This window comes from Lasiodiplodia theobromae (assembly GCF_012971845.1).
Source record: "Lasiodiplodia theobromae strain AM2As chromosome Unknown scaffold_47, whole genome shotgun sequence".
In the NCBI taxonomy this organism is placed as follows: Eukaryota; Fungi; Ascomycota; class Dothideomycetes; order Botryosphaeriales; family Botryosphaeriaceae; genus Lasiodiplodia; species Lasiodiplodia theobromae.
Window position 1 is genome coordinate 1 of NW_023336527.1, and position 276639 is coordinate 276639.

The 276639-nt window shown below is 53.0% G+C and overlaps 61 protein-coding genes across 61 annotated transcripts; 32 read left to right on the forward strand and 29 right to left on the reverse strand.

The window, feature by feature from the left end:
• On the forward strand, positions 1–961 carry LTHEOB_11301 (uncharacterized protein; the record flags this gene model as incomplete). The annotated part of the gene is made up of 1 exon (XM_035508043.1): positions 617–961. A coding segment is annotated over one exon (345 nt), but the record flags the coding sequence as incomplete, so codon positions are not given.
• A 501-nt stretch (positions 962–1462) lies between these two features.
• On the forward strand, positions 1463–3061 carry LTHEOB_11302 (uncharacterized protein; the record flags this gene model as incomplete). The annotated part of the gene is made up of 3 exons (XM_035508044.1): positions 1463–1465; positions 1581–1622; positions 1751–3061. 3 exons carry the CDS (start codon positions 1463–1465, stop codon positions 3059–3061), a joined length of 1356 nt encoding a protein of 451 aa, XP_035366519.1.
• Positions 3062–3453: 392 nt separating this feature from the next.
• On the reverse strand, positions 3454–4758 carry LTHEOB_11303 (Ebs-bah-phd domain-containing protein; the record flags this gene model as incomplete). The annotated part of the gene is made up of 1 exon (XM_035508045.1): positions 3454–4758. The coding sequence occupies one exon, from the start codon at positions 4756–4758 to the stop codon at positions 3454–3456; it is 1305 nt and encodes a 434-aa protein (XP_035366520.1).
• A 1096-nt stretch (positions 4759–5854) lies between these two features.
• LTHEOB_11304 (Uridylate kinase) lies at positions 5855–7297 on the forward strand (the record flags this gene model as incomplete). The annotated part of the gene is made up of 1 exon (XM_035508046.1): positions 5855–7297. The coding sequence occupies one exon, from the start codon at positions 5855–5857 to the stop codon at positions 7295–7297; it is 1443 nt and encodes a 480-aa protein (XP_035366521.1).
• Positions 7298–18979: 11682 nt separating this feature from the next.
• On the reverse strand, positions 18980–19502 carry LTHEOB_11305 (SEP4 MADS-box protein; the record flags this gene model as incomplete). Its single annotated transcript, XM_035508047.1, has 3 exons — positions 18980–19081; positions 19207–19356; positions 19431–19502. 3 exons carry the CDS (start codon positions 19500–19502, stop codon positions 18980–18982), a joined length of 324 nt encoding a protein of 107 aa, XP_035366522.1.
• Positions 19503–20816: 1314 nt separating this feature from the next.
• Positions 20817–21659, forward strand: LTHEOB_11306 (UBA TS-N domain-containing protein; the record flags this gene model as incomplete). Its single annotated transcript, XM_035508048.1, has 1 exon — positions 20817–21659. One exon carries the CDS (start codon positions 20817–20819, stop codon positions 21657–21659), a length of 843 nt encoding a protein of 280 aa, XP_035366523.1.
• Positions 21660–22691: 1032 nt separating this feature from the next.
• On the forward strand, positions 22692–23984 carry LTHEOB_11307 (Myosin type ii heavy chain; the record flags this gene model as incomplete). The annotated part of the gene is made up of 1 exon (XM_035508049.1): positions 22692–23984. One exon carries the CDS (start codon positions 22692–22694, stop codon positions 23982–23984), a length of 1293 nt encoding a protein of 430 aa, XP_035366524.1.
• Positions 23985–29794: 5810 nt separating this feature from the next.
• LTHEOB_11308 (Acyl-CoA dehydrogenase) lies at positions 29795–30564 on the forward strand (the record flags this gene model as incomplete). Its single annotated transcript, XM_035508050.1, has 3 exons — positions 29795–30080; positions 30231–30378; positions 30444–30564. 3 exons carry the CDS (start codon positions 29795–29797, stop codon positions 30562–30564), a joined length of 555 nt encoding a protein of 184 aa, XP_035366525.1.
• Positions 30565–41994: 11430 nt separating this feature from the next.
• On the forward strand, positions 41995–42497 carry LTHEOB_11309 (Guanylate cyclase activator 2B; the record flags this gene model as incomplete). The annotated part of the gene is made up of 2 exons (XM_035508051.1): positions 41995–42254; positions 42314–42497. 2 exons carry the CDS (start codon positions 41995–41997, stop codon positions 42495–42497), a joined length of 444 nt encoding a protein of 147 aa, XP_035366526.1.
• A 5243-nt stretch (positions 42498–47740) lies between these two features.
• Positions 47741–48022, forward strand: LTHEOB_11310 (Microtubule-associated serine/threonine-protein kinase 4; the record flags this gene model as incomplete). Its single annotated transcript, XM_035508053.1, has 2 exons — positions 47741–47785; positions 47840–48022. The coding sequence occupies 2 exons, from the start codon at positions 47741–47743 to the stop codon at positions 48020–48022; spliced, it is 228 nt and encodes a 75-aa protein (XP_035366527.1).
• A 2269-nt stretch (positions 48023–50291) lies between these two features.
• Positions 50292–50549, reverse strand: LTHEOB_11311 (Hydrolase; the record flags this gene model as incomplete). Its single annotated transcript, XM_035508054.1, has 1 exon — positions 50292–50549. The coding sequence occupies one exon, from the start codon at positions 50547–50549 to the stop codon at positions 50292–50294; it is 258 nt and encodes an 85-aa protein (XP_035366528.1).
• Positions 50550–51985: 1436 nt separating this feature from the next.
• On the forward strand, positions 51986–52195 carry LTHEOB_11312 (Mg(2+) chelatase family protein/ComM-related protein; the record flags this gene model as incomplete). The annotated part of the gene is made up of 1 exon (XM_035508055.1): positions 51986–52195. One exon carries the CDS (start codon positions 51986–51988, stop codon positions 52193–52195), a length of 210 nt encoding a protein of 69 aa, XP_035366529.1.
• A 2408-nt stretch (positions 52196–54603) lies between these two features.
• LTHEOB_11313 (Phosphoribosylformylglycinamidine cyclo-ligase) lies at positions 54604–55549 on the reverse strand (the record flags this gene model as incomplete). The annotated part of the gene is made up of 4 exons (XM_035508056.1): positions 54604–54625; positions 54675–54867; positions 54928–55218; positions 55276–55549. 4 exons carry the CDS (start codon positions 55547–55549, stop codon positions 54604–54606), a joined length of 780 nt encoding a protein of 259 aa, XP_035366530.1.
• Positions 55550–55664: 115 nt separating this feature from the next.
• Positions 55665–56135, reverse strand: LTHEOB_11314 (putative bifunctional purine biosynthetic protein Ade1; the record flags this gene model as incomplete). Its single annotated transcript, XM_035508057.1, has 2 exons — positions 55665–55795; positions 55853–56135. The coding sequence occupies 2 exons, from the start codon at positions 56133–56135 to the stop codon at positions 55665–55667; spliced, it is 414 nt and encodes a 137-aa protein (XP_035366531.1).
• Positions 56136–58125: 1990 nt separating this feature from the next.
• On the forward strand, positions 58126–59355 carry LTHEOB_11315 (Surface layer protein; the record flags this gene model as incomplete). The annotated part of the gene is made up of 3 exons (XM_035508058.1): positions 58126–58411; positions 58483–58590; positions 58694–59355. 3 exons carry the CDS (start codon positions 58126–58128, stop codon positions 59353–59355), a joined length of 1056 nt encoding a protein of 351 aa, XP_035366532.1.
• A 1676-nt stretch (positions 59356–61031) lies between these two features.
• On the forward strand, positions 61032–63311 carry LTHEOB_11316 (uncharacterized protein; the record flags this gene model as incomplete). The annotated part of the gene is made up of 1 exon (XM_035508059.1): positions 61032–63311. One exon carries the CDS (start codon positions 61032–61034, stop codon positions 63309–63311), a length of 2280 nt encoding a protein of 759 aa, XP_035366533.1.
• A 2568-nt stretch (positions 63312–65879) lies between these two features.
• On the reverse strand, positions 65880–67385 carry LTHEOB_11317 (uncharacterized protein; the record flags this gene model as incomplete). The annotated part of the gene is made up of 1 exon (XM_035508060.1): positions 65880–67385. The coding sequence occupies one exon, from the start codon at positions 67383–67385 to the stop codon at positions 65880–65882; it is 1506 nt and encodes a 501-aa protein (XP_035366534.1).
• A 551-nt stretch (positions 67386–67936) lies between these two features.
• LTHEOB_11318 (uncharacterized protein) lies at positions 67937–69220 on the reverse strand (the record flags this gene model as incomplete). Its single annotated transcript, XM_035508061.1, has 1 exon — positions 67937–69220. The coding sequence occupies one exon, from the start codon at positions 69218–69220 to the stop codon at positions 67937–67939; it is 1284 nt and encodes a 427-aa protein (XP_035366535.1).
• Positions 69221–70045: 825 nt separating this feature from the next.
• Positions 70046–70948, forward strand: LTHEOB_11319 (uncharacterized protein; the record flags this gene model as incomplete). Its single annotated transcript, XM_035508062.1, has 1 exon — positions 70046–70948. One exon carries the CDS (start codon positions 70046–70048, stop codon positions 70946–70948), a length of 903 nt encoding a protein of 300 aa, XP_035366536.1.
• A 2085-nt stretch (positions 70949–73033) lies between these two features.
• LTHEOB_11320 (uncharacterized protein) lies at positions 73034–73963 on the forward strand (the record flags this gene model as incomplete). Its single annotated transcript, XM_035508064.1, has 1 exon — positions 73034–73963. One exon carries the CDS (start codon positions 73034–73036, stop codon positions 73961–73963), a length of 930 nt encoding a protein of 309 aa, XP_035366537.1.
• A 3889-nt stretch (positions 73964–77852) lies between these two features.
• Positions 77853–78788, forward strand: LTHEOB_11321 (uncharacterized protein; the record flags this gene model as incomplete). Its single annotated transcript, XM_035508065.1, has 1 exon — positions 77853–78788. The coding sequence occupies one exon, from the start codon at positions 77853–77855 to the stop codon at positions 78786–78788; it is 936 nt and encodes a 311-aa protein (XP_035366538.1).
• A 17887-nt stretch (positions 78789–96675) lies between these two features.
• On the forward strand, positions 96676–97594 carry LTHEOB_11322 (uncharacterized protein; the record flags this gene model as incomplete). Its single annotated transcript, XM_035508066.1, has 3 exons — positions 96676–96922; positions 96971–97127; positions 97204–97594. 3 exons carry the CDS (start codon positions 96676–96678, stop codon positions 97592–97594), a joined length of 795 nt encoding a protein of 264 aa, XP_035366539.1.
• A 3951-nt stretch (positions 97595–101545) lies between these two features.
• On the reverse strand, positions 101546–103191 carry LTHEOB_11323 (RING finger protein (Zin); the record flags this gene model as incomplete). The annotated part of the gene is made up of 2 exons (XM_035508067.1): positions 101546–102246; positions 102300–103191. The coding sequence occupies 2 exons, from the start codon at positions 103189–103191 to the stop codon at positions 101546–101548; spliced, it is 1593 nt and encodes a 530-aa protein (XP_035366540.1).
• Positions 103192–107371: 4180 nt separating this feature from the next.
• Positions 107372–108007, forward strand: LTHEOB_11324 (uncharacterized protein; the record flags this gene model as incomplete). Its single annotated transcript, XM_035508068.1, has 2 exons — positions 107372–107652; positions 107710–108007. The coding sequence occupies 2 exons, from the start codon at positions 107372–107374 to the stop codon at positions 108005–108007; spliced, it is 579 nt and encodes a 192-aa protein (XP_035366541.1).
• A 125-nt stretch (positions 108008–108132) lies between these two features.
• On the reverse strand, positions 108133–109794 carry LTHEOB_11325 (Peptidase; the record flags this gene model as incomplete). The annotated part of the gene is made up of 1 exon (XM_035508069.1): positions 108133–109794. One exon carries the CDS (start codon positions 109792–109794, stop codon positions 108133–108135), a length of 1662 nt encoding a protein of 553 aa, XP_035366542.1.
• Positions 109795–110175: 381 nt separating this feature from the next.
• On the reverse strand, positions 110176–111888 carry LTHEOB_11326 (uncharacterized protein; the record flags this gene model as incomplete). The annotated part of the gene is made up of 1 exon (XM_035508070.1): positions 110176–111888. One exon carries the CDS (start codon positions 111886–111888, stop codon positions 110176–110178), a length of 1713 nt encoding a protein of 570 aa, XP_035366543.1.
• Positions 111889–112252: 364 nt separating this feature from the next.
• Positions 112253–114105, forward strand: LTHEOB_11327 (Zinc finger-domain-containing protein; the record flags this gene model as incomplete). The annotated part of the gene is made up of 3 exons (XM_035508071.1): positions 112253–113033; positions 113081–113100; positions 113581–114105. 3 exons carry the CDS (start codon positions 112253–112255, stop codon positions 114103–114105), a joined length of 1326 nt encoding a protein of 441 aa, XP_035366544.1.
• A 233-nt stretch (positions 114106–114338) lies between these two features.
• On the reverse strand, positions 114339–114764 carry LTHEOB_11328 (Transciption factor family protein; the record flags this gene model as incomplete). The annotated part of the gene is made up of 1 exon (XM_035508072.1): positions 114339–114764. One exon carries the CDS (start codon positions 114762–114764, stop codon positions 114339–114341), a length of 426 nt encoding a protein of 141 aa, XP_035366545.1.
• Positions 114765–120503: 5739 nt separating this feature from the next.
• LTHEOB_11329 (Dead deah box helicase) lies at positions 120504–121503 on the reverse strand (the record flags this gene model as incomplete). Its single annotated transcript, XM_035508073.1, has 3 exons — positions 120504–120734; positions 121035–121361; positions 121456–121503. The coding sequence occupies 3 exons, from the start codon at positions 121501–121503 to the stop codon at positions 120504–120506; spliced, it is 606 nt and encodes a 201-aa protein (XP_035366546.1).
• An 828-nt stretch (positions 121504–122331) lies between these two features.
• On the forward strand, positions 122332–124561 carry LTHEOB_11330 (Ulp1 protease family protein; the record flags this gene model as incomplete). The annotated part of the gene is made up of 2 exons (XM_035508075.1): positions 122332–124099; positions 124170–124561. 2 exons carry the CDS (start codon positions 122332–122334, stop codon positions 124559–124561), a joined length of 2160 nt encoding a protein of 719 aa, XP_035366547.1.
• Positions 124562–125605: 1044 nt separating this feature from the next.
• Positions 125606–128050, reverse strand: LTHEOB_11331 (Het domain protein; the record flags this gene model as incomplete). The annotated part of the gene is made up of 4 exons (XM_035508076.1): positions 125606–127007; positions 127063–127077; positions 127129–127300; positions 127357–128050. The coding sequence occupies 4 exons, from the start codon at positions 128048–128050 to the stop codon at positions 125606–125608; spliced, it is 2283 nt and encodes a 760-aa protein (XP_035366548.1).
• An 826-nt stretch (positions 128051–128876) lies between these two features.
• LTHEOB_11332 (AAA family protein) lies at positions 128877–132127 on the forward strand (the record flags this gene model as incomplete). Its single annotated transcript, XM_035508077.1, has 6 exons — positions 128877–128994; positions 129043–129237; positions 129309–129720; positions 129787–130208; positions 130267–131034; positions 131097–132127. The coding sequence occupies 6 exons, from the start codon at positions 128877–128879 to the stop codon at positions 132125–132127; spliced, it is 2946 nt and encodes a 981-aa protein (XP_035366549.1).
• Positions 132128–134139: 2012 nt separating this feature from the next.
• LTHEOB_11333 (Folylpolyglutamate synthase) lies at positions 134140–135612 on the reverse strand (the record flags this gene model as incomplete). The annotated part of the gene is made up of 2 exons (XM_035508078.1): positions 134140–134620; positions 134678–135612. 2 exons carry the CDS (start codon positions 135610–135612, stop codon positions 134140–134142), a joined length of 1416 nt encoding a protein of 471 aa, XP_035366550.1.
• A 1972-nt stretch (positions 135613–137584) lies between these two features.
• On the reverse strand, positions 137585–137869 carry LTHEOB_11334 (Non-ribosomal peptide synthetase; the record flags this gene model as incomplete). Its single annotated transcript, XM_035508079.1, has 1 exon — positions 137585–137869. The coding sequence occupies one exon, from the start codon at positions 137867–137869 to the stop codon at positions 137585–137587; it is 285 nt and encodes a 94-aa protein (XP_035366551.1).
• A 2111-nt stretch (positions 137870–139980) lies between these two features.
• Positions 139981–140921, reverse strand: LTHEOB_11335 (Heat shock protein HSP72; the record flags this gene model as incomplete). Its single annotated transcript, XM_035508080.1, has 3 exons — positions 139981–140259; positions 140323–140495; positions 140852–140921. The coding sequence occupies 3 exons, from the start codon at positions 140919–140921 to the stop codon at positions 139981–139983; spliced, it is 522 nt and encodes a 173-aa protein (XP_035366552.1).
• Positions 140922–142342: 1421 nt separating this feature from the next.
• LTHEOB_11336 (Kinesin heavy chain) lies at positions 142343–143055 on the forward strand (the record flags this gene model as incomplete). The annotated part of the gene is made up of 2 exons (XM_035508081.1): positions 142343–142391; positions 142445–143055. 2 exons carry the CDS (start codon positions 142343–142345, stop codon positions 143053–143055), a joined length of 660 nt encoding a protein of 219 aa, XP_035366553.1.
• Positions 143056–149019: 5964 nt separating this feature from the next.
• LTHEOB_11337 (Girdin) lies at positions 149020–149424 on the reverse strand (the record flags this gene model as incomplete). The annotated part of the gene is made up of 1 exon (XM_035508082.1): positions 149020–149424. One exon carries the CDS (start codon positions 149422–149424, stop codon positions 149020–149022), a length of 405 nt encoding a protein of 134 aa, XP_035366554.1.
• Positions 149425–153868: 4444 nt separating this feature from the next.
• Positions 153869–156316, forward strand: LTHEOB_11338 (D-alanine--poly(phosphoribitol) ligase; the record flags this gene model as incomplete). The annotated part of the gene is made up of 7 exons (XM_035508083.1): positions 153869–154039; positions 154166–154293; positions 154532–154628; positions 154898–155137; positions 155521–155619; positions 155678–155930; positions 156093–156316. The coding sequence occupies 7 exons, from the start codon at positions 153869–153871 to the stop codon at positions 156314–156316; spliced, it is 1212 nt and encodes a 403-aa protein (XP_035366555.1).
• Positions 156317–165179: 8863 nt separating this feature from the next.
• LTHEOB_11339 (IQ calmodulin-binding motif protein) lies at positions 165180–165923 on the reverse strand (the record flags this gene model as incomplete). The annotated part of the gene is made up of 1 exon (XM_035508084.1): positions 165180–165923. The coding sequence occupies one exon, from the start codon at positions 165921–165923 to the stop codon at positions 165180–165182; it is 744 nt and encodes a 247-aa protein (XP_035366556.1).
• A 440-nt stretch (positions 165924–166363) lies between these two features.
• Positions 166364–167743, reverse strand: LTHEOB_11340 (putative Coatomer subunit alpha; the record flags this gene model as incomplete). Its single annotated transcript, XM_035508086.1, has 1 exon — positions 166364–167743. The coding sequence occupies one exon, from the start codon at positions 167741–167743 to the stop codon at positions 166364–166366; it is 1380 nt and encodes a 459-aa protein (XP_035366557.1).
• A 1099-nt stretch (positions 167744–168842) lies between these two features.
• Positions 168843–170336, forward strand: LTHEOB_11341 (Cytochrome p450; the record flags this gene model as incomplete). Its single annotated transcript, XM_035508087.1, has 1 exon — positions 168843–170336. The coding sequence occupies one exon, from the start codon at positions 168843–168845 to the stop codon at positions 170334–170336; it is 1494 nt and encodes a 497-aa protein (XP_035366558.1).
• Positions 170337–170715: 379 nt separating this feature from the next.
• On the forward strand, positions 170716–172014 carry LTHEOB_11342 (uncharacterized protein; the record flags this gene model as incomplete). The annotated part of the gene is made up of 1 exon (XM_035508088.1): positions 170716–172014. The coding sequence occupies one exon, from the start codon at positions 170716–170718 to the stop codon at positions 172012–172014; it is 1299 nt and encodes a 432-aa protein (XP_035366559.1).
• Positions 172015–172438: 424 nt separating this feature from the next.
• LTHEOB_11343 (uncharacterized protein) lies at positions 172439–173407 on the forward strand (the record flags this gene model as incomplete). Its single annotated transcript, XM_035508089.1, has 2 exons — positions 172439–173005; positions 173114–173407. 2 exons carry the CDS (start codon positions 172439–172441, stop codon positions 173405–173407), a joined length of 861 nt encoding a protein of 286 aa, XP_035366560.1.
• Positions 173408–174185: 778 nt separating this feature from the next.
• On the reverse strand, positions 174186–176536 carry LTHEOB_11344 (uncharacterized protein; the record flags this gene model as incomplete). Its single annotated transcript, XM_035508090.1, has 3 exons — positions 174186–174875; positions 174928–175923; positions 175976–176536. The coding sequence occupies 3 exons, from the start codon at positions 176534–176536 to the stop codon at positions 174186–174188; spliced, it is 2247 nt and encodes a 748-aa protein (XP_035366561.1).
• Positions 176537–181370: 4834 nt separating this feature from the next.
• LTHEOB_11345 (uncharacterized protein) lies at positions 181371–182414 on the reverse strand (the record flags this gene model as incomplete). The annotated part of the gene is made up of 1 exon (XM_035508091.1): positions 181371–182414. The coding sequence occupies one exon, from the start codon at positions 182412–182414 to the stop codon at positions 181371–181373; it is 1044 nt and encodes a 347-aa protein (XP_035366562.1).
• Positions 182415–183278: 864 nt separating this feature from the next.
• Positions 183279–184590, forward strand: LTHEOB_11346 (Serine threonine protein; the record flags this gene model as incomplete). Its single annotated transcript, XM_035508092.1, has 3 exons — positions 183279–183323; positions 183420–183887; positions 183934–184590. 3 exons carry the CDS (start codon positions 183279–183281, stop codon positions 184588–184590), a joined length of 1170 nt encoding a protein of 389 aa, XP_035366563.1.
• Positions 184591–187166: 2576 nt separating this feature from the next.
• On the reverse strand, positions 187167–188216 carry LTHEOB_11347 (Signal transduction protein with Nacht domain; the record flags this gene model as incomplete). The annotated part of the gene is made up of 1 exon (XM_035508093.1): positions 187167–188216. One exon carries the CDS (start codon positions 188214–188216, stop codon positions 187167–187169), a length of 1050 nt encoding a protein of 349 aa, XP_035366564.1.
• Positions 188217–198317: 10101 nt separating this feature from the next.
• LTHEOB_11348 (uncharacterized protein) lies at positions 198318–198569 on the forward strand (the record flags this gene model as incomplete). The annotated part of the gene is made up of 1 exon (XM_035508094.1): positions 198318–198569. The coding sequence occupies one exon, from the start codon at positions 198318–198320 to the stop codon at positions 198567–198569; it is 252 nt and encodes an 83-aa protein (XP_035366565.1).
• Positions 198570–202006: 3437 nt separating this feature from the next.
• Positions 202007–202459, reverse strand: LTHEOB_11349 (Transcription factor jumonji aspartyl beta-hydroxylase protein; the record flags this gene model as incomplete). The annotated part of the gene is made up of 1 exon (XM_035508095.1): positions 202007–202459. The coding sequence occupies one exon, from the start codon at positions 202457–202459 to the stop codon at positions 202007–202009; it is 453 nt and encodes a 150-aa protein (XP_035366566.1).
• Positions 202460–203945: 1486 nt separating this feature from the next.
• On the reverse strand, positions 203946–204976 carry LTHEOB_11350 (Cytochrome p450 pisatin; the record flags this gene model as incomplete). Its single annotated transcript, XM_035508097.1, has 4 exons — positions 203946–204413; positions 204485–204554; positions 204611–204900; positions 204953–204976. 4 exons carry the CDS (start codon positions 204974–204976, stop codon positions 203946–203948), a joined length of 852 nt encoding a protein of 283 aa, XP_035366567.1.
• An 8770-nt stretch (positions 204977–213746) lies between these two features.
• On the forward strand, positions 213747–216061 carry LTHEOB_11351 (Ulp1 protease; the record flags this gene model as incomplete). Its single annotated transcript, XM_035508098.1, has 3 exons — positions 213747–214319; positions 214420–214792; positions 214857–216061. 3 exons carry the CDS (start codon positions 213747–213749, stop codon positions 216059–216061), a joined length of 2151 nt encoding a protein of 716 aa, XP_035366568.1.
• Positions 216062–221148: 5087 nt separating this feature from the next.
• LTHEOB_11352 (uncharacterized protein) lies at positions 221149–222990 on the reverse strand (the record flags this gene model as incomplete). Its single annotated transcript, XM_035508099.1, has 3 exons — positions 221149–221221; positions 221280–222427; positions 222478–222990. 3 exons carry the CDS (start codon positions 222988–222990, stop codon positions 221149–221151), a joined length of 1734 nt encoding a protein of 577 aa, XP_035366569.1.
• A 6592-nt stretch (positions 222991–229582) lies between these two features.
• LTHEOB_11353 (Coiled-coil domain-containing protein mtmr15) lies at positions 229583–231997 on the forward strand (the record flags this gene model as incomplete). The annotated part of the gene is made up of 4 exons (XM_035508100.1): positions 229583–229608; positions 229662–229816; positions 229894–230177; positions 230882–231997. The coding sequence occupies 4 exons, from the start codon at positions 229583–229585 to the stop codon at positions 231995–231997; spliced, it is 1581 nt and encodes a 526-aa protein (XP_035366570.1).
• A 3030-nt stretch (positions 231998–235027) lies between these two features.
• LTHEOB_11354 (uncharacterized protein) lies at positions 235028–235603 on the reverse strand (the record flags this gene model as incomplete). The annotated part of the gene is made up of 2 exons (XM_035508101.1): positions 235028–235286; positions 235344–235603. 2 exons carry the CDS (start codon positions 235601–235603, stop codon positions 235028–235030), a joined length of 519 nt encoding a protein of 172 aa, XP_035366571.1.
• A 1593-nt stretch (positions 235604–237196) lies between these two features.
• LTHEOB_11355 (Methyltransferase protein) lies at positions 237197–238184 on the forward strand (the record flags this gene model as incomplete). Its single annotated transcript, XM_035508102.1, has 2 exons — positions 237197–237584; positions 237652–238184. The coding sequence occupies 2 exons, from the start codon at positions 237197–237199 to the stop codon at positions 238182–238184; spliced, it is 921 nt and encodes a 306-aa protein (XP_035366572.1).
• Positions 238185–246592: 8408 nt separating this feature from the next.
• On the forward strand, positions 246593–247812 carry LTHEOB_11356 (Aldose 1-epimerase; the record flags this gene model as incomplete). Its single annotated transcript, XM_035508103.1, has 3 exons — positions 246593–246740; positions 247444–247599; positions 247652–247812. 3 exons carry the CDS (start codon positions 246593–246595, stop codon positions 247810–247812), a joined length of 465 nt encoding a protein of 154 aa, XP_035366573.1.
• Positions 247813–248294: 482 nt separating this feature from the next.
• LTHEOB_11357 (uncharacterized protein) lies at positions 248295–249614 on the reverse strand (the record flags this gene model as incomplete). The annotated part of the gene is made up of 1 exon (XM_035508104.1): positions 248295–249614. The coding sequence occupies one exon, from the start codon at positions 249612–249614 to the stop codon at positions 248295–248297; it is 1320 nt and encodes a 439-aa protein (XP_035366574.1).
• A 1780-nt stretch (positions 249615–251394) lies between these two features.
• On the reverse strand, positions 251395–252957 carry LTHEOB_11358 (Lactam utilization protein lamb; the record flags this gene model as incomplete). The annotated part of the gene is made up of 1 exon (XM_035508105.1): positions 251395–252957. One exon carries the CDS (start codon positions 252955–252957, stop codon positions 251395–251397), a length of 1563 nt encoding a protein of 520 aa, XP_035366575.1.
• Positions 252958–258284: 5327 nt separating this feature from the next.
• On the forward strand, positions 258285–260585 carry LTHEOB_11359 (Transcription factor jumonji/aspartyl beta-hydroxylase; the record flags this gene model as incomplete). The annotated part of the gene is made up of 1 exon (XM_035508106.1): positions 258285–260585. One exon carries the CDS (start codon positions 258285–258287, stop codon positions 260583–260585), a length of 2301 nt encoding a protein of 766 aa, XP_035366576.1.
• Positions 260586–263342: 2757 nt separating this feature from the next.
• On the reverse strand, positions 263343–265379 carry LTHEOB_11360 (Transcription factor c2h2; the record flags this gene model as incomplete). The annotated part of the gene is made up of 4 exons (XM_035508108.1): positions 263343–263445; positions 263513–264139; positions 264198–265008; positions 265058–265379. The coding sequence occupies 4 exons, from the start codon at positions 265377–265379 to the stop codon at positions 263343–263345; spliced, it is 1863 nt and encodes a 620-aa protein (XP_035366577.1).
• A 272-nt stretch (positions 265380–265651) lies between these two features.
• LTHEOB_11361 (Lon protease like peroxisomal) lies at positions 265652–267632 on the forward strand (the record flags this gene model as incomplete). The annotated part of the gene is made up of 3 exons (XM_035508109.1): positions 265652–266050; positions 266101–266374; positions 266791–267632. 3 exons carry the CDS (start codon positions 265652–265654, stop codon positions 267630–267632), a joined length of 1515 nt encoding a protein of 504 aa, XP_035366578.1.
• Positions 267633–276639: the final 9007 nt, after the last annotated feature.

The window sequence follows — 276639 nt, forward strand, 5'->3', positions numbered from 1 at the left end:
CCTAACCCTAACCCTAACCCTAACCCTAACCCTAACCCTAACCCTAACCCTAACTGATTAGAAGATAAATATTTTCTTATATATATAGTATACTTATTTATAATAGATAAAATCTTCGTAGTTAATTCTAATTATTATCTTATATTTCTCTTATTATCTTTTTTATCTAACTATAGCTACTATTTTCTAAATATAGTATCTAGTAACATTTTAAATAGCGGTAGTAAACCCTTAATAATTATAATATTCTTTTAAAATAATATTAAGTAGCTAGATTAAAATAATCTACGCGGAAAAGATTACGCTATTAATAGATATAAATCTACTTAATAAGAAGTATAATCTCTAGATAAACTACTAGTTCGGTAGTAGTAAGCTAGACGAGGCCGTTAACGCCCTAAACGAGCTTATTAAAGCCATCGCGATAAGAATACCCGGCTAAGCGTAATAGAAACTAGTATAAGACGGGCTGCTGGCGGCGAACGCGCTGTCGCGTGCAGGCGTCGCCGAGGATTCCTTCGCGGTAGGACTTCTCACACGAGCGCGCCGAGCCCCCTTTAAGTATATCGCCTCGGGCCTGCTCGTCCCGACCGTAGACTCGTTCGCAGCCGCGTAGCCGTTTACCTCTATCGCCAACGCCAACGATAGCGACGACGACGAGGACACCCAGCCCATCCCGCCCGTGCTACTCTTCCGCGTAGAAAACGACGCGCGGTACCACGACGGCGGCGACGACGACGAGCCGCCCTTTGACGCGCCCTACCGCGCGGCGTGCGCGGGCATGCCGGCGGGGCTGTACACGGCGGCGGCGGACCCGCGGTCGAAGGACGTGGCCGAGGGCGGCGGCGTACTGGCGCTGCCGTTCCGCGTCGGCGGCAGCGGGCGCGCGCGCCGCAGCGACCGCTCGCGCTTCGACAGCGCCGCCGCCGTCTTCCAGCTCGGCCTCGTGCTGCGCGCGTAGCGCCGCCTGGTCGAGGCCGGCCACTGGCCCATCGGCGGGCGCGGGGTGCTAGGTGGGGTGGAGACTTTTCGCCGCGCGGATACCGAGAAGAATTGGCGGAAGTACTGGATTGAGCCGTCTTAGTAATATTTTCTTTCTTTCTTTTTTTTGGTAGAGGGGGACGGTACGGGATATAATGATTGTAGAGCTGAATAGTATAGGTTAGCGGCACGTGCTAGTATAATGATTATAAACCATGTGGGCTACGAAAACTTATCAATGCAATAATGCAGAGTACCCCGCTTGAACGAGTCAAAGCGCTGCACTTTAACGCCCGGTGCGGCGGATCGGCCCGGCTCAGGCCATGAATCATCGTCCGCTCTCTTGGCGGCGGTCGTCAGCGTTTCCTCGTCTCCGCACCTCCGCAGCTCCGCCGACCCTCTATATAAACTCGTCATTGCCAACTCCACGTCAATATGGTGCGCGCGAAAGCCGGCAGCTGTCTACCAGCATCGCCAACTCATGGTATGTTGCCGGACGAGCTGTCCTGCACGTCTGCTGACCCGATTGCAGCAAAGCGGCCTCAGGCAATTGGGAAAGGAACGCGACCGCACAGCATCAGCAGTGTTGCACGTATCAGTTAATCCATCCTAAGCTCGGGAACACCGGTGCTAGCAGTCCGGTAAGTCTTCCCTGCTTGACCGCATGGCCCTGAGCTTATGAGACTGTAGCTGCACCCTTCCACGTCCACATACCAAAGCGCAAACCTATCGACACGTCGGGTCGGGTAAACCAGCACAAAAGCTACAGCGGCCGGCTCCGACCACGGAAGAGGACGCGCACACGGAAACGGCCAGCGACGAGGCGGTTAGCAACAACCCTATTGACTGCTGGCGGAAATACGAGCGGTGGCCTTGGAAGTTTTTCGAGTCCGAAAACGACATGAGTCACTTACTTGCGAGGAAGGAATCCACTTCCACACTTCGCCGGAAGTCATCGGTGCCGTGGGCCAACTCGAGCAACATCACCCCCACGCAATCCAATCAAAACCCCAGGGAAGCAAAAAGCGCGCCATACAGGGATAAGAGATATGAGACGCTTCTCGAGATGAAAAACAGTTTTCTGCGTAAGGATGACGCTGGGGTCAAGAAGGAGGCGAAAAAGCTGTGCCGGGATCTCCTCGAGATGGAACAGGCAGCACCCAAAGACACGCTGTTTAGCGAGGACATCTTCGAGGAAACTTGCGAGATAATGCGGACGAGAAACGAAGCTCGACTCACCCGCGACGTCACGTTGTTGATCGTTCCCTCGGCGGAAATTCACACGATACGCCACCCTCGACACCTAAGGATTCTGGTGGAGACTGTCAACCGAGGCTGGATCAAGTCAATTCCTTTATTTAAACCTCGTCCACAACCAGACTATGCAGTCGGATTCCGTCCGTCGGCCTTTTCAGAAAAACATCTCCAACGTCTGAAGCCCTTCATTGGAACTGCGTTGGAAAAGTCGTACTTCGCAGTGACGCGGTACATGTACTTCCCCTTTCTTACTTGCGAGGTCAAGTGCGGCGCGGTGGCGCTAGATGTCGCGGACCGGCAGAACGCCCATAGCGCGACGCTCGCGGTACGCGCCGTTGTAGAGCTATTCCGGAAAGTAGGGCGTGAGAGTGAGGTCAATCGCGAGATTCTAGCCTTTTCTATCTCACATGACTATAGATACGTTCGCATCTACGGTCACTACGCCGTAATTGATGGGAAGAACACGAAGTATTATCGTCATAACATTGACGATTTCAGCATTACAGCTCGGGAAGGCAAGGAGAGGTGGACGGCGTACAAATTCACCAAGAACGTCTACGACAACTGGATGCCCGACCACTTCAAGCGCATCTGCTCCGCCATCGACGATATCCCCGAGGTCGATTACGATGCGTCTCAGTCGGAACTGCGGTTTTCAGGCCATACGGGTCTTTCGCAGGAGCTGGAAAGCCACCACCTTTCGCAGTCACAGGAGTCGGCATCGGTTCCTCGTCGAGAAGATGGGTCAAGCGTTGCTTCTGTTGGAGCCCCGACTCCTGACACGCCTCTTTCTCAGAGCTTCAGGAAGCGGAAGCGGAATTAGAGATTTCTCGCAGTCTGTGCGTGTTTTTTCTTTTCTTTCTTTATCGCCCGTTTTATTCCGCAGGCGTTGCATGGTTCTTTGGCAATTATGTTTTCCGATATGTACTCCATCGAGTATGTTGACTTTCTGAAGAGGAGCTGGGGCATGAAGATGGTTTGCTTGATAGGGGCCTATGTTTTAATGGGTAATCCCTTGCTATGTATTAAAGGGTGAAACATTTCGCTCATCAACAATTCGACGATTTGTCAACTCCGTGCAACATCGGATTTCTTGTCATTAATGTATACGGGCAAGAGCACAGTACGCCATTAATCAGAGGGAAGAAAACTCGAAGTACATAAGTAGTAGAGACAGCTTGGGCATGTGTGCTCAGTGAAGACATGTCGTTGTGGTCAGGTTAAAGTAGGAGACTGTGAGGGCTCGTGGACGACAGTCTTGTCACCACATAACATGCGCTTGCGGTCGTCGGTGCCACGCCATTCCCCGCCTGGCCCCGCTGCCTTTGCCAGCTCCGGCTCCAACTCATCCCACTCCTGGTCCGTTGCAAGTGCCAGGAGGTCTGCAAATGCTTGCATCCTCGCATGCGGCGGGAGATCTTCGATCTGCTCCCGCACCTGAGATGTCATCAGATTCCACTCCAGGCTGACGTGCACCCGGCCGTCGAGCGAGACCAGCGCATCCGAGCGGTTCCAGAGGCACGTCTCGAAATGCTGGATGACGGTCTCCACCACACTGCCCGCATATGTCCCCAAATAACCCGGTTCGCGCAGCCTTTCAAGCGGGATCCGCTGCAGCAGGCACGTTATTGCTTTCTCGAGGGCGCGCCCTTGCATGATGCCAAGATTTAGGACATGTGGTGCCCTTCTATCGTCCAGGATGCTCCTCCGCACAGCATCCTCGGCGCTGCTCTCTAGATACTTCAACACGTCCTTGCGCATGGGATATGGGCTGTGAGGCGGTAAGTCACGTTCGGGGGTTTCTGAGCGGCGTTCGGGCAATGGAAAGTTGGCCTGGTTGATTTCACCAGCCAAGGTGGCGGTGGACTGGGACTCCGCCTCTCGCTGCCGTTTGCTGCGACCCTCAGCTGCTCTGTCGCCGGTATCCGCCGCTTTACTGAGCTCCTCCCCGTCTTGTGGCGGTTCTGTCTTTTCCGGTCCCAGAAAGCTGCATTTCTCGCAGTGGTAGCGCGTGTGCGAGATCAGGAGAACGTCGGGTGCTGCGCTGTCCTTGTCGTCGATGGAGAAGGCCTCGACTTTGGAGCCAATTGTTTCAATGGGAACAATGTCCAGGTCGTTGCTCGCGAGGATTTCGCGCTCGTGCTGTCCACTCTGGCGGCCAGGTTGCGTGTCCTCGGGACGCTGGTACCATTGCAGGGCACACAAAACAGCACCCGCGCGAGTGATGGCGAATTCCAGGATTCTGCCCACCCAGCAGTCATGCAGCAGCTGGCAAGGCGGTTTCTGGGGCCATTCTTCGTCCATGTGCACGAGCACAAAGTCGCCTTTCTGCAACAAAAGGCAGGGTCCGTCGTCGGGCTCGTAGGAGACCGAGTCTCTCCGTTGGAGTTTCGTCCACCACCTGGTCACCCAGTATCCTTCCATCTGGTATTCCTGGGCTATGCTGTCTCCGAGCTTGAAACGGATGAAGTGCTTCCTGGGCCATGAGATAAGCTGGTAGGTGCGCCGGGGAGCAGACATGGTGGGTTCGATGTGGAAAGCGTGGAGCTGAGCATTTCGCCTCAGCTTGAGCTATATGCACGAAACAGCCAGCGATGTCCTGTCGGGAATATGCAGGTATGCACACTGTGGTCCGTCTCTGTATCATTCCGGGCAACACGGGTAGTTGCCGGAGCTCTTACAGCAAGCCCATGCTCGCTTTTCGCCGTCTTAGAAGACTTCGTGTCGCCAGGATATGGCATTAATACGAGTTATTGCATTATTGGATGCTGAGGAAGCAAGCATTGATTTTACTGACTCTGATGGGGCGAATAGCCAAGCGGAGTCGAAACCCGATTGGTGTTGAGTCACGTGCTAGGTGGCATCACTTAATCAGGACGCCAAGGCCCGGCCACGTCACACAACGTCCGCTCCCACAGCTGCGCCCTCCCTTCTCATTCTCTCGCCCGCCTGCCGCAAGCTGCACGCAAGTTGCCGTCCATGGCCTTTAATGCTTCCGCCTTCGCGCCCCGCAAGCTCGCGGGCAGCGGCCCACCCCCTCCCCATCGGCTCCGCCACGTTCCGATGGTGCCCGTCACCTCATGTCTGGTGTTTCTCGTTTAGCGCGCCCGTCTTGGCCATTGTCCCTTAGCCTTCCTATCGCAAGCTTAGCTGGTATGTGCAAGCTCGTTTCTTTGTCCAGAGTCAGGGCTGCTCTTAAAAAGCCCGGGTGGGCGGGTGGGGTCAGGAAGTTGCCGGCGGTTGTATGCTGGTGAAGCATTTTCCGCGGTGTGCTCCAGTTGGTAGGACTCTACAGTTAGTTGTCTAGTCAGCCAAACTCTCTGTAGTTGTCGCTACATCAACGTGGTACCCTCGGGGGCGTACTCTGACGTAGTGCTTGAATGCTGCTACATGACATGCGGATCTAGTCACAGCTTTGTGCTGCTGGCCCTCCGCGCAGTCGCCATCGATCACGATGGTTGTCAGTGTACGCTTCTGTGCTTCATCAGCCAACTCTGCATCTTCCGAGCTTGGAGCCAAGGCTGCTCCTCCAAAGAAAGCCTGGGCGGGCGGGCATCCCGCACCTCTATGCGGGGGGTTTATCTTCCCCAACAAGCTTACATAATGCGAATAGACCATGGCCACTCATCCCTTCTTCGGCACTTTGAACCCCATTGTCCAGGAGTGGGCTATCGTCCAGTGGGTCGACACAGCGACGAAGGAGAGTCGACACATGGGCCAGCTGGGTCCGCGCCAGGGTGCGACTGGAGCAGACTTCTCCCTATGCGTCGGTTTGAAAGGCCATGAGCTCCTGGTTGCGTTCCATCTTCCGGTTCCACTTCGCCCTGTACCTACCAAGGCGCCGAAGCCCATGTACGTCGTCTTACCCGTTGAGAGTCTTGTGATGGGCGTATTCTATGCAACCATCTCCTCTGCCGACATTCCGGCCATGCTGCGTGAAGAGCTACAGAAGAGCGACCTCCAGGCCGGTACCACTTTCCTCCACGTCAATATACGCCTGGATCAGCCCCCAGGCGTCCTTATGCACTTGCCGCAACCGATAAAGAAGCCAATCACGGGAGTCCCTCTTGAATTGCTCTCAAGCTTGAAGTCGCTTTCCGAGTCGCGCATATTCAACCTATGTCTACAAGAAGACAAGGCCATCAGCGAGCAGCTCTTTCGCATCTGTGACATTATCCACGGACGAAGTTACAATACTCCAGCAAACCAGCTTGTTTCGAAGTGGGCGAAGGACAAATGGGATGCGTTTCCAACCCAAAACGGCACCTTGGCGACGCCACTCTGTCTACCTCCTCTGTGCAATGAGAACCCCCCGGTCTCAGTTCCTGCTTGTCAAGCGCCACCTGAACAGGCTCTCGAACGCCGAAACATTGGGTTCCAGCCCCAAGAACCACCGCAAACTGCCGCCTCGCCCGCCGAGACTGTGACATGCTACGCCTCCACCGAGATGACCGCAACGAGCGTTTGCTTCACCGATGAGCTGGATATGGACGAGCCCCTGTCTACGCAGGCGATGCGCCTCGAAGCGATTCGCGCGCTGCTCGCAACGCTCCTTAACGAGACGTCAACTCCCGGATCCTCGTTGAACGAAGTGCAAACGGACCTCGTTGTTGACTTGGCCGAGTGGCTATACCACGCGTGGGCTTTCGACCCTGTCGCGCACTGGACATTTTGCGCCGACCTGGGCAAGCTTGCCGTGGCTGCTCGAACCTGCAACCACCGCGTTTTCGACATATTGCGGATCCGATGCCAGCAGCGACTGATGTTGGATAACCCCGTCGAAAAGTCTGCTAGACACGTTAACCTGCCCTCGACCCTTAAAGACAAGATCAAGGATCTGATTGATTACGTTTACACGAACGTTGCCCGAAACGCTGATATACTCATTCGTGACGAGGTGATACAGCTGCGATGTGCTTCGTTGCGTGTGGAAGCCGCCCGTGCGGATGGAGATTTGGATAATGGCATGACTGAGGATGAATTTGGCTGTCGGCTGGCTCTCTGCGTTGTCATGGCGTTTTTCAAGACTTGGGGGAGTGCGGAATTGCGGACTGTTTAATGACATGGTCACTACCGAAGGCGGGTTTATCATAGATCGAACGCGTACACCAGTGTGATGAGCTAAGTTTCTCTCGTTTTCAGAAAACTCTATAAGAGCCGCTGTAATATGTCATCTAAGCTTGTAGTTCTTTAGACTACACTCAAGCTTATAGCTACTCAGAGTGACCCGTCCTATTTGCCATCCGTCCTATGGTGGGGGATAGGTGTCCACCGAGACAGTCACTTAGCGCCGCTCATCACCTTCTGTTTTAGAAGAGGAGGACAACTGAATCTGTCCGTGGCGAGAGAAGACCCGGGACACTGCTGCTGAGGGAATTTCCGCTTGCTCTGCGGACGCACTCAAGGACTGATTCGTTCATTCGGCCAGTTTTTCACTTTATGGATTTTGCCCTAAGCCCTCGTTTACGACGTCTACCATCATCAGTATCTAATCACCTTCATGCCTGCTGCCTGCCTCGGTAATAACTGTGGCATGAGAAACCCTCCTCAGCTCCAAATATATGATCGACAGTCAGCAGGCCATGCTTCCGCATGACTGCATTCCATGATATATGCGCTGTCCACTTCGGGAAATGGTCTATGCTAGCGCCAGCTTGACATGTATTCTTTTCCTGGTCACTGCTGCAACTCATTAGTCTTCAATGCAGCGCCATTTGCCAGTCTCCACTGACGCGTATTCCTTGGCCACATCCGCCGATAAGGCAGGAGATTCGTCCTTGATGGAGGGTCATTCAGACCTATTACTGATCCCAACATTGGTACATGGTGCGAAGGTGAAAATACAAGGGTCATCCATCTTGTGACGTTGCGATTTCCTTGTGCGCTCGAGGAGTGACAAGATGCCTCATGGGATGGCATAAATTTCTGTGCAGGAAAAAAGGCGACAAACCTGCGCGATGTACCAAGCCATCTCAAATCAAGAAGCCCGTGCTCTACTGCAACGAGCGGCCTGTGACGGTCTGAGCTTGTAGCCGTGCATTGCATGAAATCCCCAATGCCCTGGAGGATGCGCCCGTGTTTCCGACGATCTACGAATGCAACAGGCTATGCACATGTACATTGTCGGAACCATTGGCTTGGGCTAACCATTAGTCCGATACTATGCAGGCTGGCTTGTTGAACGAGTCGGTAGGCACGAGTGGGTACCAACTGCGTTGAATAATTGTTGGCTAGAAGGAAATTACGAAAGCTTTTGTTCTAATGTAATCCTACAGGCATACAAAACACGCCACTATTCTTGGCTCAGCTGACCGAGACCAGCTGTGTGCCCCACCCGAGTTCGAAACCAGGTTGAGGGAAAGGGTGATTCTCACATGCCCCAACCCCCAATCTGTGTCGACCGCTGCCATGGAATCAACTCTCATTAAAGCCTGAGAAGGCTTCGAAATTAATCAATACATTGCCAAAGACGTATTTCATGCTTTCAATCTCCCTCCCAATCATCGTGAGTCAAGAAGTGGCAGTGCTAGTGCCAAAACACCGTGACAACCGTCCAGGATTTGTCAGCGGATCTCGACGCCGTCTCCTAACTTTCAAAGGGTTGAAGCTGAAACTGTCCAGAAAGCCTAGTTTCCATGAAGTGAAATACGGCCAACTGCCATGCTCGAATTCAATCTGTGCGGCGACACTCGCCAATCAATTTGCGGTCCAAGTTCCAGCTTTCAAAGCTTCGGAGGACGAAGTTTGGAGAAAACGAAGCAGATCAGAACCATGGATAAACGCAGCGGTAGGGCGAACTGATTCGTTGTACGCTAGATGCACAGGAGACAACAGATACAGATGGACGCTGAAGCAGTGGACAACAGACGAGATCGAGTCGATGAGCGAGAGGAGTGGTAGAAATGCGAAATGGGCCAAGTAACTGCCCTACCATCGATTCGTGCGCATCCCAACGCTAACAGTCAATGACTTCGCAGCAGATACCCATGCCTAGTGAGGAGCACATAGACAGCCCAAATCTCTGCGATCCGTTCTCAATCAGGCGGTCCCGCCAATGCCTACACTACGCCATGCATAGAAGCCTCTGAGAACCTTAAATCGAGCTACAAGTCGGAGTACGCCTTTTCAGTACTGATGCTTCAACAACAGCAGCATGTGAAAAGGCTGCTACTGAGAAATTGTTCCAGCAGAGAACATTTCTCGGCAATCAGCGGTTGCGAACGCAGGTGACGCCAGCAAATCTTCCCTCTTCCATAGGCCCGCATTAATTAAGTTGGCAGAATCAGCGAGCACCACCTACCCAATAGGATTTGTACCCTCTTTACATTTCCGACTCCACCAACCCCAATCCAAACGACGCGATAGTGCCAGGCTCGGGTGCATCCGCCCTCACAGCCACAACTCCCCCTCCTCCCGCTTCTGTGACCTTTGTGCCCCGACGTACATGGGCAATCCTCATGCTGTGGGGTATGCTGCATATGAAAACCACATGTCTGTCCGGTGGAACGTTTTTCGGAGGGTTTAGGATGACGTCTCCGTTCCGAGTAGCGGAAACAGTGGTCGTGAGGCAATGAAACGAAGCGTGGCTTTGGGGTATGGCAAAGGTCGCTCGCCTCGCGTACTCCCGGAGACGTTGTGCTGTGGTGCCGTCGATAACCCTTGATCTTCAACGTTCACGCCCATCTGTAGGACCTGCACCACTCTGCCTTGTTGTTCTTTCTTCACTGTACGCATGTGCTGGAGTCGGCATACCTTGCCCTTCTTTGAAAAAGAGGAATAAATAAAACCCCACGTGATGTATGTAAAATATCAGGAGAAATTCATTTTGTAGTCACTACGCTGATGTGTATGTGTGCCCTTAATAGCTCTGTCTACACCTTCTTTTGGCTGGGGCACAGAGGACAGGCGGCGGGTGGGTATTACTCCAGGACGATGTTCGTAATTACAGAATGAACAGGGAATTCATTGAAAGAATAATTCCATGTAATCTTTTCCATCGCCATTGGGTGCACAAATCGATAGCGGTGAAGTCACGAGCGCTAGTAGCTTCCCCCTTCTGCCAGCCTCAGCTCTTCACATGTCCCGCCGTGCTTGCCCGCTTCATTTGGCTCTTAGTATTAAGGACATGGTTCCACACCCGAAAGGTACCCTACAAATTCTTCGCCAGAACGAAAACTATCCAACACCTTTCAATGCAATACTTTACTCTCTACAAAGCAACAATAAACTATCCAAAAGTGTACTCGTTTCCATGTTCCTGCCGGAACTTCTCAAACTGCTCACCAATGCGTAACGTGTGGCTACCTGGAAGCTCCACGCATTCTCGTAGTAGATTGATTGTCAGCGCAAGACAGAAAGACAGCTGGCAGCGCTGACCATGGTCCTCCAATGAGCAGTGCATTGATTGTATTTCAATGCTCAGATGCTTCAGTGCATGGCCGTACGCTTTCCATATGCATACGATGCTCCTCACAGTGGTACTGAACGACTGGAGGTAACACTCCTTTCCATAAGGGGGAATATTGTAGCTGAACTGGACTTTTTGCAGGGAGCAAAGAATAAAGCGGCTCACAAAGTGAGTGATATGCCGCCTGATACATGTTTGACGTTGTATGCCAGTACGTAAGTGGAATACCTGCTGTTCTTGAAGAACATCTTGAGCTTCGATAGAGACTTGGCGGTTAACGAGAAGGAGCGAGGGAGTATGGAGTATATATGCGTCCTTGCTGTCGACCATCCCGTCGTTGAATTTCTCGATTGTCCTGGATATGTTGTTGAGATCAACGGCATAGCGATAGACGTATTGTCGAAGCTCAAGGGGCAGCCGCAAGAACGCAAAATTGGAAGGGGCATTGCTGTTGCCTGGATTGTGTCTCTGCGTGGGTGAATTTTGAGTCGGTGGTCTCGTATGGGCCTTCAACCAAGGTGGCTCAGCTCTTGTCATCCAGACCCAGCGCGAGGACGCGCCCGGAAATGCTTCTTCAGTGTGTTCTTCAAGCCTCGCGGGAGCCGGTTCCCATACAGCTCTGTCCCACCAAACATGGCCCGAAGCGCTTCCCACCGAGCGGTTGGCAGCGAGCCGTGGAGACGTTCGGGCAAACCGAACATACATGCGCCGGATGCTCCCAGGATTATCCGGGTCGGCCACGGCCTCCAACCGATATGGACCAGAGACCCAATCTATTTCCGTTATCTCCGAGCTTCGGCGTCGGTAATCTAAGGTGTAATAGAGCTTCAATCTGTAATTGTTCGAATCGACGTGGTAGAAATGGAACAGAAATTCGTGCATTCTCTGAGAGGCGTATGTTAGCCTTTGTGCTCGCCAATAAACAATCCAGGACTTTTCCTTATACTCACCTGCCAGTCCATTGGAGGAAGCATATGGGGTTCTCCCAGGCTTCCACAAAGCGGTACAATCTCGATGCACGAGACGGGCGGAGGGTGCCACATCGACATTGCGATTTTTCCCGGCGAGAAAGGTATTGCTGATGATTGCCAGCACGGTGGTGAAGGAGACGGTACTGGTGAGATGACCCAGCCTCTATCGGGCTCGCGAAGGAAAAGGGCTAATAAGTAGAACAAACGGTCTCGCACGATCCACCGCGCGTTTGTCAAAGTCGCGTCGTTTGTACTACCCTTATGCCGCCACACCGCACGCGTTTGAAGGACCCACCCGGTTCGTTTGCTTCAAATCAGCCGCACTATCCTCAATAGCGCCGCATTCTGCTTATCTGCCAAGCGTTGGGGCGGAAGCCGGCCTGGTTTTGCAGGGAGCTTGGCGTGCTGAAAGCTTCGTCGTAGTCCACCCAGCAACTCGCATCGCTGTGCAACGACGGCGAGTCAGAGTGTCGTTTTAATAGGCTAAAACCATTAGGTTTGTAGGTGCGAATGTGGTACGCTGGGTGGGGGCTCAGACGCGAGCCAAGACTTCCATGGACCTGCCATGACGCCCTGTCGCATCTTCCTGCTGAAGAGCGAACTGAAGTGTGGAGTGAGGTGATGAAAAGAGTGGATTGCTCAACTATGTTAACATACAGGGTAGGGTCGAATATATAGACAGTAGTGTAGCTTAAATCACGTGACTTGGCTTCAACACTTCCATCATCGCCCCAACCCCACGCCCACCTCCCTACCGCGCCGCAACATCGCATTGGAGTTTCCGGTTGTCGCCTACTAAGTTGGTTGATCTGCACGCCTCTCGGCTAATACTCCCGTTCTTCCGCCACTCGCCTCCGGTGTATGTACGCGTAACTACCGTCCAAATCAGTCGGCGCTGGCAGCTACCCCGTTCATGGGCACTGAGAGGCAGGCCCAGGCCAACTTTACGCGGCAATGTGCCAACTCACCGCAAGAGAAAATCCCTCATTTCCCAAAAACACCACGATTAAGCATGACCGCCCAGCGGATCAGCGGTGGATATGGCTGGACACGGTCGGAACAGCGCCACTGGACGATCTATCTAAGGTATATTGGCATCAGAGGAGCTGTAGCGGGGGCCAGTGCGGTGTGGTATCCATGAAAGGCTAAGCCGTCACTTTGGAAACGTTTCTGAATGCCTGGAAACGTTTCCAGAAAGCAACGTGCACGTGCAGGCTGGTTTCTCAACACTAATACTACAAACGGGACTAGAGGTGCGGCCGCTGCTAGCAGCACCGAGAGAGCTAAAAATCCCCTTTTATACATGGAAACCTTGCTAGTGAAAGGTATAGTGGACAGATTTGGAAGACCGCTCGTGCTCACTACGTTCTGTTTTCCCAGAATTAGAGTTAATCCGCAAAGCGCTTAGTGAAGTGAGGACAAAGGGCTTCATTATTACTGAAGTAGGTGGTGAGACAGTAAGGTGAAGCCGATATTGCCTACCAGCATCCAATTTGTGAGGGGCTTTACATTTTATTTTCGGCATGTATTTATACAAGGTTTATGACATCTATATTTTTGTTCTTTTCTAAGTTACTCCATTATGTCCTGCGGTACTAATTGTTCGGCCTGCTAACAAAGACGATAAACACTAAAGCCAGGTGGAGAAACGAAGGAGGGGAAAAAGGCCGCCAAAATCACAGAAGCAGATGCAGTAGTGTCCCACCCCGAGAATCCATAATCTCTGCACTGGTCATTTTCCTACGAGAGGGAGTAGACGGTGTATCTTATGCAGCATCGTGCAGGGACTGTCTGTGAAGGCACGCTATGCACCTGGCCGGCGCAGACGGGACGAAGGTCCGCAGATAGATCCAACGGTCGGATGCGGAATGTTTGAAGTGTCTTCGCGCATACCCTGTTTCCGGAGCCGACCAAGCCGTCCGCGCCGTAAGAGCGGATGTGGCGCGGTCATGGCATAGTCTTCAAGTCTCCGCTAACTGGCCACGGTCATCACCATTGCGTGACGATGACTCGAACGTGGAGGCCAACCTTCCTTATTATTGGGCGCGACCCACCGGGTTGATTTAATAGATGTTAATGATGGCACTATCCGCATTCGTTGGTGCTCTTCCTAGATTCCCGGCCCACGCCCTACCCTCCTTCCGCCATCGTCTCATCTCCTCCCCACTTCATCCTCCAATCGTCTTTTCCTGTGTCGTTTTCCGCATTTGGGGATTCCCCAAGCGTGCCTCAGCTCTGGGTTCCGTTGACCACTACCTCAGCTCGTCTCGTTTAGATGTACCCTCTCGAGCGCCGACAAATACCGCCTCTTCGTCTACACATCAGGCGTACGTGGCTAACGAAGAGGGATTCAAAAACCACATATTTAATATGCAATCTAGACAGTGATCAGCTACGTCAGTCTGTTAGTTTTGAAGGGTAACGGTATGTCTGCGTACCGGCGAGAACGAATGCAGACGGTGTCATGCTCCACATCAGCCAGCAAATAAACTCATCACATTGCAGGCACGCTCCGAGACACTTCCTGCGTGAAAGCCCATTCTGGAGCCTAATGTTGCCACTAGAATAATCGGAAACCTTCATTTCAAAGGACATGCTGTGTCTTTTACGGTATAAAGCGGCGTAATACCGTCCCGCCCGAGGATGGTAATGCGATAGTAAATCATGCCATTGAAGGGCTTAAGAGCGCAAGAGCACACTGTCTCTGTTCGGCTCGCGACGACCCCACGCACTTGTACTAATGGTTAAACAGGAAAGGGTGCCGGCAACAGGATAGCAAACCTTCAAAATTATGATGTGTCGCGCTAAACATGACATTGCTGCACCCTCAAATTTATGCGACCTATGCAGATTCTCGACATGTTGCTCCACAAAACTCTAGACGATTTCCGCTACAGTCATGCTATCGCGTTGTGGCATCAGTAATGGCATCCACCACTCGTCACCAGCGCTCGCGATGCGGTAACCACCCAAGAATGATCGCTCTCCGGTGCAAGTGAAAATTTATTCTTCTCCGCCTCTGAAAAATCCTCGCGATGTAAAACTCAGCACACTCTCGTCGTCCATATTGCCCCTGTATCAACGCATTAGTATGGACGAAATAGGCACAGGCGATGAAGACGTACGACGTGCGATGAAGTGGCTGCATTTCCATCGTCACACCAGTTATTTCACTCCGTCTCCGCTGTTGTATCCGTATAAATGCGGGCACTGCCGTCCTTACCAGTGCACAGCTTTGGCTTACCGTGATTTCCTTTCTGCCAGTGCTTTTGCTTTTCATCGACCGAGCCATCCTCGGCCGAACAGGTGAAGCTTTTCCGTCCGGTAGTTCTGCATTATTTAAGCGGGGTGGTTGGCGGAATATTGTTCTCAAGGTCGGTAGATGTCGAAAAGGATTCGTCCCTGCTCAGGTCGTGGAGTAGATTTGAACAGATGGTTGGCTGGGATGTTCCCAATCTGGAGAACATTGGAATATCGTTTGTAAAGCCGCAGGTTCAACGACCTATTAACAGTTATCAAAGGTTTCTGAAGTCAAATCAGGCCAGGAAAATGAACTGAAAGTCTATTTGGAAATGAACTCAGTGTCACTAAGCAGGGTGTGCTGCGCTTATCAGCTGGAATATAAGACTCGAGGAAGCGTGCGCTTACAAATTGATCCATAGCTTAGGGTATTTGTATAAGAGTTAATGAGTTGGTATAACGAGCGGCGAGATATCGAAAATGGGGTGAGACGGTGGGAAAAGTATTAAATAGACGAGCCTGCCGAGAGAAGCGGAGGTAATGAGGGGAGGCGGGAGAGTAGGGTATTTGAGCCGGCCCTCGTGACGAGATTAGGAAGTGCATTTGGAAACAATTTTGAATTGTAATTCCCAATCTTCTCTTTCCGATAATTGGCCTGTTTCGTATCAACGAAAGGCCTCAGTACTCCGCCAAGGCTCATCCCTCCTCCGTAGACCATGACGCCCTTGAGGAGTTCATGTACTCCGCCCGGATAGGTCCAGGAACGCCCTTCTGCTTTGTCCAAAGTTTTCCATAAAGAATAAATGAGTTCTCCCACCTCGGCCAAATTTTCATCAAGTGCTGCCTTCTCTATTTGCGGACACAAATCCCGTACGACTTTTGAGAGATGAGGGGGTTCGTCAGAGAGCGACGTTCCGTCCAGAATGGGGGCGTGGCCGTGCGTATCTGCAGCAGCCGCAGAGTAACGCGTTGAAGGTCCGAATGATTGAGAGGGGCTGGCGGGTCCGGCAACTTCGTGAAACGTACGGCCATTGGCCGAAGGTCTGGCAGGTCGAGACGGTTCTGTAGATCCGGTTTGCTCTGCGCGCCTGTAAGCATGCGAAGACGTCGCCATACAGGAGAGATATGCTTCTGATTGTGCTATTATAATGGGGTAGTTCTTCGATGGGTATTGCTGAACCGCCGGGAGATGCACTTCAGAATGAATACTCCCTGAACTTGCCCAGGCCCGACTGTCAGCAGTGCCAACAGAACCATATCTCTTCCTTCATACTCTTGAATCCGTTTTTAGAAGCCATGGCAACGTGAAACCCTTACCCACGGCATAGAGCAATTTAGTATAAGTGGGACAGAGGCTCCAGCGGATGGACTGGCCACTCAAACTCCCGTAAGAGCAAGCATCGCGGGCACTTGGCCTGGATGAGCTGGACACGACTCAACTTTGGGAAGTGGAGAACCCCAAGGAACCCACAACAACACGGCAAATATGCTGCCCACTTTTGGTCGCGAAGGCTATTAGGAACTTTCGTATAAGCAAATAAAGATCCTCGATTGAGCGCCAATAAACTAAGATTCTTCGGCCCTAATTCCTGGAACCATTGAGGTCCATTGAGAGCGATGTTAAAGAAAGGGAAATTCGTCCAGCGACGGCGTGTACTGAATATTCTCCCGGCAACAGGGTGCTTTCCTTACCGTAAGTGTCTGGATGTAGGTCTTCTCTATGCACGGTTTCCGATCGGTTGGTGGCACCGAGAACTCTTCATATTAGTCTGCGAGATGAGAGTATATGGTGCTTTGTTCAGGACGTAGGGGAAGCAGCTAAAGGGTCACAAACAAGATATACCATATCGCCAACTACGCTTTCACTTAGCTCTCGTGGCCTTAGCTTCGATAATGGCAAAATCAACCATCTACGGCCATGTTGACAGGTCGGCAGACAGAAACGGCTAGTCTTTCATTTGCAGCGTAGTGGTGTTGCGGTACCAGGTTGGATTCGAGCGCGAGCCGCACGAGTGGACCTCATTGTTCCAGTCCTCCTCTTCCTCGACGCCACAGGTCAGATATTATAGCAACTCTCCAGCTACAAACCCCTCACACTCCGATATCTATTTTCCCTTGATACCGGATCCAGGCTCTATCATCGCCCAGGCCAACCGGCCCAGCTTGCGTCAAAGCATTGTTTCAACCAGCATCTTGGGCGGTTTGCCCCGTTGTGTCCATTTGGTCTGTGAACATCCTTCGCCTTTTACCTCATCACGATTCGTGCGGCCAGCCTGCTGGAAGCATCTGAGTTTTTGAGGGGGACCGTTGTATTGAGCGGAAGAACAGAAAAGCACAGGAAGGGTTGGCATCGAAAAAAATTGAGTTGTGCATTTTCTGTTTCGTATGTAAAGCTTCCGTGCCCGAGCTATGTATTGGAGAACAGACAACGGTGTCGCCTCGCGCTGATATTGATGTTTGGCCTGGAAGCTGCCCGGCATCCTAGCCTTGCATCGTGGCAAGGAGCATCAAAATATGAGAGTACCTGTTCTTATACTCGCAAGAGCCGGCTGGGATGGAGTATAAATCAATCAATCAATCAATTAAAGAGAGACTCGCTCTCATACAACTCGCGCATTGCTATAAAGTTAGAAGTAATATAAAAGAAAAAAAAAAAAACTAGGTGTCGTCTCTTAGCTTATTTTCCTCAATTTGTTCAATTGTTACGACCACCTTTCGATTATATAGGCCGCTAACTCGTGTAAGAACTGCTGCTCGCATCTTTCCTTCCAGCCTCATTCCCTAGCACAATCTCGGCAGCGGCCTCGACTACGCCATCGCGCTTATATCTTCGCCCTTTCTCAGACGTACGCTCTCGTCTACCCTCGATATCGAGTCCACCATCACCATTCTTATGCAATCGCGGTCCGTTAACTATACTACCTACCCCCTTCTCCGCCTACCATCTATCTACATAAGCATCGAGACGAAGGCTCCCGAAGCTGATTTAGTTATGCGAAAATATAACTGGCAACATGGAAGACCGCATATCTACGGTGCCTTAACTGTCTACATGACTGTCTACATAAAGCATCGTGAAAAAAAGAAAACATGGCCAGCTCTTCCATATCTTCCTCTGGTCCTCGCCATCGGTGCTTACTGGGGCCTTTACTTCCTTAAAATGAGCAAAAAGGGCGAGGTTACTATGATTGGTATTTAGTCGTTGGGAGCTCGAAGCATGGTAGAATCATCTTCCTCTTGGATTTTAAGTGCATGTCCGTTGATATTCACCTACGGTATTCTTTTTCCATCCTCGTGTATCTACCCTTCTTTCTCTTCGTCGGCTCGTGTTAATTTAACATGCATATCCAGAATAATGCTTCAATTACTTTCCACAACAGAAGATTCCATTCAATGGGCATTCGATAATTTCACTCTCATTTGCTCCAGTTCATCTCATTTACCTTATTCGACATGGCTATGGAAGTCGCCCTCATCGCAGCGGCGCACTGCCTCAATAAAGGCGTCGACCTTGTTCTTAGGAGCAGCAGAATTTTCTGAGGCGTCTGAAACGACGTCCCAACGGCATGCGTCGCATTTTCCGCCTTCCTGAACACCCACGAGCAGGTATGATGGACGAGGTTCACGGAGGCGTTGACTATTTATGGTTTGCTCATGTTCGTAGTGCGAATCAGATGGCGTGCATCCTTGATGTGGGCTGTAATGGAAATGAGAAGGGCCTGGGCGAGGATGAGTTCGCTCTGGGCTTACTCGAGGTCATCTATAGTGCTTCTGGGGGATCTACGCTCGTCGTGCGGCTCGATGGGTGGCCTGGCTCTTGGCCAGACGAGACGCAGCTGAGAGCGTGTGTGAAGAGGTAGGACGAGAGTTACGCCAGCGGGTCGACGGCCACCATGTGTTCCACGTCTGCACCGACTTGTTGGAGGGCTCGTGCATGTCGTCAAAAGCGTCCTTGGCCATGCCTCGGCATACATCTATCTCGTCGTGGTGTATGAGCCTCCGCACCAACTCAAAGCGGCGGTCTGTGGCTTTGACCACGTCATGTACGTACCCGGTAGGACTCCTGCAGCAGGCTGCTGTCGATGTAAATGAGGGAGGCCTGGCACTTGTATGCCAGTTCCTACTACTTGTAGTAGCGCGCGAGCTCGGGGTCGTTGTCCGGCAGGGAGAGCAGGCGGCGGAAGAAGACCATCATCAGGCGGCTCAAATGCCGCGGCCAGGGCCCCTAGTACAGGATTACTTCGACCAGCGACATGTCGAACATGCACCTAACATATACAGCCATGTAGCTGATCTGCTCATAGTCTCTGCCAGACCGATCTGTATTTCCGACAACTACTCCTATCTCACGTCCGAAACATCCGCCGAAATGCCGTTCAACTCCTCGTCATTGCGGAATACCGTGTATTTTTCTTTTCTTTTCGGTGTTGTTGGCAACGAACTGCAGAGTTTGAGGTAGTGTGCAGGGACGCAAACAATGTTCATGGCGACGTCCAAATCCTGCCCCAGTTTCGTCAGCGTGAACAGATCCTTTCAGCGGCATTATTCTGCCGGCTTCCAACGCTTCTACGCACTGCTACGGCGTTCTCCTGCTGGATGAAAGCGGGTTTGCGCGGCGAGTGTCTTGCGAGGAACTCTTCGGCCATGTTCGCGTTGTGGTGGAAAAGGCTGAGAGGGAGAGCGATGACGACGATGCGGACAAAGAAAAAGTTTGCCAAAGCTTCACCAGTTTTACGTCTCGTGAAACGCCTAACAGCGTGACGGTATTTTCTCGCTTAGCTAGCATAGAACAAGTCTTTGTCGAATTAGCACAGGCTCGCAAGAGCTAGCTGGGACGGAGTATGAATCAATCAATCAATGAATCAAGTCTTTGTCGAAATTAGAACAATGAAGTAATTCGCACATTTTTCTGCAACAACGCGTTGTTTTATTTGCTCTATCCAGGTGTATGTAGAGGATGTAGGTTGGGTTCTGTAACGACAGAAGCGATCAGTTCTCTAACAGGGCTCGGCTCTGGCGATGCATCGCCTTGGCAACGACAGTCACTTGGCTGATTTAATGTAGTTTGCGCTGGAATACTTCCTTCGCACTGCGGACGCGTTATCGCCTGCTTGTTGTGCAGAGAAGGCCTCTGTGCAGTTGAATATGCTTGCACACCCGGGCAAGCTGGTTGCGTATTGTTTGACTGTTTAGTCACGCGTTTGCTGTTTTTCCGACAACCATCTCATTTGTAGACACTGTTTTACAAGTAGATAGTTCTAGTCAGTTTGACTGGTTGGTGATGCCTACTTAAGCAAGGCTTTGGACTGGTTAGCAGGACTAAGCAACGGAATCTCATCTTCCCTAGGGAGGTCCTTTCAACTTATACTACATATTCAAAACCAGTTCTCTTATATAGAATACGAACTACGAGCCGCCATGTCTGACCGAAATTCTGTGGCTGAGATGTGTCTCCAATCTTTCTTGTCCAGCCACATCCGCAACGGTAATATGCCACCCCAGCCAGAAGGCGTCAAACCTTCGATGGTTCCTGTCTTCTAGTCTGCTTACCATCGATTTTAGCATCCACAGCGCTCAATGTGCTTCCCAACTGGGACCGGGAAAGGCTCATGCTGGCAATGGCGGGCTGGGGCGGGAGCAGTACGTGGGAATGGAAGAGAGTGCAGCATCCGCAGCGACAAGTAAGACTGAAACCCTCCGAGGTGACGGCGGAGACGTGCAATAATGGGAAGCAACTCGTACTAATACATCCAACACAGCTTGGGCTGGGCAGATGGTATTGTATAGCAAAATGCGAAAACAACTTCTCTGTCAAAAAACATCCACCGAGGCTCCCCATCTTCATAAGCCCCGGGACTCTCGATCCGATTCCAACGACACTGCGCAAGCAACACATTCCAGCAGAGCCCAGATATACCAAACCCTCCCACCTCAATCCAACAATCTCGATTCAGAACACCATGTCGCACAACACCACCCTCTCCGATACCAACTCCCACGGGTACTTCTGCCAGGGAGTACGCACCAACGGCAGACCCTGCGGAAGCCGCATCAGCGAGGAGAGATGGGTCCGATACAAAGTCCAGTACTGCTTTTACCACGAGGACCAGGCGACTGAGACGACGGTTCCTCTCGCGGAGTACCAAGCGCTCGAGGCTCAGCTTGCAGACACCAAGGATCAGCTCGCAGACACTGCGACTCGGCTCGCAGACACCGAGACTCGACTTGAGCAGCAGAAGGACCGGATGGCGGCCACCGACGAGCACTGCGATCAGCTCGTGGATCAGCTTGAAGGGGCCAGAGAGGAGAACCAGGGACTTCGAAGGCTGGTGCTGGAGGTGGGCGGCGCGAACAAGAAGCTCGCCAAGCTAAACCAGAAGCAAAAGAACCAGCACAGTCTGAATGAGCAGAGGCATCAGACCCAACATGTCGCAGCTCAAGAGAAGATGAGGGAGGACCATGCGGCAGCCGAGCAGAAGACGAAGGAGGAGTTTGCCGCAACCGAGAAGAGGCTCAGCGACCAGCATCATGCCGAGCTGATGGCGCTGAGGCAAGAGATGGATGCGCTGCGCACGGAAAACCAGATGCGCCGCTATGTGTGCGACAGGCTGCAGGAGACGAACGATCGTCTGGTTCGCGACCTTACGAACACCAGGTCGGCTCTGGCTGACGCCGAAAAGAATGTCGCTCAGCAAGCAGAGAGCAACAGTGAAGTGGACGAGGTCTGCAGCAAGATGTCTGAAGCCAGCATCGCCACCGAGGCGGACGATCTTGCTGAGGCTAGCGACACCACCAACGCTTGACGGCTCCATGGCTGGTGCTGCCCTCGCGTTTGCTGGGGTGATAGGCCTGAGCTGGGCTTTCGGAGATTAAGGGAGAGCCTTGGAGAGGTAGCGATAGTAAGTATTCCTGAGCATTAGTTGAGCGATTTTGCCTTATCAATAGTATTGACTTTTTCTCTATTCCAGAAAGTGAAGCGACGAGTGACTATATATTGCTTGAGAGTGTTTCCAAGCAGAAACCGAGTTCGTCTCCCTGAATTCATTGCCAGATGGGAGCAGCTTCAAATGTATTCCCATCGTCTATATAAAGTACTAATCACAAGCGCCGTGGTTCGAGCGTCGATCTTCAACGATGTGCAGGACGACGGCCAATGCCACGGAATCTGCGTCAACGGCAGGCGGTCCGTCAACCACGTTAACAGTTACCGAGATGCAACTGGCATTCAGGAAGTAGCGAATGGCTCCGACTAGTTGAAGTCGGGCTTCCATGCAACGGGCTCTGACTTGGGGGAAGGCGGGACCTGATCTTCATCGTCACTGCTGCTGCTGCGATGCGAAGCTGAAGCGACCATCGAGGAAGACCCCAACGAGGACGTCGACATGGACATGGGAATGGGCATGGACGGCCCGGCCTCGGACGATGAGGAAAACGGCGCTGCGAAGTGTTAGCTGCAGATTGTGCGGTGATACTGCCTGCTAACACCCCACCACTGCTGCTTCATTTCCTACAAGCCCTTCGTATAACACAACCACGTCGACGGTCTGTTCATATACAATCACAGGCCATGCGGGAACATTCACTGGCCCTGGGCGGTTACATAGACTTTACTTCGAGCACCCACCCACTCCTCTCCTCCTTCTCATCAACATCCACCGCGCCAACCCCAGTTCAACCCGAAGCACCAAGTAGACAACACCAGCCTCCTACAAGAACACCTACTTCGCGCCAGCCGCCCGGAAACCACATCCATCTATCCCTCTTATACTCCTCATCTACATATACCCCCTCTACTCCTCATATACATCTACCCCCTCCACTCCAACGGCATCAAAATGACCACCATCAACCTCAACATCAACATCAACGGCGCTGCGCCCGCTAACCTTGAGGCGCCACGCCAACTCGACATGGCTCCTTCCCACATGCCTGTCGAAAATGTTGGCGCGGTCCGCCCACAGCCTCCTGCTCCGGTGAGGGAGTTCTACCCGTGCCAGGGTACAACCCGCAAGGGGAAGGCGTGCGGAAACGTCATCAAGCACGACAAGTGGGTTCGCGGCGTCCACTTCTGCAGCCACCACCGCGGCGACGCCGCGATCGAGGAACTCGAGCAGCTCCGGGCCCGGGTGCAGCAGCTGAGCACCGACAAGGCCGTGCTGCAGTCCAGGGCCGACACGGCGGAGGAAAGCACAAGGAGGGTCCTTAGCGAGCGCGACGAGGCCCGCCGTGAGCGTGACGAGACCCAGGACCGTGCCGCCGGCGAGCTCGCCAGGGCTCGAGGCAAGATTGAAGGTCTGACCGTCGACATCGCCAGCAAGGAGCGAGAAAGGTTCAATCTCGTCGTCGCCGCCCACTTCACCACGCAGAATGCCCGCTCGGAGCGCGAACACTGGACCAAGGTGATAGAAGTGTTGCAGGCTGAGAATCAGAAGCTGCGTGAGGACCAGAAGCGCACAGCCGGCGAGCTCGCTGCCCTCAGTGAGGACAAGCGTTTCCTTCTCGCCAGAATCACCGCCGCGGATGGCAATACGGCGAGGGCCCGCAGCGAACGCGATCAGGCACGCAAAAGCCTCGACGGCTCCCAGACCCAGCTCGCCGACGCCCAAGCCAAGCTCGCCGACTCGCAGTCCAAGCTTGTTTCAGCTAGGAAGACGGAGGACGAGCTAATCACTTATAGCGACGACCTCGAAACCAGAATTGATGCCGCCGAGTCCACTACGGAGAGGGTCAGTCGTGAGCGTGACGAGGTCCGCAAAGAGCGCGATGAACTCTGCCGTGAGCGCGACGAGCTCCAGCGAAGCCTGAGCGAGGCCCAGGATCGTGCCGCCAGCGAGATTGCCAGGCTCAACGAGGACAACCGATTCCTTCTCGCCAGGGTCGCTGCGGCAGACAACAACACGGCGAGGGCTTGCAGCGAGCGGGATGAGGAGAGAAGGGCAAAGGCAGAGGTAGAGGCACAGAACGGAGAGCTGGTCAGCGCGCTGCAGCAGAGAGGCGAGGAGATCACTCTCGCTCAAAAGACTGTGGAGGAGCATGGCGAAGAGTACCTGCGCACCGTTCGCGGCATCCAGGCCAATATGGAGGAAAGATTGAAGATTTGTCGCCAAGACCTCGACGAAGATACCTGACAGACCGAACTCTAGTCAGCAGAATTCGCCATCGCCTGGATCAGCGTCTTCCAAGCCTATGTTTGAGCGCGCCTGCTGCTGGATGCTGTCGTTGACGCTGAGGTTGCTGAGAGCTCTGGGAGAATGACATGGCGGACAATGTGGTTACTGGTTGGGGAGCGAGGCAGGGATTCTGGGAGTTGTGATATTATTTGATTCCAATGTATAGCATTCTTAATTCGAACATGGTTTTTGGTTTTCTGCAAAGCTACAACGTACAGCGAGATGTTCTCTTCTGCGATGAAATTAGTGGGACTGTTCCAGGAAGGCGAAATAGCAATGAGCTACTGCGAACCAGGTCACTTTAAAACAAAGGGCGGCGCGAGGCCATCAGGTGATGATATAATCTAGTGTTGGAGCCTATACTGTCCCGTTTTGTTCAACAGGAGCATCAATGCTATCGTGATTGGGCCGCACCCAGTCCTTTCTCGTCCTGTCAAGGACATCAGAAACACGCTGAGCTATGAGATGGTCCGCCTTGCGAGCGTCGGGTGACCAGTGGGTGTACGAGTCGGAGTGAAAGCCGGGGCCGATCTGTTGACCGGGCTCAATGCGGAGCTACGCTTTCGGATGAGGGGCAGCAAGAACCTTAGAGCCTCCAAGACGTCGCCTTCCTGGAGATCCTGGACTGCACATCCAGGTCACCCAGTAAGCAATCATCAGGCTGGTGGCCGCATCTCACATCAGAGAGCTCCACTTTACTGCCATCAGCGGCTGCTTGCGGCTTGCTATAATCGCCATCCACTCGCTCGAGAAGGACGCGGATCTTACAACCCGTCTAGAAGCCTGACATAGCGGCAAGAAGGGCAGTCATCCACGCAATTGACAGCACCAGCGGCAGTCTCCAGAAACTGCAAGAGGAATCAAGGCAGTGACGGGGAAAAGGGACAGCGTATTCGGAGCTGTGTCCGTCTTGCTGGTAAGATGATCTCGGAAAGAGGGGAAAAAAGACAACAACGTCTCGTACATGTACCACCGCTAGCTGCACCCGCTTCTAGCGTCTTTGACAATCGGGACTTTGGAAAGCAGCTCGCGTTCGGCCTCGCCAGATCCATCATGTCGACCTGAACGGCAGCGACATGGGACCCACGGTTTGTAGTGGACACCGATGTGGAATTTCCAACGTTACAGTTGTACACCACCCTGATCGAGCATCACGGCACTCTGTGTATCAGCCGGTACATCACAGGCGATGTGGCCAACCGGGACTTTGAGCACTATTTTAAAGAGAAAATACTAATCTAGGGTGGAGTTTCCTTGGACTTCTAAGAGGTCAGGCGCGTGGATGACTGCTTCTTTGGAAGGATATAGCTAAAATACATGGATGTGTCAATCGAGGCACAAGCGCATGGATTCGACATGTAGTGGAGACAGCGGCGACTGGCATGACTGCAGTGCTGAAGGCCGCGACGCAGGATGAACCGCCATGCTTAAGACCACGGTTAAGGAGTTTTTAATGACGGGCTTCTCCAAGCTCGCGATACTGCCCGTCGAGAGGATGGTGTGCGGGCAAGCCGTCGGCGTTCTGCGGCGTGGAATAAATTTCGTGCAGACGTCTCGATTTTCGGGGCTGTTGGATCAGAGCCATCTATTTAACGTGCTCGAGGCGCAGGTCTTCAAACTTACAGATCTGGAGTTGAAGGTTTTAGCCACCGCTCCCCTCTCCCAACCAACCCGGAGATAGCATATTCCCGTTTTGTCCAACTTTGTGTCCTACGTTACAACTAGTTGCTTAATGAGAAGCTTAATGTGCACGGCTTAAGGGTTGCAGTTTGGCTCTTTACCACAACTTGAGACTCATTTCCTCATGTTCTTTTTACATGTATCTTGATTGGTAATCAAATGAGACAGCTCGTAGGGGGGCTGGAGCGCATACGCGGACGCAGATGTGTATTGAACAAAGCAGATGTTTACTTTTAGCAGTGAACTCTCTTTGTCGCACGCCATGCTAATGCAGCCGTACTTCTCAAGCTGTCAACGCCTCGGGAAGTCGGATTCTGATCGATTGGCGTAAGTTTTACACCGCAAGGTTTGTCGATGAGCGCCAGCCAGTGCAAAGAAAACAGCGCGAGGTTGATCGAGAGAATAATACCTACCAAACGTCCCGCGGTATAACGGCGACTTTCGGACTGCCTATGGTGTCAGTCCTTCCGGCCGCGGGCGTGGCGGCAGAGTGACCCCGCTGCTGTTGTTACCAATTGCCGGATACTACTGCAACTGCTGGATTAGTGACAGTTTGGGACTGATTGTGGCCATTTGCCGGTGGTAAGCTGCGAGCGTCGGCGACTGCTGAGCGATAGGGGAATATTTCCGGCTCGGCGTTGCAGGTGTTGGCGATTGTAGCCCGCGTGCCGCATTGCCGCCCTCTGATGGGAATGTCTTAGGCGCTGATGAGAATGAGTTCGAAGAGGGGTGATTAAATACACGTGATAGGTTCCCCAGATGGCAGCGCAGAAAATTGCTTGCCTGCAATCCAGCTACTTTAATCGAAAAAAAAAGAATTTGGGAATTAATGGCGCAGCGTGCTCTATAGTATCATGGCCCCCTCACTTCTTGCTACATTGCTGACTACCTTGACCGTGGTATTTACCCGTACTAGGTGCGATCCGTACACCGCAAACTGAACCGTGTATTTATCGTGATGTAGTAGGCGGGCTTCTAAACTTTGTTTCCGTTTAAATTTATTTTCTGTAATTGGGGGTCCATCTCCCTGATGGGTTTTGATTTATGTACTATGCAATGCCAACTGTGTGTACAGCTATTTTACATTAGGATAAGTTTGTTCTGTCGGGAAGGAGGCGACGGTATTTCGTGCCCTTCTCTTTTGCAGCTCAATCGCGTAATGCTAATAGGCATTTGCGATAAAGGAAGAATAATCCGTCTGTAGCTGCCTCGAGGGCACCAATCCCATGTCTGTTGAGCCGACTCAAGACGCGTTTTTCCAAGCGCTCCATGCCGCCGACCAAAGACTTGGCTTGTTTAGGCTCTAACATGCTTGTCTCCGTGGCCATCGCTTACATGGAACAAATACGCTAGGGTGTACGATTGCTAAATACGAGCAAACACTCCTAATAAATGTCTGGCGTTTGATGAGGCCATGAACCTGCTGACCCGGCCCGAGCGGTGCAACTATTGGTGGAAAGATAACCGCATTCTAGAACGTGGAGGAGAACTTTGAACACGGTTTTCCTCCCTTTCCATTACGCTAAAAACCGTCCGGGTCTACGTAAGCCACGTGTTTTCCTTGGATTTTCTTTATTCCTCGTCCTTCAGATCCTCAGCGTTATGACAATGGAGACGCATCTCCGCGTGAAACCGTAACGACTTTATCCTCCAAACAATTTAGCCACTAGATCGAAGAATTTAGGCAGCACTACAGCCACTCTAAGGATCGGTTTGACTGTCTAAGTCCGTTAACTCGGTAATACTTTGCGACATGCACGGTACATTCTTACTAAAATGTTTAGTTTGAATTCGTCGGGTAGTACTTTCGTCGTTTTTTTGGTGTTCTCTTAACAACTACCCGGCGAACCCGTATTAAATTTAGTAAGAATGCACCGTGCCAGCCGCGAAGTATTGCATGCATACAGTCAAACCGATTCTTGGAGTGGCTGTAGTACGTAGCATTTGATACCCGCTGACAAGGTACGGAACATTTGAAGGATAAAAACATTTTCCGTCCCCAGACTGCAACTACAAAGAAACCATACACAGCTCGCTTATGCAAGCAGACGCTCTCTAGGTATTGAATAGAAAACTGACCAGCAATCACTCCATCAGCTGCGTGGTTGGGCATGGGCTTTCCGCACCACATATCTGTTGCCAGCCGCTTCTGGAGGTCCACAGGCCATGCCATCCGTACGTGTTCCCTTGGATGATGACGATGTTGACGTAACCTGAGAGGGACCCTGCCCGCGTTGAGAAACAGATTTCTTTACCAGGCTTGAGACGCAAAGAACCCATTCACGCAGACTTCCCCCGAATTCCCCAGAAATCCTTAACTCCAAGCCCAATCGCATTCACTTGGGCACTTTCTTTGGAGTTTCAGCGGTGCAGCTCCCAATTAGAATACAATTCTCCCGCTTCAGCTCCTCCGATGAACAACTCCCATTCTCCCCTGAACACATTCGGTAGAACCGCTCGCATGGCACGTTCAACACTGTTGTCTGCAGCTGGCTGCCAGGCGAGGTTGGCTGTGAGTACCAGAGCAGCACATACTTATTGTAGAACCGCGATGGGAATACGGCGATGAAGCGTCGACGGAATGGGCGAGCTAGCGCTTCACCTGTCGTCGCAGGCACGAAGCATCAGCAAATATGCGACAGTAGAGCCGCCGGCAATTATTGGTGCCCGTAGGATTGCGCCGGGTGAGTTCAGGGCGGCGATGTGTTGGTGGCGCGCTCAAAGAGTCCGCAGGTTCGCCATCGACTCAGTTGACTTCCTTGGCTGCCACACAAGACCTGCATTTGCTTATCTTATTGGTTGCTGAAGCTGTCGTCCGGACTTGTATGTAGAATTTTAAACTCTACACTCTCTTCCGGACAATAGTTTCAGCTACCCATATTAGTTGCCTGAGCTTGGGGTGTTGAGGAATTGTGACTCGATGGCCGACGAGGCGGTTGGGGGGTTCGCAGACGGTCGGGGGATTCCCGACGTTGAGCTGGTAATAAGTTGCTCCATTTTGGAACCCGCCACCGCAGAAAGGGTCGATGAAAAAGCGTTGCCGTGTGCCCTGCTGATGAAGTTAATGAACGCATTGGAGACGGCACCGTGGAGCTCCCACATGGCGAGCGAGTGTAGAATTATCGCATGTGAACAATTACTGTGGTGGAGCACAAAGCAGCCTCTGACCGAGGCGATAGAAGCAACCCTTGATGTGTTCGATTTGTCATCCTGATCGCGCCTTCCATATTCCTACGTGACGTGCAGTCCACAATCCTCGAACACATGGATAGAGAAATACTCAACCTCAGAACAACTTCTCCAACAATTTCACACTAATCGTTACATCTGAACCTAAATCACATATTCACCATATCAATCAAGGTAGAAGACCCCACGAAGCCTCCCGACAAATGAAGCAAGCTCACAATTCCTTAGAAGGGCGCCCAAGCCTCCTCTTCACTCCCGGCCGAGATCTCGGGCTGGGAGGTGATCTCTCTAGGCGGGCCGGAGCTGCGTAACGGTGACGGGAAGACGAAGGGGAGGCGACTCTTGAAGGACGACGGTCACGATATGTTGGATTTGGAACTTGATGAGCTGGATTCTCTCTTGGAGCCGAAGGACAACAATGGCGGCAACGGAAAGAATAAACGACGGGAGGTGATACTGCGGCAATGCCAGCGTTATCCTCGGCGGCAGTGGCAGCGAGGCGAACCACCCGATGGTGATTCGACCCTTCGGGGCTGCTGGCGTAGGATTGCGACTGCATCTGGCTGGTCGGGTTAACACACTTGACCCGCAGAATCCGTGGCAGCGAGCATGTCAAAAGGCTAATGACATGAAAGTGCTGGACTTCATTTTCCGCTTCGCCGACGCGGAAGACTGGTATTATTCTTTCCTTAGTGTGTTACTCTTTCCTTACCACTTCCGCTTCTCGCGCGAACTGATTGGCTGTCAAGAAACGGTAACACTTGGTGCGTTCCATTCACCGTCTTGATCGTTCCTTACATTGTTCGTGCAGCCCGCCATCCTCGACCGCGTGGATCCATAAATACCTACCCTCCTCTCGATCAACTCTGCACCATCGCTCGTCAATACATCCAGGAAACATGCCGCCTTCCAACAAGGCCGATGGCCCCGTCACTCCCAAGAAGGGCGCTTCCAAAGTTTCCTCTTCCTCACCGCTGGGTGAGAGCGGCCACGACGATGACACCACCGGTTGGGAAATAGTGTCTGCACAAGGACCCGAACTACCGAACGGAGGCCTTACAGAGGACGAGAATTCCAACGCGATCCTGAACCTCGAGCTCCACGATCTAATCGCCCTACTCGAGCCCAAGAACCACAGCAGCGGCGACAAAAATCATACAATCAACACACAATCATACTGGACTGGTTGGGCCATGTCGCCTATCCGTTTCCTTTCTCACTTTTCTTTTCTCTAAGAGCAGTTCCTCGAGGAACTGCGTTCTTCTTTCTTTCCAGTTGAGCCACTAACAGACCTTTTGACCCACACATTGCTACACCCATCACCGCTCTGGTTAGCTTTGCTCCTCTCCACCTCCAACTCTTCTTCAACCCAAGCTCCAGCTCGTGTCAGCACCACGCACCCCCTCGCCTGTCTGGTACTTGATCCGGACCTCCTTCTCAACCTCTGGCGCTCAACTGGCACCCACCTCTCCTCAGCTTCTGCGTAAGTCTTACCCTAGCCCATCACCGGTCCTCGTTCCTGCTGGAGTAAGGCTGACATTGCAGCAGCCCTGCACAACAAGAAAGTCACCATCGTCTGCGCAGACCTCGTCGCCCCTACCCCCTGCTCTACGTCGACCGCGACTCCAAGCGCAAGAACTACGGCGTCTCCGGCTTCCGCGAAACATGAACGCTGCCTGGCGCTGGTTAGTGTGGATCGCGTGTGTGCACCGTCGGCCTGGCACCGAGAAGACTGACTACGGAGTAGACCGCAAGTGGGTTTCAGCCTCGTATGGGCCCGGCTAAAGTGGGCGAAAAACTTTTGCTTTGGTGGTTGAAGGACTTTTGGCTCGGGTGGTTTAAAAGGTCTAGCTGGTTTTGATGATTTGAAAGGTTTGGTTGCGGCGAGTAATTTTTGGGCTATGGAGATTTAAAAGTTCTTACTTTGGCAATTCAAAAGGTCTATTTCCGGCCAGCTCGGACCATGTACTTGCTGTCGTAATACGCCACAGCTAGTAGCTCAAGCTGTGACTGACGCGCTGCTGGCTGAAGAAATGTCAAGAATGGTGCGCCAGTGAGCTTGGTAAATGATGACAATCCAGGTTGTTGACAGCGGAAGTGGCTCCCCATCCGGTGATTCAATTCTGGAGCCGAAGCTGGATGGAAGCCGATGAGCGACGACGTTGAACAAGTAGTTTTCCCCGATCCGAGCATATCATCAATCTCCAGCTGCATCGGCTGCGGCAGGGTTAAAAGCGTTTTTTGAATACATTGATAACACCCCGCTCTTACTCACTGATATTTTCGCTGGGGGATGGATAACGTCCGGGATCGGCGCCGGAGAAAACGTCTTGAGGAAGTGTTTGACTTCAGGTAGCATTCCTGGTGATGCGGCACTAAGACGCTTTCAAAGCCTCCGCCATGAACGTCTCAGATAAGTGGGGAAAGACTACCACCTGCAGTGTTATCAGGGATGCCATCACTGTGGATGCTGCCAGTTTAATATCTAGCAGCGATTGGCCTGCATACTGAACTCGAACACCGTTCTGGCCGAGATCGACGGAACCGCAGTTGACATTGGGATCGTTCTGCAGCATTCGGAAATTGACCATACTAAAGATGAGAGACAGCAGACACCTCACGCTGAAGCAGCTACGTTGGTGGTGAGGCAATTTACGAAATAAAATCCATTGATAGTGGCAGGTGGTCTCACCCCGCTACCAATGCAAGACCATTTGCGCTGTGGACGAATGGTGATGGTCCGTAACTGAGAGTGTGAACAGGTTGTGTATTGACTTTCCGAAGCAAAAAACCTAAACACCCATATTTTGCGGCATGATCACCCGGTTCAAATGGATGGACGCGCTGCGAGGCATGCCTGCCTACGATATAGTCCATCCACCTTGCGAAAGCGGGTGATCAAGCCTCAAAGTCCTGAGCGAGGTGCCCATTCAGAGAGATTTTCGACCATGCATGCACAGCTACAAGGTCGTTTAGCACAGTTGTAAACGAAGCCTCGGCCTCAAACAAACACCCAGAGGCTGTGTTCAAGCTCCAGTGCGACTTCAGCGAAGGTCGCTCCTTGTGGGAGGTGATGATGGCGTCTTCGACCACTGGTGGCTAGGAACGGGTTCCCCGCGGATGGCGGGGAAATAGGCGCTGCTAACGTCGAGGAGGTCTCCCTTGGAGTTTCTTTAGTTGCGGGTTCCGTGGTGTTGTGCAATGACTACGATTGAAGGCGCATAAGAAACATGGCTATGTAGTTTGGGATGTTGATGTGGTTTCTCCCCTGGACTGATGAGGAGTCGGACTCCCTAGAATGGATTTCCTTGAGCTCCATGCCCCATGGAACACCAGGGACAGATGGGGGGTGTGTTTCGTGTACACACTTTGGATTGTGTGTGAATAGGTTGCTAGGAAGGGACAAAATCACAAGGCCAGGTGTATGGGAGGCGGTAGACATCCTTAACCGACTTCTTAAGTGCACTAAAATTAGTTGTAAAGCAACTGAGATGGCTTTTCACGCTTGTAAGGAGTAAATTGAAACTCGCGATCGCGTAGCCCGTGTTCCCGATTATTTACGCTATAAGTACGTGAAAGCGCACTTTGCGTACATGTGTTCCTAGCTGTCATTATCTGCTAGCCATATAACTCTCGTACAACGACCTTATAGCACTATTTCAGAAAGATCCTCTATAGTGGGGGTGCTCTTGCCAATTGTCTCGAAGTGACACAGGGAATCCCATATGCCAGCTCACTTAAGTGGTTGAAGCACAGTTGGGAATACCGCTATCACGTATTGCTATAGTCAACGTCCACCATCTCACTAAACCATGGACTGTCTGCGCAGACAGCGAGCTTGTTGCAACGGTGAAGCTCTTGCGTCTTGTATTATAAATATCCGGAAGTTTGGGTCAGGGCCTTAGTTGCGGGCTAGCACCAAGCTTGGTGGCCATATATATGGCATAAAACCTGTCAGACTCTGTATATCGCGAGATGGTATTTGATAAGCTTTCTATGATCTGTTCATGATGCTTCAGTGGCGAGAAAGTTGACCGACCTGAAGAAACACTTACGTATACTGGGTGCACTTACTTTCTTTCGCCGCCTTCTCAAGATAATACCTAGAACGTATAGAGGCAGTAGTGCTGCTGAGCAGAGAAAGAGAGCTCATCGCCTGCGACCGAGTGGGCTCCGATGTTGAGAGCTGACAAAAGAGGTAGTGATTGGGAAAGAACAACGGTAGTCTTTTCTAACTACGGGACATCAACCGGATATATATATTGAATTAGTGAAGCTTAAACCCGTGACTAGCAAGTGCCTTGTCATTTTAACACTCGAGACATCCGCCGCCACGGTCGGTTCCACTATGAAGAATTATATAGAGACCTGGGAGTACACCGATGGCGCAGCTCCTCGGAAGAACGCCAATGAACCTTTCTCTACATGTCTACCTTCATCAATACGGCGTTGGCCGCGACGACGCTTCGGTGACGGTATAGATTATGTACACTCCGTTCAAACTTGGCAAGGTTGTGCCTGGAAGAATCACCGACGATACGGCTCCTGGCCCACTTCTAATTTACTCCTCTCCGACATTAGTAGGCCATGTGGGATGATTCATGCCGTAGGTGATGGCAAATAGCTCACACAGGCTGAATTGAGGAAGCGCGGGGCTGGTGCCTCTTTTGGGGCTCCTACCGAGGGCAGCTCTTCGTTGGTCGTCACCGATGCTGCTCAGGTTCCGCCTACCTTCTCTCAAGTGCCTGAGAATCCCCAACACGTGCGCAATGTCCCACCCGCACCTCAACCACTAGGACCAGCTTCATTGCTGCTCTGAAAGCCGCACTACCAGCTCCACACATCCTGTGCCGAGCTCTTTTCGCGCTCGTCGCTCGTCGCACTCTCAACCTTCAACTTCCCCTCATCCTTTAAATGTCGGTTCTTCCGTCTCTCGCACGCCCGTTACGCCAAGGCAAAAGTGCCTACGTAGGCGAAGTCATCGTCAACGACGTTGCTTTCCCGCTCGAGGATGTCCGCTACCTTTGTCTTCCCGCCTTGATCGTCGCTGACCAGAAAGGTTCACTAGCTTCGACCGTTTTGGCACTGAGATAGTGGCTCACGAGCTAATAAGAGATGAGGAGCAACTTGGAGGCCGCGTTCCCACTTTCCACAAGAAAACCGATCCGACCATCCTGCACAAGCACTGGGAGCTGGCCCAGCACCTGCGCTTCCAGGCCCAGCCCGAAGACGCCATGGAGGTAAGTTTGGATGTGCTCAATAACTGTCACGGTGCCGAAGGGGCAGGATGGTTTGATGTGAGGTTCTACAGGCTCGAAGGAGACGTTTCTGGAGAGAATCGAGGACGGTCGTTTGAGGGAAAGGGCAGTTGGAGTGCTGGAGTCGTGGGAGACGCTTTCGCCGTGAGCTTGACTTCATTCTGCTTCCCGGATTGCCAGGGTAAGAGAGCTTATGGGTAATTTGGTGCGAGTTTGGGGGGAAGAACTGACGATCCGCACTCTTCGACGGTCGAACAAGAAATATGTTGTGCTAAGAAAGCCCGGCGCCGCATTGACTCCAGTGTTGGCTAGTGGCCTTGGTTATCTGACACACCCCTCTTTGTAGCGCGGTGGAAACAGGCATGGGTGTAATAGAGTTGATTGGTTTTCTTTTTAGTTATGATAGTAGTATGAATGAGGAATTTCAAAGTGGTAGGAGGCGACCGGCCCCCGTTGTTAGGACCTTATCGCCCTGTTGTAGGTAGAGTTAAATGCAACGCAATGGGTCACAAAGCGAATGCCGGGCTGATAACAATCGAACGATTTCGCGCTGACTCTGGCGCTGGCTATGGTCTCGTTGTTCTAATAAAACCCAAATTTATTGAACTTTTCCGTCTAAGATTTAAAGATGTAGCATTTACCGTCGTGCATGTAATGGATGCTTTGAATGAGTGGTATGAGAAACGAGGGTAGAAATGAAGAAGTAGAGAGTGTAAACCGTTTTTATGGTTTAGCGATGGACAGGGTAGAGAAGATGCATACTGCTGCTGGACTTTTAAGAGACACAGATACCGCGCTTGGGCGATGCACTGTATGCATATGTGATGAAGCTAGAATAAACGATCCACTTGCAAAACCTCTCCTCCGGTGGAGCGGCAGTGGCAGTGGAAGGAACAAGTTGACAGGTGAGAAAAGGAGGGGTGCAGCGTTGAAATAAACCTTGTCTCAATTCCGAAGTCTGTATGGACCCAAAAGGCGCATCCGTAAACACGAGCCAATACTGGCTACGTGGTTTACTGTACCAGATGACGTGGAAGTCCGCCCATTAACGTCAAGCCGGCATGTGGGATGCGAAAAAAACTACTAACACGTACGGGCTCCAAAGCTGCCGCGTCCTCGGCCGTTTTGTCCTGTTTCTCCCCTTTCCCTTGGACTTTATCGCGGCGCCCGCCAGAGTCTCGAATCACCTCTTTCTGCCACCATGCACTATAATGGATAGATATTTACTATAAAAAATCACGTCTAGGTGCATATAAAATTTGAATTTATACTCATTTTCCTGGTCTAAAAGTTATAGTGGTGTTGAAGAAACAGCCTGCATGTGCGCGATACTGCCTGTTAACGTTTCTACGAGCTGGTAGCGTTTCCAGGCACCGGTAACGTTTCCAGGCATTCTTAATATCGAGATATTAATCACTAAAGTCCGGATTTTAGTAATCGCTTGACGTCCCTTTCGATGTTCCCGTCATCATTACAAGGAACAACCATGTGCAGCTTAGCTCCCATGACGTACGGGCGCTGTAGCGGCTCACCTCATTAATGATATAAGGGGACATACTGTGGCGTCTATTACAAGTATCAAAATGAAATGGAGGGCCTGAAAAACGCCATGGTAGGACTGGCTGCAAGCGATGGTTAGTCTCATCGAAGCAGGTGCCGTCATGGGGCGCCGTCACGATCTCCACTACGACGTAGAGAGCTGCCGTCAAGCTCGCACTCGCGCATTCACGAGGAGGATGCGGGTGAAAATCTGCCCCCACTATATACCGTCGTCAAGTACAAGCTACGTGTCCCACGGTGCTCGCGGCCATTAAGAGGCACTTCGACGGGTCGATTATACCCTGCTGCCGCACCACCAAGCAGCGAGTGCGGAGTGACAAGTGTCCACCAGGTAGCTGAGCTGCAGAGGAGGTACTGCCGGGGGTGCTTACGATGCTTGCAGGGGTAAGAAATTCATTCGAGTCACTGCAGTTGCGATAATTTGGAAAAACGACCCGAGGTTCTAAAACAGTGTCACTTTATGGTATGACACTTTCAACGGCTTCCACAACAACAGATGGCGTAGAGGAGGATTAATTGGGGTGAATAGCCAGAGCAACCATAATGTGAGTTTGGATGAGTGTACACCGCTGGTGTGATGGGCGCCTGATCTCCAGGCTCGCGACTATGGTTAGGTCAAAGCACGGGTCCGCATTTGAGTTTACATCCTAATAGTACCGCGTGGGCGATCCCTGGGGGGACTCTACATGAATATCCTGCTCCTGTTCCAAATGACAGTTACTTCAACTTCTTCGACGCTGTGCCAATCTGCGTGCATCGATGCCTGGTTGATATTGCCCAATTCCCCACATCGAGATGGGTGCGCTCGTTTATAAGTAATCCTGCCAACTTATTCCTAAGCGATGTTCCAGTAGATGTATGGAGAGTTTCTTCTGTTGACTCAAAACTTCAATGTATAATACTGATGGCGAAAATTCTGCGCGGCTTCACGCGTTGCCTACACGGGATGCGTCTTGTCTCTCTCGATTAAGATCGTCAATTTCATAATCTGACCTAAGCACTACATAAGCTTGAAATTTCTAATCTGTGAGCGGGCTCGTCGAAGACCATCCCAATTAACAATAGAAACGCCAATCCGCTCGAACCCGTCGTATTTCTCAACTACAATAAGTGTAGTGGCAAAATTCTTTCGAAAGGCGATTGGCTCTTCATCTCCGTTGTTTCGCAACTGTTCATTCGGGCCATCCAGGCGCTCTTCGTCCAAAATTATGCTGTAACATTTCAGACCTTCAGGAGAAATGAGGTTGTCCAGCACACGGCCGTCAGAAACGTTCACATCGTATTTGCGTTGGTGACCTGGATACTCCACATAAAGAACTGCTCTTTCTTTATCGGGGAAGTAGTTGCCCCAAGCCCATAACACACGGTCGGGATCAGATATCTTGACACGTTCATGTTGTCGTGTAATTCGAGCCTCTAACGATGGTGCGCTAACGTGCAGAAATATTGCCTCTGAAAAGTCGTGCCTATTTTCGATAAGGGTCTCGAGCTCATGCTGATTTAACAGCTCGTCGTTATGTCCTTCGACTGAAACGCCCAAATCTCTAATCCTATTCTCCGGCATGCCTTCCGGTATATTTTCGTTGCGTTTAAAGCCTCTACCATGCCATCCAATCCATGACCAGCTGGGAAATCCATTGCGCCGCTTTCCTGCTTTGTCACACCTAGGCCAAAGCAAGGGAGAGTGCAGTTGACCACAATCGTTGCTTGATTGCGTCCCTTTTGATTGGAAGACCTGCGATATGCCGTACTTGAACAATTTTCTCTGTTATTTCACTGACTTCTTCGTAACGTGCCAAAACACCTCGGATCGCGTTGAGGATATCTTCTGGATGCGCAAGACTAAGGTTCGCATAATCGTGTATCCTCGGCCAGATTTTCGGATAACCCCCCTCACCCATTGAAAAGTACGGATAGACGGGCGTATTCCTGTACTCATTGAGCTTGAACATGGGTGTAACGCGACATTCCTCCCATGCTTCCGCGTGTCCAATTTCACCGCACTGAAAGTAAACTTGCTGATCTGTAAAGACGAGACTTCGCCTTGCCAACAAGCCCTCCTGAAAGGTCCAGCCCCTTGTGGACCATTTTGACTGATCCATTAAAAGCTTCGGGTCAGGAAGCGTTGTAGAAAGTTCAAGGGAGCCGATGCGTGTGCATGGGGGAGGTTGGCTTTCCTTGACCACTCCTGGTAGGCCATAGTGCGGTCTATTTCCAGCAGCTGCAATAATGGTGATAGACGATCTACTATAGATATGGTGCATCTGTGTAATCTGCGCCGCCTTGTGGTTTATGTCCTCTTGACTCTGGGGGTCTTGGATTATGCAGTATCTGTCGCACTAGAGATACCGCATCTTCAGTTTTTGAGCCACTAATATGGCATCCGAGATCGTGTTTGGAAGGTCGGTAGGTAGTTCGTCGTAGCAGTCTCTTGGGAGGTCTTCGTATATACCCCACATATAAGACAGAGCTGCGTACGAGAAGTCCTCTTTCGGGGCAGGAACAACAGTTCGAGTCTCACGGTCGATTAGTCGCAAGCCTAATACTTGATCCATACATCGATAGCGCTTGCTATCGCAGTTGTAATGTTCCGTTCGACATTCCTCTAACCGTTTATTGACCATGTCGAAATTGACATGGGGTTTGATACAGGCTGCGCGGAGAGCTTGTCCGTGCAGGTCCATGGTTCGAATTTCTGCAATATAGCCCACAAAATCACGGTTAATGCAGTCCTCTTCATTCCTCCTCTCGACTTGCTCTTTCGTCCACAAGCTGACGCCACGGCTAGGAACATAGCTTTTGTTTTTGAAGGTCAGATAAGTTCTGTCTTGGGATGTCTTTGCAATTAATATCAACTTCCGTTTCTTCGGATATCACTGTGTATCCCAAGATGGATAAACGAAATGCATTGCTTGACAGAACACACATTTGGGATCGCGGATAAGTAGTTCGTTGGTACCAAAAAACAGAACGTAAGAATTGAAAACAGTGGTTCGGAGGAATATTGCATCGAAATTGATCCAATCACACCTGCTGCAAAGATACGGCTTCCTTGCATGGTCAACAGTGCTCTTCATATCTTCTAAAGTAGATCCGATGCCTGTGTAGTCGATGTTTCTGGGGATGTTGGGAGGACATTTGCCTGTGTTCCTCGCCAATTTTGGTCTGTTTCAGCATCTCTATGAGTCTCTGCGGGAGACGCTAATCGCTTCGAGGCCCGGCGACGCCGGAACAGCCGATGCAGAAACCGGCGAGCAATTGCAAAAAAGCCCATTTGGAAAAAATCAATCGGCGATCGTGGAATTTTTGCAAAGCTGAGTTGACATCTTATGCTTTGGAAAGAGTCTCATCATATAAGCGAAATCTCACTGAGAGTAGATTTGAGCACCAGTCTGACGTGGCAATTTTGCCGCACTTGTTTCTAACATTCAGATGCTATTGATGGATGCCAGCTGCTATGCTGTCGTAAGCGTACTATCCCCGCTCTGCAGCCTCACAAAATGCAGAGAGATGATACATCCGGTAGCAAGCCATAATCTTGTTTCTCCTGGTGGCAAGCCTGTCGACTGCCAATGATAAGACATATCGACCAATCCAAAACTTCACACCATCCATAGGAGCGAAATTTCTTCCAAGCAAATAGCAATATATCTCGAAAATCATCCACACCTATGCATTCATTAACTGTGGAGCAGGCAATCTCATAGCTGAGACACGTCGTTGGTTGCATATTGTTGAACAGTGCAAAGTGATTGAATTATACACTTCTGAAGAGCAGAATAACAGCAGAAACTACCTTTTTATATACATGGTTGCTGCGTGCACGCGCCTTGAAGTATCGTGAGTAAGTCACGCTTGGTAGTGAGATAAACAGGGGTTCTGCCTTGGTGTTGAGAAAGGAACACGAGATATACGGCAGTTAAGCTCGGGGTAAAAAGTAAAGCACAGTCTGACATGATGCTTACATATCAATGCCCTTACAAGTGCCGGAGGACGATATGTGGTATGAGTCCCGAGACCGATCCATAGGTTATGGACGTCCGCCGATTCCGTACGCTGCTTTGAAGCATTCGTAGTCTCGTCGCAGTCTTGTCGCAGCTAAGAGAACTCATCTGTGGCTACACGTTGCTTCTGATCGAGTGACGGCTGTAGCGAGGTCGAGGGGCTGAGAAGCGTCCTTAACACCCCGGTGGCTTGTTTACGATTAAATTTCACCCGGGTCGATGCGGATCAGTGGCAGGAGGGTGGAAAGCCATACGCTGGAGCGCGGCGCTGATCTTTCGCGGGAGACTTTCTGACCGTGTCTGCGGCGTTTCGTGGGAGGTGGTGACTCCGCTACCCGCTTTGGGGTCGTAGGGGGTGTCGTGATGGGGTGGCTTTGGAGGCGAGAGAGAGTGCGCACGCTTCGTGGATCAGCCGCCCATCCGCGGCGCACAGCAGGAACGTATGCAGAAGGACAGTAAGCACGCGTGCAGAAGCACGCACATTCGGGGGTTGATTAAATGATTGGTGGCTCCGAATACAAGGGGCCCAGGCGCTCTCATTTCTATCTTCACTTCACTGAAACCGCCCCACCGAGAGCCATTCAAGCACACAAAACGGCAAGACAGCAGGATACCCTTGGTGAGAGGTGATGAAGAGCTCATGGTGTCGTTGAAGCCCGTGGTGGGCTGCGAGTGCGAATCGCCAGAGGAGCAGGGCCCGCGTGCCGTCGCTGTGATTCGACATCGCCGAGACAAAAGACCACGACTGTTTGACTGCTGTCCAAACATGGGAAAAGACCGAGGCGCGTGACTGAAGCTCGAGGTGACCATGGATTTGGTGAATCCCTCATAATTGGCAACAGCTACTGCCGGCTGGGGTTCCTAGTGCTCACGCTGACCATGCTCCACGGCGTACAATATTGGCTGGTATAATCCCCAGCCTTTTTGGGACTGGACGGCCAGGCCCGGAGGGGATAAGAAGGGCGAATTGCGATAATTTTCGAGCGGAGGGAGCGTCGAAACAGAACAGGGCTCGGCGGTACTATTTGGGGCGAGCTGCGGACGCACGCAGCGGAATGCGTGTCCGGTAACGGAGCACCAGCGGTGAAAAATGTCAGACATGTAGCGGGGGTTGCAACTCACACTCTGTGCACCCGCCGGAAACTCGGCGTTGCTAGTGCATCACGGCCGTGCCTCCGGCGCCAGCGCCGTTCGGAGCGTGCGATAGCGTGGGCGATCGTCTTTCCCAGGCGCGTTAATCGGGCGGGGATCAGCTGGCCAATGCGAGCGGAGCCTGAACGACGCGCCTTCTTCAGCACTTCTTCCCGGCGTGCGTTCGGATGCAGCAGCGCCTGCCACCACCGGCCAGGATATTATGGAATGGGCGGAGCATCTGAGCGAAAAGGCGGAAGGACGGAGACGTGATTGCCTGTCTGTGCGATACATCGGTCTGCCGTACCTCATCAGCTCATTCCACCGACAACTGACAGTGGTGCCCTACGCTTCAGCCTTCAGGTGGGCTCGAAGGATCCGCCGACAGTGGAATCAACGCCGGCCCAATCTTGACAAGGCATTGTGTTGTTATTTGGTAGATTATGGCCCGAGCGGCGTACTTGTATATCGAGGGCGAAGACGGCGGTGTACGATGTTTCATCGGGGCTTTCTGCGGCGGTGTTGACGCGGTAGCTGAATACAATGGTGATGGTAGCAACCATGGATGCGGGTGCCAGAGGTTGCATTGGTGGTCGCTGGCTGGCAGCTGTAAAGCAGAGTGGCGGCCTTAAGCGAGGGCCACGAAAATACGACAACGAAGACTTTGATCAACACAGTATAATATACAGCGGTCGCATTGCGATGCAAATTAGTAGGTCGCATGAAACATTCTTTGAGAAGCTGTAGAAAAAAATGCGCATAAAAACATCTACGTTTCGTGGTGATGTTGTGTCATGAAAAAGCAGCGGCACAGTGGGTTGTGGCGCCAAGGTGCGGGGTTGGGGCCGGGCTCAGGCAGGCACACCAAGCACGCCTGCCGTCGGCCGCTGACCCCCTCCGTCTGCACCTGAATCCGAGAAGCCTACTACCGTCCGTCTCCGCATCACCAACCGAAAGCCAGAGTGCAAGTGCAAGCCCAAATCAGGCAAGAAGCGAAGAGAAGAGAAGAGAAGAAAATGGAGTCAACAAACAATTGGTTTGGTCGCTGCGACGTGTCGACGGATACCTGCATGAAAATGGCCACAAAAGCACACTCCCTGGACCTCCGCCCTCAAAATTTGCCCAAAGTCACACAACCCGCCTTTCATGGAACGCCAACTCGCCGGACGCCGCTGGACGCAGGACGAGCAGCTCGCCTGCGTTGAGGCGGTACGCTACGTATTGCGAACGACAAGCAACCTCATGACGCTGGCGGATGTATACAAACGCGTCTCAGAGCACCTCGCACGCCACTACTCAATCCAACGCAGCAGGAGAGCCGTGTACGCCTACGTCCGCTCCAATCTGACTTTCCTCCTCTCTGAAATCAACAGCGCTATGAGGCAGAGGTCGGCATTGCCAGCCAAGTAAGTCACGCCCTGCAGCCATTCTCCTCTGGTGATGATGAATAACAAACGGATGACAGCGACCATCACGAATCGCTTCGCTACGAGCAGAACCCGGCACGCTCGGCCCTCCTCGCGCCTGGTTTCGCCCGAGACGAAGACCACCTACACATGCTGACATGGTCCGAGTGGGAGCTGGATGCCTTCTTCTGGCCTCTCCTTAGCGACATCGATGCGGGTTGGTCTCCGGCGCCACAAGTGTGAATGTGCAGGTTCAGGGAAAGCTTGATGCTCCGTGTCAACAAGGACACCAAAGTATTGTCTAGGGGTCGGAATGCAATGTAAGGATAGATGTGAGGTTAGGAGCAAAAAAGTTTTTGTTTTATCATTTCAGCGAGCTAATCAACAGCTCCTTCTGCTTCCCGCATGCTGAATTGACGGTCAACCGAACATGCGCCACCCCGCCTGCGCCGCGAATGCCCCAAGGAGGATGCTGCCCTGTCACCTCTGCGCCCCACCACCGCCGACCCCAACCTCGGCACAATGCCACACTCGCGGAGATAATGAGAAAGTGATTGGGCGACTGTTGTCATTGGCTTTCGGAAGCCGGCAATTAGATCCAACGTGTCCGCGCTCTGGCTGTTTTCCTCTCTTCCCCGTCGGCTCCTTTCCGCCCGTCGTACCAAGCATTCTACTCTTTCCCGGACTCGTGCGCATGATGAAGATCGCAATGAAGCTAACCAGCCTGACCATCTGCCTCTCCCTCGTGCATGCCTGCCACGCCTCCTGGCTGTGGACTCCCGCCGAACTTCGAATGGACCGTCCTGCCTGTACGCCAATGCCTCCTCAAGGTGTGGGACAAACATTTCTTCCTTGCCCTGGGACATGGGCATTTCCTGGCAAGCGCTTGCGGTCGCGGTTGACAGCGGCTCAGCCGTAACGGCAATCCAGGGCTGCTTGGCCAACGATGGAAGCGCCAGCGGCACAACTGCCTGTGTCTTCGGCCTTGCAAGCCCCCTAATCGGCATCGGGACCGCCTTCCAAACCGTCCGGGCAGCGGGCTGGTTCGCCCGCGCCTCCAACACCTGGATGCAGTCGGGCCCAGAGGAGATCGCCCTCGAAACCTTTCTCCTAACGTGCTGAGACTCACCAGCGCCACTTTTGAAGCCGCTTTCCATGACATGCTCCGCCGCTCTTTCGGCCCCGCGCGCCTGAGCTCCTGGGGCCACGCCAACCGCACCCACCGCCTGGAGCCACCGCGACGCCACAGTCCCGCTATTCCGCTTCTGGCACACCGCACTGGGCCTCATTGACCTCGCCGCGCGCGAGCACAGCACTGGTGCCGCCCATTTCACCTTATCGTACGCCAACCACGGGCTGGATCGGCGCCAGAGCTTCCAGCACGAACGTATGTCCAGCCGCCTCTTCCAAGGTCGCTTTGACGCCGCCGCCGCCGCCGCTCTCGCCCATCCCATCAGGCCCGCCTTGGACGCCGTTTTTTGTTTCGCCACCAGCAGCAGCGGGTGACCCGATGGCAAAGTACTCTCGGTGCAGATGTACGGCAATACCCACCGTGCCACTTTTCGGATTCGCCTCACTCGGCATCTTCGACAATAGCGATGCGGATGCTGCCCTCATGGCTTTCGAGCCGGTCGGGCTGCCCTTACCTGTCCACGACTGCTAGTGGGGGATTTCAGCGGATGTTGGCCGGGCTGGACTGCTGCGGTAATTGCCGCGCTGAACCAGCCTGCAGACGAAAAATGCGATCCACTTGCCTGCCCTTCGGCCGATTTGGCTCACATATGGCGTCGTCGTCGTCACAGGCCGCCATCGCAGTCCATCCCAGCGTCGTCACTGCCACCGTCCCCGCCACCACAAGGGCCTAGCGGCCAGCATCCTTCCTCCCTCAGCCACCAATCTCCGAAGCTAGTGTCGGCGCCACCATGACTATCGTGCTGCCATCACCTGTTTCGGCCAGCGCGCTTCAAGGACGTCCTCTACCAGGGTGGCAGGTGTGAACCAACAAGGAGGAGCCACAAACGAGGGGCGGACCCGGCGCCGCCGCCGCCATTTAGCTAACGTTGTGGTAGCTAACACAGCCAAGTGGGTGGGGTGCTTCCCAAATGGCGAGAATGGTGGGCAGGGCTGCTGGCGTGGTGGCATTGTGTGGGCTTGGGACGGGCCGGGCCGGGCCGACGACCGCCTACCTCCCCCGGCGCGATCAACGACCAGGTAGCCCTCGCCTCGCTGTATCCCGGCTTGGCCGATGCGGTTGTGCGCGCCCGTGTGGTGGGGGGCGTTTTGGACTACCGTGTCGAGCACGTGGACTTGCTGGTCGAGATTATTATCGAAGCCGGCTTATGGATGCTTGGCGATGACGATGGTGAGGTTGCTTGCGCAGTTGCAGCGCCATTGGGCATCGATGCTTCCCTTTGTGGAGATCCGGATTGTGCTGGCAATGTGCATGGCATCTGTACGACAGTAAGTTCGCTTTCCCCAGGAATTAGCGACAGCTGACGCAAAGCCAGCGTAATTTTGGAGGATGTGAGTGCTTGAAAACCACCTATGCCTACGCTCAGCCGGGAGGCAGGGCTCTGTGGGACTTGCAGCAAGTGTGGTTGGACGGCCTGTTGAGTGACTAGGGATGGTCGTGCAGAGCAAACGATCCAATTAACTTGGAAATGAGCCTCTTTAGCCAGTAACCTCTCCACACTCCCATATTAAAGACCCCGCTAATCATCTCGTCGCAGAATTTCCCGCGTATTTTGCTCCAAGGTCGATTCCTACATCGACAGCCGTGATGTTAGCCTGAACTTGACCACCGAGGACTTGAATGACCCGAGCGCATGGAGCGGCTGCAACGGATGGAAATTCCGGTTTCATTGGGATGAATGGCATGATTCCGTGTTTCCCGCTGCCTGCTCAGACATACACGAAGCGTTCTACACTACTTGTAAGACTCTGACTCTCATGTCTTGTCCTACACTGACAACGTAACAGACACGCATTCGCCGCGTCTGGCACTCAGGACTTCTTATCGTTTGGGTCTGCCGGTTCTGCTGTTGAAAAGCAAGGAGTGTCGGACCTGGTCCTTTTCACGGCGTACTGTTCCATCATCAATAAGCCGGGGTTCGTCATCTGTTATGCATCATCCATGCAAAATACTGACCAGTTACAAGGTCCTGCGTGTGCAGAGACATAGACGCACAAAACAGTGGTATTAACTGTTAGACTGTGTATTACTTTTTGCCCCGAGCTTAACTGCCGTATATCTCGTGTTCTTTTCTCAACACCAAGGCAGAACCCCTGTTTATTTCACCACCAAGCGTGACTTACTTACGATACTTTAAGGCGCGTGCACGCAGCAATCATGTATATAAATAGGTAGTTTCTACTGTTATTCTGCTCTTCAGCAGTGTACAGTTCAATTACTTTACACTGTTCAACATTAACATTGCGTATGGAGGTTATTCTTGATTGATTCTTTTTGCCCTGTGCAATAGGATTCATTCCTTGCCTAAATTGATAGCGCGGTAATCAATTGACCTTCTTTTGTTATAGTAGAATTGATAACTTCCCGCATTTCCCTGTTTATTAGTCGGGCATCTATGTGCGTCCACCGGCTTCTCCGCGATTTTCGTGCACCATTCCAGTTTCTCTCTGTCGTATAGGCTGATACTGGTGGAGCCCGCGCTGCAAACACGCTGATATTAATTTTGAAGGGGATGGGAAATCAGGTGTCTTGAAGAAAGTAGGCATAATATACTAGCATCGACGAAAAGTGCTTCTAGAACTGAAGATCGTCGGTACCCATCTTTATCTTGTAAAACGAACACCATGGACCTAAAATTGAATATTTTATATTTCTGCTTAATAACTCTGCATCTTTCTTTGCTAATTGTAGACGCATCTCTCTCTATCTTAGAGGTCTACTTATATTGAGCTGGGGTTGGTTCGTCGCATAACAACGATTTGAAACCTTAGAGCCTTTCATAAAACTAACCTTCTCTATTATGCTAGAAGTTAAGAGTCTTGCTTGACTTAGAGCCGGGAAGGCGATAGGCGAGGCAATTGGTTTAGACGTATACAAATCGCAAGAATACTACGTGCAAATTCTGTGAATCCTGGAATGCATTTTGAAAAACCTTCAACTTAATTTGCATTGCGTCCCAACAGCATTCTATGTAGTTAAATAAAAGACCCGCCGGGCCGAGCTCTATTTCATCCCATCTTACCCTTCAACCAGGTGGTGTAGTCTAAGTTACTCCAAGCACGCCGGCATACGTCGCCTACGGCTCTACTCGTTCACACTATAGAAGTCTTAGGTGCCACGGAAATGGCTTCAAAGCTTTTTAAGAGTAAACATGAAGGATAACGCAAAGGAAACAAGGAGGCCTCTGGGCGAAAATGGCCAACACTATGGTTGGGAGTTAAATCCTATTGCGATCGAGGCTCTCTGCTGCCCGGCCTAATCTACATTGGAAGCGGCGCAGCAAAACTTCGTTTGAACTCATGGATTATCCCTCTGAGGGTCAATCCAGCAAGGGGATTTCTTGCATGCGGCACCACCGCTTCGCCATCTTACTGAGACGTCTGTCCAGCAGCCGATCACTCGGCCTCTCCGTTGGATTTCGAGACTCAGCCCAGCTCTGTAGAACGGTTGGAGAGGATACATCGCCTCCTGACACAGCGAACAAAGAACGCATTTCTTCACTTATAGCCAACGACAAGGTATCATCTTTAACGTCCAGCAGCATCCACGCTGTCGTGATCCTTGGTAGACATTTCGCCGCCGCCATATTCCGGTGTTCTGCAGCTGGCCCGATGATACGTCTGCCTGTGATTGTGAGAACAGGCCCATTTGCCGTAGGATTGAGGTTGGCTATGAGCTGGGATCTTCTTCGTGGCTGGGCACCACCGCCAATCGAAGGTGAAGACGGTTCAGCTACCTGAAAGGGTGTTGCGATACAAAGACGAGCCGTGTAAGTCTCGGATGTAGCGCTGCACAGACACGAAGGTATGGGCTGGTATTGGGCTTTCCGTAAGGTCAATGACTTCTGGCTGGGTAGCGCGATCGGCCGAGGAAGGCGCTGCATCCGGAAGGGAAAGTGATGGTGTTGAAGGATGATCGATTAGTAGCTACGGTGGGTTTGAACGATATGCGTTCAAAGCAGACTACACTAAGCCTAATCGGGAAACAAACGTGTTGTAGCAAACGCAGCCGGCCTACCGGTGCCTGCCGGCACGATCCTCAGAAAGCTTCATCAACTAGGGCGCTAGTACCAGAGACCGGTGATGTGATCAATTTGGCAGCTTGATCGTACCTTCCATATTCCTACGTGACGCGCAGCCCGCGATCCTCGACCGTGTAGGTGAACAAAAACCCAGCATCACCACCACCTCTCAATCAACACTCAACACGCAACACGAAAATCTAGCCAATCCATCTCGATCAATACCCCACACAAGGCCGATACATCTTCCGCGAAATACGAGTACACAAAACAATGCCAGCTCAGAAGAAATCCAACCTCACCAACGGCAAGCGCGATGTAAGTTCGATCCCATCCTCAGATCTACACAACAATCGCCCTGACAACGACAAGGCAAGCTGGGTCAAAGTCCCTTCCGGCGGGCCCCAACTTCCCAACGGCTCCTCTGCGAAGCAGGACAAGCGATCCCCTGCTGACGATGGCAACGGCATCTTGGACCTTGAGCTCGATGAGCTCAGCGCGCTGCTCGAGCCCGTTGGCGTCAACGGCTGTGGCGGAAAGAGCGACCGCAGGTGATGCAGAGGGCTTCGTGGGAATGCGTCGGTCAGGTGCTTTCTTTTTTTTTTCCTCCTCCGTGAACGGCTTCTCCTCGAGAGGCGACCACGATGCGAATGAGATCGACTCACATTTGACTTGGTCTTCAGTTTCCCATTGCGTCGATGGGAGTGTTTGCAATCGGATGTGGCTCGTTGATTCATTGGATGCTACTATACCAACACGCCGCTCATGATCGGCGCCATGTCTCTCACCGCACCACCACCGTCGTCGCCTGGCCTACGCTGACCGATGACTATAATGACAAGTCGAAGAAGGCCGGCGGCGCCATCCTCGGCGTCAGTAGCAGCGAGGCAAACAAGCCGATGGTGAGTAGACACTCGTTTTTCCAGTGCTTGTCCCCGACCTCATTCTCAATCTCTGGTCGCTTCCTCTCCTCACCCTCTCGCACGCGACGCCCCATTAGACATGCCCTCTCCTTTAACAAAGGCGAGCGTCACCGCTCGCTCGCGTTGCGACTGTTCCATTACTGAGAGTGCCGCCCGCTGTAACCATCGATGCGGTCAAGATGTCGCTCCCGCCGCCGAGGGAACTACTCAAATTGCCCTAGCCCCCATCGTTGGCCCTCACTGGCTGGCGTAAGGCTGGCATTGTAGCAGCGGCGGCCCTGCTCTATACCCAACCGGCTACTTCAAGCGCCAAAGAATCACGGCGCGCCCTGGCTTATAAATGCCGACAGGGAGGAGGGGGGCAACACGATATGCCAATCCACCCCAAGTTCCGCCCTCCGACATGCATCTCAACCGCAGCGTGGGTCCTGCTGGACGACGACCCCGCCCAGCAGCCGGAGCTTCAGGGCCTTTGTTCGCGGCGCCGATCCCGGGCCGAGGGCTTCCTCCTCCCCTTCGCGCACCAACTGCGTCACCCTCTGCCACAGGCCACCGTTCCAGGAGTGTGTGTCGTCAACAACTTCGCCTTGTCGTCGTCTCCCAACCTGCAGCGCGCCGTCCCGGCTCTATATTCGACGGCATTTGTACTGCAATGCTCGGAGCTACTCGCTCGGCAGCATTCCGTTGCCCAGCGCCGCCACCGTCGGCTTGGGTAGCGGGCAGAATATCCGTGGTGCTGGTCAGAAGGAAGATCGCGTGTGTGCAGTGTCGGTCTGGTCACCCGAGGAGATTGACTAACGGACCGCAAGTGGGGTTGATCCTCGCATGAGCCTGGCTATGGTGGGTGGAGAACCTTTTGGCTTTGGTAGTTGAAGGACCTTCAGCTCGGGTGAGTGCAAAAGTTCAGTTAGCTTTTGTGGTTAAAAAAGGGTTAGCTATGAAGATTCAAAAGGTCTTTGCTTTGGGGATTCAAAAGGTCTAGTGTCGGCCAGCTTGGACAATGCAATCGTTAGCGTTGATGAGGAGCTCAGCAAGACTCTGGATCGGGTGAGGGTAGGGAGGTTCTTTGGTTACATGGTCTCGTGGCTTGCAGGTTGCTTGTTTCCATGCCAGCAGCCAGAGAAGCTGCGGATGTGTAGGTGGGCACGTAGTCGTATAATTCCGCACAACCAGCACAATCACCGAGCGCAGTGGCTTAAGCGACACGGTCAAAGGAGAGGCTACTTCCTCGGACGGATTCTGATATTGTGATCTGGCGAAAGCTTATTGCAAGGTGTGGAATTTGGTTTTGCATACCAGTGCTGCACGCTCGGCCACTATAGAACGTCACAGTGATAAAAGCCACCGTAGCTGGGTAGTAAGATGAATTCGAGAAGATAGAGAACGCCCACGAAATCTCCTACCGCGCAAGGGATCGAGTGAGGGATAGTAGGGTATGGGCGAGGCCGCGCCGATAGATTGATGACCCGGGTAAGTACGGCGGGCGGCGCCAAGTGCAAAAAGAAAAAAAGTCTTAGTCGGAGGTAGGGGTAGTAAAAGAGGAAAACGCCTAGGAACCAAAGAAGCTCTGCCGCCGCTCTTCAACTCCAGAGAGCTCAGCCGGAAAACGCTTTCCGCCGCATTGCAAATCGGGAGAGCCAGGCCAGAAGATGAAAAAGCCCGGTGCAAGAGTCAAACTAAGCGGCCTCGCTAGGCCTCTAAACTCGAGACCGTCGCCTCCAGAGATCAATCATCTTTGCTTTGTTCAGCCGCCTGTCCCTCCAATCCCACGCGTTGCCGTCGTAGCACTGGTTGGCGCCGGCGTCGTCCGAATCCTCATCGCCTGAGCAATTCCACGCGACCTCACAGCACACACTCTCCCGATTGTCCAAGCCCTGCTGCTCCTCGTAATCCTCAAAATTTTACCACAAAATGATCTTGCGCTGGAAGCCATTCCCGTGCATCTCTGTCAATTCCCGACAGATGAGAAGGATGTCACCCCTCTCGTCGTAGCGTGCGAGCGTGATCTCGTGAATGCGAGGCCAGTCGGTCGGCCCCTCGATGTTGTTGCTAATCGGGATGGCCAGCTGACGCACTATCCCAATGGGGTTGCTGCCGTTGCCGCCGGTGGCCCCTTCAGGCCCGGGAGAGTCGGAGGAGTTGGAGGAGTTGGCGCTCATAACGGCGGCAGCTGCGGACGGTCCTGAGGTGAAGTCAGCTTTGCACAGAAAGGATGATTACTTTTCGCACCTCGATCGACGGTTGCGGTGACGCAGCGGGCAGGGGGGATGCGTAAGAAAGACAGGTAGGCCTAAGCAAGAGAAGCTAGTAGAAGCGGCGGGTGGTGGTGGGCGGTGCCTGCGCACGACGCACTCGCGGCACTCGTTACGGAAAGGATGCTGTACTGGAGTTACCAGGGAGAGCGCCGCGAGCTGTCCAAAGCCCTTGTGGGGTGAGAGACGTCAGTTTCTCGCAGCGTCACCAGTAACCTTATGGATGCGGGTGCAGCTGGCTACGCCGAAGGCTTAGATACGTCCGCAGCCTACCCGGCTGGCTGAAGCCTGCCCCAATCGGGCAAGACTGGCTCATAAGTCTTTTCTTGCTTGCCTTCGCGCTTGTCCACAGCATCCCTCGACATGCCGCCATCACCTTGGAGCCCCGGTTGCTCGAGTTTGCTTTGAGCCCGACGATTCTCGAATTACGCGGTTTGCTTAACCCTCACAAGAATAGAATCTCCGCATCTCCACCTGGTCATGCGCATCTATCTATGGTGTGTTGGTAGATGGGGCACGGTCGACTGCATCGGATAGTTGGGGCGGCTCGGTGTTGTCAGCGTCCCGCCGAGCCTTTGTTGCTATTAGTCATCTTGATTCTCATCTTGTTATAGCTTGAAATTGCTGCACTGAGGCCAAGGCTGTCGAAGACGAGGATGACTTAGAAGTAGAGACGGCACCCAAAACTCCACTGCATCATGGTGCTTAAAACAGTCCCACAGACAAAAGTAATCGCTCAAATCAGGGGGTCTTGATACCATATCCACCGGCAAAACAAAGCTGACCAGTCTTGTTAAGCTGCAAACAAGACCACGATACGCAAATACGAGCCGATCACAGCGGCACTGCCTATCCTCAAGTTATTGCAACCTATTGTTGTGAAACGACAAGATCTTCCCTTATGTTGCGAACGCAGTAGCATAGAGATAGTTTCAGACAAGACGTTTAGTTATTTCTTCGTACTGTGGCCATACTACAAGATTTACGTGTGGGTTACGTGCTACACTAGCCCTATTTAGAAAGGCGAAGCGGTTACTACTCTCCGGATATTAGGGAGGTGAAACATTTCTACTGCCTGGAAACGCTACCCATCAGTATATTCAGGCTGTTCTGGCAGCAAAAGTAAATAAAGCCCACGCTATACTAACTCGATAAGTGTAAATATGGAGCTAAACACCTTCCTAGTCCTATCTAAGAAGGCTTAGCAACCGTTAAATTCCTTCTCGAGCATGAAATAGATTTAGCGCAACACCTTCTTTCTTCTCAATCGTTTGCTACAAATAAGCATTCGTTCCAGTACTATAAGCTCTACTATCAATTACCTGTCACCATAATAATCCACAATGTCAAACTACGGCTCTGAGAGCAGCTTCGCCAAGAGCACCGGCGAGACCGGCGTTATTCGACAGAACCCCGAGAATAACCACCGCATGATCAACCGCGAGGGAAAGCTGCTGGGGTACCCGTCGCGGGGCTGTTCTACTCCCAAACTGAATCTCACCGTTGCCGAATACCGCCAGGACCCCGAACACGAATGCGCACTCAGCTGCTGAATGCAGGTCTCGCAAATCATCCTCCTTGGCGGACTGGTGTGATCAGGTCCCCATCGATCGGCGGCAGACATTAGCGGAGGTCTCTTCGCAATGCTCTCCCCCGACGAATTTTACCCGGCATGCATTATCCACAACGTGACGAATGATCGCCTGCGCAAACACGGAAAACCACGCTGGACACTGCACGAATTTGAACTAGAATACAACTTTAAGATAGTATACGATAACCAAGTAGGGGTAATTACCAAACAGCAGTACTTTCGCGCCGACCGGACCAAACAGTACATCTGAGGGCCAAACAGCATATCACCACCAAAACCCACTAAAACCCACTATATTTAAACCACTATAGAACGTCAACGCAATAAGAAATATAATTATTTTTTATATTTTTATAATACTAGAGATGCTAAAGAATACTAATTTAATTAAAAAAGATAGATATTATATAAGAACGTTAACGTTTTAACGATAAGGTGCTGTTTAAGGCCTAAAAACTGCTATTTAGTCCAAAAATCGCGAAAGTACTGCTATTTGGTAATTACCCCTAACTTCTAACTAAGTACTGGTAGGAGAGTACACGTATAGGGATAAGAAGGAATTAGAGGAGGAATAGGGGGACGGGACTCGGAGGAAGAGAAGATGGAAGAATAGGAAAAGAACCCGCGTAAAAAAAAGGCATCTACTTATTATAATTTACCCCAGTTTCATTCTCTAGGGGATAATTACCTGCTAGACGTATATAAATAGACCAATTCGAGATCTAAACTGGCACTTTTAATCTTTACCTTGTTCTCAAATTAACTTCTCTATCCCCTGTTCACCATGCCGCTTCCGCGAGACCATCTGCGGATTCTACTCGTCGGAAGCGCGGGTCGAGAACATGCCTTTGCCTGGAAGCTGTGTCAGTCACCTCTAGTCGAAGCAGTGTTTGTGGTTCCAGGCAATGGTGGAACGGATCACTCTTTGCCAAAAGTTGCCAACGTCAATGGCGTTAGTGCCAAGAATTTCGATGATCTTCTCGAAGTTGTGAAAACGAGGAAGATCAATTTCGTTGTTCCAAGCGCAGAAGAACCACTCGTGGGCGGCTTTGTCGACAAGTTCCAATAAGGTACGAAATCGCTACTCATCCAGTTTAAACGCAGTATCTTATTAAACAATGATTTACTCCAGCCGGGGTTTGCTGTTTCGGACCATCCGAAGCGGCAGCACGTCTAGAAGGCTCCAAAGCTTTTGCCAAGGCTTTCATGAACCGGCACGGGATTCCTACTGCACGCCATCGGGCTTTCGACTCCTTTACGGAAGCGAAGGAATACCTCTACGCAGCTGAAGGACCGGTGGTGATCAAGGCGTCGGGTCTGGCAGCGAGGAAGGGTGTCCTCATGCCAACTAGCATTGAGGAGGCCGTGTCAGGTCTAGAAAGCATGATGGTGATGAAGCAGTTCGGTAAGGCGGCAGATGAGGTGGTGATTGAGGGGCGCCTGGAGGGAGATGAGATCAGCATCGTCATGATAGGCGATGGTTGTTCTATAGAAACCTTTCCTCCAGCACAGGACCACCAGCGCGTATTCGATGGGAACGTTGGGCCAAACACCGGAGGGATGGGGTGCCATGCGCCTACAGTCCTCTGTTCTGATGCTAACATGCACTTGATCAACGAAGAAATTCTTCAGCCAACCATCGATGGTATGTAAAAAGAAGGTATGTAAGGTCCTCTTAATGGCTCACGTAATCTTACATCTCTACTACTAGGCACCCCGTTCATTGAGATCATATGCATCGGCGTAATCCTGACCACTGAGGGACCCAAATTGATTGAATCCAATGTTCGCTTCGGAGACCCAGAAGCGTAGATTCTGCTTCCTTTACTCGACCAAAACATCGACCTTGTCGAGGTACTGCTCGCCTGCCTGGAGCGGAAGTTGGATAGGATACCTTTCACCTTTAAGAACATGTTTGCTGCAAACGTCGTGCTCGTATTAAAGGGATACCCCACCGCACCCGAAACAGGAAAGAATATACCCATGGAAGAGATGCCAGAATGTAAGTGAACGTTACATTACAGTAATGCTTCTCTGACTTATTATTGTAGGAACACTTATATTCCATACAGGAACCAAATACGACGAAAGCAAAGAGCTAATAACTTCAGGCGGCCGAGTCTTCGCCGCTTGCGTATTCTGTAGCACTCTCAGCAAATCTATGTCTACAGCGTATGAAGCGGCGAATTCTGTACAGTTTGAAGGCATGCATTCGCGTAAAGACATCGCTCAAAAGTATGTATGAACATTTACGAGAAATAAAAGAGATTCCCCAATGCTCCCAGTTGACGAAATGTGTGGTTTTCGTGCTAAAAGCATACAGCACTCTAGAAATACTCTACCGGAAAAGATGCCCTGATCCAACCTTCAGGTTGATATAAATTTGGCCCTGCAAGTATTCAGCTTTGGCTCACACCCAGCGACGGGTCGGTACATACCTATGAGCAATATCCTTTCGGAAATGTTTGCCATCGAAACTAATCTCCTGGACGGCTGCATATGCCGTGTCGAGGGCTTCTTGGAGACTGTCGCCGAGAGCTTGAACGGCCATGACTCGGCCACCAGCGGTGTAAAGGGACCCATCAATTTCCCTCGTGCCCGCGTGAAAGAGAGTGGCTTCCTCCCTTGAAACTACGGGAGCGCCACAATTAGCATATATGTATTTGAAAAGAGCTCCAAGGTCGGTCCTACCGTGTCCTCCCTCTTTGATTGTGATGAGCTTATTTGTCTGGTAGGTTCCGGGATAACCGTTGGAGGCGAGAATGACGGCTACAGAATACCCAGAGCGGACAGAGACCCTAGCGGACGAAAGATTGCCCTGAGTGCATGCAAGCATCACCTGGGCCAGGTCCGTATCACTGTCAAGCAACGGCAGCAAAGCCTGGGTCTCGGGATCACCGAAACGGGCGTTGTACTCCAGAACCCTTGGACCAGAGTCGGTGATCATGAAACCAGTGAACAGACATCCGATGAAGGGTTCAGCTGAGTCAGAGATCAGTACGATACCAATAAGGAGCAGGCCAAGGGCGTTTTGTTTACCTTCCTCACTCAAGCCGCGGAAAGTCGGCGCAAGAACAGTGTCATCAATGTCGGCTAGAAGTTTCGCATCAGTAACATCGACGGGCGCGTAGCAGCCCATTCCTCCAGTATTGGGACCTTTGTCACCGTCGAAGATGCTTTTGTGGTCCTGAGCAGGTGGGAGCGACTTGAAATTTTGCCCGTCGCAAAAGGTCAAGATGCTGATTTCGTAGCCTCTCAACAATTCCTCGACGACAACTCCGTCGCCAGAGTCACCGAGTGACTTCTGGACCATGATTTCCGCAAGCGCTTCAAGTGCTTCGGCAGTATTTTCTGGGATGATGACGCCTTTTCCTGCTGCAAGACCCGATGCCTTGATGACGACGTCGTAGTCGATAGACCGGACATGCTCACAGGCCAGGTGAGAAAGTCTTGTACCTGGCGGTCGGAATGCCGTGGCGCTGCATGAAGCCTTTTGCAAAAGCCTTAGACCCCTCAATTTGAGCGGTAGCCTTGCAAGGCGCGAAGCACGGGATGTGGGCTATGGGAATGAGTCAGCAGTGTCGTGGTCTCACTAGGTACGCAGGAAGTCACTGACCGGCGCGGAAGTAGCCTTCAATGCCGTCGACGATAGGAACATCTGGACCAGGGACCACGAGACCAACGCCTTCTGTCTGGGCCAGCGCGACAAGTTTGCTGTAGTTGTCGGGCGCAATGTCGTCAATGTTCACGACCTTGGGCGACGCGATGGCGGTACCTCCATTGCCGGGGACAACGAAAACTTTTTCGACCGAGTGACATTGTGCAAGCCTCCAGGCGATGGCATGCTCGCGGCCACCGTTGCCCACAAGGAGGATTCGCAGACGCTGTTGGCTGGCCATGGCGGAGCAGTAAAAGAAAAGGTGAGCCGCTAGGTTAGTGTCAGAGTGAGCGGAACGCAGGCTTGGAGAATGAAGCTCTGGTCACTGTGCGGCGTCGGCTGCACCTGCTCGGGTAGCAAGCGCCAAAGATTTCGCGGGGCCCCAACGGGCGACTATCTCCTGATGCGTCCTAGCCCGGCGTGATCCGACGGCACCTTACCTTGCAGTTAGTTACACTACTAATTAACACGCCGCTTCTTCATTTATTACAGCTATATAAGCACTGTTGGATAGCCTCATAAATGAAGCAAGGATCATGCATGAGCTTCGTGGTTCCACAGCTCGCCACCCTTTTCTTGGATGCGCTTGTGATTGCAACCCAATTGATGGTAACAGAGCCTATTGCATTCAGTATAACCTTCTTGTCCATCACTGTCGCCTGGTGGTAACCCTGCGGTTCTGAGGTTGAGCACACGAGGGGCATGACAGCGATCTCGGTAAGCGCCGATAACCAAAGACAGATAATATCCACCTTGGGTAGAGGACACAACTGCGTGGCTGTTAGGAAGGTAAAAAGAAATTTGAAAAAGCTGAGAAAGTATGGGTGCCATTCCGCCTTCGGCAGGCCGCAGAGCAGGTGCGATTGCGAGCTGGGATCTGCCACAGAGCCTTCGAGAGACTGGAAACGCCATTTCTTGTTTAGAGATTAACATCAGCCTCACGTAGGGGCCACAGTTTATATTTGTTCCTCCATACAACCCTCAAGAAATCTGAAAAGTTGAGAAAGAACAAAAGGCTATTCCGCTTTCAGCAGGCAGCCACTCGGTGCGCATGCCGACTCGACAGCCGGCCGTTACACAGCCCAACTCTCGCAAGCGAATAGTGCGGGCAATTTGCCACAGAGTCGGGAACGCCAACCGGCGCTCGCACTCAACTGTGGCCCCTGCCAGCTCCGTCGTCTCGCCTCGACCTACTGTGTATATGATGGCAGGCCGTTAGGCTGCAAGCATGGGGTGGAGGTTCCCGCTATCCTGCTTCTCAATTCTGTTCAAGTTCGAAGGCGTGCTGTGCTCAGCTGGACGGAGGATGGAACTTTCTGGGATAGCGTCGGTGAGCTCCAAAAGAGCTTTCGCCCTGCAGGAAACTTTCCTCGGGACGCCTGCCGTGTTCCATGCCATCCGCGGAGACTATCAGCAAGGAGTTCTGCCTCATCGCCACACTTCCCGGCCCCCCCTTCGCGAAAACGCCGGAGCTAAAGTCAAACTGCATTTGATGACGATTTCAACTTCGAGCAGCGTTGAAACTCGCCCTCACCCCTGTAACGTCATGAACGATTCCGCCGCCATGAACATGAACAACGACGCGCTTTACGGTGAGAGCCTGCGCTTCGTCCTTAACCAGCACTTTGGTCGAGACTTACGCTGATGCCCTCGGAGCCAGTTCGCATGTGCTAATACCCACAGCCTTTCGGCATCGACCCGATTTCCTACGAGCCCGACCAGGCTGGATTTGGCGCCCTTTGCTTCCCCGATCTTGACTGTGTGCTGATTAATAAGGTTTTTTTGTGATCGTTCGGGGTCCAGCAGGTGTTCATTCGATCGGGATGCGGAGTGCGCTGGGCAGTGGGCTGAGGAGTGTTGTTATGATGTTTCCAAAGTAGATGTCCTGCCCACGGACCACCAACTCTTCCTTACATCTCGCTCAGATCGAACCTCCTCCTCCTTTTCTTCTGATGGTAGTGATGGATGATCGATTAGTCGCTATGGTGGGTTTGGACGATATGCGTCTAAAGCAAACTACACTAAGCCTAATCGGGCATCGAACATGTTGTAGCAAACGCAGCCGGCACGATCCTCATCTTCTTCAAACGCCCTCTGAGTGACCTTCCGGGCTCTCTTTGCCATTCCTCGGAACCCCAGCCGCTTTTCATCCTTCCTCATCTTCCCCTTCTCCCTTCCAGCAGCTCACTCACTTCCGTCCTCGCCCAAGGATCCCGATCTGGGTCCCTGACATGGCTCCTTCCGAGGACTTCGCGGAGCAGAAAGATGCTCCATCCACCGTTCCCGCTCCTAGATCCCGTCTCAATTCCGTTGGCCATCGTCGATCCAAGCAGGCTCCTTCTACGGCGTCCCTGCTTCAGAAGCCTCGGAACATTTCGGCTCTCAACTCCAATCTTGAGGCCATACGTGAGCGTTACCGTCGCCTTCTACCCGAAAATTCCGCCATCTTCACCGAAGGTTCCGTGCCAGGACCGTTTGGTTACTTTGTTCCCAAGAAGCCTCTAGCTCAGGTCTTGAGTAAGTTCCTCGGTGCTTCTCTTCGGTCGGTCTTTCAAACGAGTGACTGACTTATCCGGATCTTTTCACAGCTCCCGAGTCCGCCTTCTCTCAAGAGCAAGGAGCTGAAGATATCAAGGCCGTTCAACAGACTGCTGCGGAAGACGAAGATTCCGACGTCAAAGAAGACGAAGATGATGGTATTCTTTCTCCTTCGCCTCTTCTGTTTTTTCCGGCGCTAGCGGCAAACCTCCCTCTGCCAATCTCTTACTTCCTCTGCTAACCTCATGTCTTCCACGTCAGGCCCTGCGGAGGTCTTTCCTGTTCCCTCAAACCACGATCTCTCCAAGCCCTCTCCTCCCGCGGACGACCCTCCCGTTGTCGCCAACACGTCTTCTGGCCGGAAGAAGCGCGACGCCAGCTCCCTTCTTCCGACGCCTCACAAGCGTGGTCGGGCGGACATGGACATGACCTTGGGTTCCGCGGCTGAGCATGTGCCCCGCGGCTTCGCGCGTCCCATGGAGGACATTCTGGCCAGTACTTACGGCCTGTCGGGTTATTCCTCGGCTTCCGCTCAAGAAGTTACTTCCACTCGTCCCGCGCTGCTCCCGTCGGCGACAGCTTCTGAAGTCCCGGACCTTCAGCAGTCCGCCGAGCTTTCCCGCCGCTTGTCCGCCGTCGAAGCCATCTCCCGCACGTTCCAAGGCCGTCTCGATGGCTTCGAGTCTCAGCTAGACGCCGCCGGCCTTACTACTACTAACCAGCAGCAGGTGCTCCTCGGAAGGATTGCCGCTGTTGAAGACGACAGCAGAAGCCTCCAGGCTTCCCTGGCTCGTGCCCAGCAGGACAACGAGCTCCTCCGGGCTTCTGTTCGAGAGTTGCGGGAGGAGCAACGTTTCACCAATCGTAACCTCGATCAACTCGAGCAGGCTCTCCGTAACCGCGGATACCGCCGTCGTGCATAGCTTTCCTGAATGCTTGCATTTTCCCTAGGGGCTTCCTCTCTCTTCCCCATGCCTGATCCAGCGGGCGCCGTCGGGGTGCTATTTTCTTTCGTGATTTCTGAGTCTGTCTCCGGACATTCTCTTTTCCAGCTTACTTCCGGGCAGGATCTCCTTCGGGAATCCCTAAGTCCCTGCTATTTTCTTTTAGTTTCTAAGGTAGCAATACGATTTCTTTCGTTAAGGACGTGCGTCACACTGAGCAAGCAGTGCTTCCATAGTATTCAGCTTCACGGGGTCAAGCGTAGTCCTGGTCTTTTGAACAAACAGATGGAACCAGCGGAATTGCGTTTGGCCCGGTACCTGGCCTCTTCTGCAGTATCTACCACGTTCCGGTACTCTGCAGCACTTCCGTCGTACACTGCATCCTTTCATGAAGTTCGCTGCATGTGGCCGCAGAGCTGTGGAAACAGTCGCAGGATTTGAGATTGGTTTGGCTCAATGCAGTCCCGGGGTTTTCGCCTTCCAGAGCAACCATTGGAAGATGGGAGTTGCATCTAGGTAGTCCGCTCTTTGTCGTGCTGCTGCGTACGGACAAGTGACTATCGGCAAACACGCCGTCTGCTCGGTGGAAACTTCCAACACATTTCACTGTCTGCCGCGCTGGCGGTTACACGTGCTATATACAGGCGTGTACTTTGATATTGTGTACTGAAGTGCTAAAAGGAGCGGCCACGTTGTGTTCGGTTCCATGTCGCACTGGTCAGTGAAAAATTCATCTTTAGTCCAGGCATGCCTTGCATGCGAGCTCGTTTAGCGTGGTGCGTCACCTCCTGAGATGATCAGAGTATCCTTTCTTTCAACTTGTTTAGAATTAAAGACAAAGTCAAAGAGATGGCCATGCAAACACGTGTCGGCGTATGAACTGTCTTCATCCATCTCAGGTATGGCCAAGACAAGGCTGAAGGTATTGTCAGCCTGCCGGCGCAGCGAGGCAAACAGCTCATTGTTTCCGTGATGGCTGGCGCGACAGCAGCTTTCGGATGGGCGTCAGCGCTGCGCAGTGTGACGAGAGACAATTAAGCCAAGGCAAACAAGAGAAACAAGTCGGCCAGATATGGTGTTCCTGGACGTCACAGGGTTCGCGCTTGCTCGGTTTGCCTGGCTTGCACGTTTGTTCCCAATTATTCTCTCCCGATCAGGCTTAGCTTAACCCATTTGGCAGTGGTATATCACCACCGCTCGCCGCGTCTCATCCTTTCGCAATCCTCAGCTTGCTTCCAACATGTGTTAATAGCCCACCGCCCTCATGATTTCCAAGATGTGTTAGCATCGCACCACCGGCCGTTCAGGCTGCCCGTCCCGTGCTGGGTAGCGATGCTAACACATCTGTTGGAAATCTTGAGGGCCTGTCTGCGCCCACCGGGGTCGGCAGTTAACACCCTTCCTCGATTCACTTCCCCCTAACACAAAGTTTTATATATCACCATGCCAACTGTTGAACAGAACGACTCCTCTGCTCTAAAACAATCACCGAGTCACCATGTATATCAGGACCACCAGACTGTGCTCCTTCTCCTCGATCCCGACATCCACGACATCCACAACCGCGCCCTCCACTCCCCACAGCTCCTCCACAACCCCCACATCTCAACCAACACTCCTCCATCCCCTCCATATACACCACAAGAGCAGCACCAATGTCGGCTCCCTTCCAAGACACCGAGCCCCGCCAATGCTACGGAATCTGCAGCGACGGGCAGCGGTGCCGCAACTCCATCAACGGCCGCGCGTGGAGGGTCGACAATGTGCGCTTCTGCATCCACCACGCGTACCAGGCCGAGGATCCGCTCGCCAGAACCCAGGCGGAGAACCGGCGCCTCCGCGCCGCCAACGGCAACCTGCAGGCCAGGGTCGCCGCCGTCCGCCAAAGCCGTGCCGACGCCCGGGCCGAGAACCGACGGCTCCAGGCGAGCAACGAACAGCTCGTCGCGGAGAGGGAACGGCTGGGCCGGGAGAACGGGCAGCTCGCCGGAGCCATGAGGGAGCAGGTCCAGCAGCTGACGACGGCCAACGCCGTCGACCTACAGGCCAGGGTCGCCGCCGCAGACGACGAGCTCCGCCAAAGTCAAGCCGACGACGTCCAGGACCAGCTCGCCAGAGCCGCGGCGGAGGCCCAGCAGCTCACGGCCGCCAACGACAGCCTCGGCGAGGAAAAGCGACGCCTCCTCGCCCGCATCACCGCTTCCGAGAACAACACGGCGCGGGTGCGTGGCGAGCTCGACGAGCAGACCAAGGCAAGAGCAGAGCTCGAAGCGGGGAACGAAGAGCTCCGGAGAAGGCTTGCCCAGGCCGACCGGGAGAGCGAAGTATCGCGCGCAGAGAACAAGGAGCTGCGCGACGCGGTGGCTCGGGCGGAGAAGGCTGCGGCGGAAGAGGCTGCGGCGGAAGAGGCTCGCCGGGAGGCCGTCGCCCAGGCCGCCGGCAAGCTCGAAGATGCCGAGGGCGAGCTGGCGGATTCGCGCAGGACCAACGCCACGCTCAGCGCCCAGGTGTGCGGCTTGCAGAGCCGTGTCGGAGCCCTGGAGGCAGAAGCGAGCCGGGCCAGCGCCGAGAGGGAGCGGATTGCTACTCAGCTTAGCGACACCGAGGGCGACCTCAAGGATGCTCGTAAGGAGAAAGCTGTCATCCTCACCAACCAGGACAACGCCGAGGCCCTGCTCAGGCAAGCCAAGGCCTCCCTCCGCCAGGCCAGCGCCGACAACGAGCGCCTGACCACCCAGATCCGCGACACCGAGGCCCAGCTCAAGAAGGCTCGCGAGCATAATGCCACCCTCACCGCAGAGCTCAAGGACAGCCAGGACAGCGGCGAGGCTCTGGAGGCCGACGTGAGCCGCCTAACCACCCAGCTGCGCGCCACCGAGGCCGACCTCAAGGACGCTCGCGCGCGCGACACGACTACGGCCGTGTCGCTCGAGCAGGCACAGGCCAGAGTCAAAGTCCTGGACGCGGAGGTCAACCGCCTGACCGCCCAGCAGAGCAGCGCCGAAGCCGAGCTGCGCAGCGCCCGCGAGCGCCACGCCGCGCTCACCGCCGAGCTCGAGGACAGCCAGGACAGCGGCGAGGCCCTGGAGGCCGACGTGAGCCGCCTGACGACCCGGCTTCGTGAGATGGAGGTCGAGCTCAAGAACACGCGCGAGCACGACGCGACCACGGCCGCGTCGCTCGAGCGCGCGCAGGCAAGGGTCGAAGCCCTTGACGCAGACGTCAGCCGGGCTAGCGCCGACAACGACCGCCTCACCGCTCGGCTTCGCAGCACCGAGGGCGACCTCAGGGCCGCAGGTGAGAAGAACGCAACCCTCGCCGTCGACCGGGACGAGATCAAGGCGCAGCTCAGCCAAGCCCACGCCAACATCGACCGCCTCACCGCCCAGCTCAGCGCCACCGAGAGCAACCTCCGGGCCGCTGGCGAGAAGAACGCAGCCCTCGCCGTGGAGAAGGACAACATCAAGACCCAGCTCAGCCAAGCCAACGCCGACAAGGACCGTCTCACGACTCAGCTTCGCAGCACCGAGGCCGACCTCGCCGACGCCCAGGGCCGCATCGACGCCCTCGAGGAAGAAGCCAACCGCCTCACCGTGCGGCTCAGCGACGCCGACGCCGTCGCCGCGACCCAGGTCCGCATCCTGTCCGAAGACGCCGCCGCCGCCGCTGCTGCCCTCGGCGGAGCCCGCGCCGCAGCCGTGAGTCTCGCTGCGACTAACCGCGACCTCAGATCTCGGCTTCTGCTCGTCTTCTATACGACGCGCATCAGCATGCTTCGCCGCCGCTCCGTCGCCGCGGCCGAGCGTGTTGCTGCCGAACGTGCTGTTGTTGCCGAGCGCGCTGCCGCCGATGAGGAGAGCCGGGCCGCCGCCGCTCGCGCGACTTTCGCGTTGGTGGTAGCGGGCGTGATGTACTTGATGAGGCGGCGCGGATGAGGGAGCTTCAGGGGTGAATGGTTGCGAGCGTTGACTTTCCTCTCCTTAGCACTAGAATAGATATCAATCAGTCTCAATGCTCATCTTGCACAAATGTGACATGTGGAACCTCAAAGCTAACAGGCTGTCGAGATTGTGTGAGCAGACAGATGGACGACATTTACTAACGGCACCGCCAGACCCATTGCGAAGCCATCCTTCCTGCCACAGCGCCCCATCTTGGCCATTTCTACCACCCCCCCCCCCCCCCCCCCCCCCCCCCCCCCCCCCAAACCTTGAAGCCGGGATGGTGGATTATCCCATGTGCATTTAGCTCAAACGCACGTTAAGCTCGCACATGACTCCGAGCCCTGAATTTGCAACTCCAGTCAGTTCCACATCCTCACACCAAGCATTACCTGTCCATCAACCAGACCACTTATCCTACCCCTCCGCACCCGGCCCATTGCCGTGTCCTTCGAAACCAAACCCCCACGAGAGCTCGGAAAAGGTGCAGCCAGCCATCTACACTGCCGAATATCTGCCCCGTCGTTCTTATTCCCGGCGTCCGCTGGCATGTCTACTGCGTGCGGCAATGAAATTGAGATCGCAGGCAGCCAGACGATCGGAGATGCAAAGTCAGCGCTCGGAATTTGTGAGAGCTAATCCGGTGCCTGCGGCATCTCGCCGGCTGGGCTGATGGCGGCTTTAGGCAGTGGTGGCAAAGGATTCTGACGGCAAAGATAAGTCGAAACGGATTGAAGGGAGACTACCAAGAATATTATCCCCGTGCGTTGCATTCATTCTCCTTGATAAGATCATGATAATACGAGCCACAATGATCACCGTAGCCAAGGGAAAACAAATCATCTTTCTCCCTCCCAAGCATGTGACAATAAGGCTCGAAATTAATCCACGTTTGGACGAGTTAGTAGGAAGCAGGCACTCGGCCATTGTTCTGAGCTCCTCTCACCCGCGTCGACTACACATCATCTTTGTTCAAGCATACGAGTAATGTTTTACTACGTGGTCTCACTAGAGATTAACACGGAACATAGTACTGACCGACCATAGCTATTCACATTCCATTCGAGTAGATACCACGCGCATCAACGATGCTCATGTTGCTAGCTTCCAGCCCCCTTTCTCAACAAGTAGGATAATCAACCACGCAGAGAACCTGCCAGAGCGCTGGACACGCACGACCGGACAAGTACGGACAGTCCAGTAGTTGTGGCCGTAGAGCTCGCCTACTACGTAGAAAGGCGGAGACGTTTCTTCCTTACGTCATCGTATAACTTGCTCTCAACAATCAGCTCACACGCCATGCTTCCCACCGCGGCGACCCAAATGTCTCTAGTGAAAGCGTAATTTAGCATAATGGCTCCGCTAATTAAGAGGATCAGACAAACATACCCGCTTATCCCTCCAATCGTAGATGATGCTGCGCGGTTGGCGGCGACGAACGGCGTCTAACCGGCCGGTAGCAGGCCCCGTGACAAACTATTACGAAACAATAGTCAGTGCAAGGAGCTCCTCTACGACATACAAACCAGGTGGACATACCTCCGTTAGAGTCGCAGTAGAAGATGACGTAGTCCACACCGCATTCGGGCATCCCATCGGGGCTGTAATGGTAAAAGCTTCGTCGGCCATGCTCTGCAAGGACTGCAGAGGCCGACAAGAGAGTGAGAACGAAGTTGACGAGATGGCGCATTTTACGAGCAGACAATCCAGAGTCGTATGTCTGAGAGATTGTGAGGAATGCGAAACGATGAAAGTGTGCGATGAGTAGCAGTAATATACTGCTGTTACGGAAGGTAATCAGAAGAGGATTCAGGAAGAATCAAGCCGTTGGCAAAACAAAGGTGGAAAACCCAAGCAAGCGAATGCAGGAAACAAGTGCAAGCCGATGCACCTGTAGTTAAAAAAGCGGTTAGCCTTATAGTAAAACATGCCGGCCGGTCTACTTGTTGTTGAAACAGTTTTACTTCCATGAATTTCTAGGCTAGAGGTGGTAGGTTTCGGAAGTGCGTGGAGTAAGTCAAACGACAAGCCACTGTTGAAAGAAGCTCTCTTCTTTTGCCACCGAGCATTGCCATAGTGCGTAAGACCGAGATTCAACTCGTATGCTCGCTCAGAACCTCGAATCTATTTCCGATGGTGTAACAAATCGTGAAAATGACGATGCTGGAAAAGCATTTCAGGGTATTTGATTGTGATTTGGTAAAGCTGGAAATAATTATTGGAGAGGCGGAGATGATGCTACTCGCCACAATTGCCGTCAAAGGGACGACCAACCTATGTCTGAACTGAAACTGGTGTATAATTCTCCATTAAGGATGCGTATCATCGGCGGGACATGTACACTCCTATTCGTCATACTATCTCCTCGGCCGAATTCATCCACCGCATGTCCAGTGATTACATTTTCAGGTTGAGCGTTTCCTGAACCGAGGGATGAATAATTCATCACACGTTTCTCAAAATCACAAAGCTACAATACAATACTAGTAGACGTGCCGGTAGAATACAATCGGCTGAAGAGAAAAAAGCCAGATTGAAATCAGATGCACCCGAAAAGGTCATTCACTCAGCCTTTCCAGTCATCTCAAGGGGGTTTCCCCATTCTGGAGCCCAGCCGTACGGGTATGCTTGCAAACACCGATTGTCCCGCCAATACACTCCATGCTCGTACCAACAGTCAAGATATTGACCGACTGGTTGTTCTTCGTCTTCGCTGCTGCGTCCGTTGGCGTGCTTCCACGCTTCCCAAAAGGCCCTTTCGCGATCACTCGGCCCTTCCCACCTTCTGAAACCCATCTGGTCCTCACTCCAGTCCCGCCAATACCTCTCCATCGGCCTTCCCAGCTTTCGATAGTATTCGAAGAGATGCCATCTCGGGAACTCCGACCACGGTGGCCCGAACCTCTTGTAGAAATCATGCTCCAAGACGAAGCCGTCGTCCCCTCGGTCGTCGTCGTCCGACTCGCCTGAGACCTGGCCGCCGCCGCCGCCGCCGCCGCTGCCCGTGTATAAAGCATGATGAGCTGGCGGCGGTCCGCGACGTTCAGAATCCTTCTTCTTCCCCTCCTTGCGATAAGCGCGGTCCACCATCTTTCGCATCATGGCGATATTGTCGCGGATCTGCTGCGCGTCGTCCTCCTCCTGCAAGGCGAGCCACGGGGTTCTCGGGAAGTGGACCGCGTCGAAGCTGGGGGTCGGCTGGGCGGCGGTTATGGTGGCCGTGGTCGGGGCCGTGGTCGTGCCCGTGACCGTGACTCTGATAATGCGGCGGATCCGCTGTACGATGATGTGCTGGATGGCGCGCAAAGGGTTTATCACGAAGAGGACCGCATCGAAGATGCCGGTCGGCTGGGCGGTTATAGTAGCTGTGGTGGTGCCGGCGGTGGTCGTGACGGTGCTGGTGGCCTTGACGGTAGTGGTGGTCGTATAGGGGTAAGTAACAGCAGTGCTGATGAAGGTGCGGGTCTCGGTAGTAGTGGCTGTAGCGTAGGCTGTGGTAGTGAGGGTGTTCGTCTTGGTAGTGGTGGTTGCATAACGAACAGCTGTGCTGGTGTAGGTCAGCGTCTCGTTAGCGGTGGCTGGAGCGAAAGTAATAACTATGGCGGTAACGTAAGTGGTAGACTCGACGGTTTTGGTGGTCGTGGCGGTAGTGGGGATGGTGACCTTGGCAGTAGTGGTGGCCAAGAAGTCGGTGTTGGTGGTCGTGGTGATGGCCGGTGGGTGGTGCGATGCACACATCCAGGACAGTCTTCCGCGTGGATCGCGTATCTCTGTGACGAGGAAGAGGATAGCCCACGTGATGAGCACGAGGACAATGTGCCATACGATGATGGTAACGGTGTTGGCGGGCGGGGCGGTTGGGTCATGGCGGGCATCAGACGTCGACATTTCATTCAGATCGGAGATCTCCGTCACCATAGAGCTGCTGGAGTGCCTACGAGAGATAGGACTCTGGCTGGCGGGACTTGTCCTGCCACTCAAGGCGACATTGTCGATGTTGATCGGCGGTCTGAAGCTTGTTCCCCGTCTGGTGCGCCCAGCATCCAGTTCAGCTTCGAGGGACGACATGGCACGATGTATACGAAGTCTAATGCCGGAATGCTAGATTTGAACAAGGGATGGAAGAGGAGTGGTGGGAAATTTTTCACTTTGGTTTTGCGGACAAAATGAGAAGCCTTTATCCCCATGCGTCGGCATCAACAGCAACAAACGCGCTCCGGTCCGTGCTATGACACGCACTCCAATAGGTGAGACAGACGCTGCAGCAGGCAAACAGAAGCAGCAGGCACGCGAGAGGTCTTCGCGGCCGGTGTTGTGTCCCGGCTGGACCACCAGAAACATGTGGCTGCCCGATTTCATTGTCAGCGGCAAGAACCCACCATGCACGGCTCCGGACCACGGAAAGGTGCGGACTTCATTTGTCGGGTGCAGCTTCATCTCCGGCATACGGTCAGTGAAAGGTGAGCCTGCTGCAACAGCAAACGCCACCGAATTGATCCACCAGCACGTCCAGCACTTAAATTTTCAAGTTTACCGTTTTCTGAATTGAGGGATGGATTTCTTACTCACTCAATTACAATACTAGTGGATGAAGTCGGCCGAGGAGATACAATCAAAAATCAGAGCCGAGTTATGAGGTATTCAATAAAACTCTGCAGCCTCAACAAGAAAGACTTCATTGGCCCAGGCGGCATTTCCCATTCTGGAGCCCAGCCGTACGGGTATGCTTGTTTGAGTCGACTATTCTGCCAATATATCCCATGCTGGTACCAATAGTGGAAATACTGACCTGGTGGTTGTTCTTTCTCCCTGCATTTATTGACGCGCTTCCAAACTCTCCAGAAGGCCTTTTCGCGTTTACTCGGTCCTTCGAGCTCTCTTGAACGCACCTGTTCCAAATTCCATTGCAACCAAACCTCCCCTACCGGCTCTCCGATGATCCGGTTATATCTGTAGTCTCGCCACCTCTGGTCACTCGACCACGGCGGCCCGAACATCCTGTAGAAATCAAGGTCCAAGTCGTCGTCACCATCCTCTCCGTCGTCCGACCCCCCGCCGCCGCCGCCGCCGCTCGTGTCAGCCGACGATCCGGCCTTGGGGTCGTCGGGCCGTTTCTCGCCCTTGCAATCCGCCTCGGCAAACTCCTTGCCCTTGTTGATGTGCTGCGAGACGGCGGTCAGCTGGTCGGGGGTCAGGTGGAGCGGGTGGATGGCCGCCTTGTCCGGGTGCCAGTGGCGCGCGAAGCGCTTGACGGCGCGGCCGACGGCCTTGAGGCAGGCGTCGCGCTCGTCGGCCGGGGGCGGCTTCTTGGACGGGGCCGTGGCGTTGAAGGCGCGCAGCGGGTCCGTCGCCAGGTAGACCCAGTCGAAGTCGGCCGGGCGGTTCGGGCAGACGATCTCGGCGCCGTCGGTGCCGAACATGGGCGTTGCGGTCGGCGTGGCGGTCGTGGTGGTTGTGGTCGTGGTCGTCACGGTCGTGGTGCCGGCGGCGGTTGTGGTCCGCAGTTTGACCGTCTTCGTGGCCTTGAATGTGGTGACGGTGGCCGAGACGGTCGTCGTGGCTATGGCCGTGGTCGTGGCCAGGAATTCGGTCGTCGTCGTCGTGGCAGCGGCGGCCGGGCACGTCACGGCCGGCGGGAGGTGGCGCGATGCACACATCCAGAACAGTCTTCCGCGCGGATCGCGTATCTCTGTAACGAGGGAGAGGAGAAACCACACGATGAGCACGAGGACAACGCGCCGTGCGATGTTGGCGGTCGGGATATACGAGGTATTGGACGTCGAGGTTTCATTTAAATTGGGGTGGATGCTAGAGACAGGACTCGAGGCGATATTGATCGGCCGTCTGAAGCTTGTTCCCCGTCTGGTGCGCCCAGCACCCTGTTCAGCTTCGAAGCGCGGCATGGGGCAATGTACACGAAGTCGAGTACTCGATGTAGCGGGATCCTTGAACAAGAGGAGTAGTTTTGTTAGTCACCGGACAAAGGGACATTTTTCCTACTGGCTTTGAGAACAAAAAGAAACTTTTATTCACATGCGCCGGTATCAGCGGGCTGACCAGTAACACAAAGCGGGACTGAACAAAGCAGGTCGGTGATCAGCAACAAACGCGCGCCCGCACCACGCAAAGCACGCCCATGAGGATCAACTCCAGCAACTGATTACTTGCAAGCCTCGGCGTTCAAATTCATTTGGAACAGCCTCTCGCTTTAAGCAAATTTTTACATATTGTTCTTAGGATTCAGCCAGCATTCCCGGCTGGACCACCAGGAACATGTAGTCGCCCGACGTCATCGTCAGCGGCAAGAACCCGCTCTGCATGGCCCCGAACCACCGACTTTGTTTTTCGGGTGCAGCATCAACTCCAGCGTGGGTGACTTCCAGGAGTGCATTCTCAGGCCGAGCTTCGCTACGTACATCATCCGACATCGAGAGCAGCTCTCAGCGTACCTTCAAGGTCAGCCTCTGCTTCGGCGCAGTTTCAAGCCGGTGAAAGACGAGCCTACTGCAAAAGCAAACGCCAGGCTTGGCGTCCCATGTCGACAGCCGGCCACGTCGCATGCCCACGCATGGCTACCTAGGCACAAAGAAATCATGCAGGAACTGTCGTCGACTTCTTCCAGCGCAAACACGCCGGGCAGCCGTTATTAACTCGCGGCACTCTGGCATCCGAGCCAACCCAACCATCTCCTTCATTATCCATCCCATCAGAAGTCATTGCAAGCCATCATGATCCAAGCACGTACCACGACCAACATCACCCAGGACGACGTCCCCATGTTGCTGGATCAGATGACGGATGCCGTTCGTCAGAGCGTCCTCCCCTTCCCCGGCGTGAGTGTCCCGGAGCTTCTCCAATGCCTCGTCGACCGCGGCATCTTGGCTTATCCCCCACCACCGGCGGCCGAGCAGCCTTACGACACAGAGAGTCTACTTGACCAGGCCAGTGATGTTTGGAATACGCTCGCCAGGTTGACCGTCGAGGGCGAGGGCAATGACACTAGATCCAAAGCCATGCGGGAGTCGGCAATCATCGCCAACGAGGAACTCCACCACCGCCTGGCAATCATCCAGGGGGCACTCAGGTTGATCCATCAGACCGAGCAAGCCGCCCCCGGCCCCGACCCAGGCCTTGAGAGCCGCCTCGGCCATCTGCGCAGCGGGAAGACTTGGACCATGCTGCGCCTGCGCCCCATGCAGCGCAAACTTCAGCAAAATCGCCTGGATTCCGACGAAACCGCCCTCAACATAGCCGCGTCCCGCCACGAACTGGACGTCTCGCGCGCTTCTAGAAAGCTCACCGAAGAGGAGACCTTCCGGATCAGGCAGGCCGTGAGGGCCATTGACGAGGCGGGCCTCGACGGCGCGAGGAGGGAGCTCAGTGCCACGACGCGCGTCTTTCGCGACTTCATTCAAGACACGGCCGACAACGCGCTCCGCGCCACTTCACGCATGCTCGAGTTGGAATCGGGCCTGGAGAACGACATCGAGGTCATGGAAGCCTCGCTCGACCAGACGAGGTCCGCTGCAAGGCACCTCGTGCATCAAATCGGCGAACCGCAAGCCAAGCTGGATGAGCTTGCGACCCTGCGCATTGTGGTTGCTCGCTTGGCTGACACGGCTCAGACTTAGCCTTGGGAAGCTTCGGTCCACATTTGTCCATGCACAATCCCAGCTCTGACAGGCGAAGCATGATTTACAAGGCTCATCAAGATTACGTTCCTACTATCGCTCTTCTTTTGTGTATCTCTGGCTTTTTGTCCTCTTCGAATTGGGTGTACTCGGAATGAGGCTGTATTTTCACGTCTTCAGCCCCTTGTTTACACCTACTTCTCCCTTATTTTCTTCGCTGGGGATTTCTTCTACAGATGGTTTCCCCCTTCACAGCTACTTTCCCCCTTTACGGTCGTTTTTCATTTTTACGGCTGGCATTCCCATTTACGGCTGTTGCTCGGACCCAAAGGCTGTCTGATTCTATTGTTAGACAGAGATACTTTTCACTTATCATGGCACTGCACGTAGGCATTACGAATTGATACATCACATGAAAATTCCGCGTCGCATTCTCCAGCATCAGAGAGAATCATTTTGATTACTGAAGTTAAGACATGGCTGTGACATTCAAACTCCCCCAATTAGATGGATGGGCAATTTTCTGGTCGAGAGTTTACATTTAAGATATGCTGAGGAGACGACAACCTCCAGTGCAGAACGTAGCAAAAGCGCACCATGTCTCGGAGATCCAAACCACACACACACATCGCACTCGCTTAGAGCGGTCAAACTAAGGGTCGTGCTGAGCGCTGCATGGTGCCACGCTCTGGCTGGCGGCGCGATGGAACGTTCAATGGTGTCTCCACTCCTTCTGTAGGGATAGACAGGGAGTGCATGAAAAGAGACGGGCAACCGCCCTTGGCGCGCGGGCGGCGGTGGGAGTGGGGCGTGAAAGTCTCTGGCATGCGACCGGCCGCGGGCGTTTGCAGTCTGGCCTGGTACCTGTGACGGGGCGGGGTTGCCTGCGCAGTTGTCTCCATGCAAACGTCCCGCTTTCCCGGGAAGCCACTGGCATGTTCAGGCTGCAGTTTCTAATCTGACTGGGAGCTTTTCTGCCTTTTTGCCGTACCTCGTGCGCCTACTTCGGCGGCCAAGTACGCCGCACGCCGCCGCCAGGAAGAGAAGCCAGTGGACGTCGCCTGAATCAGATCATCTCACTGCGGTTGTGTTTGAAATCTCGCACCATGGTGGCAAATTATACACTCACAATGCCGCGTGGTTTGTCCTTTGGTCATCGCAACTGGGCCCCCAACACAACCCACTGGCAATTATTCCCCCTCTGAGGAGCATTTCATGGCCTTTGAAACCCTCATCGAGCCATACCTCCCCAATGCAAATCTCATTGACGATTCGCACTACCACAACTCAAAGAGCGAGAGGGTGGGGAGCACTGCTGGAGGCGGTGGTGATGCTCTCGCGGCGCTAGTCGTGATTGAGAACATTGTTGGGGAACAGAATGATGCACTGCAGAAGTTTGCGGAGATATCGAGAGCAGCGACATGTATTTCTTCGGCTTTCTAAACTTCTGCAAATGAGGAAAGGTTTGGAATAGTCTGGTAAACATATTTGCCTCATTCTTGCTATTGGGCGGTGGTCGTGGGGAATGTAGAGGCTGGCCATTCAACCCTTGAGAAACATTTGCAACAAGCAGCCCTTTGGCGGGAGGTTAACGATTTAGAGATTGCTTATTCCGCTTGCCTATCTTATTCCTTTCTTACCAAGACGGCAATTATAATTCTTTATCTATCAGGTTTAGCTTGGCCTCTTTATTAGTACTATATATTACTCCTCGCTGTGTCTTCTCATTGACATCCCTTCGTATTCATTAATATACTTTCTATATATATCACTAGCGGCATTACCGGGTAGCCTTTATTACTACCGTCATAGTTTCTAATAGAGGTGTTACTAGTCTGTCTATTAGAGATAGGCTTCTATTCTACTAGACCTCATAACGAAACCTCACCCTAACACTCTTCCTCGGCCATCTAAATAACACCAAATCGTATATAACACCATTGTCTAGAAGATGACAGCTTCCCTGTTCAAAAACAATCACCGAGTCACCATGCATATCATCAGCACCGAGTTATGCCCCTTCTCCTCGACACCCACTCCAAATCCACTACGCACCGACAACTACGACACAAACCGACAACTCCAATGGCTCTCCCCCAATCCGCTTCCCAACAGGGCCACGGTTCCTCCGACTCCGAGGCTCCTCCTCCAAACCCCGGAGCACCGACGACGATCTTCGACGACGACGCCGACGACGACGAGAGACGCCAATGCAAGGGCATCTGCCGCACCGGCTCCCAGTGCAAAAACCACATCAAAGCGTACTCCTGGAGAGTCAAAGGCGTGCGCTTCTGCTACTACCACGAGTACCAGGCCGAGGATCCACTCGTCAGAGCCCTGGCGGCGAACCGACGCCTCAGCGCCCGGCTCGCCGCCGCCAGCCTCGGCAGCGAGGGCGAAAACCTCCACCAGAGCCGCGACGAAGAAGTCATCAAAGATCTGGAGGCCAAGCTCGCCGCGGCGAACCAGACCGTGGCGAATCTCCGCCAGAGCCGTGACGAGGAGGTCCGGGATCTGAGAGCTAGACTCGTGGCGGCGGATCAGGCCACGGGGGACCTCCGCGAGAGCCGCGACGAAGAAGTCAGAGATCTAAAAGCCAGACTCGCAGCAGCAGACCAGACTGCGGCGAACCTCCTCCGCCAGAGCCGCGACGAGGAGGCCACGGCTAACCGGAACCTTCTGGTCAGGGTCGCCGCCGCCGAGCGTACCGCGGTAAGTCTTCGCAGCGAGCGTGCTCGGCTCGAGCGGCGGCTCGAGGCTTCCGAGAGGGAGAAGGCGGAACTGGCGAGGAAGAACGCGGAGTTGGCGAGGAAGAACGTGGAGGGCGATAGGACGACGAGGGAAGCGCTGGAGGTAGAGGCTAGCGAGCTTCTTCGTGGCGAGCAGCAGGAGAGCTCTGCCCGCGCGCTTCAGGAGGCCGCCGAGGGGGCTGGTAAGACGGAGAAGAAGAAGACGCCCAGCGCCGTCGCCGAGAGGCTTAAGAGCAAGCTGAGAGTGATGTGGCGCGGAGCTTGAGGACAACGTCAAGGCCCTGGAGGCAGAAGTCGACCGCCTAACCACGTCTCGCTTGAGCGGCGCCGAGGGGGAGCTGAGGAGCACTCGCCGGCGGAACATGACGATGCCGGCCGAGTTCAATGACACTCGGGACAGCGCCGATGCCTTGGAGGTCGGTTCCAGCTGAATGGCCATGCAAGGCACTTGTCAATTTGTCTGCAGTCCTTAGTATTAGCATAGTGTTTAAAAATGCTTCTGCTTATTACTTACCCATAAGCTGTATCAACGTGAATCGTATGGAGAAGCGCTGGCCTCGTGATAATGTCTCTCGCGCCGTAGTACTTGGCGCGCATAAAGGATTCACAGCTATATTCACGGGAGTACATGCAGCGTAAGCCGCTTTCGCTAAAGGGCCCGTGTCATAGCAGAACAAGCTTAGGCTTTTTCAAGCAGAATTGTACCTACTCTGCCTTTTCCACGCCCACAGCTTTTCGACACCAGCAGCTCTCCGACGCTCGTTAACAAAGAATCTTCCGTGAATTTCAAGAAGGAATCATGGTTATTACAAGAGTCGGGATGGATCCGAGCGTAGGTCTGTCGGAAATCGTAAGCATGACGGCATATGGTAGATTCGGCGGCCTTGACATGTAAGGGCCGTGCGTATATTTACGTCTGTTATACAGGAGCGAATACCAGCTGAACAAGCCATGGTTAACCAAATAACGCACGCTCTCCTTAATCGGACTCATGTAGATTTCTTTCATGCGAGCAGACTCTATGTCCCGGTCCTGCGATGATTTCCAGGCGTGCAGGCGGCCATCAGCCAGAGGGTGTTGCAAGAATGCATGCCGGCGGAGAAACAAGTCTAATAATCCGTAAAAACGCGAATTACAACAGAACTTGGGCTAAAACTTAGCTTCAAAACTTGTAGAAGTATAGAAGTTTTATTTAGTGGAGTTCTTATTGATTATTAATAATTTCATCATGAGGAATTCCGGTGTAAGTTAGGACGAAGTTCAATTTTAAATGACAAAAGCGCCGAAATGATTCGATTTTACCTCTCCAATTTGCACTTAAATACATTTACGTAAGACGTTGAATAATTAATATTTTGATATATTTTACATTCAATAAGCAATTCTTTACAGGTAATTCAAGTTGCAGCGCAATAAAACTAAGTTTTTGTTGTTGAAAACGTGAAGTGAGTAAGTTTGGTGTAAATTCGGCCACCGACGGCTATTGTCAATCTAAGCAGGTCGGAGAGCACCATGCAAAGTCTTGAGGGTCAATAGCATGGTGATGCATCATGCGCATTCGTTCGCTGTCTTCGCAAAGGGCCATGATTCCGATGAAGATGAAGACAACGAGGTGTGGTGGCGCTCCTCCCGCTTGCTTTGATGCAAAGGTGGCGGGGACAAGAGTCTAGGCGCCAGGAGCCGGGAAGATGGAACGGTGTGACGGGAGGATGAGACGGGAGTAGCCGATCGTCGCATCACGTGTACTCTTCAGTTTGTGTACACAATCATCAGCCTTCCCAGGCGCCTACGAGTTGCGCTTGGTGTGTGCCCCTCCGCATTTTCCCCCTGCTGCATCGTGCACAAAGCACCGGTGCAAATGTCGCCTGTGACCTTCGATTGGCTTCCTGAAACAAGGCATCCGTGACTTTGGAGGTTTGCTTCCGTAGGCGCGCCAGACTTTCCATATTTTGTTTGCATCACTGCTTGATGTCCACCCGCTTGCCTTCAAACGGAACGTGCGGCGCACGTGGAAGCGCGAAAACGGCCACCGTCTGTGGGGCAGAGATCAGCGCAAAACGTCCGGCCCGGGGCCCCGTCCAGGGCTCCCACTTGGCAAGACAAGACAAGACAAGCCGGGGGTACCCCCCGTCTTGAACAAGACAAGGCGCCGCCCGCAGGCATCTTGAACAATACGGTTTTCTCTTGGCTTGTCTTGGTATCTTTGCAAGACGTCTTGCCAAGTGGGAGCCCTGGCCCCGTCCTCCCGCGACGAATGCCTTTACGCCTGCTCGGCTGCGAAGACCCATGTTTCCTTCTCCCAAACAATGAATAATAAAACACGGCGGCTGCTGCAGCGCTAATCCTCAGGATGTAAAGAATGTAAGGCTAATGTTCTTTTTCCCGCAGTTCAACACTTCCACGGCCACAAGTGCTCAATTCTACACGTTTCTGACATGCTTTTACGAAGTCTGCAGGCGTTACCGTCTGTCTGGATCAGTCCCTCGATACACCCCATTGTTGTCGCCATGATCCGTCATGCTCTTCGTCCCGAACGCTTGCTCCAACTTCGTTAACTAAGCCAACCTCGCGCAGGTGCCTGTTCGTCTTGGCTCCTTAACACGGAAGACAAAGCTGGTGGAACTGTGGAGGGAGCAAACCCCGAGCGGCAGAATTCATTGGCGATGCATAAACTCCAGGAAAACGCGGTCGGCCGGTGCACACCGTCTGCATCCACCATTGAGGCACTGCTCAAGCACGAGCCGCGCAGCCAGAACCCCACGGACGACCGGTCTTGGAAGCCGACACCTTCTGCGCTTCGAGAAACGGGGAAAAGTCGCATCTGACGATAAACGAGCCCGACGCACCGTCAACTGGGCCTCTAGAATCGTGTCTGCAGCCCACGTTTGGTGATTTTGGGGACCAGACCGTCATCGACGAAAAAATCTCGAGCATTTCGCCGCATCATTCGTTGAACCTGTCATCAGATCTGCGTAGCTACGGCTTTCAAACAAGGGAATGGCATCGAAGAACGCAGACAGTTCCAGGCACAAGCAAACTTCCAGCATATTCCAGGAAAACAAACTAGCAATCAGCCAGTTGGTCTATAAAAGACGGGTAGATAGACTGACTACAATCCATTCAACTCACGCTGCCTCCTCCACCAGAGCTCGCGTGCCGCCTCTCTCGCCAACGACCACCAAAGATAGGAATTCAAGTTCGGCTTCAGCTGAACTTCACCGTCAACTTCGCAAAGCTCTTCACGAGACCTACTAAGAAGCGCATGCGCTGCTTTTCGGGTGGTTGTGTTCCTCCTGGCCGCCATGACAACATCCTCCCTGGACTATACCCGCTTGGGGAGTGGTCTCGACTCTGGGCCCGCCTGCTGCCGCCCTGCAAGATGGCTGCGTTGGAGAGCCGCGATTGTTGCTCATCCGCTTATTGAATGACCCTTTGTCCATTTCACCTACCTGCTGAGGTCTGTTTTGTCATAAAGTCCACCTCGGCGCCCAACAGACGCAGCAGCTACTACCTCAGTTCAGTCAGCACTTCAACTTCACGATCCACTCAATCTTCCGACAGACTCGGCGGTTGCCACAGGCACAAGTAGCTTCTTACCCGCATAGTCGACTATCTGGACAGCAGTGGCTAATGCTTGCGCCAACTGCAACCGGCTCTTGTACCCTTGCCCTGGAAAAGCGTTCATCGACCGCGCTCTACGAGAATCTCTTCATCGACCGTCACAATTACATTCACAATGCCAATATATAAACCGAACGAGCAAGTCGATCGCTTAACACATCGACTGACCAACTTGCCAAGAAGCGAATCCCTTATATTCCCCCCTACCGTGTCTTCGCCTCGGACCCATCACCTACTGACTTCGTCATCTGGGATGTTATAACACCGTACTTGCATAACACCAAATCATATATAACACCATTGTTCAGAAGACAACAACTTCCCTGTTCGAAAACAATCACCAAATCACCCTGTATATAATCTGCGCCGATTTGTGCTCCTTCTCCTCGACACCGACATCCTCAACACCGACATCCACGACACCCACTCCACATCCACTACGCATCGACAACACATATCCTCTTCGCAACACACCTTCTCCTCATACCCTCTACCGCAACTTCTCCTTATAACCGCTACACGCTACCGCAGCAATGAAGTTCACCTTCATCTTCAGCTGCCTCGGAGCCGTGATGCTCAGTGCATTGCTGGCTGCGTCCAGCGCGCAGCATCACTCCACGTATAAAGATGGTGGCGACCTGACCACGGCGGTTGGCGAAGCCGTCCAACCCGTGGCGGAATTCGAAACCAAGATCAGGCCTGCTGTCGACGCAGCCCTACGCACACTCTCCGAAACCATCAGCTTCGGAATTTTCTACGGCCTCCACGACCCCGAATGGTTCGAGCAAGAGGCAGCCGCCGCCAACCACCGTCAGAATGGGGCGTCCTCCCGAGACCCCTTCTGGTTCAGCCGGACGTTCCTGGGGCCTCTGGGTCTCTTCCAGCTGCCTCCCGCTCCCGGCACGAACCCGCACCACCCCGCATGGACCGGCGCCGACATGGCCTCGAAGATGCACTGGGCGAGCGTGTGCGAGACACACGACCGTCTCCACGAGGTCGCCCGCAACTTGGTCGCAGCCGCCCGTGAGCCTCTGGACGCTGTCACGGCCGCTCTCGAGCGCTTCGGCCCGGTCGAACAATTCGTGGCGGACATGGTTGGCGAGGAGCTCGCCATCCGCGACTACAACGCCGCCGCCGAGATGTGGGGCAACCGGTCGCTCGCTGGTCTCCTGCCGCCGGAGCTCGACCGCCCTCCCGTCGATGTGCACGAGCTCGCGCGCGTCAACAGGTATCTGGAACAGACTGGGGGCACCCTGCTGGCGTTGCAGCGCGGGCTGCTCGACTTCCAGAAGCTCACTTTGTCGAGCGCCATTGACGAAGTGACCGCCATCTGCAACTCGCGTGATGCGCGCGGCGTCAGCGTGGACAGGGACTGGGACAGGGCGCGCACGCTGCTCCATGACGTATGGAAGGAGTTCGAATTGGGGATCGCCGAGTGGTATGACGGCATGGACTTCGACAACATTTGAGAGAGGCTTCCAAGGAAACCAGCTAGCTCAAGGATTGTCTGCAAGGAATCTGCTTTTACTACCTGTATGCCATGCTAAGACGAGGGGTTTCACTTCTGAATAGCATTTCTGTTCTGTTCTATCCCCTTCTTCCCTTTCCCTAGCTTAGAAATAGATTGCTTTTTGACATGAGATTACTGTGCTGTTCGTTAGCTCCAGAAACAATACACGGCGCCTCTTTATTTGTGTTGAATAGTGTAAAGTGATTGAATTGTATACTGCTGAACAGCAGAATAACCGTAGAAACTACCTGTTTATATACGCCATTCGTTCCTGCACGTGCATCAAAGTATCGTGAATAAGTCACACTTTGCTGGTGAGACAAACAGGGGTTCTGCCTTGGTGTTGAGAAAAGAACACGAGATATACGGCAGATAAACGCGGAGCAAAAAGAAAAGCACAGTCTGACAGTTTGATATTTCTATCTGATTTAGCAACAGCAAGCCCGAAAGTAAGACAAAGCCGGGTCAGAAGACAGACTGCTGCCTGAACCCCCGTTCCGCGACATATACAGCACGAAACGGCGGGCAAGAATCCCCGGTCGGCAATCGGAGTGAATAAGGCGGGAGGCGTCGGCCATTATGATGCCGCGTTGTGGAACCATTTCCAACAACTCTGGTTGGCGGCAGGCAATGAGCGGCGCTGGATAGGTAACTGTAGTAATGGCCAAATCGCCGCATCTTGAAAATATGAAATAATAGAAAACGTCAATCTTACTGAATAATCTATCAATAAAATACCCCTGGAAGAAGTATTCGTTGCCATCTCACTTGCGCTACCTTTGTTCTCTTCGGTATTGTCCTGAACAACTGCTGACTGGTCCAAGACATTGGGAGTGCCGTCTACGCCATCATCCCGCCTGTCGGACGGCAGAACTTTTTGACGGGAGCTGCTGGAGGGCTGCCTCCACCACGAGGGTCTGCGCCATCTTGCTCCGATACGGAAACGTGGGCGGTAGAATTAACATCTGTGCCACCATCCGTTTGCTCCGATGCGGAGACTTCGGAGCAGCTACCGGGAGAGCCGCTTCCACCAGCCTCCTCGACCGCCTGCTCACCCCGCTTTTCTGCGCCAGAGACAGTCGATTCGGGCATCCTCCACCTATAGCCTTGGAAGCTGACACATTTGTGGTCAAGCTGCTGCGCACTGATGCTCTGCATGTGGGCTTCTGCCGCCAGTCACCGGTGCCGCCTCCCCCACGCCTTTTTTTTTGTCGGGGTGATGTCACGTCTGCTCGCCGCGCATGATTTCCGGAACAGGTGAAGGGCAGCGAGATGAACGAGCGCCAGCATGTGATCCGTGATTTGACGGCTAAGCCGAAGGCGCATCGCCTTGCAGACGAAAGGGCGTCGCCCGGGCACTCTTCGTGTGCTAGGTTCCCGAGCCAATCGCACCTCTCAACTTCGCGGTGGCTCTCCCCGTCGAGACACAGACATCGGGATTGATTATGCCCAAGCGGTCGGTTTTTAGCCTAGCTGCTTGGAAAAATATCCTACTGTGGCGGCGTGCTTCCGGCCTCTTTGAATCTGACCCTTTGACCAGCTGCCCGATCAAAATGCTGTACAACCCACCCTCACCTCACCACCGCTCAAGACCGCAGCTCGTGCACAATTGCTTTGGTCTTGAGCGCCAAGTGGCGTGTTTTAAAGAGCGAAGAGTCTTCCTTCCACCGCGAACACGCTGGCTCTCTGTTAACCCATCACTTCGAAGCCGCCGTGCGCTTGACACTGACAGCTTAGTGGTGCCAAGATCTGCTCTTCGGAATGAGAGACATACACCCGAACAAGCAATTATTATAGCCGAGGACACCAGGCAGTCATCAACGTCGACTACCTGGTCAGCTAACGCTGTCCTCTGGCATCAGGTTGTCAGGCCCAGGCAGCACTGCCAGGCACCTACGCCGCAGGGGTGCAAGAGGCTTGGGGCTGGGCTAGACCCGGGCCATGCGCGGGCTCAGGAAGCCTTAAAACCAAGCAACTGGAAAGAGGGCTGTTGACAATCCACCCCCTTCGCGCGGACGGTGCCTAGCGCCAAGAATAGCAGGGGCTTAAAACAGGGAATGACTGTGCCAATTCAGATGATGTAATAAGTCAAGCTCGCAGCGTCTGCTGTTTTCGGGAGTTTACAGGCATCTGATAGATTAAAAGAGCGAACCCACGCTAGCCACCGGTCGCGCGAGGGGGATGTACAGGCATCTGATAGATTAAGAAAAGCAAATTCACGCCAGCCACCGGCTGCGCGAAGGGGGTGTAATGCATAGGTCTTATGCTGGCACTCTGACTCATTAATGGACTGTTACACAGTGCTGACCCTCTGCAGATACCCAGGTGTAGTTGGGCTTCAACAAAAGTACCTCGCCGCAAAAATATGCGTCAGCATGCACGTCGCTGAACCTGTCATTGCACAATGAATAGTAGCGCTAAGGAGCTTCCCGCACGTAAGCGATTGATTGTTATACATTAATACGAATTGCGTCACACTCTGGACTACTTAGAATAAGCCGGAAAGTCGGTCTTGGCTGCGTAACTATACATGCTACATGTCTTGAGCTTATAGGCTGTCCTGGTGAGGCCATCGTCCATGCACACAAATCAGGGTGCCAGCTGCATACATGATGCGTCTGCCTGCCGCGGCAGTTTTTTCTCGCTGCATGCTCACCAAAACAGTACAAGAGGCTTATGTCGAATCACCGAGCGACTGTAAGTGCGCCTCGGCGGCTCAGAGAACTGCAATATATAACTTCAAGCGCCTTCACTTATTAACAGAATTGTCACACCCTTCACGAAATCTCAAACTTGAATCTTCATTGCATTTTCCTAAAAGCCTACTCGCATATTCAACACTCAATCCTAATTGGCAGCTCAATTTCAGGGATTGCTGATGGACACCGGTAACCGAGATGCGGAGCCGTCCGATCAAGACTATCATCGGATCGAACACCAATCCTCAAACGCACATCAGGAAGACCATGCATCAAGAAGCGAAACCAACAGTACTGGCGACTACCTCTGCGCGCGATGCAAAGAGCTCGACATCGATAGACTTCCACCCTGGGACCGCTGTGAAGTGAGCGAGGGCATCACCCTGCCATGTATCGAGTTGGGCTCATCGTCAGAAATCTCGTCCGATCCAGAGTGCAAGCTATGCCAGGCCTTTTCGCGGCTCTGTTTTTGGCACCATTCCAACGTGAGAGACTTCGGTCAGCTATACATTCTAGCACAAATACCAAGTCTGCTCGCACTACCCCATGATATCTCCGAAAAGGTCAGCCGAGGAGATTTCAGGATATCTCAGGACTATAGAGATCAAACTTGGTTCATCATCCTGGAGAGGGTGAACGCAATCGGTGGGAATCTCAGTCCTTCTGCCACAGCTACGCGTGCGGGTTTTCTGGCGCCATACTCTTTGGATCAATCAGAAGGATTCACATATCGTGTCCGATCAGTCAATCCAACAGCACTTGACTATGCCTCATTGAAGGAATGGATTGGGTTATGCAGCACCAATCACGCTCGCTGTAATGGATCCACCATAGGTTCGATCAAGCCGATCCCGAATCTCAGAGTCATCGACTGTGCGACCCGTAAGGTCGTTCCCTACCCGAAGGGTCAACAATATGCAGCTCTATCCTATGTCTGGGGGAAACCAACTGGAGTCTCTTCCGACTCACAGGATTCCGATAGCTTACCGGCTGATCCTCCATTGACGATTCTGGATGCCCTCACAGCAACCCTTGAACTTGGATTTCGTTATATCTGGATCGACAAGTATTGTATACCGCAGCAAGCTGAGAAAGAAAAAGCCGAACAGATTCGCAATATGCATAAAATCTACCGAAATGCAGAAATCACAATCATTGCCGCGGCTGGTGAAGATCATCATTACGGCCTTCCAGGGGTCAGCCGAACGCCCCGCGATCCTCCACCGGCGGTGAAAGTTGGATCGCGTCGATTTCTCTCAACTGGACAATCTTTATCGCGCATCAATCGGCATTCGAAATGAAATTCTCGTGGATGGACATTCCAAGAAAGTCTTTGTTCGAGGCGCAAACTATTCTTCACAAATGATCAAGTGTTTTTCTAAAACCTTAACGTTTCTACGTAGATATAAAAGATCTTTATAATAAATAATATTCTTTAGCCTCTCTACTATAATAAAATAAAAAATAAATTAAATTTAAGTCTTAATTATATCTTAAAACAGTTAATTTTTAAAAAATATTTTTACTAAATAAATCGATATTCTTAGTATAAAAAATATTATTTTTTATTATAATAAGTAAATTTAAGTATTAATAGTTATATATATATAAAAATATACTTATATTTTAATTTCGTTGAGGGTGTTACGTTGTTATAAAATTTTAAAGATATGCTATTTGGTCCAACATATACTGTTTGGTCCGCGCGGCGCGAAACATATGCTGTTTGGTAATTACCCCAAATAAGAATGGAGAAACACAGCGAGGCAGTAGCACATAAAATAGCCAGTCCCGCTACTAGTTGCGTGAAGCATCAAAAGGAACTATAGGTCACAGCTAATAGCAAAGCTATTCTCGGATAAAGTGCGCCTAGATCAAGCTCCAAATATCCGGATACTACAGAGAAGAAAAGTCGGAAAATCCGTTTATTCTAATTGATTTTCAATATATGCAGAGAAATAAGCCTCCTATTGCGGCCATTCCCCAATTTCTACATGCCGAAGACTCCCCTTGCGGCTCCCTATCTCCAACTTAAATTCTGTGCCAAGATTTCCAGATTGATGGACATATTTGGAGCATGCGTTCACAATTCGATAACCCTCATGTTGGCCGTCACCTACAGAATGATGTCGCCGAGATTAGAAGTATGTTTCAATAATTGTTGCTGCCGTTTATGATAATCCAGATTCTTGAACAAACGGCTTTTGTTGGCTGAGATAGGGCTCAAGGACCTGGAAAAGGTCGGCAGCCATTGCCTTAGCACGAGAGAATGCATGAACTCTCTCATTTATCGATACGGTATTATCGTGCAGCCGGATGTTGGTGATGGCGATCACGCAGCGGATGTTGCTAATATCAGCCTTCTGGTCTGACAAATACTTCAACTTATCCGTAACACCATCTAGAGCTTGCACCGAATGGACTCCGACGACACACCCGGCAGCATCTTCGGGTTTTCCGCTTGTCGCACTGCGAAGCATCTAGCGCCAGAGTCGAGGATCAAGTTGCTTCGGGAGGGACATGTCCGCGATTATGTGCAGGGCGGCAACCAGGAGAAACGTACCGCACTCTATATCGTCCGCCTGCTGGGGGATATCCATTACCTTCAGACACCAGTTTTCCGCATCTCAATCCTGTCTAATTGCTTTTGCTATGGCTACTGCGATCTCTTCTACTTCATCTCGACGCAGACTTGATTAGTTAGAGGGAATCGTTACGATTGTGAAGATTTAAGTGTAGTAAGGACCAATGCTCTAGCCGCAAGTTGTACAGTGGCACGAGTACGTCGGTGGTGCCGAAGTCGAGTTTGTAGTGGCATAAAAGACGAGCACACTCGCACTATTCGCCCGAAGGAGGCAAGCAGAGCTCGATGATCCGGAATGTGCTCGGTGTGATTTTCTGAATAACGGTGTATATAGCATCGTTGTTGAGCCTACATCGGTCCTATAGCCTCTCTAAGGCTTCTTGTGAGACAAGTGTCTCCATATTTGCGGGAGCGAGCGGAAACGCCGGAGCTGCCTCTCTACCTGATGGAGCCAAAGGAATTCTGAGGTTCGGGCTCGACGAGGGGGTTAGCTGAGCCGTTGGGCTGTAAGGGGTGCTGATTATGAGAGCGCACTTGTGGCAGGCGCAAGTAAGTGGGCGGCATCATGCCTGAGGTTTCATGACATCCTGGTGCACATGATTGAAGTTGACCGCCGCGGCCCCACGACCACTACCGACGCAACAAAACATAGGCTACATCTGCCCTTTTCCGCCGCCATCAATTCGGACACGTGCAATGGTAAGCAGCGCTGCGCATGTCTAGTTCACCGCCGCCCGCTTTCTCCAACTCCGCCTAACTTGCAGCACTGTATTTAGCAGCTCCTAACATCCTTTCGCAACTCCAGTCCGTGAATTGGTGAGCAGCGGTACCAGTGATGTTCCTGGGCGCGGCTGATGTCAGCGGGTGGTTGTACGTGGGTGCCAGCCGATCGGACCACGAGACTGACGTGCTCGCTCCAGCACGGAACAACGTCAATTTGGCGCGTCATAAACATGCTGCGCAGCCCGGATGTTGCCTCAAGGAAGCATTGAGCTGCCGAGACTTGGTTGCCGCAATGGGTATCAAGTGGAGGAATAAATGCTCGGTTCGTTCCCACGGCTGCCTGATAATATACATTCATCAGGTGCTTGCGGCGTGCGGGGGTTCTGATTGGTCAAAATGCTCCTCCATCATCCATCACACCAAGCACCTCCTTTCGCCCGCCTCGCCGCACCATCGACATCTACTAAATACTTGGCAGCCACAATTTCTACCAGGCCGATCTTACACTGAGCGAGACCCTTGCACTGGAAATGGCTGCCGCAGCAGTGCGCTTTCTACGCTCGTCTGACGATCCTCGGAATATCTTGGAACTCGGCAACCACTTCAAAATCATGGTAGACCATCTACGGAAGTTAAATTCCGGCTCATGGTGCTCAATAACGTCCTGGTCGACGTCGCTTTTGAATATCGCCTCCAGCTGGCCGAGGTCGAGAAGGCATTCCACAGGCTAGCATTTCAAGCTGATTTCAACATAACTCTCATCTTCGCTACACACCACATCAAGAGTATGATCCTGCCGCCTGTCCTGTCAGCCTGGACTACTGGTGGGTCCACCAGAGCTCACCTTGACTTAATCTAATAGCTAATCGAGCAGGCCATGAATGTGTCGCACATGTTGACGAAGTCCGCATCCAGCGCCACAACAGATACGTCAAGTAGTCATACGCTCTCGTCTCCCCGTCTTCTGTCATGGCCCAGGCTACGTCCAAGCCAGATTACTCACTATCAAAGCAGATGCTCATCTTTCTTCACAGTCGCGCTCTTGACATTGCTGCTAAATTCAGTTTTTTCGAGCCGTTGAAGCGTCCAGGAACGGGATACCAAATGGTGTGTTCATGAATCAGGCCTGAGAGTCACGATACCAGTATTACTATTTGTTGCCTAATCTGGAAAGTCAATCATCTCAGCAGGGGGGTAATTTGGGGACTCTGGGCTGGATCCACTTCCGCGAGGGCGCGGGAACGGATGTGGAGAGGCATTTGGTACGAGTTAAGAGAAGAGCTCAACCAAATGTCGAGCTGCAATGCAACTTTGCTTTCACCGGTAATTCGATCATCACTCGCCATAGACCTCTAATTTGCCGTTCTTTACTTACGCCTATCCCTCATAGAGTGGCGAAGTACGAATGACCAGCTATTTTAGTATCTTCGATTTCCACGACTTGGGTATTGTGGAATGGAGGTATCTAGAATCCTGCAACGAGCGTCTATCTCCTCGGCGGGCGCGACTCTCAGGAACGTCCTCCAGCAGGACGCTAAGCCCTTGTCGTAGGTTATCTGTTGGCTGAAAAGCTCGAAACTGTTATCAATGCCTACATGACGCGAATCGACACAGCGCGTTCTCGGCCGGGCTTGCACCACGCGAACGCAGTCACGTCGGAAGCATTGCCGGCTGGATGTTATGGTGTGACGATGGTGCCGTGGAGATGGTACAGCACAATTAGATGGTAAAAATTATTTGCTTTTGATCATGGACGCAGCCGCGTATCTGCGACAGGTTTCCCCTCGCTGAGAGCTATCTCTGTAGCACTACCAAATATCCTTTCCAATTTGTGTGATATTTCGAATCTTTTCGTCCGGGGGGTCTGGGGGAGAAGCAATCGAAAAGAAGAGACTTTTTGCAATTTCTCAATCTGCCGAGGGGACGAACAGACAAAGGAGAGGTTTACGCCTTCATTTATGGCGCGGCGGCGAGGAGTGTAGGTCGGCTTTTCGCATGTCATCAGTCGAGCTTGGGAGTGCATTCGCATATTTAGCTCCAGTTCTCTTACCTTTTTCGGCCGTGTCACTTGCTTCACACCCTCCCATGGTGTGGGAAGAGGCGTCGGATGACTCGACCTCGGACTGACCGAGAGTCATGGATGAGGCGTCCGAAGTCTCATGTTCCGAACTTCCCATGGTGTGGGAAGTGGGCGCTTCAAGGACTGTGGCCGAAGACTGTGTCCCACTTAGTAGGTCAAACCTGCCTGAGGTGTGTTACAACCACTTAGTGGCCCGTCACCTGGCATATGTAGGTAGCGTGTAGCGCGGAGGTCAGGTGTCGTCGGCAGTGATGGTGGGTCCGACGAAGGAGATGAGGGCCCCTTCAGGGTATCCGATCCTCCGTCCTTTTGAGCGCGCGCGATTGCCTCCGGAGGGAGGATCGGACACCCTGAGACCCTTTCGTGGAAAAATTTCACAGCACGAAACAGAGTGGTAAGAGATATAATTGCTATGCAATCAATAAATAACCAAGAAGATATACAAGATTGAATTCGAATGAGCATTTTTTCATCTTTTTACTACTTCCTGACTTCACCGTTCAAATGAATGTAGAAATGCCGTGGGATGCTCTTCCACTGGTCTGCTCCCACCACTCCTAGACGACGCGGAATATTAGCTGTCAACTATTCCTGGCGAGGCCGCCACCGCCATCAAAGTCGCACTGACCACCGCTTTCGAATTCGTGACAAATAAAAAAAACGCTGTCCAACTGCCCAATGATCAAGTCGAGGCTGGGTCCCCTTCACCATGATTTCATCACTTCCCAACCACCAAAACCGGCCATGAAACAAGAGAGGCAGCGAAAGTAACAGCAGTAGCAGCTGTGAGAAAGATGGTTGCCGCGCCCCCCATTACGTTGCCCTCTACGAAGAAATCCACTGGCGGCCCACTCGGCGAAATTGACCTCCTGAGCGTAGTTGGGCCCGGGCATGTATGACATGGCGGGACGGCTCCGGCAGCGCGACGGCCGTCTCGCCCCACATTTCGAACCCATGCGGGATCCCCCCCACGCGCCGTGCAAGCTCTGGCGAAAGCAGCGCGTCCAGGTTGCGTGCGACCTGCGGGCACGCGCCCTTTGGAACCCCGCGCTGGCCAGGTGGCACGATGAGCCACGCCTTCGGCGCGCCAGCAAAGACGACGACGTTGACAGAGCCGAGAATCTAGACGGTTGTGTGTACTTTGATTGTGTAGTCAGAGCGCAGATGTGGGTTGCATTGCCGCAGGAAGCCAGCGACGACGCCGAGAGGTGCTCACGCGGCGGTGGGTGGTCCACGCAAAGTCCGGTCGATGTGGCCAAGGCATTGGGGCAGCGACGTTTGCGGCGGGCAGGGGCGCGGGCGAAGGTGGTGCAGACTGGGAGCTGGCAGCGCCTCAAACCTTCTAGGGCTGGATCTCAGGGACATCGGGTGACATGTCTTGACGCGTGCTTGCGCCAGCAGCCGCCCTCCCCTCATCTACATGGACTCATCGAGCGATGAATCCTTCTCCTCCATGCTCACAGCCGAAACATGGTTAAGTGCTTGATGGCGCTCAATGTCTCGATGCCCAATCAGCTCAATGGGTGCGGCCCTCCTTCATCTGCGGCGCTGAATCCCGCATTTGTGGACTCCAGCGCCATCTTCTCGGGCTCCGCGTGTGAGCGATTGCTGGCCATCGGAGGCCGTGGCCGGTTTTGTGGCTCAGGCTTTGGTTGGGGACAAGCATGAAACGGATGGTGGCAGGAGAGCACTTGCTTGTGAGAGGAGATGTGATACATTATTAGCAGCAACGGGAAACTGCTGATGCAGTGATCCACACTCACCCAATTGCAAACACCAATGTGGAGAGTAAATTTCGTGACGATCGGGTAAATCGCCGATGGATACGAGCGACGGTCGACAGAGGCTGGTAGTGGCGGACAAATGATTGCTGGATGCGAACACGGTTGGGACCCTGGAAAAAGTGGTGGCGGAGAAGGGCGCAGTCGTGATGATGCCCCAAAGCGAAAGCATTGTTCCACAGGGATGATCTGGCCCCCGTGGTGTGGACAAGTGCATGAGATGCGCAGTTTTTTACGTCAGAGAAGCGCGTGTGCGCTCGGATGACGTCACACTAGCAAACGGCCGCCGTCTGCCGCCGGGCCCTTTCTGACAATAAATATCTTCGCCTGCTCGACAACTCCCCCACTGACATCTCTGTCCAGTATTCGCCACCTCTCAAGCTCATATGTTGGGCACCAAGTCATAAACTGCCTTTCAAGCCCACTGGAGAGTGCTGCAAAGTCCGAGAAAGATCGATGGCACGAAGAGAAAAGGTGGGCGCCACTATAGTTGCGCACAAGGTACTGCAGCCTCCGCTCCCATCTAAACGAATTGCTCACCGAAGAAATCAGAAGCTTAGAATAGACGAGCCTGCCTTCCGCTTCCCGAGCCGACCGAGGCCATTCCATTCACATTCCAGTCTGTCCCTCCGTCGTACGTCCTCGCTCATGGCTGGATGGGAGCCGCTGTCACTAACCATGGAGGCGCGCAGGAACCCCACTCCTCCAACCACCGCATCGCCAGGATATCCAATAGCGCCACACCTCTGAGCACAGCTCGTCCAACACTCATACGACAAACATCATTCCTCCGCATTGCACCCTGTCCGTGAATGCGGACTGAATACGCCGTGCTGGTGTCGTGGAGAAGGGCACCGTCGGGCGTAGCTCGGATCCAGCCGTCAATTTTGACGGCGTCGTGCCGCAGCCTGTCAGTCGATCGAGTTTCTCATCGCGGTTAGTTCGTTCCGCCTGCGCGCACGCTAGTCACCAGAGGTACCGTGGTACACTGTCCCAGTGTCACGAACCGCCGTCTGACTGTGACGCAGCCCTCCACAACGAACGCCGCCACGTTCAGCGCTATAGTGGTAAAACATCCCCAGAAACTTCAAGCGCACGGCAGTGATGGTTCTTAGCTGGTGGGAAATGTGTTGGCCGGGGTCCAGCGGCTCGCTCGCACCAGAGGAGTAGCGTCCGCTGCACAACGAAGCTTCTTGGGGACCAGACCCATGTTCGCCCACCATGGACATGCGCGGAATGAGCATCAGAGCTTGTCGGATGAAGCCGTCAAGCAGTAACAACTCTCTTTGCCTTCCTGGCTCGTGGAGCAGAGAGAAAGAACAAGAGGCAATGTGTTGCCAACTTCCACATCCCTGTCCTGGACTTTATTCACATCCCGCTACTCGACTGGTGCGCCACTCATCGAGCTCTTCCGCTCTGATGCCTTTGAACAGCAGGAGATTAGCAACCGTTAATCCCCTTTCTTCCATCTCCCGACCTGGTCTATCCATCCATCCATCATGACCACCTCATCCTCGCAGCCCTATCGCTCCGGCCGCCAAGCCATTGCTGTCTGGCTGTCTTGCACTTCCTGCTCTTCCTCCCCCAAGCAGCAATTCCCTTATTATATATACACACCTACAATGCACGTTCTTCAGAACGAAACCCCCCCTCCCCCTCTCATGGACATCAAAGAGCCGACAAAAAAATCGACCAGAACGATTCGCATGGCTCATTGATCAATCCCACTCGCCCAGGACGACCCGATCAAGTTCCCTCGCGGCGCGCCCCCGTGACACTCCCGGGTACGTCTTTCCATCCCTCGCGGACACGCCAGAGCGACCTCCGGGTCATCATCCTACGCTCACGCGAATCGCTCGATCGACCTGGCAGGACCTTCTGAGTACTGCCACGGAACACTTTCCCCCCAGCCGTACTGGATGGGGGTATGTCAACCCAGTGATCGCCGATTTCGCGATCAACAACGAGAATGTTCAAGAGGCCAACCTGATTGGTCTACTTAGCAACCGTCCTCAGGTTGACTTTCTCCGAGCATGCGCTTACCTCTCGGGAGAGACTAACGAGGGATTGGACGCTGAGGCTGACCTCGCTCGAGAGAAGCTGGAGCTGGACAAGCATCTTGACTATGTGAGTGGAAGTGGTTGTCGACCTAGCCGAGCGCTGATAGCGACGGTCCAAACCGTGGATGCCCTGCCTGCCGCACCGCGCTATACATTCAAGCCTTTCCCGAGCCTCTTCCGCACGAAGAGATTCTTCGCCGCCGTGCTGCCATCGACCAGGCCTGGGACGACTTACTACCGCTACAGAGCGCTTTCCCCCTCTGTGCACAGCGGCACCCACCAAATACGCGTCAACAATATTGTTGTTGCTCCTCCCTCAATCCCGACTGCCGCATTCGGTGACGAAGAGTGAAGGCAAACCTCCGAGGAATGGGCACACGCGTACAATGGACAGGAGGGTGGGCTTATCGACACCGAAGACGATAAACTCGGCCCGGAGACCTCCATCCAGAGTCCTCCAGCCCTCTCCTCAAGAGCTGCATCGCCCCGCTCAACTTTTGTACTCTTATTAAGATCATTCTGCAGAATTATCTTGATGAGAGTACAAAGGTCGAGCGGGGCGATGCAGCTCTTGAGGAGAGGCCTTCCTTGTCGTTTTGCAGTCTAAAAACGGCACTGTTCCCGGTAGCTTTGTCTTGAGTGAGTTCGTCGATCGTTCTTGAGAAGGATCGACGAACTCGCTCAAGACAAAGCTACTCTCGAGCACAACACGGCAATGACAGCCACAAGGGCCGGCACAACTGGTGCTTCCGATACGTAGGTCCCGGCGCGAACTGCTTTCCGACTAAATCAAAATAACCAGAACTCTGCTCGGGGAGAGGAGGTTATTTTCGAGCAGAGTTCTGGTTATTTTGATGCAGTCGGAAAGCAGTTCGCGCCGGGACCTACGTATCGGAAGCACCAGTCGTGCCGGCCCTTACTCTGCCAGTTTGAGTGGTTGGTCTACCTGGCACAATGGGGTCAGCATCTGATTCTTGGCTGGACTCGGCATCTGAGTCCAGCCAAGAATCACATGCTGACCCCAATGGTCTCGACAGATTAATTCATGGTTGGAAGAGCAATCGACTATTAGGGCTACTTATTACTGTTTAGAGCGTACTTCTACTTATTCGCGATCGTGAGTAAGAGTACTTCTACTCTCGATCGCGAGTAAGCAGAAGTACGCTCTGAACGGTAGTGAGTAGCCCTAATGGTTGATTGCTCTCCCAACCATGAATTAATCTGTCGAGACCATTGGGGTCAGCATGTGTTGAAGAGTGCAGTCCGAATGTACGTTCCACAATTTGAGGTCGAACACGGTCGCGAGTTGAAGAGTAGAATCTAGACTGTACTCTTTGACTGAAGAGTAGAGTCCGGACTATACTCTTTAACCCGCGATTGTTTTCGACTTTAAGTTGTGGAACGTATATCCGGACTGCACTTTTCAACTCGCGACCGTGTTCGACCTCAAGTTGTTCAGCCATCGCAGGCCACACCCAGTTGCCCCAGGCCGCGGAGCTTAGGGACATGCAGACCAGCGAAGTGTCTTGGAGGATATGACAGTGTCACGGGCATGGTACACGACACCGTCAGTTATATACCCTACGATCACGCTGGATTGAACTGACAACTGATACTACGTCTTCGTACTTTATTCAGAACGGAAGGTTTCTCTGTTTATATACAATAAAGATTCATCAATTATTCTGATCGTGTTTTCTTGACTTGCTGTGGAAGAAACTACTAACACTTTTTACGCGATCTATACTTTTTACGTGATACGTTGTCATTTGAATTGAATACAGGAAGAAAGGGAAGGGGCGTCGAGGAGAAAAGTAAGGCTGCTGGAAATGGCACTAGAGAACCTCATGGAAGATCGCATTGATTGTCAATCACACCCAGGTTACTTGGATAGAATTAACAAAGGTGAAATTTTGATAATTGGCTTTATACTATTTCTCATCTTAGTTCGTTCAAACCGCGTCGTCCCCGTAGTTCATTTTCTGGGGGTTGGGGCGGCGATTTTGCGGATGATGGGTTACATAAGTAATGCTTGCCTTGCCTCTTGTCGGGGACCTGTAGGTGTGTGTGTGTGCGTGTGGTGTGCACACGCAGATCCCACCGCGGAAGAAGAAGAAGACAGGCGGCGAAATACTTGACTGCTTACTTGCCGCCGGGCGTGTGTGCCGCTCCTCAGGCACACCAGTGGGCGGCGCGCAAAAGCCGAAGAGCCCACCAACCGCCGCTGCTGCTGTGCGACGCCAAAGTTTGAGCAGCCGAGGCTCCCATGGAATGCTTGGCGGTGACCGTGCAGCTCGAGGGGCTGAGAGCCAGCCGTGGTGGTGATACGGGAAGCCTGCCTGCCTGGTGGATAAGGACGACCTTGCCATTGAACATGATGCGAAAACGCGAGACTCGGTCGCGGTGGACAGCTTGCGCGGGCGAGCCCTTGTGGGAAAGCCGGCGGTGGAGTAGTAGCAGCACAAAGCGACCGACGGCGGAGCGGAAGATGCGGAAGAACCCTGCCTACTATTTCACTAGGCTTGCGTCCGAGCATCTTCTTTACCAAGTTCACACCGCTCTTTCACTGAATGGCTGCTAGCTCCGCCCTGCGAAGAGCGGGTGCACGCGCTGATGACTCTTTCGCCGAGTAAGAACGGGGCGTTTTCGCACCAAAACATCGGAAAACATGCTTCTCGCACTTAAGCACATGCAAGATCGACTTGACTGCGTAGTTGTATCAAGACTGGGGTCCAGATAAGTGGGCAACGAGTATCTGGACTGATGCAGGAGAGGTAGTAGCGGTGTTGACGTCACTCGCATTGCTAAGAAGAAGTGACATACATCTCACATGGTACCTAAGGCTTCTGCCTATTCGGCATGGATGGTTCATGGTGTAATCTCTGTTTTGGGCAAGGGGCCATCGGTGGGTAGCAAAGACGAATGGGAACCGGAGTTTGGCAAGGATCCTTCCCGCTTGGTGCATTCGCCGCGCCGCAAATCGGTTCACGCGAGGAGGCCGTCGAAGCGGTGACAGTCCCTCACCATCCAGCATCCAGGCCAATAGGCCTTCCACTTACGTCACGTAGAGCTCGCGTGGTTGCTGGGCAGCTCCTCCGTCGGGGAGATAATGGTCGCCTACAGCATTGGCGTGTGTGGTTCATAGAACAAGGGCGCGGACGGCGTGGAAGGCGGGCCGGCCGGCCGGCGGGGGTCGACGGCGCAGGCTTGGGAAATTCACAGCGCGAGGCTATCCCCGAGATTGACGCGAGTGATGTCCATTTTCCGGGATAGGACGAGGGCGGGAGGCTGTGGGCCTTCGTGGGCCGAATGATGGGCCTGTGGCTATTGGGCAGAAGGACGTGGCCAGTTTCTTTCGGATTAAATGTCGCAGTGAGAACGAAGCCGTTGTTGGAGAAGCCAGACTCGTGGTGTGTTGAAGCCAGGGAGCCTACCTCGAAGCTCTTGAGCATTTTGAAAGCGAAGGAGTAAATGCACTCGGAGCAGCCTTTGACTCCCAATTGTGCCACAGCGTGAGCGCAGCCAGAATTGGAGCACTGCGAACTCAGAGCAGTCATCCGATGAAAGCCAGGCCACTCCAGCCCCCGGACAGTCCCCGAACGGATGAAGTGGGTATTGCGAAGGCCGCTGGAGGCCGTTGAGGACGATGAAGGAACGCGGCGCGCTGACGGTGGCTCCGGTGCGCCCTGTGATACTGGATGAATGCAAAATAGCGATAAAGTATGGATATCAGATGGCGCGACCGACGTTGGGTGATGGATGCACGAGTTGGTTGGAGAGGTGGAGGCCAGCCGAGGTTGCCCAGGCACAGGCAGCGGAGCGACGGGCCTGCTGCAGCAGGTCAGGCTGCCAGGCTGCCATCCAGTGTTAAGCTTAGGCCAAAATTCGGCCAAACAGCCGTTGCTTATCGATAAGCAGACCCTCTCGATTTTCGCCGCCGCTACCAGCCAGCACCTCGCAATCGTAAACACAGGCGCCCTACGCTGGACTCTGCAGGCCAGTCTTCCAGTCTCCGAATACCAAATGCCGCCAAGAATAAGAAGAATACTGCAGGTTCAGGCGGCCCCTACGCCGTCGCCGCGAAGTCGAAAGCCGCCAACGCCATCTTCAAATTCAACACCACCTTGGCCAGCATATTTTGAAGGACCCGGGTGTCGCGCAGCGTTTGGTGGTAGATCCGCACTCCCCGTAGAGCACTTCGTTTGCGCTGACTCTCTACGAAGATAATCCGGCCACAGCCGAGGACACTGTTCAACTTGCAGCAGGAATTGCGGACCGCCGCAACCACATAACCGACGGCGAGGAACAGCGACCGTCAGTCGGAGTGGACACCCCCTCTTCCCCAGAACGCCTCCCAGGACGTTGGTCAACCTGCCGTCCTGGTTCTTGATTGCATCATCACGTTCGTCATCCGTGTGGTTGAGGTGCGAGCACAGGGCCTGCATGTTCTCCTGCGTCTTGTTATACCTAAAGCGAAAGAGTCAGAAGGGTGATTGAAGGCGAACGGATTGGTGCTCCTAGTTGCCGATCTCGGAAACGGTGTCCTTGCTGGAGGATGAAATCGACCAGGTGCAGCCTGGTATGAGCACCCTGCAGCTCTTGGGCTGCGCGCGGGCCTTTGCGGCTTGGAATGAAGACCGTGTTGATGTTGCTGCCTGGCACCTTCATCCCTGCAGATGCGACCCGCCGAGGCGGGTGCGCGCCGCGCTTTTCTCTGACAGGGCTAATATTGGCTTTTATTACACACGCTTGGGGCTGGGGTTGAGGTAACAAACGGCGAGCTGCAGATGCGCGATGATGCTCGGCGAAAGCTGCCGGCGCGCGTAGAAGTTGTCGGAGACGCAAGGAAAGAGTCATGGCCCCACATCATTCTACCAAGCAGTTTCCCGAGGCAGCCAGCAGGAGAAGCCTTGTCTTATCGCAGACACGCAGGGCTGCATCACCATTTTGCCACCGTCGCTCCCTCACCGGCGCCTTTCTAAGGGCGTGATCGTCTTTCCCATGTGCGTTAATCGCCGACTAGCGGGGTGGCCAATGCATGAAACATCTTCTGTCGCCGATCGCCCCGGCTGGTTTTCGTTGAGTTACACCAGCTGCCACCGCCCGTTCAATCTGCCAGGATATCATGCCCGTCGCTTCCCTTCGATCGCAACGCAACGCCGTACCTTTTTGTTCCCGCCTGAGATGATGTATCATGTTGCTGGCCTGGCTTTTGTGACGCTTACCCCGGCCTGGATGATAGCCACACCGACGGCCAATCATCCTTGGTCGAATACTGGAGGAGCCCTCCGGCTTTCGCGCCTCGACTTTCCGTGCGTCTTCCCCCTTGTACCCACCGCCTACTGCTGCAAATTCCCGTCTGCGAATCTCCCAAATGGACCGACAACTGTGAGCGATGTGTCCAAAAATGGCCAGTTGCTGCAGCGGATATGACGGGGGCGCGACCCGTGTTTTTTGGTCCAGATCCCTGAGACGTGCCCGATTCTCACATCTCGTCGCGTTAGGATTTGGATGAGGATGGCTAAATTGAGTCGAGATGGATGCAATTCTCTGTCGCGACTCATGTCACAAGAACCGGTGCAGTACCTATCCAACTCATCGCCAGCGAATTTTTCGTGCTAATCGCGAAGCGCTGCTTTATCGCAGCACTGCAGCCATGTGAGGCGCTCGGCTCGGCTCCTGGCGCTCCACCTATGGTGCCATGTGTGCCAGACGCATTGGTCGCATCTGCACGCTGTTGCTTGCCATAGTACTGCGACGCGGTGTACATGTACAACTTCCATTATCCGGCAAGTCGCCTCCCCCTACTATCGAAGAGTGCTTTCGATTCATCCGCTCGACAAATGCTCCTCCCTTCCTACCGAATATTTATTTCACCGGCTAAGGACGAAGTTCCAATCTCGAAGACAACCAAGCAAAATGGACCGTCCCATATACGAAGATGACCTGACCACCATCCATGCCCGCCACGCTGCCCCACTTGTGCAACTACGCCACCTCGCTGCCACATCCGTCCGCAATCTCAGGACAGCAGTAGCAGAGGAAATAATGCAAGCCGCGCTGATGATCCTCGAGGATATTGCGACCATGGTAGGGGACATGTTCCCCGATGGAGAAATAAGCGACCCAGACCTCCCATTCGGGCAGGTGAGAATGGACACCGAGGGTTCGTGCTCCATATTATTATTCATTGGCCTTGCTAACGTGTGATCAGGTCTCCACATTGGCCACTCCACGAGGAGCTTCCGCGAAAATGACAGCGTCTACTCAGAGGGATGCTCTGATGATGATGCATCATCGTCTGCGGAAGAGTCGGACCAGGAAGCGGACTCGCTCCCGCCGCTTCCCTTGACGGAGCTTGCCAGGACGTGGTGAGTGAGACTTCCGCCCGTCCTCGCTCTCGTCCATCCCCACACTGTTTCAGCTTCCAATGCTAACTGACCATAGCTCTGCCACTTCCTTCGCCAACCTCCGCCACCTCTACACCCTCTATTACACCATCCACATCTCTCGGATGGACCGCCTCATTCTACGTCTGGACACCTCCTCCACCCTCCCCAACAGCACCGTTCCAAACCGCCCCGAATCCATCTGCCAGACTCCCCCACCCTCTTCCGCGGCTGGCATCAGCTACGGCCCTCGCTGCGAGAGCCCGCAACAGAAACAGATGCAGAAGAACTGCAGCCATGGTGGTGGTGCGGGCGTCCCGTTGACCGAAGAAAAAGAAATGCAGTATGCCCATGTCCTGGCAGATGAAATGCTGCAGGTTGCCGAGTACAAGGAAGCGATCGTCCGCATACTGGTTGAGGAGCTTGCGGGAGGTATGGGTGCGGCTTGAGTTTTGATGTCGGTGTTTCTTATTTTCTGTTTCTGTTTCCATGGGCATGTATTTGTACATTGTGTAGCTCACTTCATTTTCCTTCAATTGACACATCTGATCCAAGCGCTTCAAGAATTTGATGTCTAAATGTTGAATGACGAAGAGCCCGGTGTTCGGCCATGTATACCATTAGGGTCTATGCTATTGCCACTACGTGGTCCATTATTTGTCATTTTACACCTAGCAACGCCCTTGAGCGTCTTTGTTTTGGCAACAAGGCTAAATTACCACTCACAAAATATTTCACCGAATGAAAAAAAAAAAAAATAGATCACATTTCCCAACGCGGTAAAGAGTTTTACGATTGATTGTGATTGCTTGTCGGTTCAGAATCTACCTTTTTATTTCGACCATTCCCCAGAAACCGGCTGAAGAAGTTTGTCTTGAGAGCAGCGGATTTTTCTACTCGACTAGGCTAAAGACAAAGGCGAATCGTTTCAAGATGAGGAAAGCCGCTCGAGGATTAAGAGTACGTGGCTTAACGAGAGTGATGTTGGAGCGCCTAAAAGCTCCATGGAACATATTGAAGATGGGGAGAACATGGAAGACGACGGCGCGTTTCGGAACCTGCTCGCTCATACACGGGAAGTAATAGAGCAGCGCCCGAGAGTGAGAATGATGAAAAACAAGCCACGTAGCGAAGGGTTACCGCGCAGATTATAAGTGTGAACTTCGTCAAGGGGAGTACAGCGATTCGAGCCGCGTGGTCGTTATTATTATCGGGAGCCCCGGCGTCGACTATGAGAATTTTTATCCTTGCACTGATTGCGCCAAATTTGCTGGCATCCGGCGGACTATGCCCCGACCTGTACATTATTGATTCTAATGGGTGGCCCTATTCAAGCTCCATTTGTAGTAGTTATAAATGGAGATGGTCTCTACGGAGGTTCGGCGTAAAAAGCATCTCCGCCCGCCGTAGAAAAAGACCAGGGCAGCTATCTACGGCTGGCGGAGCGGCTTCGTACGCTGAACCTCCGAGGACTAGTAATCCTCGACTCAAAACGCAGCAATTCGTCTTCCTTCTCTATTGCTTTCTGGAGTGATGATGTTTAATAACAATGTTGTGGACCCCAGAGATGAGGCGATTCTCGTTAAACGTGTAGTAATTCTGGTTGCTACTAGAGTCAGACGAGTTTGTCGACGAGCCCACACTGAGGAGGTGAATGGCGGCCTCTTTCTCACATCGTAGCACCCACCTTCTTTCAATAGGGCGCCTAATCTTCTGACACCCCTCCACATATCCACGCCGATATCGGCGCACCTAAGACCCAGCCAGTAACCATCCCTCAGTCACAAGAAGGCCTCTGTTTTTCTGACACCCCCATTTGTTATTCTGACACCCCCCATTAATTATTCTAATACCCCCTCCATATCCACCACGATATCGCCGCCAAATATGCATTTATGCCTACGCAAACTTTTTTACACGCTCTTTACACCTTTTTTATACTTTCTACAAAGTTGCATCGTAATGCAACCGCTATATATTATACTGTGTTGATGGAAGTTCTCGTTATCGTATCATGCTTAAGGTGCTCGACTACCACAAGAAAAGCTTACGTCAACACCCACAGGTGAACACCAATGCATCGACAAATAGCAGACAGTCCTCGTAGCTGGGGTGGGTGATGACAGGTGGGCGGACCACGATGAAGCAAATCAGGGGATAATGGCAGACGAATGAAACACGAAAGGGATCAGTGACGGTCCATTTCCAAAGGGATCTGAGGATGAAAAGGAAGAAGAATAAGCTTCCTCCCCATTGCGTACTCCCCACCCCACGTGAAGCACAATGTCCATACACACGCCCTTGATGCTCCATCCCACGAGCCGTCATGGTCCCATCCCGCCTCCAGAGCTGCGTACGATCGCCTCGGCGTACAATGGGCGACGATGATATTGTCCATTTCAAATGCCGGCAAACAGCCACGCTCACGACTCAGCAGGAAGCCGGTTGAGCAGACACTGAAGGCAGCAAGTAGAACAGCCCCTAAGTGCCAGCCCTCCATTATCCTCTGGATGCTGCCGTTGTGCACTGATTCGGCAGTGGGCATACGGACTTCGAAGAGCTAAAATTTCCCCACACCAGCTCCACGCTGACCATAAAGAAGGCAGTGAAAAGGCTACCATATCCAGGTCGGCCGTCTTAAGTCGGCCGTAGCGTCGGCGCAGCTCCGGGTGGATGCAGCACATACGATCATCTATGATGATAGCGACAATCATGTGCTGGGCGTGCTTTTACATGTCGATAATCCAGAGAGATTTCAAGGACAAGCCTCTGGCACTTTTATCAGCCGCGTATGATAGTGGCGCCCATCGCAGCTGATGTACTTGGTTGCCAAGGGTGCTGGAAAACGATCAATCGAGCTGCAGTCTTGCTCTCCCGCCCAGCGCGATTTCAAGTGGAGAATGAAGCAGCTTGCCACCTGGATGGCTGGCATCCACCATGCGGCCGCCATCTTCGTGGAGCTGAAGCTCTTGCTCTCGGTAAAGGCGGTACTTGCAGCGGCAGTGGCAGACATTCGGAACGTATACGAAGCGCCAGCGGGGTCCGCACTGTTCTGTTGACGGCTTTGCCTTCATCGACAGAGACGAACGCTTCCGCTCCAATTAAGTGAAAACCAATATTTGAGATGCTCACCATTTAATCGGAGCGTCCGGCCATATGCATGCAAGTGACTACGCCAGGAGCTTCTAACGCCTGACGGGCCAGCTTGTCCAACTCGGGATTGGCGATGCCTTTGTGGCCAATCTCATGTTGTATTCTCATCTTACAACATCAATACACCAGCCCTCTTCGGCCACAAAGCAACAAGATATTCGAGATTTGCAGACATTCCAGATCGAGGGCGCCATTCCCCGCGCAGTTCGCAGCACAGGCCAGTCTCAATACCACATGTACTTTCTTCCTTGAGGAGGATGAGGATGACAACATTTGTTATGAACTTGCACAGTAAATGGCTATTGTGCACCAAGCTCTGTGGAGATCATGGCAACATCAATTGCACCGATATAATCTTTCAACTTCTTCCCTATCATTAACAGAGCCATTTTAGTTTCGGAACACAGTCCCCCGGCGTTGGTAAGGTTAAACAAACCCGGGCGCCCAGGATCTTTGCATGTTCCTGTGGTACGTTTCATCATCCAGACGCAGAGTTTCTCTCTCCAGACCAGATTCATCTCCCCGCTTCTGCCCGGCCGTCCTCGAAAGCGACCTAAAACCGCATGGCTACAGCCCCCTACTGCAGCATTGGGCTAGGCACGCGGAATTCTGAGAGGATGGACCTGAATCTATGGCGAGATGAGGTGTATAGCACTATATGGGGCAGAGGAACAAGCTTTTGCTGCTTTGTGGGGCATTTCGAGAAGAGGTGACGACCAAGAGAGACTCGTGTAGCGAGAAGAGTGACAGGGCTGACGTTGATGATATTGGGCTCTGCGAACTTTAATAACAGGTCCCATTTGCCATTTTGTCTGAAAATTGCCATTCCGGCTTGGTTGATCGAAATGCCCTTGAGCTATCGTGTGCCACAAGTCGGACTTCACATCGCCTGCAGGTTGTCAGCAGTCTAAGCTTGATCGTAGCATGTATCTAAATACGTTTCCCTTACGACTAGCTGCTGTGGTCCCTTAAATTCCCTGTTGCAGCCATAGTGCACTGGCATGCATTCTGACACTGATTGAGCCTGCAATGAGAGAGCTGAAGTGCGGCAAAAATGCAATACTACGTTCCTCAAGAGGCAGCAGGGCAGGATAGGATGCAGTCAAATTAAAGATGTAAGCGCCCTAGCCAAGTAAGGCAACAAGCAGCGATCGACTTTCCACTGGTGGCGCACGGAGGAAGCTCCGGCGCGAGGGCGATCCACACGCCACGCTTATCCCGACCGACAAATCGCACGAAGATCTTCACTACTGCTGCCGGCGCCTCTTCCCCTTCACGTGCGCGGCGTCGATGTGCGCCACCAGATCCAAGTCCTCCTCGTCGCAGAACGGGCACTCGACCAGACGGACAGCCTCACGCCGCCCCTCCGCTTTCAGAGCGTCCATCCACGCTTTAGCCGCCTTGTTCGCCTTGTCGTGCTTGTCCAGCAGCGGGACCAGTGCCTCCTTCTGCGCCACCCAGGCCCTGTAGATGGCGTGGCGGGTGCCCTTCTTCTTCTCCTCCTCCTCTCCGCAATTCGCCAGCAGCGCTTTCTCAACCCGCTTGACCAAGCCCTCCACGTGCTTCTTCACCTGCGCTCTGGCGTCCCTCTCCGAGCCCGCTTCCGCCGCCGCCCTCGTCACGTCCAGTCCGACGTGCCGCAGCTCCTTCGGCAGCTCCTCCGCGAACGAGACCTCGTGGCCGGCGAGTATGCTGTCGCCGAGCGCGAAGGTGGCGTGCGGCCAGTAGGGCGGGAGCAGCAGGGTCTCGCCCGCGCGCTGCAGGATGGCGAAGCCTCCGCTCAGCCGACGACGACGTTGCGCCGCCGCATCGTGGTGGCGGCAGCAGCTCTGCAGTCGGTTTCGCTGGCCGGACGCGGCGGCTAGCGCGGTGAGGTTGGATGGGCTGGGCGGGTAGAAGAGCCAGAGCTTGGGGCCGCCCCAAAGGGTTTCCATGCCGTACGTGGTGTCTGGGAAGAAGCAAGGAGGAAAGAGTTAGCAACTGGGGAATTGGGTTGGTGACCGGGGGGGAGCTTGCCGTGGTGCAGATCTACAAAGACGCCGCGCGGCGTCACGTTGGCGCTCGCTTCCTGGACTTCCAGCATCGTGCGCTTTCCGAGCGTCTGCGGCAATGCTCTGTCCGACTCAAGGCGTTGCGCAGGCGCGTTCATGATGTACGAGCGGGGGCAGGAGTCGGCGCTGGTGTCTGGCATCATTATGGATGTCATGATACTTGACTTTTCCTGTTGGATGTCGGCGTCGGATGGCTTCAGCTCCTGATCAGCGCACCAGACCTGACCCTTGCCGGGATCCATCACATCGGCCAAGATGCTCTTGCACACGTCCGTAAAAGTGTGCTCTCGATTCCAGTGCTGCCACGGGGATACCTGCGGGCGCTCGGTATCCAGCGTCGGCTCCACGGCGCTGCTGTCTTTGACGAGGGGCGCCTCGAGAAAGGCAGCGAGAGCAGGGATGCGGTCCGGGTCGAAACCAAAGCCCCGGAGAACCGACGGCACGTCGCTGTGCTTTTCACCGGGGCAATGGCGTTTTGGCGGCGGCGCAGGTGCGACATCAGCGTCGCGCTTCCTATTACAACGAGTTTTGATGGGATGCCCAAGGCTCTGCGCGGCTCTCTCTACATCCTTGGGGGCATATGGGAGGGCTTCGTTACTACCGTTGGAGCGGTTTTGACGCGCATGAATGATGGCGTCTCGTGCAACAGACCACTGGACATCTTCCTTAGATAGGTTGCTTAGGTTTTCGAGGAACCGTATGGAGCGGAGGGGAGATTCGCCAAAAGAGTCGATTAGCTGTTCCACGGTGGAATTCCACCTTGACTGAGATAAGGTGCTGACGGAGGAGCGATAATGTTTTTTACCGAGGACAATATGTATGTCATCTAGCTCCCTAGCCATGTTGACGGGTTGTCAGAACTGTCAGCGTTGTCAACGTTGACGGGTTGACAGCGTTGACGGGTTGACAGCGTTGACGCGTTGACAGCGTTGACGGGCTGCGTTGGCGCGTTGACTTCGTTGACGCGTTGACAGCGTTGACGGGCTTCGTTGACGCGTTAACGCGTTCACGCGTTGTATGCGTTGACAATGTTAAGTGAGCACGGCGCGTGACGGCTTAAAGATCCTTTGTCTCGGGGAAAGCGAGCATCTGTCAACGGAACGAGGTCACATTATGCATGAGGAGTCCGAATCCCCTTCAACCAAAGGCCGATATGCGTTAACCTGTCATAATACGTCCCCTACACGCACGATTGATTGAAAGACACGGCAAGCACCATTACTCTCAGCTCGTATGGTCATCAATCCTAATCCCTTCAGCCTGGCCGTACCGTGACACTTCCTCGATGAAATGCTCAAGCTTATTCGCCATGACGTAGCAGTAACCAGCAGCGCACCAGATTCCCCTGTACGGCCTGCAATTCGAACATATATTCTGGCTTCTACGGCTATCTGGGCAAGCAGCCCCCTGGCCCTGGAAGCCGATTAACCCTTGGTAGATACAAGATTCTTAAGCCCACATTTGCATCTCAACCGTCACGATAAACACCGACGCTGCAAGTAAATTACTGCTGATTTCTCAGCCTCCAGGAATATGCGATGCTTACGGCTCATAGCCCGGATGAGAAAGCGCACGAGACAGAGAAGAATTACACGTAACTGGGTGTCTTCATCCACTGGCTGTTTCACAGACTTGAGTCCGGAGACGGCGATGAACATTCCACTCGCCCATGAATATACCGTAACAATAATAACCCGCTTCTTTTCCTAGGTTGTACGTTAGAAAGCGTCGAGATATCCGATGGAAAACTTACTCCCATGACATTCTCTGGCCTTGATGCATGCAGGTGCCTAATGCCTCATCTAGGAACTCCGGAGGAGCGGAGACATCGATAAGAGCGGTAAGCATCGGCAGCTCGCCAGAGAGACTTCCATGTCTTTCGTTCGTGGAAAACCGATATGGCTGAAGACTTTCGGGGAAAAGCGTATGCACCCAAGGCTGTTCCCGCCGTGGACCAAGTCTCCGATTGCGTGTCGGTAGTTCAAGAAATGCGAGTGTCTGCAATTACCCAAGTAGACATGCACGTCCCATCAATTGCTTGCATCTTCCCCCACCTCACAGTGGAAATTTCTACGTTTCCGAAACACTGTAGAACAGATGCGGCCCAGATATGTGTGTCATCCTGAGAGGTACATCATGGCGAATGCTCGCTCCAAAGGCCAGGGCCCGGCGTTGGGGTCGTCCGCGGATGTGTGAGCCGCCATCGCCGAATGCGAGGTGTACTGGGATGCTCCGTCAGAGAGTGGGTAAGATTACTGATGGGCTGTGTCTAGAGTCAGCGCGGGGAGTGGCTCTGCGAATGCGGGAGAGAACCTAGTGCAGATGCGCTCGCTCGCGCGACAGAAGCTGGATGCTCCGCGTTCCCGTCAAACGCTGCCTCTGTTCACCGACTCCCACGGCCACGGTCCGGCCATCAGAGACTCTGCGCCAAGAGATGCAGCTCGCGACACTTGGCCAAGCCCTGCGACAGGTCAACCTGCAGAAGAAAAAACAGCGCTTGTATTACACCGTCAGACACGTTAGCTGCTAAGTGTCATGCAGCCGGCCGTGGTCCTGCAGTTGGAGAAGAATCCTTGCCCAAGCATGAAAGGATATGTGCGTCACTCCGACCTTGCTTCAGCGGGTCAGACCACACGGCACGCACGGTTCGCTTCGCATCCGACGCCTGGTAGGCTAGTCCGAAATCGGACAGCGAATCCACGGGTCGGTAGCGTTTCGTCGAGATTGCCGCACAGCTATTTCCGCCCGTCTGCTGTGATGCGTCTCCACTTTCATCCGTTACCTGCCCACGCTTGACGTGGTGCAAGCAGCACATGAAGCGACCGTGTCTCTGTTCAATGGAAACAACTGACCTACGCCAGCCTGCCAGCTGGTCGATGCGGCCCACTTTTACCTTAGAGAAGAACACCAAAACACGCCTGCAAGCGCTTCATATAATAGTTGTATTGCGATGCAATTTTGTAGGACTAAAGAAAAAACATCAAAAAAATTTTATGGGGGTGGTGCTGCAGGTTTTGTAATGAAATGGGGTGGGTTTAACAAACGGAGTGGAGTTGCAAAATGATTGGGTACGCGAGGTCAATATTATTTATTTTAATAAATCTTAAACAACATGCTAGCGTGACTTAGAAGGGCATGCACAACTCCTTGTGCGATACTTCAATTCTCTCCAGTGATTTCCACCACGGTCGACTCGGCCCCCGACATAATATCCGGAGATTTGTGCCTATGAACTTTCCCCTTGCACGCCATGCGCGGCACACCCCCAGGGCATAATAACGCCCAAAGGAGCGTCGTTTGTGCATCTACCATCTTCAAGGTGGCAGCTGACGGTCTCTATCTGGTTCCGATAGCGGCGGAGCCCGAGGACTACACTACTTCTGGAGGTCGACGCAAAATGCCTCCCCAAAGTGAATGGTGGCGCTGTTATGAACTTTCCACATCATTGCTCTCATAGCCAGATCGAGCTGGCCATTACTTCCGATCACCCTTTACAGGCGATTGCAACTATGTCCGTTGCAAGTATAGATGCGAGAGAGCTGAATTGACGAATCTCCCACTCTTAAATGATCCAGCTGCTTACGCATATTCTTAGAAATTTTCCTTTTCAGCTTATTTTTCAGAGGAATGCTCAATTATTACAAAGGTTTCCCCGATCCGTCTGGAATGCTACAGTCCCTCTTGGCAAGAGGCTTAGCTACCGTGCCCATTTTTCAATCTCGGCTTATTGATGCATGTTCAAGCGTTTAGAGAAGGCCATTACAAAAAAAAAAGAATGAATGAAAAGCAGCAGAAAAGGCATTCACCAAGGCTGCCGAATCCGTAAAGTGAGATGTTGCCATTTCCATCCTAACTGCATCGCCACTGAAATCCACGTCCGGCGTAGGCAGAATAAACGCCGCGTTCAGCCCCACGATGTCGTACAGCTCCGCCGTCATGACGTATCCAGGGGCGCCCAACACCATGCCTTGCGTGTGAATGTCGTCGTATACGGGGACGGCCGCGATGCCCGCCCGCTCTGCCGCCTCCATGGCCGTCCAAACCGCATCCTTGGCCGCCTGCCGGCCCCCGCCGCGGTCTAGCGCGATGTGCGCCCGCTCCTGCATCAGCCGGCTGATCTCCCGGTGAAGCTTGGAACGACTGAGATGCGCGAAGCGTGCCTTTTTGCATCACCAGAAGAAGACGGCGCACTTCCGCTTGTACCGGATCTTGCATCGTCGTGGGATTGGTGCTGCTGTCGTTCCTGGTCGTCGCCTTGGTTCTCGTTTTGATGCTCACGTTCGCTGCGAGATGGTGAATACCAACTGGTTGCTGCGTTGGTGGACATGTTGAGACAGAGAGAGATGGGTTGTAGAAAGAGCCAGAGCTCCGAAGAAGAAAGACGGGAAAACATGGCCAAATAGTCTGTTTGTCTGGACAACTGGTACAAGCAGGTAGAGCACTCTTTTTTTTTGTTCGATCATAGGCAAATGGGTAAAAGTTTCCTAAAAGGTGCCATCTACAAACTCCTACGTCTCTCCAGAATTTTCTTCCGCATGGTTTTGCACTCCCCATCAACGATTGCTCTAAATGACATGACGGACAAGTAGGGCGCCAAAAATGCGCCAATCCGCGATATTTACTGCCAAGGTGTTACCACAGGAAATGGGATAAGGGCAAACGTTACTGTTTCCACCACAAGTCACAGCACCCGGACTCAGGATCTGTGGCCCCACGAACTCTGCCACAGGCTCGGCAGACAGTCGATCCTACGAGGCACACAGGCAAAACGGCAAGTCCGGCTAGGCCACACCAGGGGAATCCTCCTCCTCCTCCCCTTCCTCCTCTGAAAATCACGGTGAATCTCCGCCTCTTGCTGGACAACAGCAGTGTACCGCCCAAGAACGATGGCGATTCTCGATTCCAGCCTGCGCCACCACGACCACCACCACCAACAACAACACGAGCACCGGCACCAGCACCAGCAGCAACAGCAACAGCAACAGCCACTCGGCAATCGCCCACCACCATTATCGTCAGCGGATGACCCGGCCCCGAACCAGCACGAAAAGCGGTCGTCGATCAGCCGATCTTTCCCTCGCCGCGCAGCTCGACGCCGGTTCGCCCGCCGCTCGCGACGCCGCCGCTGCTGCTCCAGCAAAGAAGACCGACGGCCCGCGTTGGGAGGAGCGGCGGCCGTTGTTTGAGGGTGGCGGCGGAAGTAGTGGCACCACAACGCCGATCGTTTCGGTGGCACCAGTGTGTCAGGGAAGGGGTTTGGCAGTAGGGGTAGAGGAGGAGGAAGAAGAAGAGGAGGAGAAGGAGTAGGAGGAGGAAGCAGCAGTCCACAGTGCGCGCCACCGACGTCGTCCACCTACGAGCCGGAGGAGAGTCAGAAACATCAGAAACGCTCCGACCACGCCGCCGCTTCCTGCGCCGCCATCTGGCCTCAACTTGCGCGACCCTTTCGAATCTGTGGACGCGCATGCTACTGCGGCGACGATGCGGCAGATCTCTTGCCTGCCGTCGCCGTCGTCGCCGTCGTCGTCCTCAGAGGACGAGAGCGAGGATGAGGAGGAGGAAGGTGCAGTGGAGCAGACGGACGCATTCACGGCGGGCAGCAGCGGTTCGGACAGCCAGGAGGAAGAAGAGGAAGATTGGGGTGGTTGGTGGGATTGAAAAAAAGTTTCTAAGCTAAGGAAGGAGAAGAAAAGAAAAAACAAGAGAAAGCAAATAAATGCCAAAAAAGCAGTAAAAACACAATCGTGCCGCTCAACCATCCTCCCTCCCTTTTCGAAACAGTCTCACTCCCTGGCCTTATCATCATCCGGAGAGGCTTGTGGAAAGTTTGGCAGGCAAGCTTTGAAATACTCATGTAGCTTAGTCGTGTCGTGCAAGCCCATACCTTCATTCCATTCATGGATTGCCTTTCCAAACTCTGCCCATGTATCATGAAGTTGTACGCGCGCCCAGTGCCATTTCTCTGAGCTACTAACGCCGCGATCATCGCGTGACTTGCAGATTCTAGCCACACGATTGACTTCAGGCCCCATTGAAGTTTCGTTCCAGGTCTGCCGAAGAGCGGTGTCGAGTAGTCTCACATCAGTCTTGATCTGAAGTAGATAAGTGATGACATCTGTGAAGGTCTTGTAGTCTTCCTTAGGTGCTTCATACTTCGGAGGCTCCGGGTCGATTATCCAGCTCATGATAGTAGTAAGGACCGGTATGTTGCATTTGTACAGTGACGTACTCCATCGGGCGTTCCATTCGGTCAGGGTGGCGTTTACGCGTTTCTCGTCATCAAGTGCCTTCGCCGCACGAGAAGCGATGTCGAGACATGTAAACTTCTCAATCTTGAGGTAGAGCACTATGCAGGCTTCGATGCGTTCTAAAACCTTTTCAGAGGCTGTAATTAAACTCTGGAGTGATTCCCGAAGGTTGTCGTACACATGACACACACTCTCCCAGTGCATTTGCGAAGTAAGCTCGCGGCCAGTCCAGGGACGACTTCTAGAAGAGGGTGAAAGCTCCGATTCACGGTCGTTAAGGTGCGCCGCCTCTTGCATGAACCATTGTGGACCACTCTTGTTGTACTTGTTCTCGTGATCCCAGGTGTCCTCAATGTCCAGCCCGCCATTCACGAGCACTTCGCGAATTTGACTCTCGAAATGTCTCACCGGATCTCTGGCATTGGATGTAGCCTTTATCAGTTCTAGAGCATCATCCATGATTTCATGGGTAGAAGCGTTGGAGATCTGGACTGGCCATAGGATTCTCAGAGAAGTGCGTAGCTCCTCCGAGTTGGTATGTGCTTGAATGCTTGCATGAGTCATCTTTCGTGGAGCCATGCTCATGACCACAGCATTGTGGCTTAGGTTGGCGTATACTTTGTTACGAAGTTCGTCCATGTAGTAAGCGTTGATGCTGTCGTTCATCCTAGGTTCGGGTGCAGGTGTGGCCAGCATGGCCAGCACGAGAGATACGGCTGCGATTGCGGCAATGCTGAGAAGACCAAGTAGCCACCAGGAGTGTACGAGGCGAGAGGGGGCCGTGTCCACGTCCGTAGTCGATGATGCCGAAGAATCAGAGGACTCGACACTAACTTGGCTAGGGCTCGAAGGGTAGTCGTGCGGAGTGCCAGACATGTCGCTCGAAGGGCAGCTGTGCGGAGCGCCAGACGTGTCGCTCGACGGGGAGCTTTGTGGAGTGCTGGACGTGTCGCTTGAAGGGTAGCTTGGGGGAGTGCCAGACGTGTCGCTTGAAGGTTCGCCGTAGAGGAATGAGAAACAAGATTCTAAACCCTCATCGAAAAACGTTTCCTCTGACGCGGCGGAAGTGGCGTCGGACGCGGCGTCTGAAGACGCGCTTCGCGAAGAAGCGCTACTTGAAGAATTGGAATACACGTCAGAGGACGCGTCGGAAACGCCGTCGGAGCCGGCGTCGGCAGAGGTGCCTGTCGAAGGCATATTCGAAGCGGCGTTTGCAAAGAGCCGACGCCTAAGTGTCGTCTCTAGGAACGCGGCACGAAAAGGGCGGTCATACCGGTCGGCTTGCTCTAGATAAAGGTTTAGATCGTGGGATGGCAGCTCTTTCAGCAAGCGGGCAAGCCCATCGGGCACAGGATGGGGGCTCGTGAACGCGCTGACCCTTTCAATGTTAGAGGCCATGGGGAGAGAGTGGGAGAATGTGTGTCGTGAAGAGAAGACGCGACCAAACGCATTATTTGTACCCAGGCGCGCGGAAGCGTTGGACCGTGCGTTGCCTGGCAACCACCCAAAGAGGTAAAATTCCAGTTTTTCTCGCGTCTTGCCAGATGCTCGCGTCTACTTCTGAGATGACTAAGCCAACTACAGTACTTTCTCGCGACGCGACACCAAATACTCTAGCTGGTCATCTTTGTTGACCTGATGTTCCATCACAGCCTGCATTACTGCATCCGACAACTTCGCATCGCGCTCTCCATGCCCATCCTCCTCCTTCGCTAATGCAGGAGCTGGAGTTGCTGTAACCTCTCTTATTGCCGCCAGCAACTGCGCATCGCGTTCTCCATGCCCATCCTCCTCCTTCGCTAATGCAGGAGCTGGAGTTGCTGTAACCTCTCTTATTGTCGCCAGCAACTGCGCATCGCGTTCTCCATGCCCATCCTCCTCTCTCGCCAACACAGAAGGCGGAGTTGCTGTGACCTCCCTAATTGCCGCCAACAACTGCGCATCGCGCCCACTATGCGCGTTCTCTCTCGCTAACACAGGAGGCGGAGTTGCTGTAACCTCCCTAATTGCCGCCAACAACTGTAAATCGCGCCCACTATGCGCATCCTCCCTCGCCAATACAGGAGCTGGTGTTGCTGTGACCTCCCTAATTGCCGCCAGCAACTGCGCATCGCGCCCACCAGGCGCATCCTCCTCTCTCACCGACACAGGCGGCGGCGGAGCTGCCACAAGCTCCCTTATTGCCGCCTGCAACCGCGCATCGCGCTGACTACTACTCTCTTCGTTGTCGTTGCCGAAGGAGCTGGGCAACTCGATGCCAGGACGACGACGCTCTTCTTGCGAGCTGCTGCTGCTGCTGCTGTTTCCCGCACCGCCACCGTCGTCTCCTCTGACAACCGACGACGACGACGACGACGACGACGACGGGTTGCCGCCGTGAATGGTTCGTATGAGGAGGAGGAGGCTGCCGTGATGATGATTCCCGTCGCCGGGATGTTCTTGCAACTCCGTGTTTTCGGGCTGCTGCTGCTGCTGCTGTTGGGCAGATTCCTCCTCGCGCAGGGCTGCTACTGCTGCTGCTGCTGCTGGCGGAGGAGAAGGTGGTGGTGGCCGATGGGGCGGTTGAGGCGGTTGAGGTGGTGGTGCTGCGGCTTGGAGGCGGGGAGAGTCAGGTAGAGGGGTGACGACGGCCCTGGAGCGCGGGGTGGTTTCTGACGCAGGAGCCTGGGATGGTGGTGGGTGTCGAGGTTCATCGTCGTCGTCGTCGTCGGAAAGGATGGACACGCGGGAGCTGCTGCCGTTGGGTGTGTCTAGGATATGCTCGGGTTGGAGGACTTGGTGCCGCACCCCATCTATGGGAATGCCGATGTTCAAAGCTTCACTTTGAGTCGGGTTTTGGGTAGGCGGCCGTTGGTGCTCTTGTGTGTGAGTGACGACCAACGGTTGATCTCTCGGCTCAGGGGAGGTCTGCTCAGGGAACGTTGGCTCAGGATCGGCTGGCTCGGTATCGGTTTGCTCAGGATCGATTGTCTCAGGATCAGTTGGTTCCGGATCGGTCTGCTCAGGAGAGGTTGGCTCAGGAGAGGTTGGCTCAGGATCAGTTTGCTCAGGATCGGTCGGCTCGGGATCGGTTGGCTCAGGGGAGGTTGGCTCACGGAAGGTCGGCTCGCGGGAGGTTGGGTTCCGGGAGGTCGGCTCATTGCGGTTCGGATCATGGTAGATACAGTAGCGTATGCCATGTTGATGCCACCTTTTGCAACTAATCGCTATTCTACAAGGCCATCCTTGTCTAGTAGTGCCTCGACAGTGGTGGAGGGGAAGTGTCGAATCACTGCTACGTCTGTCTGCCATGTTTCTGATTATGAAAGGAATGGGGAATAGTAGAGGTTGGCAGTGGAGGTTGACAGCCGGTAGAAAAGTGGTTTACGGAAGGTTGTATTTGTTATAGTCCGGGGTTTGATAGAGTAAAACGTCAGGTTTGCTAGCGAGAAGTTGTACGGGCTTCGAGAACAGACCGTAGGACAAAGTAATAATAGTTATCAGAGCGTGACATGAAATCGATTGTCTAGAATATTCCTCCTTTCCTGCATGGAATGTTTCCTCTTTGCTGCTCAGAATGTTTCCTTTTTCCTGCTTGGAATGTTTCCTGTCTAGAAATTTCTATTCCCCTTCTTTATAAACGCGCCCTTAACCTCTATTCCACACCAAAGCAACCATGGACACCCTACCCACAGTTCAGTGTGCTTTTATCAAAGCGGAAGGTGAACAATGTCGAAAGAAGGTCAAAGATCGGTCCGGCTACTGCAATCACCATAGGGGAAAAGAACAAACCCAGATGTCAACACAAGAGACAGCCCAGGAGTCGGCGCTCGAGGAACTAGCGATGGCAGAGGACAGCGGAGACCTTCTACTCCCGCTTCGACCGGCAGTTGATGTGAACAGGACTGCTGAAGCGTCTACTGAGCAGATACAGCGTAGCACCCAGGCTGACTTGGAGGAGCTCGTGTCAGCGACAACTCAGCAGACACAGCGCGGCACCCAGGCTGACTTGGAGGAGCCCATGCCAGCGACAACTCAGCAGACACAGCGCGGCACCCAGGCTGACTTGGAGGAGCCCGTGTCAACGACAACTCCCACTCCTATTCAGCCATCAGACCAGAAAATGCAGACAGATGTCGCTCAAACCCCCCCCTCCATCAACGACAAAACGAAACTGCGCGTTTTCGAGCTCATTAAGCATCGCAATGTCGTTGAGCAGAAGCTCTTCGAGTGTTTCCAGCCACTGCTTAGTGACGGCAAGGCTTTTCTGGAGGAAATGGACAGGGTGAGGGAGATGGTGGAAAAGAACGGAGGATCGGTCATTTACATCGTCGACGAAACTACTAGAAGAAGGGCAGAAACCAACCCCAAGCTTGTGATGATTGTAAAGCTATGCCAAGAGTTGGACGTCCGCATGGCGGTTCTGACGAACGAAAAGGTCCTGTTGAGAAAGAAGAGTGAGTAGTCAAGACGGAATGTGGTGTGCGCTTGTGGTAGACCAAAGGGTCCTATTGGGAGGGAAGAGTGGGTGATCCAGGAACAAACGCGGTGTTCTCGATTGTACATAGATTCCGCAATGCCCTAATCAGCGGGCCACCGCATGAGGCGAAACCATCTTGTTTTTTTTCCCCCATCCACAACAATTTCTTGAGCAAACGACTTGATTCTTGTTCGCTACTGCCCACCACGCTGTGACGCCCTCAAATCTCCGCGAGGAAGAGACAAGGAAAAGAAAAAAAATGGCCAGGCGCGACGACATCATTCTCACCATGACCCACGGTGTCGATCAGCCTGCCACGCAGGCCCACCACCCACTGCTCCGCGATCCCTGCCCGATCTGTCTCGAACGCCTTGAGTACGAGACGCTCTGCATCATCCAATGTGGTGTGTACATGCCCCCCCCATCCATCCATCTATCAACAGTGAACTGACCAACCTTCCGCGGGCCACCTCTTCTGCCACGACTGCATCGCGACGGCCCTTCGGCACCAGCTGCGCGCACAGCCGGAGGCGATCGATGAGGACGATGATGATGTTGCGACCCTGGAGGTCATCCGGTGCCCCGTTTGCCGCTTCGCCGCCCCTCCCACCGCCGTCTATCCCGTGCCCCTCGACCGCGCCGGCGAGCCGTACGACCCGCGCCCCGTCCCCGGCGCCTTCGATCCCTTCATGCTCGCCGCCTGCGAGCAGGAGGCCACGGATGAGCAGGAGGAACAGACCCGCCTGGAGGAGGAGCTGAAAACCGCCCTCCAGCAGCAGCAGCAGCAGCAGCAGCAGCAGGAGGAGGAGGAGGAGACTGCCGGTGCTGTTGACGCTGCCGATGCCGACGACGACGAAGACCACGACCACGACGACCACGGACCTTTCGTGGCGGACTGCATTGTTGCCTACGACGCCCTGACGGACTCATGCACAGTCAGGTGGCTTGCGGTCGGCGGAGGCACCTTGGTAACGCAAGAACTGATGCCAGGCTTGGTTGCCGCTGCCAGAGTGGTCGCGGGTGGAGAGAGTTGGATCCTCGCAGAGTGAGGCGCTGCAGAGCTTGGTCCTTGATTCGGGAGGCATGGCCCTTGTGTCCGCTCGGAAAGAAATGTCTGTTTTTGCTTTGGATCTCTTGTTACACTACTAGAGACAGAGGAACATGCCTGTACTTGAACTGCCAAATAAAGAAGACTTCTCAGTCCACATTCTCCCCGCAACCGCTCCCCCCCTACCGCCCAATCGACCATCTTCCATTCCATGTCGTTCTTGGTCTCCATGTCTCACGGCCGATGCTGGTAGCAGGTGCCGTCGGCAAGCTTGGTCGTCCGCTTGCAGCGCTGGCCGTTAGCTAGGATGGTACTGCACTGCCGAGCTACCGGGGGCGTGTCGCGGCCATCCTGACTCTGGTCTCGATGTGGCTCGGCGGCGTTGGCACTGGCGTCACTGGCGTCACTGTTCCTGGCGTTGATACTGCCGTGACTATTCCAGAAGTTGGCACTGGTGTCACTGGCGTCACTGTTCCTGGCGTTGACACTGCCGTGACTGTTCCTGAAGTTGGCGTTGGCACTGGTGTAACTGTTCCTGGCGTTGACACTGGCGCCACTGACGACACTGGCATAACGGGCGACACTGTTCCTGGCGTTGGCGTTTGCGACTCCGTCATCGTCGGTGTCAACGACGTCCATGTTCGTTGCGGACTGGATCATGATGATGCTGACGGCTGCTCGCGTAACAATTGTTAGACCTCGGTGCGGTCGGACAGCAGGACGACGACCGGGGGCCGCTGCTCACCTTCGTTCAGATGACGGCCACAGAATAGACCACCCGGATTGGCGCGCTTGCGACACTGCGTACCGCGGGCAAGCGATCCGATACACCTAGGCTCCCCCTCGTTTCGGCGCGTTCGTCGCGCCCAAGCCTGACTGTGTTTAATATGGAAGAAAAGAGTTAAGGTGGACCAAGAAATCCAAACGAAGATGAACTTGATGGGGACATTTTCGAAGACATCTACAAACCACCTAAACAGGAGGTAAGCAGATGTAAGAAAATCAATCAGGTTCGGCATGATAGATGTGGAGGAATGAAAGCTGGCTAGGAAGGGAGGATGGGCTAATTAGAGAGGTTGGACTTTTGTTTACACAATAAAAGCTGGCGTGTAACGCGTTTGCAGATGAACCAGTACCCGCCAAGACGCTAAATTTTGTGAAACAAAGACAATTTAGCCTTAAAAATAATCATATTTAGAAGTAGTTTGTACTGGGGCTACGGATACCGGACCTCTACCCAAGGTAGACGGGTAAGGCCGGCTTAGGCATTGGGGAGAGAGGGATAACGGAAATTTGGGGCCCCTCCCGCAAGGAAAGACGACTCCCCAGAAACACGAGCATGAGTCTCTCTCTCTCCCAGCAAAACCTACATGACAAGGCTTGAGCACAGGCACTTACTGTGAAGTAAGATCAGCAACGCATTACTAGCTTTATCTGGGCACTTGTTCACGAGACGGCGGCAAGCACCATAGTTCTCTGTTATCCGTCATCAATCTTTCCGCCGTAACTCCGGGATAGCGGTTGTGGTGCCAGCAAACAGGGCGGCGCCTCAATGACCAACCTGAGAATTATCCAAAGATCCTTGAGAAGCCATCGTATCAACGGGGCATCCGCATGGCAGAGAGCGACCCACGAGTTCTCTATAGCCGAAAGCCGTTGAGGAAGAGGCTCAGCGTTGTTGATGGTGGTTGCGTGGCCCTCGGCCTGGGATTCAAGGACGAGCAGGCGCTGCTCAATGGCAAAGAGGCGGTCGAGGATGTAGCCGTGGCAGGGCGAGCTCGGAGACGAGAAGCAGGTTCGAGGAGGTTGCGGCGGAGTTTTCACGCGAGGCTCGTCCTATTCAAGTAAGCAGCCAAGAGAAGGACCACTGCGAATGTTGATTTGCTTTTCCCGGCGGACAAAGACGCGCCAGCAGAGACAGGTATCACACTCGGGACGGGCGGCACTGCACCAGTTGTGGCAGCCTCGGCATTATTTCCCGTCGGACCAACGGCGCCTGGATGCCTTTCCCGTCCCTCCCCTCGTAGAACGTTTCGAAGGCGTGTTCGCAACACGGGGTCCGATCCTTCTCGGCCCAGCATTGAGAGCCGATCCATTCGCGCGTCGTTCTCTGCAGCCAAAATCGTCAACGTTCCAGCTTTGAATACTGACCTGAAGCACGCCAACAGATTACCACCGGCTCTGCTCCCCGAGGTAGGCTGGTAATGCTCGCTGGGCCAACAATGGTGGGGTTCTGCTTCAGCTGGACCCTCATCCTGACGACGTCGTATGCTGCGCACTTGGCGGCCCACGATGGCCGCACGGGTTCCGGTATCGTCGCCGCGCCGGATTCGGTTTTGATGTGGCGAATATGGCGGGGATCGACCAAGGCAAACAAGGCTGTGGGTGGTTGACTGACTTGGAGGGGGATGCGAATGCGAAACCGGAAAGCAGCGGTCTTGGTGGGGTTATCAAGGCCCAGAAAAAAAGAGTCGCCGGACGCGCGAGAGGCAGAAAGGTGTGGACAGATCCGCCTCGGTCCACGAGAGCACCACCGGAACGTCGTTCGCGACGTATCGATCGCGGGAGCTCGCGCTTGCTGCCACGGCGAGTGTCTGCAAAACCTGTGTCAGCACATGCACACGCAGAGCGGGCCCAACCGTCCGGCAGTGTCGCATTGCCATGAGCCCATTCCATGCGCGACCGCGACGCGTCTTTCGGCGTCCGAGGGCAGGATGGCCTGCTCTTGGTCTCCGCCGCCATGCTGTCCGTGAAGCCCCGACGGCCCGCTACCTAGCCCTTCACCCGTCCGTGCTTTGCGAGCAGTCCTGACTCTGTATGGCATGGTGTGGCGATGGACAAGAGTGGTCGTCCCGGAGGCTGTGCGCAGCGCGTGATGCCGCGATGACGATGGATGCTGTCGGCGGTTTGACGATGCGATGAGGTGGGCTGGGTTGGGCCTATGGTAGCAGGAGTGTCGGGCGGGCATGCCGTGAGCTGATGGACGTCCTCGCAGCGGTTCTTGCGGAGCGACGGGTGTTGCATCATCGCGGCAGCTGGAGTTCCTGGGGTCCGGCACGGCGCTAAGCCAGATTAACCGTCCGGACAACACCCGAAACTTCAGCGACCTTCACCAACGTCATGATGCCTGGCGATGCCGCGGTGGTCGTTGCTCCTCCGCTCGTCGCAGAACCTCTTGCCCATTTTGCCCCACCAGAGACTCCCGGGGCGTGCGCAGTTGAATTGCGTCCCTACGGGTGGTGTTTGGGTATTCTTGATTCTCAGCTTCCGCCTCTCCCGACTGACGACGAAATCGAGCAGAAATAATGACACCATGCCGCTGCCGTCGTTATATGTCGACCCAGATTACTAACTTATATCGACCCCTCAACTCTCCCGCATGCTCTGCCTCTCGCCACTGGAACCACTCGTGCGCCGCGCTCCCCGTCTCTTCATTCCAACACCCTCTCATCCGCTGTCCCGGAGAGTATGGCGCCAGGGAGCAGATAATACGCAGTGCGCGATGGCGGGGATGCGGTGGGCCGTCCAGAGCAGCGGCAGGATATGCGCGGGCAGCTAGGCATCGTTGACGGCGTTGGTTTTTTAGCACTTCCTACCTGCCCCCCCTGCCGCAGCCCGTCTCCTGCCCGCCCGCGGCGCGCTCCTCCCATCAAAAACACCCATCATGATCCTTCGCTACTGGTTTTTTGACCGCAACGCGACCACAGCACAAGCCCGCGCCTGACCCCATTGATAACATTCTCACGTAGTACCGGTGGCGGTGAAGGTTTGATCTTCGGATCTTGGGAGAGCAGTCGTCCGTTTTTGTAGAGAGGATAGTCTGAAATCGTCGCTGCGGGCTCCAGTGCGGCATTTCCGCCTTGGTGGAGGTTGGGTCCATGGAATGCGCCCGTGTGCCTCGCGCTCAGCAAATGTAGTGGCTAGAGCTTCTGCCGACATCTGCTTTCATGCCCCAAAAAAGATGGTCACCCCCTGCGCCCGCAAGCCCAAATTGCCATCCGTCAGTCTCCATGCCGCGGACAAGGTCTCGCCCCGCCCACCCCGCCTCACTGATTCCAGCCTACCCGCCGGCCTAACTGTGTGTCGGAGCTCGAGCCGCGTAACTTGCGGCAGACGCTGCGCGAGTACGACAAACCCAGAGTTTCCGCCGCCTGATCGCGGTCCTGCGGGGTGCGCAGCTGCCGTCGCTGGAACATTGCCGCCGCCGCTTTTGACGCACTCTTCGATGACAACCCCACACTATCTGTCCGCTTCCTGGAGGAGCTGGTCAAGATTGTTGCTACCGTCGGCCCGACTTCGACACCACGCTACCTTGCCAGCCCGAACGCATTTTCGGCGACGGGATCGCAAAGCGGCAGCAAAACTCGCAGACGGCAATTCTTCGCCACAGACTCGCCCGCCGCCATCGCGGCTGTTGAAGTAAACCGCGTCGCGGTCTCTTGTTTTTGTCGTTGGTGCTGCCGCTGCTTCTGCTACTGTCCCTCTCCGCAGCACGATGCAAAAGTGCCTGACGACCAGAATCCGCAGCAATCCGACGAAGCCTTCCATCGGCATTTACACGTTCATCTGTCACAGCACTTCAACAACGCACCCTTATCACACAGTCCGGCGCCGCCCTCTCGCAAACATCTGACCACAAATCCCCCCCGGCAATACAGCCGAAGCCGAAGATCCCCACCATCACGCGAGAGAAGCGTGGAGCACGCCCACGGACTGTTACTTGATAATGTGGACGACTCAAAGTCGTTCGTAGACACCGACATCAGCTTCAATGAATTCCGAATGGAGTCTCCACCGTGCAGCCATGTTTCAAGACCTATCTCTGCCCCATAGCCTCGGCGTGAGTTGGGCTTTCCAGGAACGCATGACCCCTCAACAGACAGACGACCGGGATTGCGCCACCGTCGCCCTTGCCACTGCCTTTTGCCCAGTCGTGTGGACGGGAGCGCCGCAAGTCATTGATGGCGACGCGTGGAGAAAGGCATGAGCGCAGGATATCATGGGCGACGAGTTGGCGGACCAGGATGGTGGTGCCGAACCACGGGATGGCTTCGGACGAATGTTGGGGAGAGCGTTTCCATGGCTTGTGTGTGTACGTCTCGTGCCGTTCTCCACCGCATCGTTCACACGCTCATCCTGCCCCAACAGCCAGTGAAACTAACGCCTGGTTACGTCGAGGCAGCCATCCGGTCCATCAGCGCGATTTTAACCTCCGCGCTCGAATGACGCAGCAGTATAACAAGCTTTCAGCACTGCTAGAACCCCTACGTTGAACCATCCCAAGCGTAGAGGAGCTCTCCAGATCCAGTGTGATATCGATGCTGTTGACAACATGCTAACGGCTACAGTGACCTTGGTTTGCGCAAAAATCTGAAGGGGTTTGGCGAGTTAGTAGTTGGTACAGGGTTGCAGAAGCTGGGCTCATGGGTTCTCCGGCTGGATACGGGACGCGAGTGTAATGCGCTTACAAAAAAGGTCGGAAGTGCATGAGGCGATGCTGGCTGAGCGCATCATGCAGTTGCAGAGCTTAGTAATGAAAAGAAACTTTTTCCAAAGAGCCAGCCCATGGAGTCATATTCCTATGAGCCTATACGAGCTTCCATGTGCATGAGCGCCCCCAGAAGGACGTTCTGAGCCTCGCCACCAGACGATACGTAGCGGCCGCCGATCTCACAGAGCGGGATGTCATTGAGGGAGGCGGGGTGTCGAACGAGGGGGTAATGTGACCGCGCTTGTCCAAGAGCATCTCTCACAATGCTCTTGTCGTCAAATAGCTCCACCGCCCAGGCCCTCATTGTAGTATGACCAGCCGTACGAGGGCATCCAGTTCGCCTGAATTAGCTACAACAGCGTCCAGGAGCTCACGAGGCTCCTTGAAAACTACGTGGTGGCCAGTAGCATTGTTTGCCAATGTCTATTCGATTAGGCGGGCAAGAAAACGAGCAGGATCGATTATTGGAACCGACGGACTGGCAGCAGCACGACCTGGCCACGTTTTTGGGTCGCTTTCTTTTTCTTTTCTCAGCATTGGGCCGTATTGAAGGCACACCGCTAAATGTGCGCAGCAACATGTTTCCATTGTCATCTACCTCCCAGCTACAAAGAATACTTGATGCTATAAGGGCCGTGAAATATCGAACCACCGCGAGATGAAACGTATGTATAAAATTAAATAAGCAAAAATTCGAAAAAAAAAAAGAGGTGGGTACACATTTCGCTATCTATACATTGAGAGGCATAACGATAACAAAACACTGATAAAGCATAACAAGCGGCGTGTCGTGTATGACTATTAGGAGCGAGTCAGTGTGTAGCAAGCCGAAGAAACTCAAGTCGTCGTATCTGGACGAGAGGCGGATTGCTCTGTTTTCTAGACATTGGGCGCAAGTGAAGCTTTAATCAGAGCTCGGGGCTGGCCTGCAGCTGGGAAGCACATTTCTGGGCAGCAGCAGTTGCAGATGCAGCGGCGTCCGCATCGCTGCGGGCACCCGGCTGGGAGAAGGCCTCCTTATCATCTGCAGTGACGTACGTAACAAGCTGATGCTCAAGCGTGGGAAGGGCGGCATCGTCAGAATATTCGAAAGTTCCAGGAGTCTGAGTGCCGATTCGTAGGGTTCTGTGAGCTTCTGACTGGGAGACCGTTAGGTGAGTATTTGGGATCGTCGGTTCTTGGGGCCTATCTTCGCCAGAAGATGGTATGGTGACCTGAGGACTCTGAGTATCACTCTGCAAGGTTTCTGGGATCTCTGCCTTCTCCTGGCGCCCAGAGGAAGCTAGCGGAAACATAGGCGGACTCGATGGTGGCCCCCCAAAGCTCCAGGAAGGTAGTGGAGGTGGGAGTGGAGGAGGTACTTGACGGCTTGCGCTTTCACGTCGAAGTTGGTCGACGTCTTCGCTTGGCTGCCTTGAGCCTACGCCATACACAGTCACTTGATATCCCCGGCTGCGTAGATCGACGGCGTCATCGGCGGGAGAGCCGATCCGGATACTCTCCTTGTCGAAACCACCAGACTCACTTGAGTCCACCATCGTTGAGCTAGACTCAGCATGGCGAACAACGCCGCGTTCTTTGTACACCCGTATCGTAGACTTGGTTCTCCGGAAATGCGCTTCGACCGCCGGGAAGAGCGGTATAAGTAGGCTCGATTCCTTCACCACGGCCATTGCACGCTGAATGGTCTCCTGCATCGAGGATGGAGGCTCCTCTGGGAAGCGAGGTGTACTCCCGCGCACAGTGCTAGAGGGTCGATCTGCCACCTGGCCAGCGATGTCAGGGTGCTGCGGTGCCTTGCTCAATAGTGAGATTCCCCAGTCAATCACGGGGTCGTAGTGGAAAAGCATGAGGCCTTACCGAGTCTTGAACCTCCTCCCTCTCCACGTTCCTCTTTCGTTTTGACATGACGGTGTCCGGTGGATGCTGAGACCACTAGCCCCGTGATGGTTGTGGACGTGGTTGACGATCCAGTCAATGCGGGGTTGCAGCGTATCGCGTTGTGCTGGGGGTTAACAGGCGAGCACGGGGAGTGTTGAGGGAGGGAAGATGGCGAGGCAGCGCGGAAAGTGGCGGACTCCAGGAAGAAGAAGGCGCGCGCCTTCGGTATAAGTCACCGCCCCCGCTGAATTCGGAAGCCACCGCACCCCGGTCGCTGAGGCAGGCCCAGACTTCAAAGCACGGCAGACTTGTGTGGCAACTGTGACAAAAACTCTCCTCCCATCCGGCCGAACGGGCACGCGGATTCCGACATTGCCGTCTGTGAAGAGCGTTGCTGGAGAAGTGCACTGCTGCGCGACTCAACTGGATGATTGCTGTCGAGAGTTGAGGCGTTGTCAAGCAGATGCGGATTAATCTGGTAGTCCTTGGCGCGAACAGGGAGCGGACGGGGCCGAGTGTGGACGCACCAGAGAGATTACTATAGTCACGCCAGGGACAGCTAGAAAACTGCAGTATAAATAAAACTACAAGCTCTACGGTGCCTTTTTCAGTGACTACGATAATCTTAATTGATTTCCCAGCTTCGTGCGGGAGGTACGGGCCCAGGAGGCCCGTGCCCTTAACTTCTACCCTTGCCGCATTGGTAGAAGTTCAATATTCTACCCCCCTTTTCGGGTAGATCTTCAATGTTCTACCAATTTGGCAAGGGTAGAAGCTAAGCACTGACTTGGGCAAGTAGAAGCTCGGCTCGGCTTGCGGAGGCTCACTCCTCCCACTTTGCAGACCACCACATCCATGTCGCCATCTCCAACGACCCCGCGTCAGCCACCAAGGCTGCCCTCCGCCGACGTACACGCATCGTCGCCGCGTCGTTCCTCGCCACCTAGAGATAGCGCCTCCGCCGTCGTGCGCACTGCAGTGCCGTCGCCAGTCTCCAGATTTGAAGATACAGTCAGGAGGGGTTGCAAGACATCGCTCCAGGCTTACAACAAAATTTCCAACGAGTACAGCAAAGCCCACAACGATGCTAACATCGACGATATCCTGTCGCAGGACGTGCTTACTTTGTTGCGGGCGCTGCAAGCAGAGGTGGCGCAACCGCAGTCGGAAGCCGCCAAGCTCAAGGCCCGTCTTGCGCGGCGGTGGAAGACCAGCGTGGCCGACATCGACGCAACTTTCAGCGCCACCACATCCCAGCATTTTCTGAAGCATGTCTGTGCCATTGCGCAGCTCATCGATTTGCGCACCGCCCTCCCGCTGCTGCAACAGGAGCGCGACCAGCGCCAATCCGGTTCTGCGAGCCATCGCGGCCTGAAACGTACACGCGACTGGACACCACAGGACGCCGATCGCGTGTTGAAACGACTCCGAGAAGAGAAAGACACGGCTGTGGATGATGGCGATGAAAACAGTGAGAGAGAGATCGAGGGTGTGCGCCGCGCACAGGACCCGCTACCTGACGATTTGGACGAGCTTAGCGACGATGATTTCTTCGCTCCTGAGTCACTGTCACCCTCGCCGTCACCGTCGCCCTCAGCGTCACCATACATCTTCGCCCCCCCGGAGTCCAAGCTTCTGCAAAACCACGCCCGAAAGAGGCGCCATCTTTCTCCAATCACCGAGGAGCCAACGCCGCTTCTCACGAGGTCCCTTCACTCTTCACAGTTCCTCCAGTCTCCACTGACCTTCGAGAATCACCATTCCACGGCCGAGCCTCCGCTCGCGACGCCCGGATTGACGCAAAGCTCGCAAGACTCAGACATACCAGACAACAAAAGCCCGCAGTTTCCGGTGGCCTCTGCTCCGCCTGACCGTCCTATGGCATCCGCGGTTGAAGAAGACGGTTCAGTACACGCTGTAGATGTCGACGGACCTGCTGTGCTCTCCGACGACGAAGTACCCACTCTAGACATCGACAGACCCGCCATACTCTCCGACGACGATAGGGCGCATGCCCTTGCCAGCCTCCGCCCCAAGACCAAGCTGAACAGCGTCGCTGTCAACCATGCGCTTGAATTCGTCGTAGCTTCGCAACAGGAATGGGCGTGGATTGATTCCATGCACCCAGCTGGTCTGAGCGATGAGCTCGCCCGCGAACAGAATGCAAGCTCGTTCGTTCACGCTGTCCACCTTGCCCCCAGCCATTGGGCGCTCGCCGTTGTCAATTCGCTTACCAAGGACCTCTTCATCCTGAACTCGTACCGTTCTCTGTCTCAAGCAGTCATCCAGCAAGTCGAAGCAACCGTGGCCGATAAACTCGACGTTTCGGAGCGTCTCTGCCCACAGCAACCCAACGACTACGACTGTGGTGTTTATACGGTCGCATTTGCCTTCTATGCAGTCGCCGCTCGGCCTCTCCCTGGCACAATAGCTTCAAGATTCTGGAGGCGATGCTTGGAGGTTCTCGTGTCCGGCAACGCTCCAGCTGAGGATGACGGCGACTACGGCACCGTCTCCATCCCAGCACTCACCATTGGCGACAGTGGATCCTTCTGTAATGTCATCCCTTTCTCCCCTAGTGCAGCCTTTGCTTACTCGCGCAGATCCGAGAGTCTTTACAAACGTGAATGGGCTACTCACTGCTCACTCGGCTTGGAATGATCATGTCCAAACTACGATTCGGAAATATACAGCCGAACTCGACATTGCTATATGCAACACGAACACGCTGTTAACGAATGCCAAGGACCTGGACGTCATCCTCACCTACCTTGACCGCAAGTGCATCAGCATTGATGAAATCGTCCGTGAGATAGACGGAATCTCGGCGTCTCTCGATGCAATCACGACCTTGAACAGCAGCAGCAACTTCTCGGATCGCCACAATCGCCTCAATGGGGAACTGATCATTGAAAAAAATCATCTCATAACAACGAGGCGGCGCTGGAACCGAAAGCTCACCCGAGCGAGGGATTTTAAGAACAAGATCGGCCCACTTCGTTCCTGGGTGGCGCATGTCAAAGAAAGAGAACGACGGAAACTGATGGAACTCAAGGCATCCCGTACTCAAGCGGCAGCGGCCTAACGCATGTTTGCTTCCTTTCCAAGTCGTGTCTCCATGGTAGGGGCTCCACTACAATCTCTCCTTGACCCCTCCGGGAAACCCTCTCGTTCTAATGGCCACTGGCTTCGTTTGGTTCCTCCTATGCAGCTTCATCTGAAACACACTGCTAGCCACCTGCTCTCGGCTATCCTGACTACTCTCGCATTGATGGCAGTACATGTCTGTTAAAGCGATCGGCGTTGATCCATGGCTAATCTAGCTGCTTGCTCGTCCTTTAATGTTGAAGGCGCTTGATGGTTTGCTGCGTGCCACGGGCCAACGATGCCCACAGGTACGCTCAGGAGTCGATTTCTTAGCTTGCGTGCTAGACTATGATGCCCGGGAAGACGGTGGCCAGCGGGATGGCAACTAGTAGAGCAGGTTGCATGTACCAGTGATGGGGGATGAATGGTCCCGAGACCATGCAGAGGCCCACCAGCGTTCCGAACGGAGGAGTACCAGTGACTTGGGAACCCGCAAGAGCATACTCTTTGAACTCCGAGTCTTTCATACTTCAGAGCTGCCTCGTTAATGGTATTGCTCATGCAGAATAGTATAACCGCCGTCTTTCAATAGAGCCACAATAAACGAGACCGTGTGCACAATGCCGAGGAAGAGGCACATGAATGACGCGTACCGATGATACACGTTGAGTTTCTCATGGCTTATTCCTGTCAGTATAGTTACAAGATCTATCTTTCCCGCCAGAGCTACAATGATGGGCATTAAAGCAGGAGCCATCAGTACGGTATTCGGGCGAAGGTGAGCAGGAGTAGAGAGACTCGCGAGGACAATGAAGGCGAGTGTACTACATGTCGGGAAGGCGAGACTGTTTGCACCTGGACCACTCAGCCTCCGGTATCCAATAGCCCTCCATACTACTCCAACAATAGTTAACGATTAGTAAGATTTTATCTAATTTCATAGAAATTCTTAGCAATAAAGACTAGTAAATAAAGAAAGTAATCCAATTATTTATCAGAAGTAGGAGCCTAACGCCCTCTATAACGATATTTTTGCTAGGCACTACTTTATACATAAATCCATCCACATGGACTTCAAGTAGGCGACCCCCCCTTGCCATGCAGGCCTTTGCGTCGTGGATGAACCCAAGTAAACGTTGCCAATGAAGTTACAAGTCCGATGGTCCTCGCCTGGTACCTTGTCTCTGAGTAGCACAGCGACACCTTCCCCCAACCAATTCCTCCCTCGTGGTAGCTGGTTCGGATTTTTGTATTCCGACTGCATAGCCCGGAAGATGACGGCGTTGAATGACTGCACGACAGGCGTGGTATTCGTGTCATCCCAGCCCCAGATCTCTACCCTCTCGCCGTCATCGGTATGACACATAGCGGTGAGGCGTGGAACCAGTGGCCGCGGGTCCCCACTTAGGCAGAGCACGAAGTACCGCCCGAGAAGGCCGTCCTCGGTGCATAAAGCATCGGATTCCCCATTGGTCTCCCCAAACATCGCTGTCCGCGTCAGGAGGGTAGCTGGCGCCCATCGAAAGCCGGGGGCTGAGAGCCGCGGGCCACCATGGAAGATGACATGGGGCCGTATACGACGGATCATGAGGAAGAATGCGCGCATGCGGGCCTCGGCGCCTTCGATGGAGATCAACCTGTCGGAGTCGAGGTCGAAGAGGGCGGCAATGGCGATGGTTTCGTCCGTCGCCCTGCTTGTCGAGCGCCAACTGAGCGCACTCGCGGGTTCACCGAAGCTAACTCCGGTTTTCGAACCTGTGGATCGGATAACCATCATATCGTTTGTAAAGGACCATAAAACCACTGTGTTAGTAAAACGCGTCTCTATTTCCTTTGCTTCACCAAGTGCCGAGCGAATCTCGATCAATTGCCCTTCTGCCGCCTGCATGAAGATCTTAGCTGCCAGATAGCCTTCCTGGAATGTCCACAGACGCTGGGCCCAGGAGGACGACAAGATCGCCCAGTACCTATCTACCAGCTTTGCGTTCTTCGGAGTCTTGGCGATAGTCTTGTCCATGACCAGCACGGCCGCCGCGTTTTGATAAACCTTTCTCATGGTACCGATGGCTTTCTTTCGTTGGCTTTCCGCGGCTGGGATGCACAGTGAGTCCATCCAGAGTATAGTGTCGCCGCCTTCCGTGAGACTTGCGACAGACTCGGAAAGCCGAATAACTTGGCAAGAAGGTAGACCGTTCTCGGAAGTGCTACCCAGACCGTCGACCCACACGTGTGATATCGCCACGAAGCGTACTGTTTCTGGGCTGTGCGGGTCATGTGCCGCAACGTCCAACTTTACCTCGTCCCCTGCACGAGTAACCCTCATCACTGGGATCTTGCCGTTGTCGATGGTGTCCAGCACGGCGTCAAGATTGGGTTTGACAAATGGACACGCGCAGTACTGAGAACGATGTTCAATCTTGTATGTCGACTTGTCAATATTGTTCCTGGAGGAATACCAGAGTCAGTGAACTGAAGTAATATGGTGACTGTGATATTTACCTGACGCATTCAAGACTGGTACAGTGGTCATGCCCCGAAGACGGGGATCGCTTTCCCGACCCATACAGCCAATCTAATATGGACTGCGCTGTCTGTTGGTACTGCGTGAGCAAGAAAGGACACCATCCCCTCCGAAGCAAGCGCTTCCGGCGAGCTTCCTCATAAGGCGGGTATCGGCTGCACTGCAAGTAACGGTCGTGAAATTCATCCAAAAAAGCGTCGGCTCGGGCGTGGAGGACTGGGTGAATGTCAATCTAGTCTTGTATACCATAAAAGTGTAGCATAGTGACTTACGAGCATCACGAAGCCGAATCACTGATGGCAGGAAGTGGGCAATTGCTCCAACAAGTTCCGAAAAGGGTGAGTTGGGGAACAGTGAAACAGTGCGGGCAAATTCCATAACCAATTCAATTGCTTCCCCAACTTGGTTAAGTGCGTCCTCCGATGCTCTCGTTAGTTTTTTTTTCCGTTCCAAATCATCCTTGGATTCCGCCAAGGCCTTGAATATCATGAGAATGAAGTTAAGGTTTCCGGTATGGATGTACTGATACCCCGTCGCGGGATCGCGGCGTAGAAGATACGAAGTGTGGATCGGTATCCAGACGAAGGATTCGATGAAGCCAAAGTAGAGCCAACTCTGGAGGAACGCTGCCACCCTCTGGCTCATGAGTTGGCAGGTCATGCCCGGTACTTGCAGGCTCGGATGCGAACGAGCTAGATGTCCTCCTGCTTTGTCGAAGATTGGGGCCAGGTCCCAGCCGCGTTTTTTGGCGTAGCCCCAGAAAGGCTGTGGTTTGTGGGGTTCTCCGTTGTTCAAGGGCGCGCCGGCGTCGTGGTCGTATCCGAACCATCTTGTAAAAGGCTTTACAGGTGGTACAAGGGTCAGCTTGGATTGTGGGTCAGTCTCTTTGAGTGGCAAATCTTTAAGGGCGCCCAGTATTTTCTCCTGCCCAACATCTAGACTAACATCTAGGAACAAATGTTCCATGGTCGATCGCGGTTGGCCAATTTGAACAGAACGGAGAAGTAAATTCGCTGATGGCAGGCGGTATATCGGCGATCGAATGGGGTATAAATGAGACGATTTGGAGAGGAAGAAGAGTAAGGCTAACAAAATAGACAAGGCAGAAAGCAAGGCGGAATCCGATTCAGCCCGCGTGTGGCTGATGAGGTGGCGGTGACTATGGAGCGGTGGATCTACCTGCAGCGCTATTCCTGTTCGGTTGCGACAGCGATGTTCCTATTCTCGTTATCTTGTCCCCACCCTCGGATCATCGTCCAATTACATGCGTGCCACGCTGCTGCCTAGCCACCACGTCATTGGCAAGCCCGTTTTGTTGCGGGGCACAATTCTTGTTGTCATGTTGAGTGTGGCTTTGCTTCGTCTGCCACAGGCAGCCATGTCGGCAACGTCTGCCCACAGCCAATCAGTACCAGATACGAGGAGGTTTCTAAACCAGTTTTCAAAGCATCTTGCTAAAGCGCGGTCAAGCGATCTAAGACTGAATGATGCGCTGGCATCATGTAGAGCTGAGCCTCGCAGTGATGGTGTGTGGGAAACCTTTTAATGTCGCACAATTAGCAACAATCCTGCAGTCCATCTTCATTCCCCTTCCCACGCTGCAATTGTGAACACAATGATGGCTTCCGCTTACCCACACGCCTACATACCATCAAGCCACCAAATTCGTCCAGACTCAAGCCTGAATACCTCGCCAGCAGCGCCTCAGCCGACCCTCACCTCGTACCCCAGCCAGAAATACGGTTTACCTATCCATCCATTGTCTCCCGACGATACAGGCTCTTCAAGCACTATGGAGCCTGGGCAATTAACCCCCTCTTCTCGGTCTCGTAGCTCATCAGGTAGCAGTGAGGACTTTTGTTTGGAAAGATTGTTCGCGCTCGAGGCAAGTAGCTTGAATGACCCAACACGTACACCACGCCCACGGCAATTTCAGAATTCGAAGTCTCCAGCTACAGAGGAGTGGAAACGACAGAAGCGCGAAGAGGGCGCCGAAAATGAGATCATCGACCAGATCATGGCGCTTGTAGGCCTGGAAAAAGTCAAGCGGCAGGTTCTTGCCATCAAGGACAAGGTCGAGATTTGCAAGAAGCAGGAGACGGATCTTAAGAAGGAACGGTTCAACATTATTTTTCAAGGAAATCCGGGAACAGGTAAGACGTTATTTATTTTTTGTCTTTTTTATCCATCCACTAACCGTGTGGGGTGCTTACGCATGTAAAAGGGAAAACAACCGTCGCCCGTCTCTACGCAAAGTTTCTCCACTCAGTTGGCGTCTTGGAGTCTGACCAGGTGAAAGAGACGTCTGGCAGCAAACTGGCTTCTAAGGGATCTAGAGGAACCAAACGTATGCTAAAGAAGATGATGGGCTACTACTCAGGTGGTGTCCTCTTCATCGACGAGGCCTACCAGCTCGTTACCTCTACCTCAGGGCGTCAGGCACTGGATATCCTTCTCACAATGATGGAAAACAATGTTGGGAGGCTAGCCGTTATCTTCGCCGGCTACCATGACGATATGGAGCCCCTTTTTGAGCATAATCCTGGACTTCTCAGCAGGATCCCATACACGCTACAGTTCGACGACTTTAGCGATCCTGAGCTATGGCGCGTGCTATGCGACAAGATTGAAGATAGGTACGGTGGGAGAATGCGAGTTGAAGAGGGGATAGAAGGACTCTGGATACACGTTGCGATCCGCAGGCTTGCACGGAGCCGTAAGAGCAAGGGGTTTGGGAATGCCCGCTCCGTTGAGAACCTCCTAGCGGCAATAGCGGAGCGCCAAACAACCCGCATCAAAGTAGAGTATAGGAAGGGCGAGGAACCAGACCTCCATTACTTTACGAAAGAAGATCTGATCGGGCCAGATCCCACCAAGGTGGACTTTACGTCCCGTGCTTGGACGCAGTTACAAGAGATGATTGGACTGGACTCGGTGAAGGCCTCGATAAAAGCGACGATCGAGATGATCAAGAGGAACTACGGCCGAGAGCTACGCGAGGAAAAGCCACTACAGGTATCCCTAAACCAGGTATTTGTCGGATCGCCTGGGACGGGAAAGACTACAGTGGCGAAGCTGTACGGTCAAATTCTGGCCGAACTCGGCCTGCTTAGCAAGGGCGATGGTAACTATATCTTTTATAACTATCTTGAACAGGCATAACTAACCCTCTACCGCGCCAGTCGTTCTTAAAAATCCATCCGATTTCATCGGCGATGCGGTCGGAAAATCAGAGGCTAAGACACGAGGCATTCTCGCCGCCACAGTCGGCAAGGTGCTCATTATCGACGAAGCGTACATGCTAGACACGGGCAGTGACGCCGCCGCAGGGAGGCAGGCAGACCCATACCGGGAAGGTGTTATCAACACGATTGTAGCCGAGGTCCAGGGAAACCTGGGAGAAGACCGCTGCATCATCCTCACCGGCTACGAGGATAGGATGAAGGCACTGTTCCGCAACACCAACCCGGGACTCGCGCGCCGCTTTCCTATCGAACGCGCTTTCCGCTTCGAGAACTTCGATATCGACCAACTAATGCAGGTAATGCGACTTAAGATGCACCAGCAGGACATCCGCGCGACGGATAGGGCACTGGCCGTCGCGCGCGGTGTTCTGGAAAGAGCCTTGATGCGCCCGTCCTTTTCTAATGGCGGCGAGGTTGAGCGATGTCTGGCAGACGCCAAATCCAACCATGAGGCCCGGCAGGCGAAGAGGCCGGAAAGCGAGCAAGAAGCCGGAACGCTGCTTGAGGCCGAAGACTTTGATCTTGAGTGCGGGCGGCTGGTAGACGATGCGAAGAGTAGCTGTAGGGACATTCTCGGGGGCCTCGTGGATGAGTCCATTATCGAAACGCTGGAGGAGTACCAGCGCCTTTGGCGCGTAGCGAAGCAACGCGGTTGCGACGCCCGCAAGCTTGTTCCCACCAGACTTCTCTTCAAGGGCGGCCCAGGTACGTGTTCCCATCAGTCCCGATCCCGCCCACGCGCCACTGACCACCACAACACCCCATAGGCACCGGAAAGACGACCGTTGCACGAACTCTGGGGAGACTATTCTACAACATGGGCTTGCTAGCCACCGACGAGGTTGTCGAGTGCTCCGTCACAGACATGATCGGGCAGTATGTTGGGCAGACAGCGCCAAAGGCACGCGAGCAACTGCGCAAAGGCCTGGGGAAAGTCCTGCTCATCGACGAAGTGCACCATATTGGCGGCGTCGGTGGTTACGGCGCCGAGGCTCTCAAAGAGATCGTCGCTTTCCTCAACAATCCGTGGCATCGCGATCGCCTGGTCGTCGTTCTCATCGGCCTCCCAAAACACATTGATCTTCTTATGGCCGTCGTGCCTTCGTTGTCCGGCCACTTCCCCGACGAGCTCCTCTTTCCGGACCTCACGCCTCAAGCCTGCATCGACTTACTCGCTCGCGAACTTGCGCACCAGCGAATCATTCCTCATCCGGATCCGGCTTTGCTGCTGTCCGACGACGAGCGCGAGACACGGTGGGACGGAGGGCTGAAAGAGCGAGGCCTGAAACATTACCTACACGCCATGTGTCGGGTCCCCATGTGGGGCAACGCCCGCGACGTCCAGACGCTAGCGGACAGAATCGCGCGCAGGCACATGCTTAGTGGTGGAATCGGAGCAGAGAGCGCCGAGGCTCTGCCACTCTCCCCGGAAACTGTACGCCGGTGCGCCGAGGATCTGCTCGCGACGCTGACAGGGCGGTGGACTGCCAGCATGGACGCTAGTATGGCGAGCGCCAAGGGCGAGCAGCAGGTGCAGGCGGACACTTTTAGCGCCCCGCAGCCACCTACGACGTCCATGTTGCAGGACATAAAGGAGGAGTATTTTTCCGACGAGGACGAGGATGAGGCCGCAGACGTGGACGAGAGCCAAGACGTAGATACGCAAGCGTTGCTGCGGCAAATGGGCGTCTGCGAGGCAGGGTACGCATGGAGGAGAGAAGGTGCCGGGTGGCGCTGCGAGGGGGGATCGCACTACGTCGACGATACACAACTGGCAAATTTCGCTGGTAGGCAGTAGGTGGTAGCAACGGAGCGAACTTTTTTATATTTAGAGTGTGAGTGAAGAGCTGTAATAAAATATCCTTCTGGGCGTAGAACTCAAGGGGCTTAACTAAAAGACTTGAATCTTATATAGCCGTATAGAATTTAGATTATATGGGGAAAAATTGTTAGATAGGTTAGAGTCGGACCGTAGCGTATTTACCGTGCTATATTCAGAGTAGGATACTCGAATCAAACTAAAACTCTAAAAGATTATATAGCCCGTCTTTAAGACTACCTTTTCTTAAGAATGCTTTTAAATCCAACTACTAGAGTATGGAAAGAACGGGATGATCAAGAAAACCGCAACCTCCAGCGTGATATCCCAAGGTTGGTCCGTGGAGTGGATTATCAGCCCTAGCTAGCGATAGGACCAGCTCTAGAAAAGCAAAGTTTCCGGATCCTCCCTACCTTAATAATAACTCCGAGGAGGAGGAATATGGAACGAAGGGGCGCTTGGCTATGGATTATTCCGACAAGGGGAAGCCCAACATTATTATTGTTATTTATTAGTATACACCCAAGCTTCAGCCGGCTTACTTAATTCAGCCCGTCCCTTCCACTCATTTGCGTGGTCGTCAAGCTGGAGTCAACGCTGCACCCAATCAAGTGGACATAATTGGTAGCTTCCGACAGTCAGGTAATGCATTTGAGCAGCTGATCGTGCTGAAATGTTTACCGAGCTAGAGAACGCTACAGTCATCGTCGACGGCGGGGTTTATGGCGTAGAATTGGCCGAATAGTAAGGCATGTGTAGTCAAGGATATGTCTTAACATGTCAGCTCGGCCTCGACGTCGTAGTAAAATGTACAGTTCACTACCGTGCCATCCTGACGAGCTGTCGGCAACACTATCACATTGGAAATACAACACGTACTCTTACAGGCGCACGGATTCGTCACGGGGACTGCTGGCTCGTCCCGCAAGAACCTCTAGACCTGGGCCGGAACCGGTAAACCACTCAACCTCGCCACGTCCATATGCCATGCCTTACCACAGAAGTGATTACGGAATACCTTTACGGCAGCGGAAGCCATTTTGTGATGGCCCGCAGGTGCCTTTAAGCCGGCATCATCTAATCCATATGGGTGGTCGCCTTCCTCTTTTCCCTCACCCCCATCCTCCGCTCACCAGTACTCGAAAGAAACACAGCCGTCTTGAGTCCAGCGCTGCACCGCTATCCAGGGAGAAATTAACAGCGGAGATTCTACTCACCACTTCAGAAAGGATTCTGACAAGAACACCACCAGCACCCACAATCAGGTGCATCAAGCATACAACCGGGGGGCAGTAGAACAGTATAGAAGTATGGGTGGTAATGACAGCAACAACATTGATGCGTGATGGGAGGACGAAACGCAACGGGTCTGCTATTTCCTCGAGAAGACGACGTACTCCTTCATGTATGCACAGAGGTTGGCACCGAAAGTCTCGCCCCGCCCTCCAGCCTGCAGGGGTGCCCCTAGCCTCCGCGGGCAGCGCGAGCATGGCAAAATTTCACCACTCTGCCGGCAGTTTCACAGAAAAGCATCTAAACCTTCACGGTCTCCATTTATGGTGTTGACTTTATCCACAAATGGGACATTTCAAGGATATCTCTCTCTGGACTTCCTTTTTTTCACGCCTGGATGACCCCCCCCCCCCCATCTTTCTTCGAAAGCGTAGCGAGTGTGTGCTACTGCCGAGCCTTGTTCATCGTCGTTCCACCTTCCGGCCGGATGGCCTCTGAAATTCAGCGTGAAATAAGCTCGATCGACAGCTGCATCCTCCGCCGCGGAAGGTTGTCCCATGCCTTTCCAGCCACCTGTTGTTCTGCCAGAGAGGGGCGAGCTTCTGAGCCTCTCTCTCCCTTTTGCCGTTGTTTTCGGCCATTTCAGCCCACTGCCGTGACGGGCTCTATCGTGTTGAGAGATTAGGTAGGTTTGCCTGGCCAGCCACAGCAGCAGCTGTCGGACGTCGTGATTTGATAACAACACCAGCAGCAAGTACTCATGATCCTTGTTGAATGGCAGACACGGCAGTGCCAAGTGATTGCAGAAAAAGCTGTCTCTGAATATCGACCGAGCCTGGAGTAGAGTCGTCCCCGTCCCGGTAATGTTGCAGCAGTGACGCAAGTAGGTCGGACAATTTAGCTTTCTTGTCGAATTCAATTCCTCGGGCCGTTAGCTGCGCCTTCACCTCCTTCGCCGGGATTTTAGGAGTGCTGGAGCTGCTGTCTAGCGTCAAGGCGTTGGAAGCGACGCTCATTTTGTCAGTTGGTTTGAGCAAGGCACAGCCGTTCTTTAGTAAGAACGTCAGCGTCGCATAAGCCGAACTCGAGAGGTCCTCGTTCGAGATGCCTGGGTTGCGCTCTTGCAGATCCAGCGTGCGCAGCGACTTGCCCAGATTCGGTGCGGTGTAAAACTGACCGCCGACGCTAAGGCAATCTTCGGGCGTAAAAACGGCGTGTGGAAGGCCGGGCGGCATAATACTACACGAAGCATGGCTTTAGAAGGGGAGGGGGCTTCACAGAAGATAGAGAACTTACAGCACGTCTCCGGCTCGTAGCTCGACCTTCACCCAACCGTGCGGGTAGTGCTCGGGTGCGAGCGAGCCCGCTGCTGCAAGCTGCAGCACCGACTGGTCGTCGGCAAAGCGCGGGAAGTACCATATCTTTCTTCCCTCCAGTATGGCAATCCACGTGTTTCCTCCGCCGGAATCGATGTGGATGGACGAGATGGCGTTTTGCATGGATGCAAGGAAGAACTCTGGCGAGTCGGGTGGTGTCCAGCTCGACGCCGTCTTGCCCTTGTCACCACGACTCCGGGAGGCTGTGCGGAAGACTAGATCGTGCAGCTTGACGGCCAATGGGCAGAAGTGAAAGCCCGTGCGGTTCTGGATGTCGAGGAAGTTGAGTGCTGGGGCATTTGGACGGGAGGGAAAGCTGGAGCACAGGTTGGCAACGGAGGTAGAGTAAGTACGGTCTTCGGCGTCGGCGATGGAGTAGTCGTAGACAGAAATACCAGCGTCTTTATCGTCAGACATGTGCCTGAGGAACTCTGCCAAATTGAGCTGATGCGGAATAATGCTTGGCCTGGCATCTGTAGTGCGATGCAAGAGCGGCAGTCGAAAAGCTTGGCTGAGGTGGCGCTGGAGATCATCGGAGCTTTCGACAAGGGTGACTTCGTCCTGTGGAAGGCCTGGTTGGGTGATGAGAAGCTGAATAAGGTCGAGGTTTGACTTTGACGGCGCAGCTAGATCGAGCTCATTGACAACACAGGCCCTCGTCTTCGCAAACTGCGCTTCGGCATCCAAGTCTTGTATGAAACCACTTATTTCCTTTGCACCTTCAGAATCAGAGATGGCGAAGTCGATGTTGTAATCACCCCACTCGATTGGCGTGAGCGCCGCGTGAATCGCACGGCGTTTTCTTTTCGATTGCTTGATTTTATCAGCCTTGACATTGCCGCTGCTGTCACTCATTTTGACGGCGTCGAGATGACAATGTTCTTCGCAAGCAAACGGTTTCGTGTGGGGTGACTTTGACGCTGGGGTCGTCGAGGACAAAGGCGCTGGATTTGAATCTGTGCAGCTCGGCAGCCTCGTTCGCGCGTGCCTTCAGGCTCTCGAGTTGCGCAGCGGTGACTTGACAAGTCAGCTGGTGCGGCGATGCGGATAAAGTAGCGGATGACGGAAACTGAGGCGCGCGTTTGTGCCGTCTGTTTACTTAGGCGAGGGAGGTATGTGCACGTGTCTGGGTGACATCATATCAGCAAACGGCCGCCGTCCGTCGTCCTTCTAACACTAAACCTCTTCGAGCACTCGACAGCTCCCCCACCACCGGCATCTCTGGAGTATTCACCGCTTCTCACGCTCATCCGCCGAGCGCCATCGCCCAGGCTGCCTTTTAAGCTCACTGGAGAGCCACTGCAGTTGCGAACCTTCCGATTCTATCTGAAGCAGTCGCTCGCTGGAGCCATCAGAAACTTTGGCCTTTTGACCTGCACGAATCTAGCTGGTAGTGGTGGAAGCGCTCTCACAAAACGTCTAGCCCGCTGACGATGCTTCATAGATAATAGACGAGCCACTCCGTTCGCATTCCAGTCTGTGTCGCTCTGCCGTACATGCTCGTCCATGGCTGAAGACATAGCCAGGGCGCTGCCACGAACGACCAAGGGGACAAAGGACCACCGCTTCTCCAACCGCAACTTCCTTTCATCTCAGCTCGCCCTACATTCACGCGACGAACACAATTCTTCCGCACCTCATTCTAGCTATGAATGAGGACCGATTACGCGCTGCTACAGGTGCTTTTAATAAGGGAGGGAAAGGAGGATTGACTGGCGCGATCGACCATGTCTTGTCCGCTTTCAAGTGAGCGCACGCCATGCTCACACGTGTCGGGGGAGCGGGCCGAGGTGGGTGCGAGCTCTAAAGTACTCGTGTTGTGGCAGTCGGGCGTAGCTCGGATTCAGCCGTCGATTTTGACGACGTCGTGCCGTGTAGCCTGTCAGTCAATCGAACTTCTCATCTCGGTTAGACTGCGCGCACGCTAGTCACTGCAGGTACCATGGAATGTCGCTTGCACTGTTCCAGCGCCACCGCCTGCAGGCGCGGTACGAACCGTTGTTGGCAGGGGCCGATCAACCAGGAATTTATTTATTGCTATCTTCGCTCCTCAGCTTGCCGCAACGCCGTCGTCTGACTGCGACGAACTTCGCCACATTGAGCCCGCTGCCGGTGGAACGTCATGAGAAACTACAAGCGCACGGCAACGAAGGTTCCCAGTCAATGCAAAAGGTGTTCGCCGGGGTCCAGCGGCCCGCTGTCCGCTCCAAATACTCTACGACGGTGCTTCTGAGAGTCGTTGCCCTGTTGGTGGCGGTGCCGTCTTCGAAGTTCGCAGCATCTTGCGGCCGTTTTCCCAACAGCAACGCCCTTGATCGACTCCAGCTTCACGCGAATGAAAGCCCTCCCCGTTCAAGAACATTCAGACGTGGTTTCGCTGCTCCAAAGAGAAGTAAGAGGCAGCCTACCTTTGCACGCTGTCCCAATGTACTGGATTCCCAAGAACTCGACGCTGCTTATCCAGAGCGGTGGGCAGGATTGTAACGCGATCAGCGACGCACGTATGCCGCTCATCACCTCAACCGAACACCCACTCGGCGACGGGCTAAGAAAAGTCCTCGGAGTGTGTCGGGTTCATGTGAGTGACAACGTCTTTTCTTTGTTGGGAGGTCTCCCCTTCCGCCATACGAGCGGTCGGCTGCAGACCACGGTAAAGGAAGTCTGCATGTACCCTGTCCTGTCGTGTCTGATCTGGCGTCGGCTGCACACGCGACACCGCGGATGCGGTTCGTCGTGCCCGGTCAGGGCTTCGGCTGCGGTGAACCAACACCGATCATTCATTGGTTTTTCTCCCTGCAATGAAGAACCTGAATTGGTTCAATCAGGGCTATACGCCGGTCTTGATGTTGATCGCGAGGTGACGCACAGCTATTATGCAATATGGTGCAGCGTTGATCTCCTTGGCCTCGTCCTGTGGTTCTCGGGAAGACGAGATCTCTCTGCGGACCACGAGAGTTTCTTGCTCGGTACCAGTCTCCGGGATCTCCGGGCGAATCCTGCCGTCGTCCACGCTACCGCGGAGCCGGAAGGCCGGGTGAAGACGAAGCAACGACGCCCAGGCACGTTCCACAGCTTCCAGGTGACTAGCGTCTCTCGTCTGGTGGAGCATCATTCTTGAGGATCTGGCTGGGTTCCTGCAGAATCGTGAAGTGCCCGGCGAGGTAAGCACCTTTCGAGAATTGGCGACACAGCTGGCTAAGAAGCAACCATAAGCCCTCTGTTGCCACACTAGTGGAGAGCCATCGCGAACGATCGGTGCCAACAGCTTCCTCACAGACGTGTCACACGACCACGACGCGAGCAACGTGGCCAGCTCTTGCCAAACGGTGTCTGCTGCCGTGGACGCCCGTCTGCCGGGTGAAAATCATCTTCCGGCACGCCCCGCTATATTTCCAGTGCGAGCCTGTGGACTTTCTTCTGGCCACTTTGGTCCTGGCATTTTGCTCGTGGCGGGGCTGCAAGTTGATGAAGATTGACTTCGAATCCCATAGACGGGATCTGGCGGACGAGGACTTCGACGTATCCAGGACCGTTGGGTAGTTCACCCACATAGCTCCCATGTTGTTCAATTTGACCGGGGGGTATTGGTGTGCAAGGCGCGCTCGATGCCGCCAAGGATGCACGGAACGTGTTCAAGAAGGGCATGCGCTCGTACCGCACCATCGCTCAGCGGGACCTGAGGAAGGTTCTGTAATATTCTTCAATTACGGAGGTGCCAGGTCCGAGGAAGCTTCGTACGCCTGCTTTCAGGTGGCATGCAGCGACAGACTCGGCGCTATGCATGCCGACCCTCATAATTTGCAGACTGCCCACTTGGATATCGAGTGTGGGGCCCATGGAGACCGTCTCAATCTGGCAGTCTCCTTTGGCGCTTTGAGACACCGGCGGAAAGCAAGCCTGAAGACGATGCCGCTTCAGGAAAACACCCCTCGGGAGGTGAGCCCGTTGATGGCGAATCATGGGGACACATTGTTCCAGGTCAGCACCTACGGGCTTGAGAGTTCCGTAAACGACTGCCTCGTTTCATTCGGCGTCCTGCCGCAGAAGGTTGAGTACATATTGCCTTCGCCGGATTTTCAATCAGCCATGTCTCTGCCCAGCGCAGACGACCGAGCCTACATCCAAAAGGCTCCGTGGAGCGAGGAACCGGCAAGAAGCACCCCCAGGCATTTTGTTACCCAGGCGAGCGCTGGAACGCAATCAAGATTCACCCAAAGAGAAGGAAAGGTATGAAGATATCTTTTATGATCTGTGCTACATTCTCAGGCATTTTTAGACGCCCTAGTCTGTTCGTTGTATACATCCTTTTGTGTTTTGTTTTATTTTTCTTGCCCTCGGCATGTATTCCTACAGAGTCATTCGTGAAGTAGCTATCCTCATCTTAGATCACGCGAGGTTTCAGTAGGACTTCATCACTTCTCTGATCTTTCGTACAGTAAACCCTATGGGCCTTTCAATTAATTCGACGGAGCGGAGGGAGCTGAAGCTCTCGTGGAGATGGAAATGGGAATAAATTTAGTAAACAAAGGCGAGGGTACAAAAGCTTTACGTCCGGCTGTTGAGGGTGTAGTATTTTTAAATCGATGGGATTCTCGGCAGTTATTAAGGCAAAATGGTTTGGTGTAGATAGCGGGGTATGATTAAGCTATCTACGTTTTATCATTTTCTTTCTAAAGTGCAAGGGAATCCAGTTCCGGTAAAGTTTCTCAATAAGAAACAGGATGCTGGGGAATTGTACCGTGAGGGACGTGGTGTTCAGTGTAATGCCAAGTCAAATGAAACCCAAAGCAGAAATGGTGTAGTAGGAAAAAGTGTGACTTGAAAGAGGGCCGAGGATGTGCGCTCTCGCTCTGTTGTATCTGCCCAAAGTGCCGTCGCCTCCTTCTGAATTCTTTCCTTTTTTTCGTTTTTTTTTCCCCTTAGTTTTCAAACCAGGCATGGAAGGTAGGGAAGCTCAAGTCGAAGCTCAAATAGAAGAAAAGCGTGCCTTCAAGACAAGCCTATGTCTTTCTGGATCTTTTCCTTTCCGAAGATCAGACCGCGAATTGACCTTGAGAAATAGTAGTCTCCTGTAGCGCGAAAACGACAAAAGTACCCCGTGTCTCACACGAAGTTCTGAGTACCGTCTCGTAAAGCCGACGTTTCCGATCAGCTGTTATAAAACTTAACGCTAGCGGTACCGCCCGGTCTACCGTTAATGAAGCTCTTGAACTTAAGCGTACCTTAATCGGCGGCCAAATCGATCTCAAGAGTGTAATTAACATTACGGTACCACTGCTTCTTCTTTTTATTATATTTGCGGGGAGATGCGTCAATCTCCGCGTCTGTAAAGTACAGCTTTACTTCACCGACCCTTTCGGTTTTCCAGTCATCACCGTAGAGCGGGCTTTCTTCGTAGATACAGCAGTAGAGGCTCAGAGTTGTATGATAGACTCTATCAGTGTCGCAAATAGTCGTGTGGATGTTGAAGGGAGCCTTTGTCTTTGCGTCAATAGATTGACCCTGATCCATGAGCTCGCGTCAGTAAAATTGTTTTTACTTATGAGCCACACGTGTCATACGAACATTCTTAATCTTCCACGACACCGTGCCATAGCAGTACTCCTTATTGTAATAAGGCTCGAAGAAGCTTTGCCACTCCTCGTAAACACCCTTCACGAAGCGCTTGGAAACGCCGTAACCATAATAGAGACGAGCAATTCTTAACTTAGGCTTCAAGCCCTTAAGACCTCGGATAGCTACGCCACGGACAACTACAGCTTGGCACTAAGGAGGGCAAGTGAGCGTAATATCACTCTTCAAGCGGCACCAAGTTTCCATCTTTTCGTTAAGGTATTCAGAGTCGCCGAAGCCCCCAACGAGAATAATACGTCCGATCCTACAGCTCTTGATCGCCGCCTGGTTGATTTGAGACTCTACGAGACTAATAACCTGGTCAACGACTGGGTCGAAGAAGAATTACATCTCTTTCCTATTTACTGTTAGAAATCCAATATCAAATCATAAAGAATGAACTTGGTCCGTACCACGTAAGCTAGAGAATATCTTCGTCCGAATCGTAGCGGTCCAGGTTCGCGTTGTCTTCCAGGATCACGTTTCATAACGACGTTCTCAATCTCGAACAGCTTCTCGTCAGAAACACCGCGATGGCTCCCAAAGGTCATTTTGGCAGCCTCGAAGCTCTACATCATCTAACTTCCTAGTCCACGCTTCTTCGGCTCAATCGAGGTATAGACATTACTGAATGTTTTTACCATCCAAAAATTAACGTTGCCGTCAATATATGTTGATCCACACTTACCACCGCCGCCGCAACATAACTCTTCGAATTTGAGCTGAGGAACCACATCGATGATGAAATAAGCCGTTACGTCCAAGGTCTGAACAAAAGGTCTAATTCAGAAAACTGGACAGTCTTGTATGTATTGCCGATAGAGAGGTAGAGTAATAGCAGAAGAAAGATAAGTTAAGAAGGATCGGCGGTCAGAGTTAATAGCATCGAAGGACATATAATTACTCCCGCTCCTTCCCGTTCTAACCACTTACCCTCCTGCACAATTTGCACCTTGCTAGGTCTTGGCCGTTCTACGCCCTCTTCCCTCCTCATCTTTACTTAACCCTCAACGCCACCACACGCCCACTCTTTCCTTACCTTTTCAGATCGGACGCCATAAAACCGTCCGAGCAGTCGGTAGCCATAAGTCTTACAGATACTAACAGCCAGGATAGCCGCATACGAAACCCATCGCCAGAAGTCCTTATCCTCAGATCCACCTCCTAGGCCGCCGGTGTTCAGTCAGGCCGCTCTCACCCTAACTCACAACACCACATGCAAGCGAGGGTGTCCGCACCAAGCACATAGAAGCTGGACCGCATGGGTGCTACGCGAGTGTCGGAGACACAGTTGTAGCCTTCGCACTATCAAGTCAAACAATCGCAGGGAGTATCTGGTGCTAGGATTCCGAGTGGTGCGCACTGGAAGCAAAAGTGTGATAAATTCTCATCAAACTTCTCTGACTCAGATAAGCTTGTGAAGAGTCTGGCAGAAGACATTCACAACCGCAAAGAGGAAATTATATACTATAAGCAGCGGAAAGAAGCCTTAAGGAAGGCCTACGAGAAGCAGGTTAATAAATGCAAGGAGGAGATTGAATACCACAAGCAACAGAATGAAGGTTTGAGGGAGGAGCTCAGCGATACGAAGCGCCAATTGGAATCCTACATGTCGGCTCTGGGAAATTTTCAAAGCAGGATCACTCAGCAGCCTCAAGGACGCTGGCCTCAGGACGAGGACAGGAGAGTATAACAGCTCATCACCGGTTTCTACAAAAGTGTCCGAGCTTGGTCCAAGAAGTACGCGGCTCCCTCTTTCGAGACGTTTCTAACGCACACGCCGAGACATCAGCACCTACTTCTCGAGGGCTCGAGAAGAGTCGCTTTTGTTAGCAATCTGAGTTCGCTTACAGTATTAAAGCCGCTATTCCTCATCCTAACGGCACTTCTCTCCGAGGATCTCCGCACGCATATCTTCAGCAATCCTTTCTTCGTCTTCGAGGATCCTTTCGAGGCTTTACCTCAACATAGCATGGGGCTGCATGATCGGTTGAATGAAATCTACGTGCACATGATGAATGGTAAGTTTACTATTTTAAACATAGCTAGCGCATAACCAACTAATGTGTTGTAGACAACCCATCGCGTGCCCACCTCTGGCGGACCCAGCTACTGAGGAGTGCGTTCCCCGACTTGCAGACGTCTGCAATAATTCCCACAGAAGTAATGTGCCCCAAGAACGCTTCGGAGGGTAAGGTTCGTCAGCTGTACAGCAAGTTCTACAGGGAGTTTCTTCAGGGATCTATTTCGTCGCTTCTGCAAGAGTTGACTCAGGATGAAGCAAGAACATGCGCTTCAGAGCTGCACCGGATCTACATCCAAGCCGGGAATCTGCAGAACCGTTTACAGACCCACGCCGCTCGCTTCGAGTGGTGCGAGCCAAGTGAATGTGCTGGGCTTACGTTCACAGTGGACTCCGAATGGTTCAAGGCAGACCACCGCCACCGGCTCGAAGATGACGAAGACTCCAGCCACGATGGTCAGACAATCAGCATTGTCCTGAGCCCACCTGTCACCATCTCAGGAGATCACAACGGAGAGAATTACGACAAGTTCCGGGTGGTAGCCAAGGGTCTTGTCTACCTTCAAGACCTGTCATTTCCGAAGGACCTCACGCACGCGGGGCGCCTTGGTGGTTATCATCAGGAAGACGAAGATGAAGATGGGCACGTGTTCATCGGATAAGAATGATAGCCAAGGCTTGAGTCTTGGGATATCTTCGTCCGGAGATGGAGCTTTAATCCGGATGCGTTTCTCTTGCAGAAAAAAAAAAAGGAAAAACAGCACAGGCTCGTCAGGGCGGACCCTTTACATCCGGATACCTTATCCCGGAAACTTTCTAGCCACAACGAAACTCCGCACCTGACAAGATCTCTAATTTGCGGGCTCGGCGGTTCTATCTACAATTCTCGACTACTCATTCTGGCTTTCAATCGTGCATATACCTTAATTTTCCAAGGAGGATTCGACAAAGTGAAACTACACCCTTAACTCTCCTCTGCGGCTTACAGGTGCTTCGACTATACCTCAAGCTGCAGAGAAGCTGGACAACCATTTGATGTCTATCAAAAACAATTTCTTGCTTTTCTTGCGTTTCTTCTCTGGCTTCTCTGGCTTTTCTGGCCTTTCTGGCCTTTCTGGCTTTCGCAAGCGTAATTACAAGTCACAACCCCGAATTGCCCGCCCCTCCACTTGAGTTACGGCATTGCTGCAGTTATAGAGTATAGTTCAAAACCGCAGGGGGGGAAATGGGAAGGGGGAAGGGTACTCGGCCAACTCTTGCCTGCAAGTCCCCGATGAAATGATGCCAACCATGTTAATTTGGACATGGTTTTCATGCAGGACAATGCACTTATACACGTAGCAAAAAGTGTAAAAAAAACGATTTGTAGATTCAGCCAAACCGTTGTTTGAATGACCGCCATATTCACCTCATTCGAACTTTATTGAGCACCTCTGGTAGCACCTGAAAACATACGTCTACAAAATTTGCCTAGACATGTTACGAGGGCTGCTTTTGTTACCTTTAAGGGAAAGGAGGGCGTTGGTATTCCATGGTAGGGACTTTGTAAAAGGGATTTGCGCAGCCGCTGTTCCCGCTCAACCGTTTTTTATGCTTGTTGGCCATGAGCGTAGCCTATTCGCTAACGCGAGCTGCGTGCCACCAGTAGTAGAGCCCCTGACACTTGGCGCGCTCGTACTGTGCCGTCTCAGAGGCCGTCTTGAGGGAGCTGAGTAGGGTATGGATTGCCGCAAGCTCACCCAGCCCTTCAGCAGATATGTCACGTCTCTGGGTGAGGTCGTATCAGCTCGCGGAGGTGAAATTGATGAGAGCAGTTGGAAACTTCACACATGCACTGTAACACTCGGAGTACGCGTTCAATGCTCAAACCCCGATCCATACACTCATATCCTTAGCAAGCGCCTGAAGGATTCCAGGGCTATTGATATCGCCATTTTCGGCGGCGTGACGTACAAAATCCCCCCTCTTGACGACCCTGGGGCCAGTCCAGCGAACTCGCGAGTGCCATCGCCACTCATTCCACCGAGCGTCCCTTTCTTCTATTGTGGTGTGACCTTAGGCTGAGCCCAACCGGTCCGGTGCCAGTGCTAGTCGCTGATGCGCTTCTGTGGCTAATACCGGCTCCCGTCTGTAGAGCCCGGTGCTTGCTCGTGGCACTCGTTCTCCTGCCAGCCTTACCGCAGTGTCATTGCCTCTTCGAATTTAAAGAATAAGGCCAGTGAAATTACTTATTCAACAAAGGCTTATTTCCACCTATTGGCTCGTCAACTTAAGTTGGAACAGCAACTCTTGTGAAGAATGACACTGAACATCACGGACGATATCAAGCTGCGGCTCGTCTCTCTCTCTCTCTTTCTCTCTGCACACGTTTTGATGGTGTGATCCAAAACGCGAGCATCATCCTTAACACGCCAGACGCAAACAATGCGGCGTAGGTGCGATGCAACCACTCACGGAGAGAAGGTGAGCAAGGTCCTAAGCATGACGAAGACCAAAGTCTACACCGCGGTCAAGCTCGGCACCGAGGACAGGCCCGGAGAGGAGGCCCAGCACCAAGAAACTGACATTTTTCGGCTCCACCGGGGACAAGCGGGACACCAGGAGCTCAGTCCGGCTCAAGGTCGCCACCGTGTCGCAGGGCAGGTGCGAGGACATAGACAGCATTCATCAACTTAGCCCAGAGAGGAAGCCGGACTCCCTGCCTAGCCCCGAGCAGGAGAAGGCGATGAAGCAGGTGCTCGAGATCGTGCGCAGGAACAACCATCATCAGTCTAATATGCTGTTGGCACTAACGCAGACCGCTGGCCTTACATTAGGGACTTGCTAGAAAAGTAAAGGTACGGGCCCCGAAAACAGCTCTCGAACGCGATGAGTGTCCCGACGAGAATACTACAGAATGCCAAGATGCTGAAGGGGGATGTGATCATCGACACGCGCCCGAGCATATCCTAGCTTAGGGTCGCCATCTTACACGACAGAAATATAATCGCCCCGAATCGGAATATTGACCCGTTCACCATCCGCTCCTTGTTTTGTTGGCGTTCGCGACCAAAGTCACGTACAGGAGGGTAGGAGGATCCCGGGAAGGAAAGAGTACATTCTGCGGGTATTGGCTCTTCCATCATCGGTAACCAGGCTGCTTGCCAAGTGGGTGGTGTTGAAGAGAGGATTGGGACGACAGCAACAGAACTAGAAGCCAGTAGTGGCGAAGAATCTACGAAGAATCTCATATCGTCTACGACCCTTCGGTACGAGGACCAAGAACTCACAACGGCAGACGAGCGGTGGATCAGGGGATTCCTTGCTACTTCGGTCTCAAGGCGGTAATTTTCGAGCGTAGCATCAACAGCCTATTCCATCGCGTCTTCATTCTGTTCGTCGCTAATGCCACTATAGACGTCCCCGTTGATTGCGAGATCCATCGCAGCAACCGCCAAAGAATACACTCACCCGGCCGTCAAGTTCAAAACTCCGGTTTAGAACGTCGTTACTACCGTCATAACTAAGAACAAGAACGGTGCCGCTCTTTTCTCAGCATTAGCGACGCGTCTCTCTACGGGCCTTCAGCGGTTACGTTCGCCTCTGGCAAGGTCGGACCACTGCCAAGTGCGGATCCAAATTATAACATGGACATTTCTTTCAAGTCTACCGAGATCCATATAACACACCCGCTTCCCCATATCACCTACCTTACCTCATAATCCAATTCGCCGGCATTCATCTCCCCGTTCGCCCTCCTCCTCTGTCGGGACGGTTTGCAAATACGTCCTCGAGCTCGTTTCAACCGAGATGGCCCTGTTGAGATCAATTCAGGTGACAGTAATGAACACCGGTGCTGAGTGCTGGATGCTGAAGCAGTGGATTGGCACCCGGGAAGGGGGAGGCTCTCACGACCCCAAGCGGCACGTGTCCACCGTCATACGACCAATATCTCCAGCCTCAGATTACGCGCAGCCATGACGCCAGTAGGATGGCGAAACACCTTTCGCTGACCTCGAGAGGATTTGTGTCCCCGGCGAGTTTCAAAGAAGACATTCTTTTTTAGCTAAGAATACCTAATCGGTTAAAACTTACATCTCGACGGGTAAGGTGCAATATAACGATATATGGTGGGGGCCGTGCGTATTTTCACGTCTGTTGTACAGGAGCGAATACACCCGGGTTACTCGCCAAATAAGCTACGGTAGACCGAATAGCGCACGTTCTCTTTGATCGAACCTATATAGATTTCTTTTATGCGAGTAGACTCCATGCCCTGGTCCTATGCTGATTTCTAGGCGTGGAAATAGTATAAGTTCTTGCTAATTACTAGCCCGGATCCCGCAGACATGCGTCAGGGTAGATGTAACTCTGAGGAAAACCAAACACTATAGAAGATAGCATCACATTTTGGCAAAACAACAAACTTTCTTTCGCCGGTTCCGACAACACCTAGGGTATTTATTTCTGGCTTCAATGCTCGCTGCGATCGATGATGACGAATGCGGTGCTCTCTCGTGATACACGACCAAGAAAAGGATGGTGGTATGTCTTCCTGCGTTAAGCTGGTCGTCGAGATGGACTCGCTGTAAGTGTGTGGGCGCGTAGCGCACTATTGGGGTCGGCGGTAGTGTTTTAATTGTGCGTCGAGTGAGGCTGAAGAAAGCCTTGGTACAAATTATTAAAAGTGGTCGCCAGTGTGCGCCTAGATTAAGCATCCATTTTTTTATTTTCTCTTCTACTGTTGGGGATACTATGCAGTGCTCTATACGTTATTGCGTAAAAGGTTTTGTTGCTCGGGTTCCCAGCGTGGCACTCCGACAAAAGCCTATAGTATAAATAAATTCTCCTGTACCGGTAGCTTTACTATTTAATAGCATCTGTTAATTCATTCTCTGCTCGAAAAACTCCGAAAAAAATCTTTACACCACTTTCCTCTCCTTATATATAACTACGCATACATACAGCTTCGGGTTACGGGTCAGGGTAAATGAATTCAACTCAACTTGGCTCGGCTGAATTTTTTCGAGTAGGGCTCGCCCTTAGCCCGGCCTAACATCCGCCTCATACCGTCCTCCTAGTACGAAGGGGTCACGTACAAACCGTTCCTACTCTCTACACTCAGGAAAAGATGCTGGGAGGCCAAGACGCTAGCGCTCGGCCAAGTGAGAGATTGAAATGATAAATTTGGGCCATGGATAATCGTTTGGGCTACTATATCGATTTAGCTCGGGTTTGAGTGAATTCCATCGAGCCAATCATGTTAATAGGGGGGATAATTTATGTATGGATATGTGAGAGAATTGTCGAATAGAGCTATTGCTTAAGCTCAGCTTGCAGAGCAGAAATCCCGGCGTTGCTGTAGAATCCTGCATTATCCATTCCCGACAGAGAAACAAAAAGTAATTCATTATCCACTCTTCCATCCTGTACCGCAACCTGAATTGGCAGAAATGACTTACAATACTGAAGAGAAAAAAAGAACTACTGCCAGCTATGTGAATTGGAGGCGCAAAAGTAATGCTCTCATTCTAACAAAAATACCTCCCCTGTTCCGCATCCTTCTCTTCTGCTAGTGAAGCAGGCGACACGGGGGGTCCAGGCGCGACTCCCAGCCAGATAAGGCAAAAAAAAAAAAAAACACGCACCACGGAAAATGTCCTATCTGGCCGGAAAGTTGCGAAAGAGGTCCTATTTCGTAATTTTCGCTACAAATCTTCACCACGGCATTGCCTGCTCTCGCTCAGAGCCGAGGTTGGTTATATGTGCGCTTGGAAGGAGAAGCCATGGGAACCCATAGCCGAAAGCCTTAGTATCTGCTTGGCGAAATCACGAAGGGTATTTTGGACGATTTGGAGAATAGTTGCTGGGAGTCCTTCGATCCCGAGGCGAGCTATTACTACGTTACGCATCACTGTTATTGAGATAAAGTCTAAAGAGATGAATTCTATACTATTACTAAACAGAAGAAAGATGTGGCTACTACTGCGAAAGAGGACTTAGCTTGGAGGATGCAATTAGAAGCGCCAGGGGCGGGCGTGAACGAACCTCGCTCAGCAGAGGGCGGCCTTCTAGGCTAAAGACTTGATCGTGGTTTCGTGCACGGTTGCGGCGAGACGAATGGCCGTGCATGGGCTTCAGGGAGGACTGTCTCGCGCCAACGGAGCCGATTGTTATCATGGGTTGTCGCAGTGTCGGCATCGTGGAGCTCGGTGGCGAGGCGGACGTTGGTATTGTGGGCATTGGGGAGGTCTGCTTACACGGCTCGAAAACGCTGGGCGGCATTTCGAATTAAGATTTTGGCGGAATCAAGCTCGGCGGTGAGTAGCTTGTTGTCGCTGTTTGCGGCTTTGAGCTTGGCCGATGTTTGTTAAGTTTGTTGAACGTGCTTGTACCTACACCTGTTGTTGAAGTCAGCAAGCTCTCTTTTAAGCTGCTCGTTGGCCGCTAACACGGCTTGTAGCTGCTCTTTGATCACTATGAGCGATTGATTAGCATCGGCCGGCTCAGTAACAAGGTATTTGTTATCGCCTTACGCATCCCTACGTCCGTGGTCTCGGGTCTCGAGTCTCGTTCAGTGCGCCTGTTCTGTCCTTGAGTGATTCCCTCCGACCGAGCAAGCTCGTCAGCATGCCTCTTTTATCGCGTCAGGCGCCATCGATACCTTCCTCCAGCCTATCTGTGGTGGCTTGGTGCAGGTTGTTCCTGTCGGTGAGCGTCTCGCGGATCTTCTTCGCTGCGGGTTGGGCGTTTGAAAGCTTGGTTGCGTTCGTCTTGATGGTGCCAAACAGTTTGGCATTTTGATCCCTGGGCTTATCACTTACCTCGTGCCACTTCTCATAGTAAGTTCGAAGAGATTCCAAGTCCTGCGAGACGCCGTTCAGCTCCGCCATGAGTTTCGCCTTGCCATCCATGCCCGCCGCATACTTTCGCTTGAGCTCGCCCTTTTCACGTTGAACTTTCGCACTAACGTTATCAGCGATGATTCGCCTATTTCCCAGCTCATCGTTAGTTATAGCCAGGCTAGAGTTCGCAGAGCTCGCGTCGCGCATGTCTGCCTGAAGCTCCTGGTTCTACGCTCTGGCCTCAGTAAGCTGGCCACAGACATCCTTATACCTATCTTTCAGGGCCTTATCATCGTAGCCAGCAGTAGCAACACCGCTATTCAGAGCGCAGTACCGCACGCCGTCGTACACCTACCTCCGAGCATTGATGCGGATGCGGCACCGCATCTTTTTGACGGTTGTACCACAGCTCAGATAAACAGGAGTCTCATCCCAGGCACCTGAGATCCCAAACCATTGTCCCATCCAGATGAGATGCACGCAAGAGCCATTGCTGTACTTGGTGCGGTTGGGTGCGTGTTCCTCCTGGTGGAAATGTAGTAAATGTTTATGTACAATTGAAGGGGGATTTTTCATTTGAAACAACCTCCATTGTGTAGTATATATACACGATATGTGCTTTGTTCCTTGGGCGATGGAGGGTAGGAACTGTTAGCAGCCATGGTTCTTTGCCTGCACCGCTTTAGCTGGGCGGGTAGTCGTAAGGTGTGTTTATGCACGAATTGGAGACAGAGCTTCTCCAGTGTATCCGGCGTGGGTGGAGTGAATAGCATGTGAAAGGCCCGCAGTTTGCTCAATAGCGTGGTCTACGTAATGAACGTCCAGTGGTTTTCGTCGATTGTGTAGTGCATGAGTTTTCAAGGAGAAAGAAGGGTACGGTAGTCAATAATAAAACAAATGTTGGGAGATTTGTGCCTTAGGAGATGGGACTTCGTGTATTTTAAGCTCTTATTTTGTTTTTGTTTTTTCAGGACGTCTCCGATGCTGTTGGGTGGTGTCCCTGCAAGCGGCGCTTATGTAGAACCCTACTACCGGCGCCTCGGCAATGGCTGCAACAATGGCGGAATCAAAGCCGGCATTCGTTGTTACTTTCAAGTTGGATTGTAGTGCGGCAAGATAGTCCTCATCCGCGTAAGCATTAATAACCGGATAGTAACGGCTTGGCGGCTAGAACGATGGGGTTGCGGCGATGAGGTATGGTGGTGGCGAGAGTGGGCGATGTGTAAGAGGTGGCAGATCGACATAGGCAATGTTTGGGATCATCGTGATGCGTGTCGGACATTCCTGGCGAAAGCGGCGAGAACCTGAATTGCGATGGACTCCAGATAGCCACTGCTCTGTGGATGGTCAGGGACTAAATGGCATCAGCTTGGACGAAAGTACGATTTTATTTAAGCGTCGAAAATGTTGGAGAGTAAGGGTGAGGTGATCATGATGGAGAAATAGATAGACCAGGCCGGGAGATGGAGGAAAGGGAGTTATCTCCTTCTTGAAGAGCGGGGATGCCGTTATCTTTAATATCCATATTCTCATCAATACCACTCCATTATTCCTTCTGCCCCTCCTTAATTTCCACAGTAGTATCCTTTGGGAGGAGCGGCCCATCCAGCGGAATACTGGGCTAGGCGTAAAAAAGTCCTGTAGTTGGCCTCTAGCATATCCATGACGCTTGACACTCCGAAGAAATCCGATTCAAGCGTCTGATTCCTCCTGACGAAGCAAACGCGGAGCAGCATATCCCACTAATCGTAGCTAATCTGAGGGCGCAGGTTCTTTGGCACAGTGTAGACGACCGATAACTCGACGATTCGACCTGGGGCGGGAGGTTGAAATTGTTCTTGCCAACCTTGAAGATGTAGTCGACCTTGACCTACATCTAGCGGTTGACACCAGTCCTGCTGTGGAATCTGTCGAGAGTGGTATGCTTATGCCTTTCTTCGCGGATTGTGTTGGAGCGATCGACGGGACGCATATTCCAGTCACTGTGGACGCTGGCGAGTCCTTCAAGCCGTGGAGGAATCGCAAGGGTTTCCTATCGCAGAAAGCATCAGCTGCTTAAGACTCCGCGGCGCTTCACACTTAAACCGAACCTTGGAAGCACTGTACGTAGCGGCCATTACCGACGTTTGCAACTAATCGCCACCTTAGTGGCCCCTCATCTCGTAGCTTCTACGGTGTTTCGCACACGCTTCGCAGGCAGCTGCTCACTGTTCCTCGCGGCAGCTACAGCTCCCATGCAATCTGATCCTTTGTCTATCCAATGTACGTGCGAAGCGTTCAGAGTGTTGCGTATGGGTGTGGTATTGCCCAGGCACGCGCATGTGGGATGAACACGCTGGATGCGTGGCAGATTTCAAAGACGGCATGACAGCAACAATAGCAAGAGACGAAGGGTGAGGAGCAGCAGCAGCAGCAGCAGCAGCAGCGACTCCAGGAAGTGCCTGCGCGGCCAAAGAAGCACGGATTATCATGACAGGCCCGTTTATGGGGCTGTGGGGGCGCTCCTTGTAGCGGCGCGGGCCGGGCCGCGCACAACCCCACAACGATAGCAAAAATCACGACGCCGAAGAATGCGTAGGGCAAAGCACTGGATTCTCCTCCCATACCTATCTGGAATAGCAATCCTCTCACGACGTACAAGCTTCCTGCTGCCCCATCTCATGGCTTCCTGTTGGACTAGGAGAACCTAGGCCGAAGGCTTGTCCTGTCCGTCAAGCGGGACCCAAGGTTCATCGAGTGGATCGGATGAATTCTTCTGAGGCTGTTGCACCGATCTGTACAACATGTCGACGCCGTTGCACTGGTGTAGTCCAATCTGTTGAGCCATGAGAAACCGCCCGAAAAGGGAAAGAAAAGGATGGCAAGATTATCGGTCAGACCTACCTGGCTGATCACGCAATCGGTGCCCATGGTTCGGCAATAGTGGCATTTGCCGGAGGCATCGATGTTCCCGCATCGGATTTTCCGTTTTCTGCAGCACGTGCACTACTCGAAGAATCATGTAAGACGGAAGTGTTTCCGAGAACCCCAAGGGGAAAGTGGATCTGAAAGGCTAAACAAGCAATCTTACCGCCACTAGTGCGCGGACTCCACTGGAGCTTTGGCTGGCTTCCTGCATGGTATAAACAAGATTCGTTTCAATGATGACGAGCGGACGGTTCTGACGGTCAGTAGGTCATCGATGTGAAAAAGAAGGGAAACTTATATCTGCCCGTCGCTGCCATGCCGACCCGTGCCCATTTGGAGATGTGCAGGGAATGACGGTACCAAAAGGAATCCTGGCCGAGGAGACCTAGTTGGAGGAAGTCAAGGTTTGGTGGAGCAGAATGCTGGTGGCGCTCGCGCGGTCCCTGAAACAAGCCCAGGGTCTTCTCGAGGGGCGTACGACATGTCATTCCTCATCCACGACGCATGAAATGTGGTGAAGCATGTCGTCTTTCCAGCGCACGGCTAGATCCAGCTTTCTGCATATGCTTCTGCCCGGGAGTAGAAAACTCGGCGTCCCGAAGGATCTGGATGCCGCGCTTCGCACGGCGTTTTCCGAAGTCGCGAACAAGAGCCCTTTTTCGGCCAACAGCGTCGTCCCACAAGAAGGCGCGGCAGGGGTTCTATGTGGGGTAACGACGTTAGAGAAGTTCCATTCCAGGATAGCTGTGCTCCGGCATGAAGCTTGGTCATACGAATCATGACGGGCCAGGCCGAGCTCAACACGGTTTAGCTGGGGGCCGCTGCGCCGTAGGACATCCGGAAACGGCTCGATCTCTGGATCTGGGAGATGATTGTCAGGGATGAATGCGATCGAATGAGTAGGAGGCGATGAGCGTCGACGTACGAGTCGATCATTAAGCGACACGCCGGGCCACAGCGTCTCGGCACCTTGCGTCTGCCACAAGGTTTTGTCAACTGCGGGACTGGGGCCTTCAGAGTGGAGAACAAGACCGTCAATGTGCTGCCAATTCACGGCGTGCAGCTGAAACAAGCAATGGACAATCTCGACCGTCTGCTCGCAAGAGCGCAAGGCAAGGTTTTGTCAGGGAGCGCGTGTGAGGAGAATATGCTCGGTGGTTCGTGTGGTGCGCACCGACGGGGACGTATTAGCGGTGATCCTGGCTAGACCCCTACGTTAATTTGCATCTTGATGTCAGATAAGTGGTTGCTGGCTACGCGGAGGATGAGATGGTTCATGTAGGGATAGGAGACAAGCAGGACGCGATGATACTGGGGGTTGACCGACAGCGCAGTTAGGTATTAGCGCGCGCGGACCTGCTCTTTGCAGTTCCGTGGCAGAATCGCGCGACTTGATTCGTTGTGAGAGTGACTACACTCGGAATCCGAAATAGCACGACGGAAATAATGAAAAGGTGGAAATAAGGCGCAGGTGAGAGCGGTGTGAAAGCGGCGTGAGAGCGGGGAAGTGGGGACGGAAGCTAAAAGCAAGCAGGGTCTTTTCGCATCTGCTCCGCCGCCCTAAACATGCTTTGTACGACTTCACCACCGTCTCTCCACAATCGCGCGCCCGCACTGGGCCACAACGAGCGAGCCTCGCGTTTCTCGCCATGGTCGATGGCAAAGTCGCCTTCATCCCCCAGCTAGGCTTCGTATCACCACCGCTGGCGCAGCGCAATCGAGCTGCGCAATCACCAAGCATTCCATGGGGCCCAAGCTTGGTGTCGCACAGAACCTGAGTTTCGACTTGCGCGCCCGCACCCTCGCTGCACTGGTGCCCGAGTGGGACAACGGACAGCGTTATTTCTCCGGCATCTTCCGCGGTGGATCTGTGCCACACGACGGCCTGACAGAGGCAAGCATTACGATCCACCATGTACGACTCATCATCCCAAAATCGCCCAGACAATGATTTCGAGAGGATAGGAGCCTTGTGTGGGAGCTTTACTATTTTCCACCGGTGAGCTCGCACTCGGCAATCGGGTTTGGGCTGGATGCATAGGCGCAGAACGCCGCCAAGTTCGTGTACACTGGCTTTTATTTCTTTCACAATGCCTATGGTGGGGTGCACCTGGCTGACCGGAAAGACGGCCATGTGAACGTCTCGGCCTTGGGGAACTTGAGGAAACGGTAGATGCACTCAGCGGCGCGGTCGGTCGCTCTGCTTTGGCGCCAAACGTCCATGCAGCACGTTGATTACGGTCCGGCCGCCGCCCATCTAATTTGCAGCTCCACGCGACGAGTACAGGATCCTGGCAACGAAACGATCCTCTTGCAGACTAGTTGGCCACTGCTCTCGCTGCAGAGGCTCCGTGCCACGATCGGTACTGCCTTGGGCCTGACGGGCATCGACGAGCGGTCTGTCCAGGACGTCTACCTATGCCATGCAGCCGGCCATACTGCTGCAGTCTGAGGAGAATACATTGGTGCAGGTGGTACTGCAGCTCACGGGCGCCTTTGACGCGGTGAGCTTTGCCCAAGAGCGGAAGGATGTTCCCGTCGCTACGAATGACGTTGCGCGCCGTCCAGCTGCAGCACGGGACAAAGCGTCAGGCCAGTACCTGGCGGTCGATCGCGCGGCAGGCGCCGCATATTCACCCTGGCGTTTCACCGTGACGGGTGGTCCCTGCATATTGTCCTTAGGGAGCGACACGCTTTGTTCTCGCGCCAAGGTCGTTCAGCCCCTCGACCTGCATGCCGCCGCGCCAAACACGCAAGAGCACCTTGTCTCAAGGCGCCATCTACCCTCCAGCAGAACGTGCGCCAGGGCGTCACGCCGGCCACCGTCTTCCAGGCGGCGCTGGCCGTGCTCCTGACGAGACTGGCCGGCCGCGGCCATGTTCTGATTGTCGGCGGTCGGCAACTTCATCCCCGTGCTTGCGGAGCATCCACTCGGCCTACCATGTCCCCCTTCCCTGCCGGCGGCCAAAAGATCTGGGACCTGGGCGTGGCCGACGCGGTGCTTCTTGACGCGGTGTGTGCCGCCTCAAGCAGCTGCCAGCTGAGGCTCTGTTCATAAAGGCTGTGCAGAGAGAGGGACCGCGTTGGAAACCGCCGCTGCCGAACGGGTGACATACCTAATCCGATGCGCTTGCTTTCTAGCTTCTGGCACTGGGCGTGGGCCGGGATGGGGTTGTGACCATTTCTCCTCGGGCGCATGGTCATGGCCATGCTGTCTCATCGACGCGATGGCGCCCGAGCCGCCACTGGCCGCTCTCCTGGACAAAAGCTATAGGCGATACCAGTAGCAGCGTGCAAGTGGCTCGCCCTCGGGCTGTTTGTCCTGGACGAAGTCGCTTTGAAGCGCCCCCCATCCAGACTGCTGCTATGTCATTTTCACCACGGCCGTCCCTAAAGGGTATGCACCAGCGCCATCAAGGGGGGGCTTCGGCATCGTTCGGGCTGGCGGCCTCGACGCGAGAACTGCTGGCCGCAAACTACATCTACGACGCCTCGGTGCTCGGCATCCTCAGCCCGTCTCGCCGCGGGCGCGACCTTGTTCCTCCTGCTCCAGGACGGCAATGAGCTCCTCCTCAACGACCTCCCCGCCGCCATCATCCTCGCCCACCGTAATCACTTTCCTTCACCTGACCTTCCTTCGGTTCTCCAGACGCTTCCGTGCGATCGGGACCACCCGCTTGAGACATTTGTCCCCGACGGGGAGAAGCTGACCACACGCTGCTGCTTCGCGACCGGTGGGGCTTCTTCCAAGCTTCGGCTTTGGTCGATGGTGGCGCGCCACCAGGCCACGGTCGTCGTGGCTCCCGGTACGCCGACTTCGGTGCTGTCTACCATTCTTCCTCGGCGCGACCCTCGTCCTGCTGGACGACCAGATGCGCATCGCCCGCGTGCGCCAGGTCGTGCGGATCCACGTCGGCGGGCGCCAGCTTTTCTCAGTGTACGCGCGTGAGCCCGAGGCGATGGCACAGGCGTTCGTGCGGCCGCCTTTTGCCCAAGAAGCCACCCTGTACGGCACTGGGACCTGAGGTGGAACACGGACCAGCTGCAGATTGGTCGGAGAGACAGTAAGATCAAGGTTGCCGGCCAGCGGCTTGAGCTTGCGCTCGCCGACATCGAAGCCGTCCTCAACCGCGTGGCGCGGGAATCGCACAAGATCTGCGGTCGGCGTCTAGGGACATCTGCTGAGATTTGAAGGAAAGGGTAAGAGTTAGTTATTATCTACAGATGAGGGCTCCGTCACCTCGTAATTGATCATCTGCCAAACACGTGGCTTTGTCATATTATCTGAACTTCAACAACAACAGCTGCTGGCCGCTGGTGAGAGAGTAGTGGGCCCAGCCATAGACCTGACAGGCTTTCGCGCGTACTGCACCGAGTTTCTCCTCCGCCGTTGCTGCTTGCTATGGTCTTCGTCTCTAGGATCCCCCTTACGCCGAGTGCCAAGGTTAATCGTAAGCGCTGCCTTCTCTGTTCGTGCACCTTTTTGCCACGCGTCGGCAATCTAGCCCTCATCCGGCAGAGGACGCGAAAGAAGCCTCGCTCACGGCCATGATGTCTGGCAATCTGCGCGAGAGAAGACGCCTATATTTAAGTAGGTTGCCCCCCTGGCGCGTGTCTTAACGAATGTAGCAGCTACCGGTCGGTTTCCCGCCTCCCTTTTCGGCCGTGCGTGTTTGACCGATGGAGGAATCAACTCCCGCTCGACATACCGGAACGGCTCCACCTCGCCTTCACAACAAAACGGCCACAGAGTCTCGGACAGTGCAGCCACTGCGCGGCTACGAATTTAGGTGCCTCCGAAGGGCCTCCTCAATGCTGAAAAGGTTGGCTACATTAACGGCGAAGCGAATGTCGTCCGTTGTCCCCCCGGATTTAAGAGACAAGATCGACGTTAAGCACTCCTCCGGCTCACCGCCTCAACTCCGTGGTTGAGCGAGCAGTAGCATGCTGCCTATGCAAGATTCTGGAGGGTCCCCTCGCTCGTTCCGGCAGTAACATCTTCGTTCTCGGGCTGGGCCCTTTCTCTGGGCTGGAGTTCCTCATCGAGATTGCCATGGCCTTCCCTAGGGCACCCCTGGACCTCTTTGCACCCGCTGAGACGTAAGTTCCGTCGAAGTGGCAGTGGAAACTCGTTCTGCTGTCACTGGAGCTTATCTCAAAAATCGCGGGGTGATCCACGCTTGCATCTACGACGGGATAGGTGTGCTAATTAGCAAGTTCAATCGTTCAACAGTTCTATCTTTTGCAGCAGATTCATTCCGACGCGATGAACAGCGTGCCAGCAGTGTTCGAAACGGAGGCGTACGAGCAAATGAAAGCGGCCCGCATCGCCCACGCCTGTGACCCTTCCGCTCATTTACTGCATCGCGTTCGAGCTTCCGGGCACGAGGCAGTTTCTCTACATCAACTCGCACCATATTGATTGCGACGAGAACTCAAACAACATGCGTGTCGATGAAGTTGCAAAGCTGTGCGGGCCACCGGTAAGCAGGCTCCATACGGGTGCTTTGACGATGAACCGCGGTACGTCGACTTTTAACCTTATGCTAGCAAGGAAAAACCATCCCGTGAGTATCCCAGTGAGCTTCTTGCGCTTTCATGTACGCGATTACCACCTGTTGCTACCAATAGGAGTCTGCCTTTTTCTTCCCTAGGCCAAACAAGATTGTAGAATTGTTGGTGGCAGCTGTTAAGAGATGTTTGCTACGGTCATTAGAGATGCTATATCTCGGTATCAGTTTAGCTCGAGCAAAATCTGTGAATCAAGAGATAATATTGGCAACCATATTCGACTAATTCAAATTTTTGCTACACTCCATCGAACTCACCCAGATTCTCCCAAGAGTCCAATGTCTCCGCTGCGCCAGACTTGGCCTTGGCCAAGGGCATTTCTTCGAATAATCATTAGAAACTATGTTCACATAGTAAAGTGTTGCAGGCGGCTTTCAAGGCGCTGAACGGGCTTAAATAGATGACAAACGACAAAACTATTACATACAAAGCAGATGCCCCATAATCAGTATGTCAGTAACCATGGTTTTCAGGGCAAGTGAAGGAAATACCCTCAGATTCCTGATATAACTTTTCGTCCGCGAAATATTCCGTACTATAGTCGATATCAACGCATTTGTAGTTATCCGGGCTGTTACCACCGTTTCGGCCGACGTGGGGACAATGGATCTTGGCTATGTTAGCGAGCTATAAACAGGGAGAGGAAGCACTTAGGAAGAAGACAACCATGGCACAGAGAACTTACATCGGGACGGGTTCTGGTAAGGATAACGTGGACGGTGCGACATGCAATGTTATCACCCCATGCCTCATCGTAGGTTCCGAAAGGTTTTGTTGAAAGCTCCGTATTGCAATCTTCCACGCTATCGTATTGTTGATTTGCACCAGTACAATGTTGCTGGATGGCAGGACAAAGTGCTTGTCTCGTAGCATTCTGAACCGACGGGTCGCTGGTATCGCCACCGACAACAAGTGAGCTCCACAGTAAAAGGTTTGGTACCCAGGCATCGTATCGAATGACTTGTCCGTCACTGTCGAAGTTCCAGAAGGCGACCTGAACAATAAAAGCTTAGTGAGACTGAAACAGGCTAGTATAGCGAAGAAGTAGACTCGAAAGGTTTGGTACGAACCTGCTTTAAAGCAAATGTGTGCGATCTATTAATTAAGTCACCAGATATAGAATCCACAAGGCCGGTCTTGAGATAGACCACCGAGGCCGCAACTTCCGAACAGCCGGAGGTAAACTCTATAACTTTAGCATTATAGAACGCATATCCGTACGGCGACTAGGGAATTGGTGGTAATGCGAAGAAGTACTCAACAGAATCCTCGAAGCCAGTAAAATTCCTAAGAGGCGTTATGCGGCCAGTAGCGGTCTGGTTAAACAGTTCTGAAGGAACAGCGGTAGACCTATTTGCGATGATGGGGAGGAAGTTCGGGTACACTGTGAGGTTATAAATGGTCTGAATGGTTCGTAGGTTTCTAGATACGAAATCCTTATATGTAATTGCATAGGGCTGGGTGAGAATGACGTAGAAGATGAGGGAAAGTATAGTAGACATTTTGAGCGGAGGAGTAGATCGCTTGTAGAGGTAGAATAGCAATGATAACAGGTCGGCCTTATATAAGAAAAGCCGTAAGAACTGCTAAGGAGTGGCATCTATCAGGCGACTACTATTTGTACCATATTGCGTGCTACAATCATAAAGGTAGATTACTTGGCGTCGGGTTTTTGCAAAGCTGGCTTTATGGCGCCCTGCTGTGTCGTACTACCAATCATTCCGAAACATTATGACGGTAGCAACTGGTCTTCTTTTAAAAAACCATAAAGTCATTAGCGTATTGCGGCTAGGTATAGGGAACTACTCGTTCGAGGTATGTATAAGAGCTATCTACCCCCCCTTAAGACAGATTTAATGGAGAATTTATCTTTTAGGTTACTATTCTCGTAAAAACTACAATTTGATTCCGTGAATATGAAAGACTGTACGATACTACCAACTATTCAGCCTGTTTAATCGGTAGAAGCCGACATGTAGATCATATTCGGATTCGGACAAAGTAATAAATCTTGTATTACCTCGGATTTAGCTTTCTATAATGGAATATTTGGCCTTTTTGGCGGAACGCTACAGCCTATAATGAATTCCTTATGTGGCTTCGGAGTACTTGTGTTACTTCGCCAGGGACGATGAGAATATGTTCTATGTTGAGGGGTTGAGCAGTAGGTAGGACTGTGAGGTAGGAAAACAAATCAGTTGAACGAAGGAGCGACGGAGGCTATATCTGAAAGCGGTTAAAGAAATGCTTAGTTTCTAAATATAGCTGCTCACATTCTTAGCCTAGTCGAGGTTAGATACGGTAGGGTGGTAAAACACCTAGTCGTTGTGGCGCAGCTTAGAGCGGGCTGAGAAAAGGTAAATGAGGAAGGACGGGCCCGACTGGTTAGAAAGGAGCTTGTACTATACCCCGTGGCCACTCCGATAAGGCATTAAATGTATAAATGTTAGAGCGGGCGCTTAGGTGGCGCGAAGTCATATTAAACTTCGGGCACAATTCCGGGCTGAACCTTGAAGAAAGCGATATATAATGTAGTACCGAATGTTGGGTAACACTCCCGCACGTTTAGTAAACATTAAACCAAGGTATTATCTTTGATGTAGACCTGGGATAAGAGTAGTTTGGCGTGTAGACTGGACTCTAGCATGACTGATTTCTGCACGGAATTTTAATGGGCTGACCTTATAATTTCGAAGCTGGTAAAAGTAATTTTAAATGTCTTAAGTTAAATTGAGCCTCCCGATTTTTATTTTCTCCTGTTCGTCTTCTCGTTTTCACTATAATTGCGTATTAGTGGCTTTTTTCTGAAACTGGCGACGGCCTATAACGCATTCTTTCGGGTTATTATTACTTTTATGTCAATATTTAAGACTATGAGCTCCGAAATTGATACCGGTTGGTAGTTTGATAAGTTGGGAACGCTTTTCTATGTTGATTAAGATTCGTGAAGTACTGAGATATGAGTATTAATAGGCCGGTAGAGCTTTCGCTTTACCATCTTACACCGCATGGCATCTAACCCAACAAACCACGAATCTGACTACCTTCTATCATTCTAACTCTGCAATTATCTCTTACGGACTTGACTTTTACACCCGATGATAGGATGATTGGTTTCTTAGCTATTGGTACTACATCGTATCTAGGAATTCTGCTTACCGGGAATGGAGCAACATATGGTTGCTTTGTTAACGTCGCACCCGTAACGATAAACGTGGATGTGTCTAACCCTTGCGGGATACCTCTGATGAGCACTACATCTAAGCTATTCCAACTTATTGGTTATTTCTGGATTCATTTTAAGACCATCACAACTGACTCCGGTTTGACAGAAGGTTTTTTTTTTTTTCACTTATGTTCTTTCACCGCACAATCCACGGAAAGCGTGATACTGAGACTATTTTTATTCTAGCAGAAGATGCCTGAGTTTACCAGCTGATTGAGGGACGGAGAATGGCAACGCCAAACAGCGTTACGATTTGCATCAAGGGATCTCTGGATATTTCTCACGAGGCGCTTTTTAAAAGGGCAAGCGAAATTTTCCCTTTAGTCTCAAAATTCCGTCGCGGCCTAGACGGCAGGATCTACCTATTTCTCGACGTCTTAGTCGACAATATCGCTGCCGTGGTATGTGCTAATTCAACTGGCTTTGGTCACGTCCCGTTCGGTATAAATGGCCCTCCCCACCGCCAGGCGACTGTCATGGGAGATTGTAGCCTGAGGATGGAAAACCAAGCCGGGAACAGGCAATTTCTAGCAGATTCCAAGCAAACAAGCCAGCAATCAGCCAGTTGGTCTGTCAAAGACTGGTAGATAGATTGAATATAATTACTATGCGATTTATTCACTTCTGAGAGCCGTCTTGATACAGCAATCCGCAGGCCCGTCGTATCACGATGCGATCAAGTCTTTGATTCGCAAACTCGAGAAACGAGGACGCTCCGTACAGCTTCGCTTTCGGGACGAACCACAGCCGACTCCGAGCATTCCGGAAGACGAATCCCAACGTGTGTGATCGAAAGCTCCTCCGTCACGTACAGGCTTGTATGCAAGTGAATTCTCTGGAGAGCAAAAGGGCGTTTAGATCGGGCACGCAGCCCTCGCCAACTCTGTTCGCAAGTGCTACCGGGTCTATAGGCTAGAATAACATTTGTTTGATTGAACGACTGACGAGAATGACAAACATGCAGACTGGTATGACCAAGCAGAGGTTCGTTCATACAGAGGAAGACTGAGATGCCCATGTGATTCTGATGGCTACAAAGCACTAGCTAATTTCACCTTCTTGCATTTCGGCGTTGGTACAGGCCGCTATCATTTGACCTTGCCCTTCTTCAGCTTGTCGCAGATGTCCCTGAAATCTGCCTTGGCGGGTCATTCGGGCTCTGCTCGCGTTGGTTACCCAATGCTAGTTGTGTGATTACAGTCGCTCCAAGGTTCAGCAATACTCTGCGGTGTGCATCCTCACCAAATTCAATTTGGGTTCGCCGGGTAATTTTCAAGGGAACAGCAAAGACGAAAGTACTCCCCGACGAATTCAAAGTGAACATTTTGGTGAGGATGCGCCGTGCGAGCCGCAGAGTATTGCGAACCTTGGAGCGACTGTAACGCGCATCATAGTCAAGACGATCGTCGACGCGATCACACCCTCAAAAAGACGCCGGCAAAATGATGTGCCCGAAATTGACTTCATCCAAAAAGCGAATATACATCTTATAGACAGCTTTTACGAACAGCTGCCCAGTTTTTCACGAAACCTTGAAAGATCTGTACCGTATTGGTCCACGCAATTCTCCACAAGTTGGTCCCCATATCATGGAACATGCAAAGTAGTATTCTTGGAGTATAGCTTCAACTCCAAGGCATCTTGCTTAATGCTCTTACGCTATCCACCGCATACGTTATGATCGGTCTTACAGTGGTACGTTCAGGACATCCCAACCGGGTCCGCCTGCAGATACTGTTGAACTCGAAGGCCTACTGCTTCGTCTGCTTGCGCCGACCCCACTACCCATGATGGCCGTATGCAACAGCAGCTTGGATCCTGGCGCTTAAGCACCGTTGTGGTTGTGGAAAGGTGATTGGTGGATCGGCGATGATTTCGGTGTGCGGCCGCATGCTGCCTCTGAAAGAGGAAGGGCAATGATGAAGATTAGGCTGGTGAAGGCATGTACGTTGTCAATTCTGGGGTAGCAACAACCAAAGACTTCGGCCTTTAGCTTCAGTGAGCGCTGAAGTTAAATAATGGCAGATGCTTGACTAAGAGTCCTCAAATAGCGTTGTTCTACTTTCCCATGATCTAGCCTTGTTGTGCACGGCCGCCCGCCATTCGCTGGGTTCCGCGGTGGCTTCTGCGCCTCAGCCTGAAACCGCCTGACCCGTTTCTGATATCTGCGGTGGCTGCGGCTGCGGTTCCTCAAGACCGCCACCACCACCACCACCACCACCACCACTGCCATCATTTGCACGGCCCGCCGCCACCCTCCATTCGCTCGCGCCGCTGCTCCGCCGGTTTCTGCCTCGACTTGAAGCCGCCTGACCCGATCCATTCTCCTCCGCAGCTGAGGTTCCACCTAAAAGCCACGACGACTGCTGCTGAGAGGAGAGCCACACCTGCCAAGCCTTCATCGTCTGTACCTCACCACCAAGACTCTCGGCGTCGTCCTCACCCTTTCTCCCGGCCCCCGCTGCCGCGCCAGGATGCTGCTGCTCGCTCGCCGGCGCCGGCCATCAGTGCCGCACTACTAGCGGGCGCCGCCACTGCTCCCATTCTTCCTCTTCCTTGTTCTTGCGTCGTCAGCGGGCCGGCCCTGGGGAGTGGTGGTGGTGGTGGTGGTGATTTGGAGGTGATCGCGTCCTTCCGGCGCGAGCGGTTAGTAAAAGAGGAGGAGGAGGAGGAGGAGGAAGAGAGAGGAAAATACGAGTTGATGGCGGCGACGACGGCTTCAGTCGTAGTCCTCCTGCTGGGTGGGGTGCTAGGTATGGGGCGCGGGGGAAGGCAATGGTGGTGGTGATGGTCGAGGAGGAGGAGGAGGCGGGTGAGAAGGGTGTGGTGCCGGTTGGTGCGGGAACGAAGATGATTACCTTTGAGGAGGAGCAACGGATGCAGACGATACGGCGGTGGGAGGGTGCAGCAGCAGCAGCAAACTGGGAAGCCGGAAGATGGAATATCGGATCAATGCGGTGGATCGCAGGCAGTGTCGGCGGATGAGATGAGATGATGATGATGCTGTTGCTGCTGCACGCTTCGTCGCCGGGCTTTTCCTGGACAGTTGCCGAATGATGGCAGGACTGCTGCAGATGCTGTCAGTAGCGGTCGCTGTCCGGTTCGGGCTTGTGCGATTAGGGCCCGTTGCTTTGGGTAAGGGCTACGCATCGTGCTGGAGCAATACTGGGCTGCTGTGAGCTGCGCTTCATCCTCATGGTACATGGCGGGGGGAGAAGCCCGGATGACGTGCTCTTCTCCTTATTCCTTCTCCTTCGGCCGAGGTACTGGATCGAAGACTGGACTGTCTTCGGGTGAGGTTGGCCGGGATTATGCCTTTACAAGACCGAACGCTGCTTCTTGTACGGCGCAGAGCTGCGTCCGATCAAGGCTGCCGAGCGAGTCAACGAGGCTCGCCATGGCCGAAGGAGGGGAAACCTCAAGAGGAGGGTGGCCGTCTGCTGTCGGCGGGTGCTGGAAGTCATCGGGTTAGGAGCCGGGCAGTAGTCGTGGGCTCTCCGTCTCGGTCCTACCGGCTTTGAGACGGCAATCTGTCCGTTCGGCCAAGGCTGTAAGGCGGAAACGGGACCTCAAAGTCTTGATGTCTGGTGATCTCTGTGCTGTGAGACGGCAGGCTGGGATACACTACCTGCTGTCCAGGGTCATCTGTTTCTCGAGGACCTTACACTGCGCTTGTCTTGACAGGTGTTTGGAAGGGAGATTGGGAAGGTCAAACGGATTGCATGAGGTGGAGGTGCAGCGCGAATATGCATGCATCCGGGCAAAGCAAAAGGTCGCATGCTGCATCCCGCTTCAACATACTCAAGACTGAAGAGAAAAAGCATACCCGGACGAGAGAATTCCGACAGAAACGTCAAGACGAGCAAGCTCTGTTCCCACATTTGCCTCGCAGGATCGAAGCTGCAGGAAGTCGTGGTAAATGGCATCAGTGCAACCCGCACACACAGTTTTCCCACTCACAACCGACATGAATAGCCAAAGGGCGGGTCAATGAGAATGATATTCCATCAGGGAGTAAACGCACCTTCTCGTCCACCACCAAGGGTCGTATGCGGTATCCGGTGTGTCGTCAATTGCCGCCAGCAAGAAGAGCGTTATCTCTCCTATGATCCTTTGCCGCTCATTACATCTGTGTCGGGCAACCTGATGATGAAAACAACAAACATGGCTCACTATTGCATAAGCAGGAGTTCGTACAGAGGGAGGGTGTGAGGTAATTCTGATGGCTACAAAGTCCTAGCTCATTTCTACTTTCGTATTAGACTCCTGCCTTTTGATTTCGGCTTTCTTCAATTTCTCGCAGGTGGTCGTCCATCTCCTGTATCATCTGTTGGATGTCCACGCCCATCTTCTTCATGTTCGAATCGTGCACTTGTTGTATCTTCTCTCGATGTTCCTCTATCTTCTTTCGGTGTAGATCCATCCTTTCGAGTATGGGGCTCCCCTCCTCGTTGCCAAACCAATCGATTGGGCCCTTTTTAGGCCTGGCGAACCGGACGCGTTCGATCAGCTTCTCTTCGAGGAGCATCGTGTATAGATGCAGGCTTTTCATGTCCTCCCAGAGCATCTCATCCATCTCCATGGTGGTTTCGTAGTCGGGGTCGGGGTCGAGCAAGGGGCCCAGCCACTGGAGCATGGGCATAAAGAAGTCGGGTTGCGGTACCCTCCAGCGTTGAGAGGATTCGCCAGCCGGTGGAGTGCTTGACTGGCTGATGATGGGAGCTTCCGCGGAGGAGTCGAGTCCGCACATGGCCCTGCACAAGCCCGGCAGGATCTCGCGGGCCCCCGGCGCCGCGTAAAGCGCAGAAAACGCGCTGCAGCCAAACCCAACCCCAACGCCAGATGCCATGATCCACAGCGGGTAATGCCACCAGCAGTGGCTGTTCTTCCTCCTCTCTGCGTGGATCTTCGTTCTGATAAAGCCGCGTAGAACTTCGGCGACTTCCACCAGCTTGGCCAGCAATTGCTGCCTGGGATCCGCGTCGGCGGCTGAGTGTTGCATTTTGTCGATGGGGTTCGTGTATGGTCTGTTTTTAGGTATGGTCTGTTGGGTTTGCCGGTAGATATTCAGGTAAAATCAGAGGGGTTTGCTGGTAGATATTCAGGTAGAGTCTGCGAGATATTCTGATTATATGTGCGAAAACGAACAAAGAATGGCAGCATGAGCCACTTCGCAGCCAGTGAGTGTGTTGAATAGGAGGGTTTCGGATGAGTGACAAAATGTGTCTTGGCTCAGCTCAGGCAAGCCACCTAAGGTGATGTGCTCCGACATCAGAGACAGGGGGAAATGGCAGTAGCGGTGACCTGCCTGGAACCGGCCGCGCGCATCGTTGCCGCTGCTGAGTGAGGTTTGCTCGATATGAGAAGAGTGAGCTGGCAGGCCGAGAAATCGAGCTAGAGGCCACGTCCAACGTTGCGTTGACTCCGACTACGTGGTCAGTTTCACCGACAAGACGTCACTCCGATGTCTTTGAAATCGGCCCTATCCCATTGGCGCATCTGCTCGGAGAAGTCCCAAGCGGTGCGTTGTAGAAACAAAAGCATCCCGTAAGCGGATGCCTCGGCGTGTGGCTTGCTATGGTTGCTAGGGCTGGAGGCGATGTGCGGCAGCGCGCTACAGGTCCAGGGCGACTCGTCGAGATGCCGCTCGGCGCGGTTAACTTCGAGAGCGCGGATCCGAAGAGCGGCACTCGAGACGAAGCGGTGCAGCGAGGAGGAATAGGCGCGGATCAGGTCGAGGCGGCCCCTCATGCTTTCGAGTCTGTCGAGCTGACCGGCTGTCTGATGCAGTTCCCAGTGCGGCCACGACGGTGGGTGCTTGCCGCCCAGCAGGTAGCCAGTGAACCGGCGGAGCGCCCACGAGCTATTACGCCACGTCGACATCGTTGACTCGGCCCACTGCTTCACCTGCTCGTCGTAGGCGGCTATTTGGGCGACCGTGGTATCGTTCTCCTTGTACCGTGCTTTCACCTCTTCAAGCAGAAAGGCGGTGCGCGGGTTGAGGCGACGATCGTAGGCGTCCAGCTTCTCCCGGACCCCATCGATGTCCCTGAGTAGCCTTTGGTCGAGGCGTAGCAGGTACCCTTGCAACAAGCAGATTTTGTCCCATAACATCCGTTCCCGCTCAATGGTGGAGTCGACGGCGGAGGGGACAAGCCAGCGCGCCAGCCATTGGGGTAGGACTGGCTCAGGCTGCCGGGGCTTCGAGAGTGCAACGAAGTCATCGGGTGGCATCTTGAGCGACTCGGCCGCCCAGATGCACGTGTCGTTGATACGCTGCGACGAGCTCTCCAGAAAGCCCGTTATTCTGAGGTCGAGGAAGCCCATAGGCTCGCCCACGCTTCTCATGAAGTCAACTGCCAGCACATTCAGGTCCTCCTGGTGTGCCTGCACCGTGGCGTTCGGCATTTCCCACTCCCACAATTCCCCGAGCTCGAGATGCAGGTTCCGGATTCGCCAATCCAGCTCGTAGACCTGGTTCCACAGCCGCGTGAACTCGAATGGCTTGCTAGATGGGGCCATTTTTGCTGCTTCCGCCTCCTCGCCTAGTCGTATCACCCCGTTGTAGACCGAGCCAGGCGTATAGACGGGCGGCGTGTATGATAGTTCCGGCGTCCTCTTGAACAGGCCTGCAAGCGCCCATATACCCAGATCGCGAAGCGCAGAAACCGCGCTGTAGTCAAATCCAATCGAAAAGACAAGCGCCAAGAGCCACAGCGGCCACAGCGGGTAGGATGACGGCCGGCGGCGGCGGCTGCGGCGATGGCGGACAGCCAACTCCAAGACGTGGATTCGTAGGTCCGGCCTGACGGTGGCTAGCATCCTGGTTATATTACGCTGGCCCTCGGGGCTGTATCCGGCAGTGTATCGGCGAATAGCTGGCGGATACGATCTGCGTCGTTGGCCGAGGTGTGCACGAGTATCTCGTCGATAATGTCGTTCATATCGTCCATGGTCTGATTTCAGGTGTGGTTTGTCGGTAGACAATGATAGATGTTCCGACTATAAGCGGGCAAACGAACAAGAGTGGTTCGGATAAGTCGCAAACAACAATGGCGCATGATCTCCGTTTGCGAGTGGCAGCGGCTAAGCTGCCTGTGGCCGACCGCGCGCATCGTCGGCTAGCAGGAGCAGCGTTGCCATGTTTCTTCGGGTACACTGGACCGGAATGAGGAGAGAAATGCATGACTCAAGACGTGGCAGATGTTTTGCGCAGCCTGAGTCACCTTGATGACGTCAATATTTTCGCGTGCCGGAGCGAACAATCACCGACTCGGCCAAAACAAAATCCGCCGCACGTGACGTGCCAAGGCTCTGGCCGAGTTTCCGAACTTCAAGCGCCGGGCGCACGCCCTCCCTCATCACTCTGCAACACCTCCGCCACCGCCTAACGCCTCCCCATCGCCGCCCAACTCCTCCTCCCCCATCGCCGCAGTCCTGCTCCCAACATCCCGCCCCCGGTTCGAAAGGTCGCCGCCCGGCTCACGTTGGTTGTGAACTCTGATCACAGCGTTGTGCCCGCTCTTCGCGTTTGCCTGCTCGGCTTCGTGAACGCGGACCCGCTGGTGTGTCGGAACTTCGCAACGACTTGAGGGCGTGAAAGTCTGCTCTGTGGGCTCTTCGCGTTTCCGGTAGCGGGCCTTGCAGCCCGCCCCAACGCTCGCCTAGGTCGCCGCCCGGCTCGCCTCGTCTGTGAACTCTGATCGCAGCGTTGTGCCCGCTCTTCGCGTTTGCCTGCTCGGCTTCGTGAACGCGGACCCGCTGGTGTGTCGGAACTTCGCAACGACGCGAGGGCGTGAAAGTCCGCGTAGTCACTCAAGTGGCTGCTGTGTGGGCTCTTCGCGTTTCCGGTAGCGGGCCTAGCAGCGTGTAAATTCCATGTCGACCCACCCTTGTCCGAACCCGAACGACCATCAACGAAATGCCTGATCATTTGCCGAAAATTGTGGGAGGGACACTGGAACAGATTCTGGCGCAGCCTACTCTTGTTGGATATTCAAGTTTTGGGGAATATCAAACCATCGGGCGGTTGACTGATGCTGAAGAAAGTGCGAAAGCCAAAGTCACCCTGTCAATCCACCGCGACGTTCAATCCGGGCAGAGACTCTTGATCTGTCTCCACCTACCTCTCAAGCGCCGTACCTGGAAGAATGTAAGATCCATCTACCTAGTCATACCCGTTGACGACCTGCAGATCAAGCCCGAAGTCCTATCTGCCCGCCATGTTGCACGACTTCGCCCCGATCAGCTGAGGAGAAATGGCCTTGATCTCGACAGTAAGCTTCTTCAAGTGACAATGACGCTTGGATGCCCCGCCTACGCCGTCATGCCTTCGTTTCCAACGGGACCGCACACGCCCCTAGACGGCTTACAACAGCAGCTGCTTTTGCATTGGCGGAACTTGTCAGCCAGCACCCACATGGACCTCTACCTCTCCGATGTGTCAGCCATCACTAACTTCCGCACAATCGAAACCCAGCAATTCATCACACCCGAGCTTGATTTAGACCACATGTACGAAGGCTGCCGTGGAGTGAAAAATGACTGGGCCCAATACCCCTGCGATGACGACGCCAGACAACCCCCAGGTTGGAATCCGTGCCTTGATCAACCCCCACCTTACCATGAAGCTGCACCCCCTCCCGTCGACCGCATGCCCTCACCGGATGAGATTACCTGGGGAACATCACAGCCTTTCGATGAAACCAAGCTGTTCAAGGACACCGGTGCTATCTGTCGTCCCCAGAAACGCAAGGCAACTGAAGCCTTGGCCGATGACGGAAACTCGTTCCAAGACGTAATCCCAGGCACGCCCACCGAGGCGGATTCCAGCCAAAAGTCGACGCATTTCGGAGACAGTCATCCGTCACCACATCCGTGGGCTTTGCAGGCAACAGAAGTAGAGGAGGCCATGAGATTGTCCTTGATCCGCCGCGGGGACGCGGCTAGCGCCTCGAAGCCCATCAACTGCGCCTTACTTCAGGAACCCTGCCTCTTTCTAGAGCTGCAAGAGTGGATCTTGAAGATGTGGGACTACGATTCGAGCGCGCACGACATGCACCGCGATGAGCTCCTCAACTTGGGCTCCTATGCACGCAAGAACCTGGTCAGCCTCTTCGATAGCACCAAGGCGGAGATGCAGCTCGAGTTTTTGGAGAAGGTGTCCCAAAGGCTGGTCGTTCCTGGCTTACGCACGTCCAACCTTCGGCTTGATGCGAAACACTTCCACAGCTGGCTCGAGAAGCGCATCAACCGCAATGCCGTGACGCTGCTGGCTGAGCCGTTGAGGGACATGCACTTCACGCTGAGGGAGGCTGTGGTGCGGCAGGTGGAGGAAAGCGAGGCTCGGGATTTCTACGAACAGAAGGCGAAATGCTGCGCCATAGCTTTTGTCACGTTTGGTGGGCGGATGTAAGCGGATCTCTTAGTCTTGTCGGACGGGTGCAGCGGTTCTTGAGGGGTTCTTGATAGAGATGTGCCCGATTTTTGGCCTCAAGATCTCAATAGTGATGTTGGACAATCCAGCCGCGGGCACAAGCAAAATTCCCGTAGATTTCTGGCAAACTTCCAATAGATTCCCGGCAAAATGCAGTAGATTTCCGGCAAACTCCAGTAGATTCCTGGCAAACATGCTAGCAATCAGTCAACCGGTCTATAAAAGACTGGAAGATGGCTGAATACAACCACCACCAGACTGTGCTCCTTCTCCTCGACATCCACTCGACATCTTCAACCACTACATTATCCACCACTACCCATACCTCCAAATTACCTCATATACACGGACCCCATCAATGTCTTCTTCTTCTTCCTCCTGTCGCAACCCTTCCGGACAGGAGGGCCACGGCTCGGCATCTCCATCTCAAGCCCCCGCAAGCCCCAGCACGCCGCTGCCGTTCAACAACGTCAACGACAACAACGCCAACACCAACGTCGACGACGAGGAGCACCGCCACCGATGCCACGGCACCTGCCCGGACAGCGGCGGCCAGCGCTGCCGCAACCTCATCGACGCGCACGCGTGGAAGGCCGACAGCGTGCGCTTCTGCAACCTGCACGAGGAGCAAGCCGCAGACGCGCTCGCCAGAGCCAGGCGCGAGGCGCAGCGGCTGGCCGGCGACGACGCGAACCTGCGGGTCGCTGTTGCTGCCTTTCTTGACCGCAAGATGACGACGACGACGGCCTTTCTCGGCGCGCGGGCCGCGGCGGTGGCGACGAAGGAGGGGGAGGAGGAGGAGGTGGTGATGGCAGAGAAGGAGAAGGATGATGATGATGAGGCGCGCGAGGAGGAGGAGGAGGCCATCATCAGGGACGAGCAGTGGAGACAGCACGACAGGGAGCTGCACTTGAGCGTCGCCAGGGCGCACGTCAGCCACCAGCTCGAGGCGAACGCGCGGGCCTGCGAAGAGGCGGCACGGGAGATCGCGGAGCTGCGGGCGGCGGCGCGCGAGGAGGCGCGCGACGTGGCGGACGCCGTCCGGGCTGGCAGGCTTGCCGGCAGGCTCGAGCGTGTCGAGGGCGAGCTGGCCGACTCGCACGAGACCAACGCGACGCTCAGCGCCGAGGCGCGGGCCTCGCAGAACCGCATCGCAGCCTTGGAGACGGAAGTGAGGGCCGCCGACGCTGAGAGGGAGCGCCTCGCCGTCCAGCTCAGCGACACTGAGGGCGAGCTGAGGGAGGCGCGTGCGAAGAACGCGAACCTCGCCGCCGATCCGGAGGGCCACCAGGCGGGCGCCGCCGCAGCATGGCTTGGTCGGGCAAACGACGAGAGTGACGACGGTCTGAGGACTCGGCTTCGCGACACCGAGGTCGAGCTGGGCAGCGCTCGCGAGGCGCACACCAACATTGCTGCCCAGCTCGCCAACACTACCGCCACTAACCGCGAGCTTAGGGCTAGGGTCCTGCTCGTCATCTATACGATGCGCCTCATCATACTTGGCCGCCGTTCCATCGCCGCCGCCGAGCGCGCTATTACTGAACGTGCTGCGGCCGAGCGTGCCGCTGCCGTTGACGAGAGCCGGGCCGCCGCTGCTCGCGCTACTCTCGCATTAATCATAGCAGGCTTCATGTACTTGGGGAGGCCGCGCGGATAAGGGAGCTTCAGGGGTGAATGGTTGCGAGCGTTAACTTTCACACCAACATTGCTGCCCAGCTCGCCAACATCACCGCCTAGCTCGAGCATAGGGACTACCAGACCGACTAATATACGCTACAGCGGCCTATCTACACCCACCGGGGTTTGTTGTTAAACCTGACCTTAACACCCTTCCTCTATTCGCTTCCCCCACTCCTCCGAATAACACAAAGTATTATATATAACACTATGCGAACTATTAAACAGAACGACTCCTCTATTCAAAAAACAATCACCGAACCCACCATGTATATTAGAACCACCAGACTGCGCTCCTTCTCCTCGACACCGACACCTACGACATCTACTCGACATCTTCAACCACTACAGTAACCACCACTATCCTATACCTCTAAGCTACCTCATATACACGAACCGCACTAATGTCTTCTTCTTCTTCTTCTTCCTCCTCCTCTCGCACCCCTTCCGGACAGGAGGGCCACGGTTCGGCATCTCGATCTCAAGCCCCCCCTGCAAGCCCCAGCGCGCCGCCGCCGCCGCTCAACAACGCCATCGACAACGCCAACGCCAACGCCAACGTCGACGATGACCAGGAGCAGCACAACAGACAGCTGCGGATGCGCGTCGTCGCCCAGGCTTATCTGGACCGTGTGCTCGAGGGGGACGCGCAGGCCAAGGACAAGGAAGAGGCGGCGGCGGCGAAGAAGGCGCGCGAGGAGGACGACGACGCCGCCGCCGTCCGGGCTAGCGGGCTGCTTGTCGACGACGAGCTCGAGCAGGTTAAGGGCGAGCTGGCCGACTCGTACAGTACGAACGCGACGCTCAGCGCCGAGGTATGGGCCTCGCAGAACCGTATCCTAGCCTTGGAGGCCGAAGTGCGTGGCGCCAACGCCCCGGCTCAGCGACGGCCGAGGGCCGAGCTGAAGGAGGCGCGCGTGCGAAGAACGCCAACCTCGCTGCTGATCTGGCGGGGCGCCGCGGAATGGCTTGTTTCAGGCGGACCGCGAGACTGACGGACTGAGGACGCGGCTTCGCGACACCGAGGTCGAGCTCTGCGCAACACACTCGCCAGGCGAAGAAGAACATCACCGCCCCAGCTCAAGGATAGGGACGCTAGAATCGAGGCTCTGAAGGCAAAGCTTACCCGCCTCGCGATTAAGCAGAGCCGCGCCGAGGCCGTTGTTGCTAGGAGGAACACTGCCAGCTTCGACTTTCTATCATCAGACGACCTCGCCATCACCTTGTTCGTCCTCGACGAAACCCGTGCTGCAGCGGTCCACTTCGTCGCCACTCACCGCAAGCTTATGACCAGGATCCTACCCGTCGTCTGCGCTTTCTTGGTATGGGTGGTGGCGGTCAGCTTGATGTACTTCTCGGTCCGCGGCGCGTGAGGGAGCTTGAAGAGTGATTGTTTTTTCCATTGCTTTTGTAGAGAAGTAGCTCAATACTATAATTCACTATTCCTGTCTTCAATCTGTTAAACGTCTTGTAGCGGTCCTGGTAAGCGGCCTCGACCCATTTGACCCGTATACCGGAGTCTTGTCCCTTCTCTCATTTGTGTGACCTGTCCTCTTCCCTTACGACAACATACCATATACATCGAACCACGCAAGTACCGCCACACTGCCGGAATAGCTTCTGATGAAAGTGAGAGAATGTATCAACTTATATACGCTCCCGTTTGACAAATGAACCAAGTCCGAAAAACAGTTACCCGGGGTGAAAATCGTTCTCAAGTATGCTGTGCCCACCCCCGGACCAGTGAAACTTGCACCGAGATGGGTAGGCTATGAAATCTGCAGAGCCGGCGCAGTTGGCATGCATGTACCGAGGATGATAAGTGGGGAAAAAGGGCGTGGAGGATGACCACCTTCTGCTTCTTCTGTGAGCAAATGGCGGACTTCGACTCGCAATCCGGTAAGCTCGTGACGGCTGCGCAGAGATTAAAGGGACAATTGCTCAACAGCCATTAGTACATCTCTAAGAACTGCGGAAGTGATCGTAGATAACACACCACGAAATGTCTTCTACGCGTGGTTGCATGGAACGAACAAACTTATTTCGTAATGCTTGACTACACGGCAAATTATACAGCCCTCTGATACTTGGATCCGATAACGCACAAGCCATCATGTACAGCGATCCTCTGACTCTCAGCTAAGTTGTATCTCAGCCGTTCAACACCTTGGAGTACTGGAGAAGCGCTTCTGCCTCCCTTGTGGCTACACCTACTTTCTCATCCATCTCTTCGAGGAAGTCCTTTGCCTCAGTGTATGCAAGCTGAAATTTGAAGTGAATCTGAGATGCAACATTGACAAAGGATGCAATATTACCACCAGCGTTCGAAGTCGCACCAAATCCCGACTGCTGCATATCTTTGCAGCGACGAGATACGCTCTCAAGTCCGGTTTGCAGAAGGTCGCGGGCTTGCGTTTCCGCGTCGTCGAGGTCAGGTCCGAGCATGCGGTCGAGATCGCGGATGATATTTTGTCGGTGCGTCACGCTGCTGAGAGCATCCTGGATTTTCTGCGAACCCTCCGACGCTCGGTGCTTCACCATTAGTACCACCTTGAAGAACTCGTCGGCCTGGGAGACTGCATGCTTCAAGCGCTTGCAACGAGCAATCGCAGTAGCATGGTCTTTCAGGAGTTGGGGTCCGAGCCGTTCCTGCACGTGCTCCATTGATGCCAGTGCTGCATCTACCTCTTGCTGAAGACGCTCCTTCTGCAGGCAGCAGCGGAAAAACATGCGCCACAGACTGCCGTCAGCCGAGGTGGGTATGCTGCTCCGGGCGATGGTGAAGAGCGCATGGACTATCACAAAAATGCCACAGTCATGCGAATTGGTTTGCTGAAGTGCCTACAGCATATTAGCATCAACGTTCACTAACGGGTGGAGTCCGACCGCGCACTCCTGGATCGCGGCGAAAACGCAAACTGCGCTCCGGACTGAAACCCAGGAACTTCGCGATGGATCGCGCGGCAAGCTCAGTGGTGTCGGTTCTCAGGACCATGGAGTCGTAGGCGGTGATAACGACGTCTTTACGTGTCAGTTCGAATGCCAGAAGTTGCCAATGCATTCGCTGTGGGTCAAACAGTGGAACAATGACCATCTCATCCGGCTTGCGGAGTCGAACGCGGCTATCCTTGGCTGATGCCCACCTCTCCCACGCTCCATCAGGAGGGACTGTGCCGATGTCTACGATGCGTACGCCCGTATTGGGGATGAAAAGAGCCAGAACAGACGTGATTGTTTCCTCTCCAAGCCAATTATCTCCCTCCAAAGCCCTCAACGCGTTCGCGACCCTCGTGTCTTCGTCTGCCCCGAAAGCGACGACGTTGGCTTCTGCACTAGGCGATTTCGGTGGTTCTTTGGAGCCCGGGCCAGCACTGCCGAACATTCTTGCCTTGGAGTTGCTCCCCAATCTCTCAAACCGTGGAAAGTTCTTGGAGGGGAAATATGCGCTGGTGTCTCCATCAGGCGGTTCGGAAATGTGACGATCGAACCGTTGGGTTCCACTATCGCGTTGCTCAGGGAGGTGCCTGATTGTCGGTACCTCTACCGGGACGGGAGCCTTGCTCGTCTCGAGGGAGTCTTTCTCACAGGACAGAAACGGGTCTGCAGTGTCGAGGGACTGGGATGCTTTTTCTCCGGTCGTTGGTTTCGTGCGGAGTGGGGCAGGAGTTTCGTCGAATCTGTCGGATTCGTCATCAGAGACCAGGCCCTCCGCGGTCATTGCATAGCCACCGAAGTCGTCATCGCCCAATACGTCTGTGCCGCGCCGGGGTTGTTCGATGTCTGTCATGCTCAAAGCGTGGTTTGAGGGTGGGCTCTGTGCGGTGCGGGGTGGGGAACGGGGACTCGCAGGAATAACGGCCGGCGTCCGAGGGGGCGATGACATGTGGACCTATCAGTCATTAGCATCCGCTTGTTGCATTTTTCGCCCATCTCGCTTGTACCTGGTCATCAGCTCCCTCCTGCTGGGAGACGTTTGCTGCGCCGGACTGGTTGCTAGTCTTCCGCCTCTTCTGTGGGCGGCGCAGGACGACATCGGGACAGTAGCCCTTTCGAGCGTTTCCAGCATCGAGCGGAGTCCAGTCAGGAGTTTTCGGGAGGCCAGGCTTGCCGGAGGTTGTCAGGCGGCGCGTGCGCTCCCGCTTCATGGCCTCAACAGCCTCGGCAAACGTAACGGTGGTGTCGTCCGCGAGCTTGCGAACTTGTGAGACAAACTCGCATGACATTAGTGCCTTCGGGCTAAATGTGTCGACAAACGCCTCGGCGGTGAGCTTCCAGCGCGAGGCGGCCAACGCAGCCAGTACCGGCTTCTGGCGCCCAAACTCGGCAGAGAGCAGGGAGACGGTGCGAAGTGTTTCCGGGCGCAAATGGTCCGTCGCTGAGAGCTTCGCATCCAGAAAAGATTTATGTAGCTTCTCCCAGGCGGTGAACAGGCCGGAAGATGAAACATTTGCTGCCGCTTCCTCGAAGGTCCGCACCTCCGCGGCCAATTCTGGTGGCAACATGTTGGTGCTGTTGCGGGACGGCGACGAGAGGATGGTTGAATCACAAGACGCTCTTGGAACGGCTGGAATGGACGCGGAGTCTGCGGCGGTATGGCGCGGTCGCAAATTGTCGTCCTGTGCTTGCGAGTTCTGGGACGCGCTCGAAATTAGGCAGTGACGTCAGCCGCTCGACGCGTCTCCAAACACCGAACCAACGCACAACGGAAAGGTGCACAAGACAGGGAAAAAACATCCCCCTTGAGCGTCTCACGCTGTGCATTCCGCTTGCCGCTCATTCGCGTTCTGGTTGCACCTATAGGTGGTGTTCCACTTGGGTTGGCGGTGATGTTGCTCAGAGCTCTGGCGGGGAACTTTCTCGGGACTCCGCGGAAGCTTCGCAAAGCTTCCGCCGACCCCACCGGAAACTCCCACATCTTCGGGCAGGTGCCAGATGACGACGCGCATCTTCTTCAGTCCATTCGAGGCTTGCACCTCCTACCCTACTGACCATGCCGCCTCTACAAGGGTGAATAGGTCCCGACCCTCGCGCTCAAGTGGCAAACAGGACGTTTTTAAGCCTTCCAGCCATCGCCCGACCGCGTCGCTGAACCTCATCCACCAGCGACATTCCAACACACCACCTCCAAGCAGCCGCCGTACTCTCGATCACACTACCTAGCCACACCGCGGCCACACACGCAGACGGATCTGGAAATGATGGTCACGGTGAGGACGCCTGAGATCCTGCGACGCCGCTATTCGTGCATGTACCTGCGTGTTGCACCGACGTTCAAAGCACCTCAGCGCCCGCATGCCAAGGCCAGCCAACCCAGCTTGTGTCGTCCCACCGCAGCTCACCTTGCCTTCCAGCCCGTCCCTCGAATCCTCGGCCGGACATGCGCCGATACCAGCCCGCCCTAGGAGAAGGTGTAATGTGTGGCTGCAGCCCTGTCGCCTGCTTGCTGTGAAGGTGGAAGCGCCGGTGGGTTTAGCCGCCTTGGACTAAACCGGTGCCGCTGGAAGTCCTCAAGATGCGCGCTTTCCAAAGGCGTCGTTTACGTGGGGTGGAAAGCGCTCGGCGCAGGCGCCCGCCGGCGGCGCCAAGGAATCACGGTGACGAGTGGCGCAAGCAATCCTATGGATAACGCCATACCTCCTCTTTTTGTGACACTCAGTTGCCAGAGATCGATCCGAAACGCTCGCGGCACGGCTTTCATCCACCGTCCTGTCGAATTGTGTGCGCCGACGTTCGCCGCTTTCCTTGAACCCAAAGCAAGCCTCTCTCCAATCTTGTTCCATTAATCTTACGTTGACTGGACACACCGGTTTGGCGTCCACCAATTTCCTCTCGCAAACAGAAATGTCCGTAACTTTGCACTTTGTTCGGCCCCTCTCGACACTCTCAAAGCTCATCCACTCTAGCCCCACGCTCAATACCGTCGTTGGCCATCCCCCCTCCACACCGCGACGGCTACGACGGTTTGGACGAGTGTGCAGCCATCGGAAGGTTCTGTGCCTTCCGCTATCCAGATCGTTCTGCCTGATACAAGGCGTCGAGCAGGTTGTCAACCAGCTGATAGGACCGAGTTTTCAAGGTCGTCTAGTGCGAAAGGACGACGAAGGCGATGGAGCTGGCTGGCGTCGATTCAGCACGAAGAATGATGGTTTGTGGCAGAGGCGCCCGTCTTTCTTGAACCATAGTGACTGATGAATAGACGATAGTGGGGCAATAATTGTCCGAGCGTAAGCTAACGTCAATGGGCAATTTGATCATCGCTAATTCTAGGGCACCGCCGAAGCATGTAACGTCGACCTTGATCGGACCTCTATGATCCTTTGAATACAGGAAATCTCTCGGCGACTCTGACGGCTTGGGACTCGAGCTTGGCTCAACAAATCTTGCAATCGTGGAAACCTTTGTTGAAGATTTGACAGACAATGGTTTCCTGCTCTGCGTTGTCTTTTATTCTTGTCCGCCGCAAAATGTGAATGGGAGAGTGGATAGGCGTGCGGCAGCCCACAAATTCTGGACGATAATGAAGAGATGCTTATTGTTTCTTATCAGTTTCTCGGAACATTACGATGATGAAATTTTTCATCTGCGCGACTTGCCACCATTGCCAGAACGCTTTGCCCCCTATCACTGAAGCTTTCGCGTCGGAGCCTTTATCCTACTTGGCATTCTTTAGCCACCAAACCTTTTTTAGAAACCACTCAGATGCCGTCCTTGTCCCTACCCTCCATCTCCCCCCGTACATTACCGCTCATTCGCACGGCTTACTGGGGGATTGTGGCGCTCGCAATCGCGCATGAACATATCGAGTTCGTCCGTTACCTCCTTCTTGGCGATTGTCTCTGCCGACAGTGCCTTGCAATCTTCCCAGTAGCCTCTCGCGCGGACGGTGCATCCCCATCGATGGATCTCGTTTAGCCAATGCATCAACTTCTGTAGCGTGACTTTGCCGTCCAACCGTTCGGAGGACAGTTTACTCGCATCACACACCAGCTCCACATAACACATCAGCTCCACTCGTCAAGGGTTTGGCCCTCTATCATCCAAAGCTCGTAAGAGCGGCGCCCGAAGACGAGCCCCGGAGATCGGAAGATACCGGAAGTTGTGTTCGTCGTCTGCCATCCTTGGGCCCCCTCGTCTTGTCGGGCTTCCGCTGCTCTCTTCTGAGCCCAGGCCGTCTCCGCTTTCATGGAGAATTCGCCAGCGGGCGTACAACGCCGCGTTGCGCCAGCAGCGACGGCGTGAAGCCTACCATTGCTCATCGCGGCGTCGCTGTCACCTTCCCCTCGAGATATACTAAGCGGTACGGAAAGGCTAGACGTCTGCCTAGAATGAGTTGTTCGAGTGCGGTCACGGCACGTCGTTGAAGATGCTGGTGGGAGCGAGTTGCTGCGTAAATATGGTAAATGAAGTCTTAGGTAAACTACGTGCAATGAGCGCGGAAACTAAAAGGACGTGGGTCAGCGTCTCCTTCAGGTGGATATAGATCGTGGGCATGTAATGCTTTTGAGGCATGTCGTTGCCTCAACGGAATACGACTTTGGAACTCAATTTCCAAAGCGGCAAGATTTTCTACTCGTGGTCATTAAGGTGTGGAGATCCTATTAAGGCCCCTTCCACCTTCTCAAGTCAGTAATGGAGAGCGGTATCCCTCCCGTGCTTTAAAAATGTAAAGGAGTCGACCAGTCGGTTTAGAGTTTTCTTATCTGCAGGCATGAGCTACATTTCTTCTGACACGTGTCGCAGTCCATCCTGCGCCTTGTAGTAGTTGGTGATTAGAACGCCGTTGGGCGGCTCCTATGTGCCGAAATGATCTAAAGCCGAACGGCACAGAAGAGAAACCTTGTGAATCGTAATACTACAGGTCTTTGAAACGGAGGCTTCAAACTCCTTGGTGCTGGGCGGAGCAATCCTGGCGGTTCGCGGTTGAGCGTCGCGAGATTCTAAGAAGGATGAGCAATCGTTCAAGTAAGTGTCTATGGGAGACTTATCTTTGACATTACGATCAATGGGACCCTGTAGTATTCCTGTGGCGTTCTGGAGTCTTTGGTGGTAAATGAGAGAGGCTCCTTGATTCAGTAGTCCCATTGCAGAAACCTACCCTTTATTTTTGGGCTTTGTACAGTTGAAGAGCATTGGTACGGGTCAACAATATTAGGGATTCCGTGACGAGCCGACTTTTATGCGCTCGGGACGAGGGATGCCTCTACTAGCTTCGTGATCTACACATAAAGACCTTTCGGGTAGTGAAGAAGGCTCTGGCCCTCTCCGCCGAAATCTGCCGTTGTGGAGTGTTTAACCGAATCTCCGGATGAACTGAAAGCCAAGTCTCGGGGTTGCACCCGGTTCTGGTTGAAATCATCTCTGGAATGACTGCAATCCATACAGCTGGCGACGTCGGCTGCACGGAGGTCGTAGTATCCATTGTTTACTTCTGGGACCACCGAGACCTTAAGATTGCACATCTACCTCTGCGTCAGGATATAAATGAAAAGAATCTCTCTCCATTACGTAGTTGTCGCTAGCCGCAGTATGGCTGGAAAAGTTTTGCTAAGTTTTAGAGAGTCGGGTTAGAAATTCGAATGCTCCAGAGCAAAGATATTAGTAATGTACACGCTGCTTATATCACTCTTCTACGAGTAGGAAAATGAAATCTTCGGAATTTTCCACGTATGTCGGAAGAGCCGCTCTGCAAGCGATTAGTAGCCAATATATAGGGTAGATTGGCAGCTTACGGTTCGCCTTCTGTGTCGTTGAATTGAGATCAAGCGGCCTCTGCCTCCCGGTGCAGTTTAGGACCCGCGGAGTGTGAACCTATTTGCATCATGGTCGCTGGGGGTAGTAATCCAGATCACGTCATTGTCCTCGTCGGTATCTGCTCCCAACCTGGTCTTTCCCTTCTTGTTGGGCGGTAACATTAATTTAAACCGCTGGGCTGGATAAACTTGACCTGCGGTTCCTTGAAGCGGTTCTTAATAATCTTCGTTTCTAAAGGCCGTTTCGGATTCTATTTATGCCTTTTCCGGGCTCGGTCATCTCTTTTCTTGGCCAATTCGAGGTCACTGAGTCTGGGGATTCTAATAATCGCTCTACCAGCTCGTCTGCACTCTCGGCCGCCTCTTGTTTTGTGGTGACGTTAGTATTTGTCTTGTCAAAATCTCCGGGTGTGTTAGTTTGGACGGGGTATAATGCTTGGGGGACGTATTGCATGGTAATGTGGAACGTCATCCTTGTCTTAATGCTCTAAATTCATGATTTGTTTGCTATTTCAATCCAAGCGTGACTCCATTACTTGTCTACCATAATGAAAACAGTCATCAATCAATCATGAATACCCCCAACTCAGTCAAGACCAAGCGCTCCACGGTAGGCCGGATCCTCATGGATCGGTGGGTAGCTTTCCTCCAAAGAGTTCTTTATTTTCGCCAGCACATGGATCGCGAGCATGGCAAGATTGACTGAAAGCCCATTGCTATCGTCGCTATGCCACGGGATAACCGCCACCTCTGCACTCATCATACGTGCGCGTCTCTCACCTCCCGGTGACTGCTGGTAGGTGCGGTCAGAATCAGCAGCGGTTGACGGGGAGCTCCTCGCCGAGGTGGGTGTGACGGCAGGGGGCCTCTGCTGCTGGCGTGGGGGCGTCCACGATGTCCCAGCGATGCTGCTGGTCGGTGTGCGCTGCGGAGCGTAAATGTTCGACAGTCTTTGCCGCGAGGCAGCGCTTGGGGTGGCGGGCAGCGGCGGCTGCCGCAGCGCCCGTGTGGTGAATTGCCGTTGTGTGGTTGGGTCAAGCTTGCCGCGGATGACGATGAGTTCGTACGGCGTGATAAGGTATGCGTATCTTGTATTCCATCGGCTGGCGTAGTTGAGCACTTGCTCGATGCACGCCCTTGCTTTGCGGTGGTCGGCCTCCCCATCCGATCTTTTCGGAAACCCCTCCGGGAACATCTTACTGTCGCCGGCTATCCAGCCAGGCCGGGTGAACTGTAGGTCTGTACTTTCCACCGCACTCCAATCAGGTGTCAGCCCGCCATCAATGTGCGCAGCCGCGCCTTTGCTCCAGAGAAGGTGGGCACCGGGCTCTGGAAGTTCTTTGGTCACGACACGGACCACGGTGTTGACGATTTCAACATTCCAGGAGATGACTGCAAAATCAAGACAATCTTCGTTCCTGATGAGGAGGTGCGCTCGCTCTACGGGCATGAGGTTGGGAGGGAAGTCGTAAGTTCTACCCAAGATATGGCCGAGGAGGCTCTCGATGTTGTCCCGGGTGAAGTCAGTCATGGGCTCCCAGCCGTCGATTACCACGTCCGAATCGTGAGTGGAAGGGGTTATTCCTGGCTTTATCGCCCATTGGAGATTAGGAAGGCTCAGGTACTGCATTGGTGTTTTGCGATTCATGATTGAGAAGAAGTTGTGGCGGATCAGAGGTGGATCAGAACGAAAGGATTTACTGGATATTATAAATGGTCTAGCTGTTTGCTTTAAACACACAGGCAATGGCTTCATTGACCACGAGTGAATTCCAGCAGGCTCTATGGTGATGTTTGTTCTACTTTTGGGCTTGTCTAGACATCGTATGATCGTACTAGTCAGGCAAGTTTCTTCCATCTCTGGCGCTTCTGATGGAATCACCATCTTTTGAAAAAGCTGGCAAGAAAGTTCGGTTTGTTCAAGCGTTTTTTAATGATGTCTTCACTTCGATAGGAATCTACAAATCCATCTGCAAGACGTCTCCATCTCGCGCCCACGATGCAGGAACGAGTTGGCAAGCCACCATGGCCGTAGTCAAAACGGATTGAGATACTCCTTCAGTATTTGTCGCACGCACATGATTGTCTCTGCAGAAAGTGGACACTTCGCAATCTTGTAGGGTGGCCCGAAGAAAAACAATACAGGCAAAAAAAAAAAAAACAAATCCACGCTAGCAATCGGCTGCGAGAGGGGACTGTAGAAGAGTAGGGACACACTGAAGCCGCCGCATTGCGGAGCGCGTGCCAGCGCCAAAGAAAACAGCATTAGAGGCACAAGCGAAGGCAGGTCGCTCCCAAACTAGACTAGCCCGCCCGCAAGACGGCAGCGCCTTCCACACTTGCAAGCACCGCGCAAACACGTCTGTGCGCCTGCACATCCGCGCCTCCGCGCCTGTGTCACCTCTACGCCTCTGCCTACAACGTCTTCGCGCCGTCGGCACCATCACAGCGCCACGCACGCGTCCACTTGAAACGCTCGGCAACATGGCAACACATGGCGACCGCATCGTTCGGCTTCTGGGTGCCGGAAATTTTGGGCGTGTGTACGAGGCGCGCATCGGTGGAGCCGCCTGTGCTCTAAAGCTTGTCAGCATACTTATTCACGTTGCGCCCGCCGCCGCTGACTTGGCAGCAGTTCTTCCATGCCGTCGATTTCGACACCGAGCTACGCGCCTACCGCGCCGTCGCCGCCGTCCCAGCCCTTTCCAGCCGCATCTGCCCCTTCTACGGGGTCTACGAGGGTGTCGGCGAGCTATTCGACACCTATTCCTCCCCCGCATACTACTCCCGCGCTTTGCGCCTACACATCTTGCCGGGCGCTACCCTGTGGGACGCATTTGACCCGCTACCATCCGCTAACGAGCGTGGGCGCCTACAGCTTTACTTGCGCGAGACACTTCGTCTACTGCACTACGAGGCCAGAGTCTGTCACCGTGACATTAAGGAGGACAACATATTCATCTGCGGAAACGACGCTTGGCTTCTCGACTTTGGCAAGGCCGAAATCCGTGCCGACGACGAGACCAACCAGCAGTGGCAGCTTCGCACGCGAGAGGACGACGACTGCCTCGATAGCATCTTCGCCGAAGCCAGTTCTAGCGAGGTACTGCTCTTCCTCCAACGCTTTGCAACTAATAATTATGCTACAGGCTGCGAACGAGCTGGAAGCCCTACTCGATGGCTTTGACGCCAACGATGCCAGCCAACAAGCCACTCTTACTTCCCTTACAGCCCGCTTACGGCCATGCCATGCTGACAAGTCCCTTCTGGACCGCCTGTGTGTCATCGTTCCTGCTCCATCCCCTGAGCTCGCCTGTCACATAGCAAGACTTCTATCGGCCCGGCACAGTTATACCAAAGCCCTGAGTATCCTTGACGCCGCCATCTCCCGCCAAATGGCTGCCGCAGCCGGTAATAAAGCTAGCCAGGAGGTGCTGCTCGACATGCTTACACAAGCTGCTACATGTGCCTGCTGGGCTGAACTCGGACGAACCGGCCCCTGCACACCGTCTGCAAGCTCTCTGTACCAAAAGGCCATTGCTTTGGCAGCCCGACTCAACGCCACCAAGCTAATGCGGTTGCGCCTCGACTTTGCCAAGCATCTGCAGTACCGCGGAGAGCACGGCAAAATGCTGCATTTACTCGAACATTATATCTTACCGGATGCAGGCCAAAGGCCTGGTGAAGATGATGATGGGAAAATGGCTAAAGAGATATGGAGAGTTGTTAACACGACGGCAATCAGGTTAGGTGAACGGGAGCACGCCCTCAGAGGTCAAGCTGAGAAGATTCTCAAGATGCTATAAGCATCACGGCGCACCGTGTTTGCGTTGAACCAAGAGACGACAGAAGATGCGGCGCCACTGAAGAAGTGGCGAAGAGCAGTGACATGCGAAACAGCCTCAACAAATTCATGCACGCTGAGGTGCAGGTTCGCAAAAAAGCATTACCCAGCAGGATACAGGACTACCGGAAGACCGTTTATTTAAAATACGACATTGAACGGCTACTGTGGCCAAACAACTCACCCAATCTGGATGTAATCGAGCCGGCCTGGCAGTATTTGAAATGGCGAACAACGGCAAGGGGAGCGCCCGAAGCTCGTGCTCTGGTAGAGCAGCAGATTCGCTAGGGTTTCGAAGAAAGCGAGGTCATCCAAGCGTGAACAAGCAGTACAGAGAGGTCCTTGAAATATTCCATTTGTAGTAGAAACTCAACAACATGAATGAAAATCGTGACGGTCGTGACGCTCCAGTGATGCTCCAAATGCGTGTCCATGATACTACCGGCAGGTTCCTCAGAATGCGCGATTTTTGCCCTGCCCGCGGAGGCCAGTGGCACCCCTGCAGACTTCCAACCTCGGTATAATATACGCAAATTGCGTACAGCAGGCCGGCCAGAGCTTAAGTAAGAACATGTAGCCATCCGCGTTGACTGGGAAATTGAGCATCTGGATCAGAGCGAGCGGCAGTGGGCAAAAATTATCTTCGCTGCGGAGCGAGCAGGCTGTCACATCGTCCGTCCTTGCTCAATCGCGCGCGCGATTAAGACGCGATAATAGATTGATTGAATTACTAGAAAAGGTAAGATGGTGAGTAGAAGGGATATTCAAATATATGGGTTAGACTAGAGGTAAAGCGGTCAACACCATGGTCGGTACTTCTCTACCCACCACTAATATCTGGTTAGTGCTTATCCGTGCATTTAATCGCGTCTTTTCGGCGCGCGCGACGCCTTTAAGCAATCGCACGCGTGATTGCTTATATAATTCGTCGTCGCGCGCGCGATTGACTCTAATCAATCAGTCCAATCGCGGGCGCCGAAACGGACGGACGATGTGACACCCTGCTGGGTAGTAAAAAGAGAAAATGGGGAACTGGGTTTGGCAATTACCTCCTACCTCATTTATGTATGAGGTAGTAGGTCTAGCCTGAGCGTGGTGTTTCCGACTAAGCATCGTGCGGAATACGCCCTTGGCTTCCTCCAAGATTGCATTTTTAAGTGCGTGCGAGGGACGGTAGCGAGCGCGTGATACCAGCCCAGTAAAGACGCATCGAAATGGGCATAATAGCACAATACTCTCTCACTCTCTTCCTCTATCCGAATCTGTCTGTATAATACGAATGCTTTTTACACGGCCTAATACCCGCGTTTTAATACCGAGGGAGATAGAAATTAGGAAAATCCGCGCCCGGTGACGCCCGACTTCATACGCAGTTCAGAATTCGATTTACTAACAAATGCCTGCTTTGGTTAAAATAAGACAGAGCCGTCAACTTCTAATATACCATGGCCATAAAGGCGGGGAAATTGACCAGGGTGACCTCCTACCCCACTCCCGGATGAGTCAAAAGCCTCAGGCACCTAAGGAGCATCATAGAACGCCATACCGTCCCATTGCTCCACCCTGAGATTCTTCTCAGGCACTTTAACAAAATGTACATGCCCACAAAGGCTGTAATTCTGCCGAGCTCCACGCCACTAACATGAATAAACTTGACATGCTCGTCTCTCTTCCTGAATGCGAGCTTCCACTCCTCGATACGGACGAGAAGTTGAAGGGAGAATAGGGAGCCGGGTATTGGTGGATGAATACTGTTCAGTAGACCCTTGAGCAGATTCCTGAGTGCTTTCACGATTGATGTCCTGAGTGGTATCCTGGATCACTTGCTAAATATCTCCTTGGGTTGCTTCCTGAGCGGCTTTCCGGTTGGCTTCTTCGCTTGCCGGTTTAACTGTTTGTTGGAAGGTTCCCTGGGTAGCTCCCTGGATTGTTTCCTAAACCGCTCCCTGGGTTGCCTTCTTTGCGGCCTCCTGAGCAGCTTTCTGGAAGGCTTCCCGGGCGTTCGTATCCCTCGCAAAGCGCTCGGCACACTCCTCGCCTGTACTATTCTGCATGCTGTTTGAGTTATTGAGGTGGGCCGCGCCCTACGAGGTTATCTGGAGCATGCCTTCGGCGACGCCACCTTTAACCTGTTTCGTACCGACGCTTATGCAGATTGGCCTCCTGCGCAACACAACAACGTATCTATCTGACTAAATCTTCTCATAGTGTTTGATCAAACACTTTGAGGAATTTTCTAGAGAGAAGCCGTCCACTGTGCTCTTCCTTTTTGAGCGTTGCAAGCTTGCTGTTAGACTGTATCAATTGCCCTCGTAAGACTTTTTCTCCATTTTCTACATTAATGATTTCCTAAGCCAATTCCAAACTCCTCTTCCGCCCTTCGTCAATCCCGGTGGCTGATTGGTAAAAGTCTTTCAACTTTTTTCCGCCACCAAAGAAACCTCCTCCGTGACGCAATGGGAAACCCACGTCTCCACCTCGCTCGAGAAACAACCGGCCATGCGCGGTGGCCATAGAGAAAACGTTTGCCCCCAAAAGTCAGGCGGACACCTTCTCCAAGAGAAGGGCCGCGAACCTCAGCGGTGTCGGTAGGCCGTCTTGCACCCGACGAACTACGCCTGGGCTCTCCAAGTGACTGTACTTGTGCAGCTGTACTACCTCGCCGCCGCGGCCACCATCATCATCATCATCAACCCTATCAACCCAATAATAGCAGAACTCCTCGGTGTCCCAATCGTACGCGATGGCGGACTCGAAGCGATAGTACACGTCGTACCCATCCGGAGAATTGACGGGGTCCCGGCGGACGGTGAGCTTGATGATCGCATCCGTGTCGATCTTGGCCGGGCTGAATGATGGGCCGAGCGTGAGGTGGACGGGGGGGCGATCGGTGACGATGTTGATGCTGCTGAGCGGCGAGTCTGATTCGCAATGCTCACAGCCCTGCGTCGTTGGGAACGATGGGGGCCGCATGGCCGGTGCGAAGTCAAACCATGACTGAAGGTCTGGGTCGACGGGGCCGTCGGATGGTCGGTGGTGGAGCTCCAGGTCTGCGTTGGGATTGTCGACGACACCCACGCAGTGAAGAAGGCTTGCAGGCACGTCGCTGCCATCTACGTTGCCGCACCCAGGGCAGAAGTCAACCAAGGCGGTATGAAAGCTCGTTTGTTGGGATCTTGTGTAGACGGATTCAAGAGCATAAGCGGCGCCAGGCACGTTGATGCCTCCGCCATGCACGAGCTCTTCTCGTAGCCTCCACAAGAGAGACTCGAGCCCCTCCAACAGCAGATCCTCAGGGAGCTTCACGTTCATCGCGCACTGGTATGCCAAGGTATCCATCTCGGCGAGGCGGAAGGATGGTTCTGTAGCCAGAAAGCCGGTACTGATCCTACGGATCATGTGCAGCACAGAGGCGAAGAGGGCCATGTCGTATCGAGCTGGGAGGTCCTTTAGGTATGCGCACGACCCATAAACATAAGCCCTAATGACGTGGCTTGGCACCGTCTGCAGCTGGAGGCGGTTGCGATCATCATTGAGGAGGTCCTGGACGACCCTGTCGACGGGGGTCCCGGCGGGTGTGGTTGGCATGGCGCAAGGTGAGGGATATGCGGTGGGTGGCTTCGTACCTGAAAGGTTAATGGGCGAGAGAACTGCTCGGATAGATGGATAGACTCACGGAGAAATGGTGCACGCGTTGTTCGAGACAGTCGAGCGAAAGCAGGAGCGCCGTGGAAGTGCAGATACTTCAATCGAGAGAAGTCACCGTCAGCGGCAAGAGAGGAAGGCGGATGATGAATGGTTGGGGAACATTGGTTTAAAGGATGATGCATTAGTAGCTACGGTGGGTTCGGACGATATGCGTCCAAGCAAACTACACTAAGCCTAATCGACATGTTGTAGCAAACGCAGCCGGCTATCGGCAGATGGTGCCTACCCGCACCATCCTCATATTTCCTTTCCGTCTCTCTCTCTCTCGCCCTCATACACGCGCGGGTTCTATTGTGGCAGCGCGGGGTAGTGTTGCAGTGTGGAATTCGGGCGAGGAGGGTGGGTGGAGTGATGGTGATGGCTGTGGGCAGAAACTTGAAGGAGTGAGAGACGGAGCTGGCCATGTAGCCAGCCGACATGACTGTTTCAGAGAGAGAGGCAATCACGGCTGCACCTGCTTTGATCGGCGTCTTTACCGCCAGGATGCTGGAGCAGCCATTGCTGTGGCCGACACCTGGCGGAAACCCTGAAGAGCCGTGCGTGTGCAGATGGGCGACGGGCGAGGGCAGATTATGGCAAACCGGTTTTACATTAGATTACTGGCATCTCTACACGGATTGATGAGCGAGGACGCAATGAAAAATAGCCGGACCTCGATTATGTCCATTCTGGCGCTCGCGAGTGAAATTTGAACTTACATCACGGTTGGCCTGTTTCGTAGCGAAAAGGCTCGCGTTTGAAGTCCGTGCCAACAGCAGCATGAAACCGTTTGCGCTCTTTGTCATCCAGAGTCTCGCTCCGCCGAATGAATGATTGGCGCTGAGTAGGCTTGCGAACAAAAGGAGCTGCTCGTGGAGCCCCAGCCATGCTTGAGCAGCGTAACTTTCACAACCCAGGCCTCTGCGAGATTTTTAGGGGCCAGCCGGGATGCTCACCGATGTTGTGATGCTTCATTCGTTCGCTTTCCACAAGAATCTCGTGGCCTTCGCGAGCGGCGTGACGTGCCAGAGAACCAAAACGCCTCAGATTTACTGTGCACACGACCTGTGCGGGCTAGATGGCCTTCGTATCTGATTTCTCCAAGGATCCTGGATTTCCCTTTTTTTTTTGTGGCGTGTCCAGATGCATACTGCCCTTGTGCTTATGGACTGTTCTTGTCGCATTTTGCGCGTTTCGACGTCTACAATCCCTCACCTGTCTAATCCAGCATGCGCCGCGAACAATACTCGTCACGCACTTTCATCTCCGATTCGTCGACCTGGGAACTACCTGCAGCACTCCTGCTGGCATCGGTGGCGGTGAATACTCGTCGACGTCTCGAACGCCCGACTTGGTTTTCTCCGTTTGTGCTGGACATCGTCTACGATGGTCGCTTCATCCTGCAGAAGTTCGGCGCATCGTGCGACCCGTCCTTGTCAGCACTAGAGGGGAGCTAAACCATCTTTATTACCCAAAAGCGTTAGTTTGTTAAAGCGAAGCCCCTGCTAGCGCGACCTTTGTGATCCCTGGTAGCGTTTCGGTCCGACTGGTGCTTTCGGCGACGACAGAGAAAGGGGGGTTCATGCGCTTCCATTATTGTTTGGCACCTTTTTCTGCCTGGATCTATCGCCACTCTCTTTCATTTGCATCATCGATGGACGCCCATGTTTGCACAAATTTAAACTACGTCAACCTTCTCACTATCTTACGATCGCGTCATCGCTTCTCTCCAATGCAATTCCCCCAATTTATTCACACATACGAGGGACAAACGGACTCTGTGTATGTAAGTGGCGTTTAGATTATAATACAAGCCATGTACTGCACTAGTTCTACAAGTTACTGTCCGGAGTTCCTGTGGATCGCTGAGTTCATACCAAAGTTCATCTTAATCATTTTACGATTCCAATCATCAGCAATCAAGCCGTAACTAGGACACTTTTTGGAAAATTGGTTGAAGAAACGATAAAAAAGAACAGTAATCACCGAACCAGCCACGTAGACGATTTCGGTGTTCACGGAAAGAAGAGGTAAAATCGGCCACTTTCGGCGGTTTGCTCCATCCTTTTATAGTTCAAGCTTTCAAGCAATCTCTTATTACCATCGTACTATTCCAGTTTTGAGTTGGAACCAAGCAAGAATACTCGCTTCTCCTGAATCTCGACAAACAAGCTGTGCGATTATACCACGACAAACCTTAAATCAGAAGGCGGTTCGTTTGGAGTCACGGAGGGATGTAAACTTGCTGAGGCTTTAGTTACGACCATCATACCCCCGCCGCCCTTCAACATCTGGATAAACATCCAGATCCCAGATTATTAAAGTATCATGTCACATGCTAGTCATATATTTAAGCTTCTCTCTTTGTAATATAAATATTCAGTCGTTATTCTATAGTCTAATAGTGAACTCTCTTTTTCTTCCTTTTACTTTCGTACCCGATATCTTTACCTCTTTCGGTTAATACGCAACACAGATATCCCCTCAGACCCGGCTAACGTTCTGGGCCAAGCCAACAGGCAGTGCAGGACAAAGGTAAAAGCATCATTAACGACCCAATCTTCTCCATTGACGGAGACGCAAGCCCAGCGAGATCGTTTGCCTACAATCTCCGAGTACTACAAGAGACTCCAAGGCGCACCGGGAGCGGTGTTTTCCCACGCCTAGACAAAAATAGGATCGCCTGATGCTCTTAAATAAAGCAGCAAAACAATAAGGGGCAGGCACAGTGCGCGGAGAATCAATCGATGTCATACAGGTAAAACTGTATTGATGTCCAGGGTTTGCAGCAAGCGGAAGCGGATTTCAAGCGGCCTTTGAGGATCTGGTTGATCAGGTTTCAAGCTCAATCGCTTGTCAGCATACATACGCCATATTTCTGCATCATTAGATTCTTACTTTAAGGGGTATCCTTAGGGCTCCAGCTCCGTATAATAAAGATAACGACCTCTCCGGAGCCGTAGCACCGGAAATTCCGCTTATAATATAACCTAAACCTATTGAGGGAGGAACATGACATTTCTTCGCTTGACAAGTACTTGCTAAGCAGTCGAGCAAGCTAAGCGCAGGCAGGCCCGCTTTGTTTAATTACCCTAGGGACATCCCGGACCCCGCGTGCGCTTGGTAAGCAGATCAAGCGCGAACCCTGCTGATGTCGTAGAGCATCTGGCCATGCGGACTGATGCGAGTAGAAAGGGGCATATAATTACCTGCGGTAAATTGTTCTATAGAATGCCACACGGGCAGACAGCAAACTTTCATCCGACACTGAGATTGTGTGTTTGCTGAATAACGGCGACGCAATATAGCTAGAGTTTATTGTTATGCTCCACCTTCACGGTTTGTTGCAGTTGAAAAGGAATTCTGATTTATTAATTCGCTGCGCATTAATAAATTAAAACTTTGGCGCTTGCGGGGTAGATTGTTTGATTAGACAGAGCGAAGGTCAATTATTTGCCTGGCCTGTCGCATCTAAACTGACAAAAAATACTCTGTCACTCCCAAGACCGTTGACAATGGAATCGTCGCCTCAACAGTGCAAGGGTACTCTGGAGAATGGCACGGGCCGCCTCGCCTTCAGGTCAGATGATGTTGTTCGCTGCAACAAGCTCCTGACCGGCCTCCAGTTGTCTCGGTAAGTCTTGTTCCAAAATAAACAGTCGTTGGTAGCTGATTTGGGATATAATTCAGCCCATCAGCCGGGACACAGCGCCGGCACCGTTGGAGGCAGATCAGAAACTCTCAGCGGCGCGATGATGGGGGGTAGTGGCAGAACACTCCGGGACGAGTCCCTTCACCATGTGAATGGGAATGGACACTCTTAACCGATCTCATGCTCGAAAAAAAAAAAAAAAAAAACCACCACCCTATCATAGCTCACCTAAGTTTCCAATCTGCAGCCAAAGCCCTTTCACACTTCTGTAGAGTGCCGATATTCGGAGAAATTATAGGCTCAAGCTGTAATCATACGAGTGTTACAGTCAACGTCGCGATTTGCGACTACGCCTGCGGCCGTCGTGATCATCATGGCGGCCACGATGACGATGGCCACTGCTCCACCCTTTCAGGCAACAAGCCTGCTTGTACACGCCGTCACGAGCCTAACCGTTGCCACAACCGTGCACTCGATGGAGGCATCTGCAAGGAACATACCCAATCTGTCTAGATTTACGTGGGCAATGTCATAAACCACGCGGCGGGAGCCGTTTACCGCAACATGGAGGCCATGCAGTTGCAGTGCAGAACCGTCGCTGGCTACGAGCTGATATGCGTCAGCGAAGTCCTTGAGGTCGGTGGGGAGGAGAGGCAGGAAATGCATGTTTGTGTTACAAACCTTACTAATGGCTCATCGATCTTTCCAAAGATGTGCAGTCGGTTTTGGCGTTCACACAACCAGACCCTCAGACCCACTCCGCTCCTAAACTGCCACTAAAACCCGCAAATTCCGTTTGGCCCCTTCCTGACGTGACCTCCCCGCATTTTCCTAAAGAAAAGCTTGCAGATGTCGCGGCAACGGAGCTGCAGAAGACGGACGACATCCCCAGTGATGAGTTGGAGATTATTTCGTTGGCGCTCCATCAGCTCAAGGGGGTAAACTGGCTGGGGAACACAGCCATCTTCCGCGTCCTTCAAGTATTTGCCCCGCCAGATACAGTGTTCTTCGATCTCGGTGATCGGCTGGCAGCCGGAAGTCGAACCTGGGATGACTGGGTTGAAAATCGGCACTACGATGTCCGGGGTGCTACGGAAGTGTTTGTTCCACTGCACCTCTGTAAGCAGCAGCATTGGCTACTACTTCACTTCAATCTCACCGAAAGAAGAGTTACGTCTTTTGACTCGATGAAATCACTCAGCTCGCGCATTAACCTCCTCCAAGTGGCTAAAGCCATTATGGCTTCAATCGGCCTACAGCGGGACAACTCATGGGAGTTATGCGACGCTATACAGGTACCAAAAAAAATGTGGATTCCTTTTGACAACAGAGTATTAATCTGAACATATTGTGGCGCAGGCATTCCAGCAGGAGAAAGACGATGTTGTAAGCTGTGGCGTATTCGCCCGAGTACACTTCATATACATCGCAGCCAAGAGGAATGTCCCAACCAAGACCGATGCGCGACTATGGCGCTTCTTATTTAGCTCCGCCATCCAAGCTAATGGCACTTCACCCGCCTACTCGCCACCCGAGATACCAGAGCTTGGTTTGAACTCAGAGTTCATTACTTCGGAACGATACCTTGAAGTAGCCAAAGTCTGCAAGTTGTTATCGACGAATTTGGATCTTGCGAACGAGGCCTCTCAGGTCCTGTCCAGCCTCTCTCATCGTGTGGAGACCGCCAAAGCTACCATAACGAGAAGACCTGGAAGCTACTGGGTCAGATATAGAGCATTGAAAGTCAATGCTCGAAAGAGCAACCTAAAGCCGCACCAGCCACCCGGATGATGATGCTGCATTGAAGCAATTACTGGACGGATTCATTGTCGGCGCAGAATCGCGAAAGAAGGCTCTCCAGGCCGAACTAAAAACGCATAAAACTCATATTAAAGCCACTCATCCCGCTGTAGCAGCCGCCTCTGATATCCATTCTCTTACTCGATCGCGTCTCGAGGAAGCCCAGAAGATCAAGCACAAGGCCGCTCAGTGGATACAAACGATAAGGCTTCGCCTCAGGGCTACCTTAAGCAAACTGGAAGCAGACATGAAGGCAGCTGATGAGCTATAAATAATTCGCTTGTTTGTCTTTTTTTTTTCCACTTTCTAACAACGACAAAAAATGAAGTTTCCTTTTTCAACACTTCAACGAATCAATTTTGCTCGCTGCAGATTCTTGCAGGGCTGGCCATTTCAATTGCTGGCGGCCTGAATGTGTCTTTTTAGACTACGATCCCGGGGCAGAAGGCAGGATGGCAGGACAGCTTTTACATCTCTTATACGTTGACAACTGCGCAGACATGCCCATGCGGCCGGCAAAAGCGTGGTAGACTTAAGAGTTGTGGCAGCTGCCACCAGCATGTCCTCAGAAGCGCCGCATGTGAGGCTCTCATCGTCTTCCCCAGGCGTGTCTCACCGCCTGCACCTACCTACACATCCTCGTCGATGATACTATGCGCCCGTCGGCAACGCTCTCTTCCCTGAAATCGTCGGCCCCGGCGGAAGCATCGCCAGTGAAGTCTCCCTCACTGGAGTCGATGTCGTGACGTGCATGTCCGGCATTTGGGCGGGATGCACAGGACTGTCGGCGGACGGAGGATGCGGGAAGCGTTTGGGCCGTTTAGCTACGACTTTCATGGTGACACAGAAGCATTTGCCTCTGGCCCTCTATCGCAGTTCTTTCATCTTCCATTTTCTTAATTTCTCTCCTCTTACCGTTATCTCTCAGCTGCCACTTAATACTCTGAGTTCTTTGTCCTGCAGAGCATTTATATAGAAAGGTCGGGCTGTTATGTGCACTGATTCCCATCCAGAGCCTGAAGTCGGACCTGCCAGATGAAGAAAAATAAAGAACGAACAATGAATCACGACAAGGCAGACTACACAGAGTATGTTGTACAGACTGATTAGTCGTGACCCCTGTCGCCAAGATGGCGAAGGGCGTGAGTTTGTATTGTATTTATGTATAGAGAGGTCAAGTTTGATACTTCAACAGCCGTACCCTCTTCGAGCTCTGCCAGAGGTTCCCTTCCATTCGCAATGTCTCCCCCGCTATTCTCGGGTATTCTTGGCTCTCAGAATTGATGTACAGCTCCATTTCTTGGAAGCAGCCTCCCCTTTGAAACTCATCCAGGACGGCGCCCCCCACCACGATACGCTTCGAGCATCACCGTCTTCGTTGAGCACGAGAAAAGTATCGCCAGCCGCAAATTAGTAACTAGCCGAACGGCTTTTAGGTTCGCTGAAATTTTCTTCAACCGCGTCATATCAGGACCAGTCGTCAGAAAGATTGCTGACGACATTCCTTCTCCGCAATTGCAGCAGAGCAAAAGATTGCCGTGCTTCCTCATTGGGCTTGGGACTCGCTTCTTTCAGAACATCCAGCCTATGAATACAACAGGGATCACTCAGAGCAATTCTCAGCCTCAAGAATGCCTTCATGGTCGGACTAGGGTCTAAGCAATAATTGTCGAACTTCCTTGCACGACCGAAGGGCTGGGGCAGCATCGCCACCTCTTCAGGGTCGTCAGCGACGTGCGGCTCACCGTGGATGTAGTAGAAGTTCCACATCAAGGTCCGCTCCGCCTAGCCCCGATTATTCTCCCAATCGCGTCTTTAGCCATGCTCGTGCGCTGGAGAGGATGGGGGGGAATTTCGTGATAATTTTACCGAGCTCCTGCTCTCTAAGTTCGGTGTCGATGCTCTGATTAGCGTGTTCGAGTCGCTGGAATCCCTTCCCTGACTGAGATCGGCGTGGTGGTTGGTCTCGCTGGCGCGGCCCGTGGCTTTTCGTCGACTCCGCTCTCGACGGAAGGTGTCCGACAGTCCTCTCGACACCTCAAGAGACATTCTCTGGTATCATCAGTGGTGAACTTTGGGGAGCTTTTCTAATTGTGCCGAACTGCGGTATGCAACATTTGCGGAAATGGAAGAGCTGTGATTGTATCTGAAACTCACATACCTCGAGACCGATATCCCCATCCAAAAGGCCCAGCTACTGGGTAGTAGCTAAACGCCGGTGCGTACACTGGCAGCCTGCGGCATTGCAATGGGTATCGTCATGCTGTCATACCATGAGCGGGTGCGTAGGTATGACTTCTGCCCATAACCGTAACCAAGCAAACTTTTTGCCCTGGCTGCCCACTCCGGAACCGGATATGGCACCGGTGCCAGACCAAGTACATAGATAGCAGCGTCTATATACTTGGCCTCACTGCTTCGATGGAGGGATTGCAGGAGTAAAACATCGTTGTGGGCTGTATAGGTGCCTACAATGGATAGATGTCCTATTGCGACAATGATAAGTACACAAGTTGATTAGTCTACCAAAGCTCCGCACAGAGTGAGGGGATTGTAAACATACCAGCGCACACCACCGCCCTTTTCTTCTCCGTGAAATTTTACAAATAGACGACAGATTGGCAGTGGGTAGCAGCGCCGACGCGAGTTCTTATCGCTCTTCCCTCACGCTGCCGCAAGGATATTATTTCCATTTTCTTCGACCTGAGTGAAAGTCTTTTTAATCACGCATACACGAGGGGCTTCCGAAACAACGAAACACGCAGCTATTAACCTGCCACATTCCAAGATTGATCTCCGGGCAGCAACGCCACCGCACCACCAGAGTAGCACGTACGAAAATCGCCTGCAGCACACGGGTTCAAGCCTAGACGTTTCATACCATCGCGGAGCTCTTTCAGCCACCCAATAAACGCGGTCAGTTGACCCGTGGTCTGCAGGGGGCCTGCGCTTCCGATGACCGGCGCAAAGTTGCTTTTCTTTTTCATGGAAAACCTAAATCCTGGCCTGTGGTACCGCCGAATTCAACCTATCGCACTCCTGGAATAATATATGCATCCCCTTGTCGTTATTCCGCGCTGAGGTTCGGCTGCGAGAGTGAGCTGTACGGAAGCGTTTCACAGAGCGATGGGGCGCATATTATCGAACGGTGGGTGCATTCAAGCTAGCCCTGTTTAGAAACGAGGGCTCGAAATCTATACAAAGAGTGTCAGATTAATCGACAGCAACGCTGCTACTACCGTCACTTTGTACTGCTACCAACCTGGCAACATTCCCTTTCCGTCATTATCTACCCGAGCGGAAGCAAGTTCGGGGCGTGGAAGGCACCGGGGGCAGATGATAACCATAGAGATCGCCGATCCAACGGCAGGCTCCTCACCTGGCCCCAAGACTAAAATTTTAATCTGATAAAGCCTCTATATCTGTATACACTCAACGGGACGAGAGAATCAATAGAGATAGCACCGTTGTCTTCGTCTTTTTCCAAAGGTAGAAGTCCCCGTCATTGAGGTCTAGCCAGCTCGTGTCCTCCCATCATCATCATCAAGCTGGGAAACAAAAGACATCATCTGCCTCTTCGTTAACATCTGCGCGGTCGTTGCTGTATAACTCGGCTGCTAACGCGTCCGGCTATTGCTGGCTGGCTGGCTAGTAATCCTCACCAGGCCTCTATTATGCTCTTTTTCGTCTTGATTCTTGATGGCGCCTGGGTGCCCTTCTCTCGCGTAGCACTCCCGTGCGATGGAGTTGGAAGCCTAGCGCTGCTAATTCTTGGGTTGGGAGGATCTTAAAGGCTGGGTAAGACGGTGACGTAAAGCTGCGTGTCAAGCATAGCCTGCGGCGCGTCTCCCTTCTCGTTAGCCATGATTTCGGTGGTTTCGTACGGTCGCGCGCATGAATGCGAAGGATACTGGGTTGGGTTTGAGCTACTGGTGGTGGTTGGTGGGCCGTAGCAGATTTGGCCCGATAGCGTGGAGCCTGCAGGTTGGACTTTGGGGTCTTCAGCAGGCTACTTTTTGGCTCGCGCATGAGATGTTGACTTCTACTGCCACCACAGCCAGAAGCTAATTGCAGGAGACATCAAATTTAAAGAGTCTTCCTAACAGCGACTCGGCCCTATTCATCCCTACCCGCTTCAATCAGCTGATACTTGAAAGAGGGATTAGAGCACCTCGACTCTGCACCGAGCCCTAGAGACTGTCACGTGAAAACTCTATGCGCGGTGTGGGCAAGCGCAATTGCCAAGGGAGGTATTTGCTGCTGGGTTTCCGGTACCCAACACACGGCTCGTCCACCTCCTCTGGTTCTCACCCCGGCCTTGGCGAGCAGAGATAATCAAGACCACCCAAAGTGTTATTCCGCCGTTACACCACCATCTCGCAAACACTAACAATTAGTGGCCCGACATGTCTCCGAAGGAAATCACTACGAAATCGGGTGGTGAACCCACTGAGCCCGTTAAGGTCAAAAAGGAATCTGCTGCACCTTCCGCCATGAGGGGAGTGCTACTAGCGTATCAGAGCGTATAAAAGAACATTCCTGGTGCTTACATGCCGCCTCCATCATCATCACCTCCCGACAAGGACGACGATACATCCAGTCTCAGATCGACTATGAGTTGGAAACTTGTTCACCCAGGAGGACCTGAGTCCTCCAACGGCGACGTTAGGAAGATGAAAAAAGCCAAGGCTCGGCAGAGCGCCAAGGACGTCGAGGAAGACGGCGGCGAGATACTCGAGATGGAGGAGATGAGGAATGATAAGCATCTCCTGGCGTCCAAGGAGAACGACATCAGCAAGTAGGCGAGTGATGCAAGGGCCAACGAAAAGGGTGCCAGCAAGAGATCATCTGCTGGCCGATCAGTTCGATGGCCTGGTCAATTATTTTCCATTCGGGAGTTACCGGTCTTTGAGTCTTCTTTCCTCTTCAGTACCTAACTTTTGGATTGGAACCAGGACAAAACGAACCCCCATTCACACTCGAGACATCTGCAGCAATTTCACATGTCAAGTAAACACCGGACGGGCAAGCGTCAAGTCGATTCAATCACACAGCTAATCGATGCTCTTCTTCCCGCAGTATATCTTCGTCGCTGCCTCAGCCACTGTTGCTACTGCTGCTATCTACTGCCAGCAGAACAGGTTCCAGTTTCGTTAATGCGTGGGTTACAGCAGGTCCTGCGAGCCATGTCGGCGCTATTTTCCTCGTCGATCATCCGCCGCCGACATCGTGGGCGCGCCGTTACCCGCCCGCCGGTAGCTCCAACTCCACCAACCATCGATTCTGACACCGAGCGGAGTCTCCGCCTCTCCATCGGTCCTCGTATACTGCAGTCCCTGCTTCTTTTATTCCGGTCCGCCTCGCGTCCTCGGCCACCGTCGCCGGACGTCGCGTCGCAACAGGCCCATGTCTGCTCCACAGGAACAGCAGAAACGGCGGCTGTTCGACACATTGCCGGCGCGTGGTTTGGACAAGGGTATGTAGAATGGCGAAGGCCAGAGGATTGCCTGTGACAGAGCTAGAGCTAAGTGGTGCACTTAACAGATAAGCGTAATGGCGAGAGTTGCACCCGATCGATTAGCCAGGTCCACCGCCATCCTGCGACAAAAGGTCAAAATAGACTTCGCCTTAGCGGCGTCGGCTAGAGAAAAACGTTTAACGCGTTTAGGCAAGCTTCGGGCTGAGCTCCGAGCTCCAAGTGGCCCGTCGGCTGTAACGTTGCGGAGGTGCCTCCGAGTGGCGGTTCCGAACGACTGACTAAGATCCTGCAACACCATGCTGCGCCGCGTCGCCGTATCTCGCCACGGAGCTTACACAGTGTGATACAGCGCGGTCCCCCTCAGCACTACAGAGAGGGCGTGGGTGACTGACCGTTTAATCCTGACGAGAAACTCCCTCACGTTCGCCGTGTGTGATTCGAGAATTCGGCCAGGGTGCACCTCTCAACAAGGCTGACGAGTCATTATGATGCCGTAATTCCGAGAACAGCGGCGCCGTGATGCTCAGGCTTCTGATACGAGGTTTGATGGCGGCGGCGCGTCAAACCCGTGTGGAGTACAGGAGCGAGGCGAAGAGGTAGAACGATTGGAATGGAGAGAGAGTAGTGACGGTGGCGGCGATGGTAGCGGTGAAGTGCGGTGGCCGACGTCGGAAAGTCTCGGGTAAACTCATACCTAGGCGAGCGCGCCGGAGCCACTCGCTCAGCAACAGCAACAGCAACACCCTACCACAGGCCGCGCAGTGCTGAGAGAATACGCCGGTGCCGACGTCACCGCCACATTTGACCGGAGCGTCACCCGCAAGCCGCCCGGGCGACGCCGACTTCCACGACGTCGCCATCGACAGCAATCGCTACGCCCTACATTCAAGTTCGAGCACCCCGTCCCAACGTAAGTTAGGCCGTCCGCAAAGCAACTTCCCCTCACCCTTTTTTTTCCCCCTCCTGTTTCCCGCTCAAACTGACATCGTCGTCGCAACGAGTAGCCACTCCTGCGCACGCACAGGCGCCCGATCGAAGCCGCGAGGTTCGATTCCTCCGGGGTCATACGAGTCACCCTCTACCATCTCCGTAACTCAATTCTCGTCCTTGCAATCTGCCGACCTACCTCCTTCGAGTTTTACCTTTACTGACCGTCATGTCCTCCCGACCGAACTTCAAGCCCCACGGTCTTTTAAATAGACGGCCTCTAATACGGTTTTAGCGATGTTTTTAAAATCTATAAAGTCGTATAATCTAAAATAAATATGGGTCGCTAATAGAAGAAAAAAATTAGACGAAAGAACTATCGCTAATCTCTTACTTTCTAAGACCTTTCGCACTTAATATTATATTATATAATACTAGGGAAGCGATATTATATACGGGCGAGGTAGTAGAAACTTAATAATAAAATATCTGTGACGAGATCTTGATGCAGCTGGTAGCACGGTAGTATAAGGTAGTATGCACCGATGGCGAAACAGTCTTACATTTACGCAAGGATGCTGCAAGGTTGGCAAGATATCAGGCAAAGCTATCGAAAGTTGATGGTTGATGGTCACGAGAGCCTCAAAATGGAAGTAATTCGCGAGACTGTTGATGCATTTCTGGTTATTCTTCTAATTCACAAGTGGCGCTGACAATAGAAACCTTGAAAGTATAGCCGAGGCAAACAAAAGGATTATGAATCAGGTAATATGGTGATCAGCCGGTGAATATGCTCCCATTCCATCATTTCCCAGCGCGTGTGTGTTGCACCGTAACAAGAATCCTTCAGATCGCAGCTATCATGACGCAGCCATGATGCCATACATCGATTCTAGATCATTTACGACGATAGACCCGGCGCCATGGATGACAACTTGGTCAAGATAAGCAGCTGCTTTCTGGAGCGGGGCGTAAGTCACAGTGTCCCTTCATTTGACCTTCAGGACTCTGGTCATGGACTTTTCAGGGTTGACGGCGGCCATAAAGATGTAACCAACCATAAAAGGTAGTCGGTTTTCCTTCTCAAGGTAGTTGGGCCCGTAGATTTCTCGAAGCTGGTCATCGCATCCCTCTTGGATCAGCCGCAGTAATCCCCAACAAAATCGATGAAACCTCATGTAGTCAAAGCCCAGTTCAACAATTTCTCCCTGCAGAGCATTACACAGTTCACCAACAAGGTCGACTGTGGTAAGTTGACGAATAGAATCCTTGTGCTTGCGGCTTTTGCTTTCAGATGACCTTGTGAGCTCCAGAGTCCGCATTTCGGTCTGGACAAGGCCACTCGGGGACGCTGAAGGACTTTCTCCTCACACGTTCGCGTCCGCCAGAATCACCTTTAGATCCTGAATGTCGAAAGCAGCGCGTACTCCTTTCCGGCTTTGGTAATCTGCGGCTCTGGCGCCCTGCGCTGTTCAAGCGGCACAATAAGCCACATCTTCGGCGCACCAGCGAGGACGGTCGACATCAACAGAGCTAAAGAATCCATCCTCAACATACATCGCTGTGCACGACCTCGCCGTTTCACTCACGTACTCATAAGCCGTGTGTACACCCGGGACCTGCGGTCCCTGAGTCTACGCTAGCCGCTCTCCACAGCTGACCAGCGGTTCCTCAGGCAAGCCCGCGGTCGCCCACCAGCCCGACGACAGCAGCTCGGTTGGGATCACGATATAAGGGCGGACTTTGGGACGCGCCAAGCTGGCAGCCTTACGCATGGCAGCGTAGAATAGCGCTCGCCGGTCAAGCTCCTGGTCATGGTTACTGGTTCTCAGGTCAGGCATAGACAGCGTCGCAGGCTTGTTGTTGTTGGAGATGAGCACTGCGCACGCTAGGTCCGCAGGTCGGCCAGCCCCGACCGCCGCAACAGCTCCTCAGCTTTACGGCAGCGAATTGGTGGTTGCCTTCAGCGCTGTTGGCAATCATAGCTAAGCCACTGATCTTGCTCGCATCGACACCACGCATGACACCCTCGCCAGTGCGCACCTTGCTGCAGCTAGTCTGCTTGGCGTCTGGGAAACCCTGTAGCATGACGAAGATGGCGGGCACCAACTGCGCATCCATCCGCTCGCGGCCGAAGCGCAGACTACCCTCGTAGGCGCTGGTAGGCTTGGATACCACAGCACATGACGGGGGCGAGGGACGAATCTCTTGCTCGGCGATGGCGGCGAGCCGCTGATCTATGCGTTTTGCAAGCACGAGAGCGCCCTTTTTTGATGTGGCGGGCATGCTGCTTGGTGATTTGAAGGTGCAGCTTGGAGTCGCCGCTTTGGGCCGGGGCTGTGTATTCCTGCTTAAGGTCAAGGTGTGAACTGCGTAAGGGGATGGAACACTTGCAACTAGCAGGCTGGAAAAGCTCTCCAGTACGTCTTCTACAGTACGGCTTGCTACTATGACACTTCTCACATCTGCGGGCTATGGTATGACTAGTGGTGCTGCTGCTAGCTGTTGTTACTGTTTCTGTGGGTGGTTCATCGTTGTGGAGGACGAGTCGCGTAGTGTGAGGCTCGATATTCGGGCAGAAAACACTATACCAGAAACGCTTTAGCGGCGGATTCGGCTTTAGGACAACTCGAAATTTAATTTTCAGCATGGTGCGTCAGTATCTGATCGTATGGCGAACAACGATATACTGGAGATTTCTTTAGAAAGAGTTATCGATGCTACTTCCTTCGTAGCTTTCTGTTCTCTAGCGCTATCCGCAGCCGGGGACAGAAATTCTCAGGCCTTATATTCGACGTTGGCATTGATGAGATTAAGCTCTCCAGCACGGGAGGAGACTTGGGCAGCGTTTAGTTTTAGGGCTGGCCACATGGCTGACGTGTGCTGGGGCCGCTAGTAGTATCCAGTTATAGTAGCTCACTACAATGCGTGCCAAAGTTGATGGAAAATGAGTTGAATCACCTCGGTTGTATGTAATTGGATAAATATATTAGCTTATTCATTATGAGATGGCTTTGGGCTCAGCACCAAGTAGATTGAAACAAGGATCAATACACTCATTCATCAATCATTCGACCGATCAAGCCCCAAATCCCATGATATTCTGTCCTCGCAAAACTCACGAGCTATATTTAGGAACTGACAGCCACTATCCCCTCCGATGAACTCCGACTATAAGATTCATCTGCGTCACGAAGAAATGATTTCTTGTCTGCAACTCCATATCCGGCTCGGCCAGATAAAAGTCGAATTTCCGAACCAATTGCGGCACCAACTTATTGATCTCCATCAAGCTGATGTTTTTGCCAATACAAGTTCTCGACCCATGGCCAAACTACTTAGCATTAGTACTGAAGAGCATCAAATGTGTGGAGATAAGGCTTGCCGGTAGAAAATATCTGTCCATCCTTAGCTTCGCCTCCTTCTCAACAAGCCATCTCTCCGGCTTAAACTGATCGGCATCCTCGCCAAAGACGTCTTTATTCGTATGGGCCACCCATGCATTAATTCCAAGCGTAGTCTGTTTTATGATTAGCTGTGTCTTCAGCTGGAAAAGTGTCAAGGGAGACTTTACTCCCTCCGGGAAGTATCGGCCGGCAAGCTGTATACCACCCTCCGGAACCACCCTGCCAAGAGGATCGCCGACTGCAGGGTATAATCTCAAGCTTTCTTGAATGACAGCTTGTAGGTACGGCATGCGCTGTGCCTCACTAAAGTTGACTGGATCGGAGAGTTCTCCAGCCGCAGCTTTCTCATCAATCTCCATTTGGAGCTATTGGCAACCAGAGTCAATGCATGATTTCTCCTCGTGATACAGGGTACTTGCCTTCCTCAACGCCTCTGGAGTCTTTAGCAAAAACCACATGATCGAAGTAAGAGTGATGCTAGTTGTGTCGCTTCCGGCCGCAACATTCGCGAGGCAAGTTACCATGATGTGATCCATAGTGAAGTTCTGTGGCTCTTCCTCGTGCAACTGCAATAGCTTTGCCAAAAAGTCTTCGTCCTGCAGTGTTTTCTCCGAGCCTTTGTTTGCTTCCATTCGAGCTTCGACCTGCGTTGCTATGAATCGTAAGAGCTCGACTAAGCCGCTTCCGGAGACCATGTTGTTGAGTCTAAATAGCAACTTGTGGAATTCTGGATAGACACCCACAATTGTGCTATATCGTTGATACTTGTGCACGGCGGACATAAGGTGCTGAACGTCTTCGCCAGCATCGAGAAACCCAAAACGCTTTGCAACCTAAATATAGGTTAGTGGTTGGTTATTCTAACAAGGGTATGAAATATTGTATGGACGATTCCTGAGCTTACAGTAATTCTTCCAACAACGTCGAAGGCAAAGCACTGAGTCCAATGCTGGAAATTAAACTTCTCACCAGTTCTATTACTCTGTTAACATCCAGACTTTCTCTACGTATGCAAGTGATGCCTGCATACCTTGAAAAGTCCACAAAGCGTTTCTCGATCAACTGAATACAGTCATTGACCGCATCTTGCATCCTGACCACCATCGACATGGAGTACAAGTTGGAAACCTTTTTTCTGTTCTCTGCGTGTTTCTTGATGTTTCTGTCGGAGAACAAGTCCGAAACGTGAGGGTCAGGTGTGGCAGCTACCGTATACCATCTGCTTTTAACAAACTTCGTACCGGCGCCGTAAATCGGTTTCAAAGCGGCCGAATCATCGATAGAGTAGTAGTTAGGTGCAATACGAACAACTGGACCTGACTGATATGTAAGAGCCTTTGAGTCATAAGTGTGTCGTCTTCGGTATTCTTACCGTATTTTCGATGGAGCTCGACATTTGTCTTGTGGAAGTTGCCGTGCCACGCCTGCCAAAGGAGCCAGATGCGGGAGAATCGCGCGAGGAAGGGCCCTGGTGTAGAACGGAGGGGGTGGAGTAATACGCGCGCAAAAAAGAGAATGAAGACAGCAATTAAACATCCCGTCGAGACGAAGAGAGGGTGGCTGAGGAGAGGATTGGCGACCAAGATCAATGAAGGCATTATAGCGAGAAGGCTCATGCAACCTTTGTCTGAATAGATTTGAGTTAAAGCACTCATGGTACTACTTTCAAGCCTTCTAATACTTCGATGGCTGGCCTCTCTAAACTCATTTTACTTGTTAGTTTTAGACTTAGCTCACGTCGGATCTTGTTTGCGCCGAATTCCGCGTCGTTTCGATCGAATTAGGGTATGATCTTCAATGAAAGTTACCCTGCTAGCTCATCTTCCGGAATCCGCGGCCTCCGTATTTGGAGCTCGGATCTCTCCACCCGTGGGCTCCGGCGGGTGTTTGCGCACGAAATAGCATGTGAATCTTTAGTCTGAGGATGTTACTACGTCCTTTAAAGATCTAAAACCTAGTCAAGGCGGAAAATGTGGGTTTCATTTGAGTAGGTAATAGAAGACATCTAATGTAAAATGGTTACTTCACAAAATTAGTTCTTTAGCAGGCGATGGGATGAATAGAATAACGTCGCTGAGTACTGCGTGTGCGAGGGCCATGTTACTGTAATTGCCACCTGTTTTAGAAACCAAGCGAGAGCGTACCGGAGGTGGGGCTTTTCGGACGTCTGGCTAGAAACACAGACAGAGGAAGCGGGGGTGGTGGAAGGACTTTCTAGCGCAGTAGACCAACATCTTGGAAGGGCCCAGGATCTTACTGAGGCGTGAAGCAGCGGGCTCGCTTAAGATACGCGCCTTCAAAACTAGGACGGCTACACGAAGTTTTGCAAGGAGATCTCGGAAACAGTAATCGAGAACTTCTTTCCAGAGCTTTCTGAAGTGCGGAGGGTTACGAGGACCGAGACGGCCCTGATCTTTGGTGAGTAGATCGAATACAGTAGATCGAACACGTACCGCTAACAATTGATGAGATGAAGGAAGCTATATGTCAGGCCGATCCGTTCAAAGCACCGAGCATGGATAGAATTCCTGCGGCTGTAAGGCGCGAGCTGTAGCCAGCGGTTAACATGTACATCCGCCAGCTGTTCGACGCCAAGGGGATGAACCGGAGAAGGAGAGGTCGAGCCCACCACAGGCGGGACTAAGCTTCTCCCACTGCGACCACCTCCATGACTTAGTGGTGACGGCCAGAGAAGCCAAGGCCAGACCACTACTCTCGACCACTCTAAAACTTGAGGTCGCAATACACCCGTTCCGTATATATGGGTATCACTCGTTCACAAGTAGATAGGACCCTCGTAGTCAATGACAGTTACTGCGGCTGCTATCCGCTGAATTGCTTCAGTGACATTTAGAGAGCGGTAGTAAACCCTAGACGCTTGTGCATCTGTGTCCTCTGCCCCCTACTTTACGAAACCTTCCTCGGCACCAAGGACAAATGTAACAGTACAGCTGAATAAAGAGCAGAGGGGTATCGGTCTATTCCTATATATATTTACTTGAGATAGGCAAGAGGTCCGTCTAAATCTACCATTGGAAGCGAATGAGGCTACTAATGATATCCCAGACATAGTCCACGTTCAGAACTTCCAACGCCCTCCCCTCGTAGTAATCCCTTCATATGTAACAGTATTGACGACGGTTAAGCCCGTAGATTGAACCTGACCCGGATTCCTGTCTCCGATGCTATCATGATGAAACAATCTGCAGAAGTTACATCGAACGTTTCGAGCGTCATGTCGTATTTGCGAAAGATGTGAGAAAGCAAGAGAAAGATTTCCGCGCTGGCGAAGCTAGAACAAACTTAGTTTCTGCCAATAGTTTCACGCCTTTACACACTAAGCTCGCTTACTTTTGTCCTAAGCATGCTCTTGCGCCTCGGGAGAACGTAACAAGGTACCTCTCCAGCTTCTCTGAGCCATCTTTTTCCCACCGATCCGGGTTGAATTGGAGACAATCTGGGCCCCAAAGCTCCTCATTGAAGTGCATACTATACGCTGACATTCCTATGGTGGTCTATCAAGATTCTCAGCATCAGACCCGAACGACATTCGGCAATACTTACACCAGGAGGAACCAATTTGCCATCCACTTCTAGTGGAGCGCTGCCTTCAGGCAAAATCCGCGGAAGGCGTCCTGGAATAGGCGCGGCGACGCGGAGTGCTTCCCGCACGCAGGCGCGCTAATTGGGAAATCAGTCTACGTTCCACCAAAATCGGCCATGTGCAAGTTCTGGGTGTAGCGCGAAGCTTACCAAGTAACTTATCTTCTCCAGTTCTGGAAGGGGAGGCATTTGGTCGGGATCGGGCACGTGTTCGTCAAGCTCGCGAACGAGTCGCTTCCTTATTTTCGGGTTTCGAAGTATATAAAATACCGCCATTGCAAGGGTATATGATGCTGTGTTTGAGCCGGCAACGAGTATGCTCACAGCTTCGGACACAACTACTGTGTCAGGAAGATCCTTGATCGCATCAAATAGAATGGGGTACGGAGTTCTAAGGTCCCCTTTCTTATACCCGTGAAGGCTGCTTTCCGCAAACTAGCAATAGTAAGCCCTCTAACTGTTCTGGAGCGTGGTGGAGGCTCTTCTATACCTTGGTAAACCGCAAGAAGTGCTGCAAAGTCTTATCGAATTTTACCAGCAAGGAGACTGGGAAAACGGTTTGCAGTAGCCGCACAATGGGATGATAGCATATCATCGGCTGCGTTCTGAGTGCTACATCGAAGACAGAAAGGTACTCGTCTCTAAAATTAGTTGGAGAGTGAATGAGAGTGCCAAGAGGCTTGCCGAACATGAATTCTGACGTGATGTCGGTAGTCATGCTGCGGAAAGCGTCAAAAATGTTGATAGGGCTCCGGCGCCGTTCAAATATTTTCTGAGAGAGCCGATAGACATGTTCGAGTATCAAGGGCTCCATTTTCAACGCCATGGTTCTAGAAAACGACGGACTCATCACTTTCCTTAATTCCCTGTGTCTTGCCGGGTCCAGCTCGGTGAAAATGGTGTGTGGTGCGAGGAAAGAGTTGTAGAAATCGCTGGATTTTGGAAGAGGATTTTTTTGGCTGTACACCGTCCTGTACGCTTCTGGTCCCGAGAAATGAAGTTCGTTGGGGGCAATTCGGACTACTGTACTGCCTGTTCACATTGTTAAGAAAGAGCGACCGCGATATACAGTGATGAGTGTCGAGTTGACTAACCATGTTTTCGGTGTAAATTATGAATTGATTCTGCCGGTGATCCCCTTCGGTACTCTCTCCACAGCCACGCGGTGGATACAGCTCCAAGTGTCGGGCCAGGGAATCGTGCAAGTGGGTGGAAATAGACTCGATAAATGCAAAGGGCGAAGACATACCCCACGACAGCAGAAAAAACAAAGACCAACATGTTCCTTAGAGTTCGTCAGCGAGATTATGCTTCTGATAGCGGTAAGTGAGTCTGCCTTCATTTCAAGCCTTTTATCTACTAACTCAAATGCCGAGACTTCGTCTTCTGTAGTTGACTTTTGCTATCGGACGAATTGCAGGACCTCGCTGGATGCTATAGCTTTCGGATACGATATCTTGCCGAAACTCCGGGCCGCAATCCATATTGTGTTTCTTCGGATCTTGACAGCAACGACTGTAAGGCTTGGCTGATGTCATTGGCGGTCAGTGCTCTCAGGCAAACGGACTTCGGTGTTTAAATAAATCCGGCTAAATATAGTTACAGCGCGAGGATCTCCGGTACCCCGCACGGCTTAGGCAAATCGTATTCGCTCGGTATGTCAGCTGTAAATGCCCGAGTTCCGATTTGTTGCGGACGTGTTGAGCAGATCCGGCGGAAGGTGGACTTCTTGCGCATCGGAAGCAAAGCTACCTGGGGGTAGTTTATTAATTAACGAAGAAATAAGGCAAATCATTCGTTAACATTCGATTCGATTATTTTCCTAGTCCTTTATGTACGGTACCTTTAAAACTAAAATGTTTACCAGTCGGATATATGCTAGCTAAAGCTCTTTTCTAAAAAAAAAAAAAAACGAATCGTATTTATGCCGATAGGAACTATGTTCAACAAAAAAAGAGGCTTTTCGAGACTAGTCTAATGAGATCTACGGTAAATTTGACGTGTTACGCTTGTTCTATGCCTACTTAGTGAAGAAACGACAATATGAACCCGCATCCAGGACCGGCTTCGCGTCTATGCTCTGCTGTCACCACCTAAAGTTAACAAACCTCTTACGCCACATAAATCGGATGTTTAGAGGCGCTATTGATATTTCAAGGGTAGAAATTACTTACACGGTGGCACATTTTTAGTCCGATTAGTACGAGGATGGATTCTTAAATCACGGTCATTTTCTGTTCAATGCGGGTTTCATTCAAATTACTACGTCAGGCGTGACGCTATATGAGCATGACTTTCGGGATCTTCACCTTCCGTGAACCAGCTCGGAACTGTCACTCCAGTGGAACGACCGGAATATAATGTCAAGCTTACCAATCACAAGCCCATGTGACTGGCCCCGATCACATTGAGCTTACAAATTCAGGTTCAGAATTGGTCAGGCGACTTGAATCTCTGATAGACCAAGAACTCACAATGTCCGATTGGGCTAATCTGAACGCAATTTGGACAGTCAACGACCCAACATACCTTCACGCGTGGTGAACAAGTTCACTATCAACCTTGAACCCTAAACCACAATATAGTGCCCCCGGCGGTAATCTGTTCTTCTTGCGTGGTGTAGGTGGCCCAGTCACATATGAGATCTTGATCCGTGATTTTGAAGCCACCCTGGCATGGGGATTTGAGCGGCACTATGACTTGGAACTTATCGGAAGGCTCATAAGGCATCACTGCAGGCTGGCGGTAGTGCACAATACCGTATCCGTACCGGCCTCGAATCTACCTTCTCTGATTAGTTTATGCACTGCAGTGGTGGTACTAGATAGACAACCTTGCAAAATCCAGCTATCTTGGAAATACTGTCCTGAAAGTCGTGCATGTGCTCCTTCCGGACCGCTGCAGCTTTTCCATCCTTTCTCTGATCCCACCCATCTGGCGGTAGCCCATCAGCTGATCGTCGCACTTCTGCCTTGGCACCTTCGCTAAGCTGCACTTGATGTAAGTGGGTTGTTGCCTCCATCGCAACAAGTGACCGCCCACCCGTTGTTTTGATGGTTATCGGTTAGAGAGGTGGGAAAGCTGAGCTGGCACTCGGAGGGGTAGAGACGGCAGCGGACTGTTGAGCTACCGATCCGACGGCCAAGGCCTAGCGCTAGCACCATTACGATTTAGCGCAGAAGAATAAGTCGCACCCATACTCTACTCCACCCCGTACCGGCGCCCGGATATCACAGTCCAAGCTTCTCGTGATGCTCTCTGCTTTCCCGTGCCGACTCACACGCCACCTTCGACCAGATGAAACTTACTTTCATGCCGAAGCCGTAGCTGCCAGACCGTCAGTGGTTATTGATGAAAAATGAGCCCAGTCACCTCTGTTGTTAGCGGATAAGTTTGTTAGCTTAGTTATTCATTCTGAGACGACTTCGGGCTCAACACCAAGAAGCTTGGAACAAGAAGGATGCACTCATTCGTAAATCAGCCATTGGACTGACTCAGTGCAGATTTCATCAAGCATCAATTTATTAAGGGAGAAGGTTGGATCTTTGTCTCATCGGCCAACATGGTCACGCAGTTGCCGCATCGCCAACACGTCGAGCCGATGTTATCCCGAGCGATCCCCAGGTGAAACGCGATGACGCCCCCCTCTGCATGTCCACAACAGGCGCCTCTCTACCGACACGCAACGACTCGCTCTTCTGACGACAGGACACATTTCAGTCACACCCTCAAGACCTCTTTCAACTCATTCGGTGCCCTGCGGCATCGCTCGGTCAAGCAGCCGAGGTTCGCTGTGATGGCACAACTTTCAGAGAGCCAGCTTGCCACTATCGAAGGTTACCCAATCGATGATGCGCTCGACTCATTCCGAAGTGCATTCGCGTCAGCTCATCCTCGCACAAGTACCCGAGGTGGATTAGACCATTTGCAGCAGTTGGTCATGCAGCCGGATGTAACAACCTTCCAATGAATAACGTACGCTGATGAACGCAGCAAGGAGGAGCCTTGTCCTGAAACTCATAGGTGCTCTCCAGCTACTAAATATATAAATAATATATTTTCTAAGCGATTTTACTTCTTAGCGATTCGTTCTGGATATCTATTGTGCTTATTATTGTTTCTTGAACCTCTATCATTACAGGCACTTGGCTCTCAGACCTTCTGTCAGCCCTGCCATCATCGACCCAGCCGCCGTCGTCGACTTCTCCGTCTGGAAACACCCCCACCACCAAAGCCGCCATCGCATTCAATCTCAACAGCGAATACTTAACCTTCTACTGCAAAGAGGCGGGAAAACGCAACGTGACACACACCTGTACCGATACGACGACTCCGTAGGCTAGGGAAATGCTCGCAGGGTAGATGTTTTGCCATATCTGCTAACTTTCGAACTTCTTCTCATGTAGAGAAAACATTACGAGGATCGGAAAGCGGAAAAGGAAACCGTAAAAGAAAAGCCCATCACCGTCCTGTGCGCACTCGTCAGGTGGTTCATCGCTCGGTTTGGGGGCACGGTAGCGCAGGCTGGGCAATCTTGACGCGAGGTGCCGTGCCGGGCATCTGTAGTAGTTTCGCTGTCTTCATTGGCGACCGAGCGGCGCCCGGTGAGGGTTACGATTGCGGCAGTGATACTTGGGCTGACCTTGGCGCTGTCAAGCTCTTATCGGATCCGCCTGCTTTGCGTCTCTTCTATGCGATCCGTGGCGTTTTGTTGATGCTCATCTTATGGAAATGAACGAGCGAGAGAACTTTCCGTCAAACGGATCTCCGCTGCACCGCACCCTCTTTCCAATTTTCTTCAATATTGATAATAAAAATGGTTGGAATGGAGTGTCACCTCCTTTGACAAAGCCACCGATCTTCTCCCTGTCTCGGCGAAACACGAAGATGGCGTTGGAATGCCGCAAAACAAGCACGCGCTGAAAAGCATGCGTGTACAAAGCACGCGTACGTTCTCCTTTTCTCTCTTTCTCTGCACCAAGCGCAGCCAAACAATCAGCATCCCCACAACTGTGGCATAAAACCCACGGATGCCAGACCCACCCTCTGGCCGGTCTGACTCAGGCCTAGAAATCACCATGACTCCACCGGGCGAACGCCAACTCGTGCTAGAGCGTCTCGGTGCCGAGCAAAAAGCCGCCACTCCTCCTCCTTCCCTACTTCACCCTGCCGGTGCTACTCACCATCTACCACCAGCCGCCGCACGGTCGCCGTACGGCGTGGTCGAGCCGAGCGGCGTCTTTAGGATGCCGAGCGAAGAAGGGACGCGGTCACTTTGGCTGTCGGTACGTATGATCTCTAATCGCGGCTATGGTGGTGGTGTGTAAGACATACTGTTGATGGTTTTTTTTTGTGGTTAATGAAGAAGCCTCCGAGGGGTATCTCCCCCATTGCCGAATGAAGACAGGCCGGACGCAGAAGAGAGGCCGCCGCGGAGGGCGGGGGAAAAAGGAGATAGGAAAAATAAGGAAGCAGGGGGGTATCAGAAGTGGTGGTGGGCACAGAGGCCAGCCCGCTTCTGGGAAATGGAGCTCTTTGCGTCCTGGACGCCATGTGCAGCTGACGTCTGTTTTGCCAGCCCGCTGGGTGTTGATCCTGAAACTTGATGTGGTGCTAATGATGGCGTGGGCAGTGTGCTGCATTGGGGGGCGCTATCGCTAGAGCTTCCTATTGTATTTAGCGTTATGCACGGATGACAGTTCGCTTCCAACAGCGCTAAGCGAATTTCTGAGAAACATTAGCTAGCCACTGCGCGTGCCAAATTCAAAGCCCCATTCTCGGAGCCAATACCGCACAGGGGAGGCCTCCCCGACGGACGGGATAAGTCCGCGCTGGCCGGGCACGAGGGCTGTCAAAGGACACCAGCCTTTGCGCTTTTCTCGGCGGTCGAATGGTCGAATCCGAAGGTGGCTACAAAAGGTAGCAATAAAAATCGACCGCGGAAACAGCCGACTGACAGAGGAGTCCCGCCTGAGCGTAAAAAGCACCAGTCAAAACGAGGCAGATGGATTGATTGCGGAGAGCAGCCGGGCGAGTGTGGACAGGTCGGGTAAGTGATTCTCAATATTGGGGGAGTCTCAGCGAGCGAGATGCGGCAAATACGCGGAAGGAAGTCGCAGTTGACGACACCCGAGTCAGGTATGCCAGACAAGCAACGTGCGGCATCTGACGATGAGCGCGATAGCTTGCGCATGCAAAGTCTGGCGAGGCTCGCCGGTCGCGAGCGTCGGCGGACCCGTCGCTGTCGCGACCTGCTGACATTGCCTGCTCGTAAGAAGAAGTCGGCCCGCGGATGGCGTGGAAGAGACCTTCGCCCGAGCATTGCGCCGTGGCACGATCGTGCATGTTTGCACAAAGGGCATTTTGGGCGGCAAACACGAGCGCCATGCATGGCGTGAGAGAGGTCAGTCATACCATCAGTCGCGATGACGCACGGCCATGCTCAAGCGCGATGCGGGCGGCGTCTGCTGGCAGAACTTTGAGCACGGGCCACTTTCGTAAGTGTCCGGATATCTTCGCGTGGGGTTCCCCGCAGGTCGCCGCGGCTACCAACCACCGCCACCATGGCACGCCTCCGTTCCAAGCCGACGACAAGCAACATCTCGATGCCAGCATCTGGGACACGCAGCATGGTCGCCACGCTGAGACTCCGGCCGCGCGTCAAGACAGCGCTTCGATCGGGCGCAAACGAGCGCGCGACGCCCGCGCCCGCAGACGACGATCCCGGAAGCGACGAGGGCATTGAAGACGATGAATATGAGGAGAACGCCGACAAGGTGGAGGAGCTCACCGGACTAGAGTATGCGGGAGCCCCGTTCCCGCGCTTGGCGCGGAAGCTCGCAGCGTCAAAATGGGAGCTAGACAATGCGCGTTTCCTGCGCGAATTTTCTCCTGGGATGTGGCGGTCGCGCGATTTCATGCGGCAACTGGTGGATTGGGCCGAGACGGGCACTTTCTCACTGGAAGACGCGCTGAAAGCCATGGCTGAGACGCGTCGCCACCAGGCCAACGGTACGCGTCCTGCGCAGAAGGGCGGTGATACGCGCCTGACCCGCATCAATCGCAAACGCCGCTGGACCCCGCAATGCCTCACAAACGCTCTGGTTGATCTGCAAGAAAATGGCCTGGAGCTCGACGTGGCCATCCGCTCGAACAATCATTCAAAACGGCTTGCGGGAAACAAACAGGCAAGTCCTTTGCACTACCATCGATCTCCGCTGATGACCTCAGTCGCAGTCATTGCCACCACCGCCCAGAGAAGCCCGCCGCAATTCCTCCGTATCCATTGAGGCTCCGCGTCGCGCGGCTGGCAATTCCCTGTCCGACGACCTGTCGCTGCTCCAGCCGCACCTTTCGCCGCACGACACCGACAAGCTCGATGAAGACGACACATTCCAATTTGTGACCAGTGATGAGCCCGGCACGATGGATGCCACCAGCGGACACACCGAGGACGGCTATGTGGGTGCACAGGAAGGTGAGGCGGTTGACTCGGCGCTGGGAGCAGATTTGGTCATGAAGGGAAGCGAAGTGACCAATGGCATGGCTTTGGAAGTAGAAGACGGCGCGGATGAAGACGTGATTATGGTGGATTCCGTGCCTTTGAACGGTAAGCTTCTAAGCTCTGCCTGGTCTACACTGTAGACTTTGCTCTGACGCCGAGGCCGAGGCAGGACGCGCCCATTCGCACAGTGCCTCTCACCCTAAAACGACACCACCAACCGACGTTACCGGTGCCGCATCCAGTCTGCTTCCAGGAGTCTGGGTGTCGGGTTCAGCGATCGACTTCGTGCTCCGCATCTTTGCAAACGACACCCATCGTATCGTCAGCAACACGTTTGTCGACAATGCGTTCAACAACCCGAAGGCCCTCGAAGAAAAGAGTGAGCTACGCCTAAAGCCTGAGCAGCGCCAGATCGTCCTCCCGCTCCACCTCAACACAGGCCACTGGACCATGTCGTTCCTCGAACTGGATAAGAACCGCGCCGTGTTTGCCGATTCCCTTGCTTCCAGTTCCCAGATACCTCATAATGTTGCTTCCGTACTCAAAGCTTTCGTCGAGTCCCTCGGCACATCATCTGCTTCGGAATGGACCTACGAGCTAAGCACGAGTGCCAAGCAGTCCGACAATGTCGAATGCGGCGTACACGCGCTTGTATTTGCCATCCACCGCATTGCCGGAGTCCCGCCGCCCACAAAGGTGAACGCACCGCTCTGGCGACTCGTCTTCAGGGCTGCGTTGTTGGCGTCTGGGCAGGCAGATACCGAGCCCCAATCGTGGGGATCGCCTTTCGAGCTCGAGGAGGAAGGTTTACCGGCGGCTCTGCACCTGGACATTTCGACGAGCTCGGATCGTCAGCTGCACGACTGCGCCGTCACCCTGGAGAGTGGCGCTCGCCGCCTACTACAGAGATTTCAAGAGCTGAAGGAGGGCCCCGACTCTCAGGTAGTCTCGAGCCTTCTTGAAACGTTCCTAAGGAGAGCCCACGACGAGCGGGACATGGTTGAGGAGGTTATCCGCGCGTTACAAGAGCAGATAGCTTCCGCGAATGAGTTCAAGAGATGCATGGATCAGGAGGCGCTCAAAGTTGCGACGGATCCAGCTAAGGGGTACTTGCTGCATAAGTCCGAGTCTTTCGACAAAGATGTTAGAAATTTTGAATCCCAGCTTTTAGTAGCCCGGAGCAAGCACGGCGACATGTCTACTCGCATCCGAGCAATGGACGCGGCCGTCGAAGCAGCCAATGCGGTAACAGAGAAGGGCGTTGAATGGTTGAAGGCGCGTATTACGGAGACGAAAGGCAAACTGCAGACGGTGTGGGATGAATTACAACGGCGCCATGAACAAATGAAAGAGGTACTGGATTCTTTCGAGTGAGCAGTCACGTCTAGAAGTGACGTATCGACCCAATGTATCAAGTCTTTATTACATCGACGTGCTTTGTAGCCTTAGATGCACAGCATTCCAGTGTTTGAGCCCACGAAACATGAACGATTCCGGGTAGGGTCTGATTTTTGCTGGTCAGACTCTCGATTGATGGGTTTCCAACTACGCACTGGGGTGATGTGTGCTTCAGATATAGAAACTCCTGGGGTTGGGTTCACTAGCTGCTACTGCCGCTGCCGAACTATAGTCTATTTGTTTTCCCCCCTTCCGCACCGTTGAGCGGGTCGATAAAATATTTGCAATCGGTCATTCTCCTGACCCCAGCGCTTTCATTCGCACGAGGCTTCATGGGATTCAGCTTTCCCGATGCCCGCGCCACGGCAGGCCTTTCGTTCTCATCTTTCCCGTACCTGGTGATGCCGGCGAGTACAAACATGTCGTCGAGTGCTCGTGACTTGGCGATCCGGGGTTGTAGTTCGCTGGCTTCGTGAAATCGATGGATTTTGACGAGATTTCAGGATGGATGGATGGCCCCAATAACTTCGTCCGTTCTCGCTGCACCAGCCTCACGCTAACATCGAAAAGCAAGTGTCCTCAGTACGCAGTGGCACGAAATCAGGAACCGGCTTCCGGATAGCAGTTAATACGGGCACACAGAGAGCGCAAGACACGCAGACATCTCGATGAATAATAATATCCCAAGCTTTCGATTGGATTCATATTTAGTCCTCTTCAGTCTTCCTAACATCTGCTTTTGCCTGGAGCGGGAGGGGCCGGGTGGAGAGGTCTTAGCCCAATATTAAGTGTGGGCTGGAGATAATAAGGCTATATGTAGAGGAGAGGTGGAATGTAGTAATGGGGGGAGTTGCGGAGGCTACTACGTTCCTACACGCCTTTCCTCCTTTCTACCCAATCGTCTTATTCCTCTTCCTTAGTATTTGCTTAAATCTATTACTATTCTGCGACCTGGTGTTTCTGGAAGGAGGCATATACCCCCCATATATAGGCTCCGGGCCGTGGCCGGTAACGGTTTAGATTAGATATATATTGCAACAGAAAACTGTACACTTATATACTTATCAAACCGGACAACAATAGAAAGATATAGTACTGCTCTCTAGGTCTTATGCGTAAAGTACGCTAGCGGAGCTCACTCGACTCCTCAGCATATACATTCTTATAATTTACAATCTGCAACCGTATTAAATATACCTCATAAGATTGCGTATTGAGACGCCGCAATACTTTTTCCGGAAGTCAGTCGGTTCCTATAGATTACAAACATGCGGTATTGATGGAAAGTAGTGCGTGAATAATCGATGATGGCCTAGGTGATCTAATGGCCAGGCTTTAAGCCTTCGTGTCCCGCAAACGACTAAGTAGCTTCAAATTGCAAAATTGAGATGCGAAGTTCCATCTCGAGATGACAATTGTTAAGATGATTTTTATGGTCGCCCATATGAGGAGAAAGGGCCACTTAGATGAGACTATTATCTACAAACAGGCCCTTACTCGCTGTAGAGGTCGCTTTGGCGCGCCGATTGTAAAGTCGACTTCTATTACTTTACGGACTTGGCTAATAAAGAATATAAACGCTATAAAACTACGAAACTATCTTTAAGGAGGCCGTCCTATATAATGCAGTCTTTACTAGCAGTCCTATGTGGCTTTTTATCTCCTCCTAACACGACAATCTATTCGCCACTGCGTTCACGGCTCGTTGGACCTACAGTACTCCCTCTCAGCCTCTACGCGATAATAAGGATACAGCTGATTATATAAATAACTCTGAAAGGACCTCTTGTATAACTCGTTACATGGACACTGTCACTTTACCAGTAGAAAAAGTCTAGACGGTATTCTAAAAATTTAATGGGTGCCGACGATCTTACTAAACCTCTCGTTCGTGTCGTAAATCGGGTTTTAAGGCTCGTACGCCTTAAAGATCTATATAACGATCTTAAGACTAAACGTTAGTCTTATCGGGAGATTACAATCTTCATTCCGTAAAACAAATCGATCTTTCTTTCTATACTCTCTTTTGTTTCTCCATCCCGCCTTCCGCCATATACTCTCTCTATTTTAATGTTCCTAGCATATAAACCGAATCTAGTAACTAAAACAAATTATCTAAATTAAATAATATTAGATCTAGATTTATAAACATGTCTAATCGCAAATAAAACATGTTTTAAAAGCATATATAAAAATCGAAGCAATAATCTAAAAGTTAATGCGAATAAAGCGGTATAGAGACAGCTTTAGATAAGATGTTTAAAAGTTTTCTGTATCTACCGTAGCCACACTAGAAGATATACGTGTGGATTATATTATATACTAGCCCTATTTAGAAAGATAAAGGAGTAGCTAATATCCGGGCTTTAGAGGGAGTAAATATTTTTTCTTCTTAGAAACGTGACCATATAGTACCATATACATGTAAGCTGTATTAACAATAAATTTACACATCTTTTTTACTTTCAAGCTTATCGTCAAAATACTTAAATGTAGAATTTTGTTCCCGTTTTGAAACCCAACAATTACAATAGTAGATCGATTCTAAGGTCGCGCGTACATTCTTTCTTCTCCTAGTGTAAGAATTTGACTGGAATGTACATTTTCAGAATGACTTGATATAGCTAGATGCAAAATTATGAAGTCAAGATCAGGGTTAAGAATCGTTTGTGGAGGCCTGCTGAAGGTCAGAAAGCTCGTAGAGAGACCGGACAGGCAAGGAGTAGACCAGCGTGAAGCCTTTCTGCTAAATGAAATTCGTCATCTCTAAAAGTAACTAGGCAGTCATCCAACTAGTTCCGTGATGTTTTATGACCGATAGGAATCTTCCAGCTGCTCTCCGACACCGTCGTTCTTGTCACGTTTCCTTGTAGCGAGCGCTCGGCGTAGTGCCAGCAGCAGTAGGCGTACGGCTTCGGAGTAGCGGTGGTGGTAAGCAAGGCGCGCCGCCAGCCAGCCAGCGTGTGACACGAGGTGTCGTCGGTGGCGTTTTCGGTCCCATCGCGTAGGTTTGCAGCGCCGAGAGCAGCAGTGAGCCTGGTGGCCGCAGGATCTTGTCAAGTAGAAGCGCGAGCGGCTGCTCCACGCAGGGGGAATCAAGCATGGCAAGAGCTTGGCCGACGGCCTGGAAAGTCTCAACCAGCGAGCAAAATGATTTTTTCGAGAAAAGATTGGACGTACCTCATCGGAGTCGGCGACGCGGAAGATTTGAGTCCAGTGCTTCCATGTCCTCCGCTTTTCTCCCACGTCCACTGCCTCGAGTTTAGGCGGCCTCCTACGGCCCGAGTGGTGGCTGAAGTCAAGAAGCCAAACACGGCCACCATCGCCAACAATGATATTCTCCGGGTGAAGGTCGCCGTGGTGCAAGCCGGCGTCGTGTAGACGATCGATAATCGTACGTAGGCGACTGTGTAGATGCTTGCGTGTAGCTGCAGAAAGGCTAGGCAGAGCAGCGTGGAGAAACTCCAGCCGAGTAGCACAGGAGGCGCTGAGATGTAACCCGTAGTGGGGTGGGATGTTCGCTTGAACATCTTCCACATCCTTAAGATGCTTGTATGCATCCGCTTCGGGTCAGAAGAGATGGTAGTCGGAGTACTACGCTTCGTAGGGGTAATTACCCCAGTTTGGTACCTGCCTGTTCTTCCCTCTGTTTGCGCATGCCCGTCACAGCTGGTTACAATCGACGAGCGGTGTCTAGGGTTTCTCAATATCAAGTGGGATAACACTCTTATCGGCGTCATTCAAGAGTCGCTACTCGCGACTAGCATTATGCTGGGCCTACGGAAGCTCGGCCTACTACGGTGACCCCAAGACCACCGACCTACCCGACTAGGCCGCCGTGCCCACCATCGCGACGCTGCGCTTTGAGATTATTCTTTGCCGGCGCGACAACAGACCGCCGATTTACGAACCTACCGGAGATGACCCCTACCCGTCGGATTCTCCCTCGCCATGGCCACTTTCCCCATACAACCCACGCCCGACGACCCTGACCCCCGTGTCGCTCTATTCGCGCTACCAGTTCTTGCAGCACTCCGCCACGACCCGCTCAATAGATACCAACGGAATATGCACGTCTCATTGAGGATGCGCTGAATCACTAAGGGCAGAGTCTGCTGAACGGAAGAGAGGTAGCATAGCATCCGAATGAAGAAAAAGAACCATCCGAGGCCTTCTTCTGTGATTTGATGGCCTACCTACTTCAAGGCTGGCTACTCTCCATCCCATCAAACTGTGCTGTACCGTTGAGCCGAACCCCGAACTAAGCAGGAACTACAACCTTGATTTACTCGTCGAATACCGTAATTCCAAATAAGTTTATTCTATGTCCCACGTTGAGACGCATCAAAGAAATTTAACATGAAAAAGAAAAGGAGATAGAACTCTTTTTCAAGGGTCGGACATCGCCCCCGATGTAAAATACAGCAATTTAACCCCTGTATAACAGGAGTGACTGGAGCACAGAAGGGACCGGGTGGAGCGGCTACCTCGGTCTACTGCGGCATGAACGCCTGAATATATTGACGAGTAGCTTAATACCATGATAATAGCTGTACTCATCTCGTCTCTATTGCGCTGGTTAAAAATAGTAATAATTCTCGGAAAAGTGCTACTGCGCCAGCAAACCACATGTCTCCACCCCCGGTCCGTCTTATCCCTCGATCCACCATCTCCAAATACAATGCATATCGATCACAGCAGTGACCGTAGCATATCCACTGCTCGAGTTATTTCCTGCTCAGTAGTTCTTTGCAAAACGCGGCACTGCACCTTTAACTCCGAAACCACCTCACAGAAGGCGCGCAACCTCTTTTCCTTCGCCATCTCCCGCTCGTGCATAGCGTTTACTCCGGACTGCTCTTCAGTAAGCCTGCGAAGCGCTGTCTGAACGGCTGATTTCGTGTCTGCGCTGCTCCCGAGCGCGTCAAGAGATGCGAGAAGCTGCTCTGTCACCCGCTGCGCATCCTGCCACTTCTGCACATTTACACCAAGCCTGGCAACCTCAGAGGCAGCAGAGGCAAGGAGCTTTGTGCTCAGCGCTTCAGCCAGTCCGACATTGCCATCTAGATCATCCAGAACTGCCTTTTTGCGTCGAGTGTGCTCCACAGCGCCACAAAGGTCCGCATGAAGAAGAGCCTGCCCGCAACCGAAACTAAACAAGTCACTCTCAGAAACGTCGCGAGCAAGAGCGCACCGGAAAATCAGACGCCATATCCGGGCGTTAATTTTCCGCGGTATCGCTTCCTTCGCCGCGATGCAGACGCTCGTCACCACAACGAAGATGCCGCCGCAACCGTCAGCATCATCGTCTTGTTGCAGGGGTGCGTGTTGATCAACCTCAAAGCCCCACGCCCCACCGTCCCAATCGAGCCCCAGATATCGCACGATTGCCGTCGCAGCCTCGAAGTAGTCGGAACGGGACGAGGTCCGCGATTCGAGCAAAGAGTCGAACGCCGTAACGTGAGCGCTTGCCAGGTCGAAATGCAACAAGACCCAGTGCCGTGCATGCGGTACGTACAAAGGCACGAGAATGTGCTTGACTCCGGGGTGCGGTTTGTGTTGGCGACGCAAGGAAGCCCAGTCAGCCCACGACGAGCCGGTTGGATACGCAACGTCGATGACGCGCAGCTCGGGAGACCTGGCAAGCAATTCCAGCAAGGTCCAAATGGCTGCGTGTCCGACGCAGCCGCCATCTCGCAGCTGGTTCAAGACCTGGTCCAAAGAGCTGTGCGGGGCGTTGATGTCCTGGCGGATGCCGCTGAGCCTCGACGCTGCCGCCCTGATGGAGGCTGTTGGCGAATCGGGTGGGTCGTCGTCAAACGTCAAAGCTGCATTCGAGAGACCGGCAGAATATTTACGACCGGCTGAGCGACCCCCGCTAGACCGGATTGCCAGCTCCATGACGGGCGAGGAAAACGGAAAGCCATGCGCAAGCAGCTGAGAAGGCGGAGGAGTCTTGGGCGATCTCGGGGGGCTGAGTGAGTCGTTCGCACCAAAGGCAGCAGCTACGGGCTCAGGCGTAGATAGACCATCGACTTCATCCTCCACATCCTCCTCTTGGGTACCTTCATCTGCAGAATCGCTGGCTGCCTGTGCATAGTCGATAAAAAGGCCATTCTCCATGTCCGATTCGCTTTCTGATGATGTAGACTCGAAATCGTCGCTGATGAAGCCAGACACGGAATCTCCCACAAAGCCACCATCCTGGACAGTATCAAGCACATCGCCTTCGAGGTCTCCGTAGTTTTGCTCAAACGTCAGGGTCAATTCTTCGTCCTTGGAAGAATCGTCGCAGCTATCATTATCGAGGACGGGTGAGAGACGAACTCGCTTTCTGGAAGCCTGACAGTAGTTAGAACATGGGGCATAGCCAAGGGCGTTCGGATACGTACTAATGTTCTACGCTTCTTCCGTTTGTGACAAACCGTGACGCCAGGATGGAGGAACGACTTGGCCGCCACGACGTCTTTGGGGGTGAAGAGGCGAAGACGAGGAATGCGCGTGTTCTCCGTGGATGCTTTCCGCTCCAGGCTGGCACGGGTGATGGCGTGACGGGTTTGATGCCAGGAAGGGGGTGGTTCGGTTTGGGAGAGGTCGTCAAGGGCGCGTAGGAAAGACTCTGACAGCAGAGTTTCTTCACCGAATGCTCCTATGAGGTCGTCGATGCTGGCATTCCAAGGCGGCCCGCCGAGGCGCTTGACGGCAGCAGCAGCATTGCTGAAGCTCGTGAAGGCTGTGATGACGACGCGACGGCAGTGCGGCTTGAGTAGAGCGAAGATGGGGATTTTGTTCTCTTGGCAGCGTTTCTTCAGCTCTGAGAAGCGGGAAAGAAGGGCAGCCGATGCGACAGTGGCGCCGGCTTCGAAGGTCTCGATCTCGTTGTGGAGCTCCTGCAGATTCGACATGGTTGGCATCGAACTCAGCTGGGTTTGTCTGTGTATCGTCAAACGGTGTGCGGGCAAAGTTATATGTCTGGAAAGTACGCGACGTCGGTGGCCGACGGGGGAGTAGCGTCGTCATGTGAAGGACAAACACTCCGGCATCAATGCGTTATCCAAGATATGACGACATTCTTTATGAAGTCTTCATGTAATCTTCATGTAGTCTTCATAATCTTCATGTAGTCTTCATAATAGTTTTCATAATGGGCATGATGCGCGGCGGAAAGGATGCCGACGCAGCTTTCCGTAGCTGGCATTATTCTTTGTGCAGGAGACAAACGGCAACGGGAGGGCACCGTTCACGTACTTATCATCCACACCGCTGCTAGTGCGTGCGCTCGCCATGACTAGGGGGTGGCAAGGCGGGTTTCTCTGGCACGCTCATTGACTTGGACAAAGCACAGTCGCGGCAAGGAGGAATTCGCGCGCAGCGCCGATGCGTTGCTGCATTTGCGTGGAAGTCTGCGGCTGCCAGCCAGCCAAACGGCACTCTGGCTTGCAGAATTTTCTCGATCGTGAAAATGATGTCAGATGACGGCCGCTGAGCCTGCTGCCCGAGGCTGGCATCTTGGAGGCTGTCTCCGAAGCTTTTATTGCTCGTCGCATTGCGTACAGTCAACTCGTCGTGTCCTGCCGCGGCCGTATGGCGCTCAGCACACCGTACCGCCTGGTTCGCGTCTTCTACAAAAGTCGGCCGTCAGCTGAGTTGGACTGAAGTGGTAAACTTCGCACAGGGTCAGTTGTCTTTGTGTCATGGATGCTAAAGCTAACTCACCGCTACCATCCACCTCAGTTTGCATTTCTCTCGGGCCACCTCACTCTCCATAATCTCCGCGCACCAGCGGTAGCGGCGGTTGTGGCATCCCGGCCAGGGCCGAGCACTTCAAGCCGGGCCAAGCGTGGTATCGGCCGGTCGGCGATGGAAGTCGATGGTACTTTTTGGCGAGGGTCACCCCAAAGACAGCAGTTGCAGGTTTTAATCGTGCCGGTGACCACTCTTTTTGCCCTCAAGAGGGCCTGGACTGATGGCGTGGTGTAGTAGGTTAAGCCGACTCCCAACACACTTCACCACTGTGGTAGGCCGGCCTTGTTACCTGAGTCGTCTGATCAGCCTGTCGAGGAGGGCTTATCGAAAGCGCCTTGCGCGTCCTTCATAAGCATTGAGGTTTCCTGTTCTCTCTACAGCGCTTGTTCAATGTTGTGCGTTGCGCATGCCGTGAGTTCCAGGGCTGACCTCCTCTGTAGTGCCCCGCAGTGTTGTGGACTTAAAGGCTTCTTTCTCACCACAAGGTGCGATATTCCTCTCGTTACCAGTCGTTCCAATCCTTTTACCAAATATGAGAGTAGTTCGATTGAGCAATGTGTCCTCACGCTTGTGGAGTGTCTGCTGGGTTGGAGCTGATTGAGGCTTTCGCCGTGCAGAAGTTCAGGATTGGTGTCCAAGCTTGTGGCATCCCTCGTAGGATCTTGCCACCGATTTCCCTGTCTCGGATCATGCCGCTTGGAGCAGCCTGACCGTGTTTCCATTCCCCCTTGGTGTGGTGTTGGCGATTTTGACGCAGTGCGCCTCCAGTTCTGTCACCATAACTTCGGGGTCCCACGGTATTTCCTTAGAGTCCGCCTCTAGCGGTTCTCATAGGTCCTTGATGTCCTGTTCCACCGAAAAGCGGTGCCGAATTTTGTTTCTTAGGAGTTTGGTCCTTTGTGCCGGATCTGTGACCGTCATCCCTTCGTTCACTATAGGGGGCGCCCGAAACTTTTCGGTCGCCCTGTGAGGTTGTTGGCGCTTGGGAGCTGTCCTGCACTCGTCATTCTGCTAGGCGGCTGCTCTGCCCTTGGTCGTCATCTTGGTTCCACCTGCTTCTATGGCTGTCTGTAGGAGGCTAATTATCCCTCCTATCTATTGCTGTGGGGTTCCACCGCATTTGCTGCTTTTCTGACCGCATGCCTCAAGTCCGCGAGTCGGACGTTGTGCACTGCGACCTTGGTTTGCCCTTAGGCGCTTATCCTTGCATTTAGGATTGTAGTCCACAGCGTGTGTTAGTATGATTTCGTGTGCAATTCCTCGAGCACTTTAGTCTCTGTTGCTCATATTTTCGTGAACGTCAAGCCTTCTCGAAACTAGATCCTTGCCAGGCAGGCTCGGGTGTGGAAGAGCCACGTCTCGAATAGTAGACTAGGGCACGTCAGTGTCTCTTGAAAGCGAGGCAATCCAAATAAATGTAGACGCCAAGATAGACTGGGAGTTCCATTCCTAGAACTCTGTTCGGAAAGATGTCCTTGAGAGGAGTGCGTTATGGTGGCATTTTGGTGGGTTTTGTGTGGGAGACGCGACCGCGCGATTTTCGCGTTGCGGAAAAACCACGGAAACTTTTGCCTCAGACCACAGATCAGCATCCGACGCCTGATGGACTAAACCGAAAGGACGATATCAGCAATCCTTATCACTGGCATCTGGGTTCATTGTATCAAGTAGATATAATGCGATGATGCACTGCCATCAGTAAAATATGCCCCCCATCATTTTATTTAAATGCTGAGCAATTCTGTCTGACAACGACACGCCGGTCTATTCCCATAGTATCCGCCGAAAAGCACGACCGCGAGTGGTATGTATGTGAACGTCCCCTCTAACGATAGAGTGGTGTTGAAAACATAATGGATTGACGCTGGAAGGGGCACGCGACTAGTAGAGACTATGTATAGTTCAGAGGTGGGACTACGCCTAAATAGGCTATCTATTCTGGGTAAATACTTCGTGCGGCTCTTCGTACTTTAACAAAAATCACCACCAGCCTTACTTTTTTGTTTTTAAAAGGTTAAAAGTAAGTGGAAACATTAAAATAATAATATTAATTAAGTATATGTGTTGCGAATGCAGCAGTGTAGAGACAGTTTAACTAAGTCATTCATTCTTTTTCTATCTACAATAACTGCTGGAAGATATATGTGTGGGTCACGTTCTACACTAAACCTAGAGGGGAGGGCCTGGTGTCTTCTACGCGACTAAAGTGAGTCGCATGGTGGAAACGTTTGTCACCTGGCGGAAACGTTTCCTATACTGTACTAAGCCTGATTTGATTTCCTGCTTAAGCATGAAATAGATTTTGCCCAGTCCGACTTAAATACGGCAGGTCTACTTATATCGGGATGGCGAGGCATGGGCAGGCTTGTGGACTCGGTTTGTTATAGGAAGCGGGGAAAACAAAAAGGAGCCTGAAGGACAGGCTTGGATTATGCACGACGAGAAAGAAAGAAACAGAATATGCTGGATTTGTTAATCACCCAAATCCAATTGCCACATAGATTTCCACTGGGATGGATGACACTGGCGCCAGCAATCTCCTCCTTTGTAGAGGAGAAACCCCTGCCCTGCGGATCTCCGGGCTCCTATTCGATAAATCACACCGGACGTATATCCTCTCATGTCGTTTTTTCCTTCTATTTTATGTTCAGCCGTGTAAGTAGCCCTCGGATGATCCCAAGATACAGCAACAGATTTTGATATGCGATAATCATTAAGCCGCCGCATAGCCACACCCCAAATGCTCCCTCTCCAAGGACAGAGGCCTATACCATGCGGAACGTGGCCGGAATCCATCGTCACGAGCCTCGTGCGAGTTACGAGCGACTCACGAGTACAGGACTGTAAGGCAGTGCGTTTGAATGTGGGTGGAAGCTGTCCAGGCACCAACTATGAACGGCACCTGGACGTCCTCAACATCAGACCACATGTTACCCTCCGCTTCACAGAACACCTAGGTTCGGCCGTCTACCTCGTCCAGCACACCTCCGAGCACTACGCATGTCATTCTAAACTTCCACTCTTTCAATTACCGTGCGAGTAGACGCTTCGATAAGAATGCGAGTTCGAGATTCCCCTGTCCCGTCGAGCTTCATTTTTTTTTTCCTTCCCACACCGTGAGCTTCATAGCACCCTAGTCGGAATACGTTACAGATGCGAACCCTGCCAACAGCAGCGATTCGTGGCCGTCATCATCAAATGCGCCCACGAGCGAAGAGGTTCTGGACACAAAGGTCGACTTTTAAGATGTGGATTTAATCGTCTAACTTTAGTGTGGTTCCAAGGAGGAGTAGCTCGAGAGCCACTCGAGTTTTCAAAACTATGAGCTTTTAAGAGAGGATACCATCAGGTCTCTACGCGAAGCCCCCGGTCGTATTCGCACCAAGTCTTGGGCGAACGAAGAGGAGTACGGCGACGCCCGTTGAATTTACTTTGTGCAGCTGTAGCCTGGCCACTCGGCTTCGGTTCTCTCTTACTCGCGCGCGTAAGCGAATCTACTGGAGAAATAGTCTGAGAGCGCTGCCACAAGCGTCCTCCTCGAGTCCCCTGGCCCTTGGAACCTTCCGGCTTCTCTACATCTCCATCGCCTTCGCTCTGCAGCACGAAGAGACCAAGACACCCCCGGGGTCACTAATCGCTCCAACTTTAGAGGACGACAATATCCGGTCTTGGTGCACCATGTCAATCGTCGCTACTAGGCCGTCACCCAACTTTACCCTTAGTCGACTTTCTTCCCACACCCTCAAACTCTTTGAGTTCCTCACATCTCGTGTTTTCTCGTACTGGCATCTCCGTCGGCCAGTCTAAGCCAGACTCGGTCCGAAACGCCGACTCAGAGCGACAGCTTTTCACACCATCCCTCATGGATAGACCAATGCCGGAAACAGCAGACGAGCGAGAGCACAGGAGAGCAGACCAGAAATCACAAGGGCGCTGGAGTGCCCCCACGCCCATCACCGAAAGGCCTACGAAGAGGTACATAAAATACAGAAGTCACGCCCATCCCGTTGAAGTTGGATTATGGTCGAAGATGGATCCAGCTTTCGAAGGCAATCGTCATATGCTCCGGGCGTTAGAAAAGCCGGTGAGAGAATTGTTGCCTCTGTCGGAGCACCTTGTCAACCTTGAGAGTTGAGACCACCGCCGGTGCTCCAGACTATATTACAAGGCAGCCGCATCTCGACTTTACCTCTATCTTCGAGGTAGAGAGGAACCAGCTGATAAACGTCATTAACCCCCGGCCGAATGGTCTCAAACAAGACGGCTGGAGAGGGTCGTCTTGTAAAACGATCTTGCTCTGTTTGGTAAAACGTCTTGGCAAAACAGAACCCTGTTGATGAGACTTAAGCCCGTGCTCTACAGCGCATCATCACTACGAGGTGCCGCATTATCTAGAAACCCTAGAAACCCCTCCGCTCTGTGCGGCGAAGAATAAAATGCTGGGAAAGATTGTGTCGAGTTCCTTCGCCGGTGCCAGGCCGGAGTCGCGCAGGTGGTTTGCTCTTGGTCACATCAAGACCTCCACCTTTTTTCTTTGCGTACACCCCGAGTTTGCTTGCTCCCGGGTCATTCTGGTCTGTTGCATCCGCCTGTCGTGGCCTTTAGCTGCCACGCACTCCCAACTGCTGCAATTTATGGCCGCAGCATCGTCGTGTGGCACGAGGTCCGCGACCCCGGAGGCTGTCGGAACCACCATCTCCGCGCGTTGGCTTTCAAAGTACGCTGACGGTGCCCTAGAGGTGCGCCGCGCGGTAACAACGTTGCGGTCGAATTGGGTCGTTCTATATGTCTATGGTGTCGAAGTGATGGAGAGGACCCTGCGTCCCTCCGGTAGGAACGCTGTGGAATTCCTCCTTGCTTTTACAGGACCTTTTGCTTCTTGCCAAGGCATTTAAAATTCATACTTTTGGAACTGTGCTTGAGGGTCTTGCGGGCCGGCGGCAGGATACCGGTGGGATGCTTTCGTACGTGATGTGCTCGAATTTCCGATCACCCTTCAGTGCTTGATAAGCCATCCCTTATCACATGACTCGACGCGTCTCTCATCGGGTGGCAGTGTTTTCAGGGTCCTCTCGCTCACTGGCATGTAGACGCGTCGAGCGGGGTGATTACTTCCTTCAACTCGACCTCTCGTCCCAAATGGGTATCCCGGGCGTGTTTTTATGGTCTTCACGGGCCCGACGCGTGCGCACGTACCCGACCTACCGCTGCTTGTCGTTCACGAGCCGTGAGTCATTTGGGTATGCTCGATGTGGCGATGGTGTGGTGGTTGTTAGGCAGGGTCTTAGGAAGTGGCGCGTGGGCGAGGACCCTGCGGGCCGCCAGCGGTGCACAACCTTCGCGTCCGCTTCTCCTCTTCTTCACCACGCCCACACCCCCAATCTCGCTGCCTCGCTCCTGCACTGCCCCGGGCTCCCTCGGTAGCTTTAGCATACACAGTTTCACGGGTATCTCAGTTTCTTCCCGCTTTCAAGTGCTTGCGGCTAACACTGGCTTTCAGAATCTCAGAACCCACCATTCTCTTCCCGCTCTACCATCGCCCGACGATGGTTATGACGAGTGCGATGAGCAGCCCTCCGGTCGTGCACTTATCCCTCGAACCCGCTCCTCGCCCGATAATCGCCGCCACCTCGCCCCGCAAGCGCTGGAGGTACATAAAAACAACGAACTTTGCCTCCGCTTCGCAGTTTCTTCTCCATTCCCGCGAACTTGTCCTCAATATTACCTTCAATTATAATCAGCAATTGTCAGATGCTATCTACCATCTTCATTCCCAGGTAGTTTGACAGAATCCCGCCGGTGATGCTCATATTGCTAACACTGTTTCCAGGCTCAATTCTTTCACCCGTCCCCTTTCACCGCTGCCCGTCGTGCCGCCGCACGCGCCATCAGAGGGCGACGCTTCAGAGCTCGACGAATTTGACGGCACGCGCTCGTTTGATGACTTTGGCGGCTTCGGGCCTGTCAGCCTGGCCCCGGCGTACCGTCCCAGCGCCTCCCTTTGGCCTGGCAAGCGGCGTCGCGTTGACACAGAGCAAGACACTACTAATGGCGAAGAGTAGTTCTGGGGAAGCGGCGGCACGGCCGGCACGCCTCAAAGGGCGTTCAAGGCGCTGTCGGTTTGAGTTTCTCAACTCCCGCGCCTACCGACGCCGTCCGCTGGTTTGACGAAGCTTGCGCGTCCCACCGTGGCGGGTGGCAAGTCTGGCGGCGCGTCGGCAGCTACTTTCAGGCTGACCACCGCCCGGGTCGCGAGTCTTCCAGCTCTTCCGACGATTCTTATCCTCTTGCTGCGGCCTCCCAGGATTTCGCCAACCCCTCGCCGAGCCCTTCTCAGGTCTCCGCTGTGAGCGGCGCCCCGTCGCGCCGTGCATGCGGTCGTGATCGTGGTGGCGACCGCGGTGGTGGCCGCCATGCCACACCCGTCACATAGCGGTGTCAGTCTCACACTCGGCCTGCCCGGCACTAAGTCCTCACCCATGCCACGCATCTGTGTCGTAGCTGCACCGCCGCGCTATGGCGCGGGTCGCTCCTGCCTTGTGCAGGTGAATGGTCCGCGTGCTGAGGATCAAGGGAGAGGCGAAGAAGAGGAAAGATTAGTTAGTTACTACACAGGAGAGTCCTTGCTGATATATATACAAGTAAAAGCTTGGTCACATGATCAAGTCACGTGATTTGATACTCAACACCACCGCGCCTTCCGTTTGCCTGGTCCGCCTCCCGCCCGGCGTCGACTCCGCTTCATCATCCTCTTCCCCACACCATCACGCCCACAATTAGGTACCATGTCGACGTTTCGCCGAAGGTCGATCACGGAAGTACTAAATGCAGGGTCAACTACAGCGACTCCGCCGATCGCGAACCTCCAAATAGTGTCACCGGTCCACCACGGCTGTCACCCTGAACCTCTGATCGGCCGGGGAGATGGCGTATTACGATACCCGAGAGCCGGGCCGATCCTGAATGAGTCGTTCCTTGTAAACGAGGGGTGGTTCGTGAGTGCCCACATCCGCGTCGATGGACGCGCGCTCGCTTTACTGACCGCGGTAGGGGATCCACACCTTCGCGTTTCGTTATTGGCGGGTCCAAGAGAGCGAGTTTCATGTCTTCTTCCAGTACACTCCTGAAGCTTCCCCGGACGACGTAATCACCCCCAAGTCGTGGCTCGCTCAGCCCGAGCGGTTCGAGCTGCTGGACGACGAGAGCGAAGGCGGACGCTGCGTCCGCATCTACGCGTTTTTCACGCCTCGCCCTCGCTCGCAGCCAGCTACGCTGCAGACGATCGACTGCAACATACCTCCTGCATGGTGGATGTCCAGGATTTGGCAGAGACCACCCAGCTTGTACGGAAATGGCCGCGGATACCCCGGCTCTGGATCAGTATGGGTCGCCAGAACCGGAGCCAGGCCGCCGTGGCTGCCGGCACACACTCTGCCCCCGATGAGCAGCGTCTGGCCGGATTCAGGTCCTCCGTTCCCCTTCGGCAAGCTCCCAATTGAAATCCTAGAGCTGGTCTGCGAGGCACTCTTCAGCGCCATCTTCGAGGGCCTGGAGCGCTCATCTGACAAATTAGACTGGCCGCCAGACAGGTACCTCCGCCGCACGCCCGCAATCCTGCTCGTCTCCAAGGCCGTGAGTGACATGGCTCTGACTGTCCTGTACCGTCAACCCCTCTGCCTTTCCAACGGGCCCCGACGCGATTGCGCGACCGCTGTTGTATCCAGCATCACGCACATTGTCAGCCCGACACTCTTGGGGAACCTACGTTTTGTAGAGCTGTCGCACGCCGGCCCCGTCCGTTCCACGTCGCTCCGCAACTTTCTAATCATGGCTATAGCCGTCGTCCGAATCTGGACGGAACACCGGATGGCTGACATGAGAAGGGCAGAGGCCCCGTTCTCGGGTGGAAGGGAAAAGACTGTGCTCAGGAGGATGCTGAAAGTTGACTTCTCAATGGCCGGTGTGGATGACGGCGATCGCTGGAAGCGCGTACGTCGAAATGCAGACGAGCTCGCGGTAGCCTGTGCGGAGTTGACTAAGAGGGTGGTCGAACCGGTGAAAGTTGAGGTTGGACCGAACGCGATCAAGTGGCATCCACACTTGTGGGTCAAGGGCTTGATCCATAGCAGCGATGTCGACGACGATTTCGTCAGTATTTTCGGCTAGACGTCTTTGCTGAGTATCAGACTATGTAGCAGGGTCAATGGTTGAGTTTGCGGGTCTCGGGAGTGGGCCAGCCAGGCGCCCCGTCGGCTGGTCCAACGCTGTCTAGCACGCGCGACGCCTAGGAGCGCGCCTAATCCGAGACATTGGCACGTCCGAACACTTGAGATGTCATAGTGGTTGTATGTAAGCCGAGGACGGCCCATTAAAACCGCCTTCAAAACCCCGGCGCAAATCATATATCATTTATCAACTTTATGAACACTCAATGATAGCGTTTGAGAAGTACGCCGGCTTCTCACCCACACGGTAACTCGACCACCGACGCCGCGGCACCAAATCAGTCCGCCACCCTCAACCTCTCCAGCAATCTTTGGAGGGTATCATTCATCCGGCCGAAACGCTCGCTCGATCCCTGATCCACGGTGTCAACCTTCGGCCGTCAATCGAGCATTCTCATGCTTCACGCCCCGGAGCTCCGCCTGAACTTGGTCAAACTCCGCTCTTGACACCTCCACGGACCCAATCTTTGGAGCCGTCGCTGTCGACGAGCTTATCCGCGCGGAGAGGCCCTTGGCATGCGAACATATCTTCTTTCTCCATCTGCATCATGCACATCGGCTACTGTGATCCTCTCCGTCTTTGTAGACTTCACACATGAAGTTCTGCCTCGCGCAGCCCATCGCATGGGGTCCGCCATCTCGCCGCATTTCCTCGGTGATCCTGCCGCAGTGATGAGTTCTCCCTCCAACCTCTTCCGTGCGCCACTCTTGCCATCACCTGCAGCGTTAGGCTCTTTTTTCCCCACTGCTGTCCCGTCATATATACCAGGGCAAGTCCAGGTCTGTCGGACGGCCCGTAGCTCGGTCAGCTTCTTCTTGCGCGGCGAAGAGAAAACTTCCGGAGGTAGAGCGGCGTTGGCGAGCCGTTCCTCGGGGCGGTCAGGGAGGGTGTGTGCTCGAAAAGCCGGCGAGAGAAATCTGCTTGCCCTGCTGTGGCTGGGCTGGCCGAGTTGAACACGACGGTCGAGCAGCTGGAGTTCCGTCGAACGGCGGCTGTACTGTGCCCAATGAGCCCATCGTAAACCGCGCGCGTTGCGGCCCAGGTGTCCTCCACCACAGTTTGCACTTGGCTGTGGACGTCTCCACGCCCGGGCTGGCTCTTTTTAAAGTTGCTCTCATGCGGGTCGATGCGGAGCGCTGTAAAGGTAGTGTGATGTCGCGGGGCGAGGTGAGTGATAGCTTACGGTGTCAGAAGCCAACTCGCCGTCGGCCATCGTTCCCAGCGTGTCAGCATCGAGGCGCGGTCCGCGACGTCCAAATCGCACGCGCTGCTCCTTCATTCGTGATGGTTTCGTCTCCACGTGTCGCGGCGCGGCTGCCCGCGGATCTGCCGCTTCGTCTCGGTCGGGCTCCTGCTGCGACGCACGCGGGACGTTTGGACGGCGAGCCGGGGGCGCCATCTTCCCGGACAGATCAGCGGCGACGGCGGGATGTGCCCGGCGGCTCTTGTCAGGCGGATGATCGGGCGCGAGCGGCCGAGATAATCACGCCGGGTGCGACATAGAATGGCAACGCGACATCACGTGACGGGTGTCCTCTGGCGCGCTTGAGGGTCGTCTAGGTGTGTGAAAGATTGGCTGTCGCTACCTAGCTGCGCAGCCTGCTCGTCTGTCGGCTCTGCACAGCTCAGGCAAAGGGCACGGCGCGCTCGGGCTGCCGGGCCTCGCTTGGGCAGCTCGCGCTGCTCAGTCCGGGGCGCCTGGGGCGGTCGCGCCGGCCCTGGGTGAGTCGGTCGACGCCGCGCTGGAGGACGACAAGCCCGGTCGTGGATTGCAAGTGTTGTGGCTCAAAGCCTGCCGTCGCAACGGGCAGAAACAGTTGTTTGGGGCGCACCGGCGGCTGCGGCTGCGGCTGCGAACGACGTAATGTGCAGACACTTGCGCCCGCCGCGGCGTCGGACAACTCGTCGCGAAGATTAAAGCTGCTGCGAGCGGCCGCGATTTGACTACAAGACGGTACGGTTGATAGTCTTGGGTGAAAATTGATCATTTCATGGACTGGATTTGAAGACATGGAAGAGCTGGCGTCGTGATGCCAGATGATACCCCCTCCTTGGCCCGTGTCATGCATGATGCCTTGCATAAACAGTCAAGGCGCCGCAGATGCGACGTCCCCCATATTGCCAGTTGTGCTTTCGCATGACTGAGATCACCGCCGGAAGGCTTCGTCTCGAGGCTCACACAGATGGGTGCCAGGCGGAGAGGGGAGTAGGCTATGTGGTTGACGGATTGCGATTGCATAACACCGGCGATGGAGCACTCGATGCTGAGGGCAGACGAGAGCGTACGTCTAAGAGAGGCCGAAGGTATGTACAACCGCGATGGCGTACAACCGCGATGGCGTAGTCGACCATCTTGCTCTCGAGGCCACTGCCCAGGTTGTGCTGAGGAACGAGACTGTGAGAAATACCCCGAAACGCTATCCCCAAAACCCCACTATGCACTGCGTCGTTCCAAGCAGCCTTAGAGTACTGCGCAGACACCTCGTATTCCTCGGACCTCTAGAGTAAGTCGCACATGTCATGATATTCACGGCGTACGTCACGGAATCGTAGTCTTATAGTCCGAGGAAGCTGGGCAACGTCGGGCTCCTGATTATCAGCGAGGAGAAATAGAGGCACGCAAGGCGGCAGTGCATACCTTGAGCACAGCCGGCACCACGCCATCGCATTGCTTGACCTCCAAAGGTGCGTCGAGTAGCTCGTCGCATGGGATAGCAAGGGCTTGAAACGTGGAATAAGTGTATCATAGAGATGATGTGGTGGATTAAGCTCACGGTGTCCACTGCTTTGGGGAAACAGAAAACTTGTTCAATTGATAGAAACAGTTTGGGGTATCTACCGGCTGGGAGAGGAGACTGTACAGAAGTATAGTAGGCTCATCATTTCCAACCTGCCAGTGTGCGCCGAAAAACCCAACAATCCCAACCTGCAACGCCGCCAATAATGCAATTCAGCAAGGCACCCTTGTCCCTACTGGCGGTGAGCCGTGAAAACACCGATGGTGCGCTCGAAAAGCAGCTTCTTCTGGGCGAGGGTGCCCGCGGGCGTGACATCCAAGTCGAGCAGAAGCGCGTTGACTTGCTGTACGTTGAGGCGGTTGATAGCCGTCAGGTTGCGTGGAAAGTTCTCGATGAGCTCGTGTGTATGGACCGAGTACAGCGGGGCAAGGTCCTCATCCTGCTTCATGGGTGTGGCGGCGTTGGCCAAGCGGGCCTGGTTATTCTTCTCCCTGCAGTGGTGCGAGAGTTAGTAGATGGGAGGGTTTAGCTTAGGGTTTATCTCTTACAGCGTTGCCTGCTTCTGCTCAAGTCGGTCGAAACGGCGGTTCATGTCGTTGCGTATGTCGGCAATGTCGTTGCGCATGTCGGTGAGGCGGTGGTTCATATCGTTGCGCATGTCGGTGATGGCTTGCAGGATCATAGCACCTTCGTTTAGGTCAGGCATGTTCGGGAGGGACGAGAGCTCCGTGCGAAGGCCGTCCCAATGGGTCAACATGTTGTCCCAGTTGGGTTGGCGAGGAAGCTGTGCGTCGGGGTTGGCGGCCATGATGATTTGTGGCTAGCGATGTGATGGGGTAGCTTGGAAGACGCGACGTGGGGGTACGCGCCGGCAAGAAATACCTACGCCGCGGCGGAAAGAAAGCCCAGCCGGTCGCGTGGGGTAACCGGAAGCCACCATGTTCCACCCCGTTGGCGTCCACCCCCGATCGGCCGGCCAGCAACCCTTATGCCCCAGCTCTTCCTTAGAAAAAGAATATATGTAAGTAGTTGAAGCTATCGTCCGGACGTATATATAGAATTAAAAATTTGACATTCTCGTCCGGACGATTGCTTTAACTACCCATGATGTGAGCAAAAAACAAAATCCACACTAGCTACCGGCTGCAAGAGGGGACTGTAGTAGGTTTACTAATAGTTGTTGGCCTGCCGAATACTATATTACTTTGTTAGTATAGAGCGAAAGAGAGTTACCGATGAGAAAGACCTTACTAAATCTCTAAGACTATCGCGTTATTTCTCGACGTATATAGTATAAAATCTATGTAAAAATTTATTAGAGCTTCTTTAGAGGCGATATCTTTTCTATGAAGTTATAATTTAATAAATCCGACAGAGTTCGTATACCCATCAAGGGGAGTTAAAAAGATTGCATGGTAATTGTATTCAGCTAACTAGCCGGTCTTTTATAGACCTGGTTGACTGATTGCTAGCATGTTTGGTAGGAATCTACTGGAAGTCACCTGTGCCCGGCTTGTTTTTCTAGTAAAGGGGTGTGATAGCTCCACGATACGATTGGGCCGGCCAAATAGTTGTTGTGGGTCGGCCAAACGGGGGTGGTTGCTGCTGGGGGGAACAACAGCAACGCGGCCACAGCACGCCATCACGTGCGACCGCTCGCGCCGTGCGCATCCGCTCATCAAGCGCCGCCATTTCCGCCCATCATGACAGCGGCGGCAAAGCCATCATCCCGAGCGAAATATACGTCCGTCAATTGCCCCCAACCGCCGTGACATTCGCTAACAGTTTTCCACAGGCCGAATTTGCCCGCGTCACCCGGCCCTACCACCGCCTTCGGCCACACCACTACCTCTGTCCCATGCGCGCCGGAGTCCAGCAATCTATCCATGGCCTTCTCCGACGCCAGTCTGTCATGCTCCAATCCGTGATATAAATCTCTGCGACACCGCCCTATCGCAATAAGCGTCGTGGCACCTGCTCTTCGCGGCCATGGATCCCGATAGCTCTCGTAAGTCACCGCTCCTCAATGCTATTGTCCGAAGCGTTTGCTCATTACAATGTCTCAGTGATTGTATGGCAAGCTCAACATCGGGGAAACTCCCAGGCACATGCAAGGTTTTAGCATCTCTCCGCAAACTGGCGGCTTGGGCGGAGCACGACTTCAAAGATTGGTTCGTTGCCGGCATGCTCTATGGCACGACCGACATCGTTGGATGTAGCTGGCTGACGCTTGGTTACCTGGCGGCAAATAGACTTTGGAAGTTTACCTCGGCCCTAAAGGACCCCTGCTTAGTGCTTACATCCCTCTACAAAACCCCACCACTCCTCTTCCCCCAACCCATCATCTCCCTCACCTCTCTTTGCGATGTCGTCAACGAGTAAAACTCCCGCAGCCGAACCCATGACCAAAGGCCACATCGCGGCCTTCTACAGCACCAACAATGCCGAGCAAAAACGGCTCCACGCGCAGCACACCATCGGCGCCGCCGCCTTCGACAACCAGCTGCTCGTCTTCCCCGGCGCGCAGGACGTCCTCGCCCGGCCCAACCTGCGCATCCTCGACAACGCGGGCGCGGATGGCTTCTCGTTGATGGAGCTGAGGCGCCAGCTGAAGCATCCCGAAAGCGCGGAGCTCGTGTCGGCGGACATAGCGCCGTATCCCGGGGAAACGGCGGAGGGGGAGGTGGGGGTGGGGGTGGGTGAGGGCGTGAGGCTGGTGAAGCAGGATTTCATGGAGGAGTGGCCGTGCGAGTGGGAGGGGCGGTTCGACCTGGTGCTGCAGCGCACCTGTACGTCGTCTTCCAGAGTTTCTTTTCCCATTCCATCACCGTGCAGCTGCTAACACTTCCCCTCCAGGCCTGTCCTTCCACCCCACCTGGGCCTCCGCCGTCGCCGCGACCCGCCGCCTGCTCCGCCTGCTGCGGCCAGGCGGCTGGATCCAGCTCGTCGACGGCGCGCCGCCGTACGGCCCCGTCGACCCCGCCGCCGACCCCCCGCACGCGCGCTTCTTCAAGTCGATCGGCCGCGCGCCGTCGCCCGCCGACGCCGCCAACGGCATCGACCCGCCCATCCCGCACCGCCTTCCGCAATTGCTCGCAGAAGCCGCTGCCGCCGCCGAGGAGGAGGGCGTGCATTTGGAGGACGTGGGCGAGCGGAGGGCGCGCTCGAAGTGGGGCGCGGCGGCGAAGGGCAAGGAGATGCAGGACTTGGGCGTCGAGACGGTTGAGGGGATTGTAAAGAACGTGGAGGCGTTGTGGGAGCGTTATCCGCAGATAAGGCGGGTTGGACCCGACGAGTGGACGACGTTGAGCGCGGACGTGATGAAACAGGTCAGGGAGGAGGGATTTGAGATTGATACGGCGGCGGTTTGGGGGAGGCGGAGTTTGTAGATGGTCTGCAAGTGCGAGTCGGGCGTGGGGCTGACGGACCACACCGCATCTGCCTTCTACTGCTCTAAAAGCAACAGTACACGGGCCTGCCCCTTCTCCGCGGGGACGGCTTGTGTAGCTCATAGGCTACCCGTTCTCATGGACGGATAGGCGAATACCACGCCTCTGCGAAACATGACATGTTGCAATGCAGGCTCATGTGCGCCCAGGCCGCTTCCAAGCTACCCTACGACAATCTCATATTTGTGCCCGGTGCTGAGTTCGACGAGGCTTGCGACTCATTCTCTCTTGTCATGTTCGACCAGCGCCGCAATAAGACTGTTGGGCATAAGATCCATCGCTAATCTCTAGGATCTTGGTGTCGCGGTCGCGGTCGTAATGGCGGTCGGGCATCTGCCGTCGGTGATGCTTCGGCGACAAGCAGTTCAAGTACGGCAGGCGCACCGGCCAGTGACGCTGAACCTCCGAAGCTGCACAGCCGAGACTTGGAAGACAATACGAGATGGAGAAGACAATATCGATTCGTATTGAAAAAGGCTCCCTATTAAGAAAGTCCAAAATCCTCCAACAAGACCACATCCAATGCTTTGTCGGGTGCCAAGCTCAATGTCTGCGGCGCAACCGAGTGCTCCTGCGGAGCTTGGTAGCTGCGGCGGCCTTCTGCCTTGGGGTTGTTGTGTAAGGCAGGGCGCACGGCAAAAATGTTGCTCAGGCAGGCTCCACCGTTAGTATCGTGCCAATGCATTCGATGAGTGGCTTACAGTTCTTCCCGAAGCGCAGCGGTTTTGCGGAACTGCTCGCGGGTGATCGGGTCGAGTTCGGCACCAACTCCGTCCTTGTACCTGTCGAGGGCGGCGCTCAGCTTGGGCCTTACTGGTGTGAATCGCAGTGGCGAGCTTGCCCCTTGTCGGGGCCCATCTGACCGACCTTGTTGCCCGTGCTTTTAAGGTTGCTGCCACCGGTGGCGCGCAGCTGGCTGGTCAGCTCGGCGGACGGGTCGGCGATGGCCTTCAAGACGTCCCACTTGGTCGGGGGGCTTATGGCGAACCATCGGCTGGTGTTTGTGTGCTGATGGCTTTGCTTGGGTGGTGATGGTGAGGAAGTGGGAATAAGAATGGGAGCAGCTTCAATTGCCGCCTAAATTGCGCTTCAGCCGATGACGCAGTCGACTCCAGCTGTTAATCAACTTCGGCTACCTACTTTATCTCTGCGTCGCTCGTAGGTCGTTATTCATTTTTTCTGCACCTCTACAACCTGGACTAAGCCCCAGCCTCGATCGCCGTCGACGTGGCCCAACTCCGTCAATCCCTCGAGCAAGTCAAAATCATACCTATTGTTAATGGCACTGGAGGCTTTCTGCAAGCTATAGCCAATATTAGTGAAGATTTTAGTAGTCAGATCAACACCTCCACACGACAGTGGGTCAAGTCGAGGCCGAGCGGGAGGCGGACAACCAGTAGCTGAACGGGACGTTATTGCCGAGGTTGTAAGTTGGGCTAAATGCCGGGACGGCAACGAACTGCAAAACAAGCTCATCCCCTGGAGTTAGCGTGTCATATCTGCGTTTATGGTGGCCTGGGAGCGAAAGAAGAACTACGAGCGACAAATCTTCTGCGTAAAATTCTGTTCTCAGGCGCTTATGAACCAACGTTAAGCTCCACCTGGCGATAACCCTGATCAGGACCCGGACGTTCGTAAACTGCTCAACCGAGTTGGACGTGACGCGAGCATCACTGCCTTGTTAAGTCAGCATGGACAGGGGGACGCTCAAGTTCTTGCTAGCCTTGCTGCCGGATCTTCTCAGGGAGACGGTCAGAACAAGAATGACGGCGATGGTGGTGTTTTTCTGCTAATCAGCTACACCTACTGGGCCGGGCAGAGTTCAGGTTTCCCAATCTGGACAAAGAAGTCTTTTTATTTTATCATTGGGTTGGAGCGATTCAGGCGTGTCTTTTTTCTTTTACTCGGCTCTCGTTGCTTTCTCTTCAGCCTTGGGGATTGCAATAGCCAAGCCGGCTACGATCGCTTCCTCGAATATTGCAATCAGAACCGCGATCGCCTCCGCGATCGTTTGCGCAGATTGCTGGCAGGATCCTACCTACCTACCCGCCTGCCACCTGAACAAGAAACTGAGTGACTTAACTTCTAGCGGCTGGGCTTTCTACACTTTATTTTCTTTTCCCATTTGGTACAAAGTGATACTTATGAATACGATTGTAGATGGAAGCTAATAGTAGCAACTACGGGATGGTTGCTTGGGTAGGGGGGGAAGACGTATGAAGGGTGGGAGGAGTGGCAACCACTAGTGATTGAAGAAACAAGGGAGAAGAAGACGGAATGATTCGTTCTATGTGTAATTTCATCCTTCTATTTCTCTATTCTTTTTAATTTGGCGCTGGGGTTCTTCAACTTCCGTAGGGGCAGAAATGGTGTTATTGTTTCTTCAACGAGACTTTTACCCGTTAACTAAATGAATAACGAGTCCTTCTAATATAAGGTAAATACGAAAATCGACCTATATTTGTTGCGAAATTATTAAAAGTGACCTTTTTATCTAAATCTACCGTCTTTAACGCGTTGCAAATTAACCACAATACTAAATATAGGTTTTGTATTAATGATTTTAGTAACAGTTGAGTCTAGAGAAATCTACTATAGTGGAAAAAAATATACACGTTTTTATAAAAGAATGTTGCCTGTACGAACTAAAAATACTTAGGGTCGTATTTAGTAGATGTACGACAAACATGGGCCATTTTTCGTAATTGCCCCCAGTATTATTGACTACTTTCTTCACGTAGGCTCTCAGACGGCAAGCTCAGTCAAGCGCAGTGTAAGACCCATGCGCCACAAAGCGCTCCCGCATCTCGTCTAGCATGTCTACTAGATGCTTGACAACGCCTTCATCAGCAGCAGCTAAGAAGGCTCGCTGTACCACAAGCATCTGGGCGATGTTGATGAATTTTACAAAGTTAGAGCTCGACAGTTGCATCTCCCGTGGCTCAGTCCCGCACCTGCGACCTCGAGCTCAAGCAATCCCCCGCGCTCGTCGGCGGGCTCATTACGCCGCCCAGCACGCACGACGCGTCAGCCCTCTCCGCCGACTTCTTCAGCGAGGTGTGCGGACTTTTCCTGGGCGAAGTCGACGGCAGCGCGACGCTCGACTCGCTGCTCAGAATCGAGCTCACGGTCGGTCTGAAGCAGACGCTTAGCGTCGAGCTGGCTGAGAGCTGCTTCGCGGACCTCAGCATCGGCGAGCTGCACCGCGCGCCATTTTCGTTAAGCTGGCTCCCACGCCGCCATCCACGCCGTCGTATTGGCCCTCGAATTCGCTTCCGGCATCGATTCGGCCGTCACGTCCCTCGAACAGCTTGCCACGCACTACGTTCGCGAAGCAGATATGGGCAGTTCTAGTTTCTGATAGTGCCTGCGTATTTCGGAGATACATGTCTAAATTTTCTACGCTTGACATTCCATCCACCGGCTCGGTGCCCTAGCAAGCGGCCGCTCTACCTGGTCGCTCAAGCTGCGGCATGACAGCGTACGCGGGGTTGGTGGTGTAGAAACGGACGTACGTTAGAGCATTCTAAGGAGTAAGGTGGGGGGCTGCGTGACGGTAGCCACATCCGAAACGGCGATGGTGTTTACTTCCAGGTGCAGCCCCCTCAGTCAGCACCACAAAGTACGCTTTCTTCACTTTCTGGTCCGATAGCCGGGTTGTGACCGGAACTTGGAAGTTGATGGCAAACGGTACTCGTCGCGACGGCGCAAAAGATAAGCTGCTGGTACGACACTTAGTGGCACGGTAGTGGCATGGAGAAGAATGAGGAGACGGAGCGGAACCTTAATTTAGCGCAGCGCCACATGTGTGCGTTAGTGCCATGCTTAATTTCACCTCCGAACATGCTACGCACGCTGCCCGCGCGCCCAAGGAAAACGGCCTCACTTTTTGTTCACCCGTGCCCATCACTTGAATATTTGCATTCATGTGCTGAGAAAGACTCGCTTGGGCATGTGCTCTGTTGGTATCTGATGAACTGATGAGAAAATATATAGGTAAAGACATCCCTCGCTGCCGCACCCGGCGTCAGCATGCAACGAGGTACGCGCCGTCAGCAGAAACCAACCGCCCATGTCAGACCCGCCGGTGTAACGTGGGCGTTTGCCCGCGACACCACATCTCAGCGCGGCCGGCGCGATCTTCGCCGGTCCCCCCTTCATCATCACCGCCCTCTCACTGCTGCTGCCGTGCCTTTACCCCCGCGTTCTCCTCATGCGGTTTCCGCTGCGCCTTCATCGCCATGTCTTCTCCACCGCGCCTTCACGCTGTCTCCGCTGCGCCTCCTCCTCCTCCACCACGTCTTCGCCGTGTTTCTTCAGCTCCCATGGCACGTTCTAATCAGGAGCCGCCGTGAACCACACAACAGAACCATATAGGACATCTAGACATTCTACTTTAGCCTACCGATTGGGGCCACGTCTAAACCATACGCCTCACCAGACTTTTGCCTTTGTTCGTCATTCTTTGACCAGCAACCAGGCTAACCATATCTTCGCAGGCCTTTGAGACTCGTACGCAATGAGAGATGGGTTTTGATAACAACCTTCCCCTTGATACAAGCGACTGTGGGGTTTGATTTCGTTCTTTAATATTCTTCTCCAACAGGTTCGGCGCTTCTAGAATTTAACTTCTACTGGACTTGGAATACCGAGACTGGGAGCCTGGGCGTTGAACTTAACCTCTCCTGGACCTGAAGTCCTAGATCTGGAGGGCGGAAAAGATTTCGGAGGTACGGATTCGGGACTGGGCAGATCGCTAAAACGAGACTGCATAAGGCAGGTTTGGGGGTATATCGGTTGTAGAAACCGTTGAAGCGCGCAAGGCAAGAAGAATTAAAGGTCAGTACGGAGGCAGAAAAGTCCCGTCCGCTTGATCGCAAGCGCAAGATGCGGGTCAGGTGAAGTCGCACACGGGCCTTGGCGGGAATGGCGACGACAATGAACTCCTCCGTGACGCGTACCCACCGATCCCGTCCTACCATGCGGCTACGCCGCCGCCCCACACATTCCAGAAAGGATGGGCCAGACGATCTCGGGGAGACGAAGACTTGTGTGCTATGTGCGGGAAGTTGGAGCTTGTCACCCATACGTTCGCCTCGTTACGGGGTTCGACGAACGCATTAGCCTTTTTCCCTTGTAGCGTTACCGTTAGCGCCGCCAATTCGATAATCTCGCCGAACGGATGGGTAAAGGCGAGGAAATTTCATCTTACTACTCAGCTGTTAGCTAAGAGTGGCCCTAGCCCACTACACGCCTTCGTGTAGGCCCTCTTAAGGGCAAAAAAGATACTGGAATGTGCGATTACTCAGATATGGTCAGTTAACAAACCATGTCGGGACTAATGTTAGTGACATCAGCCCCCCTCCCTTTATTTTTTAATCGAAGAACTTTTTCTCCTCTTTTGCTAATATGTCTATGACTATACACAGGGTTTACCACCGAAGCCCCGGAGTACCACTTCCGTAAGACTAAGTCCCAGGATGGCGGCCACGGCGGCTCTTCCCCGCGTAAGACCGGCGCTGCCATGCTTAAGCCATATTAGATGGGTACCGCCGCCGCTCGTTCGATCCGGTACGGTGTAGAGGGCGGCGGCACGGGGCTGGCGCCTTTTTCTTCCTCCTCATCCGCAGCAATCTCGTTCTTCTCTAGAATTGGCCTCTTCCACCCTTGGCTTTGTTTAGTCCTCTTGCCTCCAGTCTCTCTTGGGCGCATGTCGGGTAGTGGACGTAAGCCTTCGCGGTTAGGTCTTATTATTGCAGATATCGCAGTCCATATTGTCGAGGCGAGAGAGTATTTCGCGGTTGGTGGGGGAGTGAAGGTCGGGTAGGGCAATATTCAAAAGCATTTGCTGTTCATGGCTCCAGACGGCACGCCGTTATTCCCCATCGACGTGTTGTGGCGCAGGGTACGTGCGGCTTGGGTTGCGATTTCTTTGTGGTCTCTTGTGCCGGCCTGGACACTAGGGTCCTCGGGTGCTGTTCCTGAACACGGGAGTGTGGGGACTGCGCGAGGATTTTCTCTTGTTGATGTGGACGGGTCGGAGGACCGGGTAGAGAGGCTGGATTCGGCCGCCGGCCTGTCGTTATCTTCTGTCGATGTGCTGCCGAGTACCGAGTACTACAGCACGCCAAATGCACCGACGCGGTCATGAAGGGTAATGATGATCGGCTATAAAACATGTTTGCGCCGCCTGTAGGTATCGGACACCCGCCTCGAGCTGCTGTCCCGTTTGCGCTGCTTTTAGCAGTTGCACCACCCACCAAATCGGCCCAAGCAGCAGCATCTCAGAAATCTAGGTATGAAATGAACTGCATCCCGGCAAGGGGTGGTGCGTTACGACTCGCATTGCCCGACTGCGGAGGGGGACAGCGGCGTCTGCGTCCGGACTTTCGACACCGCTCGGTTTATTGGGCTATGATGAAAAATCGTCTTCGAACTGCAATTCGAACGACCGCAGCACCGGCAAAATCTCGAGATTCAGCGAAGATACAGCTGGCATTTTCCAAAGCTCCGAATTCGCAAACAACGTTGCTTTTGCGTACATAGTTCCGACGCGAGTTTCGACTTTTAGCCGGGGAGCAACGCAAAGAACTCGAGTACCGTACTTTCTGTAAAGTCTAAACATTACAAAGCTCTTGGTCGTATTTTAGCTCCTCGATTGGTGGCAGAAATCTCCACCGCCTCATGTTGCATGGGTGATCCCTACCGCCAAGTAGCCCAATTTCACGTCGAGCCTCCGTTCATATCTCAACGTCCATGAAACATGGGTATCTACGTTTTTTTTTTCAAGAGCTCTCTATATCTTTCTCTTAAGCAATATAATGCATCGCCATACGACTGCCACGTATTATACTGTGTTAATGGAAGCTCGAAAATGTTGTCCGTACAAACAAAAGGCGTTGTGGCGCAGACCGCTCTAAGCGAGCAACTTGATGTCAAAACACAACAACGAGCGCTTCTAAGTATCAACACAGCGTGACGCACAGTAGTCATATCGTGATGCAGCTTTCTGAAACTAGACGAGAAGACATAAGAAGACGTCAAAAAAATTTACAAGAGCAGCACTGTAGATTTCGTGGAGAAAAGGTGTGGTTTTGAGAAGGGCGCGTCACGCTGTCACTCGCGCCCCCTCCTCCGTCCGGGCGGCGATTCTCGATCACGATCCGCTAAGCTGAATTCAACTCTGACCCCAAAAACAATAACAAGCTTACCTGCCTAGGTTGTTGTAGACGCCCAGGTCTTTTATTTTCCATCCAACTCCACGCACTCCCGGCTATCGATAGTGTGTCCCCATCTGATATCTTTATAGTGGGAGCCGTCGCCGAGTGTCATTGCCATGGCCGTACTGCAGCAGATCCAGAGCATGCCGGTCTCCTCGTATCATGACGGGCGAGAGTGACTGACCTCGTGGGGTTCGAGATGGCGCAGCGGGCAGCCGCCGCCAGAACGGCAACGCCCAGCACAGTGTAACGAGGAGGCCGAGCGCGTTTAGGGTCGCCTCGCAGTGAAGGCAAAACAACGTCAGCACTTAGGCAGCGATGCCGGCGGCGATGGGAGGCGGCGGCCGGTGGATGGCCCTGACCTGGCCCCCCTAGATTTTTAAGGCAGTAGTACCAGGGAGGCTCAATCACTGCTGCACAACTGTTGCCACCAATACTACCGCAACACGCGTCAGTATTCTCCGCTGTCTCTGTCTTGCTCTCCGATATTACCCAGTTACCATCGCCGCCACTGCTACGGTTCCGGCGCAGTCGTCAGAGAGCTCGTCGTTAAGCGCGATACTGAACCGTATCAAGTCCATACGGCGGCCCTCACGAACTTTGGTCGGAGCGCATGGCCATGCGGAGGAGAGACAAAGGAAAGGAGCCTAACGTGCGGGCTGGCTGCTAGACCAGGCTGAAGTGGCAATTCGGGGACCCGGGCCGACGTTGTTGTTGTCGTCAGTTGGCGCTCAGGTAATGCCCTGTGCATGTTAAATCTCCTCCAGCACCTGCTTGAGAACGCCGCCCTCTCTCTCTCTCTCTCTCTCTCTATCTCTCTCTACTACAAGAGCACCCCCTCAAGGAGCAGTGCACGAGATTGCCGGGATGTTCAGAGCGCGGCTGTCTGCTTCCACCCCACCCCCCTCCTTACCTTGAAGAGCGGGCTGCGGCGAGCGTCCTCTACAGCGTCTGGGCCTGATGTCTCGGGTTCGAGAATTCTGCGGGGACGGGGCACCACCACCACCGGCAAGGCAGGCAGGCGGGGCGGCGACTGGCGTGTAGAAACTAGTCGCGGACCACCTCCGCCGCTGGAGAGGGGAGCCCCATCATCGCCACCCACCCAGCCTGCCAAGACCAAGCCGACGAATGATATCACCAGAAGCGATGGCGCTGATCTTCGCCGTGGCGGGGCGGGAGAAGGAGGAGGAGATGGAAAGGCGGGGCTACTGGCTCGAGGAGAGGACCAACGATGAGCGGAACGGGAACAAGAACAAAAATAACGAGGAGATGATGGGTAGGTCTCGGCAGCACTTTGGAGGGCGTAGGCTAGTATCGATCGTTGCTCGTCTGGAGGAACCTCGGCTAACTCGTTGATAATAGATAGTTGGTCAGCCGGGTGAACTTGGTTTAGCATTCGCTTGAGGGAAGCGCGGCTGCGCGGCGAGTGTTGTGCGAGGAGCTGTTCGGCCATGTCTGCGTGTGGTGGTGGAAAAAGGCCGAGCGAATGTAATATAAATAAAGAACAAACAAAGCAGAAAGTTTGCCAAGGCTTGGCCATTTCTTTGGTCAATTCTTTCAAATTCCGGAAAGATGGTGCGCCTTGGGGAAAGCAGCCGGGCATCGGTCGGTTTTGAGATGGCATTGTCACGTCTTGTTGTCCGACGTCGCTCGGCGACCAAGCCTGAGAGCTGGGAGATGGCGGCCAACGAAGCCGAAACTCCGAGCCGACGATCAATGCCCCGCACACGGCAATCTGCTACCGCCAAGCTGAGACGGCCAAGGATGCGGCTTTCGCGCGCTCGGCGGTCTGACTGGCGACGCACGAGCCATCATCGCCGTCAAGTAAGACATCTTGGGCAGAGTGCTATGCGGCTTGCTGGTGTGGCAGGGTGCGCGATTGGTGAGGGCGGCAAAAACGGTGTGGAGTGGGTGAGCTGGCTCGGAAGGCGCGTTGCTGACCTGACTTTCACCAACCGTACGCCGCTAATCTATTCCAGGTCGTAGCGTCTTGGCGCACTCTACGCCTTCCTCGTGTTTCCCGCGAACCCTCACCCTAGAGCATACGCGCATCTCATCGCCCAACTTGACGACTGCTCTCATCATCTTCCGCTGCGCCTGTAGCGCGCCCGACGGTTCCTCGGTAAAAGCCGCAGGTCGCTGCTTGTACACCTGGCTGACAAGCATAACCGCTGACCCATGTCACAGCAACAGAGCAACGCAAGTCTGCGCTCGAACACTGTACCATGTCAAACGGCGACGCTTGTTCCTACCCGCTAGATGGAAGGGAGCTCTCAACTATCGGCGACGGCGAACTCGGTGGACAAGTCGCGACGACGAACAGCGCAAAATCATCCTCAGGCAAGTAAAAGACGCCGTCGTCGCCCTCAGGACCTTGACAAGGGAGACGCCCGGCTGCACCGAGTGCATTCCACTTTCCATAGACTCTCCGGGAGATGGATCAGCTCCAGCAGCCAACACATTTCGCCCTCACGCTCGACAAATAACATGCCCCATTGATGTGCGATGAGGTACCCTAGGCCACGAGCGGAGAAATCAGTCCCGTTATTCTGCAAGAAACCATCGTTACCGTCTGCGGCATGTATCGTCACGTTTCTCTCCATCTAACCACGTCACTTGGGAAGTCGCGCCGTAGGTAGCAGGGGTGGAATCGGGCGCTACATGGCGGTTCATTGTCAGATGACTCATCGCTTCACATGACACTTTCGCTTGCATCGATGACGTTTTCGAATATGATACTTGGCTATTAATAGTAACTCATGCTCAACGAGGAAAACCCAGTCCAGGCGCTCCTCTCCCTATCAACGCTCCGTCGTCCGCATCTCCTTTTTCACCACCCCCCCAAAGCCCAGCTCAGGCCCAACACGCCGGCAAACACGAGGGCGGCACCCGAGATGGAGCTATGGAGAACCATTTTGGCGGCAACACCAGCGTCATCGGCAGCAAAGTCGGCAGTCCCCGCATCACCATCATCATGGTCACCGCCATCGTCGTCGTTGCTGTCGTCATCGGCGGCGGAGGCGACGCTGGGAAGCTTCGAAGTCATCGACTCGGCCTGATGCAGATCAGCAGCGGCGTCTCGCGACGCCTCGGGCTGATCTGCCGTCAGGGTTAATTCGGCGGCGCCGGCGGCGCGGTGGTTGGCGTCGTCATCGTCCTGCGCCTCGGCCTGGGGGATAGCGGCGTCGACCAGGCTAGTCGTCGCGGCGAGGACGTCGTTGGCGTCGCCACTACCAAGAGGGTTGTCGTGGAGGAGGTCGCTGGTGGCGGTAGTGACGGTCAGCATCCGGCAGTTGGCCAGCGCGAGCCGGAAAGCGAGCCGCTCCTTCTCGGCGCGGACGCGGCCGACTTCGTCTGCCAGCCTGTCGGCCCTGCCGCTGCTGGCTTCCACTTCGAGCTTAGATGCGACGGCATCCTCGCGTAGCTGGGTCGCGGTGCTTGCGGCGGTGGTGAGGTCGAGAACCAGACGAGCGTTCGTCTGTGCTAGCTGCTCGCACGCGTCGCAGCGCATCGCGTTCTCTGCGCGGAGCGCGCTGAGCTCGCCGGCATGCTGGTCCCTGAGCTTCTTCTCAGCCTCAGCATGTTCCTCCTTCAGCCTCTCCTCCGCCGCGGCATGCTGCGCCCGGTGCCTCCGCTCGTCCAGCCCGTGCCTCTTCTTCTGCCGCTGGTTCAGCGCGGCCATGTCCCCGTTCGCGCGGCACACCTCCAGCACCAGCGTCCGCAGCCCCTGGCCGTCCTCCCGGGCCTGCCCGAGCTCTTTGACCAGCTGGTCGCACTGCTCGTTCGTCGCCGCCAGCTCCTGTTCTAGCTCGTGGCGCTGAGCGCTGACGGCGTCGGTTTCGTTGGCGAGCGATTGGTTGGCGGCGTTGGCGTCGGCGAGATCGGCCGAGAGGGCCTCGAAGCTGGGGCGGCAGTGCGTGCAGGGAACAACCGCCGCACTGCTGCTGCTGCTGTCGTCGTCGTTGTCGTTGTTGCCCTCGGCGGCCTGCTCCTCGTGGTAGAAGCAGTAGCGCACCTTCTGGCGCACCCACCTCTTCCGGCTGATTTCGTTTCTGCAGGGCTTGCCGGTGGTGCAGACTCCCTGGCAGAAGAAGTATGGGTCCTCGGCGGAGCTGGTGGCAGGGATCACGGTCGGGTTCTGGAAGGACATGGTGTGCTGTATTAAAAGTTCTGGAGATTGGGGCGATGTTCTGAGGTTGGATAGGTGCGCGGTGGCAGAAATCGATGTGTTGCGTCGGAAGTGTCGTTCGGGTTGGATCGAAGGGGTTTTATATAGCTGAGTCCCGGTGACTGTGTCTGGACAGAGAAATTTTTCTCTCTGAATTACTCACATTGTGTTATATATCGCACGCCTGAGTGGGCTGTGTTAGTAGGCGTTGTTTCCCATACAGTGTAAATGGGGACTTACCAGTCACCTGGCGAGGCCAGGGCACGGACTGAATCACCAGCACCTGCCGCTGAAGGAAGTGGAGGCAGGACGTGGGAAGCGGCAAGACATAAGTGGAGGCGAGAGAAGGGGAGGATGGCAGAGCCCCCAATGCTTTCGACCATGTGCGTCCTGAGTCGTCAGCTTCTGCTCGAGCTCAGCAATGGCAGTAGCATGTTCCTCCGCCAACATCTTGAGAGCGTAAATCTAAAAGAATTAAGGATGTATATATAGTAGTCGACAACCAAACGAACACTCATGTAATAAAAATAAAAGTATGGAGTAGACATTCAGTAACCACCGTTTTTATGTAGATTTATATATATAGCGTCCCTGAACTAGAAAAGATAAGAAGGGCGGGCTTACTATTTGTTATGTTTAGAATACCCCAGACAAGCCGTTTCAAACTTTTATGATGTTTGCCGGTTTTTACTGGGTTAGGAAAAAAAGGACTAGAGAGTAAAACTTCTTAATAATTTGTTTGATTCTACTTTCGCTGTTCTCATATGTTCTATTCACGCTAACCAGCGCAAAAAAGCAAGTACAACAAAGTCAAAAAGCAGTTTCTGTCGGTTTGGTCCTATTTTTAGATCCTGAAAGCTGACATTCCCTAGCAAACAATGGAAGCTGTGCATCGCCTGTCCCTTTGTCTTGTTTGAAAACCTGAACATGGTTCAGAACGACGCTTAGTGCATGGCCTTCCGGGACATGCGCGGAGGCTGGGGAATGGATAGTTCGCGAGCTTCTAATTCTTAATAGTGCAGGAGAGAAGAGAGGAGGCCATGCACGCTTTGCAAAAAAAAAAAAACATATGCACGAGTAGGACGATCGACGACACTAGCAGTTTCTAGTTCTCCTGACGAGCCCGCAAGACAACAAAACGACATGGGAAACGAGTTGGTAGGTATACTTCCCAAGCTGAGTCATCTTCCAGTAAGTGAGAGCCTGCGTAAGGGCCATCGTTGACTTGGTACACGTGGAGTAGAAGGTCCAACGCTACGTCTTTGTCGACACTCCCTAACTCTTCCAGAAGGCTCTGAGCAAATTCGAAATCCGGATCATCTGGGTGCTTGTGATGCAGCGACGCAATTCCAAACTGTTTTGGGTAAAAGCCGGCCCACTCCCAGTCCAGTAACCACAGCTGGCCATGACGGTCTAGCGTCAGAGCAATGTCCATGTGACACATGACCAGCGTGTCGAACTTGCTGCTCAGACTGCCACCACTGCACAACTTCAACTTCCGGTCGAGCCATTTTTCCATTCCCCGAACACTTCGGAAGCTTTTGTTGGCTCCGTAGATGGAAAACAAGCGGCCGACTGGAGTTCCCGATCCTGCAGGGCCAATACATTGCCAGGCCAACAGGCAATTTACGCCGCCTGCTCCAGCGTCCGGCAGCCCGCTGCGCGCTTCCAACGCCATGTAAAGTCTCGAGACAGTCAACAGTTTGGATGAGAAGTCCTTCCACGACTTCTAAAACTGCTTTTCGCCTTGACTCGGTCCACCTTATATAAGCAATCGCGCGATTGATGCTAAATCATGTAGCCAATCGCGCGCGCCCAAAAGGACGGACGATTGGCCACCCTGGTGTAGATCCCCTTCCCTTCTCTCCCACGCCTGTTGGACATGGTTGTGGAACAACTCCTCATCCCAGCTGTGAATTTGAATAGCAAAGGCGGCAACGTGCTTCTCAAGGATGAGTAGCATTTCATGAGGCGACTGGGGCTGCGTCGAATTGTCGGCGTTGGCCAACCGCAACGGGCAGGGATGATTGGCGTCGACGTCGGCAGGGCGCGTGGCGGTATAGCCAATTAGAATGCGCGAATCTGCGAGGTGAGCTTCTATGGACCGCATCATGGCCTGGAAGAAGATGACTCCGGCCTCGACGCGCTCAAGCCTGTCCATGTTGAGGCGGTGGGGCAAGAGGTCGAAGAAGGGCCAGGTGGGGGGGTCTTGGCCGTCCAGATACCAGCCGAGGACGCCCATTAAGGCGCTAGGCGAGCGGTACAAGCGGTTTGGTAGCGACGCGCCCCACTCCTGCATCGACGTATTGTAGCGCTGGTGGATGTTATCGATAATTACTCTAGCCATGTCCTTGCGTATAACTAATTCTTTACGCATGAATTCCTCGACCGGCTTAAATTCACGCTTAGTAGCGTTAATCATCTCTCTCGCCTGGAGCGGCTTCTTCAGTAGGCCTTTGCTAATGCTTATAATAAAGGCCTGGCAGTTGCATACTATTTTCCATAGGATACGGTCGCGTATTAGCTGGGGGTCGGGCGTGATGTCGTCGCCGTCGTCGTCGTCCGGTACGGTACGCAAGCCAGGTATTGGGTTTGAACGCCGCGGCTGGGGTCCCCAGATCTCCACGACTTCGTTAGATGGCATATTAAGCACCAACGATAGGTCACTGGCTGTACTGTTGACTCTTTCGGACGCTTCAGTTATGGCCCATCCCATTTCCATGTCCATTCCTACCACCTCGCCCAATAGCTCCCACACGTATTTTCTAGTTGCGTCCAGCTGGTCGTAAAAGCGGTCCGCCGTCTGGTTTCGCGCCTCGGCCGGGCCCCATAAATTGCTGTATTCCGCGGTCACGTCCTGCAGGGAAAAGCGCAACCGTATATACTGCTTGAACAGACCCTTCAGCCCCAGCCCCTTCAGCCCACCCGTGTACGGCGTCGCAATATCCATCGCCAGCGACTCTTCGCGCTGCCGCAGCGTCTCGTTCAGCACCGCGTTGTAGTCGTAGGCTGCTGGTATCGGCGGCAGTGGCGGCGGCTCCAGGAACCGCCCCATCACCCAGTCTTTCATCGTCGCCAAATCTGCCATGACCACGCCGACGACTAGTATTACCAGAAACCATAGCGCTACTCTTCGCTGCGGCACGGCGGGAGGAGGAGATGGAAAGGCGGGGCAAGTGGATCGACGATGAGCGGAACCGCAATATAAACAACGAGGAGCCTTGGCCGACTCGTCGATGATGGACGGTCGGTCGGTCAGGTCGACTTGGTCTCGCATTCGCCTGATGGAAGCGCGCCTGCGCGGCGAGTGTTGTTGTTCGGCCATGTCTGCGTGTGGTGGAAATGGTGGAAAAGGTGGAAACGGTTGAGGGAATTCAATATAAAGAAAGAACAAACAAAGAGTATAAGAAAGTTCGTGTTAGTCCATAGAACATAGAGATCCGGTTCGTGGGGAGGTGACTGCCGATTGCGGCGCTCTCGACCAGATAAAGCGAGGCGGCGCGGACAAAGACGCTGTACGCTCTATACCCGTACCGCGAACCTAAGACGGCCAAGGATTCGGCTTGGAACTGAGAGTTTCTGGAGCGCGCGCTCTCGGCAGTCTGGCTGGCGACGCAGGAGCTATCGTCGCCGAGCATGCGGTCGAAGGCATGTACAAACAGGTTGGACGAGTGGTACCCAAGCGGACCAAACAGTATATCTTCACTACAACCTCCCGAATTAATAACAACGTAGAAGTTTAATCAAGTTAGTATATTTCTTATCTCGTAGATTTATATCTACTTCTTATGATAAAAAATAATACTTTTATAGCGGTAATACCAACTTATTTAGCTAAAATCTTTCTTAAAATTAACTTTTTTAAAATACAATTATGCGTTTATATAAACTTAAATTTGATTACTTTTTTATTTTTATAATAGTAGAGAGACTTATAAATATTAGTTAGAATTTAAATAATTAATTTCTATATAGAAATATTAATATTTTACAAATAAATTTTTAAAGATATGCTGTTTGGTAATTACCCCTACTTCTAGTGTCTTGATTGTACAACCAAATTGCTTTCCTTAATACTCGGGGCTGTGTGATGCTGAGTTGATTCCATCAGGTCTTTTTCCTGTGAAGGGTCGCTGTGTTAATTAAGCGACGGTGAATGGTCGCAAGTAAGGTTCGAGCGCCACCCGCGGGCACTGTTCTAGTCCCACCCTGCGAGAAGAGACGCGCCGGGGAACTTGACATGCCTGGGCGAGCGGCACAAACACGCCGATTTTCCATGACGACATGCCCACCGCTGCCGCAGGCCGAGGTCCACCGGCTACCCCGAAGGCACCTCTGGACGTGATCGTCAGCAGAGAGCCGGGCAGGCGGCATCCCCTTCCCATCATGAAGTGCCGTCGACGCTCTCCTCCTCCTCAACGGCGGGCGGATGCGCTGCCGAGGGAAACCCGTCCGCATTGGCGGCTGTCGTCGGACGTGTGGCCCCTAGGAAACAGCGTCGCGACCCTCGTCGTCCTCGAGCTGGACTTCAACGGTTCCCTTGTTCCGGGCTGCTACGCTCTCATGCTGTAGCTACAGCCTGAGGGCAATCTGCCACCCTTCTCGCTGCATTGAGATTCACTGGTGGCCCTGGAAAGAATCCTCTCGCATCTCGAGAGAATGAACTATCGGTTGGAGGCTATGGTGCTGCCACGTCACGTGCGTGAGCGGCGTGAGTTTCTGGTACAGAGTATCACTTCATGGTGCGACGCCTTGGCTATGCTAAATGTAGTGTAACGAGCTGCCTTGTTGACACAATGAACTGCCTGTGATATCGTTAGCATGAGTGCTTGTTAAAGAACAAAGGCAAAGTCCGGTGAGGTGCATGATTCGGAAGTTGTGCCGATCGGCAGGCCGAAGAGCAAGCCGTGATGTCCTAGAAGGCTCTGTCAGGCAGCCCCAGTTAGGATATGACATAGACGTCGAAGCACCGGAAGACGAATTCTCTTTCGAGAGAGCTGTGCTGTCCAGTGTAACACTCGGGCCTGGAACTCCCTTACGGTGCTGATTTTGGCAGATTGGCCAACAACCCATCGGAAGGGGCACGTAAGTGAGCACAGTAAGGCGGGATGTAAGCGGTAGACGTGGCGGTGGTGATCTTAAACAGGAAGTGGCGAAGCGCGACCGGGGAGATATTGGGGAGTGGTGTGTTGAAAACGGAGTGGATTAGCCGTCAAAGGGGCATTCCATTTCGTGCTTCTACGCCTCCTCAGAATCATGCTCCCGAGCGTGCAGCCGTCATTTGGGGTGATAAAATCAACCAAGAAAATGGCCGGCCCTTGTTTCGCAACGAGATCTTTACAAGCGTTGCTGTGCTGCTACAAAACGGCTACTTTTATAAAGTTAAAGATTTAATTTATTTTTTATATTTATTATAGTAGCGGGACTTGAAAAGTATCTAAAATATATAAAAGAATTCTTTTTCGCACATAAAAATGTGAAGACTTTGTAAATAAATTTCAGTCAAGGTCCTGTTTAGATTCCGAGGTTCTAATTGGTATTTTCCTCTTTATAGACTGACCACGCCTGAATTATTGCTATTGAATTCATTACAGTACATCTTTTACCCTCGGGGCGGCCTGTACGAAGGCGTGGTGCGGTGGGTTAGGGGACTACTTCTAATAAAGGCACTTTTGTTAATATTACCTGGACTAACTTTCGGCGTAGATTTTGATTCGTAAGTGACTCTCTAGCAAACACAGTACTTTACGCAATGACTAATTGCACATGGTTCCTGAGGAAATCCATAATCTCACTTACAGGCACTAGGAAGTTGACAGGAGGGAATTTTCGCTCCGCTTCAGATACAAGTTCTCAATCGACGACACAACGGGTGAGTCATGGGTTACTCATCCGGAGAGGTTCGAGTCCTTGCAGGACCGCTTGGACTACGGCCGGTGTGTTCGCATCTACGCTTTCTTCGTGCCCATCGCCAAAAGGCTAAGGCGTGCACATTTCGCTGAAAGAGACATTTCTACAGCTTCCGGTAGAGCTCCGCTACAGAATATACGACTTCCTCTTCGCTTTCGAACCATTTAAGAGAGCGCTCGGAAGGGAAAAGTGGCCAGCCAATCGGTACCTCCGTCAAACGCCCGCCATTCTCTTGGTGTGCACCCAGGATACGCGAGAAGCCCGGGTAGTGCTCAAAGAGAATCCTCTACGCTTAGGCAAGGGTCTTAGATACGGCGGTCCAATATTTGCACAAAGTACTACGCACCTGATGAGTCCTGCGCTAATATATAACCTTCATTTCATTCACCTGCGGCACGTATATGCGCCAGGGACTTCTATCCTTCCTGGACATGGCCGTGGATGTTGTAGGGCTGTGGCTTAATCACTTTTGGGAGATGGACATCAAAGGCCGCTGTGAGTAACTGCGAAATATTCTGACGATTTACTGGGAGATCACTCCGGGTAGCATCCACCTTGACGTACTGTTTTCCAGGAAGTGTCAGAAATTAGAGCTGGGGAGCAACAGGCTGCAAGAATCAGCCGTAGGATGTTTAAAGATCGAACTTGGGGATCGCATGAGGGTGGCATGAGCAATTTGAAGATAGTCTGATTACCTACGCTTGTCCAAGGTCCTTCGTAGATCAATCAATCTGGGAAGGAGCTGTGGCAAGCACGGTAAATTTAGAGGGAATAGGCAAGACAATCTGTTAAACAGTGCAAAGTGATTGAATTGTACACTACTAAAGAGCAGAATAACAGTAGAAACTACCTGTTTATATACACTGTGCTATGTACACGTGCCTCAAAGTATCGTGAGTAAGTCACGCTTGGTGGTGAGATGAACAGGGTTTCTACCTTAGTGTTGAGAAAGGAACACGAGATATACGGCAAATAAACACGGAGGAAAAAGTAAAGAACAGTCTGGCACAATTCTTGCTATCTTTCCAGTTCTCTTATTTCGTTTCCCTTCGTATTCCACGTTTTCAAACAATTTCTTATCTCCGTCGTGCTATTTCGGATTTGGGATGGGATCAGGCAAAACACTCGCTTTTGTTACATCGGAGCGTGTAATCTCAGCAACCAAGTCCCGCAAATTGCCATGATAAGGTCAAACTCCGGAGACGGTGAACTTGGGTACACGAAGGGATAACCGCTGTACGGTCGCTGCTTCAAGGGCGTTGCCCCGTCTGTTCAGAGGGGGACAGGCCATCTTCGATGGGCCCGACATGGTTCCCTTGTCTACTTCCTCACCACCTGCTCACTCTAGCTCACCTCGTCGATTTCCTCATCGCCACTTCCCCCAGTTGGCTTCCTCTCCCCCTCGCTCCCTCTTGTCCCCCAATGTAGTGGTTTGTTAAGGAGGCCGGCCAATTTCTGTTGTAGGAGGTCCAGCTTTCGGGGAGATGGACGCCAGTTACGAGAAATGTGCGTGCGCCGCATACCAAACACCCAACACACAAGTTTACCAATGGGAAAGTTACTGAGATTGACCTATATTTGTGTCGAAAACCGTCGTTGCGATCCCACTGGCCCAAATGCAACCCTTCTACTAAAACGTACTAAAATCCACCTTCTTTAAAGCGTTACAGAACTTTAGCGAAATAGATATTTTAACTTTTTTTTTATCTTAATAGTATATGGATATCTAATAAGTACTTTTAACGCGGAAATGTTACTTTTATAATTAAAGGGTCGCTTTTAGTAATTACCTCTTTGCCAATTGTCCCAGTACCGATCGACCACGAACGTCAAGGAGAACACGCTTGATGCTCGCCTATATGTAGCGGCAGAGCAGCAGCGCCTCAAACTGCTTCTTTAACTTTCAAGTCTTCTCCTCAGCGATTCGTTCTAAATCTTCCACTCTTAGAGGAACTTCAACCAGCACCTCTTTCTTCCTACACAACGCAATACCGCGTACAGCTACTCGAGATTCTAGCCAAAGGAATTAAGGGTTTTCGATTTTTCGAGGGTCGAATTCGGAGGTGTGTCCAAGAACGATGATTCACCTCTGTTGCACAGGAGCAAACACACCATTGTTACACGCGAGCGGATACATACAGGAGCAAAGAACTTTTCTTTTTCCTACCGCACAATTGCACCACCTTGCCTACAAAATTGTGTCGCTATTGGACCCTTTGCTTCACCTGACGATCCAAATGGCTTCTCGTGGTACGCAGTCCATCGGTCTCATTGGTATTTGCTAATTGAAGTAGATGAGAACTTTCGCACACTGGTTGATGTCTTCAGAGACATTTTTGACGAGGTTTTCCAGGCAAACGAGGGCTTCTATGCACAATTCAGTTCAAACACCCCTCGCGAGCTTCTGGCTAGCCTCTCCGCATGCTATGAAAGCAGTATTCGAGAGCTCTCTGGCATATCCAAGAGACCGTCCTCACAAGAGGCCATAGCTAGCTATCAGAGCGCTCTGTCAGATATGGAAGGGGTTCTGTGTAGGCTACGCGACCGACTGCACAGTCGTAAAGGTGACCTCTTCCCCGAAGCAAGACCTCTGTATAACGTAATTGACCTGTGTACGTAGAGTTCCACGATCCGAGCCTCCCATCGAACCAATTTTCAACCAACTTCCCTGCTGTTCCGACCCGTTTCAGTGCATCGTCTTCCCTGCAGTGCACAGACAACCCCACACACGGGCCGGTGACGATGGACCACGACGACGGCGTAGAGGACATCACGTCCTCGGTCCAGAATGGGAGCTCTCGAATCTTCCCTTCCAACCTGCAGGATGGCAAGGATACGCAGGAGCATTCCGGGGATGTTAGTAGGCCGGACTCCCAGGATAATGATGCAGATTGCATGGATCTCGACAAGCCACCAGATCCCAGGCAGGACGGAACAACGGTTGGTCAAGGCGATCGAGAAGCTAATGCATCGACCCCAATCCCAAGACGAGATGATCCGGAACCCGTTGACCCTACAGATGTCATGTACACTCTCAAACCCGGAGATGGTGGGGTCAACTTTGTGCCTGCCCTCGCACACACGTTGTCCAAGCCCAACAGCTGGAAACGGAGCGGATACATCAAAACATCAGTCGCCTTGGATTTCGTGGAGGGAGCTATATTCAAGACCAAGACACAAGTAGTGCTTAAGCGTGGCCATGGGAAAAAGTTCGCCAACGTCTCGTATTCTGAGGCCGCCAAGAAGGTCACCATAGACGGCATGACCAACGTTGAGAAGCATGAGGGTCAGAATCAGATGCTCCAAGGGCATCCTGGAGGCGATACAGACGGCTTGACTGCGGATCAAACCTCTTCTCCCTTCCCTGAACTCGATTTCGACTGGCGCTCCAAGACGAAACAGAATGACGATTACCGCCACCTCTTCGTCGAAGCCATCGAGAATGAGGAGCAGCAGTTCTATCTGGTCGGAGACAATGCCTACGTCGGCAGTTCCAGGGAGCCGTACGTCCATTGTGGGCAAGACTTCTTCGAGAGCCAAGAAGAGAAAGTTGTTGGAATCCACACTCCTTACTTCTACATCAGCGCTGGCAAAAACGCCGTCACGACCTTGCACGTCGAAGACGGATGGTTGCCTTCTGTTAACGTTGTGCACTACGGCGCGCCCAAGATATGGCTCATCGTAGAGCCGGCCCACCGGCAGGCTCTCGAAAACAAAATCAAAGAGATGCTGGGGCTCAAGAAAACAAACTGTGATCAGTTCGTACGACACGAGGAACTGTTCCTCTCGCCTGATCTGCTCGACGAGTGGGATATCCACTACTCCATCGTACCTTGCGCCGCAGGCGAACTGATCTTCGTCGCACCCGAAGCCTACCACCAGGTCATCAACGCCGGAGCGAATTTCGCCGAGGCGATCAATCTCATCCTGCCGGACGAGCAAGGCGCGCCGGACCAGTACAGAATCTGCCGCCCGTCGTGCTCCGGGGGTAAACATAACCCCGTCCGTCTTGACCAGCTTCGCATTCTGAAAAAGCGTTCGGCACGAAGAGGCCGATCTGCAGGCGATCCTACGACTACCCCTTCCCCAGATACGATCAAGCAGCCAGGCGCAAAACCAGATGGGAAGAAGAGAAGCAATTCTGTAACTTCTGCGGGAAAGCCACCCAAGAAACCGAAGGGAAACGGAGATGGCAAGAAACCACGTAGGAACGCGACCGAGCCGAGCGCTGAGACTGTCTTGTCAAATTTCCAAGAAGTCTCATCGATCACACTGCAGAAGCCCGCGGGCAAAGAACCCGCGAAGCAAAGACGGGCCGCGTCCCTCAAGCATCCAGCTCCACAGCCGACGGCTGCGATAGATGCGGGAGAATCGGCCACGAAACGCTTCCGCGAGCAGTACGAGAGGAATGCATTGGCAGACCGGAGATCGTTGGAAGCCCGCTTGAAGAAATGCTTCCACCGCGCCAGGCTGCACAAGGCCTACTTGGATGCTGCACAGGCGGTTGATGCGCAACGGGGGAAAGAGGCCGGGGATATCGCGCGGACGCGTGGTGGCGGATCCCACGTTCGCCACCATGCCAAAAAGGAGCTTTTCGAAGATGTGAAGCGGGAATTGGGCGACAAGGCGCCGAGGAGGGAGTCGTTCGACGCGACAATGGAGGAAGCGTCCAAATGCTACAAGATCGAGCAAGCGTGTGGCGGCTGGGCGATCTGGGTTTTTCTGCAGCTCGCCCTGCGCTGGCATTCGAGCCCTGTGCTGGAGGACAATGTGCGGTGGACATTGAACCAGATTAACAGAAATAACGGAGCGCTCGAGAAAAAGCTCCAGGCCCTCCTGGCGACTGGTGAACGAGCAAAGTTCAAGGAGGGCATCGCTGCAATTTCCCGCGGGAACGGTAAGGGTGCGGAGGATGCAGATGACCGTGCTCAAAGTCTTCTCGAGACCGCCCCGAGCACCTCTCAGACTGACATGGGGTTATTCTCATTTCTAGAAGATGTCTCTGGGACGAGTAATACTGGAGCGATTGGCGAAACTGAGTAATCTACGGGAAATGTGTGATGGAATGCAGGTTTAACGATGAATGCGTCCCTCAAGCTGTCTCTGTGGCGGAGCTCAGCAGTGGAATTCTCAAGGCTTTGCACCATACTCACAGCCTGACTCAGGGTGAGATGCAGTCTCCGGCTGGCTTAAAATGTCCCCTACTTCTAGTCGCGTTCAGACCGTAGACCCTTTCCCGATAACGAATAATGACATTATCTTTCAACGTAAATTGAAGCAAGGTTCATCAGAAACTAGAAAGCACTTCATGAATAGTTTTGTTTAATATAAATGCTACAGTGACAGCAGCTCGAGAGTGCATAACAAGCACCAATCATATTGCTTAACACTAATCTTGTTCTAGTATATTCACTTGTCATGAAACAAAAACGGGAAATATACCCCTCTTCTTCTAGGACCATTCATTTCGAACTTCATATATCTGTCCAAAAAATAATTTATTCGTTTATCTCTTCTGCCCAAATTCTCCCTCCTCACCTCCCAGCCCACCGCTTCTGGCACTTCTCGAAGCTTATCTATTGGCTGTGAATGAGCTAATATTATCAAACAGGAGTGCACTCAGCCCAGTGGAGGTGGGCTGGGAAGTGAGGAGGGATCACCAGGGTGGATGAGATAAAGGGGCAGCAGTGCGTGAATCAACCATGGTGGATTCATTTCCACGAGGACGCCCGACATCAATGGCCGCTTTCGAAAATGCGGGCCGCGGTAGACTGCGGCAAGTCGTTAATGGTCATCGCGACAATTGCCTCAGCCAAACAATTTAGGGCTGCATCACTTGATTTGCTCTGTTGGCTCTTTCCCAAGAACAATCTCTAGTCCGGATGCAAAGGCGACCATCTCAATCCCAGGCGGACCAGCAAGCGGGACGAGGACCGCTGTCCCTCCAGGGTGCTCCGCCGTCTCGTCGACGCGAAGATGAAAGGTGCGATATTTTTTAATTGCAGACTCCCTGCAAATGCTGCAGGATCCCAAGGTATACTTGGCGGAATCTTGTGGCATTGAAATTTATGATGCAGAGTGTGTCAAATTACGGCTAATTATAAAACTTCTCTAGCAGCAGACTCTTTTTCTTGCAGACTGTGAACGGGTATAAAGTATTTTCTGTCTCTGTTTACCAGATCCGCCCTTAGTACTCAGTGTCCAATGCTGCATTTTAGGCCAACGCGCCTTCCAAAGTCCTTAGGTCCTGACAGACGTAACGTCATTTTAGAGAATACCGCTAGTAAAATCACCTATCTCTGTAAAACGGCATATCTGGTTGGTTCAGATCGGGATGTACAGGGCGAAATTTACTTAAGTCGGAAGTATTCAGGGTAAATAGACTAAAACGGAAATTTGCACAAATGGAGCGTCGCGCGTGTGACGGTTTGTATACATAATCCTCTCGCTCAAGCGACCATAAGAGGGGAAATCCATAAGTTCAAACAAAATTCTAGCCTCTTCGTCTCATGTCTATCTTGTAACCCCGTTTGGATCTTTGCGGTGGATCGAGCTCCAGGAATTAAACAACCGCCGAATCCATTTATCGTCCGAGTCCTCGCTTGATTTCTCGGATGCATTGTTGGATCTCTCTCTCTGCCAGCCTATTACAGATAATTTAGCGTTTGACCTTTACTAGCCTTCACTTACTAGAATAGAAATATCCTTACCTCGTTCATCCAGCAAGCTCACTGCTTTTTCCAAATACGAAACGCCATGGCCATCCAGGCCACCCAGTTTCCGGATAGCGGCCATGTTTTCTTTCTGAAATGGGAGAAAGGCGCGAAGGACATAGCGGAAATGGTAAAGCAGATTTTCTGCTGAATTTTCCCATTCGTCGATCATCGATCTTGTAATAAAACTGACTCTTTGCTCTGTGGCCTTTCTCAGAGAACTCGTCGGTCAGCAACAGCGTAAATGTCTTGAACTTGGCGCTTACGGTTTGTTCCTGGCACTTCATAAATCGTACCGCCTCGCCGCGAATGAATTTCAGGTGCCACATGATGACAAAATACGCCAGGAAAATCTCGTACCAAGGCTTAGGGTTCTTCCCAAAAATAGCCTTCCTCAAGTCCTTAAGTAGACGCTGCTCGTCACGTTCCATCATCTTTAGGAACACAACGTCCAATTGATGAGATAGCGCTGGTGGGATTGGCCTTGTACCGAAGCCGTCTACAGCGTTGTCGACCTCTCGTGTACCCAAAGTCTCGGTACCGACTATACTCCCCCAGCCTTCAGAAAAGACTGCTGTGGAGCGGATACGGAGCGCCAACTTGATCATATCGCTTGTTGGCGCGTATCTAAAAGCTTCGTTCAACGTTGCTTGTGCGAGTGGGTCTGCAATACTCTGCCCAATCTTTTCTTCGACAGCTGTACGATTTTGTTCTACCATCTCCTCGACAATCTTTGTCAGTTTTTTCTCATCTGCACAGGCGAAACGGGGCAAGTCAATAGTAGTAACCTTTCCGGCTACTTGCCAAGTCTCTGCTGTTATGTCGCCATCTGATAGAATAAACTCATGGCAGGGAACTTTGAAGCCTTGAATCGGTCGCGAGATATTGCCAGGAAGAATCCAGCACATTTCGACAGTCTTTGACCCTGTCTTTAAATTGGTCCAAAAGTATTTTCGGAAAGAGACTCTTTGCTGGCCGAATTTGGCATTTCCTTTGCGTGATATTCTTAGCCAAAGAAGCGATAATAACGCAAGTCTGTTGGGCAGACAGAAGCGTAGAGAGAGAATACGAAACTTACCGTGGCGCACTAGGATAGCATCAAGTATTTCTTGTCGTGAACATGGTTGGAAGAAGGGACGGTGAATTGTTTCGTCACGGCAGCATCTCTGGCAGGGATTGCCCTCATCACACTGTCACACTGTGAGTTAGCGCATTCCTGGATGCTAATTTTCCGAATCATATACCTTGAACTTATACATGCGGCATCTGACGCAGGCTCCAATTTTCCTTACTCGTTTTGAGGCTTCGCGGGGTCCTTCGGCCTTCTCCTTTTTTCTGTTTGCTGCGGATACTTTAGAGTCCCAGTCTCTGCTGATCGGCACTTGGGAGGAAGGTGCACCTTCTTCATGCACTATTGAGGACAATGGTACGCGCAGAACATCACCATCATCCGTGATGTTGGTATCCGGTAAAGCATCTGGGATGTTCAGGAAACCACTCCAAAAGCCCGGACTGCCCGGGATATCATCAGCAACCGTTGAAGAGGCGTGCGCAATGTCGGCATGCGTGGTACGCTCGACATCAGTATCGGCACCTCCAGTGTAGGAATCCGTTGTACTCTCAACATCACTTTCGGTATCAAATGCCGCTCGCAATGCTGCAAGAGAAATTTCCTCTAGGTGACGTGCAATATGTGTGGCGAACTCGAAGCGGCCTGTCTGCATCTCCTCAAAGCAGAGCGGGCATTGCTGTTGTTCATCATCAGAGTCTGATGCGTGCACGATGACGATGTGGTTCCAGAACATTGGGCGATTGCCAAAGGTCGAAGAAGCGCAGCCCGGAACCAGACATGTATACGGCAGAAGATCACCGTATATGTGCTCCCTGTAAAAGCCATGTCAGTGCGTACGGCACAACGGTACGAAAGAGAGAAGATACTTACTTCCACCCCCGTCTTTCGGTGAATCTAACCTTACAGCCACATGCAACGCACACGAACGGCAAACCTTGCTTTCCCTCCTCTGGTATGGGTGGCACACGAACGTCCGCACCGCGCGCAACGCTCGATGTAGTGGACAAAGCCGAGGGAACAAAGGGAGCCTTTGATGGTACTGAAGTACTAATACCCGAATCCTTGAATGTCGATGGTGCTGAAGAACCAATACCCGAATCCTTGAATGTCGACGGTGCTACGGGGATCTCTACTGCAGCCTCGGGATTTGCTTCAATCTTCTCTTCGGTCTCTTTGCCAGAGAGGGGCAATGCATCATCACCGTCCTCATCTTCCGTGGTAGCTGATTCTCGCTGGGCGCGGAGCCGTTGGTATCTAGTCCAATTCAGTCTTCCGAGCATCTCAGTGAGATTTGTGTCTGCATAAGGGAAACGGTCTCGAATCAAGCGGCAGTATGCGTCAGATCCAGGCATACCGGCCGAGACGTTCCCAGTGGCTTCACCGAAAGCTGATAAAGCCCTTGCGGATCTGAAATGCACTGGGGGGTGCTCTAACGATGGAGTAATGTCAATGAGGCACTGGATGTCGGTCTTCAGGTCCTGGATAGCCTCTTTGCAAAGTTCCTCTATGTGTAGAGGCGGATTGTCCGAGATACCTACAGCAGCCTGCGCAGCATTCTGATTTATCTCTTCTCCATTGCGGCCGCTTTCTGAACCATCATCTGAGACGTTGTCATCGGACGAATCCGAGTCATCGGTTGGGAAACGTGAGGAGAGTGATGCATTCTCAGGACATTCAAGAACTAGATTTTATTAAACGGTTTGTAACTTAGAAAGGGGCATCCTACACACATTGCAATGTGCTTTCAATTGAAGCAAAGAGGCGGACGACTGTCTGGCGCAAACGTTCAGAGCCGAGTAGTATGGTTTCAAGATTGCCTTTTGCAACATCGAACCCGTCGGTCCAGAGGATGAACGCCTTGTATTCGTAAACTATGGCGCCTCGGTATTCTGAGTTGTCGACTTGCAGAAGCTTGCGGAAAAGGCTATCGCACGATTTGAATAGTCGTACAGTTTCAAGGCCCGATGTGTTCTCCGGCTGGGGTGGTGGATCCAGGTGATCGCCGAGTATCGGCTCGACATTGCCTCGACATGCAGATTCAGATGGTTCCATGGGGGTATAGATGTGAATGAAAAGTTATTGTGAGGGATATGGGAGAGTTAAGGGAATGCAGCTGCGAGAACAGAGAGGATGAAGGTGTCGTGTTCGCAAGGCTGAGTCGGAGCGGGGAAAGTGCATAGCCCCACGGTTCTATGCACGTTTCAATTGGATGCCTGCAATCATCACCCCCACAGCCCCGCCAGCTAGCGAGGCTGTGTATCTGCGGCTGAAATTCGAATATACGAGCCGTAGGCAGCCCTTCACAGCCTTCCTGTATCGTCAAAATGTCAGGCCTCGAAGTCGCCGGCCTTGCGGTCGGCGTGGTCCTCCCGATCGTTGTGGAAGCTATCAAGGCGTACTCATCGACACGCAAAAAGATCAAGACGTACCGCGGGTACTCGAAAGAGCTGCATCGGCTCTACCGACGACTTGACGTCCAGCGGCAAAACTTCCTCAATGAGTGCCAGCTTATCCTTCGCGAGGTGGTCGACGACCCAGAGGACATGGTCGACAATGTCAACCATTATGCGTGGCGCGATCGTCAGCTTGACCAAAGGTTAGAAGAAAGACTTCTAAAGAACTGCGAGAGTTGTGTATGGGTCGTCGAGAACATTCAAGAGCGGTTGGCATCCATCGACGAAGAGCTGGGATGTTTTGATGTTCTGCGTGCAGAGAAACTTCAGGTACGCTTGACGCGTTTGCACACTGAGTGTAATTAACTTGTGGAATGCAGAACGAGAGAATGAAAACCACCATTAGTCGAGTGCGCAAGCAGGTTCGCATTGCCTTCCGTAAGGCTGAACTCGAAAACCAGCTTCAAGCTCTCAAGGACTTGAATGCAGACCTCATGCAAATCCGCTCCTACCTCAGCGAATTCAAGGCACAACAAAGGGAGGCTTTAGGCACTGTAATGGTGCAGAGACAAGTCCCAAGACAGTACACCGGCATACAAGACGCTGCCCGCACGTTACACGAGGCCCTAATGAGGTACTGGCATTGCGAAACGCGTACGCATATCGAACACACGCTGCTTTTATGCCTTCAAGCCGAGCTCGAAAAGAACAACAGCGTGCGTTTAGATGTGGCGATCTGTTTCCAGCAGTCTGTCTCTACGGTTCAAAGGTGCCAAACACCCCAATCCTTAAGGAATCTTTTCATACTAATTTTGCCAATAGCTGCTATTCTTCTATGCAAGCGCCCTTTTGGCTCCAAATACAATCGAGTATGGCTAGCGCTCCCGGAGCATCCACCGTCAAAGAAATGGAAGCCCTGCGCCAACTGACAATTGAGGTCTGCGGTCAAGAAGATCAACACCTAAACCCTCCGACTAAACGGGGAGCTCCATCGCAATGCCCACCCGTGGGTCGAACACCACATCCAAGGAAGCGAAGCGTCAGATTCAGTGACGAGACCGCCGATCCAGTGCAGCCTACGCAACAGACTCTTCCGATAAGCGAGGCTGCCGGCTCAAAGCTCACGAACCTTGGTTTAGAGAACGACATCTGCCGGCACCTGCAAGAAAACGTTTGTGAACCTAGGGACGGCTCCGAGCACTGCGATCACTGCCTGGGTTACCTTGAGCTACCGCAGCAATCCAAGCACCTATTTTACTGTCCAGGTACACCGAGGATCCCCAGCCAGCCGGCCACGCAGCCGCGCCGGGCGAGCAGCATGTCTGTCGCGGATGTTCTGCAGTGCCTACCGGCCGAACAGTTCGAGCTGGATCAGCAGCTGCAGCTCGCGCACCGCCTAGCTGTCGCCACTCTCCAGTTCAACGCCACTCCGTGGCTTTGTGATTCGTGGCGAACGGAGGACGTGTTTGTTCTAGCCAGCAACCAGCCCAATATGTCGACATCCGCCTTGCAAACACTTCACTTCCAAGCCAGCTGTCCGACAAATATTGACGAACACGAAACGCCACCAAAGCCAAATTCGCCTACCAGCCCAACAGAATCCCCGCTCGAACTCCTCTACGGCATCCGCAACGCCCCGCTCTTCAGCCTGGGCGTCGCGCTCCTTGAAGTTAGCCAGCAGCGGCCACTCCATCTCCGCGGCGTGAACCCGGAAAACGAAGTCATCGCAGTCAGGAGGCTGGCCCGGGGGTCCATGCGGCTGGGTCCGCGGTACAAGGAGATTGTTCGAAGATGCCTTGAATGCGACTTTGGGTATGGCAATGATCTTGGGAAGTCGGACCTGCAAAGCGCTGTCTACGGACAAGTAGTATGCCAGCTAGAGGAGATGATGAAAAAGATATGTTTGGACTAGGTTGGGTATGACGGCCTCTTGTAGATTCCCTTCTAAGCGCTGAGTATCTACTGGTATTCTTTTACCTCTTCCGATCTTTTTATTCGACCTCAAGGTACCCCTCGGATCATTTGGAGGTTGAACCTTCTCCAACGAGGGGACTTGCTCTCGTCCTTTTATAGTCAGTGAAATTCGACGGCTTCTGTGCAATCCAGTCTCGTAGGCTTTCCCATACCATCCCGCTACTGTGCAACTTGTACATGATTTTTCTGTCCCCTTGCTCGTCTCCGACGTGACCAACCACGACGACCGCGGCAGCTGTCCTCTCTAGCGATGGCTAAGTCTCAACTGAGTAGGACTCGCGTTAAACTGCGTGTCCAAGCGTCAGCATTGCACACATCCACTGCGCAAAGTCTATAGCTACGTGGCTGTCGGGTAACATCCATGATGTGAGGCTGCACTACGATAAGCAGGCATGCTCTACCCTACTCATGTTTTATCGTTACACAACATCCAGAAGGCTCCGGGGAGTTGACTACCGTGGCTGATTATTCGTCGTTAACTAAGCCGACTTTCACCGTTGAAAAAAGAAAGAGGAAATCACTGAGCAACGGGACGGTAGCGCCCGTGGCCCAGGCTCTAGAATGTCGGTTCTACCGTACCGTAAAACCCTCGCCTCGCACAACTTCTTGATATGCTACGAATTGGCGTTACCACTCCAGCAGGATTCTGAAATTCCTCCGTCATCTGTCAGCTGTGTTCTATATCAGAACATCACGTTCAGGATATCGTTGCTTCTTATCAGACAACTATACGAAGAAAACTTTTAATGTAGACACCCTCGTTCTAGTGACTAAAAAAACTTTAGGGATGAAAGAAAATGAAAGAAACTCTTTTTTATATATTACCAATTTAAAGGCCTGGCGGCGCTAAGCCTACCATCTCGGTTGTAGTCTTTATTATACTTTGGGTTCGATTAATCAGATACAAGATTACTGTGAAAGTTGCCCCGTTCTTAAGAAATCTCTTAAACTATTTTTTTTTTAATGTCGGCAATCGTCTTCCCCCTACAGTCCGATGCCACGGTGTTGCAGATGAGCTAAGCCGACAGGAAGATGTCGCTCGCTTTTTCTATAATTTCTAGTTCTACAATCGAAATGGTTAATATGGCGGAAAGCCTACTATAAATGTATACAAACATTTCGTGTCCTTTATTTTCCTCCCCGGTAAGAACTCGTAGGCTTCCGAGATTTAACACTATTAAGGTGAAAAGTATAACTTTACTTTTAAAGGTCTATAGCTAAATTTAGATAAATATCTAATAAAAAACTCCTTTTAGCGTTATGTTATTTTCTTTTTAATCTTATCTGACGTATTAATAAAGATCTCGAATTTGTGTTTCTTTCCGGTTAAGATTCAGGTTGGTCGATGAGAATTTTCTCGAATGGTCTCTTCGAAAGAGTTCTTCTAAGTACTAGCGCTTTGTATACTATTTGTTAAGTTTTAATCGTGTACACATCTAAAAGAACACTTTTTAAGGTTCAATTCTTAAAAGAAAAAAGAAAAACCCCGAAAAGTCTAAGATGCATTTTCTACAGACCGGTACTATAATAATAAATAAGAAGAGATTCTAAAGAAATTTCTACGTATTATCTCTTCTCCACGTCCTTAAGAGCTATAGGATAAATATCTAACTATATATTAAATTCTCCGCTAAGATAACTTCTTAGACCGGATTATATCCGATAGTTTAACCGTGGCGAAAAAATTACTAAAGTTCGTATATTCTCTAATCTTTTTATTCTGCGAGAGGGCTTAGAGTCGACTGGATTCAGGTTAAACAGTTAAGATTCCGTATATACTGGTGAATCTGTCTAACAAGTCATCTGCTAACATCAGATCCTTCCCATATGGTTCCTTTCCATCCACTCCACCCACACGTCTACAATATTCTTGCCTAACTCCAGATGGCAGCAACTCCATCCGGTGTGGTGCACGAAAACATTCTTGCAGTAGCGGTACGGCATGTTTCGGTCGAATTGCTGGAGGGTAGCATGTAATAGCTTCTCAACTCGAAGCGAATAGTTTATTTTGACCTTTAAGTTATCTGGCTAGCACTCGAACTTTCTCGACGAATTCAGAGCCGTCGGACACCGCAAGACGCCGATATGAAAGAGCCCTAAAAGGTTCTCATTCAGCTTTATGATGGAGACCCGGCCATCTCGATCTTTTGCACTTCCGCAGGCTCCAATATCGTCCCCTTCGAGCCGCACTCACGCACTCTTGCCAAGAGTTTGCACTGCTTGGGTTTCTCTACGTTTCACCTGGTCATCACTTTCTCGCTCTTTGTACAAACTGGGACCTAACTTGTAAGAACAACTCTTTGCAGTTTTTCCAGCATTTAGCGCTCTACCTTAGCTCAAGTTGCGTGCCAGAAAGTGCGTTGAAACTAATAGACCTTGGCGTATTAGAAGAATCCGTGGGACTTTTAGGCTCATTTTTGCGCGCGCAACATCCTTAATCAGTCCATGTACGGTAATACCAGTGGGTAAGGTAGACGCAAATGACTTCATTACTGGGAGCTTTTCCTTTTGTCATAGTTAATAGTCTTACTGATGGTAGAAAGGTCAAAGATTGAGAAGTAGCACTGATTATAATGCGTATCATTGGGTTTAGTTACATTGCCTTCATACTTGCCTAAGCATCCTACACAGCGATCAGAACTGAAAGAACTGGAAACAGTGCAGCTTCCCGAAGAGCACAGGTCTTAGAGTGCGAAACGGGGAGCAGGGGCGACAGCGAAACAGCCCCATACAGCATCATTTACGGGCGTAGATTCCGTGACCCGAGTCGGCTTTTTTGCCCCGTGACAGCACCTGTTCCCTTCTTCAATATATTTGACTCTCATCTCGTTGGAGATGTACTTGAGTGTCATGCATGTCCTGGACCAATCACCATCTACGCTGGCATTTCGCAATAAACGAGGTCTCTGCAGTATATATGGTTTGATTTGAGCTGTATACGAAAAGCATGCAAAGAACGATCGTGGGAAAGACTTATTTGTAGTGGCGATTGTCTGTTTTTCCAATGAGGTTTGCAGGTCTCGAAAGGGATAGCTAAAGGGGCGTGACGTGGCTACGCCTCATCGTACATATATACTTGCCGGTCGCAGTAAACCAGTGACAGCCTCGCACGTCGATGGGAATGACAGCGGAGGGAATTGAACTTTTCGTCGAGGCAATATTTGACTTTGATGACTGCATCTGAGGATCTCCTAAAGTCTTTACCTCTTCGGGATGTAAAAGGCCGGTATACCAACTGACCAGGCACGCCACATTAAACCTCAAAGTCAACGATTTAGTTCATCCAGTGCTCTTGTGACCTCACAGAGATCTACGTCGATCAGCGTGGCGTTGTCGGCAGGAACAATCGACTAGTCGGCAGAACCAAAATTATGAAGAATGGGAGCCATTTCCGTAGGCGTTGAGAAGGTGACTACTCCAAGAGCAGACATGATTGCCGCCGACATGAGAGGTATCTGGATCAAATTAGAGACATTGATGACACAGGCAGGACTCAATTTCAACTTTATTGAGCGAGGTATGACGGCTCTTGTTGCGATTGGGGTACAGGATACCGTGGCTCTTTGATGCGTTGCATCGCGCTTGCCGGGATCAACGACAAGCTTCAGGTCAGATGGCGTTGGACATCATATGTGTACGATTTCGTCCGCACGGTGACGGAAGAGTCAGACGGCTCAACTAATCTTTCCTTCGCCTACCATACCGATACGGACTAACATCCTGCTTTTGTAGGCTTACTCGTGAGGAGCCGCTATTGCTGTCTTTTTGCCACAAGTCGAATAACTTTAAATCTCCTTCTGGACATTTCCACGGCTCTTGATACATATGAATACCGTAGACTAAACAGTTTATTCTTGACGGTAGAAATGGAAGGGACTGTAGCTGTTGGTTCCGGACTATTTGTGATTATTCCCGTATGGTGGAGAGGATCCACGACAAATTCCTCCTCTACTTAGAGTACATGTGGTTGGGTTTAAAGACGTTTTCCTTAGAATCTACCATGGATTCTGTCTCAAAATAGATGCTTTTCCTCAACATAAACGACAGGGAGCGTATAGAAAACATAGAGAGCGCGAATAATTGTAGTTGAAGAAACATATTGAACTTGGGATCTCTGACGTTTTTTTTTTCAAGATGGTACCGACATTAATATTTTATTTTATTAAATGTTAGGGTTAGAAAGAATGGATTAAATCTTGTCTGGTTCTTTAATAGCCGTTCAACCAATGATTTTGTACACATTAGATTGGATAATAACTGAGAATATGACGGATCTAATACGAGGCAGAGTAGATTACCGAAGTATGGTTGGAATGGACCGAGTAAGGAAGCTCAATAAGTGACTCAGGAAGCGATAAATGAGTGGTAATGGGCGAGAGATGCGATCCTCGTCAATCGGGCCGCTCGTAGATGCTCTTATATAACGTCTACTTGATATCCTTGCCGTAGCAACGCAGTGCAACGATTATTCAATGTCGGGAACGTTCTCCGCAGGATGAACAGTCTTTCTGTCCACCAAAAGTCTCTTATACGGGGACGGCTGTGCCACTGGTACTCGATTCTTAATTGTTCTTTAGATATGATGTAAGAGCGCCTCAAGCTCCCCGAGAAGTGCCATTGCTGACGGTGAAATGCTCTTAGATACCTCCAGGTTGATTTCCAATATAATGGCCCGTCGGTCGGATCCATGGTTTGTCAAGTAGAGTTGGCACTTGGCCTTTCGGCTCGTAAGCAGCTCAGTCACCATTGTTGCAGTCGATAGTGGATCGAGAGTTCCAATCGTGATTTTCGTAGGTGATGGTCTCTAGCTGCAGGAGCAACTATAGTTCGTGCCGATGTATGGACCTGAGTAGCTGCTTAGGCTCTCCCTACTTTACATCCGTAGCCCCTTGATCCCCTCCCCCAAAGCTAGTCGGGGCGACTGATGTAGACGGAAAATATCAGGGCCGGTAATCCATGCGAATAAGGACCATCGCCACGTACGATGAATGAACTTAAGCAGTTCATCTCTGGACACCAATTTTTAGCCAGAGCATTTCCAAAAATCTATGTGTGACATGTTCCCCCGTTCGTTGAACTTTTTGGGTTATTGTTTTTCACTGGCCGTTAGAGGTGACCCTCATCTTACAATCCTCTCCAAGAAACTAGATATGGCTCTTAAATAACCATAACGTCGAACCATGCCGCATAGGTGTCATTAAGAGGCTCTATTAGGTCTTTTTTCGCTTTCAGACGTTGGGATAAAGACTCCGTGGTGATTTCTCTGGGTCAGACTCCTGTGTCTTCAAAAAACAGCCACCCCTTCTTGCACCGACTTGCCAGCGAGCAAGATTTTAAAGTGCCAGACCTACGCAGCGCACGCGATCCATCCTCCCCGAAATACCAGTTCTGCCGCCCGAAGGAGAGCCAGATGGCGAGGCCACGTGCGGGTTCTTTGCCCACTCCGTAGCTTTTCCATCCCACAAGCAGCGCACACAAATGCCAACGAAGGGCGCTGGGGTAGCGTCGATAGATTACGGCGGATGAAGCTCGTGAAACTCCTAAAATGAGCCCCTGCCGGTGGTGCGGTTGGTGTAACGAGTCTTGACCAGAACATCACCGTGCGAGCGGTGTGAGTCGTCGAGAATGACGCCGCGCTGCCGCGGTCACCCCAGTCAGCCACGGCGAAGTAAGGACTGGGCAGCGAGGTTGCTTGCTGTGTTGTGCAGAGCTAACTTCTTCCACCTTACGGCGCGCACAGCCAGCTCGCGCAGCGCTGCTGACCATCTGGAAACAGTGCCGTGTGCACGTCGTACACTCTTATTGCATCGTTCACCTGCTGGCAGCTGCCGGCAACTGCTGTCGCGGGCGATGCGCTTAAAGCCACCCTTTCTTCTTCTTCTGCCTCCGCTTCCTCTCCATCATCAGCATCATCCACCCGCCGCAACCCAAAGCTCCCAGCTTTGAAATCTGCTACCTCAAGCCAAGCTTATCGTCTAATACATCCTCCAACCCCTTAACAAGCCGCTGCAACCGCGTCAATCGCATCAGCCCAAGGTGAGTAGAGTCCCAGGCCTCGAACACTGGACCTTCTGGCTACTTTGTGCAGAGCTGACCCTTGGCTTAGATCCTCTATTGCCGGCCCCATCTCAAACTACCGCAATATGGACTCTACATACATTCCCCAGGAAACGGAAGACTGAATGATTTCCTCTTCTCTTTGCAGACCGAAGACAATCTTATTATCCGGCCAAATACTCTTAAGCTCTTACATGTTTCGCATTGAAGTTCTAAGAACTATGTCTTTATTTTCATTCATTTTGTTTAACGTCCCTCCTGAGATGCAATGGCTTAACAAAGTATGCTGAGGGGACAGCCAGAGGGTGAGTCATGCCGGAACAACCGACGCTTGGGGAATGTCTTCAAAGAAAGACATGTTATATATAGAGAGAAATGCAACCGTACGAGGAGTGTCGCTACCGTGTATCTAGGCCTTCTACTCTACAATAGGAGTGTGGCGTGAGAACACTGGACCGATAGCAATAAACGGCGTACGTGCAACTCCGTCCATTGCGCTTTTCGCTACGGCGTCCGCCTCCCCAATACGATCCACAGGGTCGTGAAAGAAATGGACCGAGACACCCACATGTTTGAGCGTTTCGATACGATCCTTAAGCGGCTGGGAGAAGTCTTCTCCAGCCGTGTATTTCCCATTTGTGGATCTACGTGGTTGCGCCGCCTATAAAGTACGCGGAGTCTGTGTTGATGACGACTTGATTGAGGCTTGTATATCCTGTTTCCTCTGCGGAATCTATTAAAGTGCTTGGCGGCTTCCAGCGCCTTGATGCCTCCCATCATCCCGGCGCGCTGGCTTGCTACGGGCGTTGATGCATCCCCGAAAAGCACATTAGTTTCGTTGGAGGGGTAGTCCTGGGAGAAGAAGATGGCGCATGCGGCGGTAGTACCGGCCCAGCCGTTGTCTTGGCACGCACCGTCGGCCTAGTCGTAGTGCACGGATGGGACGGGACAGCCCAACTAGCTGGACGCGTTGGGACGCGGTGCGGGGATATGAGTGTAATCTTGCTGAGCGGCGCCGAAGGCGGCGTGCGGATACACTGGGCTGGGCAATTTCTCGTCATTGAAAACACGACTGGTAGCATCGCCTATGCATGCCGCAGTGTGATGAATGCGCCGGTAAAGGCATTACGAGTACTTGAGGTGAACGACCAGAGGAGGTAGAATTAAGCTACACTCTTGGTACGCTAGCGCAGCCGAGAGAGGCGCTGATGAAATACAGAGGGTTCCATGTCCGACCGCTAGTGCGAAGAATGACAGGCTTAGTAACAGGGATGACTGCGCTCATGTGGATGGTGTAATTGGTCGAATTCATCGACGTCTGCCGCTTTTAGCGATCGACAAGCGTCCGATACACAGAAAAACGAATACACGCTAGCCGTCGGACACTCTGTACTCCCACCCACTTGCCACTTCCCGGCTGTTTGCGTTCGTTTCTCCGCTTTTCTTCTACCTTAACCACCACTTTAGATTTTTTTTTTAATGAGAAATAATTAAATTACACGAAGATGCATGTATTTTGGTAATGAATCTCGTTTTCGCGATCTAAATTTTTGTTGTGGTTGACTTTTTACGATTTTGCAGCTGCAAGAGGCTACCTGGGGAAACGCGTATTGGAGGCAGTTGTGCCGTGCTTGCCGCGATGTCTCCTCCGTTGGCGCGAGGCGGGAACGCAACTAATAAAGATCTTCCGAATTTCCGACCCGACAAGCGTACCGTATCACGTCTGTAGAGAATGCCCTCTGTATCTAGTTGATTGCCGTCTCAGACCAATTTTTGCACACACCCACCGCAGAATTTCACGAAACTCGCCATCTTGGCGATAGGGACCACCCTTGCAATTTTTGGCGGTGTATGGTTCTGCCGCCAATGGAAGAGTGCAGATACGAGAGCACTCTTGTATTACAGGAACTTTACCGAAACATTGCAACTTGATTGGATAGTGACCCCGGCCGCACGCTGCACGCCGCAAAGCTGCTGCTCCGTTCGGTGGCTGGGACGGACTATCAATCCATCATCATCAGCTTTCGTCAATTGAAGAGTTGAACTCAATCGGTTTGCTGTATGATGTACGGAGACTTGTTGCGTATCGGGTTTAGGTGGAGCGCGTGGTTTTCTGCCAAGACGGAACGCAGATTAAGCGAGGTTAGACTGCCACGTCATTTTCGTCTTCGCTCAGGCTGCCGTCCCTCTGCCACCGGTAATGCCCGGATCGCACATTATGAACACGAAATGCTGGTTGGCTTTTTCCATTATACGCGCTAAGACGCCACTCTTCAGAACTCCATTCGACCTACTTGGCGTGCTTTTGTGGACGACTCTCTCCAGCCATCACGATGGACTCGAATGTAAAAGCTGAGCGTTTGCTCGTGTTCATTGTGTATCGTGCCATCTTTAGGGATGGCCTCGCTCGAATACGCAAGCCAGGCAAAATCAAGGCCATTGTTCAGGAGCATTGGCCATCCTGCGAAATTTCAGTGGGCGGCTATGGCATGAGCAGGGTTGTTGACGTTCTTGGAGACCTTTTAAGAGATAGAGTGTTTGAGTCAGAGGTACAGGCGCGTGACGAATTTCCAGAGCTCTTCCGTAACTTCGTCCCGGATGGCCGGCATCACATCACGCCTGGCGATGGCGTGCGAACGATAGAAACGCAGTTACCTTCAGATCACGCCGATCAGACAGGAAAGTGGACCACCGTTCAGCATGACGGGAGCTCGAAGAGTGGTATGTTTCTAGACCATCTCGTACACATGCGAAAACCGTCTCTAACACCTATTCTCTTTTTGGAAGACGACGAGACTGAGCAGCTGTCACGGCCGTGTCCACTGCCTAAATCCATCCAGCACCGCATCCTGACGAACACGCAATCGCTACTTGAAACAAGCTGCTTT